Genomic DNA, 261,091 nt, shown 5'->3' on the forward strand with positions numbered 1-261,091 from the left:
CAAGTTCTTTTAAAACTATATGGCATGCTTCTACAGCCTGAAACTCTTGTCCGCATGCAGCGTAGAAACAAACAATGCTCTGTGACCAAAACCTTTTTGGTCAAATAAAGAAGAAGAGTATAGTTCCTTGCAGTCCATTCCGAGACGCATGACTACTCTTGATACTCTTTTTCTTTATTTTTCATTTAGAAATTGCTGATTCAATATCTAGTCTTTGTACATTTCAACACAAATGCTATTTATACTGAGCATATTTTCTGTGTATTTGCTTTCAACGAGTCCACCCAGTTTCTCCAAGAACTGTTTGTTGTTTTGTTTGGTTGTTTGTTGGTTGTTCATTGTTTTGGGTTCAAGAAAGACGCTAAATAAATTCAAGCTATTATTATTATTATTATTATTATTATTATTATTATTATTACAATGTTTCTTTCTGTTTCATCCTGTTCTCCCAACTTGTCCACTCTATTATTTTCTCTTACATTCTGTTCTGTTCAGCGCCATTTCATATTTCGCCCGTTGGTGAGCAGTTCACCAGTATCTAGGTGGGAAGTATAAAACCATTCAATTTTCCAAGTGATGTTTGTTGCAGGATATCTGCTCACCTGTAAAAGGGGGTCTTTGGTCGGGATTTCGGTTCCAGCACCTCACCATGAGTTCAAACAGCTCCTCCAGCCCTGGGGCATTCATTCTTTCAATATCCCTTAGGGACGGCCTTTCTCCGTTGGAAACATCAAACCCTGCAATGCAGGGAATGGGAAGTAGAGAAGAAAGACCTTAGTAATACACAGAACGACTATGGGAGCACTTCAGCAGCATGATGAGGCGCTGAGCATTTATTTTGCTCAAATAACTTTATATTATCAACTTGGGCGTTTTGAGGTGCTGTGGCATTTTCAGCTGAAAAACAAACAAACAAACAAACAGAAAAACAGCGTATTGGTGGACACTGCCCATTAAGGAGGGAGAGATTGATGGAGAGATAACAGAAAATGAGAAAGCAAGAACAAATAAAGAAGATGAGAGAGGTAACTATACTCACCTAAAACGCTGCACAGCACCATAGCATAACTAAAATAAAAAGAGACATTGATCAGCAATTAGTTTACACATGGGACAGACAGCAATAGCAACTCATTCTCAGCATCAGTGTTATAGCTTGCCAAATAACAACACTAACAAAAAATTGCTAAATAGCAACAGGATAAAACCTATAGCCTACCTCAACCTGGATAAAAAAGTATACTACATGTTTTTGTTGTTGGGGTATTTATCACTACATCTACACACATGTGACATTTGTTTAGTTTGCACATAAGTACTTACATCTACTTCCTGTAAAACAAAACATCTAACGAAACAGAAAGATCAACATGACTATTGAACGTTCTGCTGTACTTGCTGGTATGGAGCCTATCCACTACAGCTATGCAGCCGCCAATGGATTATGTTGGATATTCACAGGGCTTTGCAGTGACACACAGCTGACGTTTTGAATTCCAGTCACACGGGGAATGACGAATACCTGTAGACATCATAGGCACATGTGGCCGGGCCTAACTCTGGAGGCGCGAAGAAGGGCGTTCTCACCCCTCTGAGATTATTGACTGTCACACTGTCAGCAAACCTGGCGAGGCCAAAGTCAGTGATCTGGATGGAGAGAGAGAGAGAGAAGCTCAACCACAGTATCAATTGTCTGAACTAGGCCTGAACACCGGTCAGTCACCAGGCTGGCTGTTCACACTGGAATTACGTTCCCTTATTTTAGTCTATGCCGGTTAACCTTCCTGTAAATTACACTTACAGTATGTCCTCATGCAAATTTAGTTTTTTTTTCTTCCTTTTTTTTCTCTAAATTTAGAGTAGCTAATTATTTTGTAACCGTTTTTCTCCCCAATTTAGTCTACTCCTCCCGCCCAACACTCCCTGCTGACAGGTGCCGCCCCAGCCCGCAGGAGTGCCTTGCCTACTTGTTGTCAATTAGTTGTACGAGCTCTTGTTTTATTTGATCTTGTTTATTCGATACACTTATTTGTTTTAGCTCTTGCTCATTTGATTTTCCTATTTGTCTCATTTGTTTAAGGAAGTAGGTAGCTGATATATTGCACTTTTACCTTTTGCTAGGTATACTCTTAGTTGCTTGTTTTAGAAGAGAATGCACTTAAGACTTCTGGTGATTAGTAGTTTCCTTGCCTACCTATGTATAATGCACTTATTGTAAGTCGCTTTGGATAAAAGCATCTGCTAAATGACTGTAATGTCATGTAATACGTGCAATGACCGATATCACCCTCCCCGCCCGACTTCCCTGCCCCGAACACCGGCCAATTGTGTTCGTGTAGACGCCCAACTGGTGGTGGGCAGTGACTTTACCACTGTGCCACCCGAGCTCCTCGTGCGTAGTTTTTCTACACCTGAGGTAGACTAAATGAGTCTGAAAATCTAGTATATCAAAATTGGCTTATGGGTGGACGGTGGGTGGGCGTCACAAACATCCAGATTTGATTGGACAATAGGTGATCATATTCAATACGCATTCCCCCCCCAAAAAAGGGTCTCACCTTAACATTTAGGCATGAGTCTAGCAGTATGTTGCCAGGCTTCAGGTCCTTATGGATGAGAGCAGGTGTGAGACTGTGAAGGTAGTTTATGCCCATAGCCACTTGGTGAGCCAGTCGAAAAACCAGAGGCCAGGGTAGCAGGTGGTTTTGTTTTCTCTGGTGAGGGTTGGGGTCAAACAGAAACAGTTTAATTCACAATCTCAGAGAGACAAATACAAGATTTCATAATCCTTCAAGGACCACTTCACATATTTTCAACCATATTTTCGTATATAATCGATCCTATCTAATGCTCACTACAAGATGGCACCATGTATTCTAGTCTCACTCTGTGTCACAGAGGAGGGATGTTTTGTTGAGCGCTTTATATACAGTAACTGAACTTTACGGTACCTTAAGAGGTAAAGGATAATGTAGAATCTAGAGGGACAAAATAGGACAGAGCTTTTGGATGAATTTAGAATGGATTTTCAGATTTGACTATTAACTTTAAAGCCCGTCACTGTCTGGTACCTAACTATGTAATTGAAAACACCCTAAAACCCAATGTGCCGGTCCATAGGTCCTCTGATTCCTCTCTATGTTGGTGACCAAGGGTGACCGGGCCTTTAAGTCCCATAGACATGGACATGGAATGTCCTGCCAGAAGACCTCAGGTTAACTAGCTCTCTAACCACATTTAAATTGCCATTTATATCCCCCTTAGGAACCAAGAAATGCCTAAAATGATAACATATACGTCTGTTTGTTATTGTTATTTGTTTCATTGACTTCTTACTCTGTTATCTGATATCATTCCTTATTGTTATTGTATGTACTGTATTATTTTAAGTTTAGCTTTCATCTCTAGCAAGCACTTTGTAACTTTGTTATGAAAAGTGCAATACTATTACTACTACTTATTATTATTATTATTATTATTATTATTATTATTATTATTATTACTAGACCATACCCGGTCGACGCATCCGTGGGGGGATATGCGCACATGATCTGGCAACCCGGGAGGCGGTTCGTCCCATAGCTGGGCAGCCCCGTAACCATGGCGACAGTGTTTTACCCAAAATCGCTAATAAGAAGCTGAGATTTGATGAAATTGAAAAACGGGCTTCACAGTTAAGTTCAGATGGTAATGGTCAATGGCTGTGTGCAAAATCAGAGCAATTGCTCCAGCCACTGAGGAGAACCGGGTAGCTTCACGTACTCACCTACTCCCACTACAGACAGCTTCACCACTACAGACAGAGGTTACTAAAATTATAGTAGGATTATTATTATTATATAAACCAATGCATCCGTAAAGAGGGAAGAAAGCTGACCAGCAAGGAGGCGAGGGATCCTCTCTCCATCAGATCCAAGACCAGACCCACACATTTGAAGTTGGAAGAGTGTCTACAGCCCTTGAAGATCCCCAGGGGCCTCATGACATAGGGACACTCTGCACGTAGCATGAGCTTAGCCTCACGAGCTAAATCCTCCTCTGAGCTCGATCTGAAGATGACACATGACATATATATGTAAATCACTAGGGTCGCCAACAGTCCCTTGAAATACAGAATGGTTCCTTATTTGGAAGCTAAAATGATCAGACATGCCCCAAAGAAACCCATTGTAACAAACTCAATTTTAACCAGGTTAGATTAATTGGAAACACCTGTCCTTGGTTCTGGTGACTGATATTGTCATTCTAATGCGTGAGGGGGCCGTGTTTTTTCAATTACTTTTTTCATTACTTTTTTATATTTTCTTTGGAAAATGAAATAAATAAATAAAATAAAAAATGAAACAGACTCCTTTTCACTGACATTCAAAATGGAGTTTGAATGTCCAATATGAAGAGGTTAGTTCTGATAAAAATGAATATCAAATATCTAAATACTGAATAAAGCTACTTCAAACCTGTCTGGGGTGTTCACAAAAGCCTGATACGTTAAAATAACCACAGAAATGTTTGAAAGTGAAATATCCCTCCCTTAACATATTTTTAAAGGAAAGTACTCCAGTGCCTTAACATGAGTACACATTTGACCAGCAACTCTCACTTGCTGTTGTAAACTTGCTGAGTAATATTTTACCAGGAGTATATACTGACTCAAGTGCAGGAGTAGTGCTTTGTCCACCACTGGCTTTTCCACTTACCCGTCACAAGATAATAATTTAATGACCACGTCTCGTCCCCACCGATGATGCCTGGCCTTGAAGACTTGACTATATCCACCTGCACCAATCAGCTCCCAGCTCTGCTCCAAACTGCTCTCATCAATCACTTCTACATTGACTTGGAGGGAGTCGGCCTGTCCCATTGTTCACTGAAGGGAGGGAGAGAAAATTGTAATGGCAGCTCATTCAACACACAAGAATGATTATATATGATATATATATATATGTATTTGTTAAGCCTGTGGTGTGAGAAAGCCTTGCAAATGCTGCAAAGGACATACACATGTTTGAAAGCATTATACACGTGTGTGTGTGTGTGTGTGTGTGTGTGTGTGTGTGTGTGTGTGTGTGTGTGTGTGTGTGTGTGTGTGTGTGTGTGTGTGTGTGTGTGTGTGTGTGTGTGTGTGTGTGTGTGTGTGTGTGCGTGCGTGCGTGCGTGCGCGCGATCTCATAGTTCAATTCAATGTGATCTTGTCTACAGTCCTTACTGTACCTGCTACAAGTCCTGATGAATCCAACGTCCTTGTCTGTAGAAATGTAAATGCAATGTTGAATGTCTTGTAAGTTGCAGTCAGTCACACAGTGTCAGGCAGGCTTGATACTAAACAAAAAAGAGATACAAACAAACTAATGAAGCTCCTCACACACACACACACACACACACACACACACACACACACACACACACACACACACACACTAAACACTAAACCAAAAGTTGGGGGCAGACTAAACAAGCTAAACACTGTTGCAACTGCAGACACATACTGTACTTATCTATTGGTTTCAGTGGAAGTACTCAAATATGTTACTTGGAGGTAGGGTAAGTCATTTCCTTTGGTTGATATAAGTGTTAAATAGCTCTATATTCGGATAGTACTCATTGCTATAGAGTGTTTGTTCAGTAGCATGAGTCTCCATGTCTCTCCAGCTCTTTATTTATAGAAAATGCATTTTCAGGTCAGAATACCAATTTTATCCAATCACGATAGAGAATCCAGACAGGATACAGATTAAACAAGTGCAATTGGAAGTGATGACACAAATAAATGAGCAGACACAATTGGAACTGGAACGCTATAAAAATGAAGCTGATAAATGGGTACTCTCTCCTGATTGTCTGAAATATTTTCACCTATCTGAAAAATTCTGTTTATCAAAGAGCTGGAGAGACAAGGATCCGAATACAGTGCTTTAACCTTTTAATAAGAAATGTTTTGTTTCAACCAAAACATATCACTTACCATACCTATATAGGTAAAAGCAATAACATAACGTAGAAATATTGTGTTATTGTGTTATTGTTATCAATGTAAAAGTATTGGCATCAAAATATACTTAAAAAACAAAAGTAAAAGTACTCATTTTGCAGAACAGTTTTTCACAATTGGTCAAAATATTTCAAAAGTTGCAGATCTACAAGCTCACAATGCGTCACATCACTAGGCATTATGAGTTTGAAGATCTGTAATAATACATCTAAATCTAAAAAGTTACTTTTAATTCAAGTTTTCAAATAAGTGTAGCGGAGTAAAAAGTACAATATTGCCAAAGGCATGATACAAGAGACCCGTCTATTGTAGCAACAATTTCAGAAAAAAAAATCTGAAGCAAAGCCTACAGTGAAGCTCTACATTTACTTACATTAAATAACTACTGAAATAAATACAAGTACAGAAAACAATTTACTTCAATGTGAAAAGGAGAACCAATTTGCCCTACTTACTTGACTTATCCCGAGTAGGTTATCCAACAATGGCTGGGTAGAAGAAACTAACAAAATTCTCAAAAGTACGTTTTGTAGTAATTATTAAAGCTCCTCCGTTTGGTCAAGTCCTCAAGCCTCAATGTATGAACTGAGGTTCATGATGTGCTATTTATATTACTGTATGTGCTGCTCTCTCTTTCTCTCTGATTCAATCATTGATTCAGTCATTTACACTGCCCTGCCAAGCCAAAGTGCAGTAACTACGAAAAACAAAATCACTGAAAAATGTGTTTAAAAGTGATTCAACTGGTCAGCCAAATGAGATAGCGGCATGTAATCTGTTCTTGAGGTAATTGTTTATCCCCCAAAATCACGAAGGCTAATTTGAACTTTGGGATACACAAATAAGTCGGCGTGTCCAAAAACGTAGTTACTGCACTTTGGCTTGGCAGGGCAGTACAGTTCTCTGACAATCAGCTTGATTGGAGGGTTATCTCTCTCTCTATTCAAATCAATTCAAAGGGGCTTTATTGGTATGAGAAAACATGTTTATACTGCCAAAGCAAAAGTGGAACTAAACTATATAATTAAAAAAAAACTTAGGCACAATTAAATGGGTATAATGAAATTGTGTAAACAGAGCTTTTTACCTCCACGTACAAAAAGTTAGCTTCGGAAAAACTTTTGAAACAAATGGCATCAATACGTCAATGTTTTGCATTCACCTCACTTTGTTTAAAACCTTTGGGACAAAATGCGGCAAAGTTTTCATATGTATCGAACGTTAGTTGCTCTGTTTGTATTTACAGTATTTCTATATACCGGGATCACTCGGTGCGGACAGTGCAGACATACACATGTATTCCATTAGACAGCCTTCTCCTGTCACAACAGCTCACACATCTTGCTGCTGTGCTTGCACAATGTTGTACTTCACCCAGCAGATATGGGAGTTTTTTTTTTTGTCATCAATCATATTTTCAAACTTGGGTGATTGTCAGTGGTGGAAAAAGTACTCAAATGTTTTACTTAAGTAAAAGTATCAATACTGCAATGTAGAAGTACTCTGTTACAAGTGAAAGTCCGGAATTCAAAATTGACTTGAGTAAAAGTACAAAAGTATTGGTATCCAATTGTACTTAAAGTACCAAAAGTAAAATTGTTAAAATGTTTGAAAATAGCAGATCTACAGTACAAGCTCTCAACGGGTCGCGATGCGACGCGTTTTGAGCTTGTAGATCGGCTATTTTCAAATAGCCTAGGTATAAAATAGGGCTAAAGTGGTTAATATATATTTTATAATGTAATAATTTAAACCTGCAAAGTAACTAGTGACTAAAGTTTTAAAATAATTGTAGTGGAGTAAAAGTACCATATTTGCCTCTGAGATGTAGTGGAGTAGAAGTAAAAGTATAGACAATTGGAAATACTCCAGTAAAGATACCTCAAAATTGTACTTAAGTACAGTACTTGAGTAAATGTACTTAGTTACTTTACACCACTGACTTCACCCAGCAGATATGGGAGTTTGTTTTTGTCATCAATCATATTTTCAAACTCTCCTTGGGTGTTTGTAATCTGTGGAAAGTATGTGTCTCTGATGTCTTTGAGTTGATAAAGTGGGCAAGTGGATAAGAAGTGTAGCTCTGTGTCTACCTCATTTGTATGTCTACCCATTTTTTATGTGCACTCATCTCTTGGGTCTCGATCGCAAGACTGTGTTCACTGAGTCTGCACATACATAGTCAAATATTGTCTTTGTTTTGGGTCGGTCAGTGCTTAATTCATTCCGGAGCACATACTACTGTCATGTATTGTAGACTGTATGTGATTAAGGCTGCAACTAACGGTTATTTCCATAATCGATTAATCAGGCGATTATTTAAACTATTAATCGATTAACCGGATTATGGCGCTTATTTAGCAATTACCTTATCATTTTGAGTCCTTTGACAAAGCAGCCTGATCAAAGCGTTTTCAGTTGATTAAATCTGGCTGTTGGTAAAATTGAGATAGACAAATAGCAGTATGCAAAAATAACAATATCTCTTAATTAACTTGAGTAATTGAATTCATTATTTGATACCTACAATTTTCCTCAATACACAAATGTGAGTGTGCGTGCGTGCGTGCGTGTGCATGTGCATGTGCATGTGCGTGTGCATGTGCGTGTGCATGTGCGTGTGCGTGTGCGTGTGCGTGCGTGCCTGCGTGTGTGTGTGTGTGCTTACAAGTTACGAAAATATATTTTAAATTATGTTGATATTTTATTTTTTAATTTCCATTTCAGCTTAGCATCAAGCTATATATAGATCTTTATTTCTATTAGGATAAATTTGCGCATCTGTAAAGACGAAACGGAAGTGGGAAGGAGGCTTCAGATCCGCTTTATATTTTAATTATGATCAGAGCTTCCGTGTCCCAGAATGTATGACCGGAAACATTTGAAAATTGTGGGAGGCAACAGTCTGGCCACGCGAGACTAGCGAGTAGCTAATCTGCGGCATCGTTGGACTGATCGCTATGAAACTGTGCACGCACACTCCCTGGAGGGCAGGCCAAGGAAGAACCTCTGACCCACATTTTCAAGATTTTTCAAAAATAGCACTACCAAGTTCTAAAGTTCAAATTCAATATTTACAAGCTCATAGCGCCGGCACAAAGTGATGCGCTATGAGCTTGTCTATCTGCTATTTTTGAATAGCCAAAGTATAGGCCTATCAGACCACCATATTGGGACCTAATGTAACTGCTGCATAAGCTTACTGAATTTTGATAGAGAAGTGACTTTGTGTTAGCACAAATATATGAATCTCAATTTATGAACAGTAACTTTGCTATTGTTTGCTGGTTTTCAATCCCAACCACTAGATGGTGATGTTTGCCTCCTTTTCATCAGTTTGCCAATGAGACTGGCTGACCCATCTGTGCTCGACCTTTTTATTACCAGCATGCTATGAGAATACTTATCATCTATGATTTAGAAAACGATGATAAGTCGTGCAGTACTGATACAGCTAATTTTTCATAACAAACCACTGTTTTGTCAACACATCAGTAAATCACACTGTATTTGGCTGCATCAGACGTATCTTTCATCATGTTATTACTAGATGATTGCATTACCTCTCCTTTTGGTATGATGCAGGAAACTTTTGACCCGCCGCCGCTGCCAAAAATATCCATTAAATATGAAATATAGTTTGACCTAATCATGGATAAATATGACTTCTGTTTTTCTGCAGGTTTTTTGGAGACGGCTGTGAGAATCTATGGTGGTTTTCTTCGGAGTGCTCGGGTGAGTGGGCCATAGGCCAGGGGTCTTCAAGCTGAGAGAGAGATGAAGCAGGGACCCCCCCACTACATATTGTATAGAATTGTGTTGCAGATTAAACTTTTTCATAGATTTCATAGACGGCTTCATAGACTTGTTTGACAGCACTATGATCAGCGCATGTTGGGTTTATGTTAATGTGCATTTTCAGACATTGAAACCACGTCAATAATTAAGCCTAACCTTTCGCTCTGTACTTAGTTTCCCTCTCTTTGTCCAAAATAGCCGATCTACAAGCTTGTAGATTTGCTATTTTCGGCTTAAAGGTATAGTTCACCCAAAAAAATACTTTTTGTCTATCGATTAGTCACCCCATGGAGACTTGAATTTATTTTATTTTTTTGTCGCATTCCCAAGCCAATAATTTGATGACCAGTGGACCGGTAAGCAGCGGTTCCGGTAGGAGAGACAAAGGAGACTCTTTGTGTCTCCTACCGGAACCGCTGCCGGTCATCAAATTATTGGCTTAGGAATGTGACACAAACAAAAACAATTCCATGAATTCAAGTCTCCATGACTAATCGATAGAAAAAAGTCATTTTGTGGGTGAACTATCCCTTTAAGTTCTCCTCAGAATAGGGATGCTAGGGTTCAAGTGGTTAATGCAAAAAAAAAAATCCTATTACACAAAGATTCAGGATGTAGTAACTCTGAGGACCCCCTAGTGGTCCCAGACCCCTTGCCATAGGACATTTTGGACGAGTGCCTCGTAATCTAAAATGGTGAGAAAATGTGCTCGGAACGCTGTACAGCACGGAGACAAAGTCTGGAGATATCAAATATTGTCTGTGTGAGAGATATTAAGAATGTATTTCAGTACTGTAAAAGTCCTCAGTGTTAAAGGAAGCGTAAGTGTAGGTGATTTTCCTTTGTTAAAGTAAGTGTTAAATAACTCTATATTCTGATAGTACTAATTGCTATAGAGTGTTTGCTCAGGAGTCTCCCCATCTCTCCAGCTCTTTAGTAAACAGAGAATGCATTTTCAGTTCAGGATACCAATTTTATCCAATCAGGAGACAGGATACAGATTAAACAAGTGCATGTGGAAGTGATGACACAAATAAATTAGCTGACACAATTGGAACTTGAACACCATAAAATTGAAGCTGATAAATGGGTATCCTATTCTCTCCTGATTAGCTGACGTTTGGCCATCCACCTGAAAATGGTATTTTCTGTTAAGTAAAGAACTGGAGCGACGGGGAGACTCCTGTTACTGAACAAACACTCTATAACAATGAATACTATCAGAATACAGAGCTTTAACCTTTTAACAACTTAGGTGAACAATGCCAGAAAATCTCAGAGCCTTATATTAGAGAGTTCCGCCACTGAGGGGGCAGAAACGGCGTCGGTCACGTGGTTCATGTAACTGGAAATAGTAAGGAGCCATAGACTCCAATGCATTCTGTAAACTTCAGGTTTAGGGCTTTGTCACTATTCGCCAATAGGCTCGATGCACAGCAGCCATATTGGGAATTAATTGGGCCCCTACCTCACTTCCTTCACAGGTGTTACCAATGATACTAATTAAGTCTCTGTTCCATTTAGTGTGGCATAGTGGTTATCTTATTTTCAAGGACCCCCATAACTCTTAGAGTTACACACCCACCATAAGGGGCCATTTGGGAACCAAAATGGAGTCTTTCTAGTGAGCCAACATGCACAGTATCAGCACCCTGACCAGAATGGAGCAGAGCCTTCATTATCATCATTGGTAACACCTGTGAAGGAAGTAAGAAGAGGCCCAATTTCTTTCCAATATGGCTGCTGTGCATAGAGCCTATAGAAGGCTATGTAGAAGACCTGGCCCAAAGAAGTGGACGGAGGTGATGTAACTCTCCTTGAATGGCTTTGGAAAATCTTAGCCTGGATCCAGACCATAGACCCCGCCCACTCTCTGAGTGGACGAGCTCCACGCAGCTTCAATCTGATAATCAGGCTAAGGAAATCTCCCACTAAGCTACACAGGGAGTAGAACCCATAGAGTTAAAAATAATAGAGAGGGCACCCGAAATCCCCTCCCATCCACTTGCATTGAGTTGCTCACCCAGCGCATGAAGCGAATTCACCGGAAGAAGTTCCGGGTTAAAAAGTGTGATGTGCGTAGCCTATTTGGGAACACTGTGATATGTTCTGCGTCACAGAAGTGACGCGTTTTCCGTCACAGAGGTGCGCGGCCCCGTGCGCAAGCTTGTGCGCAAGCTCGTGAGTCAAGCCCATTGGTCGAAACCGTTTTTGCTCGTACATTGTGCAGTGGCCCCGTCCGTTTAAGCTGCAGTACCTACGAATGGCCAGCATGTCCATTTCGCTTCAATGCAACCACTGGGTTCTGGGGGCTTGGTAGAACCCCCGACACTGGCCATGTTAGCAGTGGTGTAAAGTAACTAAATGCATTTACTCAACTACTATTACTTAATTACTGTACAATTTTGAGGAACTTTCACTTTACTGGAGTATTTCCAATTATCAGTACTTTTACTTCTACTCCACTACATCTCAGAGGCAAATATTGTGCTTTTACTCCACTACAATTATTTGAAAACTTTAGTTACTAGTTAGGCTACTTTGCAGATATAAATTATTACATCATATAACCACTTTAGCCCTATTTTATACATAGGCTATTTGAAAATAGCTCTACAAGCTCTTGATTCTCTACAATTGGATACAATACTTTTGTACTTTTACTCAAGTAAATTTTGAATTCCGGACTTTTACTTGTAACAAAGTACTTCTACATTGCAGTATTGATACGTATACTTAAGTAAAACATTTGAGTACTTCCACCACTGCATGTTAGTGCCTTGCTCAATCCATTGAACCCAGTTATTGAACCCCCAACCCTGGCAGGGTTTGTGCCTTGAGCTACACGGCGGGGGGGGGATTGAACCCTCAACTCTGACCACATTAGTGCCTCGCTCGACCCATTGAGCTATACCCGCATGGAAACAGCCAATGAAAATCCCTCCTCGGTCGTCGTGGCAACAGACCAGAGGCAAGCGGTCTCCAGTCTGTTTGTGTTGCCGTGACAATGGAAGATAAACTTTCGAGTCAAATGGCCGGTTTCCTTCCCCGCGGTGCCAGCTGAGCCGCCCCCCATATCAGCCCATGTCATCTCCACGTCTGAAGCCCCCGCCACCAAGAATGATCTATTGTGCTTTTGTGCGCTGGAACACAATGGTGGCGTGTGATGTCTGTATGTGGGAACCCAGCGGAGGGGCACATCTTACAGGCTGGCACAGAGGGGCCTCTGGGGGTAATTTTAGGTGGCTTTCGCCTAGAGATTAGAAAGGTTGTGATTGTGGCCAGAAGGTCACTACGTCCTGCTTTGGTGTGTACCTTCGAGCTGCCCCCCCAGTGCAGCCAGATCTCTCTCCCATTGGTCACTTGGGGCTGTGCCCAGTATGGCCACAGGAATACCGGTCAGGTGGGCACACTGGACATCTGGGCACACGAGTTTCTAGACAGCTGGGCACACCGGATAAGTGGGCATACGGACATCTGGGCACATGAGATGAATGGGCACATGGACATCTGGGCACACGAGATGACTGGGCACATGGACATCTGGGCACACGAGATGACTGGGCACATGGACATCTGGGCACACGAGATGACTGGGCACATGGACATCTGGGCACACGAGATGACTGGGCACATGGACATCTGGGCACACCGTATGACTACCAAGGATTTTTGTGTTCCTTTGATATTTAAGTACCCCCCGCCCCCCCCACTGTGAGAGAGAGACGGTGGGAGACATTGTGTAATGTCTGTTACTGAGATAGTGTATTGCAGTGTGTCCTTGCAGTTCTGACAGCATCCTCATCCATTTGTTATGAGCTGTGTATTGCCTCTCCCGTGTGTGTGTGTGTTGAATCGGTGGAGACTCTTACATTCTAACCCTAAACCCTAACCCTAACCTGGGTGGAGGGTGATTATGCGGGTGAACTCAGTGGAGGAGGGCCATTAGGTGTAAGCAGTGGGGAGGTTGAATCAGTGGAAACTGTCACATCCTAGGCCTATACCTAACTCTCATCCTAACCCTAGGGGGGTGATTATGCGGCTGTCTGAGGGGGGGAACTCAGGAGCGTCCGCTCAGGAACTCAGGAGCAGACAATTCACAGCAGGGGTTCACTAATCTCTGGATTTCATAGAAAGGGGGGGCACATCAAAGCAGAGTGCCCAGCTGTCTTGTGTGCCCACTTGACTGTGTGCCCAGTTGTCTTGTGTGCCCAGTTGACAGTGTGCCCAGTTGAATGTGTGCCCAGCTGTCTTGTGTGCCCAGTTGACTGTGTGCCCAGTTGACCTGTGTGCCCAGACGGCTGTGTGCCCAGTTGTCCGGTGTGCCCAGTTGGTTTTTGTGCCCACCTGACCGGTTACCGGCCAGAGTATTGTGCTGCTGCTCACTGAGTTGACCAGTTCAACCACAGTATTCTACTGTTGGCCACTGGGAGCTGACCAGTACAACCACAGTCTTCTACTGTTGGTCACTGAGAGCTGACCAGTACAACCACAGTCTTTGACTGTTGGCCAGTAAGCAGCTCCGTCCAAGAGTTTGAGTGGTTTAAGTGTGTTGCTCAAGGGAACCACAACTATGTTGTTAATTGATGGAGAGAGCAGTGTTTACTGCTTCCTTTCACACCACAAGTGATGCAAAGGATTAAGCATCTGTGTCATTTAAAATTTTGATGTTGGCTACTCAAAAATAGCAGATGTACACGCTCACAGCGCGTCGCTTTGTGCCGCACTGCGAGCTTGTACATCTGCTATTCTTTTACATTTTTGAAAAATCTTCTCTTCTGGGGGTCCCTGGCACAAAACATTTTCAGATGGGGTCCGTGGCCAAATATTTATATCAATTTGGGCGTCCTTGACACGAAAACGTTTGAGAACTACTGATTTGGAAGGTATTTGTAGAATCGACCTCAGGTCTTAATGGGTTAAATTAACAATGTGGGTTTTACTGTTTATTGACTCAGACTCCCGTATGTTTATGCACTAATATATGTTGGTATTCCGCTGACGCAAAATCATGCATGAGCCTCATACATAAAACATAACCATTTCAATTCTGATACAATGAAGCAGTGAAAATGAATTGAATGAAAAAACAGGCTGTTTGTAGGTTATCTTGTAATAAATGCACCGAATCTCTATTATGTCTTATGGTAACCCCAGCCGTAGCTTGATTTGCCAAATTCCCTGCACCTGCTGAATTCCCCACACCTGCCATGTCATTAGTTAGTCAGTCCACTTTTCAGTTTTCACAGTCAGTTCGCACTCTTCAGACATTCTCCACACATTCTCCAGAGACGCTTACCACCGCACAAGGATTTCCACAACAAAGACCCCCCCACCATATGCCCATATATGAGTAGGCCCTTATATGCCCATCAGGGATCTCCATATATGGGCATAAAAGGGACATGGACAGACAGATATACAGATGTCCATACATGGGCATAAAATAAGGGACAAGGACAGACAGATACAGATGTCCATATGGGCACAAAAGGGACACAGACAGACTGGAGTCTATGGCTCCTTGTCACTATTTCCAGTTACATGAACCACGTGACTGTACATTTTGATACCACTACTTTTGTACTTTTACTCAAGTGAATTTTAAATTCCGGACTTTTACTTGTAACAGAGTACTTCTACATTTCAGTATTGATACTTTTACTTAAGTAAAACATTTGAGTACTTTTTCCACCACTGTTCCCAACTTGCATCGTTCCCAAGTAGGCCGGTGCCCCGACGGGCACAGGTCTAGTTTATGTCTAAAAACAGTGTCTGTGTGTCACGGCCGATGTGTTTAATTTGCAGAGGAAATCAAGCGTCTACGTGAGGACATTGTGCATTGTACAGTCAGTCAGTGACAGGGTGTTTATGGAGCTCGGTACTGTTCCCACGCTCAAACACAGAGAAGTGATTTAAGACTTCTATTTTCTATTTAAAAGTGCTTCTGTTTCGGGTTTTTATAGTTTTTCATTCTGGAGTTTTATTCTATGTGTGTAAACTAATATGGGAGGCAGGAGTCGCAGCCAGCTCGCTTTCTGTTCATTTTAAGAGGCTTAAAATAACATTTTGTTCATTAAAATAAGTTGAAGCTCATTCAGAGAACCTCATAAATTACTCAGTGGATATAAGAATCTTTGCATGTCTGGGCTTTTGATATTATTGTCTCACTTCATTGGATTTGAGCAAAACAAACATGCAATTCAGAGTGAACTTGACCACTATAAATAATACGGGAAAAAGATCACTTGAAGCAGATTCTTTAGTTAGTTTTGCTGTAAACATATTCGGGTAAAAATTGTTAGGTTGTCAGGGATTTCTGATTTGTATTTAGATAGGACTGCAATTAAACACATTTTAGGATTCAAACCCACAATGTTTTGAGATGACTGACATTGTCAAAGACATGAGTGCAAGTAAATCCTTCATTACAAAAAAAAAAAAAGATTAAATGACTCATTAATATGGTCTTAGTTTTGCAGCATGGTCTGTTTAATCCCATAACCTTCATTATTAACGGTAATTAACTCGGAGCCCAGAGAAACGGGGTAAACCAAGCCTTCATAATCTTCTCATTGTGCACACTCTGTCTCATTATCTACAGAACCCCCCCCCCCCCCCCCCCCCCTCCCCCCATACAAAAGTATGCCTTCCATCTTTGATAAGCGCTCTTTTGAAGGAACACAGCGACTTCTCGGCCTGTCTCTGCACCTGAGAGATGACTTTCATTCAATAAGTGTTTGTGTGGTGGTGAGCCATGTGGGGGTGGGAACGTGTGCACACACACACACACACACACACACACACACACACACACACACACACACTACATCCACACCGTACCCTGTGGCTGACCACAAATGAAATCTGAAGGATTGTTTTGAGCGCCCCCCTCCCCCCCAGGTCAGAGCAACGATCCCGCCACCCACTTGCCTCCCTCAGTGCCAAGTCATTTATATCAATGGAAGCCCAAGACTAAAGACTTGAAAGCTAAAGAGAGATACAGTTTCATTGCGATGGGAGGTATGGAGAGAGCTGCGGAGTTCTGGGCCCGGAAAGTGTAATGAAAGACTTGGGGCACCTCTTACTCGCTTTCTGTAATATGTTGGCCGTGATGCATCAAGCCTTGGGCCGCAAGCAACGCTTTACCTCTGCCATCCATCTCCCTTGTCAAAGTAGACGCTCTTAGCTCGGCTGACGGACGATAAGCCACAACAACCTACTTACTTACAATTTGACTTACTTATTTGATAACAACTTGAAACGTAGTGTCTATTTTCGGCTAGATATTTAGTCTAGAGTGGAAACCCTGGGGGACTCTGTTCAACTAAGTATAGTGTTTAAGTGGATTTATTTTACCACATTATTAGAAATATGTCATGATACATAAATACTTTTAGATTAATCGTTTCACCCCTAATCAAGTGCACACAGTCAGTGTCACAGTAGTTGTGTATGCACGCAGCCTTTTGCAATACGAATCTAGGCGGTGCAGAATGCAAGGGAAGGTTATTGATGGACTGTGTCCCCTCTCAATTTCCTTTGACGCTCACCGTATAAATCACAGACACGCTTAAAACGCGCACGGCTGTGGCACGGTCTTTGATCTAAACACAGATGAAAGACCGCGGTGTGGGACGCTCTCGAGTGTTTTCGGAGTAGGTCTATGCTCAAAATAGACGTTTCCGTGTACTGTGGCCCAGACCGGGCTAACTTTAGCGTGTGTGTGTGTGTGTGTGTGTGTGTGTGTGTGTGTGTGTGTGTGTGTGTGTGTGTGTGTGTGTGTGTGTGTGTGTGTGTGTGTGTGTGTTTTCCTGTAGTCTGTGTTGTTCAAATCAAGAGGCCTCTGTTTGTTTACTATAATGAAAAGCATTGCTTCTACTGTATGTTCCTTCCAAAAATCAAAGTGTTCCCTTCAGAAACCAAAATAATATTTTCATTTGACGTTTATTTGCCCAGATGTTAGTTCCGCTGAGATGATGAATGTTTTCCAAATGGGGACTTATGGCCAAGACGGTGTCGGTTGCAGTTGGTAGTTACAGACAGAACTGCGGTGAAATATGTTGTGATGTCCACACAGCCTGGGCAAAGCTGCATATTTAAAAGCAATAATTTAAAAGCAAGTAGCACAACAACGCTTCCCTGGAAACCCTACAACCGACGAATCCCAGAGACGTAGTAAAAACATACTTTTAATACTTGCTTTGATCAAAGCAGGGATGAGTCATTGCTGGTGTTTTTCTTAGTAGCTTTAACCCATTAAGACCATTGATGAAGACCAAAATCCTATGTTTCTATATCAGTGGTGCTCAAACATTTTCAATGTCAAGGACCCCCAAAATTATATGTATTTGGCCGCCGACCCCCATCTGAAAATATTTTGTTACGGGGACCCCCAGAAGCAAAGATTTGAGTACAACATGTTCACTTTAAAAATACATCTTTGAATATATTATATTCAAAGATACACACATTTTCAAGATTTTTCAAAAATAGAGCAGATCTACAAGCTCATAGTGTGGCACGAAATGAGCTTATATGTCTGCTATTTTTGAATAGCCAACCATATAGCTCAAATCTAAAATGACACGGATGCTTTCCCGTTATTAATGGTATAATGGTATTAATATTTCAGCGGTGTCTTGTGTGTGTGTGTGTGTGTGTGTGTGTGTGTGTGTGTGTGTGTGTGTGTGTGTGTGTGTGTGTGTGTGTGTGTGTGTGTGTGTGTGTGTGTGTGTGTGTGTGTGTGTGTGCGTGCGTGCGTGCGTGCGTGCGTGCGTGCGTGCGTGCGTGAGAGTGCGGAGCTAGGGTTTAATCCAACGTCCCTTGTTTATTTTCTCAAACTGACTCCAGTTCCTCTCAAGTTTAGGCACAAAACCAAATGGATGACATATTCCAACTCAACCCGAACCCTCCCAAAAGTAATCCAATTTTAGATTCAGTAAAGTTTATTTATCGCCACAGAGCAGCTCTCCAGACAGGCGTAAAACCAAACATTTACAGACAAAACTCCCCGTACATAAAAGTTAACAGATACCTATCAATAAAAACAGTACAAGGGACAGGATGCTGGAAGTTCAACTCTGAAACTCAATGAATCTCATTGTAAATAAAATAAAGCAATATTTTCACCGCACGGAAGAACAGTTCACTAAACCACACGTTCAGTTTTATTTGTGTTTTAAATCCAGGTTAGACAACATTGAGGTCCATAAAAAATATGCTAAAACAGATTGAAAAATAGAGAAAAACAACAGAAATACGTTCATAATCTTACACTATATCGTATAAACAGACAGTGCACTGTGTAAGCTATACAATCAGCTGACTAATCATCACATTCAAATATCTATAAAAACTCATGTCTACAATAATAAAGGAATATCTTTCTAGGGTGCCTGGTAGTTCAATTGGTTAGTTCACTAGCTGTTAGGGTGACCAGGACCCTTAATTACTTAAATCCGATCCGAATATCAAACAGCCGATATACAAGCTCGCAAATTGTCGGATTGCAACACGTTATGAGCTTGTAGATCTGCTATTTATTCTACTTTTGACCATTTCTTTGACATCATTTTTTAATATATTTTTTTATTTTCACCTTGTGTTTTCATTAGGATGGGGGATTATTTTAGCACTTAGCACACCTTGTGACTGCATCTTTCAGCAGAACAGAGCATGATAAACATCTATGTAAGCACTTACATTATTATACATTTTAGTGAAAACCGGGACACTTTGGCAGTGAATTTTGAAAACTGGGACATTTTAGTGTTTTAGAGATATTTGTACCGGGCCTAACCAGTACGTCTGGTCATAGTACTGACTGTGCACTCTGCACTCACCCTTTGTGAGTCGCGCGGACCCTGGATTTCATCCGACTCCCAGCATCATCTTCGCGTGTCTCCCCTCTCTCTGCCCTCCACTTTCCTGTCTCTCCACACTCTCCCCTCCGAATAGAGCAGAAAAACGCCAAACAAAAGGAAAAATCTCTCTCTGAAAACACAGGAAGTCCAGAGTTTTTTTGGCCGTAGGTTACGGGAGATTGGACCCCCGCTGACGCGGGAACAAAAAAGCCATTGTTTGGCAAACAAGGGATTAGTGAAACGTGTGGTAACCCTGGACAATGGCGTCACAGATGAAACGTGGAGTGGAGGGACGGCCCACAGACGGACTAATGAATCACTTGGATGTCTGCGGACGAGACGCATTTCCTGTGAATCGGCTTATGTTTATGTTTGTGTTTTAGTTTCAGTTCACTTCTGTTCAGGGGTCAGCTCAGATCAGTTTGCCAGTGGTGGAGGAAGTACTCTTGATTATTTTTCCGGAGTAAAAGTAGCCATACCACAATGAAAAACATACTCCACTACATTCATACATTCATACTTTTACTTGAGTAAAAGTACCAGGCATAAAAGTACTCACTTACTTTCAATATATATATATTTTTATGTGTCAAACGTAAAAAAAAATATCAGATCTACAAGCTCACATCACACCATCATAAAACATTCTGACCTTATGGATCTGCTATTTTTCGAATAGCCAAGGTATAAAAGAGGACTTAAGTTGTTTAAGTTTTGTAAATCTGCAAAGTAGCTCGTAACTAAAGCTTTCATATTATAATGATGATTATAATTGTATTGAAGTAAAAAAAAAAGTGCATGATTTGTATCTGAGATGTATTAGTGTACTGTAGTGAAGTAGAAGTATAAATGAATACAAAATTAAGGAAATACTGAAGTAAAGTAAAATTACCTCAAAATTGTACTTAACCCATTACAACCAGGAAAGCATCTGCATTTTTGATTTTTGCATAAGCTATTCAAAAATAGCAGATATAGGGGCGCTCGGGCGGCGCAGTGGTAAAGTCACTGCCCACCACGGAGGTTGTGGGTTCGAATCCACCGTGGTGCAAACCGGCTTTGTCGAGCGTCTACACGAACACAATTGGCCCGTGTTCGGGGGAGGGAAGCCGGGCGGGGGAGGGTGATATCGGTCATACTCCTACGGGCTGGGGAGTGTTTGGCGGGAGGAGTAGGACGAAGGCTCTACGTCCTCCTGGTGGGGGCTCCTCCCTGGCAGGTGGGTCAGTAGGATACAACAGCAGTGACACAGAAATGTGTGTGGGGAGGAATCAATTGGCGTAACGACTAAATTGGGGAGAAAAAGGGGTACAAAATGATTGGCCACTCAAAAAATAATAATAATAATGAAAACAAAAAAAATCAGATATAAGCTTACTTTGTGCCGTCACTGTGTGCCGCGCTGCGAACTCTGCTATTTTTGAACATTTTTGAAAAAAAAAGGAAAGTTTGAGAACTATTGATTTAGAAGGCATTTGTAGAATCGGCCTGGGGTCTTAATCGGTTAAAGGGGTAGTTCACCCAAAAAAAAAACTGTTTTTCTATCGATTAGTCACCCCATGGAGACTTGAATTTGTGGATATTTTTAGTTTTTGTCACATTCCTAAGCCAATAATTTGATGACCAGCATAACGGGAGGCAGCGGTTCCGGTAGGAGATACAAAGGAGACTCTTTGTGACTCCTACCGGAACCGCTGCCGGTCATCAAATTATTGGCTTAGGAATGCGACAAAAAAAAAAACATATCCATGAATTCATGTCTCCATGGGGTCACTAATCGATAGAAAAAAAGTCATTTTGGGGGTGACCTATCCCTTTAAGCACAGTACTTGAGTAAATGTATACTTTCCGCCACTGCAGATCAGTTCTGCCCCGAGGTCAGCCCAGATGTGTTTACTCTGAGCTGCACTCATGATAAAAGCAGTGAATCACTGCCGTTAGGTCAGGGAAGGATTTAGCAGTCGTCTCTGTGGCGTAAACATTGGCACTGCTTGTCCACCACCAGGTCTCCAGACACATGTGCGGCTCATCCCAGACAGAATCCCTCCATGGTCCAGGGGTGATATTGGGCTTACTAGCTTCGGGCAGTACTATTTGTGTCGACGGACACCAGGGTCTAAAATGTCTCGATAGAAGAGTAAGGAGACCACTGCAGATGCACTAGTTATATCTATAACTATAATATAGTCAGTCACTATATCAGTGGTTCTCAAACTTTTTCATGTCAAGGACGCCCAAACAAATATGAATTTGGCCACGGACCCCCATCTGCAAATGTTTTGTGAAAGGGACCCCCCAGAAGAGAAGATCAAAATTATGAAAAATGTTCCAAACACTTAAGATTTTTCATTTTTTTTCAAAATGAAAAAAAGACGTACAAGCTTGCAGCGTGGCACAAAGTGAGGCCCTGGAACCCCCCCAAGGACCCCTGGGGGTCCATGGACCCCACTTTGAGAACCGGCGCTCTATCATACAGATTGGCTGAAATAACGTTACAGTCATTAAGCTTAACCCCAGTCATTTCTGGGGTTAAGGTTAGAATACTTTTATACCCTGTTTCCTGTATGGGTTCTCTCTTACGATTTGATGAAATTGGTATCCCGACCTGAAAATGTATTATCTGGATACCAAAGAGCTGGAAAGATGGAAACCTGTTACTGAACAAACCCTATTTGAACAAAACTAAAACATCCCTTACTGTACCTTTTATTATAATATATGGTTTTGTTGTCTTGCTTATTAGTCATTGTGTGGTTCTAGAAATCAAACCTTTGAACTTTCAGCTACAGTATGGTCTCTCTCTAACAACCACACCATCCTGCCACATCTCCTTCTGGACTGAAGCCTCTTCGGGATTTAGTTTTTACACTTGCATTTGGTGTCAATACACAGTAAAAAAATCCCCATTGTTCATTAATTTGACCATTTTGTAAACTGAGAGCAAACAAGCTGCGGGTCCATTAATTTGGTTCTATTTGTTCACTCTCAGAGTGAGTGGTGGAATAATTACTCAAATTCTTTCTACACAAGGAGACAGTCAGCTCTGCTCTGACTGAAGTGTAAGTTCAGAGTTGAGGCCCGTCGGAGACTTGTGGTTTATTTGCTGACTGAATAAAAAAGAAAAAGCTGTAAAGGTGGGTCATTTACACTTCAGCGTTAAGCTGTTAAACGTCAGTAAATACTGCTGCCCACAATTTATCGTGGCAGAATGATATAAAACATATTTTACAGTGTTTAACAAACCGTGCAACTATTATGCTGCAGAGATAAAACATGACAGGTTTATGAATCTATAAAAATAAAAAATAAAGTGTGGTATGTTGTGTGTGTGTTGTTACGCTGTGGTATGCGTTATAAAAGTTGACCAGCTTTTGCGTTCCTAGCATTCCTCGTTCACGTAAGTTTGTTTATATACAGTACATCACTTACCAGGGCAGAGGTTCCCAAACGGTGTGCCGTTTGGGAACTCACGTCCAGGTGTGCCTTGGGATTATGGGACACAACCATATATTATGCGGCAGTGGTGGTAAAAGTACTCAATTTGTTTACTTAAGTAAAAGTATCAATACTGCAATGTAGAAATACTCTGTTACAAGTAAAAGTCCGGTATTCAAAATGCACTTGAGTAAAAGAACAAAAGTATAAAATGTACTTAAAGTTTCAAAAGTAAAAGTACTCATTATGCAGAATGTCCCATTTCAAGTTTCAAATGTATAAACATATTTTGAAAATAGCAGATCTACAAGCTCACAATGCTTGAGTAAATGTACCTAGTTACTTTACACCACTGATTATTACTGGCTGTCTGGCAGACAATCTCCATATTTTCACTTTTTGTGTTTGTTCGTAAATTGATGCCCTACTTGATCATACTATACAGCGTCACACAAAAGTAGCAGATCTACAAGCTTGAAGCTTCTTGCTTCTGGAGGTCCCTGGCACAACATATTTTGAGATGGGGGGGTGGGGGGGGTGGTCATTACATACCAAATACATATCATTGTGGGGGTCCTTGACCTGAAAAAGTTTGAGAACCACTGTATAGAGGCTGTTTTGCAAAAAATACAGGTGTGCTTTGAGATCTTGACCCTTTGCAGTTCTTTGGCCAGAAAAAAACATTGAAAACCTACAGTGTATATCTAAACTAATTGAATGTGTGCTGCGGTGCATACCAACCTTAACATAATGCACACTCTGTGGAACCTCTCTCTCTCACACAAATCCCTTAGATCAGGGTTGAGCACCCTTTCACCCAAATCTGGCCCTGTGCTGTGTATACATTTCCCATGAAAGGCTTTGAGCCCACGAGCAAATTTGTCGCAGAGGGACGGCCTTTAAGTTCTGATATTCTTCAAACAGCCGTGAAATTACTTTCCTATAACCTCTGTGTTGTTCTGACCAGGTCAGACTTATGGAATCAGGAGCCCTTCAAGACCTAACTAATTGAATGTGGGCTGCATCCAGTGCCCTGGAGCCCGTTGCATAACAACCTGACTTGTTAAAAAATAACACTTTTTTGAAAAACGATAGTTACCAATTTCACAGTCGAGGGAAAATAAATGAAATTAAGAGATGGGAAGATAAAATTGCTTAAACACACAGAAAAATACAATCAGAACTTAGTACAGAATTAAATTAATAAACACAATTTATTAAGGAAAGGCTGTACAGAAAAGTATACATTTAAGAAATTATTTAAAAGATTATAATGACTTTGAATCTTACATTTGATCTCAAAACCTTATTTCTTATAGAACAAGGTAAAACAAAAAACACGTTTGGCCTAGATTCAGATTGTTCCCTCTATTGAATTGTTTTTTTTGCAACAACTCATGATATAGTATTAAATTAAGCCACTTGAGTGAGTTAGGATAACCTAATTTGATTTCCACAAACATCTCAAAAACAAGCTTAGATGTATTGGAATTAAATTAGTTCATACAATTCCACTAGGAGGTCTTTCTACTTAAGGTAGACATTTTGTTTGGGGACGTTGCGCCAGTATCTTGGCACTTAGAATGAAACACTCAAACTCCATGTTTGTGTGATTTTCTTTTGCGCTGAAGGTGTGTTTACTTTTTCATGTCTCTAGCAGGCTTGTTATTTTTGTCCTCAGCAGCGAGAAACCCCCTTTGGCAACGGGTCGTCGCTGTTTAAGGGGTTGAACCACAGTGCCGGTCTCCCCTCGCCGCTGCCGTTGCCAGGAGTGATCTCACTCCCCTTAATGAAATATGTGATGAATTATGCCAGTTTCGCCGTGAGAGCGGTCCGCTCGCAGCGAGGAGATCAAAGGAGCAGACTTCTCGTCTGCCTCCTTCCTCTCCTCTCCTCCTTCACGGAGCTACACAGAGCAGAAGTAATCCCTTTGTGTTCTTATAACCCCTGCTCTGTGGTCTACCGTTTCTATTCCTGATACGGCTCGAGATGTAATTGCGTTTTGTTCTAAGTCGGTGTAGACGACGTATGGGACGTGTGGTGGAATCTATTTTTGTCATTAATCTCGACTCCCTCATCCAGAGCGACTTATCCCACTGTCTTAACATATGGTTTTATTGTCTTGGTCATTAGACACAGACGTTTGTGGTGCCAGGAATCGAACCTGTGACCCTTTCAGTTACGGTGCAATCTTTCTCTATTCAGACGCCACTCTGCCGTATCTGATTCTGGACCGTAATCTCTTTTATCTTTACAGTTATCGCTTGGATTTAGGTTTTACACTTGAATTTGGAGTCGCATAAAATTCTTTTTCCTTTTGTAATTGATTGTGTACAAATAGAACCAAACGGACCCTTACGGGTCCGTTTGGTTCCATTTGAACATTCTCGAGAGTCAGTTGTGGAAAAAGTAGTTTGGGTTGTGTAGCTACCATGATATAACTCCAAATATTTCAGTTGCTTCATTGATTAGGAATTGATATTCCAAAAACTGTCTCCACATTGACTTACATTGCACAGTGAAGCAGCTATCAAAGTCACTCTTTTAGCACGTAAACAAGCACAAACAAACCTGATTCTGCCAATACATAACATCACAAATTGATTTTTGTTTTATAAAAATGGCAACTTCAATTAATTTGACTATTTATGAAATATCAATATGATTCATAATTTGTATCTCTCTCTCTCTCTCTCTCTCTCTCTCTCTCTCTCTCTCTCTCTCTCTCTCTATATATATATATATATATATATATATATAGATATATATATATAGCAACATACGTTTTTCAGAAAACCCATAGGATTTTGAACATCCTATTATAATTCTAGTAAGCTCACGGTGGTGGTGGTTGGTGGTAGAGTGGTCTCTTGATCAAACTGCGCATGCGTGGTTGTGTGCCAGGTTTCGCGAGAGAAACAAGCAGCGAGGTCTATGAAAACGAGGCCAAACCAAACGAACCCTATAACACCAACATTGGCCCTAAAGCGCTTACAATCGGCGGACATGGCAACACCGACGCCGACCCTACACCATAGACCCCGCCCACTCTCTGCTGTGGAAAGTAAACACTCCAGATTTGTTTCCCCACACACGACACGATGCACATTAGCTCCATAAAGAACGGTTCTATGTCGTTCTCTTCCAGGATCGGGCGAACGTCCGCCAAGGCTCCGCTGTTTACCCTTTTGTATACATCGTATCCCAAAACTAATGGTAGATTCTAAACCGCACGGATGTTTAAGGTTTGGTCGGCTGCATAATATTTTAGGTCGCCAGCGAAACTACCCGTTTAAATCGCTTATTTAGTCAGCCTGTGGCCATGTTTCCCATTGTAGCCAAACCGGGAGCAGTAGTGGCAGCGGACGTAGGGTTTTTTTCCGGGTTGAATGGGAAACATGGCCACAGGTTTCGCGAGAAAAACAAGCAACGACGTCTATGAAAACGAGGCCAAACCAAACGAACCCCATACCACCAACATGCAACCTGATAATAATGTCCAAAGCATGTCTGTGTATGTTTACATCCATTACTGTGTTGGCGTTAGTTGGGATTAATGTTTATTAGCCAAACCAAGTTAATATGAGCCGTTAGCGTGATGCTAAGCTAACGGACGTTTGGCGCTAGCATGCGGCTAACGCTAATGTTAACCAACGCTGCTGTCGTCACTCAAACGGCTACGTTAAACATCTTATCAACAACCTGTATGAACGTCAGTATGGTCAATGTCATCAATGCTAACTAATTAGCCCGTTGAACAGTGTTCATTTGGTGACTTCTGGGGGTTTCTGACTGTGACACAATGTCACGATGTCGCGGACGCAGCTCGCGGGAATCGCGGCCTACTGCGCCACCAGAAGCCTCGGATCATGGTAGTGGCCCTGTCCCCCAATCAACGTGCTTTCAGCACGCACGACAACAACACATCTACCGGATGTACCATCTCAAGAGTGTTATGTAAACACGGAATGAATAGCTTAGCACTTCCGGTGGTTCCTTCACAATAAAGGTTGAAACAAATACACACACCATGCAATGAAATAATCATATGCGTTTCTTAAACTCTAAATTGATACATTCCTTTATTAACTGTTTTAACTACTCCTGCAATTACATTTATATGAAATAAATCACAACACCCCCCTATAACATTAAAAAAACGCCCAGTGGTGGACAAAGTCCTCACATTTTCAACTTAAGTAAAAGTATCAATACTGCAATGTATAAGTACTCTGACACAAGTAAAAGGCCTAAAGTACAAAAGCATTGACATCAAAATATACTTAAAAGTTCCAAAAGTACAAGTACTAAAATGTTTGAAAATACCTCATCATGAGGCTCACAACGCGTCGCCATGCGTTGTGAAAATAGCAGATCTACAAGCTCACAATGCCTCGCAATGCGTTGTGAAAATAGGGAGATGGAGAGAGAGAGAGAGAGGGACGGAGAGAATACTCAAATACCTTGAGTAAACATAATTCAGAGTACTCAAAATTAGTAAAAATACTTAAAAGTACTGAAAATGAGTAAAAATACTTCAAAGTTGAAAAACAAAGTACAAATACTTAAAAATTGATAAAAACACTAAAAATACCTAAAAGTTGAGAAAAACCGTAAAAATACTTAAAAATAGGGGGGCGCCACGACGGGGCGCGCGCGGGGGAGAAACCGCGACAGGACGTGCATTGACCCCAACTTTGCAACTACTTTCGCCTGCGCCCTTCACCGGGTATGGTCTAGTTGGTTTAATTAGAACAGTAGCTCTCAAAAAGAGAAGATATTCAAGCTCACAGCGCGTCACTTTGTGCTGCGTTGCAAGCTTGTACATGCTATTTTTGAACATTTTAAAAAGATCTTTTAACACACATTGTATCTTCTGGGGATCTAATCCCTGGCACAAAACATTTTCAGATGGGGGGTTCCGCGTACATATATTTATGTCAATTTGGCGGCCTTCGCACAAAATAGTTTGAGAACAACTGATTTAGAAGGCATTTTTAGAATCGGCCTCGGGTCTTAATGGGTTAAGTACAGTACTTGAGTAAATGTACTCAGTTACTTTCCACCCCTGCTCAGAGTTAAATTGACACTGAGGAGTTTACTGTGTAGAGATTTATAGCACAGTCATATACAGCCTTCCCCAGAATGGGATTTTAACAAGCCGCCGTGTTTTACTGCAAGGAGCTGGAGGTTTGTCTGCCCTGTTTAAAGTGTGCATCCGGCTAAATCCGTCTGCAAAAGCTGTTTTAATTGGCCTGGTTTGCAGGATGTTTGGGTCAGCGAGGGGTCAAAAGCCTGGTAATTAAACCCCTTGTCAAGGGAAAGATTTAAGAGCAGAGGAAAACCGCTGCAACAGGTCAAGACGTTTGGCTTGTTGTGCGTGACATTGTCTGATCGCCTGGCACAATACTATTCCGCCGTTCGTTTGTTTCTGGCATGGCACAGCTCTCTCTGGCTGGTGTCATGCAATATGGAAGAGCATCTTTCATACATTCATTGTTTGTTCATACATAATAACGTGGAAAGTAAAGCTTATTGCAAAAGGTTTGATAAGGTATAAATATATTGTTGGTGTCAGGCAGAAACATCTCCATATTTGTTTTACTTTTTGTGTTTTTTCGTAAATTAATGCCGTACTTGAACACACTACAGTGTCACACAAAAGCATCAAAAGTAGCAGATCTGCAAGCTCGAAACACGACGCGTTTTGAGCTTGTAGATCTGCTACTTTTGCTATTTTTGAATTTGAATCCTGAAAATGTACAGTTTCGGACATATGAGGTTTCCACCCGACAGAGACAATATATTGTTAGTTTACTTTACGCATTCATTAGTCATACGATAAAAATACTTGCGTTGCCAGACATTTGTAGATCTCCACCTATACCGATATGTCTGGTGACATCAATACAAGGTTGTTTTGCGAGAACAGTGGCGAGAACGGCCGCTAACGAACCTTCGCCCACTGCTTTTAAGAACCAATCGTATCACTGTCCCAAAAGGAAGGACCGCCCCAAAAGACTTTGATTTGATCGTTTCCACCCAGTTTTTACCAGAGAAGGCTGCGAGATTATCACCATCCTCTAGTCGTGCGAAGCTTTTACAGACTGGCTTATTAACTCATTCAGTGCCACTGGACGTCTAAGACGTCCGCTAATATAAGCCCTGGGTGCCACTGGACGTCTAAGACGTCCAATGAAACACTGTGGCTGTGGCACTCATAGCCAAACTGCCATAAATAAGCCGGGCACTGAATGAGTTAAGTCTGTACGATAAACAATCATACACGATAAACAATCATACACGATAAAGAATCATACAATGAGATGCAAATTGACGTTCGGTGTACCGTGGCTCCAGCTGAAAATGATCGTAGTGCACTGGACCGATATGTCACCATAAAACCACAGGTTAACAACATCCAGTTGCTTTTATTAAGACACATGGAAAATGAAGTATAATACCGTATTATAGTATCACACACAGAAGAGGGACAACATGACTCATGTATTAATTTAAAAGGAATAATCTCAGCTGCCCAGTATGTGAGTATACAAACTTATTAACAGTTCAGGCTGGGGGAGAGGGAATCCTCGCTTGTTCAGGGGAGACATTGGATGTATGAGCTTCAGACAGTGCTACGTGTCAACTAGTAGGTGCCCTACCCGATACCGGGGTCTATAATGTCTCAATGGAAGAGTAGGGAGACCACCTCTGACAGATGCACTGTACTAGTTACATTGTATTAACATACTCTAACATACATTGGTTGACATGTTTTATCCTTAGAAACAAGTCCCGGATTCCACTTTTAAATGTTTTTGAAATGTTTTGATCCCACTACTTCTTATGTAAAGTCACCTTAATGGCGCCGTATTTCATCCTTCTAACACCAAACACCACCGTATCCTTCACTTAACGCTGCTGCAGTCAGGAAGACTCCACACTCCCAAGCCCTGCCTGAGGACGTTTTCTTTTCCTAAGGTTTTAGTTTACTGTGTTTGTGTAATATAGCAGGCCATAAAGCGAGAGAGAGAGAGAGAGAGAGAGAGTGCTTAATGGCTCTCAGCAGCAGCAGTAGACGCGTCCAGAGTGTATAGGGCCCTGCAGGGCTTTGAGATAAGGCTCCGAAACGTCAGAAGGTGAGGAGAGAATCCGTCAGGTCTAATGAGAAAGTGAAGCGTTGCCCTCGTAGCAAACGGTGACGTTTGTCTCATCCGTCAGCCTCCAGACAGCCAGGAGGAAAGTGCCTGCATGAGCTCATGCACTGTATATCGTCCGTCGCCGACGGGATGGAATCCTCGCATGTCCAAAACTGTTTTCCAATGGATCCAATGTAGTTATTTACGTAGTCTCTCAAGCTCTTGTTAGTACTCAGCGCGCAGATTGCCGAGTGGCTAAAGGAGTAGTTCACCCAAAAACATACTTCTTTTCTATCAATTACACACCCCATCAAGCCTTGAATTCATGGAAATGTTTTTTTGATTTTGTTGCATTCCTTAGCCAATAGTTTGATGAACTTCAAATTATTGGCTTAGGAATGCGACAAAAACAAAAGAATCTCCATGAATTCAAGGTTTCATGGGGTGTGTAATTGATAGAAAACAAGACATTTTTGGGGTGAACTACTCCTTTAAGGCGCGTACTACTATTGCCTCTAATGCAGCCTGAAAACGAGTCGCGGGGCTGACTCCCGAGCCCGACGGCCATTGCTGCGTGTCACCCCCATCTCTCTCTCCCTGTTTCCTGTCACTCTCCTGTCATTTGGACAGCGAGGTGCTATCCAAATAAAGGCAGAAAGGCCCAAAAAAAAAGACTTAACACACTTAACCACAAAAATAGGCAATTTACAAGCTCACAGCTTGAGCTTGTAGATTGACTATTTTCGTTACTTTTGTACAACACTCTTGTACGTAGGGCATTAATTTACAAACAAAAACAATGTGATTTTGGCCCGGACTGCTACTAGGCTACGATGTAGCCTGATAGTGTGTTGCGGGTTCGAGTCCCTATCCCGACGGCTGCGTGTCACTCCCCATTTCCTGTCAGCCTACTGTCCTATCCATAATAAAGGCATAAAAAGCCCCAAAAAACAACAACAAATATAGCTGCAAGCAGCGATAATATGGGGCCAGGAGAGAGAAAGAGAAATGATAATTCCTTTAACAGGTCAGTTCATGAAAGTCCTTGCGGTCTTGTTTCCAATGAGTGCCTGTGAGCAATTAGGGGTTAAGAGTCTTGCTCAGGGACAAATTTCATTTCATCGATACATTTGCTGACCTGGCCTGGAATCGTACCTGGGGCAACCAGAGTCTCTGGCTCCCTAGGCGGGCTCACTAACCACTCAGCTATGGCCACCCCTGAGAGAGAGAGAGAGAGAGAGAGAGATACGGAATAGATTGAAGAGAGAGAGAGATACGGAATAGATTGAAGAGACAGAGAGAGAGAGATACGGAATAGATTGAAGAGACAGAGAGAGAGAGATACGGAATAGATTGAAGAGACAGAGAGAGAGACAAATGGAATAGATTGAAGAGACAGAGAGAGAGACAAATGGAATAGATTGAAGAGACAGAGAGAGAGACAAATGGAATAGATTGAAGAGACAGAGAGAGAGACATGGAAACGGAATAGATTGAAGAGAAAGACATGGAAATGGAATAGATTGAAGAGAGAGAGAGAGCGCCATGGAAACGGAATAGATTGAGTCATGTTTTTTGCATTTCAACTTAAATGAGTCTGCATCAAGTGAGGCTTGAACCGGCAACCTTACGGTCATGAAGCACTCTTAGGTAGCTGCAACACTACCTATAGTGCTATATCTTTGTCCAGGCTGATATTGTCTGTGGAGGATCACAAACTCTTGCCTTCCAAGCCCCTGTTTCACTAACACTAAGATCACTCGTTCACAAACCATTTACCAATGAAGAAATTGTACATCTCCTCAGAACCAAAATTAGTGAAAGTAGCCGATCTACAAGCTCACAAACCATTCAAAGTTGTCAGATTGTACATTGGCTATTTTCACAATGAAGTATGTTATACATTGAAAAAACATACTCTCATTGCTATCTGAAAAGTTGTGAGATTGTAGATCAGCTGTATGTAAAAAACACTCAATTAAGTATTTCATGTTATCTTTAACAATTGCAGATGTATTCATTGATAGTCATGTTGTGTGAAATGCAACTTGGATGAAGTCTGCACCAAGTGAGGCTTGAACTGGTGACCTTCAGGTTGTGGGGCACACATTTAAGCGAGAAGCCACCAACAGACAAGAACCTGTGAAAAAGGAGATCACAGAGATCATACAGTTTCACGCAAATAGCTGAAAAATCCTGGGTTTAAGTGTTTTTCAAACTGCTCAAGATTGCGGACAATCTAAGGGCGGTGCTTACTGGTCAACGTGATAGATGTGTTCCTCATTAGTCAAGGCACATGTGTAAGCAGGTCTAATGGCTGTCGGACAAACGAGGCATGACTTTTGCCTGTTTAAAGTTTCAATTTTCAAAAAATTGCTATAGCGCCCCCGTTTGACCAATTGGAGTAAGATTGGTTTCAGTGATATTTGGAATGGCCCTTTACATTTCTGCAAAGTTTCAAAGAATGGTAAGTCTGCATGTATGTGTTAGGGGCAGATGAATAATTGTCATAAAACTGCAATATTCATTGGCTCATTAAAGCTTCATTTTTTCACTTATGGAAGATATTTTGCAAACGTTTTTTGGTATAGGTCCAAAGTTCATGTGTAAAAAGTTTCGTGCAGATTACTCAAAAATCCCAGGAGGAGATAGGTTTTAACTGTTTTTCATATAATTCCAAATGGTGGGAGATCTAAAGGTCAGAGGTCAAAAGTCAGAGGGTGAAAGTTGTTCAGCATGAGGAGACGCATATGTGTATCCAAGTTTCATGGCTGTAGGTCAAACAGGGCATGAGTTGTACCTGTTCAAAGTTGGCATTTTCAATTGAGTGCTATAGCGCCACCTTTGGACGAAAGATTGTGAGAATTATTTTTTGATCGTTTTTCATGACCATCTACCATATGGCCGAGTTTCATAAAAAGCGACTGCACGGTTCAGCCAGAACTGCCAAAAGTGGCAGAAGAAGAAGAAGAAGAAGAAGAAATGGAATAATGCGAATAACAATATGGGTCCATGCTGGAAGCCTGGCCCCATAAAAAAAAGAACATGAAAAGTTGAAATGTGGAGTTACAAGTTTTCTTTCCGACAGTGACGATTATGAGCACTTTGAATCCACTTCACAGAAGTAATGGGATTCTGTATAAATTATACACAACCCTATATGACGGCCCGTGTTTTTAACATATTGTCTGATAACACTCTGTGTGATTCATCGATCTGTTATGGTTCTTATCTGACAGCAGTAGAGCATTAATCACATTCCCTCCACGTATACTTGCGTGTTTATGGAGCATCAAGAGACAGACTTACGATTTGTTTAACCGGCATGTGCAGTATTTAGATTTGACCCCCTGCTGTTCTACTGGCCTGCTGCCATTTGAAAGTTCATAGCACTCAATATGATTAATGTTATTGCATTTTCTACCATTCTCTCCCCAATTAATTTGTGTCTTTTATTTTATCAAAGGTTTTTTTATTGGCCTTGAATACAAAAATAATGGAGCATACTTTATACTGTATAAGTTAATTATCCATCAACCAAAGTGCACAGGAAGTAAGATAGCAAAAGGTTTTATTAAAGTGATGATATATGACAGAATAGAATACATAAAACTCAAAACGGAATAAGAAACTTCGAAAATAGAACAAATATAAGACTTTCAAACTAGCATCCCTATTTTGGGCATGGATCTTCAAAAAGAGCGAAAATAGTGTGACGCGCTGTGAACTTGTAGATCAGCTATTTTCACTATTTGGATATTCTGTCTTGCATTGACAGCCTTAATTCCCCATTAGTCTCGTTCTTGTTCCAAAACAACTAAGTTGGTTTTGGCAATAAATTATAGAATTTTGAATATTCTTCATTTACAATGGAAGTTTATGGGAGTGTCGTAACTTTCTCAATAGCTGTGGTCGTACGACAAAGTATATAGGCTTAAGTGGTTAATAGCCCCACTTTATAGTGGTCCCTCCCTGTCACTGTCAACCCCCCACTCTAGTCATAGACTACTGTTTCCCAAACACTGGGTCGGGACCTATTCTTGGGTCGCGGACCCACTTTGATGGGTCGCGAGTAAACATCCCTTCATTTTTGGTTTCCTACATTTGTTTTTTCATTATCATTATTTCAAAAGATATTCAAGAATGCAAAATATTTTCTTCATACTGTAAATTAATAACAAATTAACCCTTTTTCAAAAGAATTTCATAAATGAAATAGCTTGTGAGCTTGTAAATCGGGTCTGGGGACCAGAAGGGGGTCCAAATGGACCCTTATAGGTCTGTAACTCTGAGAGTGTACGAATGTGACCAAATGGACCCCTGTGATGGTCCATTTGGTTCCATTTCTGACACTAAGGATTTCACAGTGTAGATTAGTCCCAGTACATTGGAAATCAAATGGCTGTGTGTGTGTGTGTGTGTGTGTGTGTGTGTGTGTGTGTGTGTGTGTGTGTGTGTGTGTGTGTGTGTGTGTGTGTGTGTGTGTGTGTGTGTGTGTGTGTGTGTGTGTGTGTGTGTGTGTGTGTGTGCGTGCGTGCGTGCGTGCGTATACAGTATGCGCTCATACAACCCCCTAGTGCTCGACACTCTTTCAGCCTCTGACACATGTGACCTGGGTAATAAGTGTCATGTGAGCGTTAGTTGCCCCGTGGCGCGCATGAGGCGGTGGCGTGCATGTGACCAGAGGTGTCAGGTCGGGTGTCCGCGCTGGGTGGGTCGCGTAACGGCTAAGTGCACGTGCACTTAGCTGTTATTCTACTAAATCAAGGACCGTATCGGGTTTCCCAGTGGTCGAGGGGCACACGCACACGCACACGCACGCGCATGCGCGCACACACACACACACACACACACACACACACACACACACACACACACACACACACACACACGTGCATTCATAAGAGTGTGCGTGCACGCTCACGAGCACACACATTATATGTTCACACATGAACTTGCTGGTAATGCTGCATGGCCATGTATGAATTTAAACATATTCTACTGTCGCACTGCAGCTATGAGTTACATGTCTCTTGTCGGGTGGAAACCTCCAAAACTGTTACTTTTCAGGATTCAAATTCAAACGCGTCGCTTCGCGCCGCGTTTCAAGCTTGTAGATCTGCTACTTTTGATGCTTTTGTGTGACACTGTAGTGTATGATCAAGTAGGGTGTTAATTTACGGAAAAACAAAAAAATATGGAGATAAGACGTTTCTGCCCGACAGCAACGATATGTAAATGTGTGTATTGCAGACATCCATATACTGTACACGGAAACTAACACGTACACACTGAGGCTTGCAGTGAAGGTACATGGAAACATTTGCATATGTAAGCAAACTCAGGTGACCTCTCTCTCTTTCTCACACACACACACACACACACACACACACACACACACACACACACACACACACACACACACACACGCACACACACAAAACACACACACGCACACGCACGCACACACACACACACACACACACACACGCACACACACGCACAATTGCACATAGCTACATTCACACTCTCTTATTTCACACATATAAACATGTGCACACACACAGGAAAATAATTGCACATTACATTCACACGTGCGTATTCCACATACATAAACATGCACACACACACACACACACACACACACACACACACACACACACACACACACACACACACACACACACACACACACACACACACACACACACACACACACACACACACACACACACACCTCTCTCTGCCCTCCCAGACATGACAGCACGCAGGCCTATATAGCATGGGTACAGGATGTACGTGCGAACCAAGTTGTGTTGATAAATTAGCCCATATATATATATCCCGAGGTCTTTGCATATTTCTATCCTGAACACTCCTTCTTCCTATACATATAGAGTTGTGCGGCGAGGGCGGCTCCGCTCCGGAGACATTTATAGATGAGGGTCTTTGGAGAGCCCATTAGCTAGATGTTATTAATTACGGGCTAAGATAACAGATGAGTGAGGGGAAGCCATTTACCACCCTGCCAGCGAACAAGAGCCTCGCTCAATCATAATCACCTTGCCTTGACTCGACGCGGCTGAAGCGCGTCAGCCCCCTGTGATGGATGTCAGTGATGGAAGAAGTAGTTTTTACTCAAGTAAAAGTAGCGCTACCGCAATACAAAAAATACCCCCGTCGCAAGTAAAAGGCCTGTGTTCAAAATTTTACTTGAGTGAAAATACTAAAGTATTAGCATCAAAATATACTTACATTACCAAAGTAGAAGTATTAACATTTTCCAAAATTTGGCACAATTTCTTTTTTTGCATATTTTTGCATATAAAATGGGGTTAATGTGCTTAATGTATGTTTTGTAACAATAACAACACATCGTGACACGTTGTGAGCTTGTAGATCTCCCATTTTCACTATATTTGAAATAGTGCTTAAAGGGGAATACCATTACCACTCATTTTCAACATCTTTAATACACCTTAGAGCTGTTGTGTGGAAATAATAAAAAAGTCCCCCCCCCCTTCTATGTTGCCTGGAACTGGATAATTGATTGAGGTCATGTGATCAGTGACATTCATGTGATCAGTGACATACGCAAGGTGTAATTTTGGCTGAGGGGGAGTTCAATGTTGAAAATTAGAAAATTCCCCTTTAAGTGGTTAATTCATAATGTACTTTTTTTTTGCCCTTCCTAGAAATGTAGTGGAGTCAAAAATACAATATTTGTCTTTGAAATGTAGTGGAATGAAAGTACCCACAAAATACGGATAACATTTTTATTATTTTTTACATTAAGTACTGTACTCAAGTGAATGGTACGTTGTTACTCTCCACCACTGATCATGATCACCTTGCCTTGATTCGACACTGCCGAAACGCGCCAGCCCGTGATGGATGCTTCTGTTAATGCCAACGATTTACTGTTTGGCTCAAACACCCTCTTGCAAAGTGGGGAAAAAAAGTCTGTTTGCGTCAAAAAGTGCTGAAACGGTTTGATGAATTCATGTCGGGACGGAGCGGGAATGCTGCGGCGAACGACAGGGGAAGATGGATGCTTCTGGTCTGAGCGGGGGTGTACTCCCTCGACTGTGTCCCCACCCTTCCATAAACCCCTAGGAGACGTTTGGAAAAAAAAATCCCACATGAGAGGAAACCGTCATTGGAAAAGAAACACATCCAAGACTGTTCATACATCAACATCAACTCAAATGAAGGATTTCTTTCCTGAATGGTAGATTTTTTTTTTTTAAGGGAAGAAAATGTCGAATGAACAGACGAACGTTGTTCCTAATCCTACACTTAACACTGAAACCCCAGTGCTGTACCTGGCTGCTAGATCAATCCCTTTCCAATCGTCGGGCCAAATCCCAAGCTGTCTCGAGACACTTTACGCGTAGAGCAGGTTAACCACTTAAGCCTTTTCGAAGACCATGCTCTACACTACAGAGACGGAACATTACCCCATGAGCAAGCGCTTGGCAGTGGTGGCAAGGGAGAAAAACCCCCTTTAAACAGGAAGAAGCCCCGAGCAGAACCAGGCTCTGTGTGGGTGGCCATCTACCTTAACCACAGACAGAGAGAGAGAGAGACAGATAGACGGAGAGAGAGACAAAGAGAGAGAGAGAGAAACACATGGCAAAGGACCATTGTCGGAAATAAGTTACCTAAGCTTTTTGGTGTGATGGCGTTTTGACAGATTATGTTCAAGTAAATTACATCTTATAGGAGGTAGAGCTTGCCGGCTCATCTTGGCTGCATGTCGGAGTGTTATGTCCTTGAGCAAGACGCTGAACCGCTAAATGCTCCCAATGAGCAAGTTTTGTTTCCTCTGTGTGTGAATGTGTAGGCTACCGCATTGTAGCATGAAATGTGTACCTTGCTCGGGGTGTGTGTAGGGGGGCAACATCGGGTCTCTGCTCTATAAGTGTTGTGATTTCGCTTTATAATCAAATTGAATTGATTTGAATTGATTGAATTTACTGTGTTGTGCCGTTGCAATGTGCGCGAATGAGTGAATGTGAAGTACGGCACGTTGTAAAGTGCATTTTGAGTGGTCGGAAAGGCTGGAAAAAGTGCCGTACTTAATTGCATTTACCATTTACCATCAACTGAAAGTCTGAGATGTTATTGGAAGCAGGACACAAGGCGGCACACACACACACTGTTGGAATCAAGTCAGCCCATGATTAAATTATGGTTTAAAAATAAATACAAAAAATGAATCAGGTCCTGTTGTCAAGAACCATTGTGAAACAAAGCCATCAAGAGGCGATTATAGCTAATCCATCCAAGAGTTCTGTGCCTGTGTTCATCCGGTACAATAAACAACATTTTACTGCATTATGGTTCTGGCATTCTCTCACGACATACCTGTAAGCTGATCTGCTTAGACCGAGATCCCTGTGCTTCACTGCAGACAATATTCACCTTAACAAGTCATATTTTTTGTATGATGTTTTGGGGGTTATTGCACAGCATGAGACAATGTGCTATTGTGTTGGGATAACAAGTAGACCTACGGTTTCTCGCTAGTTGAAGAATTGTAGAGCTGTAGTTGAAGAATGTACTTGAAGCGTAAGTAAGATTAAGGTTGAGGGTGAAACTTTATGATCCCCGAAGGGACATTTGTCTTGGGCACAGTGGTATACAGCCCGTTGCGTTGCTTCACATAAAAATGTCTTAGAACATAAATGAGATATGAGACATTTGACTATGCATTTAGCATGGACACGCTGGTGACTTTATTGAAAGGAGGCAGATCTTTAAAATGACCAATTTAACCGCATGAAACCTATAGCATTCCTATTAAGGCCTCATTGAAAACAGCCGATCTACAAGCTTACAACGCATCACGTTGTGAGCTTGTAGATCGGCTATTTTTAGTGAAGAGATTTGGTGTAGGGGGGTGGGGGGGAGGAGCAAATGACAAAGTAAAAATGTTCCATTTACGTGAAGAACACATTATTGAAGTAAAGAAATAATTATGAAGACCAGATCATCTGCATTTCTTTTTTTCTTTTTCTTTTGCCAGTGGTGGAAAAAGTACTCACTTATTTTACTTAAGTAAAAGTATTAATACGGCAATGTAGAAATACTCTGTTAGGGCGCGGTCCCACCGCACTTTTATTTTACCTCTGGGGCGGAATCTGCCAATGCTTTGTTAATGTCAATGTGTGGATTCACACAAGAGCGTATTTTTCCGCTTGTCGCGCACATCTTGCGTTTATGCGCTTTATGCTGCTTTTCCTCCTCTGTCCAATCGGATGAGACGAAGGCGGACCGTCCCAAGACTCGGGAAGCGACGTGGTGCTTGCGATAGAGCAACTGGTTGTAGCTGTTGCATGGGAGGGTCCTGAAAGTTAGTGACAGTTGGGTCACTCCGTATATTTAGAATGCGCTGGCTGCAAAAAACTGTGGCCTCGGCCGCCTCGCACAACCTGCGTTTAACAGCGGCCAACCATGTTTTGTTGGAACTGCGCCCTTACAATTAAAAGTAAAAAATATTCAAAGTAAAAGCACAAAAGTATTGGTATAAAAATGTACTTAAAGAGGTGGTGCCATGGTTTTGTACTTTTTCTGTTTTTCATGTGACTATCAGGTTGATAGAACTTCATTTCTTCTTCAAAATAAACAAAGTAACGAGTAACTAAAGCTTTCAAATAATTGTAGTGGAGTAAAAGCACAATATTTGCCTCTGAGACGTAGTGGAGTAGTATTGGAAATTGGAAATACTCAAGTAAAGTACAAATACCTCAACATTGTACTTAAGTACAGTACTTGAGCAAATATACTTAGTTACTTTACACCACTGCTTTTTGGAAATATCAGCCAATGTAGTTTCACCATGCTATCCAACATTTCACAGTGTAATGAAAGCATCTCTACACTACAACACAAAGCGGTTCTTTCTCGAAACTATAACATAATGTCTCAGACCAGTATGGGACCAATTACGCACAGCAGCTCATCCGTTCGCCGGTTCAAGTGCTCCCTCCGTGAACCGTGGCTAATGGCGGCAGAGCAGATAGCACCGTTCAGATATACAGTAACATACACTCTTGTCAGCTGCATCTATGTCATGTTGTTCTGTGCAGTTTACCGAAACCACATGGCGGCCCGAGCTCTCCCGCTGCAACCTGATCGGTTGTCGTCGCCGGGAGAAATGTTATATCCTGTGGTAACAGTGGTGGATTTGGGGTATTCGAGTTGTGTGCATAGCATACTATACATGCATATCTTTAAATGCACGGAATCTGTGTGTGTGTGTGTGTGTGTGTGTGTGTGTGTGTGTGTGTGTGTGTGTGTGTGTGTGTGTGTGTGTGTGTGTGTGTGTGTGTGTGTGTGTGTGTGTGTGTGTGTGTGTGTGTGTGCGTGCGCGTGCGTCAGTCTGCCTGTCTCGTGCATAACTAACCAGAATCCCTTCAGTAAGCACTAAATGTGGTCGCCTCCATATACAGTGCCATTGGCCTCCAGATCAACATAAAAAACAACGCAAATACTTGTGCAGGAGTTTACTCTCCAGCCAAACATGCCAACAGTATCTTCACCCTTGACGGGCATCCATTAGCCACCGTCTCTCACTTCACCTACCTTGGTATAGCACTCTGTCACCATCCTGCACCATATAGACGATGACATCCAAGCTCGCATTGGCCTGGCCTCTGCTGCCTTTGAAAGGCTCAGGTCCAGGTTTTTTCCAGAACAGGAACCTCACCATCGTCAGTGGTGCCACAAGCACACCACTGGCTGCCTTCCCCTGCCCCTCCTGTGACAAAGTCTGCAGATCACGCATTCGGTCTGACGTCTGAGCAGCCACCTTGCTGTGCATGCACATGTGAAAGACATCGCAATAATCAACTCATAAATTCGATTTGGAGCAACGCCTTTGTTGACATCGATGGACTGCCATGTGTGTGTGTGTGTGTGTGTGTGTGTCAGTCTGCCTGTCTCGTGCATAACTCAAGGACTGTCTGACCAACTTCAACATTGCTGTGTGTATTGCCAAGGAGTCAAGGACCCGAGGGTGGGCAGCGTAGTGTGTATCTGTCTGTCTGTGTCCCTTTTGTGCCCATATGTGGAGATTCCTGATATCAGCATATAATATGGTAGCCATAGTATAGACTGGCATCCAAGTATGATAATGGGTACTGCAATGTGTGTGGCATAACTGAAGTGGCATGCGTTCCCACCAGGTATTGTTAACAGGCATCGTTCCTTGTCGGTCTAATACATACAACATGTACACTAGGCCGATATATTCAGGTAGAAATACCTGAATAATATACTAAATAAACTATATTGGATCCTTTACAGTTATACAAAAAGTGTTGATGTTGTGGAAGTTGGGTTTGTGTTATTAGGGTACCCTGTCTGTTTGATCCTTTTTTGCCACAATGTGATTTGTCGTTAGTGAACAGTCATGTCATTATAGAAAACCGTTCCTCATTTTATTGCGGACCCCTTGGAACCCTACCAAGGACCCCTGGGGTCCCCGAACCCCTCTTTGTGAACCAGTGGTTTAAACAGCATAATGACATTGAATCACGAGCGTATCATATGTTCTTTGAATGCCTCGCACTGTCCCTTTGCACGTTGAGATCATATTGTCCAGCATGTGTCAGCATGTACTCGTGAAACCCATCCCGTTGTCATGCTGTTACACCGCACAGATAATATTTATGTGCGCTGACCTCATGGCTAAAGCTCCCTATTATTTTCCCTTTCTTGTAAACTTTGTGTTGGCAACAAAATGTCTGTTTTAACATCATTATCATAATGGCTAAACACAGAGGAGATTTCCGTTATGGCTTTATAAACCACAACGAAAGATTTTATAGACGGGGAAACCTCTGGAAGAATCGGGCCAGAATAATGTATAACATCATACTTCAACGTACATGAACAATATCTGATACAATTGTAAATCAAAAGAAGGTATAGTGAGAGCAATGTGAAAGGACAATATTCAATGTGTAACAGATCTTCATAACTTTACGTTGGCAGCAGAATCTCTGTTTTAGCGTAATTATCATAATGGGTAAAACCGTTTAAGACGGCTACATGAACCACAATGAGATAAACCTCTGGAACAGTACAGCAGAACTCAACTGCATAGTCTGTAACATGAGCAGTATGGCTCCTCGGTGCCAACTCGTTGTCTCTGTGCTATGGTACGTTCGTTCACGTTTTGCACTCAATTTATACACGGCAGTTTATCCAGTGAAGTGGAACCATGGTCAGCAACAGCAGTTACAGGGCACACGAAAACCCAGAGTGTTCATTCATCCCGAATGGGTCCATTTGGTTTTATTTGTATACTCTGAGTTAAATTAAAGCAGCACTATATGTAACTTTTTCGTAATGAATAAAATTTCATTTTGTCCAATCTGTATGTATAGTATGTTAAGCAAGGGATAATTGACGGCCAGCCGGTCATTGTTGAGGAATAAAAGGTGCCATAATCACCCTGAAGGGTTTTATTTCTCAACAATGACCGGCTGGCCGTCAATTATCCCGCTTATTACACGCCTACTTAATAAATTAATCAATACATTGGCTGTCATGTTTTGATACGTCACAAAATCAAGCAGTATACAGAAATAACAAACCTCTGAATTCAGTGATTGACCAATCAGAATCAAGCATTCAACCAAGCCGCGTAATAATACAATATTACTTATAACTTATAATATAATACAATTGGAGCGGATGTATTTTGTCACCCTGCTCTTCTATTGAGACATTTTAGATCGTGTCAAAGGTCACATCTCACCTAGACACCGGATCTGACACGAATTTTGACCTGAAGGTCAAGATTCAATTTATCCCCTGAACAAGCAGGCAGGCTTATAGCTCAATGTCAGAACTTGCACTGGAAACCGAGTTCAAATCCGTGGTTGAAGAGGAAAGTTACAGTACATCTTTATCACCCAATATTTTACTGTGGAAGAGAATGTATGTTTTAACTGGGAATGCCACTCCCAGACTGTGTCTGTGATGGGAATCTAGCTCCCACACTGGTTTCTATACTGGGAATACAGCATCCATACTGGTTTCTGTGCTGGGAATGTAGCCCCTAGGTGTGGGAACTTTGTGAATGTGAATCAGGCCATTGTGGGAAAGCGCTTCGTAAACTGTTCTTGGATAAATATGGGTTTAGAACAAATGCCAGGGATTCTGTGAAAAAATATACCATTTGATCCTTTTATCTACACAATGTAATACCGCGGAGACGTCACGGGAGTCAAGCCACTGATAATGATCTACAAACCCACACTCTGTGTGTGTGTGTGTGTGTGTGTGTGTGTGTGTGTGTGTGTGTGTGTGTGTGTGTGTGTGTGTGTGTGTGTGTGTGTGTGTGTGTGTGTGTGTGTGTGTGTGTGTGTGTGTGTTTGTGTGTGTGTGTCAGGGGATGTATGTATGAATGTGTGCAGCAGTCACAGGCAAACGGCTGTATCCCTGAATGTGTGTGTGTTGGTGGTCTGCCTCTCCGATGTCACGTCAGTGCTGATCTGACCCCAGGACAGCGTGTGGTGGACAAACCTGATAATCCCACTGCCTCTGAATCTGACCTCAGACCAGCACTGCTTCATCCTTAAAGGAGTAGTTCACCCCCAAAAATTGCTTATTTTCAATCAATTAATAATAATAATAATTGCTTATTTTCAATCAATTACAAAAACATCTCCATGAATTCAAGGCTTCATGGGGTGTCTAATTGATAGAAAATAAGTACTGTTTTGGGTGAATTACTCCTTTAACCCATTACAACTGAGAAAACATCTGTCTCATTTTAGATTTTAGCTATAGCAGCATAAGTTTTTCAGAAAAGAAGGTGGTTTTAAAAAATAGCAGATATACAAGCTCACAGCATGTCACTTTGTGCCACGCTGCAAGCTTGTACATCTGCTATGTTTTAACGTTTCTGAAAAAAATATTGAAAGTGTTGAATAATTTAGCATTTTTTAACACCAATATTCTCTTCTGGGGGTCCCTGGCACAAAACATTTTCAGATGCGGGTCCGCGGTCAAATACATACAGTATCATTAGGGGTTCAGCGGCACGAAAACGCTTGAGAACTACAGGTTTAGAAGGCATTTGTAGGCCTCAAGTCTTAATGGGTTAATTTACTTTCTTTCATTAGTTGTGTTTGTTTTGGACCATGATCTTATTCCATATTGGACCACTCGCTGATTCGTCTATGATTGTCCTATTTGTAATGAGGCGTAAAGAATAAAAATGATTTGACTTGGAGTAATGCTATAAAGCCTATTTCCGTGTCCAAAACTGGAAAGTGGTTTTGTATAATTGTTTAACTTTTATGGTCTTTATTGATTTTGCGTGTTTGGAAAACTGGTTTCCGCCTGTTGAACTCTTCGCCGATTCATCCGTTTCAGCGGTACGGGAATGGAGGGGACGTTGATTTGATTTGAGTGAACGCTATTTTGTTATAATGTGGTTTTTCGTCTGGAGAACTGTAACATGTCAGTTTGACGTGTTGCACGCCGCTGGTATCCCCATGTGTGTAACCGGAGAGACCTACGAGAGCGAACATGTGTTACGTTTCATTGTTCTTAGTTGTATTCAGTGGTGGAAAAAAGTACTCAAATGTTTTTACTTAAGTAAAAGTATCAATGCAGAAATACTCTACAAGTGGAAGTTCCGTATTCGAGAGTAAAAGTACAAAAGTATCGTCATCAAAAGTAAAAGTACTCATTGTGCAGAATGAAAATAGCAGATCTGCAAGCTCACAATGCGTTGTGAGCTTGTCGATCGGCTATTTTCAAATAGCCAAAGTTTAGATAGGGCTGAAGTGGTTAATGTATGTTTTGTAATAATAATCCAAATCTACAAAGTAACTAGTAACTAAAGTTTTCAAATAATTGTGGTGGACTAAACGTACAATATTTGTCTCCGAGAGTGGAGTAGAAGTAAAAGTATTGAAAATTGGAAATACTCAAAACTGCATTTAAGTGCAGTACTTGAGTAAATGTACTTAATTACTTTACACCACTAACTAAAACAAAAGGTCTTGATTTTCAATATCCTCTCAACTCCAAAGAGTGTATTATGAAACCAAATGGACCCATAGGGTCGATTTGGTTCCATTTATACACTCTTTGGAGTTGAATAACTCATACGATGTGACTGTGTACCGTACACTGACCGAGAAAGCATCATACTTCAACAGACATTAGATATATACAATACAATTGTAAAACAAAAGAAGATAAAAGAATGCGCTAAAAGCCTGCGCGTCCGGTAGTTCTCCAGCAGTATAAACAAAACGTTGTCATCAGCTCTCATCTCTCGTTCCGTTTGCAGACCATAAACCATAATACTTCACTACAGTTTAAACCGTTAAGACCGGTAGCGCATCTGTGTGTCATTTTTAGATTCCTTGGGCAATTCAAAAATAGCAGATCTGCAAGCTCATAGCGCGGCACCGAGTGCCGCGCTATGAGCTTGTAGATCTGCTATTTTTGAAAAATCGTGAAAATGTGTGCAAATCTATGAACATTTGTAACTCAAATCTTATTGCTTCTGAGGATTCTTCAAATGTCTTCTAAATCCTAACAGTTTAAAAAAATAAATAATATAATATATATGTAACAGTGTTTCTTAAACTTTTTCATGTCAAGGACCCCCAAAATGATATGCATTTGGCCGCGGACCCCCATCTGAAAATATGTTGTTCCAGGGACCCTGTGAAGCAAAGATTTGAGTTAAAAATGTCGATTAGGCTATGTAGATTCAAAGATTTGCACACATTTTCACGATTCTTTTCCAAAAAATTTACAAGCTTACAAGCTCATGAGCTTGTAGATCTGCTATTTTTGAATTGCCCAAAGAAATCTTCAAATGACACGGATGCGCTCCCGCCCTTAATGGGTTAAGCTCTCAGAGAGCTTTCGGCCTCAAAGCTGCAGCATGAGAGCAATATGAACAAAATACAATGTGTGTAACTCTGATGAGAGAGTGTCTAAAGTGTAAATATGTAGTCCGTTCATTCATGTGGGGGGGGCTGCCTGGGTAGTGGCGACACCACAAGCCAGAATATAAAGTCCTCTTCCTCCAACTGTTGTTGTTGTTGTCTACCATTGCAGGAGTGCAGAAGCTCCTCTGCGGTTGTGAGGCCAGTGTGTCCCTCGTTTTCATTTTTATTTATTTATTAAATCCTGCGGCTGGCCAAAACTCCCCGCTGACAGGTGCCGCCGCAGCCCTCCCCGCCCGGCTTCCCTCCCCCCGAACACAGGCCAATAGGCTCTATTCACAGCAGCCATATTATGACGACGTTCACAGGTGTTACCAATGATACTAATGAAGGCTCTGTTCCATTCTGGTCAAACAGAGTCAGGGTGTAAGGGTCCATTTGGTTCCATTTGTACACTCTCAGAGTTAAGGGGGTTAAGCGAGTGCCGCGCTATGAGCTTGTAGATCTGCTATTTTTGAAAAATCGTGAAAATGTGTGCAAATCTTAAAATATATATATTTTTAAAGCGAACATTTTTAACTCAAATCTTTGTTTCTGGGGGGTCCCTGGAACAAAATATTTTGATGGGGGTCCGCGGCCAAATACATATCATTTTGGGGGTCCTTGACATGAAAAAGTTTGAGCACCACTGATATAGAAACATGATTCTCTGACAGGCGTGCTGTCATAGAGGTCGATGATGTTCCGCACATGGCGCTGCAATGACACATTAAGGTTAAGGGCCATGGCATAGCAACCATCCAGTGACTTCTCAGTCTTGGCTATGAGGGTCCACGTCTCCAAGCCGTAGAGTAGGAGTGACTCCATCATTGAGAGGAACGGTGACCTTTAGAGTCTTGTGCTAAGGGCCGACGCCCACAGTCTCTTCATGCTGTGTACACGGTTCTGAACAGCGTGCTGTCTTCCTGTGTGGATGGTAGCATCAGTGGTGTTCTATGCCAGCACCTTGGGTTTCCCTGTGTTGAGATGGGAGTCCTATCGTCAGACACTCATCTGCCAATGACATTAGAACAGGGGGCTGGCTAGCTCTACCATATCTGAGACCAGTTAGTTCTATGTCACCTGCAAAGGATGGTGATGTACGCTTGAGGCGTGGGACCTTAGTGCAGGGGTCTTCAACAGGGGCTCCGGGACCCCTATGGGGTCCTCAGAGCTACTACAGGGGATCCGCCAAATCTTTGTGTCATAGGATCATGTTTTTTACATTAACCACTTGAACCCTAGCATCCCTATTCTGAGTGGAACATTCACCAAAAATAGCAGATCTACAAGCTTGTGAGCTTGTAGCTCGGCTATTTTTGGCAAAGAGGTTTGGTGTAGGGGGAGGTTAAATGTCTGAAAATACACATTAATCCAACATACACAGATGATAGTGCTGTCAAAGTCTATGAAGCTGTCTAAGAAATCTATGACATTTTTTGCATCCAATTTTATACAATATGTAATGGGGGGTCCCTGCTTCATCTCTCTCTCAGCCATCTGCAGATAGTTTCCGGGTGGTCGCAACATGATTCGTTAGTACTCTCCCCTAACCTTGTGTCTTCCATGTAATATTACAGACTCATCTACATGAGGCCAGACAGGTTTAAGGTTGTGAGTGCAGCTGCATTGGCACGTCAAGCCAAATCAACTCTGGTCTTTATTTAAAAAAAAACAGTTTCAGTGCTAATTTCCACTACTGGTAATGTGAGACTGACAAATGGGGTCCATCTGGGTCATTTTTTACAGGATTTTACTGTGTATGAATTCCTACAGTACATATTTACCTTGACAAAAGTTAGCAACTACTGTTGTTTTGTTTTGTATATTGTACATTTTACAAGAGCACAGTTTGAAAACATAATACCTCAGAGCAAAATAGAGTGCAGGAAAGTGCCTCAATGCAGGTACCCGTATAGTGTTGAATTATTTCCAGTTTGCAATCGGCGATCGCCTTATTCAGTGAATAAGTGTGGTTAATTAAGTTAAATTACTGTTTCTATATATAACAATATTAGCCATAGCCATAGCTGAGTGGTTAGTGAGCCCGCCTGGGGAGCCGAGCCCAGGCCAGCAATGTGTCGATGTATGTCCCTGAGCAAGACTCTTAACCCCTAATTGTTCCCTGAGCGCCATAGAATGGCTGCTCACTGTTCCTAGTTCCTATAGGATTGGTAAATGCAGACGACAAATTTCACGCATGTGCATATATACATATACAGTGACAAAAAAAGACCCCAAGGAGTGGGGACTATTCTATTCTATCTAATATTATAATGCACAAAATATGACACGATAGTGCAAAGAGTATGAGAGAATACATTTGAAATAATAGTTAGCAGCGTCTTCATATAGCATGCTAGAGGACCATGTCTATCTACAGTATGTATCTACAATATGTTTTGATCTAACTTCAAGTTATCAGCTAAAACTCAACAGCTCTCAGGTTTATCACATACAACTAGAAGAAGTAGAAAGTGACAGAGTGACAGAGGACAGCGTTTGTAATCCTGAGAACACAGCGGAGTGGAGAAGAGATGGGGATGAAAGCCATGCCGCTGGGGCCTTATACTCTATTAAAGCCATGCCACTGTTTGTTTGTGAAATCTAACAGACAGGCTAAGGAATGCCATACATCCCAACGGCCATTTTCCTTCGTTGTATGGAAAGTTGGTTATCCTCGGGGTGGGGGTTTGGGGCGGGGGGGGGGGGGGGGGGGGGTCTCTCTCTGGCTTTCAGTGACCCAGCTATTCAACAAGCATGGGTGTCATGGAGTCATTTGTCAATCTGTGTAATAGTGTTGCAAAAAAGAAAAAGATATCATGTTTGCACATTTGTCTAAGTTTGACAGAACGTGACAATGGCGCGAGGCCCCCGGGTCAGTTCCATGTCATGACGGCTCTCGCTTGGGGTCTGACGCTGACCCTTTGAGTGACAGGGTTCAGCGGGGTCTTAGAATGGAAAACACACAACACACACAACACACACACACACGTGCACGCGGGCATATACTACGCCGACGGCACACACCAAACACATAACAAGCACACACATGCGTTTGCTTATAGACTCACATTTTCACACACAAAAGCACAGTCACACACAAGCACACATTGCCACATACGTTCTCACATACATAAACACAAACGCACGCGCACACACACACACACACACACACACACACACACACACACACACACACACACACACACACACACACACGTAAAGAAAAAACAGCCATCTCAAGGGGCCAAATTTACACAGAGAGACACAGAGTTAAATGGAGGCTGAAGCAGATAAATATGGAAGCTATATGAATTCCTCATCTCCAGAACAGCTTGATATCATGGATAGTTGGACCCTGTTGACATATATATTTACTGTGTGTGTGTGTGTGTGTGTGTGTGTGTGTGTGTGTGTGTGTGTGTGTGTGTGTGTGTGTGTGTGTGTGTGTGTGTGTGTGTGTGTGTGTGTGTGTGTGTGTGTGTGTGTGTGTGTGTGTGTGTGTACTACAGAACTCTGTTGGTATACACTAGCTACTGCTACTTGAGAAACTGTTAGGCCTAATTTATGCCCCAGTGACGCACCAAGTATGGACGAGAATAGCAGACCTACAAACGTAGGTCAATGTACCTCACCTAATCTCGGCGCGACACACCGTCTCAAGACAAAGCATGAATCGAAGTTTAGGAGAAATGAGGACAACTGGCCCAAGTTCTGTTTGATCTACTTGATAAACAAACTTCTCTTCATAATTGGGATAATTGCATCTGGACGTCTGAACGTCTCCACAAACAGGGACGACTTAAACTCAATTGTTTTTAGTCGTCTGACTGACAAAGAGTAGATGGAGGGCCAAGATTGACCGTATTTATTTATATCTTTTGATAAATAAACTGCGCAGCTCAGAGGTAATGAACTTAACCAATGACCCAGACAGGAAGCTTGTGCTGACATCAACTCAGCTTTCTTGTCCTATTTTATACTTACTGTAGCTGTATGCGGTTGCATACGCCATAGTGGCGCCATAGTGGAATAGAAAGGGGGGAGGGGACATTTGGTCCTCCCACTTGTTCAACGATTACGGTCATTTGAATTATTATTACACCCGCGCTTCATTACGGTAACAAACGTGGACGCTTGCAGCGCACAAAGCGATCGGGAGTCTGTGTTCAATCAATACGTTTATCAAATAGGCTGAGGTCAACCATGTCATGTCCGGCTGAATGTATGACTTTGAGTCATTTGTTTGTTCTATCCTGTAGTTATGATTCAGATTTTTGATGTCATATATATGACACACACTTTGAGTAGCCACAACTTGGGCTCCAATGAAGGCAAGGCACAAATTAAGTCCAAATGAAGCAGCATGGTATATTGTGTCCTGTGGAAACGTAACATTATGGCATTGCAAGCACGTAGTGTGTGAGAGAGAGAGAGAGAGGGAGAGGGAGAGAGAGTTTTTATCTTTGCAGACAATAGTAGCTTAGTTTTGGGTCTTTTAACCTCAACAAAGTGACTTAATGATTTGCAATTTTACCGGCGCCCCTGGTCGAATATAACCAATCAAGCTCTTCTTAAAACTTAAAAAAATAAATAAAATAGCAACATGTGGATGCCAGGTTGGTTAACCTATTGGATCACTGTACCACTTTGAGACATGATGGTGGAGCAGTGATTCCCAACTCGTGGGCAGGGGCCACCCATCTGACCACTTAACATACGGCTGCCGTGTTAAGCGGTGAGATGGGTTGACCCCCATCTGACATCCATGATTTTCAAGTGGGTCTTGATCCAGAAAAGGTTGGGAAACCACTGCGATAGAGACAAATGTAATTTGGACAACAGTAATTTACATTATTTACAAATTTAACATTTAACTTAATGTCATTTAACCTTTAAGCTTTAACTCCGTCCTCACATGTGAACCATTGTCTGCTTCACCTTTGTCAGATTAGGAAAGAATGTGTTGAGGCTGCGTGCACGTGTGTGCGACTGTGCGTGCTTGTGTGCACGGGCTTTGTACCTGTGTTTGTGTGTGAATGCATGCACATGAACACATTCTTGAGTGCTTAGAGGAGTGAGTGTTTGGTTTCCCTTTTTAATGTTTTATTTACCATCCGCATAATTGCTTATTTTATATCTTGTTTTATGTGTGAAAGAAAGAAAAGGGACAGCGTTCATATTTATGATACATTTCCCCGTGACATGTGGATTATTCATCATCATTTCCTCTGATAGACGGGGTCAAAACGCCCGTCTTACGGTGTGGTTCTGTGAATCTCTCTGGCAGGTGTGTGGAATCACGTTGAAGAAACAACATATTATTTCTTGGTAACGGGCCATGAAAGCTTTCACGGGGATCTAGCAAACTCAAACAGACGAGAGAAAGGGGGGAGAAAAAAAGGTAAGAATGACAGAAAAATGTAGTCAAAGATCACCTCCTGCATGACGGAACGTCTTTTATGCTTGTTGTTCAATTGAGTTCTGCAGATTTGCAGTGGTGGAAGATACTGATCTGATGTTTTTGGTTAAACCCATTAAGACCTGAGACCGATACTACAAATGCCTTCTAAATCGGTAGTTCTTGAACTTTTTCGTGCCAAGGACCTCCTAAAGAGAAGATTTGTGTTAAAAAAAAAGAAAATCAAAATGATTCACGATTTTTCGAACACTTACTGTATAAGATGTTTCCAAAATGTTCAAAAATAGCAGATGTACAAGCCCGTGGCACAAAGTGACGTGCTGTGAGCTTGTAGATATGCTATTTTTGAGAACCACTGTTCTAAAGAGTATTCTGACAAACCTATCTTGCTATATACGTATAGCTAAAATCAAAAATGATGCTTTCCCGGCTTTAATTTAAAATTAGCAACACCACAATGCAGAAATCTTCTGTCACAAGTAAAAGTCCTCTATTCAAACTTTTTAGTTAAAGTTGGTAAAGTATGTGTATCAAAGTATACTCATAATACCAAAGTACTCATTATGCAGTACTTTGGTACTATGATTGTTCATTTCAACAATCATATTATTACATAGCAATTGATAATGCAGTCATGTATTCATCACTTTAATATTGCAGCTGGTGAAGTTGGTGCTGATTTAAATGACTTTACGTGATACTGGGTATATTAACTTATGTATAACTAGAGTTTCGGGGGGCTACGCCCCCCTCAACCCCAGCCGCGCACGGGGCCCAGCGTGGCCGTGTGTATATTGGGGGACCCAAATCGCCGGAGTGAAACTGTGGAAAAGTTTTTTTGAGAAAGGAAAAAATTTGAAGAAATAATATTTGTTATGTTTCAGGGGGTCCACAGGGGGTCCGCGGACCCCCTGATGGTCCACTGACCCCCTGTGGAGTGTTGGGACGCGCGGGGACACCCCTGGAACATTGCGGACCATTTCGGTGTTTTTTTTTTTTTCATGAAGGTGGTTGCTTGTTTCTGGCGCAGGCTGTGCAAACCTGGCAACCCAGCGCATGCTGCCGCACGTTTAAGTGGCGTAGCGTCATGAGGGTCAGTGGGGCCGTGGCTCGGTCAGTGAAGACCCTGTAGTGCGGATGATATGTGGCATAGAGGGGCAGATTGTAAATCCACAGAGGAAACATCCGTGGGCTACCATTGGTTCAGCGATGTGTGCGGTCGCCCTGCGGCCCCTCCTCCTCCACCAATGTGCAGTATTGAGAGCCCTGACGTCACAACAATTGGAGCGATGGGCACTGCACTGTGGTTGGTTAGGGTACACCTAGGGCCCAGGTAGAACCCAGTTAAAGCCTGCATGGGCAAACCCAGTTAGGACCCGCCTTGGTCCCACATAAACATGGCGAGTTGGGGCCCACCTAAGGGCCAGGTAGAAGCTACTTATAGCCTGCATGGGCAGCGCAGTTGGGACTGAAGTGGATGCCGCTGACATTGCTGACATGGGGTCCATATGGTTTAGCCCACCTTGAAACCATATGGGAACTATGCTGGCATGCTGGCTGTAATGCAAACGCTGCATCATACCTGCAGTGTGTAGTTTGATGTTGTGTGTGTAGCAGATATACCTGCAGTGTGTAGATCAATGTCCATAGGAAAGTCAATGGCCAGCAGTGTTTTTTTTCCCCAGCAGAGTTTCTAGTGTGTCTGTGTCTCTCTGGAAGAGGTTGCACATGAACTCTGCAGCCGCACTGAGGCGCTCCAGCACAAACACTCTGACATTAAGCTGCTTCACACAACAAACATCAGCACCACGCTGCTGTTTGTCCAATAGACACAATATGTCCTCTCCCACCGACGTCATGTGTTCATTTATCGACAGCCGTACAGACTCCTTTGGACACATTTTACGTCGTTTATCCAGCTCTCACTGACTCTCCACATCGGGCTGTTATTTTGCTGCGATCAAGTCAACGATGTGAGAGATTAGCTATCACAGACGGACGGACAGGGGGTGAAACATAGTCTTGCGCCATGCCTTTCGGCCTGGCGGAGACAATTAAAAACCGAAAGTAAAGGAAATGGCCATTTCTGCAACAGAAGTAGTCAATAAACTATGCTATGAAAACATGGGCCACATTGGCAAAGAATGTAAGAAAGAGGCAATCATGTAGAAAATAGCCGATCTCCAAGCTTACAAAGCCTGTCAACGTGAGGCGTGTCGAGCTTGTAGATCGCCTATTTTCACAATATGTACTTGTGGAACGGAGTCAAACAGAATGGGGGGGTCCCAGATCAAGTACGTGTATTTGGGGGGGGGGGGGGGGGGGGGCGTGAAAGGGTTGATGAACACTGCTGTAATCGGAGCGAAATTATGTGAAATTACTACATGACCATAATGCAGCGTAACATGCGTTGCACGGGGCGGTCCTGCCATTACGTTAGTTACTGTAGTTGCTGTGGAGCTACATAGTTCTCCAGAAGACACACACAAACATACACCATGTACAATGGACGAACTGAGCAGCAATATAGACATTCACCACACGAACGTGCATTGTTGACAAAGTGAGTGCACAGCCGCTGCAGGCATGACAACCAGGTTAGCGTTAGCGACATGGCAGCTATCACAGCGCCCTGTCCGTCGTGCTGCAACTGCCTGTGATGGCTACAGCAGTAACAGCAAGCTGTCTGCGATGCCATTGTCTGGAGACTGCTGTTAGCGTGACACGACCAATGAGAGTGAGCGCTGTAGTTGTTGCTAAGATACGGTGGCGTCTCTGTCCCATAGCTTGTAGATCTCTCACACATGATTGGCGTAGGCTGCGTTGCCAGGTCTGACTTTGTGTCTAAGCAATGGTCGGCTTATTTTTGCGCGCCTTTGGGCTCGTTTGCATTGTGCGCACGGCAGCGCTTGTTTAGCGTACGTCAGCGCGACGTGGCAACGGACGTGGCAACGTGAAAGGTGATTGGCTGGTGAAAAGAAACACCCGACGTTACACCAGAAATGGTGCCTGGAGAAAATGGTGACCAAAAAAAAAGTTTGGAAAAAAAGGAAAAAAAACCCGCAGCGGCTGCCTGCTGTTGTGGTGATGAGGTCGTGCGCACGGTAAACGGTACGAAGCTGCCTCCCCTTCCGTTTTGTCCGACATTTGGTGAGTAGAAGTAATTATGTTGCGAGGTGGGAACGGTGTAGTGAGGCATGCCAGGTGCCCTACGCGAAACGTAAATTCAGGCCGGCCGCCGTGGCGAGAGTGTTGGCGACATGTGGTCTGACGGTGTTGTGTTTAGTCGATAACAGAGCTGTGGGGTGTCACCACCGAGGGCACGGAAGTTGCTCGCCATTTATATAGTTAGATAATATATAATCATTAAACAGTTAACGGATGTTTTGTATTAATAATCTAAATCTGCAAAGTGCTGTGACTAACTTAAGCTGTAGTGGAGTAAAAATTACAATATTTGCCAGTCTAAGACATATTGGAGTAGAAGTATAAAGCATGGAAATATTCAAAGGGAAGTAAGCTGTATTGTGTCCACAGTGGTATTAATGTCAAGCAATTTTCCCGAAAAGTGTCCGGGCTAAAAAGAAGCCCACTTATCCTCAATGGCGGCCACTGAGGAACATAGTGTATCTACCTCTTATTATTTAATATCCTCAGGTTCCTCAGTTGCGCACAACAGCCTCTCAACGGGAGCGTCTTTGTGTTATTTTCTTATCATGCTTTTCCAGCTGTGAGGAATGGCACGCGTGTTTTGTGCGTTGACGGATAAGGCGGCGCCCTTTGCGTGATCGCACCACCGCCATTTATAATGATCAACAACAAAAGCGTGCAGCGAGGCGTGTCCTCCCCAATCACGGGCCCCGCTTTTGTGCGCCAGGCATGTTTAGCCGGGTCGAGGCGTGTTCGCACAGACGAGGCATGTTGGCGCGCACGTGTTCTGCTTGCTAACACTGCGGGACCTGTATAGCCAGACATCCATCATGCCTAATACACAACACAAGCCTTTAAAAAACGCACGGATAAAGAGGGAGAAAAGGACGTTTCCATTAGTCTTTAAGTTTCCAACAGTGGTGGACATTGTACTTGAGTCAACGTATACATACTCCTAGTCAAATATTACTCAATTACAAGTGAAGGTTGCTCAGTCAAATTTGTAATTGAGTTAAAGCACTGGACTAGTAGCCTATGCAAAAGTACATATTACAAAATATATTTTATCATTAATATCAATGCATTGCTGTATTAATGTAAATGTACAGATTTTCAAAAAACAATTTAGAACTTTTTTTAAAAGTACAAAAGTTTTAGAAAAAAGAAAGAAGAAAAAAGCTTAACTACAAGCTCACAACACATTGCATCATGAAAATTACGATTCAATGGAGTCAAAAGTACAATATCTGTCTTTGAAATGTGGAGTGAAAGTCATTTTTTTGTTTTGGTTTTGAATACTAGTCCTTAGTTACTGTCATCCACTGCGGGACCCATCCATCATGCTAAAAACACAAGCCTTTAAAAAGCACCGTTAAAAGAGGCAAGAAAATGACGTTTCCATTAGTCTTAATCTTCCAGGGCCCACAATAGACGGTTTACAAGCGTTGGGGGTAAAAGGACGTGCTTAGTCAGATGGTCCTAAAGTGCCATAGAGAACACATAGTTAGAGAAGATAAAACGCTCGCAGAGCCGACATCTGGCTTCTGCCATCGAGAGCGCTCTTAAAGCCCAGGTAACCGTGGCGACGTTTAGTCTGGGGGGGGGCTTCCAGGCCCCTGGGTGGGGGGCGGGGCCAAGCAGGCAGCAGAGCGTGTCTATAGGTCGACCCCGGCGCCAGTCAAGGTGCTCTGGAATGTGCCGAGCCGGTGCCTCCTTCTCCCTTTCACACCTGCTGTCAGCAAACATGACCCCCGGGGCCAAAGGTCAAACACGGGGCCCTTGTGTTGATTGTTTGGGTGATTTTCAGAGAGAACGGGCGCTCCGAGTCGACGGGGAGCCGGCTGGGAAAATCACAGTCATGTTAGAGAAAAAGGTTCTCAGACTTTTCGATTCCCATTTTTTCCTGTGTCATGCATTGACTGCCTGCTCCTACGCACCTGTCCCTTGAAGTAGGTGTGCAAAAGGACCTCTTTGACTCATTTCAAGGACCCCCATATCTCTGAGAGTGTACAAATGGAACCAAATGGACCCGTAAGGGTCCATTTGGTTCCATTTGTACACTCTCAGAGTGACCGAGCTGTAAGGGTCCATTTGGGTCAATTTTTTCACTCTCAGAGTTACAGAGATGTAAGGGTCCATTTGGTTCCATTGTTTCACTCTCAGAGTTACAGAGCTGTAAGGGTCCATTTAGAACCCCTCAAGGAACTCTGAGGGTCGCTGGACCCCACTTTGAAATAAAACCACTGAAATAGGGGAATTCACGAGTGCAATGAACAGCAATGGACTTGATAACACAGTGGGTTGATAGCAGGTGATAATGGAATGTTACAAAGGCTGATTAGGTTGTAAGATGTGTGTATATAATACTTGTAGGTTAAAGGGATAGTTCACCCCCCAAATTATCGATTAGTCACACCATGGAGACTTGAATTCATGGATATTTTTTTAGTTTTTGTCTCATTCCTAAGCCAATAACTTGATGACCGGCAGTGGTTCCGGCAGGAGACACAAAGAGTCTCCTTTGTGTCTCCTACCAGAACCACTGCCTACCGGTCCACTGGTCTTGGCTTGGCTTAGGAATGTGACAAAACAAAAAAATATCCAAGAATTCAAGTCTCCATGGGGTGACTAATCGATAGAAAAAAAAGAAAAACAATTGGATGAACTATCCCTTTAAGCACTTAAAGTCATAATTTACTTTTATGTGTTCCCCAGTAAGTTTATAGTTGCTTGATTCAACATTTATTTGCATCATATTTATTTTTTCTTTGAAAATGTAAAAGAGGAAAAGAAAAAAGTTATAGTCGCCTCACACATTAGAAGGACAATATCAGTCACCAGAGCCAGGGACATGTGTTTTCAATGAGTCTGACATGGTTAAAATAGAGTTTGAAGTTGAATGGGCTTATGTAGGAGGGGGGTGGGGCGTGTCGGATCAAATAAATATGAAATATCTAATCATTGAATCAACCAACTGTTTATGTTTTTAGAGTAGTCAATAATGTTGTTCCCCCTTTGTGTCCCCAATTTAGTCATTATGCCAATTTGTTCCTCCCCACGCACATTTGAGTGTTGTCACTGCTGTTGTATCCTACTGACTCACCTGCCAGTGAGGAGCCGCCACCGGGAGGACGTAGGGCAGGGTTCCCCAATAGGCGGCCCGCGAGCCATTTGCGGCCCGCAAGGGGCAACTGTATCCGGCCCGCACCAACCCCTGTCACTTGGCTAGTTGCAGGCATGGTGTGTGTGATATGATATGTGAGCTTACCATAATCACAGTCATCCTTAAAGGGATTGTAGGCAAGTTCAGAGATAAATAAAAAGAAGAAAAAACTGTTGTCAAACACCGCACCTCCACCCCCACCCCCCTCATCAGCAGTTCGTTTCCCCGACCACCAGGGGGTGACGCAGGGGGGACTTCAAAACGGGCCATGCCGAAAATAGGTTGCTTTATTCGGATACAATGCGTGTCACTGCCCGCCCCTGTCGGTTCTCTGAATTTGTACTTTTAAATAGGCTCTTTCATGATAAATTATCCACATATATGAAGTTAAACAACTAAATTCTATCCAAACGATATCTTAAAAGTAAATTCCGTGCCTCAAAAAAGAAGTTTGAGAGCGTTTTAAAACCGAAAGTAAGAAGTATAAACTGCCTATACAGAAAACAATGGCGGCTCGTTCCATTTTTGTCGGCTGCACTCGTCCCCATTCGGTTTCACCCGAACAGTTCACACGGACGCGCACGGACGCGCACATGCGTGCGTTTCATTTACGTCCCGGATACCCGGATGTCAAAACATAAATAGTAGGGAAAATACGGATATCAGAAAGAGGACTGTGTTTCAATGCAGGAAAACACCCCAGCATCATTATATAGCAAAATATATATATATAAATATTTTTGAAATTTAGGCTTAATGTTGCCTACAATCCCTTTAATCATATTCCATCATATTCAAGGGCTTTTGGAGAGGGCTTTTAGAGCACTGCAGAGGTGTGTGTGTGTGTGTGTGTGTGTGTGTGTGTGTGTGTGTGTGTGTGTGTGTGTGTGTGTGTGTGTGTGTGTGTGTGTGTGTGTGTGTGTGTGTGCGTGCGTGCGTGCGTGCGTGCGTGCGTGCGTGCGTGCGTGCGTGCGTGCGTGCGTGCGTGCGTGCGTGCGTGCGTGTGTCCAGCTGATGATACTGGAAGACAATTGAGGTTTGACTGAGCTAAAACTTTATCTCAGTAAATGACATGGAACTCCATATTTGGTTATGGCTGACATCATAGTGACAACATGAGTTTTGAATCAGCTCAGCTTAAAACCAGACTGCACAGTGTGAAGGACGCACATGGAGAGAGACATCGAGGAGGACTTCAGCACCAACCAGAGGAACTATTAGCAGAGATCCATACACTTGACATTCAGCTGGTAATTGCCCTGTAATCAATCCTGGATTGTAAGGTCACAGATCATTAATTGCATTCTTGGACCATTACAGCCCATGCATAGCAGCAGCTTTGACGATGAACCCACTGTTCCCGACAACGAGCCAGCAGCAGGGAAACGCAGAAGAAAGACCTTGCAGTAGTCAACAGTTTACCAAGACTTCAACGCAATCGGAAGTAAAGAGACGTCATCTGACTGACACAGGAAAGAAAACTCACATCTGTAAACAGTGTGACAAGAGTTTCAGTCGCTTATGGGACCTGAAGACACACAGGCGTATCCATACTGGAGAAAAGCCTTTCCACTGTAAACTGTGTGACAAGAGTTTCAGTCAATTAGGTCACCTGAATACACACCAGCGTGTCCACACTGGAGAAAAACCCCTCTATTGTAAACAGTGTGACAAGAGTTTCAGTCAGTTAGGTGGCCTACGGATACACCAGCGTGTCCACACTGGAGAAAAACCTTTCCATTGTAAACAGTGTGACAAGAGTTTCAGTCAATTAGTTAGTCTACAGAGACACCAGCGTATTCACACTGGAGAAAACCCTTTCTATTGTAAACAGTGTGACAAGAGTTTCAGTGAGTTAGGTAGCCTACGTGTACACCAGCGTATTCACACTGGAGAAAAGCCTTTCTATTGTAAAAGGTGTGACAAGAGTTTTGGTCAGTTATGTAACCTGAAGAGACACCAGCGTGTCCACACTGGGGAAAAGCCTTTCTATTGTAAACAGTGTGACAAGAGTTTCAGTGAGTCAGGTAGCCTACGGATACACCAGCGTATTCACACTGGAGAAAAACCTTTCTACTGTAAACGGTGTAACAAGAGTTTCAGTCGGTTAGATGTTCTGAAAATACACAAGTGTGTCCACACAGTGGTCTTGGGTGTTGGAAGTGCATCATTGCTCCATCCTTTTTACGGTTAACCATTAACCGTTAGTATTAACCGGTTACCAATTTCTTAACGATTACCGGTTAACGGTTGGCCATCACTAGCTGCTGAAGATGCATACTTTTCAAGCACACTGTACGTTACAGTGTGCTTGAAAATTATACAGTCTGTAACAACCAAATAAATGGTTGGTTCTCAACTTTCAAGAGTGCATTATTTCCTTGTGTGACCCTCAACACAGGTTTTAAAGGTTTCATGACATGCTGGTTTTGCGAAACATTAAGTCTTTATCATGGTCCTTCAAACGTGTATTAAAAGGTTTTAACTGAAAAATCCCCTCCAGTGAGCCATGGCAGGTTTTTTTCTCAGTGTTCTGAAGCCTTTTCAGGTGCAATGAAAAGAAAACCTATTTGCCTGCGGTTGTCGCTGTTGAGGGATTTTGCCTGTCAATCATCGCCCATGGGCCAATCACAGTATTTTTCTGAGGCTAAGTATTCCGGAAACCCCAAACCACAGAAAATCCACTGAACGTTTTTTTTTTTGGGTGTAACTCAGGTCAGAAAACCAAAAAATCCCAGGGCTAAATTATGAGTACCACAACCAATGATGATTACAATAATAATGGTGGTAAGAGCAGCAACAGCACTAGTATCTGCACTGTCACTGGAGTAGCGGTACACCCCCCCCCCCCCCATGCCCCAATCTGTTCGCTGGGGGCGTCTCGAGGCTCAATTCCACTTCAGACAGTGTGCCTCCGTCGTTTCAACTGTTTTATTTGAAGAATCGTCACCCTCTGCAATGGAATGTAAAAATGGCGTCATTTTACAACGTCCCGACCTTGAGTCACACTTTGGATTGATTTATTGAATACTTTATTCGATCTCCCCGTGTCTCCTAGGGCAGGTACCCTCACAAAAACATGCAGTAATCCTGGTCACTATACTGCCTCCCCCTGGTCAGCCAGGGCGCCTGATGGAAGGAAAAGGAACTGGTTGGAATAACGTGTTCCTTCCACGCGCTACGTCTAACCAGGGAACCTCCCCCCTGTCGGGTGATAAGAAACGGCCTGCTTGCTTCTCATGCAGGCCGGTTCGAGATCAGCTCCAACCGCGGCAGCCAAGCGGGGCCATCAGCAGCACCAGCAGAGGAGAACCCTCTAACCATCTCGGAGAGAGAAGTGCGTACAGCTTTCACACGGGTCAACATCCACAAGGCAGCCGGACCTGATGGGATTCCAGGCCGGGTCCTTAAGGCATGTGCAGACCAGCTGGCGGGTGTCTTCGCTGACATCTTTAACCTCTCCCTCTCCCAGGCTGTGGTCTCTGCAGGGTTCAAAATGTCAACCATTGTGCCCATTCCCAAAAAGGCCAGAGTGACATGCCTGAATGACTGGAGACCTGTTGCTCTCACCCCGATCGTCAGCAAGTGCTTCGAGAAACTGGTGAGGGAATACATCAGCTCCACGCTACCTGCCTCACTGGACCCGTGGCAGTATGCATACCGCAAAAACAGATCCACCGACGACGCTATTGCCATGGCTCTCCACACCGTCCTCTCGCACATGGACAACAAGCTGCTGAAGGACAAATATGTACGTATGCTGTTCGTGGACTACAGCTCAGCATTCAACACCATTGTCCCAGCAATACTTGACAAAAAGCTCAGAGACCTAGGGCTACACCCAAGCATGTGCGACTGGATACAGGACTTCTTGTCCAACCGACATCAGGTGGTGAGAATGGGCAGCATCACATCTGACCCCCTGACCCTCAACACCGGAGCACCCCAGGGATGCGTGCTGAGCCCTCTCCTCTACTCCCTGTACACGTATGATTGCATAGCCACACATGTCTCCAACACCATCATAAAGTACGCGGACGACACGACAGTGATAGGCCGAATCGTCAACAACGACGAGTCTGACTACAGAGAGGAGATCAACTCACTGGCACTCTGGTGCCGGGAGAACAATCTCGCTCTTAACGTCGACAAGACCAAAGAACTGATCGTGGACTTCAGGAGGCCGCGTAGCGCCCAGTGTTACATAGTCAATTGCCAATGGGTGAAAAAATATGGGTTACAAAATCGTGGGATACAAATTATTAAAAAAAAAAAAGAATACTTTATTCGACAGAAATGAAAACGGCACGAGGTGCAGTCAGACATTTAGGCTAAAAGGATAACACAAAAAAAGTCCATTGCTATGAGCTTGTATATCTGCTATCTGAAGCTTAGTTTTTATTGAGATGTTGGAGAACCAAAAGGTGCAAGTGCCAAGCAGTCAAAGTGGCATTGAATGAGGGCTTGAGAGCACTTTTGTTGACAAAAGAGGAAATTGGCAGAATTTTCTCAAAATGATTGTCCTTTTATTGACTTTTTTGATCACTTTTATAATGCAATTTTTTTTTCAGTCAGTTTGTTGTCGATAATACAGCCCAAACACTAGAAGGCACCAGATCAGTGTTGCCAAGTCTCCTCATTATAAGCGACTTTGGGCTTGTTTTTACTGACTTTACTAAGTCGCTTGTAAATATTGGTGGTTGCGTTTTTTGGGGGGGCTTGTTTCTATAATGATGATAATAATAATACATCCAATTTATATAGCGCTTACTCAAAGTCGCTTTACAAAAACAGAACAAATAAAAACAATTTTATTAGGGGAACTAGTTAAAAAGCTAAAAACTAAGCAAACAAAAACATTCAAATGAAAAGGCAAAAGGGGGATTAGAATTACGTAGGTGGGGAATGCGAGTCTGAAGAGAAGGGTTTTGAGGGAAGTTTTGAACAGGGCAAGGGTGATGTGAGCTGGGAGTGAGTTCCAAAAGTGTAGTTTCTAAAGTGTAGTTCCTTATTTGGGCTTTACTAAAATATACACTGCATACAACTTTTACTCCACTACATTTACTTGAAAACTTTAGTTACTTTTCAGATATAAACTATGAAATAATGAAACATACATTAACCACTTTAGCCCTATTTTATACCTAGGCTATTTGAAAATAGCTGATCTACAAGCTCACAACGCGTCGCATCGCGACACGTTGTGTTGTAGATCTGCTATTTTCAAATATTTGGTACTTTTACTTTTGGTACTTTAAGTACATTTTGATGCCAATACTTTTGTACTTTTACTCAAGTATTTTTTTTATTCTGGACTTAATTGTAACAGAGTATTTTTATATTGCAGTATTAGTACTTTTACTTAAGTAAAGAATTTGAGTACTTTTTCCACCACTGAGTAGGCTAATGGTATGCTTTGGACGGGAAGGCTTCCCAATGAGCTATAAATTAAAGAAAGATTGCGACTGGGCATGGATCCACTTTAAATTGCTGGGACAATTATAGCTAATTATCAGGATTCGGATGACACAACAACAAATCAATCCTGCAGGCATGATTACAGTTTCATTGCTGATACAGCTTATCTATTGAGTCAGGCTCATATGTCAGGGGTAGACACAGGTTTGTTTTTGGAAGATATTTTATGTCAGGCGTTTGGCGAGTAGCCTCATCATGGTAACATTTCATTGCCTGAAGCACAAATTACACAACGGACCCGGTAGCAAAGATTGCTTAAACACTTAAAGGGGAATGTTGTGTGTGTGTGTTATTTTTTTGTTTTTTTGTTAACACCTGGGCCCCTATTTTTAGATCATGTGGACCACAAACGAAGGGTGGGTGTAAAAAGTTTTGGAATTGGTCCATCTGTTCGCCTCCGGACATTTTGCTTCCAGAAAGCAGTGGCGGAAAAAGTACTACTGTACGTTGTTTTACTTAAGTAAAAGTATCAATACTGAAATGTAGTAGAAATACTCTGTTACAAGTGAAAGTCTGGAATTCAAAATGTACTTGAGTAAAAGGACAAAAGTATGGGTATCAAAACGTTCTTTTTTTTTTTTTTTTTTTTTACTTATAATTTTTATCCCACGATTTTGTAACCCTTTTTTTACACCCGGTGCCAATTTGCTAAGTGATCCTGGGCACTACACCCCCCCCACCAGCCTAGGGAGGCCAGGGCCGAGCTCATGCCTCCTTCAATGCATGAGAGCCAACTGACCTTCTTGTCACCTGACAGGGGAGAGTTTCCCTGGTTGGACATAGCGCGTGGAAGGAACACGTTATTCCAACCAGTTCCCTTCCCCTCCATCAGGCGCCCCGGCTGACCAGGGGGAGGCAGTATAGTGACCAGGATTACTACATGTTTTTGTGAGGGTATTAACTACCCGAGGAGACACGGGGAGAACATGCAAACCCCACCAATCAAAACGTTCTTAAATACCAGAAGTAGAAAGTACTCATTACACAGAATGTCCCATTTCACAACTTTTCAAATGTATAAAATGTGAAAATAGCAGATCTACAAGCTCACAACGCGTCGCATCTTGCCGCATTGTGAGCTTGTAGATCGTCTATTTTCAAATGGCCGAAATATATATAGGTGAAGCTGAAGTGGTTAATGTATGTTTTGTAATAATAATCAAAATCTACAAAGTAACTAGTAACTCTAGTTCCTAGTTAAGTGTTCAAATAATTGTAGTGGACTGAAAAGTACAACATTTACCTCTGAGATGTAGTGGAGTAGAAGTAAAAGCGCTGAAAATGTAAAAATACCTAAAGATTGTACTTAAGTACAGTACTTGAGTAAATGTACTTAGTGACTTTACACCACTGCTCCAGTGGTCTGCAGGGGTTAAAACAAGTTACAGGCTTGCCCCTCCTGGTGCAAAACAGACCGAATGGACCAATTCCAATATTGTTTTACATCCACCCTGCGTAGGGCCCAGGTAAAACAAAAAAAACGGTGGGGGCGGGGGGAATAAGCCCTAAGGTTCGTAACCCCGGTTATCTGATGATATTTTGATACACAGTGGTGTCACGCAGCGAACATTGGCACTTTTACAAGCTCACAATTTATCGCGATGGAACGTCTTGTGAACTTGTAGTTTCGTTATTCTCGCTATGATTTAAAATGTTTAACATTTTCTATAGTTTTTTTTTCTAATAGTTTTTTAGTTTGTTGTTGTTTTTTTCATCTGAGATGGGACATGTAGCATAATTAAACTTGCGGTTTACTGTGGAATGTCTTTAAGAGATGGTTTGAAACCAAAATCTGTCACAATCAAATACTTTCTTGATAATTTAATGTATTTGTCATCCATCAAAACATGAGTCACCTTAATATAGCTGAAAAGAATCTCACCCCGAAAGGAGATAAATCTCTCTACAAAGGGACAATAACCGCCATCACAGCAATACAGGTGACACCTATGCATGACTCAAAATGATTAATAACACAAAATTAAAGCATATCAAAGGAGAAGCAGTATAGGTAACTGAAGCCGTATGTTGAAAACATCTAAATTATGACCACGTTATTGTAGACATCTCTTAAAGAGTGGAGAAAAGTGTCACACACTCTGGCTCCATCCGTATGCAGTGATTTTGAGTGTGTAATTGACAGAAAATAAGTAATCTTTTGTGAATCTCTAATCTATCTTGGGTGAACTACTTTTTTAAGAAGAAATACTGTTACTTAACTGATCATATTACTCAAGTACAAGCACTGCTACTTCACTGAAATATTACTCAACTGTTACTTGACTGAAGCATTACTCAAGTAAGCTCCAACAAGGTTCAGCGGGGGAGAAGGACGGTGTGGGCCCGGCTGTCTGGGCTTTCTACGCATCCACTGCATCAAGCCCCACGGCTTAGAACGTAATAATGACCGCAGAGCACAGATAGCCCCGGTCCCCGCCGATATTAATCAAGTAAGAGTACTGTTACTTGACTGAAATATTACTTGAGTAAAAGTATTGTTACTTTACTGAAATATTACTCAAGTGAAAGTAACTGCGCTAGTGTTGAAACTATGCAAGTAAAAGTACAAAGTTAGCTCTTTTTGAAGACCGAGTATCAGTTACATACATGCTACACATGCTGACTGTAATCATTTCAATATGAAACAAACCAGTGGCCTCTTCAGTTCACTGATGTTCTACAAAGTGGTGACATGTTTTCTTTATGAGAATTTTTTCTCAAAGATTGGCTTATGAGAGAAAAAAGAGGTTCAAAAGAATCTTAAACAGAATGTCTTCCTGATTGTGACATAGCAGCAGAACTGCAGGCTAGCCTGTAATTATCACCTTTCCCAAAAGTAGTCGAGTGCGATACTCGATCCAAAACCGACTTTAAATGAAAATAGAATGATTAGCGTAGAATGTAGGCTACTCAAAGTACAGGAAAAAAGCTACTCAGTTATAATAATGAGAGCAGCTTACTTATAATCAGTCACCACGGTGGGGAGATCTACAAGCTCACAACACGTCGCGATGCCACGTGTTGTGAGCTTGTAGATCTGCTATTTTCAAACAGCCAAAGTTTAAATAGGGCTGAAGTGGTTAATGTGTGTTTTGTAATAATAATCCAAATCTACAAATCTAACCAAAGTTATCAATGATTGCAGTAAAAAGTACAACATTTGTCTCTGAGATGTAGTGGAGTAGACGTAAAAGTATTGAAAATTTGAAATACTCCAGTAAAGTAAAACTACTAAAAATTACCAAAAAAAAGTACAGCACTTGAGTAAATGTACTTAGTTACTTTCCACCACTGCTTATAATAAGTCATACTATCCACCCCTGTGAGCCAGGCAGTGTTGCATTCCACATCATGCACAATTTCACATATCATGTCTACAATATTTCCACTGTACTATAAATCATAGGCCTAAATCCCTTAAAAATCGTAATTCTTCGTCAATATTTCTGTCTTCACTCAAACGTTTTTGCAGGGCCTGTACACAGTAAAACTCCTCTGTGATGGGGTGTACAACTGGAACCCAACTCGCTCCGTTTGTCCACTCTCCGAGTTAACTCGTTAAAACCAGGAACACATCTGTGTAATTTTAAGATTTCTTTGGGCTATAAAAAAATCTAGATCTACAAGCTCATAGCGTGGCACCGAGTGCCGCGTCATGAGCTTGTAGATCAGCTTTTTTTTTATCGTGAACGTTTTTTTTTTTAAAGCGACATTTTTTAACTAAAATCTTGCTTCAGGGGATTCTACAATTGTCTTCTAAATCCTAGCAGTTTTTAAAAAAAACATTTGTTTCTATACCAGTGGTTCTCAAACATTTTCATGTCAAGGGCCCCCAAAATGATATGTATTTGGCCGCGGACCCCCATCTCAAAATAGTTTGTTCCAGGGACCCCCCAGAAGCAAAGATTTGAGTTAAAAATGTTCCCTTTAAAAAAAAAATCACACCCAGTGTGAAGAGAGTGGTGGCTTTAATGAGTGAATTAATGTAACTGGTTGCATCCTTGTGTTGCAATCAGCTGCAGCTGTTGAGGCCGTGCTCAAACATACGGATGGACAGACACACACACAGTCAAATGTAGGAGTGGTTGGCACCACTCAAAAATAATATTCAAAAATAGCAAATAGCAAAAATAGCAGATCTACAAGCTCATAGCGCGGCACCGAGTGCCGCGCTATGAGCTTGTAGATCTGCTATTTTTGAATGTAGCCCAAAGAAATCTAAAAATGACACAGGTGCGTTCCCGGTTCTTAATGGGTTAAATGAACAATGAACGATTTCACTGCGTTTCTTCCAGTGACAAGACAGGAATGTGGGGATGATAGTCTGGGATCGACTCCATGTCTCTATCAGCACTCCATCCACTGAGATCGCAGACGCCTGTGGCGAGGTTCTATATGGTGGCGAGGGTTCGAGGAAGAGTAAGGCCTGACATTTCTTTTTTTCTCAAATTCTCAGTCAATCAAACTCACCTCAAGGCCGCAAACCGGTCGCTTCCCCTGCCAACAGCAATCTGCTGAGGTTAACATTCTGCTGTCGGGTTTTTTACTCCGTGACAATTTAAGAGCCTTTCCCTTTCCGCACTTGAATTGGAAATCGACTTTGCAGGTCATTAATGTGTTGAGTGAGTTTCGCGATCCCCCCCTGACTCCATGAAACTACAGCGTGCAAATCCCCGTGGTGTCGTTTTGTAAAATACCTGGCCTATCAATTGAGAAAACAGGCATTCTTAACGTGCTTCATAACGCACTTTTTCTAGCAGATATGCAGGTTTTCATCTGATAACGGCGATTTGAGGTTTGGGAGAGGGAGAAAGTGGATGAAATTGGGGTCTCTATTTGGGGGGGGGGGGGGGTTATGGACAGCAATCTGGCAGCGACTGACTGGGGAGGGTCTTTGCGGTAGAGACAATTATTTGGCAAGGAAGCTCTTGTCTGAATGCTGTCATCCTTTGAGGCCGTTTCGCCTGCTCGGGCTGTCCTACACAGGGAGTTCCATACTTAGGTTATGCTGCTTTACCATAATTATTATTGAATAGTTGAGCTGGTGAGGTTTCCTTGCAATCTGCTGCCCAGTCACGCATATATGTCATTATAAAAATGGAAAGGATTACTGTGTAAGGAGAGACACACATCATTTTGAGATATATACCATATTCTCCATAGATTCCTTGCATGGGAATAATCCATATGAAAAATACATTAATGAAGTTCATTTTGACTTTAAAATAACGTTAGAAAATATTACTCCTATGCGATCTTCCTCATTGTTTAAGCCTGATGTATATGCTGCACCCATAGTGTAAACTCGCCCCTAAATTGAAATAATCCCCACAATGCTGTGGGAACCAGAGCCTTTTCAACAATGGATGATGTTAGATGAGACCTATTCAACCCTAAGGATCTTATTTATCATACATGGACCACATGCGGCCCCCACCTTCACTTAAAGGAGGAGTTCACCCAAAAAATTACTTATTTTCCATCAATTGCACACCCTATGAAGCCTTGAATCCATGGATTATTTTTTTGTTTTTGTCGCATTCCTAAGATAATAATTTGATTCCCGTCTCCTACCGGCTAATGTATCCGGTAGGAGACACAAAGTAGATTATTTGTGTCTCCTACCGGAAATACACACAGTCATCAAATTATTGTCTTAGGAATGCCACAAAAACAAAAATAAATCCATGAAATCAAGGCTTCATGGGGTGTGTAATTGATAGAAAATAAGCCATTTTTTGGGTGAACTCCTCCTTTAATGCGGCCCACAGGTTAATATCGGAATACTGATATATTATTGATTTCAGCAGTTACAATTCCAAACATGCAAACATGACCTGCTTTAATTACTTCAGTCTGTAATAGTAGCTTAATGACTAGTATTAAAATTCTATTGTCTTTTTTATGTCCAATGTATTTGTATTTAAGTTCATGAAGTTAACATAAGGAGAACTAAATGCATTAAATAAAAATGTTACTTTTCAGGATTCCAATTCGAAAATATCAAAAATAAAAAATAAATAGCAAAAATAGCAGATCTACAAGCGTTTTGAGCTTGTAGATTGTCTATTTTTGCTACTTATGTGTGACATAAAATGACGAAAGAAGTTAAAATACGGAGAGACAGTATTATGCAATGTGGCATATAGTGGTGTGGAAATATAGTGGCCCTCTCCATCATCAAAGTTGCCCACCGCTGTTTTATATGTTGCCGGAAGAGGATGACGCAACACCACGGCTGTGACTCTTGACCTTCTTGTGGCGTTCAAGCGTATTCTTAAAGGGCAAGACCACTTTGGCAGAGATTTGGGTTGTGTAGTTACCTTGCCATGATGTAACAACAAAGGTGGACAAAAGAAATCAAAAATAATTTCCAAACATTTCAGTTTTTATTCTTCTAAAAATGTTCAAAAACAGCAGAAAAAAGATCACATCTAAGACAAAGTCTATAGGGTGTCAGTGGTTAGAGATTACGCAATAAAACATCTGATTACACTCGTCTATTTCAAATGCAAAGACATGCAGACTCTTTTATCTCTTTTTATCTATTTCTCCCGCTGCATTCTTATCTGACAGCTCCTTGTCCTGAGGTGTCAGCAGCACATTAGTGATGCATCGTTCCCTAATGACACTGAATACAATCCCCTGAGCGCGGGGGGGATTAGCTAACCGCTGGCTAGAGCAGTGGTTCTCAACCTGTGGGTCGACCCCAGGGGGGCCCCCACATGATTTTTGGGGGGGGACCCAGATGACAGTGAAGTGAAAGACTTTTAAGAACCCTAAACCTATTGTGTTGATTTTGAACGGTTTGGTTGCTGCTAAGACCGCAAGGACTTTTTTGGACAGACCTTTTAGACAAAGCATTACCTTTTTTCCAAACTTGCCGATCCACAATAAGCTCTCATTTTTTAGGAAACATTGGAGAGAAAAAAATAAAGTTACTCGCGACCGATAAAAAATGGGTCCGCGACCCAGAATGAGGTCCCCGACCCATCGCTTTGGGAAACACTGCCCTAATGACAGTGAGTGAATACAATCCCCTCTGCCGTGGGGGGGGGGGGGGGGGGGGGGGGGATTAGCAAACCGCTGGCTGCTGAACAATAGACAACAATAGGCTGCCGGGCTGTAAAGCCCAGCCTCTCCAACCACTGTTTGGACAAACAGTGATAAGCCCTTTTTTTCTGAATCTCCACACCACCACCACCACACCGGATCTGAAGCGCAATCAGAAACACTCTTGTTTGGAGAGGTCAATATGCACTCATGCAGGGAGGGATTGTGGTGGAATCCATGCTTCTGCTTTTGATATCCACTCCCTCTGGTCATTTACTTTTATGGCCAGTAGGGATATGTTTTATTCCTGCATTATTGTATAACTGTACCACTGTACTTTTTTCAAACTGTTAATTAAGTATTCAATCAATCAATCAATCAATTCCCCCAGGGGTCTAGATACCTTTTTTCCCCCCCTATACACCAAATCTCTTTGCTGAAATGTAGACTTTTCTGAGGTTTGATAATTGATAATTTAACAAAACAATTATGTTAACAACATGAACACTGGCGGCCCGATTTTTCAAAATGTTTTGTTTCGTTTAGAAAATAGTGAAGTGATGCAATGTGAGCTTGTAGATACTTGCTACTTTTCAGGATTCAAATTCAATCGACAAGCTCAAATTCAATCGACAAGCTCAAATTCAATCGACAAACTCAAATTCAATCGACAAACTCAAATTCAATCGACAAACTCAAATTCAATCGACAAGCTCAAATTCAATCGACAAACTCAAATTCAATCGACAAGCTCAAATTCAATCGACAAGCTCAAATTCAATCGACAAACTCAAAACGCGTCGCTTCGTGCCGCGTTTCGAGCTTGTCGATCGGCTACTTTTGATGCTTTTAGGGCGTGAATTTACCAAAAAACACAAAATGTTAGAATACGGAGAAAGGAGGTTTCTGTCCGACAGCAACGACATAGGGCTTGGTTAAGGAAACCAACCCCCACCCCCCCTGAAAAAGGGCAAACAGAAGATTGAAAAGAGAGGAGAGGAGATACAGAAATTAATGTAAACTAGGCATTTGCATGACTTTGCACTCTGCTCTCTTTTCAGCTGTCTGACCCTGACCCTCGGTGTCACTGTAGAAACACTTCTTCCAATGGTTAATCTGCTGCTGGACCCACTCAATGGCTCCTTCAGTAAATACAGAGGGGGGCTTGTCTGTCAGGCTGACCGCTCTCCTCTGGCATCTGTTACTGCTACTAAATGCATGAAGGACAGTTGAATGCCCCATTGCCCACAGCCTGGACCTGGAGAGTGTTGATTCAAGTTACTTATTTACATTTTACTAAGAGGTTTCCTGTCATTGAAGGGGTTGATTGCATAAATAAAGGTCTAGGGAGGGGAAAAGAAAAACGGGCTGACACAGCTGTGTGTTTAGTTGCTGAAGGGAAGTTTTGAATCAGTTCACTTGCACGCTTGAACACTATATTTAACCCAATAAGACCTGAAGCCGATTCTGTTTATGTCTTCTAAATCCCAACAGTTTTCTGAAAAACGTATGTTTCTATATCAGAGGTGCTTCATGTCAAGGACCCCAACATGATATGTATTTGGCCGCGGACCCCCATCTCAAAATATGTTGTTCCAGGGACCCCCAGAAGAAAAGATTTGAGATAAAATTGTTCCTTGAAAAGTATATATATATTCAAAGATTTGCTATTTTTGAATAGCTAAAGTGTAAAATAATGCTTTTTAGCTCAAATCAAAAAATGACACAGATGCGTCCCAGGTTAATGGGTTGAAAAAAGAATTAAACATAATTTTAACCAATCTGTGGTAGATACTGTATGTTAATAGTGCACAAGGTGTGTTGCAAGTATAAGAGGACCTCTCATACAGTGGCAATCAGAATCAATTAATTCAACCGCATTCAGTAATTATAGAGGAATTTCTGGACCCCACATACAACAGCACAAGAGGAAAGTGAGAGAGGGAAGAGGGGCCCACGAGTAGATATACACTGTCTCTTATAGAATGGTCTTCAGTGCCCTACTTCCATGTTCATAGTCACCTACTTTGCCGGGAGACGTGAGAATTATCAATACAAAGACCTGCATGGTGTACAGCAGTGGTTCTCAACCTGTGGTTGATTAGCTTAATGTGCAACATTGTTTTCTCACTCAACAGTAAACAAAACAACATACAGTCTTTCAGTGTAAGTGTATACAGGGTATCTGCACATTTGTCAAGTGACAATTTAAGGACTTTTAAGACCTTTTATTACTATCAAATTGGTATATTACGTAAGAAAGAGGCAAACATAGAAATAGCAGAAATACAAGCTCACAATGCCTCGTAGTGCGAGGCTATTTTCACAACATTTATCTGTGGAACCGAGTCAAACAAAATGTAATGCCTCTCATCTCCTACAATTCCAAGTGCTTGTCAAGATGGGGGGTCCCCAGTTCAAATATGATTATTTTGGGGGGTCACGACCCGAAAAGTTTGCGAACCCTTGGTGTACAGAATGGGTTTGTGCTGAACAAACATTATATGAAGTCCATTCTAATCACGATGGAACAACAAAGTCCCCAGGACTTTGTTGTGTTATCCTTTCAGCCTAAATGGCTTACCGTACCTCTGTGCTGTTTACATTTGACTGATATAGTAATAAATTCTATTCCATTGGTCTATTAAATTGAAACAACTTTATTAATCCGATCATATCTAGTGGAAAATAACATTGCTATGCAAAATGTTGTGAGCTTATTTTTGCTATTCATCATACAATGAGTTTGTTGTTGTGCTTAAAACGTTACCATTGAGCTAATAGAGCCTGCCTGCTTGCTCAGGGGATACATTGAATCACCTTCAGGTCAAAATGTGTGTCAAACCAGAAACAGGTCGATCGGGTCAAAGGTCATGTCTTACTGTACCTAGACACAGGAACTAGAATTGTCCATACTGTAGTGAAATTTTACAGTATCTGATTAGTCATTCTTATACACTCTCATTGGGTTAACGTTTAGCCTGGTAAAAATAAAAATGCAATTACAATGTTGCTCATTTTACTGTGGACCCCCTCAAAGATCCCTGGGGGTCCCCCCGACATTGAGGACTTTGAGAACCACTGGTGTAAACTATATAGAACGGAAACGTCAGCATTCTATACCGTTGTATTTCTATGGGGCCATGAGGTTCCACATCACATTACTATTCAGATGAGAGCAAAGCAAATACCTCGCAAACCCACCACCACACAAGAGCCATGCATATAGGGCGAGTTCAAGAGGGCTTAACGAGGCAATGCATTCGTTGTAAAACGTTGAGCGAGTCCCAGAAATAGTCCATCTCAGCGCAATTAGTTGTCCATGTTGAACAGCGCGGAGGCCGTTCTATGTTCCATTCTTTGTCACGTTTCTCTATTCTGTGGCCCAGAAAGCTGTGGATTTCCCCCATGTCTATTATGAGACATGGGGGGATTTACTGTGCCATTGTACCGTACGTTATTAGATCATTTGAATGTGAATGAGAGAGACCTGCATCTTTTCATACCGTCCGGAGAATCCCCCCCCCCCACTTGTGGTCCCAATATAGGCCCCGTTCGCTAACGTCTGCGCGTCTGAGTGCGTGCGCGCGCGTATGTGTGTGTGTGCGCGTGCGTGTGCGTGCTTGCGTTACGCATTTAGAGGTTGTTAGTGTGGGAGTTATGCCTGTTTAACACTTTGTGGTGTCATGCAGCGAAAATACAGCAGAGCTGAGCTTGTAGATTTGCTATTCTCGGTGTGCGACACACGGTGCACAACTACGCATAACTCAGGCATTAGGGTTAAAATGTACAGTACAAACGTGTGCGTGCGTGCGTGTGTGCGTGTGTGCATGTGCGTGTGTGAAACAAAGAGAGACCCCTCAGTCAATGCCACCACAGTTCCAGTATGACAGTCCTTCCTTTTTGCACTCTTGGTGTCTTTTCATGAGGGGGGGACATGATGCCCCCTGTCTCTCACCCCGTGGCTCTGGGCCTCCCGCTACAGAGAGGAGACCCTCAGCAACCCCGTTTCTCACCCCGTGGCTCTGCGCCTCCTCTGGGCCTCCCGCTACAGAGAGGAGACCCTCTGCAGGCCCCCACGACACACACAGACACACATCATCGGGGTTAACTTTTGCCTCAGTGCCCGGCTTCATGGGGCCTCATGCTGGATTCAGGGGAATTCTTCACACTTTCAAACACCTTTCAAGCATTACGCCCCCATAGAGTTTACACAGTGTCAATTTATCCATTTGAGTTCATATTCAGGATTATACTGTGTAGTCTTGGTACTTGACAGTTCATTAGCCCATTTAGACCTATTACATCTATACGTTGTTTATCGTTTTCATATTTAAACCTTTTGTGTTTTTCGTAAATTAAAGCTAAAGATCATACTACAGCGTCACACAAAAGCATCAAAAGTAGCAGAAGTTCAAAACGCGGGCGCAAAGCTACGCGTTTCGAGCTTGTAGATCTGCTACTTTTGCTATTTTTTAATTTGAATCGTGAAAAGTCACAGTTTTGGACATAAGACACAAGAGGTTTCCACCCGACAGAGGTGATATATAACCACGTTTTCAGAAAACTTAGGTAGGCTTTAGAAGGCGTTTTTAGAATCTGCCTCAGGTCTAAATGGGTTAAATTAAGGTTTTCTCTTTATAACCAACTTTGCAGTGTTTCCTCTGAAATCCATCCAGCTGCTAATGAAATATCCCATCAGTGCAGAGTTTCCTACATTGTAGTGTTATTGCGAGTCTAAAGTTTCTAAACCGTCCTTGTGGATGTGGCATTCCTGATGTGGTTGTGTCAGCAACATTTCACTAACATGCATGCAACTTTGTTCAGCCATATCTAACCAGCAAATGAATATTACGTAACTCATAATCCCCTTTCTTTGGTGAGCCATGTAGTATAGGACACTAGAGACCGGTAATAATGTGCTGAAATAAAATGCAACCTGTATCCACAAGTTTCCTAGGGCATGGTGGGCATCACTTCCTGTCGATTTGATCCCTGATACCTGATCAAATCGACAGATAGCGATGCCCACCATGCCCTAGGAAACTTGTGTTTTGGAAACTCCCTAAACACACCTGTCCTCACTCACTCCTCATTAGTGGCCTGCCTGCTATATATACTGCCTGAGTGCCTGCTACCTCAGGTTTTATTTGGCAGCAGCAGCAACAACTCCACCTGAGAGCGTAAATCCTGTAGTGTCAGCAGGCCTTGGTTATGCGTCATTGAAGTGAGTTCAGTTCACAATTCATGATTCTTATGTTGCGTTTTATTGGGTTGTGATGTTTGCCTTTAAAACCTATAGAGAGGATTGTGTGTAATGCGCAGTGCACAAGTACATTGTAGTATCTGCTCGCTCACCGCACTGGTTGTGGTGCGCCGGTCTGGGCCAAAATGTTAGGGCCGATTTTTTGTCCAAGTCCAACCCTGTTCACAATTCAGGATTCTTATGTTGCATTTGATTGGGTTGTGATAAATGTAATTAATGCTGCAGTTCACCCGTTTGCCTTGAAAACCTATAGAGAGGATTGTGTGTAATGCATAGTGCGCATAATGTACATTGTAGTAATTAAGAAAATGCAGTCATTTAAGAATATGCAATGTTTGTTTGGTGGTTAGTACTCTAGTCTAGTGTATTTAGTGGTAGGCCATTCCTCCTTTAGAGTGCTAATCATCATTGTCCTAATTGTTAATGTGTTGTTGAATTGTGTAATACTTATGGGTTTCTGCCTTTCATAGTAAAAAAACAAACATAACCGTGACCTCCTTGCCCAAAGTATCAAACGCTCATGTGTGCAACGGAAGATAAATGGCTTAAACGGAACTTTGTTGTCATACATTCTTGCAGATGTACCATGGTGATGTTCAATATCCTGTGAACCAAAGTAGAACTCTATATCTTACAAAACCTGTGTTCTTGTGGTGGGTTATACCGCATTAGGCCAACCCTTTCATTTCAAACGATTAATACAAAAGGAAAATCAAAGCTTTTCAGAGGTAACAAGAATTTAAAAAAAAAATCTAAACAACTTCATATTATGAGAAAAAAAGAAACCTTTAAGGAGTAGCCTTGTGAAAATAGCAGATCTACAAGCTCACAACATGTCGCAATGCGTTGTGAGCACTAGTTTGGGTCTCGGAGAGACATCAAATTTTTGGGTCTCGAGCTATTAAGTGTGGGAACTACTGCTGTAGTGTATGCCTGTGACGTCAAACCACTTGTTTTGCGTCACCAGGCATTGCGTTATTTTGCATCATCTGTATGTGTCACGTCGCCGTTTCCCGTACAATGATCGTAACAATGGGAATTAGGTTAAAATGTATAAAGTTTCCCTTTGTTGTGTGTCTATTGACACATTTGCTGTGGGTTTATCGGCACTTGCACTGCCAATAAACATTAACATTGCTGGCCTCAAACTAGAGGCGTTTATCTCTGATCCAGCTTGGATATACAGGACATTGCGGATCAAATCTTCTCATAATATTGACTCTAAAGACAATCCTTTCAATAATAGTGGAAAATGCCCACCAGACAAAACAAAGGTCTTTACCCAGACATTGGCAAGAAATGCAATGAGTTATTATTACAAGTAATACAGGACATACAGGAAATTATCTTATTGGTCTCTGGACTCTATAAACACAGCAGGAAGTCACAATTAGTCACCGTGACAACTCTACACTGTGGGTTTTACTCAAAACTAATTTTGACCACTGCGTTGTGCTCCGATGGGGGCTCATTAAGAGCCTGGGAAGATTTTTAGGAAGCAGATTTTTTTTTTCTTCCAATTGATGCCCTAAGATCAGTGCTTAAGGGGCTTTGCAGCATTCCGTTTGTACTTCGGACATCAATCAGCGTAGCAGTTGGTTGTTATTGTACCAAAGGTTACGTCTCAGTGTAGCCGCAAAGTTGGGGAGAACAATTTATTTTGCTTTTCGTCCGTCTCAACAACAATTATTGTCACAGAGGCGGGTCTGGCCTCGATTCACCCGCCGCCAAGCGAGACTCAACCGCTCCAGATGAACTGCCTGCAAAACGCTACTATGCATACCCAAATTAAGATGTCAGCCGTGTGAAAACAATCCCAAGATGCATCTTTTTCCGCTCGTCCATTGCCGTTGCCGTGTCAGGGGGAGAAGGGAGAGATGTCTGTGTTAGAGAGATAGGTTTGGCGTCATCTCTCCATCTGCCAAGACAAATTCTCTCCAGACAAGCAGCCTGCAAACATTCTCGTGGGTAACGTTCCCTAATCAAAGCGACAACTGTATGAAAATAAGCATAAAAAAGGCATCTTATCCAAGTTTCCCATCATTCTGTTTCTCTTGTTTTTTTTGTTTTTTTACCTTAGTTTCCTGCAAACTGAGTGGAAATAATCCCGTCGAAGACCAAACTTGGGTCAAAACATTGTGTTATGTTTGTATTTTGCATAGTAAATGTGGTGTAGGGGGTTGTTTTGTTAAACTTTTCCTTTTGATGGTGTTTTTGGGGGGTATTCTTCTTGCGTTAGCCTGTACATGTATGTGTTTCCCAAGCTGGGGCCCGGTTCGCCCTGGGGGGGGGGGGGGGCAAAGATCACGGCGCGGGTTGTTGTTTGGAAGTAGAATATTGCACAAAATCGCTTTCATTCACTGTCTGCCTGTATGTTCAGACGAATCTGCCACAGCAACAAAAAAAAAATGGCCCTGGGCAGATTGGTCTGTCATTACATTTCGCTCATCCCAGAGTTGTGGCTGACCAATCAGAGCCCAGTATTCAAAGTGGGACATTTTCGAATATATGGAGATAAGAGGATTATGCTCGACAGCGACGATATACTTATTTAACTGGAGGCCTTATACGATAGACCCCTTCCTGCTCAGTCTACACTAAATGTCTTTATCTGAAAATAGCCAAACTACAAGCTCACGACTGTGCGTATGTGTGTGTGTGTGTGTGTGTGTGTGTGTGTGTGTGTGTGTGTGTGTGTGTGTGTGTGTGTGTGTGTGTGTGTGTGTGTGTGTGTGTGTGTGTGTGTGTGTGTGTGTGTGTGTGTGTGTGTGTGTGTGTGTGCGCACATTTGGGAGGGTCTTTGTCAGGGGTGCATTTCTCCTTTCCGACATGTCGCCTTTCCGACGTTGACGAACCCTATACCTAACCCTAACCCTAACCGCACGCGGAAGCCACTAGTCGGAGTGGTGAGATGTTGGAATGGAGAGTGAACACCCTTTGTCAGATGTCAGAAGGGGGGATCCAAGAAAAAAAAAGTTTGGGAACCACTGCGGTCACACCTGGATGTCTCTGTTTTGCCTGCTACAGACTTGGGTTGACATCTCAGTGTCAACTGAGATGTGCTTGGCCTCAAGGTCCCCTTTGCTCCACTTTGTAGTGTGTTTACATTGACATGAATGCTCTCAGTTACAGCCATATACAACAACATAAACGGTTCACATGACTGTTTGTATCCTGATCATCGTGATCCATGTATCAGTGTAAATAAACAATCATTTCGGCCTGGAGACTGCTGGTGAAACCAAACTTAAAGGAGTAGTTCACTCAAAAAAACGTTATTTTCTATCAATTACACACCCCATGAAGCCTTGAATTCATGACGATGTTTTGTTTTTGTTGCATTCCTGAGCCAATAATTCAATGACCGGGTGGCTGCTCAGTAAGAGACTCAAGTGAGTCTCCGCTGTTCATCAACAGGAAAATATCCAGTGGTGTGTTCTACCGTGTTACGCTATATACATAATGTGACGTGCATTTATTTTTTTAAAGCGTAGCCCTCTACTAACCATTTCATCCATTGACCACTCGCGAGCGTAACTACGACCACACGCAGGGAATGATTATCGTATGCCCTCATAAAAAACCTAGAACGCACCACTGAAAATATCAGCTTTGCATCATATTTGGACTTTTCATAATAGTGGTAATGAGCTCATTAAGGAGATTGTAAACTGTTTTTTGTTTTGTTTTCTTTAGTTCTGTCCGTAAAATGCCTTTAATAGAATAAAGTAACTGAAGATACGATAAAGTACGATTTTGTGTCAGGTGGACTTTTCCGGAATCCAAGGGCAGAGGGGGGGCAAGTGCAGTACGTGGTTGACAGGCTATCCAGTCAGTGAACAACAGCATGCCCTTGAATATCTGCTGCAATAGGCCAGCTGACTCCTCAGGTAACTGAAGCCCCTTACAGCTGCTAAACAGACTGTGTGCTCCATTAAGCATCTTTTTTTCCGTTGGTTGTACTGGGACAGCGAGGTTCCTGTCAGTCGTTACACTGCGCAGATTCACCCTGATGAGGGTCACACCCTGCTCCGCAGGCTTTGATATGGTGTAATGAGAAGCAGTGAGGAGTTTACAAACCACGGCTAATCAGCTAAAACTCACGTACCGTTCGGTCGATGTCATGGGAGTCTGCACTGCTTATAGTCTAACCCATTAAGACCCTGAGGCCGATTCTACGAAATGCCTTCTAAATCAGTCGTTCTCTAACTTTTTCATGCCAAGCACCCCCTCCCATCTGAAAATGTTTGTGCCAAGGACCCCCAGAAGACAAAAAATATCAAACACTTTCAAGATTTCAAAAATAAATAAATATCAGATATACAAGCTTGCAGCGCGGCACGAAGTGACGCGCTGTGAGCTTGCATATCTGCTATTATTTGAGATTCACTGTTCTAAATCCTAGAGTTTTCAGAAAAACGTATGTTGCTAAAATCTAAAATGACACAGATGTTTTCCCGGTCTTAGCGGGCTAAACAATCAGCAGGCCTCAGATCAAACATACGAACGAGTGCTTTTATAAATTGGAACACATGGTGTACATTTCAACGTTTTGGAATCTGTCCAGTGTATATAACCACGGATGTGTCGGACAGTGAATGACCGAAACAAATCTCATGCACTTAATACTGACTGTTCTGCTCACACCCTCCATCAGTATGGTACATAAAAACACCATAAATCAGACACTTTTATGTATTTGTTTGCTGTCGGGCAGAAACCTCTTATCTCCATATTTTAACTTATTGTTTTTTTTCGTAAATTAACGCCCTACTTGATCATGCTACAGCGTCACACAAAAGTAGCAAATCCACAAGCTCAAAACGCAGCGGGAAGTGCCGCGTTTCGGGCTTGTAGATCTGCTACTTTTGCTATTTTTGTAACTGTTTTGGATATAGGAGGTTTCCACTCGACTTGCTCATAAGGTACCCGTAATTAACGCTTAATTTATAATTACTTAATACATTATTTAAGTGTTAATTAAGTGTTAATCAAGCATTAATTCAGCATTATTTCATCATGAGTTCATCATGAATTCCTTGTAATTCATGTATTAAGTAACTTTGCTTAACTAATAATTACTGAACGATGAATTACAAGGAATGAATGCTTGATTAATGGTTAATTAATACTTAATTAATGCTTAATTAACACTTAATTAATGTATTAAGTAATCATAAATAAAGCGTTAATTATGGGTACCTTATGAGCAAATGTGTATAATGCTTTATACACACTTGCACACACACACACACACACACACACACACACACACACACACACACACACACACACACACACACACACACACACACACACATACACACACACATCTGGGAACAAACCAACACGCTCTGTCCTATATTGTTCACAGACAGTAGGGTGCAGACACACACACAAAATCATCAAAACACTAGTAGATCGCTGATCTGTTTAGGGTGCATGTGGTCGGTGCATGCATGTGCGTGCACACCTCTCTCTCTGTTTCTCCCTCTCTCTCTGTCTCCACACACACACACACACACACACACACACACACACACACACACACACACACACACACACACACACACACACACACACACACACACACACACACACACACACACACACACACACACACACACACACAGCCCAGATGGAATGAGGATGCAGTGAAAGGCTGTTTGTTCTGTAGAGCTGCCTCTGCCTGCACTGAAGGCCTTTGGCATTCAGTGGCACACCGCTCCCACGATCCCCTCCTTTCACAGGACGCTCAACACACGGGACAGGACGCCATGCACTCACACCCCTCCACACAGTGACAGGATGCCATCCGTGCACTCAATCAGACCCCTTCGCACTGGCTTCTGAAACCCCTCATTGACGTGAGCATGAGCGGGACAGGAAGGCAGAGGCTGCCCAGTCTGTGGCAGACAGTGTAGGTTGAAGTGGGTTTGGTAAAAAACAAATCAGATTACGGCCCTTTCCTTTGCAATTTAGAAGACATTATGCTCTATAACAGTGTTTCTCAACCTTTTCAGGCCGTGACCCCCCCCCCAAAATAATCATATTTTAACTGGCGACCCCCCCACCCTGACAATTGTAGGAGTTGAGGCATTACATTTAGTTTGACTCGGTTCCACAGATAAATATAAAAATAGCAGATCTACAGTACAAGCGCAAAGCGCTGTGGGCTTGTAGATCGGCTATTTTTTATTTTTTTTGCCTCTTTCTTATATTATTTGGCCAATGTTTCACCATTATTAATTTATAGTATAGTTTGTTGATTACTTTTGATGCAGTAATGGACTTTTTTTTTTGGGGGGGGGGTATTAAAAAGGTCTTGAAGTCCTTGAATTGTAACTTCATTGTCATCTGGGAACAACCCCCCCAAATCATGTGGGGACCCCCCTGGGGGTCCCGACCCACAGGTTGAGAACCACTGCTCTATAATCACCTTGATCTTTCTGTCAGCCAGGACCCAGGCTGACAAAGCTATTACAACTACAATCCGGGACTTATTTTAGTGAATAAACAGTTATTTCAACCAATCTGTCTGTCTGCCAATATAAGAGTTGGTCTCTCTACTACCCAATAGCTCTCCCATGCAGGAGACCCGGGTTCGGATCTTGCGTGTTACAGTGTCAATTACCTCTCTGTCAGAATATAATGTATGATGATTGCAGCTTTAGGGAATTCAAACTGATATTTGCTGTGGTTGGGTCTGGGGAGCCATTAGTCATAATTGTATTTGGCAACAACTCTACAACCTTTCACACTTTTTGATATGATGTGAGACTGGGAGCTGAGAGAAGGGTCAGGATTCGCCAAGCTACCGTTCCAGCTCTTGGTGTCCGTTAGATTGGACTGAACTGGGATCGGTTCCAAACACTGGATTACGAGCTACTCCCATCTAATTTCCAAGTATTACTGTGTGAGGCATTCAAATGCGTGGGAGATACGGTAAGTAAGCATTGCTGAGAGGCCCATAGGGCAGGTTTCCTTAGCGTGAGACAGTTTGATGTGCATTACAAGTACATCCCCTGGACATGACTCTAGTATGTCGTAGGGACTTACCCCCAATCCAACCCTTGATGCTGAGTGCCATGCAGGAAGGCACTGGGTCCCATAACTCAGAGTCTTTGGTACGACCCCGGCCGGGGATCGAACCCCGACCTCCCAGTCTCAGGGTGGCCATGCATGGATATCTAATAGAATCCCACATCAGTGTGGCTTGGGATTGGCACCAATAAAGCGCTTTCAATTATTGGCAAAATATTCTCTAAGTCTATTTATACCCTATGTCATTTTGTATCAATTAGAACTGTGACTATTTAAAAAATACCTAGTAGTCTTTCAAGTCTTAATTGATATGTTTTGAAGTGCTATTACCAGATTGACCTGACCTCTCTGAGGTCCCACTGGCTTTCATGCAGACTTCAACCTTCTTGTCTGCACATCCCTGCTGTGTCCTCGGCCACAGAACTTCTTAGGAATGTGGAACGCCTTTGGCAAAGGGCGCACTGCAGAGAGAAATGAACAAACTTTGTGGCCTGGCTATGTAGACAAGAAGCACGCTACACTGACTACAGGCCAGGGTCACCATGGTACATGCATACCACGTCATATGGTGCACCGTAATGGAAACATCTTGCATGGTCATTACACTCTTGGGGGGCGTCTTTTTGTGTGTGATGAATCCCCCCAAAATGATATGTTTTCGGACTGTTGTTTGTGCCATGAGTACACGAATATTACGTAGAGATAAAGTGATGCAATTTGTTTTCGTAACGCGATGGGATTTTCACTGCGATCAGCCTGTATATGAATGATCAACTTATAGTTTTGATGTGAAATACTTGCTGTATCGTTTATCCGTCCACCCTGCCTCTCTTTCTTGGGTGTGAGCAATGATGATCATAATTGTGAACATGCCTCTTGAACTGGTTAAGAAACTTGCTTCCAGAGCTGGCCTGTTTGAATCCCACATAAGAGACTATCCTCCTCTAGTCTGTGTCTCCCTCTCAGCTCTCTTTCTTTTAGTTTATTCAATTGTAAATCTATACAATTGTAAATTTGAAAATCTTAATGATGATAATTTAAAAAAGAAACCGGGGGGGGGGGGGGGGGGGGAGTTACTCGCGACCCACAAAAATCAGTCCGCGACCCACAAATTTGTCCCGACCCACTGTTTGGGAAACGGTGCCTTAAAGGATATCGAATCTCTAATCTCTGCTCTATCTTCTGAGATACACACACACACATGCACGCACGCACGCACACACACACACACACACACACACACACACACACACACACACACACACACACACACACACACACACACACACACACACACACACACACACACACACACACACACACACACACACACACACACACGGGGGATGTATATGAGTCATACATGACCATTTAGATTGCACTGGGTCGGGTACCACAACGGTGGATTAGGATCGTCTGTGCCTACTTTAGATAAGGCGATGCTCTAATTACCGCTTTCTTGTGTCAATCAGGTCTGTGACTGGCATAGAAAAGTGTCATGTGGAGTTTGGCTGAGCAGACAAGGTCTCTTTTGTTGATCCGGATAAATGGAGTATTCAGATGATGCCAGAGGAAATGTTCAAACGACCCAACCTGGGTTGAAGAAGTACAGGTGAGGCCAAGTCATTTACATCTTTACATATTGATGTACATCAGTGGTTCTCAACCTGTTGGTCGGGACCCCCAGGGGGGTCCCCAGTCTCTCTACACATTTTTTTTTTTTGGGGGGACAGTGAAGTGACAATTGAAGGACTTTTAATACTTTAATACCTAAAAAAAAAAGAAGAAGAAAAAAGACCATTAAAGCATCAAAAGTAATCAACGCACTATACTATAAAAACTGGTCAAACATTGGCCAAATTGTCAAATAATTTGTGAGCTTGTAGATCTGCTATTTTCACAATATTTATCTGTGGAACCGAGTCAAACTAAATGTAATGCCTCAACTCAATTCCAAGTGCTTATCAGGGTGCGGGGGTCCCTAGTTCAAATATGATTGTTTTGGGGGGTACCCAGTTCAAATATGATTATTTTGGGGGGGTCACGGCCTGAAAAGGTTGAGAACCACTGTTGTACATATGTATGTCCTCTTAATGTACAAAACACTGCAACTCAAGAGTCGCTTACTCGCTTTAGATTAAATCTCAACTGAAAAACGGCTAGTATTTTACATGGAAACATACATCGGAATACAAATAGCTCTGTGTAAAAAAATAAAATAATATTAGGCAGATGAAAAGCACACCGTCTAGTCGATCTGTTGATGTTTGTAGATAAATTCAGACGTGTTGAAGCAAGAACATTTTTAAATACAGGTTTGTAAAGATTCAGCGTAGGGCCAAATAACACCCTGCAGTTCAAAAAGCACCTCCATCACACATACCGTGACAGACCTCAAATATATCGCCAGTGGTCGAAAGCAATTAAGTACATTTACTCAAGTACTGTACTTAAGTAAAAAAAAAAATAAGGTACTTTTACTTTACTGAAGTATTTAGAATTTGCTATACTATTATTCTATACTACTATTCTATTTTCTTCTACTGCACTGCAACTCAGAGACAAATGTTGTACTTTTCACTCCGCTACAGTTATTTGATAACTTTAGTTACTTTGTAGATTTTGATTACTATTACAAAACACACATAACCACTTCAGCCCTATTTTCAAGAGATTTTTTCATACATTTTACACATTATGACTTTCTGCATAAGGGTACAGTCACACCGAACTTTGATTCTGCCTATGCGGCGGATTTTGCCGATGCTTTTCAATGGGAACGTAGCGGTTTGTTAGCCTGGTAAACCCTCCCTCCGGAAATCTCATTTCCATTTGATTCCAGGAGTGAGTCTGGCCTGATTGCACATTGTGGGGGTTTCTAGTGGAATTACCAACTAACCGAGCCTATCAGCGTCGTCGCTCATCGTTCTGTGATTGACAGCGACAGTTGGCCAATCAGGTGGCGAGTACGAGTGAGCCCGAATGGGACCGAGTGCAGCCGACAAAAATGGAACGATCCGCCATTGTTTCTGTGGCCAGTTACACTTTTTACTTTCGGTTTTAAAACGCTCTCAAACTTATTTTTTGAGGCACGGAATTTACTTTTAAGATATCGTTTGGATAGAATTTAGTTGTTTAACTTCATATATGTGGTCAATTAATCATGACAGAGCCTATTTAAAAATAAAAATTTAGAGAACCGGGAGGGGCGGGCACTGCCACGCATGTATCCGAATAAGGCAACCTATTTTGGGCATGGCCGTCTCAAAAGTCCCGTTGCGTCACATTAGTCTGGAGGTCTGCTGATTGGCTGGAGGGGAACAACGATCATTGGCTGAAGGGGTTGTCAGTCAACGGTATTACTCCCACCCAACTCCAGCCCACAGCCAATATTGCAGAATGGGCGATCAGGCCAGACTCACTCCTGAAATCAAATGGAAATGAGATTTCCGGAGGGAGGGTTTACCAGGCTAGCGGTTTGTTGCCATTCGTTTAGATTTCTGCAAAAAAAAAAACGCTCCGTTCCCATTAAAAAGCATTGGCGGAATCCACCCGCATAAGCAGAATTAAAGTTTGGTGTGACCGTACCCTAATGAGTACTTTTGGTACTTTAAGCATATTTTGATGCCAATACTTTTTGTACTTTTAGGGTGCAGTCACAATTTTACCTATGAGGGCGGATTCTGCTAATGCTTTTCACTGGGAACGGAGCAGTTTGTTGCCATTCGCGGATTTCCCTCCATTCCCATTGAAAAGCATTGGCAGAATCCACCCTCATTGGTAGAATTAGACTTCGGTGTGACCGCGCCCTTACTCGGTTAATTTTGATTACCGGACTTTTACTTAACAGTGTTTCAGTATGGATGCTTTTACTTTTAAGTAAAACATTTGAGTACTTTTTTCATCAGTGAATATCACAAATCGTAAGGATGATGTCAGCACCGTCGCTATGTGTTCACAGAACAGCCATTCCATTCTGCGTTGCCTCAACTGGCCTAGATCGACATCACCTCCACACAGTAAAATAGTTTGTGCTCATATAACTCAGAGAGTGTGCAAATGTAACCAAACAGACCCGTAAGGTCCTCTTGAGTTAAATTAACACAGAGGATTTTTAGTGTGCGCTCTACACTGCAGCTCTAAACCCTGGGGGTGAAGACAAGTCTGAACAGGACAGGTGGAATTCTACTCTCTTCCCCCGGCGATGAAGCTTCTTCTCTGGGTCTCTGGACGCGGTCCAACTCCCCTAAATGTTGGGTAGAGCACCGGGGATATTTTTGTTTATGTTAAACACATGGTAGTACACTTGCAACAGTACATAAAACTAAAACATGGACCGTTTCAGTTGATACATGTTATGTACTATTGGGCGTAACTTGAAACTCATGATTTTGCGCTTTATTAAATGTAAGGCACGTGAAAGGTGAAACCTTATTTGACCCGGTAAGGAGAGCCAGAACACGTCCTAATTTACAACTCAAATAAAAACTGAAAGTTAAAAAAAGAAATCTGCTTATTTTTTTTGCACCGTATATGCTTACAGTATCTTATCTAAACCAGGGCCTGCATCCAGCAAAGAGATACCCGCAAAGCTCTTTCAAATGTAGAGATTCAAATTTGTATGTGCGCATGGTTATGTCATGAAAGTGTATAAAGAATAATAATAATCTGGACTGTCTCTTTTGCTGAGAAAGAACATGTCTTTGCTTTTAGCCACATGAATGACTTTGTTTGTTTCCTCTCATATTTGCTTGCTTAACCGCATGCAGAGTTATAAGTAATTTAACCCATTTAGACCTGGAACGTATCTGTGTCACTTAAGATTTCTTTGGCTATTCAAAAATAGCAGATATACAAGCTCATAGCGCGGCACCGAGTGCCGCGCTATGAGCTTGTAGATCTGCTATTTTTGAAAAATCTTGAAAAAAACTGTTAGGAAATAGAAACATTTTAAAGAATCGCCTCAGGTCTTCAAGGGTTAAGATGGCATGCATGCGTCGTGGATGTCCTGTGAATGACTAACTCCAAAAGCACCCTCACGTTTAATACGTTTACGGAGAAGGGATGTTGTGTGCGCCCTCATGGCCTGCTGCCGGGTTCCAGTCTAATGACTCAGGTTCGCGTTCAGCAATAACAGCATGCATGAGCACAGTCGGAATGAAAACAACGCACTGATTTCTCTGATTTCAACTCTCTGCGACACCAAGCTCACCTTTCTGTTCCTATACTACCGTCAAGTTGAGAGCTGGCATGTATGTTACTAGTGGAAGAAGTAGCCCACTCCCATTTTGACCTAAAAGAACACACTGTAGAAATACTGTTCAAATTCCTGCATTCAAAGTTTTACTTATGTAAAAGTACAATATTTTGGTTAAAGTACACATTATGCAAAATGGCCCATTGCACATCCATATTATTGGGTTGTTTGTAATTAGTAATGCATTACTGTCATCACTTCATGCTGTAGCAGGTAAAACATACATAGTAAAAAAAAGTACACAGGAGCCGAGATACAGCCTTTTTAAGTAATAAGTTAACCAAGAAGTGAATGGAGCAGCAAATCTTCGGATCACGATATCTTGGGTTCTGAACGTTTTCCCCCCACGTTCTTTTTCTTCTTCTTCTTTTTTTCTCAAAAAAGTCGTCATAAGTCGTTTTTGTCGTTCTTGGCAGTGAGAGAGTTAACTAATAATAAAAATAATAATAATATTTATATCAGATAATGCTGTGTATTAATCTAAAGCTGTCAGATAATTGCGGTGGAGTAAAAGAATAAGGATTCAACAAAATGGAAATACTCAAGTAAAGTACCTCAAAATTTTACTTAAAGGGTTAGTTCAGATTTTTTGAGTATTTTCTGTAGGAAATACTTACCATTAATATAGTGGTTGCAAAGGCATTAATTGATTGCCCGAGTCCCGTGGTCAGAGTTATGGTCCGTTTCTGATAAATATGAAGTAGTTCCGGTAGATTAGTAGATTTGGTGGGGGCCGCTCATTAAAAATAAATAAATTAAAAAAACTAACGTCATTTGTATTGTTGACCCATTTCTACCATATAGAGCAGGTTTCGTTCAATTTCGACCCCTCTGTCACATGGTACTAATGTTTGTGTCCAGAATCACTGCGCCGCGGCAGCCTATATGACAAAATATATGACACAAAAAATAGTACCATGTGACAGAGGGGTCGAAATTGAACGAAACCTGCTCTATATGGTAGAAATAGGTCAACAATACAAATGACGCTAGTTTTTTAAATGTATTTATTTTTAATAAGCGGCCCCCACCAAATCTACTAATCTACCGGAACTACATTCATATTTATCAGAAACGGACCATAACTCTGACCACGGGACTCGGGCAATCAATTAATACCTTTGCAACCACTACATTAATGGTAAGTATTTCCTACAGAAAATACTCAAAAAATCTGAACTAACCCTTTAAACACAGTACTTTGAGGTCATCATACTTAAGTTACGTTCCACCCACTGGAGCCAGCCAGGCAGCAACCTATAGTTTCTCTCTTGAGTTCAACTCTCTGCGACTCCATGCTCCCCTCTCTCTCTGTTCCTAATCTACCGCCGAGGCAGCCAGGCAGGGGTCTCCCAGGCAGCCAGGCAGGGGTCGAGTGCCGCCGTGTAATTTGTGCTCAGCCTGTGTGGCGTCGAAGAGGCAGCGGTGAAGGTTCAGAGGTCTGTCATTTGACACATGGAGCTGGCTCCGCGCGCACCTGGGCCGTCTCTTCATCTCCACAGGCAGCAGACGGGAGGCCACGGCCTGCTGCTGCCTGCCACGCAGTTCGCAATGGTGTAAAGTAACTATAGTACATGTACTCAAGTACAGAGGTAGTCTTTACTTCAGTCTTTACAATTTTCAATACTTTTACTTTACCACCCCACTATATCTCAGAGGATAATGTACTTTTACTCCACTAAAATTATATGAAAACTTTACTTACTAGTTACTTTGTAGATTTTGATTATTTTTACAAAACACAATAACTACTTCAGCCTTAAAGGGTAAGACCACTTTGGTAGAGGTTTGGGTTGTGTAGTTACCTTGCCATGATGTAACTCCCAAGGTTGACAAGAAATCAAAAACAATTGCTCCATTGATTAGAAATTGACAACTCAAAATATGCGCCTCATTGACTTACATTGTACGGTAAAACAGCTCTCAAAGTCACTCTTTTAGCATGTTAATGAACCCAAACAAAGTTGATTCAGACAATATAGAGCATCACCAAACCCAGTACTGTTTTTTTTTTTAAATAAAAATGTCAACTTCCTGTTGATTTTACTATTTGAAGATCTGGATCCGGATCCGCGGATCCAGTCCGGGTTTTCTACTTATTAAAATGGCAAAATCAACAGGAAGTTGACATTTTTATTTAAAAAAAAACAGTACTGGGTTTGGTGATGTTCTATATTGTCTGAATCAACTTTGTTTGCGTTCGTTTTTGTGCTAAAAGAGTGACTTTGAGAGCTGTTTTACCGTACAATGTAAGTCAATGAGGAGCATATTTTGAATTATCAATTTCTAATCAATGGAGCAATTATTTTTGATTTCTTGCCCACCTTTGGAGTTACATCATGGCAAGGTAACTACACAACCCAAACCTCTACCAAAGTGGTCTTGCCCTTTAACTATATTTCCGCCACTTGAAAATAGCAGATCTACAAGCTCACATGCGTCGCGATGCGACTCATTGTGAGCTTGTAGATCTGCTATTTTCAAAAAAAAAAGTATACATTTGGAACTTGTGAAATGGGACATTCTGCACAATGAGTACTTTTACTTTTGGTACTTTTAAGTGTATTTTAATGCCGATACTTTTAAAATAGTACTTTTTCCACCACTGGCAGTTGGTAGTGATTATCTGTGGCCCCTGTCCTGATTTGGCTGCACTCACAGACAGACAGACAGACAGCAGGCTGTTCTTCAACACATGTTGTTCTTCTGACAAGACGTAATTGTTCGTCATGGTCACACTGTTCTGCACGCAAGCGCAGACACACACACGCACACGCACACGCACACGCACGCACACACACGCACACACACACACACACACACACACACACACACACACACACACACACACACACACACACACACACACACACACACGGGGCATGCTTGCACATAATGTGTCTGTCAGCATCGTGTTTTCTTTTAACCATGCACGGTCAACCTGCCATCCCAAAACATCAAAACATAACAAAAGAAGAACGTTTTAAATTTGATTTTTCTTTTTTTTAAACGTCCACTTAAAACAAACATTAAAATAGTGAAAATGGCAGATCTACAAGCTCACAACGTGTTCCATCGCAGTGCGCTTGTAGATCTGTTATTTTCGCTGTGCCACACCATCGGACAACATAGTCTACTCTATACACAACAGGACAACTGGTGTAAAACAGGGCTTAAGTGGTTAAATAACTGGCTGTTTACTCTTATTTTCATACTGGAGTAAAGCTGACATTTTCTGACAGTAGCAAGTACGTACACACAGTTGCACCAACACATGTGGCCCGTGCTGACAGCAGTGATTCACTGGTTTGAGTTTCCTCAGATGTGTTTATTGAGAAACGACAGTGTGGGATGGAAATATAGGAGATAGATGGTTGCAGCTTGAGAAGGGTAATGGAGCAAAGGTTTATTTACCACCGTGGAATGTAAGAGTGACGAATGGTAGTTCAAACCACTTTAAACTTGCCGTCTCTATATTGTCATTATAGGCGAAACAGTTGTCAAAAAATATCTAAATAGCAAATAAATCTACTATTTTCGCTGTTTGTCATAGACATATATGGCTTAAAGGAGTAGTTCACTTCATTTTCTATCAATTACACACCCCATGAAGCCTTGAATTCATGGAGATTTTTTTGGAGGGTTGGATTAGCGAAGTGATGAATAAGAAACCATTCGTAATGAATTGCATTAAACATGTTTGTGGTCTACATTATTTTGAAACACGGATCAGCCCCGTTAGCAGCGGGGCTCTGATGATGCTAGTGTTGGTCGGCCTATCCGTCCAACCGTGCGGCTTCATGTTCCCCAGAGGATGACCCCTAGTGATTTTGGTGAGCCTATGGCCTTTTTTCTAGTGCTACCATCAGGACAAAATTGTCACTTTTGCAGAAAAGGAAAAAAAGGAGTGCGGCATCATCCCAAGTGTGAAATTACTTTTCTGCATTCACCCAGCAGATGCTCTCGGCTGTTATGGGTTAACTTTCTTGTCAGGGACACATAGACCGGGTGAACCGGGGGGGGGGGGCGAACCTGTGACCTTCCGATTACCAGACAGCCTCTCTCTCGCCATTCAGCTACAGGCACCCCAAGATATCTCAAAATCTATTGGGTAGATTGCGGTTTGCCTCAATGTGCTCAGCTAAGATGAACCCTACTGATTTTGTTGACCCCCATGGCCTTTTCTCTCTCAACATGTCAAATTTGAACTCAAGATATCTCATACATACACCAAAACCCTACTGGTTTTGGTGACCCTATGGCCTTTCCTCTAGAGCAGGGGTCGGGAACCTTATTGACATGAAGTGCTATTTCTTGATAGTCAGTGTGCCATATCAACATTAAAGGTAGGGTAAGTGATATTTTTAGGTATTTTTGATTTTTTTGTTTAAAAGGTTGAAGTACCATATTCTGATAGTAATCATTGCTACAGAGTGTTTGTTCGGGCACAGCTCCAGCTCTTTAGTAAACAGAATATAGTCCATTTTCTGGTAGTTGACAACATTTAAGCCAATCAGGAGAGAGCACTAAAAATGCATTTTCTGTGTAATAAAGAGCTGGAGAGACATGGGAGACTCCTTTTACTGAACAGACACTATATAGCAATGAGTACTATCAGAATATAGAGCTATTTAACACTTATTTTAACCAAAGTAAATCACTTACCCTACCCTTTAAGTATTTTTCTTCTTCTGTAGAAATATTGTTTTTCTTATCAGGATGTAATGATCATTAGCAATAGCCCACCTATCTCCCAGACTCCCTCCCCAGTCAGAGTTAGGAGTTTGAATGAATGTAGAATTATGTGCAGGATGTACTTTGTATATAGATGTGAGGACTTAATTTGACTGGCTAAACCTTTTTTAAATATTAACTTTTAAAAGAAAAAAACTCTCTTTCACACTTATGCCACCTGTTCCAATGTTGGCAAGGTTGCCGGTAGATACTCAAAGGGCACACCGATTGAAGAGGCATAGAAACAAAATGCAGTTTTTTAGGCATATTTATTTTTTACGCATGGGAGCATGAATTATAATACAATAAGTCAGAACTTTGCACAGCTGAACACTTACGCACGTAAGTCTGTAGATAAATGCAAAGAAAAGATACAGGAAACAATTTGATGACCTGATCAGAAGATTATATAAAAAAAACTATGTACATGAAAATAAAAAAAAGCCTTCATCAATGCAAAATCTGTATAAAAACACAATACAATCAATCAATACCATCAATACATCACATGCCACATCAAACTTCAAATATCACAGCACTTGCATGTAAATACTGATATAAACATATTCACAGAATATACTATTTTAAAGACATTTTGAAGGCACAAAATATACTCCTTCAACCTATTTACAAAAGCATTACACAGGGACATACTCTGTGAGTGTACAAATAGAACCAAATGGACCCATGGGTCCATTTGGTTCCATTTGCACACGCAGTTATCTAAAAACTCTGGATTTCACACTACAGTGTAGTCGTGTCACAGCCTGCTGAAAGTCTTGCACACAATTGAATAACAATCTCGGGTTTTAAAAACTGCAATCCGGAACTTATTTTAATGGATTAAAGGTTATTAACCCATTTAGACCAGGAAAGAATCTGTGTATTTTTTTTTTCATGTCACGGACCCCTATCTCAAAATATTTTGTAATAGGGAACCCCAGAAGCAAAGATTTGAGTCAAAAATGTAATTCCCTTTAAAACTATATATATAATCAAATATTTTCACAAATGTTGATTTTTTTTTTTTTAAATAGCAGATGTACAAGCTCATAGCCCAGCACCGAGTGCCGCGCTATGAGCTTGTATATCTGCTATTTTTTTAATAGCCAAAGAAATCTAAAATGACAGAGATGTGTTCCCGGATTGAATGGGTTAACTCAATCTGTATGGTAGAGTATTACAAGCATGTGCATTGTTTGGAGGTGGTCTCCCTACGCTTCCATTGAGAAATTTACACCCTGGTGTCAGGTGGGGATACTGTCTCATGGCAAGTAGCCCTGCCTGAAGCTACGTCTCCCCCTGGCTAAGTGAGCATTCCGTCTTGAAAGAACGGTAGAAGTGTGGAATTTGCGGTTCAGATCCTGGGTGAGACATGAAACTTACGGATTGCATCTTTAAGAAATGCAAGGTGGTGGCTGATAAGTGAGGAGCGACAAGGACAAGAAGTGGCTTTATGGGGGAAACAGGCTTCACCTGAACCCCATCAACCCTGGCATGCATCTTCCTGTTTGTCTGTATAGAGACTGTGACGATACTGCTGTGTAGAAAGCAATCACAGTTCTGGCAAGATGATTTTGGTATGCTGTTTACTGTTGGCAAAAGAATGATAATAACAAAGCTGCTGGTAGACCCATTGCATTCAGAAATTTGCCAAAACTCTTGTGCTGGCCAGTACCACTTAACCAAAATAGTTGAATAACATTCAACAGGCTCCGTGACCTGAAGAATATCCAATTTAATTGCCAGGATCAGGGACATGTCAAATGGGTGGTGAGTATATTAAGTAGCAGATATCAACCGAGCTACACGTGTTCTCGCCTCTTCCAAGAAACTGCTACACGAGCCCTTCAAAGTGTTTGATCACTATCTCTCCTCTTCCCCCTGGATCCCAAAATGCATGACATTCCTCACTCGCCTGCTAACGGTGGTTCAGCCAAAGTTACCCCGAGCCCCACAGACACATAAATTACGCAATATATTTGTCTTCCTCCTGACTTCTGAGTCGTATAGTAATATGCCTGCGGGTTTGGCGCACAATCTCGGTCTGGATCTTGTGGTTTGACAGAGAGGGTTTTTTTCACCTGCAGCTGTGTACATGGATGGAGGTTAAATGGCAGTCTCTCGGTAGGAATAAGTGTGGAGTGCAGTGGAGCCTCGATGACTGACTGACTGCTCCCAGAACTGTCAGATAAACACAGGCTAGGGTTGAGGCTCTTAACTAACCTGCAGGGCATGGGGGGGGGGGGGGGGGGGGGTCCTTTTGTGTGAATGTGTATTAGTGTGAATTGCTGGGGGCTATGCCAGGGGTGGTTTTTCAGGCCAAGGAACCCCTTAGCTGAGAGACGGATGAACCAGGGACCCCCCACCCACTACATTATATAAAAGTAAAATTGTGTTGCAATGCAGATTCAACTTTTTCATAGATAGCTTCATAGACTAAGTTTGACAGCACTATCATCAGTGTGTGTGTTGAATTCATGTTCATTTTCAGACATTTAACCACTTAAACCGTCAATACTTAGTAAACTTGACCTTTCACTCTGTCCTTGGTCTGCTCTTTTTTCCCTCCACGCCAAACCTCTTTGCCGAAAATAGCCGATCTACAAGCTCACAACGCCTCGCAGCGCTGTGAGCTTGTAGATCTGCTATCTTTGGCTGAAGTTCTCCTCAAAAAAGGATGCTAGGGTTCAAGTGGTTAATGTAAAAGAAATATCCTATCACACAAAGATTTGACTCTGAGGACCCCTCGTGGTCCCGGACCCCCTGTCGAAGACCCCCTGGGCTCTGCATTGCTCGCGAGTGTAACGATTGCAGCTGTGTGTGCAGGGGAGAGACAGAAAGAGAGTGAGAGAGAGGCTGTTTGTGTATATGTACAGTATATGCGTGCATAAGTGTGCGTGCAAGTATGTGTGTGCGTGCGGAGCGTTTATGTGCTTTCGTGAATAACAATAATGTTTGTGTACGCATATCCGTGTGTGTATTTGCGTTCGGGTGTGTGAATGTGTCAGCGTTTGTGTTTACAGTGTCACAGTGCCCGTCTGTTTGGGTGACTCCATGTCTCCAGTTCAGTTGAAGTGCTTTCTTAACACCGCCCCCCCTCCCCCCTCCCCCCTCAGTCCCCAAGGTCCAATCCATATTTCTACTCGGGGAGGAGTGAAAACGTTGTTCTCCGCGGTACAGTAAATTACAGCTTATACTGTAGGCTTATACATTTGGTCACGATTTCACACAGTGCCTTTTATGACTTTGTCCCGTCTATTTCTAACACATCGGGCACATGGTTACAGTCCCAGCCCAGGAAAGCTTTGGTTAAGAGTGTCTGAAGAAGTTATAGTCCAAACTTGTTTTTTTCTCCTCCTCCCTCTCCCGCCCCTTTTTCACACCGGGACGTTGCTCTCCACGGCGGAGTACTCCGTCTCGGAGGCGTGCGAGCCGGCGTCGATGAGCTTCGCCAGGCCCGTCTTGGTGGAGTACTTGAAGATGAAGGCCTTCATGAGGTCGTAGCGGTAGTTCCGGTTGACGAAGTTGTAGATGACGGGGTTGATGCAGCAGTGCAGCAGCGAGAAGCACTGCGTGAGGTGCAGCGCCACGTACAGGAAGTTCTCCAGCCCGCAGTTGAACGGCAGCACGCCGAGCAGCGACAGCGTGTCCACCAGGAGGACGCCGTGGTACGGCAGCCAGCACACCAGGAACACCACGATGTAGATGAGGATGATCTTGCGGCTGAGGCGGCGCTCCTGGTCGCTCCCGCCGCCGGAGCCCGACGACGAGATGGCGCCTGCCAGGAGGAGGTAGAACACGGCGATGACGGGGAAGGGGATGGCGAAGCCCAGGATCATGAAGCTCATCTGGACGCCCACCATCCACTCCCGGGGGCTGTCGGAGGGGTAGACGGGCCGGCAGAGCGTGCTCTCGGAGTGGTAGGACTTGACCGCCTGAAATGTACAATTTAGGCGTTTAGCGGACACTCTTAATCCAGAGCAAGAAAAAAACACGAGGTAAAACATCAAATGCATAGCAATAGTGAACTAGGATCATAGGTCAACCAAGAACCTATCAACCTTCACTTAATGCGGCCCCCAGGTTAATATCGGATTACTGATATATTATTGATTTCAGCTGTTACAATTCTAAACATGCAAACATGACCCGCTTTAATGACTTCAGTCTATATTAGAAGCTTAATGACTATCATTAACATTTTTCTTTGTTTATGTCCAATGTATTTGTATTTAAGTTCATAAAGTTAACATACAGTAAGTATAACTAAGTGCATTTTGAGTGCCCTTGGTCTAAACAGCACAATATCCAAAAACAATCGTCTGTACACTACACACACCTTCAGGAAGTACGTGTCGGGCAGCGAGGCGGCGAGCGCCAGCAGCCACACCGCCACGCAGACGACCCGGCGGACCACCTTCCTCCGGCGGCTGCCGTTGCTGGCGCCGGCGTCGCCGAAGTGCGCCACCGACAGGTAGCGGTCCACGCTCATGCACGTGAGGAAGAAGATGCTGCCGAACAGGTTGACGCTGAACACCAGGTGGGTGAGCTTGCAGACGAGCTCGCCGAACGGCCAGTGGCCCTTCTGCAGCAGCGAGCTCACCCAGACGGGCAGCGTGCCGACCACGCACAGGTCGGCCACGGCCAGGTTGAGGATGTAGAGGTGGGTCTCGTGGCCGCCGGCGCCGCCGCGGCTCCGAGACCCGGAGCGCCGCAGGTTGACCCAGACCACCAGGGCGTTGGCGGCGAGGCCCACCAGGAAGATGAACACGTAGAGGAGGGAGAGCGTGTAGAGGAAGGCGCCGTGGCTGAAGCCCGCCGGACACATGTACGTCTCCACGTGGTGCGAGAAGTTGCCGCTGCCGTCCAGGTGGTCGCCGGCGGTGAAGTTGAGCTCCTCCCACATCTCCATCAGCTCCGTCAGGTCGTTGACGTTGAGGCTCATGGCGGACTCCGCGGGCATGGTTGGTTGGTGTGGGGGTCAAAGGTCGAATTCAAAGGGGGGGCGGCTTTCGGTCTGCGAAAAAAGGAAAAGAGGAAACAAAGGTTAGTGTTTCGTTCGTGAAAAGAAAACAGGAACTCGTTATTTTCTTTCCATAATGAAAGCATTCTCTGTAAAACAACGGTTGTTTATTTAAAAACGCCACGGGGGGTTCTTTTCACTCAGACAATGCACTTTCGTTGTGACAGATTAGAAGGAAATTGTGGACTGTGTGTGTGTGTGTGTGGGGGGGGGGGGGTGTAGAGCAGGGGGTTCTGGGGGATTCACATTCACATAGCAGGACACATGTGGCTTCAAGGGTCATGACCTCTACACGCATCTCCAGACCCTCTGCGGTCATTTAAAAAACAAAAACATCTTGGTTATTGTTTATTGAAATATCAGAGGGCTTTGGCTGTTAAACATCCATTGTTTATTTGAGGTGACCACAGGTCGTCCGTGAGCCATCGCTTCATTCATTATTACATTTCATTTTCTTGATATTTAGCTGTTCTTATAGAGGGACTTAAGTGGCTTTAGTAACGCCTAATTCATTCTTTCTCGTACGGTCACGTCGCTAGCTGTAAATCACTCTCATGCGAGCGAAAACATCTTGCATGGTCATACAATGAGGTATAACTTACACGCTTCAAACCACAGAAGAAGCATCGATGTCTAGATCAACATTACAAGCAAACTGCTAGTGAAGAGTGCAGGGGTCAGACCATAATGTCAAGACTACATTCCTTTGATCCTATAACGTGACTACATTTATACCGTTCACATTTAGTCTGACACGATGATTCACTATGACTCTAATGACGATGACTTCTAAAAGTAGAAACGCAGTAGACAACCACCAAACCGAAACCAACAAACAAAGGGAAACTACAAAACAAATCTCTTCCATTTCATTTATACAAAAAACAAGAACCCAGACTTGTTTTAGAACTAAGTAAGGATTATTATCATTTGCAAGGTTCGCATGGTAATAAACATGACCATTTTATACTATATATACTTCTTTGTACAACAAACAGCGGAAAAAAGTCGATCTACAAGCTCAAAGTCTATTCGATATGTGGATCACTGGCTTCCTTCAAAACAGGCCTGAGAATCCATCTTTCAGGAGGCCAAAAGTGGAGGTAAACTCACTTTTCCCATAGAAAGGTGATTGCATTAACCGCCTACAGTTTTGTACTTTGTACATGTTTTGTGTTCGTTGATGATATTGTATTTTAGTGTTATCTTTATGCTACGTTGATGAATTTAATACATAGGAGGACCACAATGGAAACAAGTCCCCTGTTTACATTTCTGTCTAATAAAGTGTTCAATCAGTCAGCATTTTCCAAAAGGAAATGCATGTATTCAGTCTGACCAGGGGCACAGATAAAACATATCCCCACTGGGGATAGATTGACCAGATTGACCGGACAGGGGGATATCAAAAATAGAGGCATGGATTTCCCCACATTCCCCCCAGCAAATCTAACCATAGTTATTTGGGTGAACGGTCCATGGGCAGTGTTGCCAGATCTGCTTATTATAAGCGACATTGGGCTTGTTTTTCTTTGAAGTTGCTTGACTGTAAATATTGGTAGTTGCGGGGTTGCAGGTTTTTTGGGGCTTGTTTCTAAAGTGTAGTTGCTTATTTGGGCTATTGCTTCCCTAATGTTCTCACACATTTTCATGCCAAGGACCCCCAAATGTGTATTTGTCCACGGACACCCCCCCTTCTGAAATTATAACTTGTGCCTGGTACCCCCTTACCAGATATGTGATGTTAAAATGTTTAAAAAATATGCCAAATTTTGCCCTTTTTTAACTCAAGATCGTTTTGAAAATAGAAGATCTATAAGCTCACAACGCGTCGCATCGCGACGCGTTGTGAGCTTGTCGGCTATTTTCAAATAGCCTACGTATAACATAGGTTTTAAGTGCTCCTGTAGCCTATAGTTGCTTCTTTTGGGCTTGTTTTCGTAGACCTGGTTGCTTATTTGTCTGGCAACACCCGGCCCATGGGTATCACTTTTAAACAACGTCTACCATGGTGTGCCGCTGTGTCAGGAGGGGTATGGCCGCCTGCTGTTCCGAGGAATGTTCTCTCTGTTGTTCATCACACAGAGAACATTTCCCATGGCTCCCCGGGCTCCTCTCAAGACCATCAATAACGAACAGAATTAGGGCCGGCGCTGCCAGAAAGAGAGTTATCTTCTCCCCCTTCCCCAAAACAGGACACTTGACGCATATGGGTCCAATTTGAGCGCCGCGTCGGGGCTAACATGAACCGATAATAATACGCTGTTTGTACTGCCAGTCAGTCCACGGCTGAGTGGACATCATCCGCCTCCCTGTACCCATATTTATACGTGGTCTTGGATCAAATCCAGTGGTGGACAAAGTACCCCAGTAACTTGAGTAAAAGTGTAGATACTCCTGGTCAAATGCTACTCGACTACACGTGAAAGTTGCTGTGTCACATTTGTACTTGAGTTAACTTAAATATTCAAAAGTATATGCTCTTAAAAACACTTTTACAAATTACAAAGTAGGCTATATTTTCTTTTTTAATATCAATGCATTGCTGTATTGACATTTTGAGATTTTCCAGTTATAGTATTTGAAATAGGACTTAAGTGGTTAATTCAGATCTGTTGTGTAGGACTGTGTTGATATCTCTTGTTGCACACTTGATCAAAATTAACTTTTTTTTTCCCTTGGTAGAAATGTCGTGGAGTCAAAAGTACATTGGAATGTAGTTGAGTGAAAGTCATAAGTATCCCAAAATACAATTACTCAAGTAAAGCACAGATACTTACAAAATGCACTTAAGTTCAGTACTCAAGTAAATGTACCTTGTTACCGTCCACCACTGAACCAATCCCCAGGTCTCTCTCTCCCCCTCCTCTCCTCCCTCCCTGATGATGGTGTTGACCTCATAATGTACATGTTTCTAGACTGCACTGTGCTCAGAGTCCACATATAAATTACCTTCATACACTTAAACGTATTAACCACTGAAGTCTGTTCTTTTCATTGCTGTTCTGTTATATCCATTGGTATGTGTTATACGTTGTTTTTGTCTTCTATACTGAGGTACTTTATGAAATACTGCCTTCTTGGCCAGGACTCACTTGATGTAAATCACAAAATAATGTATCTGGTTAAATAAAGGATAAAATAGCAATATATTATTAACAAGCACAATGTTAGTATAGCATACAGTACATACAGGAATATGACCTGAATCAATCTCCCCCCCACCCCACCCCCCGTTCAGCTTTAATGATTACATAAATAAGAAAAACTACAAATGGGGGTGGACAGCCCACTCTCATTTAAGAAATAAAATGTAAATGTACCAGTATAAAGATGTATTAATCTTTTATAATAGGACAAACTATCTCCAGTTATGTGTTGGTACAGTGTTGTGGTTAAGTTATTACAGGCTTCCTGTGTGGGTCTAATTTGAGCGAGCTGTCAAGCGAAAAGCTTGTTTTATTAGATTCATTATAATAATAATAATAACACACTTCGTGGCCAGTCCAGTCGGCATGGTTGCAAATGGTCCAATTCCATGTTAATGCACTGTTGTGTCAAACTTGTAATTAAGATTTATGATTTTATTAATGGTTATAATTGAATGCTTGGCAGTTTAATGGACAGATCCTACATACAGTATGTGTAGGATGTCTGTGTTTAATCCACTACAGCAAAAAACACTTCTATTGACTCGTGCTGTATTTCAAAAACAAGAAGGCATTTCGGCATGATCCATTGCTAGGTTTATTAAATGTATCATCATCTGCATTTGCAAATATAACCTCTCCTGACAGGGGGGCACACATACAACAGCACCCAAGTGGAAAAAGCTAATTTGTTCAGGGATTACGAAACCGCTCAGAACTGTCACCCGGAGTCGAGCCGCAGAAAGATATGACCATCGAGGGACGGAACAGCTCGGGAAATTACTCATATATCCAGGGTACAGTTCATAACACGCTTGGCGTAGTCAACGCGATTAACTGAAGCACGTCTGAAGTGGTTGTTTGATGACCAAACACTGTGACTGGCTTCTATCCCTGTGGCTTAAGGCTACGTCCACACATACGTTTTCATTTCAAAACACATAACTTTCGCTACGTTTACAGCTAACGTATACACTGAAGTCCTGAAGTGTTCATTTAACTATATGAGAGCTCCAGAGTGGCTCAGTTAAAGTTGCGTGGGTTTTATGTCCTCTCCCGGCGGAGAGAGCTAATTGCAACAGTAACACCTGGGTGTGGAGGACCATATATCTACCACTCGTGCAAGAGGGAATCCTCCCCTGACCGAGGGTGATATTGGGCTCATGAGCTTTAGGCAATACTACTTAAGTTGTCAAACAAGTAGGGTGTCCTACCCGACACCAGGGTCTAAATATCTCAATGGAAGAGTAGTGAGACAGCCTCCAACCACTGTACATGTACTAGTTATATTGTATTAACCATACAGACTGGCTAAACTAACGTGTTATTCATTCAAATCCGTTCCCAATTGAAGCTTTAATTAAACACAAACAGTGAATATTTCCCCACACATCTGCACATACCCCCACTGCTTATCATATTGACATAATTATTAGGATATATGTCTGCAGTCAATACTCTCATCATTAATACAAGTGTCCACATGCGGAGAGCCCTCGTAAACTTTAACTGTGACACACACTATAATAGCCTGGTGGCTGATTGAAGTAGCCATCACGTTTTATGAGCAGCGCGGTGACCTTAGCGCGTTACGCCGGGACCACACAAGCACGTCCTTGTGTACAGAACGAAGACATTGTGATGTTTTCAAGACTGACCGGGGGCGTCCCCTTAAGGCCGCCGGGTCACCAACAGTGTGTTCTGTGTCTGCTGTGTCTGTGTGTGAGTGTGTGTGTGTGTATGTTTCTACATATGCATCTGTGCAATTGGGGTTTGACGTGTGTGTGTGTGTGTGTGCGACTATGCGTGTGCGCGTGCGTGCGTGCTTACGTGTGTGTGTGTGTGTGTGTGTGTGCGTGCGTGTGTGTGTGTGCATGTGCAGCTGTGCATTCGGGGCTTAAGGGCGGATATGTATGAGTGCATGTTGCGGGGCTAATGCTGTCACCCTTTTATGAGAGGTGAAAAGTCTGTCTAAGGGCCAGAATTAGCATCACTTTATTGTTAGTTCACTCACCAGTAAAATCATATGGGAGGTTCGACTGTACACACTCAAATCTGCAGCGCTAATTTAAACATTTGAAACTCAGCGAGTGTACAAATGTATCCAAATGGTTCATTTGGTTACATTTGTAAACTCTCTGAGTTGGAGATCGGTCAGTATTATGCCGGTGTCACCACCATAAAAAGAACTTGACTGTGAGCTCACTCAGAAATGTTAGGAGCTCTATGTCTGTCTGCAGTACATACTTAAATGTAATCCACTACATTACTTAGGTAGCCTACTCATGTGCCAGCATAGAATCAAATCCTGATGGAGTCCTATCTCCTGTGTCTCTCCAAAGCTGTCTGTCCAAATAAAGTAACAATACTCAGACGAGTGGACTGTGTCCAGTAAAATCCCCGGTGTGTTAATTTAACTCTGAGAGTGTACAAATGTATTCAAATGGACCCTTAGGTTTCAATTGTAGAACAGTAGAGTACTGTAAAAACATGAAAAGGTATACAAGGAAACTCTGTAGACGCAGATAAAAGAGGTAACGAAAGCTATGAAAAGGCCTTGATGTACTGTAAGAGGTTGTTTTCAGCAGTGATTTAAATTAAAGATGACACTGACTTTGCCAGCCTTAGGTCCTCAGGCAGGGCGTTCCAAAGCCGAGATCAACCAGGCCGCAAATGCTTGTGTGTTGAGGCGAGTTTTAGTCACAATACTTCGCCGTATGACAGTTTCATGCAACAGTAGCAAAAAATAGCAGATCTACAAGCTCACAACACATCATGATGCAACGTGTTGCGAGCTTGTACATCTGCTATTTTCTTGCTATTTGGCCATGTGACCATATATCACACCAACATTTCGCTGCTTGAACCAATACGAGGGGGAGACGAATGAACCCCTCTCGATTCTTGATTCTAAATTTAGTTGATGATCCAGCAGACTCAGAATTTTGCACCATGTTGAAGACAGGAGATATGAATAAAAGATCACTGGGGACATGACAGTGACACCTCCCTCACACTTCCACCGTCGAGTTCCTGTCGAGTTGTACAAATGGAACCACCATTTGTACACTCTCAGAGTTCAGAGTTACAGGCCTGTACGGGTCATCTCAGTACATCTCTACAGTTCACCTCCGTAAATAACAGCATTAACCTCACAACATGCACTCATATACACCCTTAAGACCCAAAGTAAACCCTTTAGAAAATGACTTTTTCAGTTGAGATGCGGATGTGAAATTGTGGATGTGAAAGTGCGTGACCTTTTCAACCTTTTAGACTAAACAAAGTTGCTGTGTCGTGTAATGTATTATATTCTTGTCATTATGTGTGAAAGATGTAATTAAAGTATAATGGGAAATACAGAAAAAAAGGGGGGAAAAACTCAGTGGCCCTGCGATTAGCGGTTCAATTCCCTGGCCGGGTCGTACCAAAGACTATAAAAATGGGGACCCCATGCCTCCCTGTTTGGCACTCAGCATTAAGGGTTGTATTGGGGGTATAAGTCCCACATGAATGAGGGGTGACATGCAGAAAGCAGATCTGGAATCAGATTTGAAGTCTGTATTGGATCTGTGACTATACACAGTAAAATCCTTGGTGTTCATTTAACTTTGAAGGAGTATACAAATGGAACAAATTGGCTCCATTTGTATACTCTTTGAGGTTAAATGAACACTAAATGGTTTACTGTGTATGTGGTATGTGTGCACTCTCTGGCCAAAACAGAGAGTGGCTCCAACTGAAGCACTTATAAATGATGTTTATACGTTTATAAGCAAGTTTATGATATAGCCTGGCCGCTTCAAACGCAAAGAAAACTGTACATCCAACTCCACACGCCCTTTAACCCATTAAGACCGGGAACGCATTTGTGTCATTTTAGATTTCTTTGGCTATTCAAAAATAGCAGATCTACAAGCTCATAGCGTGGCACCGAGCTTGTATATATGCTATTTTTGAAAAAACGTTGAATATATATATTTCTAAATGGAACATTTTAGACTCAAATCTTTGCTTCTGGGGGTCCCTGGAACAAAATATTTTGAGATGGGGGTCTGCGGCCAAATACATTTTACATTTTGAGGGTCCTTGATATGAAAAAAGTTTGAGAACCACTGATATAACAACATAAAAAGACATTTTGTAGAATCAGGTCTTAATGGGTTAAATCGATACACCCTGAATCGAGACTTTAAAGCGTCCCTTAATGCAAGGGGGGGTTTGCGGTATCAAAGAGAAGTGGTCTCGCCCTGTTTATGTGCGCTTAAAATTAGCCAGATGTTTGCACTCCTAACAAAGTTAGCGAGATAGCCTTAAAAGCATCGCGGGGTAACCCGAGCAGATGGACAGCTGTAGCAAACTAGCCCTAAATCACCAACAGATCACAACAAAAAGAATCCCCAGGACCACCGCAATCCAGGGGGAGGAGAACGCATCCCCAAACAAAAGGGAACGGGGAGAGCTCTCTCTCTTTCTCTCCCTTTTTATAGCTCTGAACACACCTTCCTGTTTAGAATGAGGGCGAAGGAGACTGAGGAGAGGAAAGAGGACAGGACAAGAGAGAAGAATAAGATAGAGGAATAAGATAGAGGAGAGGGGAGGGGAGGGGAGGGGAGAGGAGAGGAGAGGAGAGGAGAGGAGAGGAGAGGAGAGGAGAGGAGAGGAGAGGAGAGGAGAGGAGAGGAGAGGAGAGGAGAGGAGAGGAGAGGAGAGGAGAGGAGAGGAGAGGAGAGAGGGGAGGAGAGAAGATGGGAGGGGAGAACGTCTTCTACTGTACACCGACATTAAGGATCTGACATAAGGATCTCAAGTTTTTTGAGGGTGTATACAGTTGCATATTTTGTTCATTATCGATGGTGCTTCTTTTTGTGTGTGTGAGATGTCTTGACCCTGCTGTATCTACAATACTTTTACCCTGTAACTGCATCTTAACTGCTGTGTTGCCTCTGGTGACTCAATATCCCTCGGGATGGTAAATAAAGGTCTCATCTTATCTTACAAGACACACAATTGCAAAGAAATCAATCTAAATCAGTGATTTTAACATTCTAAATGCTTTCTTTTCCCATAAATCGGCGTGCATCGCAAGCACCCGGGGCTCTTGTAAATACCTTGTGTTTACTTTAGGGTCCTTTCACCTGATCCTTGGCCCTGAGGGGGCGCAGTATAGGGACGTTTGACCCAAGGTGAGACATAAATCTCAGTGTAAGAAGAAGCTTCATTGTTGAGCAAACACGGACACATAGATTGCAGGTTGTAGTTACCACAACTGAGGGGCTTGTGTACGTTTTAGTTATGTAGCTGTTGTTGCACTCATCCAGATCAATGTACAAATCGGTGCCTTTCACTGTCTTTCTCGAGCACACGCCAACACACATGGCTGTTGATCGATGGATAGTATAAATGTTCTACTTTTACTCCAGAATAATTATTTGAAAACTTTAGTTACTAGTTACTTATTATTTATTACAAAACATACATTAACCACTTCAGCCCTATATACATTTCGACCATTTGAAAGTAGACGATCTACAAGCTCGCGATGCGACGCATTGTGAGCGTGTAGATCTGCTATTTCTACTTTTGGTACTTTAAGTACGTTTTTATACGATATGTTTGTACTTTTACTGAAGTACATTTAAAATTCCATGCATTTACTTACTAAAAAAGGTAGTACTTTTTCCACCACTAAGTGTGTTACACGTCACTTGCAGTTTGACACTGTTTTCCTCGAGCACACGCCAACACACATGGCTGTTGATCGATGGATAGTGGAGATACCTCCTTGGCCACTGTGGGGACTGTGATGTCTCTGTAAGTGTCGGAACCACTCCTATTACCTTACAGTTAACAATTACCGCTTATCTTCACTTTGCTTTGCACGAGCAAGGTTCTTGAACAACAATTCACACAAGGAAAGGGCTCCAAGAATGCCCTTACTGTTACTTTGACTGTTATTCTGTTATTGTTATGTGTAACTTTTTCTAAGCGCAAAGGTGTAAATATACTGTAGCAACATGCTTATGGATTTGACTGCCATGCCAGCAATTAAATATGTTCTCTTCGCTGTTTCTCCATACAGTCAAACACCCTGTCATTTTCCTGTTCACACATTATAATTTCTCCAATCTCTCTCTCTCTGCTCCCCCCCCTCTCTCTCTCTCTCTCTCTCTCTCTCTCTCTCTCTACCCCCCCCCTCTCTCTCTTCTCTCTGCCCCCCCCTCTCTCATCCCCTCCTACCCATTCATTAAGCCCAGGCTCCAGTCAACCATCTCTACCCTCCCCCTCCTCTCCTCTCCTCCTCTCTCATCTCACACTCTCGAATCACTCACTACCACCACTCGGCAGCATTGTTGTCCTTCTGAGAGCCAATAACCCCCCCCCCCCCTTCTCTATCTCTCTCTTCCTATGTGTGCACAGTGACACAGTGACACTTGAAATACGATGGGGATTTTTCCACAGCTGACACTGATTTAGAGTGATTTCATATCACTGTCAGTGTTTTTTTAATATATCCTGCAATCTTCGTCTCTTTAATGAGTTTAAACCAGTGGTTCTCAAAGTGAGGTCCAGGGACCCTTAGGGGTTCATTGAGGGGGCTCTAAATGGACCCTAGCCTCTACAGGTCTGTCTCTGAGAGTGTACGAATGGAACCAAATGGACCCTTAGACCCTATACATGTATGTAAGAGTGTACGAATGGAACAACATGGAACCTTAGACCCTACAGGTCTGTAATTCTGCGAGTGTACGAATGGAACCAAATGGACCCTTACGGGTCCATTTGGTTCCATTTCGTACACTCTCAGAGTTATGGGAGTCCTTGAGACATTACACTGTCAACTTTAAATGAGTGAAAGGAAATGGCAGCAGAGGTCAGCCTATACCTCTGCTAGAAACTCTTTTCTTTGCAACAGTTTCTCAAATAGCATACAAACAAAGAAATGTTAAATAAATGAAAAAAAGTAATGGCAAAATCACGCATTAGAAGGACATTCTAATTCTGAAAAAATCACAGGGGGTGTGATTTTTCCATTACATTTTACATTTATTTAAAAAAAAAAGATGTTTATTTTATTTGAAAGTGAAAACCCCCTTTTAATGTATAGCCTACTATTTATTTATAAGACAACCCCTGCAACAAACTATAAGACTCTTTTGTGGTTTAATCTGAGGTCCACATCTCTCTATATGTATATAAGTCACACATAGACATACAGTGTTATCTAAAGTCCCATTGAATGCATGTCCAGCGTGGAGATAAAGCTCACTGTGAAACACACTGTGACAGCTTTTACAATGAGAGGGGCTGACAGGCTGGGGCTCCTGTGCGTCTCTCTCCACACGCAAACCACAATCTCAGCGTGTTACACCAGGACACACACACTAGTGAAAATAGCAGATCTGCAAGCTCACAACGCGTTGTGAGCTTGCAGATCGGCTATTTTCACCACTTCTAAAGCATTTGTTTTCTAATTTATAAGATGATGGATTTGTTTTTTATTTATTCATGAAATTATTTTGAAAAAAAAACATTGAATTTGTTTTTAATTCATGAAAAAGTTTTTTTTTTATGTTTTGAAATAATAATTAGAAACAAAATTCAAAAAATAATCGTGACCCATAAAGTGTCCACGAGACACCATTGGGTCCCGACCCAGTGTTTGTTAAACACTGTGTTACACATAACTTGCAGTTTGAGTAATAACATGCTAATACACCATTAATAAACTTGCAATAAGCCTCTATTTTGTTGACAAATACTCGCGTTCTCTTGCATTCGCTTGCAGTGGCTATACAGCTTTTTAAGGTCGCACCAGAATAAAAACCAATATAACCAATGCAGGCTAAAAAGAAATCCATCAATAGTGTTATAACTATCTGTAACTCTAACCTTAAGGTCCTAACCGGGAATCGAACCCGTGTCTCCCGCGCGAGACACCACATCTCTACCCCTCGTGTCAACACTGAATACTAGATGGTTAAAATAACGTTGTAGTCAATTCAATAAGCTCCGGATCGCAGCTTTAACACGGCAGGGATTTTACATGCATTATAGTGTGAAAATGCTGGTGCACAGACAGTGTTGACAGATTCTGTGAGAAAAACAAGCGACCAGGTCTAGGAAAACCAGCCCAAAAGAAGGGCCACATGAGCACTTTAACATATACATCAGCTATTTGAAAATAGCAGATCTACAAGCTCACAACGCGTGGCGATGCGACGCGTTGTGAGCTTGTAGATCGGCTATTTTCAAGTAAAATATTGTGGGGAAATTATAATAAGCAGATCTGGCAACCCTGTGCACAGAAAGAAACTTACTTGCAATAAAAAAGGTGACTTTGACGTAATCCTGCGCTGTGCGCGAGGCTTCGGCTGAAAGGTATCCCTGGATTTAATGTTATAATGTCCTCTTGTCGTGGAAATCCTATCCCAAAAGTTGTGAGTGAGAGAGGGAGGGAGAGAGAGGTGTATAGAGAGGTAGGAGAGAGAGGGAGAGAGAGAGGTAAGCTCTTGACTCTCGGTCAGTTGGTTCTGCCTCCTATGTCTCGTTGCACTTGCTGTTATACAGAGAGGAGGAGAGAGAGAAACGCCTACCGGCAGTGGTGCTGGAAAGTAACTAAGTACATTTACTCAAGTACTTAAGTACAATTTTGATTTTTTTGTTGTTGTTTTGCTGGAGTACTTGCAAGTTGCAATACTTTTGCTTCTCCATACATCTCAAAGGGAAAACTTAACTTTGACAACTTAAGTTACTGTAGATTTTGATTATTATTACAAAACCACTTCAGACCCCTCTCTCTCTCTCTCTCTCTCTCTCTCTCTCTCTCTCTCTCTCTCTCTCTCTCTCTCTATATATATATATATATATATATATATATATATATATATATATATATATATATATATATATATATATATATATATATATATATATATATGTGTGTGTTTTTATACATTTGAAAACTTGTGAAATGAGAGTGCATAATGAGTAGCCTATTTAACTTTTGGTACTTTAAGTAGCCATGCATACTATGCCAATTTTGTACTTTTACTCAAGAAGGCTAGATTTTGAATACCTACTTATAACAGACTATTTCTACAATAGGGTATTAATACTTTTACTTAAGTAAAAAAAAATGTGAGTACTCTTCCACCAACGCCTACCGGAGCGGCTCGGAGCAGCAGTGATTCATTGCGGTTTCACTATGAACAATGACAGTGAAGAATGTGTGAAACGTCTGATTTCCATCCCCTTTAGACACTTTAATACCAGCCCAACAATAGTTTCAATGAGGGTTTGACGTCCAGATCCAAGGATGGATGTGCGTAAAATTGACTTGGGAACAGAGGCAATGTGCGCTGAAGGCGTTTTGTTGTCAGTGTCTCCGCCAGGCCGAAGGCGTGGCAGAGAATAATGTTTTGCACCCTGTTCGTCTGTGAGTGTGTCCGTGTCTGTGTCTCTGTGAACAGCTAATCTGCGGCACCGTAGGGCCGATCGCAGCGAAACTGTGCACGCACACTCCCTGGATGCCAGAGCAGAAAACAGCATTTTTCAAAACACATTTTTTATATAATTCCTATAGATTTTGTCCAAACAAATCGGTACACTTTATAGTCATTAACAAAGATTTCAGATTTTTCATATTCCATTCTGATTGGCTAACATTGGCTGTCAAAGTTTGCAGGAGTGCTCCGTTTTGAACAAGATGCCTCAAATCATGAACACACCGTGCGATTTCCATGACATTTTGCACACTAGGCCGAGGAAGAAATGCCACTTGAAATGTTTCAAATCAGCCCCATGGTGGCACTATAACAGGTTGATTATACTAGCACCACCAGGAGGACGATTTTTGCAAAACAATTTTTTAGATATTACTCCTACAGATTTTGTCCGAAGTAAACATCACGCAAATCGGTACACATTATCTCTATAGTCATGTGATCAAGATGGATCTGTCTGATTCTTCATATTCCATAAGTTAAATTCCATGAGTTAAATTAATACTGATAATTGATTGGGGGTCAGGTCAAAAATAAGAAAATGGCTTGATTTCATTGTACACTTGTCAGTTACTTATAGACCCGTAAGTCCTTTTGGACCCCTGGTGGTCCCCGGACCAGACATTGAGAAACGCAGTGTCTTATAGTGTTCTTTATGTGCACACATTTGATACTTGAATGTGTAAAACAGACCTGGGAAAATGCTCTTCGGGGATTCAATATATTTCATTCAACCATCTAGGCTACATTCACACAATGCACAATGTGATCTCATTATGTTTTTACAACATCAAATTATTCGCGGATTTCGCGCGCGCGCGCGCGCGCACACACACACACACACACACACACACACACACACACACACACACACACACACACACACACACACACACACACACACACACACACACACACACACTTTCGAAACCACGCCGGCCAAGTCCAGCACACCACCACACACAGCTGCATAGAATATGCTCTCACGCGGTAACAGTCACAGTAGGACTACTCACACATGCATTAACAAGTCAATGTGCACAGCTGCACCACGGGCACGCGCGTGTGGGGGAGAGAGAGAGAGAGAGAGAGAGAGAGAGAGAGAGAGAGATACTAAACCGTGTGAATGTAAAAATAGACCATTATATCCATTGTTATTTATTGCTTATAGGAGTCTGCTGTGCTGTGTGCGTCATTATGGTGGTTCTCTAACTTTTCCATGTCAAGGACCCCCGAATCACCACTTAAATCCCATTATGGGTAACCGGAGTCCCTCAGGGCTCAACACTAGTGTATTTTCTGTTGCTTTCCCCACAATACCAATCCTGGGGTTTATATAAGTGGTTAATGGGGTGTGTGTGTGGTAAAAATGTTTAAAGAAATATTCCACATTTTTCAAGATTCTTTTTTTTAGATAGCAGATCAGATGTACAAGATCAGAAAGTGTTGCACTGCAACACGTTGTTTGTTTGATTGATTGAATATTTTATTGGGCAGAAATGTAAAACAGCACGAGTACAGTCAAACACTTTGTCTAAAATGATAGCACCAAAAAAGTCCTTGCAGTCTTGTTTCCATTGGGGTTCTAGGTAGTCAATTCATCAACATCAAAACAACAACAACAACAACAAAAATAGCAGGACCAAACATTCAGTATCATCACAAATACAAAACACTATTCACTATTGTGAGCTTATAGAGCAGCTATTTTCAAATAGGCATAGGGTGAACATGGTTAAATATAGTGATGTTGATGCTATATTAATTCACTTTTGCTTTGGACCCTCTGGAACCCCCTTAAGGGCCCCATGGGGTCCCCTTGACCCGACTTTGAGAACCATTAATGTTTCATCATATTTTTCCAGATAGGCATTAGTTACTGTGCATGTGCACACACCTGTGTTGCTCTGTGGTGATTGATTTCTGTTGATGTTTTAACATTCTTTTGCCCACACTGCCGAGGAGAATGGATGGAGGAATTTAAAGCTACAATCATAGTGGTGAAAAAAGGACCCACATTTTTTACTTAAGTAAAAGTAATTAGGCTGCAATGAAACACCTGTCCAGTAGGCTACACTTGACAATGTTCATTTCCCCCTGGCAATGTTTTACAATTATAACATGATGAAAACGCCTATATTTTCGGTAAAGACCAAGCAGTCAGGTGTCAAACTTTCTACACTGAGTTTGTAAGTGTTTTTCAATCGATTGTATTGGAAATTTTATCCAGAGAACCCGATAATATAGACCCCTTAACAGACGACGTCACACTCATAAGAACCAGTATGCGCGCGCAGGCCGGCACCAAATGAAACCCATTCTGTCATGTCTCGCTAGGACACACCTCACTAGCCAACACACAAGAGGAGGTTGAATGTACTGAAACCAGTGCACCCCGAAACATATGTTGGGAATTGATTGCATGAAACAATCACCTGTGCGTCCAGTCTCAATGCTGGTAAACAAATAATTGGTCTATAGGCCTATACTTGTTTTTAGGTTTGTTTACAGATCCCAAAATGTATGGACCACCTAGTTGCAGTGTGAAAACTTTAAGATTAAGGGATATCAAATTTACAAAGCTTTTGACATTTGAATCAATTGTAATAATTTTGTACATGAATAATGGAATGTGCGTGTGACCTTTGACCTACTGAAATATAAGACCTAAACTTTCACCTTCTTTTCATGACAATGGAAAACTCTCTTAATATTATATCTGTGTTCAATAATGGCTCCATTTGGGATCCAAAGACAGCCTCAGCTTACAAGTAGGCTAGCCTATATACACAATGATAAAGATCTATCCTCAATAAAATAAAATTACCCTTTAGAAATCTTTGTGTTTATACAATGGAACATTATTAGGCGGCTGTGTGTAGCTTCACTTCACCACTCAGTTATTAAACAATAGCTCGCCCATGGAGCATGAAGGATCACATAGCAGTCATCATAATAGACCCTTATCAGTGGGGCGAAAAGCAGGATACTAGATTGCTTTTACTTAAGTAAAAGTATCAATACCATCATGTAGAATTACTCTGTTACAAGTAAACGTCTGGTATTCAAAGTATTGGCATCAAAATAATACTTAAAGTACCAAAAGTAAAAGTACTCATCATGCAGAACGTCTCATTTTACAAAGTATCATTATGTATAAAATGTATTAAAATCTTTTGAAAATAGCCGATCTACAAGCTCGCGTTGTGAGCTTGTAGATCTGCTATTTTCAAATAGCCAGTGTTTAAATAGGGCTGAAGTGGTTCATGTTTGTTTTTTTAATAATAATTAAAATCTACAAAGTAACTCAAAGTTTTCAAATAATTGTAGTGGAGTAAAAGTACAATATTTGCCTCTGAGATGTAATGAAGAGATGAGTAGAAGTAAAAGTATAGAACATTGTAAATACTTGACTGAAGTAAAAGCACCTCAAAATTGTACTTAAGTTCAGTACTTGAGTTAATACTTTGTTACTCTCCACCACTGACCCTTATGAAGCTAATATATAGCATAGCAGTCATCATGGACCTTTTTCAGTGTTGGAAAAGGTACTAGAATTGTTTTATTCAAGTAAAAGTATCAATACCATGATGTACACATACTCTGTTACAAGTACAAGTCTGGTATTAAATGACTTGAGTAAAAGTATAAAAGTATTGGCACCAAAATATACTTAAAGTACCAAAAGTAAAAGTACTCATTGTGCAGATAACGTCCCATTTCATAAGGTATCATTATGTATAGCCTAAAATGTATTAAAATCTTTTGAAAATAGCAGATCTAAGACGCGTTGTTGTGGAGCAAAAAATACAACATTTGCCTCTGAGATATGTGGAGTACACGTAAAGTAAATACCCTAACTCCAGTAAAGTAAAAGCACCTCAAAATTGTACTTTTAAGTACAGTACTTGAGTAAATGTACTTATTTACTCTCCACAGCTGACCCCTATGAAGTAGCTATATCATATGGCACACCAGTCATCATAATGGACTTTTGTACAGGGCCACCATCCGCAGCAGCACCAGGCATATATAGCTGCTCAGTGGAATGGATATTACATTTTTAATTCATTCATTAATTGATTTAATTAAATGCAATATTTAACTATTATTATAGCCTAGCAGTAATTTATGTTTCTAGATGCGTTTTATTATTTCATTTATGGCAATAACCGACTCATGAGTTCTTCAAACTGAACTGCACACTCTGTTCTGCACTAGCAGCTCCCTGGACCCTGTGAGGGCTTGTAGAGTTTATTTTAAAACTCTAGCTATGCTTTTTTTCTGCGACACCGTCGTACGACGGAGTATAATTGTCAGGCTATTACGCACAGTGCGCAGGCGTGGCGTTTGGTCTGTAGCCATGGATCACACGGCGGTGGTCTGGTCCGTCATGACCATCATGGATGAACTTCAACCTGGTATTGGCACTTTCTCCATTTACAGCCCATACATCTACATAGACGTTCAGAATTCAAATATAAAGTGCTTACCCTATGGCCATGGATGTTGCAATTATGTTCGGTTCCTCAGAAGTACCCGTATATTCCGTATTTGTCAATGAAAATACTTTTAATCCGATTGGTGGTTATTTTCTCCTAGTTATAATGTATCAGAGTGCAATACACCTCCCAACCGATGGGGTCGCGCCGATGAAAGTCTATGGAGCCAATACGGTGAAAATGGCCACCGATCGGATTAAAATGCTTTTTATTAAACAACACGGAATATACGGGTAATGCTGAGGCACCGTATATAATGGTAACATCCGTAGCCATAAGTTAAGCACTTTATATTTGAAATATGAACGTTAATGAAGATGTACGGGCCGTAAATAAAGAAAGCGCAAACACCAGGTTGAAGTTCATCCATGACGGTCATGATATGACAGTCATGTTTCAGGGCTGAGTCGGTTGGTTGCTAGACGCTCCAGCGCACTGAGAGCAATCAAGCAAACACACACACAGCTTGTTGTGGGTGGATTGTTTTTTGTCGAGCTTCGGATGGGTGAAGTAATTAATTTGATAACTAATTTGTAATGCCACTAGAGAGGCATGAAACCCCCCGATGTCCATGTTTAATGCTTTAAGTAAAAGTGTTATCAGAGAGATATTTATAAGACGATCTACTGCAAGTTTTGGTCTTTAGCGTTTTAGTTATCACAGCATGCTGCGGAGTTAACACTGTCTTGTGAGACACTGTCTCACTTACATACAGTAGTAATCATCTGTATTATTAGGCGACTGTCTCAAGGGAGACAACTTGTCTTGAACATTGCTCTGTCTGCAGTCTGGAGGACACAGCCGTAAGCCGTTGGAATTCTCTGCAGACGAGATGTCGCACAGGTAATCATTGCTGCTTGTATTATGCACGTATGCAGTATCTTTTAATTGTGTCACTATCAGTGTTTCTCTTGTTGTTTAAGGCAGAGGTTCTCAAACTTTGAAATGCCAAGGAGGACCCCAACTCTGAGAGGTGCATAAATGGAACCAAATGGATCCGTATAGGGTCCATTTGGTTCCATTTGTGCAACTCTCAGAGTTACAGACCCGTATGGGTGTATTTGGAATCCCCTCGAGGAACCCTGAGGGTCCCTGGACCCCACACTTTGAGAACCATGTGGTTTAAAGTAACAGCCTGTTACTGATGTTGATTGTCTTTGGAATACTGCGTAGATTCACACAGAATCTGTGTATAGCTTTTCAGGATGAAATATGGGTATAATTAAACTTTCTTCTTTTTTTTTTCCAAAGGAAGGTTTTGATGTTTACCATCTTAATGTTTATTGGTAAATATAAGCCCACAGTCAAACAAGACAACCTAATAGTTGTCTAATCCTCTGCTAATCCTCAAATATTCCACAATCCACTGACTGAGAGAACAAGAGAGAGGAGGAGATTGTGTCCACATGTGCTGCTGTGTTGTTGTTACTATAGCAACAGACAGGGGAATGCCTTTTGGGCTCATTGAATGCCATTTAGCACCAAGAGAAAAACACAGATTTGTTATAAAATAAGATACCCGCAATTTGAATATAACATGATACTGTACAGCGTGGTTCCCAAAGAGGGGTCCGGGAACCCCCCGGGGCCCTTGTGGGGGTGGTACTAGGGTGACCTCAGCTAAATTAGTAAACACATTTTAACCACTTTATCCATATTGTATATGTTGGCTATTCAAAAATATATTTTTGAAATATCTTGAAAGTGTTTGAAAAATGTGAAATTTTAAACATAAATCTTCTCTTCTGGAGGGTCCCTGGCACAAAACATTTTCAGATGGGGGTCTGCGGCCAAATATATATATATATATATATATATATATATATATATATATATATATATATATATATATGAATGTGGGGGTCTCTGCACGAAAAAGTTTGAGAACTACTGCTGTACAGTACTTAATATATACTTTGAAAACATTTCACAGCTTAATTGACCAGTTAACCACATGATTAGATAAATGCATCAAATTAGTTAACCACATGAATCCTATAGGAGTCCCAATTCTGGGCGAAAATCTGTGAATATTCGGTGAAAATAGCAGATCTACAAGGTCACAACGTATCGCAAACACAACGTGTCGTGAGCTTGTAGATCAGCTATTTTCGGCAAAGAGATTTGGTGCGGAGGGAAAAAAGGAGGAGGCCAAGTATAGACCCTCCTGGCGACGCCGGTCCTCAAAGTATACAGGGTTTAAGTGGTTAATAAGAGGGTCCACTCTAAACATATTTAATATGCACATAATTATGAACTTCAGGTCATGGTGTTTTCCCCACAAGAGAAAGGTGACAGTTGGGCATGTGCTGGCACTGATTGGCTAGCTGACCAACTGATTCACAATACCTGCTGGCCAAGGTGACACCTTTTTCATGAAAAAAGTTTTCCAGAAATAGTCGCTGTATTAATAAACAGCATAGAGTAACAGCCAAATGCTGACTGTGATTGATAAGCCTCCAACTACAGGTAGCCAGATCATGCTGAAGTCCTGTCCTAGTTTATACATTCTATTTGCCTTGGGAAATAATACAAGTAACTAGAGATGTACCGATTTTTTCCTTCCAGATACCGATTCCGAAACCCATAACTTGTGTATCGGTCGATACCGGTATAATGATCCGATGCCAGTGTGTTAATTAAAAAGAAATCTAGGACAGTGCCTCAAAGTGGGTCCAGGGACCATCTGGGTTCCTTGGGGGGGGGGGTCCAAATGGACCCTTACAGGTCTGTAACTCTGAGAGTGTACACATGGAACCAAATGGACCCATAGGTTCCATTTGTATGCATTCAGAGTCATGGGGGTCCTTGAAATTAAAAGGTTTGAGAACCACTGATGTAGGAATAAATACGAATTTCCATTAATAACTGTTAATGTGCAGCTACAAGTTAGTACAATTATAATGTAAATAGTACAGTAAGAGTATGTAAAACAGTCGTGCAACATCAACTGAAGCAATCAAAATATGACTGTAAATGAAAATGATGTGGTATCGGCATAGACTGGCATACTCGCCGATACCGATACCAGGATTTCAGGCAGTATCGGCAGCTTTTACGATACTAGTATCGGTATAGGAACAACTCTAACAAGTAGCTGATAAAATGTTGGTATTCATCACCCGGTGTGGCCAGGGGACAATATTTGGTTTCCTGCCCTATTGGTGATGTCAAAATAAGAATATCACCATTCACCATGTACTGTACAATAAATGAATTTGATTTGATGGCATTGTTGCAAAAAGGTGACGTCTCTAAAAGTAACATAATGAGTGATCATATTTAATGTCTTTGCAGAAGTGTCACTTGGACAAATGGTTGTACATTTATTGTAAATGGTGATGACTCATATTTCAACAACACTAACAGCGCAGTGTCGTTTGTCTGCTGGCCGCAGTGGTTGACGGATGCCAAAAGTTAGCCATTTGCACTACTTTAAAAGCCTAATAGGATTTCTTTAAGAAGAATGTGACATTAGAATGATGGCTGGCTACTTGCCAAAATGACTGGCTAGTTAGAGAGGCTTACCGGACACATTAAAAGTTTACCAGCGTTTGGCAGTTGACGTGTTAATTTCCCACCCTGTTTATGAATGTGTGACTATTTCTGGAGTCACTGCTTATTTCTCACAAAGCGATTCCTCAGACTGTTAACATTTAAACCCTATACTTCGTTTACCGGAGTCCCCCAGGGGTCTATACTAGGCGCCCCCCTCCACTACAGATCTTTGCCGAAAATAGCCTATCTACAAGCTCACGCATTGCGGCACGTCGAGCTTGTATATCGGCTATGAATGGTAACCGGAATGGTTGGCACCAATACCTATTAGCCCCCAGCCAAATTCCAGTGACCTCGGAACGGTGGGCACCAGGTATTTCTGGCCACCAAGCGTTCCGAGAAAATATGTATTCATATAGATGGAATGTTGTTTACTTTGTGTGGCTTATTTGCTTAAGTGAAGGTGGTTCATTGAGCCTATGCTATGTATGCTCACATTATTTGGAGTCATGTTGTACTTGTAGCCACTCTATTTTGAGGATGCATAATAACATAAGCTTTTTATACCAAGTTCCGACTGTTCCGAGGTCGGCAAATAGGCATTGGTCCGACCGTTCTTATATTCCCCTGAATAGGGACACTATGGTATGCGTTTAATCACTTAGTCAGCAGGATCTGTGAATGTATGAATTTGAATGAATGGATGCATATTGACAACTTAAAAGTCAATATTGAAGGTACGCGAGTTGTCAATAGTGTAACTGGATGTTATTACTCATAGGACTGACCATGTGTTCATTCCCAATTTGAAGAGAATTTTTATTGTTCAAATATCTCTAAAATGTAAAGCTGTGTCTGTAGATCGTCTTTGTTAGAGTACATTTTCACGAGTAAAGGGAGATTGTTCTGTTCGAAAGCAAATTCACTCTTCATTTCCTGTCAGGTAAAAAGCCCTGTGTGATTTGTTGACCTAGCATTTCTTTGGGGCTCCAGTAGAGTGTCTCCCCCCCGATGGGATTCTTTGACACGGAGGCTTTGTTGCCGGGCACCAGTTGGGTTTCTGCTTAAATCCCACACACCATGTCTCCCTCCTCTCCTTTTGATTGTAAATGTCGTCGGCCAAAACTGCCCCCTCAGCCTCCTCCCTACTCCTCCCCCTTCCCCACCCACTATCGCCCACCACCACCCCATTCAAACCGCCCCTCCCCCCCATCCCCCGTGAACAAGTTACCCTGGTAGGCAATAAACAAAATGTGAGGTCAATGTAAATAGTTAATTGAAAAGCATGTTTGTACGGGATCAGCCTCAAATACAGTCATTGTCAAACAGTCAAACCTATTTCCATAATGAGGTGTGCATATGCGTTACGTGTGAAAGAAGTGAGAAAGTACAAATAAATTAAATAGAGAGATGATTGTGGGGGATGATAAATCAAAATGTAGGAAATATACAGAGGATAGAAACAGAAACAAGCTAATCTTACTTGAAGTGTTTGTTTCCTTATTGTAATTGTAAAGTGACTTCTGACTGATACTAAATCATTAAAGGACGACTTGAGCCGTTTTCAACAGTTCTTCATAGAATTGGCCTTTACTAATGCTCATTATAATATGTTGCCATTTTTGTCTACCTCGTCTGACTCTCAGAGGAGGCCTGTAAAACAGTTCAGAAACCCGCCTACCAGTGACATCATCGATGGCGAATCCAAGCTAATAGAAGCTGAAGATGTGCAGCTCCATCCACTCCTTGTTTAACTTAGAACTGAAAAAGGCTGTATCTCGCTTCCTAAGCACTTTTTGTTTTCTGTGAAAAAAATAATTCTGGCAATCCTGGCACTCAATGTTAATAAGAAAATAAAATTGGGGATATGGGCTTCGGGGCGGCACCTGTCAGTAGGGAGTGTTGGGCGGTAGGAGTAGGACAGAGGCTCTATGTCCTCCCAGTGGGGGCTCCTCACTGGCAGGTGAGTCAGTAGGATACAACAGCAGTGACAACACACAAATGTGAGTGGAAGAATGAATTGGCATAACGACTAAATTGGGGAGAAAAAATATACAAGTAATAAAGCATAGTAATACATGTACCCCTTATCCATAAGGGGGTACAGTTAATCATTTAATTATTCCTGTTTATTTTCATTAGCATCAATATAGAATAGATATAAGTCTACTCTATATAAGTATAAGTAGATAAGTCACCCTCATTCATTTCTTTCCAGTTCATCGAAGACAGGTTAACAGATAGCATACAAACGTTGACTCACTGGCTTTACCTGGTGAAACCAGAGATGTTGACACAGGTGATGGTGGGTGGTCCTTGCCCTTAGCAGGTGTGTAAGTCAGAGGGCGGTAAGTCTGTTTGAAGGTTTGGACCCACACACCACCTGCCAGAGGCTGTTGACGGACCAGTGCAAGGTGCACACAGAAGGGTTACAACGGCTGCTTCACCTTACTAGTTTAGTATGAAGTATTTCAGTAAAAATGGGCATCTAGGTGGTAGGGCTCGGCAACTAACCGAAAATATATCGAAACCGATATTTAGAACCAATAACCGACTTAATCTTGCTTATGTAGGTTAATTGTTTAATCGAGAAGCAGTTTCTTTTAATGATCTATATATCAGCGAATAAATACAAAAACATTTAATAGATTTTTCATAATTTACTGAATCAATTAGCCTGATTAACCCCTTAACACTGTATTATACTTTGTTGTTGTACAATGGTGGCGTACAGAAATGCCGAAAAATAGCAGAGCTTGTAGATCAGCTGTTTTCACTATTTATTTTGTTTCAATAATCGTAATCGAGGCAAAGGTTTGAAATAATCGTAATAATAAATAGCTGATCTAAAATCTTGTAGATCTGCTATTTTCACAATATTTATCTGTGGAATCGAGTCAAACTAAATGTAATGCCTCAACTCCTACATTCCAAGTGCTTGTCAGGGAGGGGGTCCCCGGTTCAAATAGGATTATTTTGGGGGTTCATGGCCTGAAAAGGTTTAGAACCACTGGTGTAGAGATGGGGAGAATCTTGCAGGTGAACTCCTTGCAGGCATGTGACGGTCTACCCTCCACAGCCAGTGTTGCCATGTCTGCTTATTATAAGCGACTTTGGGCTTGTTTGTCTGTGAAGTCGTTTGTAAAATATTGGTATAGTTGCGGGTTGTGGTATTTTGGGCTTGTTTCTGAAGTGTAGTTGCTTATTTGGGCTTCCTTCCTGATGTCGTTTAAACCAGTGGTTCTCAAACGTTTTCATGTCGAGCAAGGACCCCCAAATTAACATGAATTTGTCCACGGACTTGTGCCAGGGACCCCCATACCAGATTTGTGTTGTTAAAATGTTTCAAAAATATTCAAAATGGGTCACTTTTAAAAAAAAAATCTTAAAAAATAGGAGATCTACAAGCTGCGACACGTTGTGAGCTTGTAGACCGTCTATTTTCAAGTAGCTGATGTATATAGGTTTAATGTGCTCATGTGGCCTAATAGTAGCTTCTTTTGGCCTTGTTTTCATAGAACTGGTTGCTTATTTCTTTCTCAATTTCCGGCAACACTTTCCACAGCCCAGAAGTGTTGTCAGTGACAATAAGGACCTCGTGTGCAGGGGGAATTGGCAGTGACTGAAAAAAATTATAAACAGTTGTTACCAAATAAAGTATTTCATTAAAACTATTGGTAACAGAGGTTTGGAAACTTATGGAAAACAGAAAGTGGTCTGGAAAGCCACAAGAAGCAAATTGTTTTTGACAGGTTTTTGACATGAACAAGATCGGTATCTTGTTCATGTTTTCTTTTTTCTTTCCCCAGCTGTTATACTCACTGCATTGCTGTTTTAGGAAAGATAATTGATAATCTCAGTGAGACTGGCTATTTAAATAAATTAAAAACCAGTAAAATAATGTAATTTGTATCTGTAAAACATACTGTATGTCTGCTCTATTTCTATTCTATTCTAAGATATTTATTTCAATGTCATATTTACTTGTGTCATCATCATAGACTCTGCAATGACACATTCATGCTCTATGACATAGAGTATGAATGAACCCACCCAATTCTGATTCCAATGTAACAGTGTAATATAGCTAGAGTTATAGTTGCTATAGTTACAGCATAATGTGTAATGTAAAATAACTGGTAATCTACTGTCTGTGCGTATCGTGTTGTGACATGGACTGAGTTCATAAAAGCCACCCACACACTTTCACACTCTATCATCTTAAATCTAACACATTTAGACCACACCTGGTCTCCGTGTGTGCGTGTGTGTGTCTGTGTGTCTCTGTCTGTCTGCTGGTTTTCTATCCCACTGTTTCACAACATAGGATCCGGAGGCCACCCTTTTGTACACTGTGAGTTAAACTAAAGGAGTAGTTCACCCAAAAATACTTATTTTCTATCAATTACACACCCCATGAAGCCTTGAATTCAGGGATATTTTTTAGTTTTTGTCGCATTCCTAAGCCAATAATTTGATGACTGGCGGAGTCTCTGGTAGGAGACTTGCAGAGTCTCCGTTGAGTCTGTCGGTCATCAAATTATTGACTTAGAAATGCGACAAAAACAAAATAATCTCCATGAATTCAAAGCTTCATGGGGTGTGTAATTGATAGAAAATGAGTCCTTTTTTGGGATTGATGTATTGATTGGATACTTTATTAACAGTTTGCAAAAAAAAGCACAGAGGTACAGTTCCATACAAAAGGATGCTAAAAGGATAAACCCAATAAATCACTATGGCTCGTTTCCATTGGGGTCCTGTAACTGCTGGGTGAACTACTCCTTTAACACTGAGGGGTTTTACATTGTAGATTGGGGTCCCAGAGCAGAAAAAAACAAACCAAAATAGGGGTCCGTGGCCTAAAGCATATCAAACTGGGGGTCCTTGAAATGAAAACGGTTGAGTCACTGAACTAGACTAAAAACTACTGGAACCCCAATCTACACTGTGAAATCCTCAGTGTTCATTTAAGTCTGAGAGTGTACATATGGAACCCGCAAGGGTCCAATTTGGTTCCATTTGCACACTCGAGCTGCGTTACAGACTCCGGAAGGGTCCATTACAGTACCACTGGTGGTCCTCAAACCTGATGTTGAGAAACAGTGTTCTATCCTGGTAGTTGATTGCAGGGGTGTAAAGTAACTAAGTACATTTATTCAAGTGTTGTACTAAATACAATTTTGAGGTATTTTTATTTTACTGGAGTATACTTTTACTCCACTACAATTATTTGAAAACTCTAGTTACTAGTTACTTTGCAGACATAAATTATTATATAATAAAACATACATTAACCACTTAAGCCCTATTATATACAGAGGCTATTTGAAAATAGCCGATCTACAAGCTCACACTGTCGCTATGCGACCCGTTGTGAGCTTGTAGATCTGCTATTTTCAAACATTTTAGTACTTTTACTTTTGATACTTTACGTATATTTTGATGCCAATACTTGTTTACTTTTACTCAAGTAACAAATTTGAACACAGGCCTTTTACTTGTAACAGAGTATTTTTATATTGTGGTATTGCTACTTTTACTTCTCATGTACTATAGGGTATACTATCTAATATACCCTCCTTTGCCTTAGCTCCTATGCCAGGATGTGGGCCGCCTGCCAGCGGGCGCTGGAGGATCTTCTGGTGGACGAGTTGCCCCCCGCGACCCCGCCGCGGCCGCAGAGAGACCGCGTTCAGATCTTCCAGAGCCTCGCCACCTTCTACGTCAAGTACCTCCAGATCTTCCGCAGCCTGGAGGCCGTCTACGACCAGGTGGTCCACCCTCAGAAGAGACGCGTGGTCAGGTGTGTGCTGGACGGGGTGATGGGTCGGCTGCTGGAGCTGAAGAACGAGATGGTGGAGCTGGAGCTGTCCGAGTTCCACTTCTTTGACGACATCCTACAAGACCTCAAGCTGACACCGGTGAGTTGTTGCTTCTCCTTGTGATCAGTTAGATTGCTTGGGAGAAGCGATTAATCAGATGATTTTCTTAGACAACCAAGACTTTGTTTTTTTTATCATTTATATCCATACACATCTCTTGTAAACTTTAGATATAACCCTTTAATTCTGTCAGTTTATAACTTTCAATAGCCAGTTGTCATTGTGAAATCAACATGACGATGTTAATTTCTCAACCTGACCAACCTGAAAAGGCTGCTCTCTGCATGATTGTATGCAGCAAAAACTAGTTTAAATATTTGTTGATTAAATTAATTAATCATAGACGACAAATTCCTATCACTAATAGTTGACTAAGCACTTCTCTAGTCGAGTACAACCATAGTTGATTGATTTAATGAATCATTCATAATTTTAAATAACTATAATACCACTTCATTTTCATGATGTATCACTGAACAGCTAAGCTAAACATAGGGTGCACTTGTAGATAACCACCTTCGACAACATAAATGCGACGTTCCTGGTTCGATTCCAGCTGGAGACCTGTGTTGCATATCTTTCTCCCGCACTGTCATTTCCTGTCTCTCTACGCTGTCCTGAATGTCCCGTGTGAGTAGAATCAAATAACTGAAAAAAAGAAAGAAATCTAGACATTGCTTTAATTAAGGCAATTAAAGGCCATGCGAATCTTCAAGTTGAAATTGGCACAATAGCAGTGTTTCTTGGCTCTGAGTGGTCCTACTTGCTGCTTTCAATAAGCTTTTTTTAATTTCCTGTGATGTTCATGTTCATGTTATTTGAGTGTCTCCTCCTCAGGAATGAATTGGCCTTGCGTACGCAGACATTGCAAGCATCCATCATGGCTGCTATTGCCAGAGAGAGGGCTGCGAAAGGGACTTTTTTTTGCCCCAGCTTGTATCATAGGCAGAACTCTAAACCAGCAATGTCCCTAACTCTCTAACCTAAATATTTATCGGGACAGTACACAGCCTGGGAGTAAGCACTGACTGAGAGGTTCCATTCAGGACAAGAAGTTCATTAACCAAGATAACAGTGGTCGCACCCATAAACACTTGAGGCTCTAGCAGCAAGGCTAGCCCGGGATGAACTTATTGTGCAGTTTTCTGATCTGATCGAGCATCTGCAGATACTGTAGGGCCAAGGTCTGTGCCCCCAAACATTATTCCCCTTGGACACTAGGGGTGTCATAGGGCCTACCGCTTCAAACATGTAGTCCTATGAATCCGACAAGTCTCGTTGTGACTGGTGAGACTAGGCTAATCGCTTTGGCAGTTAATCTGGGGGAACAATAACGTGGCGACACCCAACCGGACACGGATATATTAGTAGGCAGGCTATAGACCGGATCACACTGGTTAATTTGGAATGAAAACCTGGCTTTTCTATGCAGTGGAAAGCCTGGTGACGTGAGGTCATGCAAAGTTACATGATGTTTTGAATCACAAAGCCTAAAAGGCCAAACAGAAATACAAATTTGATTGATATTTGTTCCAATGTTCAAAGCCAAAAACACAATTACATCGTTAATCACAATTATTTGTCAACTTTGACTTTTGTAATCGTGACAGCTCCATGTGAGACATGAATAACCTCTCATGCACTTATCTGATGACGTTGTTGTTGTTGCAGGGTGACCTTGAAATACCCATCCCGCGGTGGTATTTGAGAGAACGGATGCAAGTACTGCGAGACCGAGAGAAGATGCTTGCTCACATTCTGGCCAAAGGAGGTCTCGTTGAACAACAGCCGGTGAGAACTGACAGAGATTAGACCTTCTCCACAGCCCGTCTATGAAGCATAATGACATTACGGTCACAGATTTCAGACGTTCTACACAGTCTGTCTATGAAGTATAATCGCATTACGATCACAAGCTGAGATCACAGATTTTATTAGTTATATCATTCTCCAAACACAAGGACAGAGTTTGGTGAAAGTGCCTTCAGCTGTATGCTGCAACATCATCCTGGAATAATCTGCGAAGGGACACGGAAGTTGACCATTTCATACCAACTAACTGAGGATTTTAAGTGATTTTAAGCCTGAAGACTGAAGCACTTTTGACCTCAGAATGTACATGTTTCTAGGTTGAACTGTGCTCAGAGTTCACATATGAATGGCCCTCATACACTTAAAACCCAGACTGAAGCACCGTTAACCTCAGAATGTACTTGTTTCTAAACAGTCAGAGTCAGAGTTCACATATACATTACCTTCATACACTTAAATGTATTAACCACTGAAGTCTGTTCTTGTCATTGCTGTTCTGTTACATCCATTGATATGTTATATATGTTATTTGTGTCCTCTATAGTGGGGGTAATTTATGAAATACGGCCTTCTTGGCCAGGACTCACTTGATGTAAATCATTATGTCTCTGGTTAAATAAAGGATAAAAAAGGTAATATATTATTTAAAGCAGCACTATGTAACTTTCCTCTTTTACCCCTGATTTGAACCTGGTTTCCTGTGCAAGTGCTGAAGTTCTTACCGTTGAGCTAATAGAGCCTGCCTGCTTGCTCAGGGGATACATACATTGAATCTTGACCATCAGGTCAAAATTTGTGTCAGATCTTGTGTCTAGGTGAGACATCTTTGACACAATCTAAATGTCTCAATAGAAGAGCAGGGAAACAAAATACAACCACCCCAATTAAGTTATATTGTGTTATACTCTACCACAGGGGTCTTCAATGTTTTCAGTCCAAGGACCCCCTAGCTCAAAGAGAGATGAAGCAGGGACCCCCATTACATACATAGTGTATAAAATTATATTTTCATAGATTTCATAGACAACACCAAACCACTTTGCCGAAAATAGCCGATCTACAAGCGCACAACGCCTTGCAGCGCGAGGCGTTGTGCGCTTGTAGATCTGCTATTTTTGGCTAAGGTTCTCCTCAGAATAGGGATGCTGGGTTGAAGTGGCTAATGTAAAAATCACACTAAGATTTGGCGGACCCCCCGTAGACGGACCCCCTGTTGAAGACCCCTGCTCTACCATACAGATTGGAAAAATGTATTCATAAAACAAAAGTTACTTAGTGTTCCTTTAAATAGGAAAACATAGTACAAAATACGTACAGGAATGTGACCTGTATCAGTCTCTCTCTCTCTCTCTCTGTCTCTGTCTCTCTCTCTCTCTATGAAGCAATACCGTGTGTAACGTGTATAAAATGTGTCTTGTTTTGTGTGGCCCAGATCTCGTCCGTACGGACCATGTGCCTCGAGGAGGCTGTGCGAATCCTGCAGGTTTGTGAGCGGGCGCGCCAGGGTCGCCTGAGGGCCAAATTCATGAAGGAGATCCAGCGGGCAGCGAAAGAGGCACTGGTGGGCGCGTGCCGTCGCGCCACGACCACAATGACCCCTGACCAGGCTGCGACACGCATCCAGAAGGTAAGGGAGGGACAAATGCGGGTTTTATCCTGGCATATGACAGGAAAGCATCTGTGTGATTTTATACTTTGGCTTTTCAAAAATAGCAGACCTACAAGCTCATAGCGCGTCACTTCGTGCCGCGCTATGAGCTTGTAGATCTGCTATTTTTGAAAAATGGTGAAAATTTGTGCAAATCTTTGAATATAAACTGCTCAAAAAAAGTTCGGAAACTTAACTTCGGTCAATTATTTCTCCCCTTTAATAATACCAATTGGTATTGTGTTTTATATCATTTTTATCGTTGATTAGTCACCTTTACAACGAGGTACAGCTTGTAAGGATCGTGCATTCTTGGAATGAGCAACACAGCTAAACGTGTGGGTAGCGCCTCCAAAAAAATTGCCAAAATCACCCAATATGCTTCTGTTGGTAATCGCTCTTGTTTTGAGCAACCTGCCAGCACACACCTGCTGAGAGGTGTGTGACTGCCTCACAGGTGAGTGACTGGCACCTGAACATGGGTTCTGCAACTTTGTTGAGTTTATGTATGCTCCAAGCAGCAACACTGCCCCCATGGACTGCCACGTTTGTCCCTTCAGGATAAGACCCGTGCAATAGGGCAAGTGAAGCTGGTGTTCCGTTACGCAGATTACGCATTATTTGATGTCAGCCCTGGTACCATTTGCAGGCAGGTGTGTGCCAGTCACAGGTGTGTGACTGGCACCTGAGCATGGACCCTGCAACTTTGACATCTGTCTTTGGTACCGTTGTGCAAATCTTGCCTGTAAATCTATGGTTCCTCAGTGAAGCAAGGGGTCTTGGGATGTTGTCTTCCTTATTGACTTCACCTGTCTCACAGAACTTGGTCCTAAGTTTGGAAATGGTACCAGGGCTAACACCAAATAATGCTGTTACTCTGCATAACGGAACACCAGCTTCACTTGCCCTATTGCACGGGCCTTATCCTGAAGGGACAAACGTGGCATCTTTCCATGGGGGCAGTGTTGCTGCTTGGAGTACAAACTCAACAAAGTTGCAGAACCCATGTTCAGGTGCCAGTCACTCACCTGTGAGGCAGTCACACACCTGTGACTACTGGCACACACCTCTCAGCAGGTGTGTGCTGACAGGTTGCTCAAAACAAGAGTAATTACCAACAGAAGCATATTGGGTGATTTTGGCATTTTTTTTGGAGGCGCTACCCACACGTTTAGCTGTGTTGCTCATTACACAAATGTACGATCCTTACAAGCTGTACCTCGTTGTAAAGGTGACTAATCAACGATAAAAATGATATAAAACACAATACCAATTGGTATTATTAAAGGGGAGATATAATTGACCGAAGTTAAGTTTCCGAACTTTTTTTGAGCAGTTTATATACATCTTTTAAAGCGAACATTTTGAACTCAAATCTCTTTGGGGGGGGTCCCCCAGAAAATATCCTGGGGGTCCCCCATCTCAAAATATTTTGAGATGGGGGGTCCGCAGCCAAATACATACAATTTTGGGGGTCCATGACATGAAAAGTTTCTCAGAAAACTGTTAGGATTTAGAAGACATTTGTAGAATCGGCCTCAGGTCTTATTGGGTTAATTCACACACACACACACACACACACAACTTAACTTATTCAGGTACCACATCAAAAATATTAATATTAGATTAATTATTAATAATTTAATTGTTTTGTTGTAAAGCGACTTTGAGTACCAATAAAAGCGCTACATAAAATTGGATGTATTATTATTATTAATCATCGAAGTTCAGAATATCCAACATACAACCTTCTTACACCACATGATTATTCTAATAATTAAATTTTAATCTTATGATGAGCTATCTTCAGATAATTTAATCAACATATCTCATAACAAAGAGGCATTGATGCGATGGTGACCCTGTAATGTGAGGCCCACTGCTGTTATCATCCACTCATCACCTGTCAACCGCCATATCAAGACCAACAGAGATTGTTATTAGTGCCATAGATCCAAATACAAACCACCTACCTACACTCATTAATTTGGGTCAGGGGTGGCATAGAGGTTACTGCTGGTGAAGCGGGGCCGTGCACAATAAATGCATTCATGCTCGGTGCATTTACTCTGGGTAAATGAAGGTTTTTTTTGTTGAAAAATCTTGACGGTAGGAGAATTTAGAGGGATTACATTGTGTGCTTTTATAAAGGTTGTAATGGTGCCCAGTCTGCCCACCACTGCTCCTAATAAGATATAGAGGACAAATTTCACATATTATGTGCAAATGTACATTGACAAAACATACCGCAAAGGAGTGAATATAACAAGACAGGGTCTAATAATGGCGTGGCTTCCCTTTTCAGTGTCATGACATCATGATGGCATAAATACAGTATGACGCCAGTCTTGCCGAAATGTGTCTGACGTTGCCGACAGACATACATACATGCAGACATACTGTACATACATGTATACATGCATACATATAGGTGTAGACCCAGTCGTGTGCTGCAGTGTTTTATTTGGTTTAATAGTCTCTTCTGAAGTGCCCAGGTATTTTTCTTCTTATTCAAGTTGTCCCTGTTGAGCACCGAGCCCTTCTACCTTTTAACTGGCTGGACTTCTCTTTGTGACTATACATACATACATACATACACGTACATGTTTGGGCAAGTATTCGGCAGGTGCGTAGCCACGGGTGGGCATAGGTAGGCCTGGGCCCACCCATTTGTTTTTTCTGCCCACCCCAAAACAAATTGAAAAAAAAAAAATGAAAAAAATATAATTTATTTTTGTATTTTTTACATCATATTCAGTCATTTTGATAACAGTGTATTTATAGGTATCCGAAACCCACGAAAAAAGTGTCAAAAAACGCTAATAACCGCGCGTGCACAGTCCGGCCACACGTGCGCGTGCATGTGTACCCACCCACAACTCCCGAGGCCCAGCCTCGGCTAGCGTTCTGGCTACGCCACTGGTATTCGGGGACATACATGCATGCATGCACTAACTATGCAGATTTAGCAGAGTGGCTCTGAGCCTCTGCCTGATGAGCAAAAGCCTACCCGGCCAAGCGGGAATTCCCTTTTAGGCTAGTGGACAAGATGTTGGCTTATCCACGGGTTTGAATCCTGGTTGTTACACAGACAACCCCATATATTGTATAAACAAAAACACTTTTGAGGACTGTTCGAACAAAGTTGTCAACCCCTATTATGAGGTCTGATTGACAGTTTTGACTCACCATTATAGACTCAATTTTCATGTGTTTGAGATGACAACTACCTCTATTTACCTTTTATGAACCTGCTACATATAACAGGGTTGTCAGCTTTTTGGGCCCTGGATTTCCACAGGGAAACTCTTGTGCTTGTGGACCTGCAATAAGTATATTTAAAGGTCCTTGAAATCTGGTTCCAAGGAATAAGTGTTGACCAATACTGCCCGTTTTTAATTAAAGTTGTTTCAGTATCCCATTTTTTTTCCAGACTCTGGATTTGACCAGCTGTAACTCATCTGATCGCTTAGCTGCCAAAGAGATTTAAGAGCTGGTAATCCCGGTGTGTTTTAGCTTGTAGTGTGACTGGGACCAAATTCACAACAGCACGTCAGTAGCACTGTGTTGTGATAGAGAAGGTTTGACGTCATGTCTGGACTTTTAGCACTTTGCTGAGAATGTGAATGGACCCCATTCACAGCAGTTCATTATGTTCTGTTTTGGCCGAAAGGGAAGCTTTCACTTTGGTATGTAATAGTAAGTACATATAAAGTGGTTTGTTTTTCGGAAACGTTTGGTTTGAATCTAGGGCTTATCTTTTTGGGGTGTTTTCTTTTGTAAAAGTGTGTGCTTAAAGGAGTAGTTTACCCAAGACATTACGTATTTTCTATCAATTACACACCCCATGAAGCCTTGAATTCATGGACATTTTTTTGTTGTTGTTGTATTCCTAAGCCAATAATTTGAATTTCAAATTATTGGCTTAGGAATGCTACAAAAACAAAAAAATCTTCATGAATTCAAGGCTTCAGTCCTCCAGCTATGTGAACAAAACAATTTAATAAAAACTTGATCACAAAAAAAAAATGAATTCAAGCCTTCATGGAGTGTGTAATTGATAGAAAATAAGATTTGTTTTGGGTGAACTACACCTTTAAGCGTTGCATGATATCATATCTATGTAACTACTGTTGCAGTGCACCTCACAAGAATAACATACTCCTCACAATAAGAAAGTCACTTTAGGAGCAAGCGGTTCCCGAGCGTTGCCCCATAGGTCAGGACTCAGGAGCCTTTCTCCCGTTTCTGTAGCGTGAGGCAGCTTGATGTACCCCCTGGACATAACGTTAGCATGTCGCAGGAACTTACACCCCAATTGATGCAGAGTGCCGAGCAGGGAGGCATTGGTACCATTTTTATAGTCTTTGGTACTGTAGACCTCGGCCAGGGATTGAACTCGTACCTCCCATAGGCTCTATGCACAGCAGCCATTTTGGAGAAAAAATGGGCCTCTAATTACTTCCTTCACAGGTGTTACCAATGATACTAATGAAGGCTCTGCTCCATTCTGGTCAAACAGAGTCAGGGTGCTGATATTGTGCATGTTGGGTCACTAGAAATACTAGTGGGTCTCAAAGTGTGGTCCAGGGACCCTCATGGTTCCTTGAGAGGGTGTAACTCTGAGAGTGTACACATGGAACCAAATGGACCCTCCCGGGTCCATTGGTTCCATTTGTACACTCTCAGAGTTATGGGGGTCCTTGAAATTAAAGAGTTTGAGCACCACTGTGCTACACTAAATGGAACGGAGCCTTCATTAGTATCATTGGTAACACCTGTGAAGGAAGCAAGTAAGGGGCCCAATTTCTGTCCTATATGGCTGCTGTGCATAGAGCCCATTCTCAGGGCGGGGGCACTCTAACCACAAGGCCACTGTGCGGTCACAATATCACGATTAACATTAATGTTGCCCCGCAGTTTGTGTCTGAGTAGGATGCCTTGACATATCCCATTCACTTAACAGTGTTGGTCTTATCTGTAGTTGGCTGGCCCATTGTCTTGGTTCTTTGTGGAGTATGTTAATATGCGTGGCGTTGGCCACCATGCCAACTTGGTCATCCAGATTGCAGATCTACAAGCTCACAACATGAGCTAGGCATCTCTCTGGTGGCCTTTTGAGTCCAACACACACCGATGAGAGTAGCCTAAAGAGAGGTTGTTGTTGCAAAATGATCCATACAGGCATTGTCTTATAGTTCTTAACGTTCAAAGAAGAAAAACATATTTACAAACTTTCTAATTTGCTGGACGGTGCAGTGGAAAGAAACAGGGAAAAAACGCTGACAGGACATCACAGTTACAGCATGTGCACAGACTAGTTTGAACCCCCAGGGTGCCAGTCTATTTTTATTTAAAATGCTGTATTTGGGTCTGCTAAATTAACTGATTATTGGTTCCAGTATTTGCCTTTGTGTCAAAATAGAAAAGAAAAAAAACTTGTTTCACCACAATGCAGTTGACCAAATTCCGGTCAAATGCAGTGTGGTGAAAAACATTTTTTTAAGACCTGAGGCCGATTTTACAAATGCTACAAATCCTAAGTTTTCTGAAAAACGTTTGTTGCTATATCAGTGGTGCTCTAACGTTTTCATGTCAAGGACCCCTCAAAATTATATGTATTTGGCCACGGACCCACATGTCAAAAGATTCTTCCAGGGACCCCCAGAAGCAAAGATTTGAGTGAAACATTTTCACTTTAAAAAATGCATGTATTCAAAGATTTGTCACAAAAAAATGGCAGATCTACAAGCTCATAGCGCGCCACGAAGTGACGCGCTATGAGCTTGTATATCTGCTATTTTTGAGTAGCCAACCAATGTGCTACATATACATAGGTAAAATCTAAAATGGCACAGATTCTTTCCTGTTTTTAATCGCTTAATGATGATTTGTAAGCGTGTAACCTCATATATGTGTGTACTGTAGGTGTGGCTGGGCTACAGTCAGAGGAAGAGAACTAAGAGGGAGCGTCTGGAAGAACTGATATTTCTTGGAATGGTAAGTCCCTCAAGTCACTTGATTACAATGTGACTTGAACATGTTGCAGCATGTCCCAATTGCCACATTTTTGTGTCACTAACAATTTTAGATAAACTGCAATCTCTGTCCTGCATAAAATCAGTTCAGTCAAAGGAATGGTACAGTATGAAGGTGTGCTGTGTGTATAGAGTTGACTTTGGCATCTAGGCTCTTGAACATGTCGCTCCCTGCAAGGCTGTGACCTTAACGCTTGGCAAATGAGAGAGCAGGGGAGTGACGATTGACTTCTCCCCCAGGGGAAATCTAGAGTCGGGGCCATAGACAGTAAAAAAAAGTATGGACAGCGTTACGCCCATAGACTATATACAGACCGTAAATAAAGCCTATTTTTTCAGCTATTTCAAATCCGCCGTCTTTCTATATCCTATGGAAACGGAAATTATTGCTATTGGTTGGGACCAGAGCGGGGGTGGGGTATTAATGCTATTGGTTGTGTAGTTTGTCAATCAAATCATCACAGGGTAGCCACGCCCCTCCTACAGCATACCCTACTTTATCATCAATTTTAAAATAAATGGGACCATAATTTACCAAAACGCATATTTTGGTGATTGAACGAAGACTTTAAACTAGCGACTGGAAGCATATAGTATTTATGACGATGTGTATTAAGGTAATAAAATCAAGTGTAAAGTTCAGCAAAAACCCATCCACTTGAATAGAGCCTAATTGCTTCTGACACCATCAGGGGTGAAACGGCAAGACTACAGGCCATTCATATGAACAGTCACTTCCTATACGGCCTCAATTTACAACTTGGAAGCTGGCCCCTTGGTCGAGGCTTACAGGTGGATGCTGGGGTGGAGGTCGGGGTGATGAAATGCAGGATTGGTGAGCTGAGCAGCAGTAATAACTAGCAGCAGTGGTTGCAATGTGAGCAGTTTAGGTAGAGTGAGAGAGCACATTTCACAGCTTAGAGATTGGCTTATTACAGTTTTATCACGTGTTGCTCGGGTGGCGTAGAGGTGAAGTTCTTGCCCACCACCGTGGACACACTCAGGGTTCGAGTCCTCCATGGTGCCCTCCGGCTTGGCCGGGCATTCCAACGGATTGTCCGTGTTCGCCGGAAGGAAGCCGGGCGGGGGGGGGGGGGGGGGGGGGGTGATCTCTGTCACTGCACTATAGCAAACTCCTACAGGTTGGGCAGAGTGTCTGTTCAGTGGGGAGCTGAACTAACTTAGTTAGGAATAGCATGTTCCTCCGCATGCGTCGCTTCCTCCCACTGAAACACGTCATTGTCAGGTAAAAAGAAGCAGACTGGCGACATTGTGTGCAACGGTGGAGACAGGTGCTCCTCTTCACTCTCCCTAATGCATTGGTTCTCAAAGTGGGTCCTTGAGGGGGTTCCAGGGGGCAGGGGGTCCCCAGAAAAAAGTAGTTAATGTAGCATCACAATCATTTTAACCACTTTATCGATTTATACATTGGTTATTAAAAAATAGCAGATCTACAAGCTCACAGCGAGTCACTTCGTGCCGCGCTGCGAGCTTGTAGATCTGCTATTTTTGAATGTATTTTTGAAAAATCTGATGGGGGTCCGCGGCCAAATACATATCAATTTGGGGGTCCTTGACACGAAAAAGTTTGAGAACCACTGCCCTAATGAATCAACCAGTGGGGGTCAACGGACCACGGTACAAGGGGAATTGGCCCGAATGACTAAATTCACAGAAAAAGGCGGGAAAAAGATCAAACAAAACATTAGCCTGCAGGCTTCACGCTTGAGTGTATAGCAAAAAAAAAAGCTTTTCTTCTTAATTAACCATCCCAGTGTTTTGTCCTGTGGTCCTCACCAAGGCTCCTGCTGAGGACCAGCACGGACCCAGCTCGGCTGAACTGAAGGCACAGCAGGCGGACGCCAGCAGGAGGCTGGTCCAGGACGGGAACGAGGCGGAGTACCAGAGGGCCTTGGTGAACATCAAGGAGTCTGTCCGGGTGGTGGACGGGCCCGACATGTCGGAGACCCTCCAGGAGCAGATACGACAGTGGTTCATTGAATGCAGGTGAATGGAAAGTCTGCGTACTGCAACGTAGCACACCTCCTAGAACAGGGGTCTTCAACAGGGGGCTCCCGGGACCCCTAGGGGTCCTCAGAGTTACTGCAGGGGGGGTCGCCAAATCTTTGTGTGATAGGAACCTTTTTTTTTACATTAACAACTTTTTAACAACTGAGGGGAACATTTGCCAAAAATAGCAGATCTACAAGCTCACAACTGAGCTTGTACAGTAGATCGGCTATTTTTGGTTTGGTGTAAAGGGGGAAAAAGAGCAGACCAAGTACAGAGCCAACGGTCAAAGTGTTGAGTGCTGTCAAACAAGTCTATGAAACTATCTACGAAAGCTATGAAAATGTTTAATCTGCAACACAATTTTATACAATATGTAGTAGGGGGTCCCTGCTTCATCTCTCTATCTCAGCTAGGGGGTCCTTGGCCTGAAAACCGTTGAAGAACCCTGTCCTAGAATTCACAAATTGTCTTTATTGAGCCCGATTCATATACTTAGAAGATCGAAAGTGCCGCCTGCCAATTTGTGCTCTCTCAGAGTTAAATGAACACTGAAGATTTCAGTGCATATATCAGCTAGTAGTGAAAGTAACGGTTGAAGATTGAGGATGTACAAATTCACTGCGTCCACACAGTAGACAAATGAACCGCTGTGACCCTCCCTCCCATTTCTCTTAACGGACAGAACCCACCCGTTGTCCAGCCATAAATCACTCGGAGCATGAATTAGGCTTACCTGTGCGTCTCGGTGTACATACCTTGTTCAGAATGGTGCACAGGCCCATGCATACACACCCCTCCTGAGATCAGGTAACAAGACAGAGTGCCAAAGTGCATGTATATACTGTAAGTGCATGTATATATAAGTGCAGCCAAATTACATGATCGACAAAGAGAGAGACAAGAGACTAATACATACGTAGATGTCTGGATCAACACCAATTAAGATGTATTTTGACTAGACCATTACTGACCATGGACATTTGTATAAAGAGTGCACTCTCAGTGGTATGTTTTCTGCATTTGTTCTTTTTTCTCTTCCATAAAGTCGACGCGCTGAACAGTCCTCTCACCATGTAATTCCATCTACCTATCATCGTCTTCTCTTTTGGGAGGCTGTGCAGTGAGTAGTTAGCAGTCTGACAACCAGAAATTATACATTTCCCATGGCCTAATTTGCTGGTCATTTTATCATTTCTCGCTACGCTTGATAGCTGTAATTTCACCTTCTACTTTAATTGCGTTTCAAATTTCACCCGTGTGTCCACGGCCACAGTTCTATTAACTGAATTTCCAAGCAGCTCAACAAGGCATTGGTCTGCCCTTATGAACGTCTAAACGAGATACAAGTCTGTATGGCTTGTAAAACAGGGAGGATTGTTTGTGTAGCTAAACTAAAACAAAACAAAAAAAAATGTTACCATGTGGGACCTTTAACATGACATTGCAGATCGTTTTTTAGATTTCAGAATATTTTTTTATTGGCAAGTACATTTGCACATACCAGGTTTAGTTTTTTTCTTTAACCCATGACCTGAAGCCGATTCTACAAATGTCTTCCCAACAGTATTCTAAAAAAGGTATGTTTCTATAATCAGTGGTGCTCAAACTTTTTCATGTCAATAACCCCCAAAATGTATTTGGCTGCCGAACCCCATCTCAAAATATGTTGTTCCAGGGACCCCCAGAAGCAAAGATTTGAGTTAAAGATGTTAGCTTTAAAACAATATATATTCAAAGATTTGCACAGCAGATCTACAAGCTCGTAGCACGGCACTCGGTGCCGCGCTATGAGCTTGTAGATCTGCTATTTTTGAATAGCCAAAGTGTAAAATAACGTTTTTTTAGCTCAAATCAAAACATTTACTGGGTTAAGAAATGCTCACATAACATAATAATATAAATATAATATAATTTGACTCTTAATAATTAGCTCACTCTTATAATGGCTTTTATTCTTTTATATTGATACTAGTTGCTTTGAAACTAGGCTTGGCTTGCATTCTTCTGTATATGGGATAGGTATGTTCTGTGTGTGTGTGTGTGTGTGTGTGTGTGTGTGTGTGTGTGTGTGTGTGTGTGTGTGTGTGTGTGTGTGTGTGTGTGTGTGTGTGTGTGTGTGTGTGTGTGTGTGTGTGTGGATAATGGAAAAGAAAGCTTTTCATCACTGCTGCATGTTAACTTTACAAGCAGCGTCTGAGACATGGTTATTGTAAAATAATACGATGTAACACTTAAAAAACGCATGCCTATGTACATATGTGTGCGCCGCAGCTATGCCGTATAATTGGCTGTACACACTCCACAGGGTAGACTATGTTATCTAGTAAGCATGTTGCCTCGGGGGGGCAAGCTAACAGATTACTGAAGAAGTAATAAATTAGTTTTGTCATTTTCTGGCCTTCGCTCAATTTCCCCATGTGTGTGTTAATCTAGATAAGAGGTGTATACTCGTACTCAAAGCAGGAAAACCTCAGCGAGATTAAAAAACATGACATTTTTGCTGTCTGTGGGCTTTATCAGTGTAATGAAAATGAATGGGAAAAAAAGCCCCCGTCTCCTGGCACCCCGCCGCATCAGGCTTCTGCATTGTATTATGATGTATACCATGCCTTCATAGGATACAGATTTCTATTAATTTAACGGGGGAATGAGCTAACTCATAAAAAAGGAGAAGCTGTGTAAACAAAGAAATGAGGTAGATTTCCTCCACTGCAGGCCTAGTATTATTAACTGTTCAGAGAAGAGCAGCGAGATGGAGCAGGAGAGGAGGCCATAACGGTTGTGAGCTCATTTCCCCTGGGTTTCCGTGGCCCTCCCACAGAGAGGAGTGATGGTCAGTGTATAGAGAGCATGGTAGCAGCGGTGGCTGATTATCGGCGTCTCTTGATTTATGGCCGGACAACGTGGGTTCTATCCATTAAGAGAAACGGGAGGGAGGGTCACAGCGGTTCAAAGCCGCAGGGCTTTATTTGTCTGCTTGGACGGCAGTGATTTCGTAGATGCTCCACAACCACTGCTTTCACTACTACAGTAGCTATTATGCACTAAAGTCCTCATTGTTCATTTAATTCGGAGGGTGTACAAACCAAGTGGACCCTTGTGGATCCTTTTGGTTCCATTTGTATACTCCCAGGGCCCTATTTTAACAGCGGAACTTTGTGTCGTGGTCTTAAAGGGACTACACCATGAATTAAAAAATATATGATAATATTTAATATCATATTGTTTATGTCCCTCAAACGTTTTTCAAAAGGTTTGAGCCTAAATCAAGCCTCAGATATACTCATTCCAACTAACTTCTCTCTGGCTTATAAAGCACTTTCACCTGCAATACCACATTGTCCTGTTTGGCACGGGGCGCTATTGAGCCAGATCGTATGCATGTTCTCTCCTGGTCTTCTGTGTGGAAAAAGTAAAAAAAAAAAATAAGAAAAAAATTAAAAAAGGTTTTTTGTTTTTTTGGTTGGAACTGAAAAACGGGAGGAATTGTTCAAATCAGTTTGGATAGAAGAGAGGTAGGGGAGACCAAAAACACAAAAACACACAAAACAGAAGAAAAAGTTAGTCCCTTTAATCTTTGCCGTGGGGTGCGACCAGTGCAATGGTCCTATCTAGAAGATGCTCAAATGTGGCCGCTATGCGTCTGCTCCCGGCACTAAGGGCCCTGAAGTGTGTTTTGGGTGTTACATTAGGGCCATCACCTTTTAAGAACTATGAGAGCCAGGTTTAGCCCGGCGTGAGGCGCATTCCGATCTAAGTGGCGGAGAGCAGAAGACGCACAGAATGCTTTTCCAGTGACAAAACCAATGTCCTCAATGAAGTGAAGGCACCCAAGCTTAAAATCTATGGGAGCAGCATTAATAATGTGATATAATGATCTCGGGAGACACGGATGAAACAAAATTTGGACTAACTGCTCATACACAGCTAAAATGTAACATTTTGTAAAGTGACCAGTGTTAACTACTTGAGCCCTGTTTCTAAAATCAGATCATTCAGAGTTGACCTCGGGATCCACATGGGAAAAGCGTGTCTTCAATGTGGACTTGGACGTCAGTCATCTATGACAGTGGTTCTCAACCTTTTTCAGGCCACGATTCCCCAAAATAATCATATTTAAACTTGGGACCCCCCAACCTTGACAAGCACTTGGAATGGTAGGAGTTGAGGCATTGCATTTAGTTTAATATTTTAATTGTGAAAATATCAGATCTACAAGTTCACTCGTTGTGAGCTTGTGACTCTGAGAAGGAAGGGACAGATGGATCACCGTGCCAAAGAACCTGGCTCCCGTCCGCTCCCATTCTATCTCCTTGCAACCTCCATATTTCCTTAACTTTTTACAGTGGGGAAAACAAGTCATTTTCGATCCGCGATCACTCCGCCATGGTGACTCGCGTGAGAGATGTTATTGTTCCAGGCGTTAGCCAGGACCAGCCACCATCGTGCACGCATATATTGTTTACAATCGGGTGCTCGTCGCGGAGTCTACAGCTGTAAACAGCGTAGCGTTACAAACGGTGAGATCTCTGGCACTCAACGTCACTTTTTTAAGAAAACTCTGGCACCGCATGTGTTAAAAAGGTCTTAAAGGTCCTTAAATTGTCACTTCACTGTCACCTGGGGACCCCCTCAAAATCCTGTTGGCACCCACCTGGGGGTCCTGACCCACAGGTTGAGAACCACTGGTCTGACACATACGTATGACTTCAAATATGGGCAAGGTTTCATGCCGATCATAGCCCAACTGACTTCAATTATGAAGATAAAGTTAAATGTGCATCTGTGGCCTATTGGCAGTGTGCTCAAGAAATTTGGCGCTGATTTGTCCAGCTTTGAGAGATTAGCTCTAGACAGACAGACAGAGACACACACACAGAGACACACAGAGAGACAGACAGACAGACAGAGACACAGACAGAGACACACACACAGAGACACACAGAGACACAGAGACACACAGACAGACAGACAGAGACACACACACACAGACATACACAGACAGACAGACAGACAGACAGACAGACAGACAGACAGACAGACAGACAGACAGACAGACAGACACAAAGACACCCAGACAGACAGACAGACAGACAGACAGACAGAGACACACAGACAAACAGAGACACACAGAGACACGCAGACAAACAGAGACACACAGAGACACACAGACAGACACAGAGACCCGGCCTCTTATAGACGATTAGATTCCTGCAGAGCCACACCATAAGCTTGTAGATGGGCTATTTTCGCTCTTTATTTTTCTTTTATCTTTTTGAAAAAGTCGGGAAATTCATTGACCAAAACACGAATGCCAAAAATAAAGAGCGGAAATAGCTGATATATGACTATGAATTGAATACCAAGGACCTCATTGGAAACAAGGCCGCAAGGACTTTTTTGAACGGACCTTTTAGACAAAGTATTTTAAATGTAACTGTGCTGTTTTACATTTTTGCCTAATAAAATATTCAATCAATCAAATTCAATCAATCAAAACCAGGTTGAAAGTGGTTAATATCCCATCGTTAAGTTAAGACTAGTCTGTGATCCTGTCTGTTGGCCTGGGAGGGGGGGCAGAACATGGTCTCCCCGGTGGCTGGATCACAATGGCCCATGGCCTACACGTTCACCTCCCCTGCTCCCCTGTCCCTGCCCTCCCCTTTGACCTCGGCTTAGCCCCTGACAATGATGTAAGCACCGTGACGGACAAGAGGTCACGGTCCCAGAGGGGTTCAGTCACGCTCATAGACCCCCCCCCTCCCCTCCCCAGGAGAACGCCAGCGTTCCAGGAGGATGGGGGGGGGGCTCACAGGCCAGAGGACATCCCCCCGCATCCCCATGAGAATACAAGTCTTCCAGGAGGGTGGAGTGTGATAGACTGTGATGCTTAATTACATTTATTATAATGGTGTACTCCTCCTTCTGGAATGCAAGTCTTAAAGGTCTCAAAAATGACTTATTTTCTATCAATTACACACCCCATGAAGCCTTGAATTCATGGAGATTTTTGGTGTTCTTGTCGCATTCCTGAGCCAATGACTTATGACTGGCGGAGTCTTCAGTAGGAGACTTAAAGGAGACTCTTTGAGACTACGCCGGTGTAATTGATAGAAAATAAGTATTTTTTTGGGTGAACTACTCCTTTAAGCATGTATCAATGGTGCTAAGTAACTAAGCATATTTACTCAAGTACTGTACGTGGAATTTTGAGGTAGGCTACTTCTAGTTTACTTGAGAATTTGCATGTTCTGCCTCTCACTTGTTGTGAATTTTACTCCACTACAACTATTTGATAACTTTAGTTTTATTAACTATATAAAATATAATCTACAACTAAATTAGGATGCCCAACAAATCCACGGTGAGACCTTTAAAGGAAGGCCATTCAAGCAAGCCGCAAGGGGAGCATGCAGTACCACCACGGCCCGTGAAACCATCAATGTTTGAAACGGGCGAGTCTGGTGCAACGCTCAGGTCCTGGACCTGGTGAGACGAAGGAGGAGCCCGGCCAGGAGGCCATCCACAGATCCCAGAGCCTCTCCTCTCCCCCGGTCCCCGCAGAGTAGTTCCGGAGAAGCAGATTGAGTGGCCCTGTCTTTCCCTAAGAGCCGAGGACTGACCGTGGGTAGCTACTGGGACGTAAGTCGGGGGCTTGATCAACCCCGGCTGGGTCACCTGGGCGAGGGTGTATGTTGCAAGACCCGAAACACCCGTTGACCCCAGGCTAAAACACTGATGATACGTCCCAGGTGCAGGTGTGTGGGGGCACCAGCTGCAAAATTGAGTACACAATGGGTGCGTTTACATGCACAATATTTATTCATTCAGAATGAACTCATTCCGAATAGAAATGTATACCCAACTGTTTACATGGCACCTGAATAAAAGTATTCCTGTTCCTCAATCGTTTACATGAGCAAAGCATTCATTCGGAATAGAACTCTGGTCATGCGCAGAGTGCTTTGGGCCAGGTTGGGGACGGGGGGAGGGGGCGGGGGTGTTTGACAGGTAAACATATGTATTATTTACCTCTGGCAGCCTTGGTAATGAATAATAACAATTTTGGCTACACGTACATGGATCTTTTTCTAAACGCACATTTGTGTGTGCGTTTGGGCCTTTCAGCCACACGCAAACGGTGTTTTTGGCCGCTCAAACGGATATTTTTGTAAACGGATAAATAAGTGAAGGTTTTCCAAAACATGCGTTTCAGTGGATCTGTGTGGACATGTAATCCGGAGATTTTGAGAAACGATGACGTCATCGCGCATTCGCACATGGTCATTATAATAATAAATAATACAATAATACATAAACACCGGACCGCTCATGGTCATTATAATAATAAATGAAGAGAGAGAGAGAGCAACACTTACAGTCTATGAAACAAGGCACGCTCATTTATGGCTAAATAATGTCATACTTAATAATAAGACAGTGGTGGGAAAAGTAGCTCATTCACTGTGTGACGAAAACCCTCTTTCTCTGCGCCAAGTAGAACACACGGCGCGCACACAGATTGAATGTGGGGTCTGTCGTCCTAAAACACAATCGCCCCGGTGCCGAGAGTCCCTGCTTTATAGTGGTGTTCGATGTTTTTACATTGCCAACTCTCACATGTACATAAACGTTCAGATTTCAAATATAGAGTGCTTACCCCTGAGCCACGGACGTTACAAGGCGATCCGGACCGCGATAAGTACCCGTATCTCCCGTATTGTTCAATAAAAAGCATTTTAATCCGATCGTCGGCCATTTTCTCCAAATTTTCTCCGATGCTTTCAACCATGCGACACCAATCGTTGGAAGGTGTATTGCACTCTGATACATTACCAAAATAAAAGAACAGAAAAAGAGAATGGCCGGCGATGGGATTAAAATGCTTTGTTATTGAACAATACGGGAGATACGGGTACTTATCACGGTCCGGATTGCCTTGTAACATCCATGGCTCAGGGGTAAGCACTTTATATTTGAAATCTGAACGTTTATGTACATGTGAGAGTTGGCAATGTAAAAAAAAAACGAACACCACTATAAACCAGAGACTCGACAGCGTCATGTGAACCATGGCTACTGTTTGCGCTGCAGCTGAGCCCTAATAATGTTGTTTTCGTTTATGTTCACGTATGCTGTTCACGTATGCTATTAAAATAATGCAGCTATTGCAGTATTGGGCCTTAACATGTGATTACAAATGTATTTGTATTTGGCCCCTCATATATATAATTATAAAATAAATGTAAATATAAAATCTGATATAAAATTGAAACATGCAGCTGATCGATGCGTTTCTGCGTCTACGTGTGGACAGGGATTTTTGTTTATCTTTGTCATGTGGCCAGGGATTCTTTTTAAAAACGGAGGACTAAAATATCCGTTTAGTAAAAGATCCATGTACGTGTAGCCAAGGCCTAAGTCACGGGCGGCTGCCAGAGAGAAATAATAACAAGCCACAGCTCACAATCAATCAAAGCTTCCAGCTATATAGGTAAATGAGGAAGAAGAGAAGAGAGACAATAAAACAAGTTAAGAGAGAGAAGGTAGAGAGAAGGTTTGATAATGGAAGCACACCGCATCCTGGCTACGGCCATTGGTCTGCTATTGATGAGTTTAATGCAGCAAAATCAGCTCCTGTTATATTTGCTGCTGACCCGGAGGAGGAGCCGGTCAGCGGAGAACTACGCTCGTCTGCGACTTGGGCTTGGAGCGCCAGACTCCACATGGCTTGCGCCTCTCCCCCCCCACCCAGAAGCACCGCGCTAGCCAATGACACATGCGCAAAAGAACAAATGTATACCAGTCTGATACCAGTGCGTTTACATGGGCAATGTAGCCCGATTCTATCGGTATATACCAGCCCTTCAAACCCGAATGAAATTTCATTCGGATCAGACCGGTATGGCCATACCGATGCGTTTACATGAGCATTTCTATTCTGAATGAGCATTCATTCCGAATTGAAGTGGAATAAACCTGTCCATGTAAACGCAGCCATTGATGCATCATTCATTCCAATACAATAAAGTCATATTTATTATTCTAAAATAGGCCATTCTGCATAATGAGTCAGTTTACTTTTGATGCTTTAAGTGTATTTGTGGTCCTGATACTTGTACTTTTACTTCTAAATAAAAATACATAATCCTTTTCAAAGCAGGACTTGTAAAAGATTATTTCTACACTGTGGTATTTCTTGTACTTAACTCATTCACTGCCTGAATTATTGCTGGCCGCGTTTGCCCACTGCCAGAGATTTTTCATTGAAAAAAAAAAGTATTCAGGAGCCGAGATACAGAATATTTAAGTTTTAAGTTAACAAGGAAGTGGATGCGAGTCTAGATCTTCGAAAAATCTTGGTCTTTGGGTCAAATTTTTGGGTCTGTCTTTTTTTTTTTATTACGTTTTTTACGTTCTTGGCAGAATTGGTAATTGGAAATAATTGCGTTTTTTAGGTTTTTGGCAGGGAATGAGTTAAGTATAATAGGAGTAAATGTGTCATGCACCGACAATTTTGTGAATTGAGAATCACGCTCGTATGACAAAGAATAAGTGAGGCTTTATTCTCACACCACCACTGGTATTTCTATAGGCTTTGGTTTGAACGGTGTGTTCAGATGACAATAAGACATGTCATGTCTTTCCAGGGATGCAACCGGGAAGTTCCCGGACTTTCCCAACGCCGAGGACGGAGGATCAGCTTCCATATTTGCTCAGAAGACACCCGAGCAGGTATGTACTGTAACAGACGTCTACTGTCGTCGCTGTCAGGCAGAAACCACGTATCTCCATATGTCAACTTTGTATGTTTTGTTTTGTTTTGTAAATTAATGCCCTACTGCAGGGGTCTGCAACATTTTTCAGGCCAAGGACCCCCTAGCTGAGAGAGAGATAAAGCAGGGACCCCCCACTACATATTGTATAAAATTGTATTGCAGATTTTAAACCTTTTTCATAGATTTCATAGATGGCTTCATAGATATTCAACCACTTAAACCCTCAATATGTTTGTAAACTTGACCTTTGACTCTGTACTTGGCCTGCTCTTTTTTCCCTCTACACCAAACCTCTTTGCCAAAAATAGCAGATCTACAAGCTCACAACGCATTGCACTGCGATGCGTTGTGAGCTTGCAGATCTGCTATTTCCGGCTAATGGTCCCCTCAGAATAGAAATACTAGTGGCAAGTGGTACCGTAAATAATAAAAAATATAGTTTCTATTACAAAGAGTTGGTGGCCCCCCTCTAGTAACTCTGAGGACCCCCTAGGTGTCCGGGAAAGCATCTGTGTAATTTTAGATTTTAGCGTTGGCTGTTCAAAAATAGCAAATCTACAAGCTCATAGTGCGTCACTTCGTACCGCGCTGCGAGCTTGTACATACGATATGCTATTTTAAAAAATATTGAAAATCTTTCAATCATTTTGAATTCTTTAACACAAATCTTCTCTTCTGGGCCCAAAACATTTTCAGATGGGGGTCCGTGGCCAAATCCATATCATTTTGGGGGTCCTTGGCACGAAAAAGTTTGAAAACCACTATTTTAGAAGGCATTTGTATAATCGGCCTCAGGTTTGAATGGGCCAATACAATATAACTAGTACATGTGCAGTGGGTGGAGGTGGTCTCCCTCTTCTTCCATTGAGACATTTTGACCACCTTGGTGTCAAGTAGGAAATCTAGTAGTACTGCCTGAAGCTCATACATCCAATGTCTCCCGTGGCAAACAAACGGGGGATTCCCTCCTGTGTGAGCGGCAGACGGTTTATTGTGATTATTCCGTGATGTCGATGCATGGTTCTCGTCCCGTCAACAGGTAGCGGCTGAGCTCATCGCCAAGGAAGAGGAGAGGGAGAAGAAGAAGAAGAAGAAAAGCAAAGCAAAGAAAGACAAGAAAGTTGGAAAGGGAGATCAGAAGAAGAAGAAGGAGAAGAAGGGGAAAAGCAAAGGAAAGAAGGGGAAAGAGGACGTGGAGGTAAACCTTTGTTCTGAAGTATAATACAACATGAAACGCTGCTTTTTAAAGTAATGTTGAGGAGGCGGGTCAACCGGATTACACTGTATCAACTTGGACTACAAAGACCAGAGGTCTGGGCAAATTGGGAGTAGCACTTTTTTTTTTACTCATTAAAACCGGGAAAGCATTCGTGTCATTTTGGATTTTTGCGTTGGCTATTCAAAAATAGCAAATATACAAGATATTGTATATCTGCTATTTTTTTACACTTTTGAAAACTCTTTAAAGTGATTTTAGACTACTGAAGGCATTAGTAGAATCGGCCTTAATTGAAACACATAGCTGATGTTTACAAACTGGATGCATACCAGAAGCTAAACGTGGGGGAGATCTTTTTTTAACGGTACTTCCCAAGTCATCTGGACTCGGGAGTGCCTGGGGCTCCTCAACTTCCAAAAAATGAACAGCATGGAGGCCATTCCCAAATCAAGTGCCTGGAGCTCTCAGACGTAATAAAGTGCACAAGGCTTCACTGATCAGTCCCATAGCACAGTGGTTCTCAATCTTTTTGGGGCTACAGCACACCAAAGGTCAGGCCAAGTGCACACACGCGCACGCACACACGCACATGCACACGCACCCACACACACACACACACACACACACACACACACACACACACACACACACACACACACACACACACACACACACACAGACAGTAGGGAGTTACTTGGAGTTTATGTTTTCATAAAAGCCTAAGCCATAATTTGTTTAGTATAAATCGGGTATAACTAAAACCCCAACCCCTAAACCTAACTTATGAATTATTATAGAGAATAATATTTTTTCTAGCTGTTAGCTGAACTCAAAATATTGAATATTATAGCAATAATATTTTCTTGTGAGGGGACCAGGAAAATGTTCCTCACAATGTCTATTTCACACACACACACACACACACACACACACACACACACACACACACACACACACACACACACACACACACACACACACACACACACACACACGCACACACACAGAGTGGCAGCATTTTCCACACTGTCAACTAATCCGTTTTTGAGCGCTCCGCCTGAGAATTTGAATTATTTGCAAGGTGATATTGGGGATCACTGCTGACCGTTGCCACTGTGATCCCAGCTGTAATTAAGCCGACGGTCAAAATAATTGACCAATCTATTGGTGGTCTTAAAATCCACGGCACACTTGACCTTGACCTTCAAGGCGCACCTGTTTAGAAGCTCTGCCGTAGGAGAAGGTTTTGGAGGAATCAAGTTGGTCCTGTGTTTAAAGTTACTGGCTAATTTACTGTGGTACTTGCCTCCAGACTCAAGTTTCCCTCATAGTCTTACCTGTCAATTGTACAAAACCGATAGCATTCAGGTTGTTATCATGTTTATAATTTACATCATGCTTGTAGATAATCTGAAACTGGTATGATGTCAAATGAACTAGTGCTACCTACTACCCTATGCCTACAGTATAATGACATGTCATGGTTAAAATGATTTTAACCCTTTAACACATCGAGTGCCATAAACGGTCCGGACCGTTTTTCATAATCCAAACGAGGAGTGCCGAAAACGGTCCGGACCGTTTTTGACCCAATTCTATTTGTATACGTGGGGCCCACGTGGGGCGCTAAAACGAAACTTTGGGATCATCCAAGGAGTTTCTGAGAAGGAGAGGCCGGATGTGGCTCCATGTCAAAAATCCTTCCGGTCGGCGTTTCCAATGTTATCTCCTTGACTAAAAGCTTAATATCTCCATTTCTTTTTAACGTGGTGGAAGCGAGCCATTTTCGATCGCCGATCACGCTGCAATGGAGGATCGTGTTGGAAATATTATTGTTCCGGGCGTTAGTCGGGACCCTCCGCCGTCTCGCACGCACGCTCTGTTTACATGCACTTCTGCGTCGGGGTTTCTACTGCACGAAACGTATAACGTAAGTGGATGGAAGAAATGCAGGCACTGAACATTTGTCCAAATGTTTGAATATATAGTATATATATATATATATATATATATATCTTTTTTTTTAAGTGAACATTTTTAACTCAAATCTTTGCTTCTGGGGGTCCCTGGAACAAAATATTTTGGGGGTCGGCGGCCAAATACATATGATTTTGGGGGTTCTTCACATGAAAAAGTTGGAGAACCACTGTAGAAACATGTTTTTCAGAAAACTTAGGATTTAGAATGTAGAATGGGCCTCAGGTGTTAATGGTTTTAATAATTGCTCTCATAAGAATGGCTGTGGCCACTGGCCAGGTTTTTGCTGTTTCTTATTCCTCCCTGGGTACAACTGGTAACGATCATATTGATATAAATCAAACCTCCTTTGGCTCAAACTCAAAATCAACTCAATAAAATTGAAATGTGGTTTGGTGTGTTATAGACTGGCATATCACATTTCATTAACGTAGTACATAAATGCATCTCCCAACCTGTTGGCAGTTCAACTCACACATGCCATATACCAGTTAATTTCCTGAAACGCTACGCCGCAGACTCAAATGTCACTAAATTATCTTATAAATCAATTAAGCAGACAGGTTTGGTGTTGACGGGAGCATTCTAAAATGACAGGATTCTTTATTGCTATTGAACCACAGCCAATGAAAAGAACTGTCACCAAGAAATGCTTTTAATTCCAGTCAAACATTCTTTAAACGTTTTAGAGCCAAGTGTCGTGCATGTGTGTGTTGAGGAAGTTTTAACCCATTAAGACCTGAGGCCGATTCTACAAATGTCTTCTAAAACCGTTTTCTAAAAAATATAGTTTCTATATCAGTAGTGCTCAAACTTTTTTCATGTCAGGGACCACAAAAATTATATGTATTTGGCCCCATCTCAAAATATTTTGTTCCAGGGACCCCCAGAAGCAAAGATTTGACTTAATGTAAATGTACGCTTTAAGAAATATATATTCAAAGATTTGCACAAATTTTAACGATAAAAAAAAAAAAAGCAGATCTACAAGCTCATAGCGCGTCACTTCGTGCCGCGCTATGAGCTTGTAGATCTGCTATTTTTGAATAGCCAAAGTATAAAATGACACGGATGCTTTCCTGCTCCTAATGGGTTAAAGAGAGGTGGGATTGTGATCCAGAATCCAGTCCCTGGATTGATTTCTCTGATCGGTTGACAAAACTTTAATTGCAATTTTAAGCATTTAGCACAGCAGACACTCTTATTCTCATCCAGTGCGAATTATAAAGTGCAAGATCGGAGTAAATGACATGAAACCTAGTCAACGAACGACCGTGTAAATGGTCTCGTAAATAGAGTCACGATGACCTGAGTTTGAATCCGACTCCCGTACTGTCTTGCATGTCTCCCCTCTCTCTGTCTGACTTATTGCTTAAAAATGCTCTATCTCGGCTCCTGTGTACTTTTTTTTACACTATATATTTTTGGCAAAACATGCTATTTTCAACTTGCAACAACTATGGAACGGATTACCGCTACGAGACCCCTGTGTGTGTAATAAGGGGATCACCGTGCGGATAGCATTCACAGAAAATATTCATGATTTTTCAAAGGTTGAATTGACTCGTTTTCGCTGGCAGCAGCGTAACACTATTACTTTGGCAGTTAACACATTGACTGCCATCGGCTAATCTCAGAACGTCCATCGTAGTGCCAAGCAATTTCTTACCTTTTTTGTTTTTTTGATTCCGTCATAGGCCCCGCTAAATCCGTTTAAAATCCGCGTTCATTTGGTTCGACACAAACACGGGACCCGACCGAACAAAACGCTGAAAACCGTGCGGCGATCCGACACTGCATTCTGGAGAACGAGAGGAAAACGCTAAAATGGTGGATGCGGTGAGAAAAACAACAAGCCAGAGATAATGGCGTCCAAAGTTGACCGCTAGACAGGAAACGGAGGCGGGAGAAAAACCGGAAACAGTATTATTTCGTTTCCGGTCCGCCCACTTCGAGACCGGAAGTGCAAAAAAAATCCGGAATCTGCACCTGCACGATTTAACATGGGAAAACTACGGGACTACGGGCTACGGGAACGGCAGTTAACGGTTGGATTTAACGGCCCGTAGGACTACGGGCCTGGCAGTGGATGTGTTAAAGAGTTTTTAAAAAAAAGGCAAACATGAACAAGAAACTACAGAATCTGTCCAATTACAGCTTGTGTGTCTGTCTGTCTGTCTGTCTGTCTGTCTGTGCCATGTGCATGCGTGCAAGAGCGTAGCTCCCAAATATGGATTTGACACGGCGTGCTCCCCCCTGTCGTGTGCCACAAAATGAGTCTGTTAATGGGTTATCTGGCGCCTTCAGCTCTTATAAGCGTTCTGGGAATGTCAGAACTTTTATTACTCAGCTCTCTGAAGAGGATCTGTCTTCAGGAAATAGTTCTGATTCCATCGGAGCATTCTGTAAATGGCCATGGATCCCAGTGGTGTAAACTAACTGAGTACATTTACTTAAGTGCTGTACTTAGGTTTTATTTTGTGGTAATTTCCAATTTCCAGTTTTATACTTTTACTTTTATTCCACTACATCTCAGAGGCAAGTATACTACAATTATTAAAAAACTTTAGCTACTACCACTTCAGCCCTATATACTGTACATTTCGGCCATTTGAAAATAGCCGATCTACAAGCTCACAATGTGTCGCGATGCGTCACATTGTGAGCTTGTAGATCTGCTATTTTTAAATTATTTTTTTTACATTGTAGACATTTGCAACATGTGAAAAACCTGCATAATGAGTACTTTTACTTTTGGTACTTTAAGTATATGTTGATGCCAATACTTTTCTACTTTTACTCAACTAAATGTTGAATTCCGGACTTTTACGATACTTGTAACAGAGTATTTCTACATTGCAGTATTGATACTTTTACTTAAGTAAAACAATTGAGTACTTTTCCCACCACTGGTAAATGGCCATGGACCCAGCTCGGTTCCCCCGCTCAATGCTCCCCAGTGGAATGACATTCCTCGTCGTCCCTTCGTTCCGCCTAAACCGCGCAAACCCGCCATTTCTCAACTTTATGGTATGGCTCAAATTCTTTATGTCCACCACTTTATCAGGCCCTAACGCCACTCCCTAGCTGCAGCAGCGCTGAAACAAACGGGCGTTTCTCCAAAGAACGGCTGACAAGTAGGGAGAGATTATCAGGTCAGGCTCACGGCAGCTGTAAACCTTGGCACATCGATAAAAGCATTACCCCAGATGAGAAATCATATGGTTTACAGTCGCAATGCTTAAAGATTCCCCCTTTTTGTGTGAGAGAGAGTAGGGGTTGCTAACAGTTATGTATTTTATATGGTTAACACTTTAGAATAACTATCCCTTATGAATAGTCAATGAATAGATCATTCACAAACTATTAGTCAGTGAGTTATCGATGACTTGTTGAATGTTTGTTGTTAATAGTTGGTTATCAACTGCAGTGGTGTAAAGTAACTAAGTACATGTTCTCAAGTACTGTACTACAATTTTGAGGATTCTTTTTACTTTACTGGAGTATTTCCAATTGTCAATACTTTTACTTCTACTCCACTACATCTCAGAGGCAAATATTGTACTTTTACTCCACTACAATTATTTGAACACTTTAGTTACTAGTTACTTTGCAGATATAAATGATTACATTATAAAACATACATTAAACAATTTAGCCCTATTTTATACCTAGGCTATTTTCAAACATTGCAGTGCTTTTACTTTTGATACTTTAAGTCAATTTTGAGACCTTTGATACAATGATACTTTTGTACTTTTACTCAAGTCAATTTTGAATTCCAGACCTTAAATTGTAACAGAGTACTTCTATATTGCAGTATTGATACTTTTACTTAAGTAAAACATTTGAGTACTGTTCCCACCACTGCCTGCACCTATAGTACTACAGCCACCCAGCACCCTCCCTGCACCTACAGTGCAAATTATATATATATTTTTCAATTCAAAGGAGCTTTATTGGCATGAGAAAACATACGTTCACATTGCCAAAGCACAATAAAACCCACGTAAGAAAAAATGGGGAAAGTATATACAGTTCGAGGGGATACAGCATTGTGTTAAAAACAGAGATACATTATGTCACATTGCGACGTTATATAAATGTCATATATCGGTACAGATAGTGCAGGTCACTCAATGGTTAGTAGTCCTTAGGGTGGTTGTATTCCATTGGCTATCCTTCTTTTATCGGAACAGTTCACAAATCTTGCTGCTGTGTCTGTGTTCGCCCATTGTTGTATTTCTCCCAGTAGGTATGGGAGTTTTTTTTTGTCGTTGGTCATGTTTTCAAACTCACTTTGGGTGTGTGTAATCTGTGGGAAGTATGTGTCGTTGATGTCTTGGTATAGTGGGCAGGTGGTTAGAAAGTGTAGCTCAGTTTCCACCACATTTTGTGTGCAGTGGGTGCACAGTAGCAGCACTGCTGTGGTAGCACCACAGCAGTGGGTCTTCCCTTGGGAGCGGGGTCTGTCTGTGGCTGTCCTTTCTCTATTGCAAGTACCTAGTCAAGGCTTTCCTTAGTTTTGGGTCATTCACTGTGCTCAGGTATTCTGCCAATGTATATTCTCTATGCCCCCTCTGCACCTACAGTACAGTACTACAACCTCCCAGCACCCTCCCTGTATTCCCAGCACCCTCCCTGTACCTACAGTACACCGTAGTTCTCCAACTTGGACCCCAAATTGCCAAGGACCCCAAATTGATATGTATTTGGCCGCCGACCCCCACCTGAAAATATGTTGTGCCAGAGACCCCCAGAAGCAAACATTTGTGTTAAAAATGTTCGCCTTTAAAATAACAGATCTACAAGTTCATGGTGCGGCACTCAGTGCCGCCCTATGAGCTTGTATATCTGCTATTTTCAAATGGCCAAAGTCTAAATTATGGATAAAGGGGTTAAAATGATTGATTATTAGTTAATTTTGCTGGGGACCCCTGGTACCCCCCAAAGGACCCCTGGCGGTCCCCCGACCCCACTTTGAGAACCAATGACCTACACAGTCCTCCAGTCCTACTTCTAAACATTTCCTAACTATATATGGCCCACAGGACACATTTTAACTCAAAAACATCAGATTATTGAATGGCCACATGCAACTAGTTCGTGAATGAACAATGAACTATTCACAATGGACAATCATTCCAAAGCATTACCTTTATCTGTTTTCATTACTAATTGTTTTGAGCAAACTGTTCATCGTTAAACCTGAGGATGGCGGAGGCAGCTGGCTGTGACATGTGCGATGTCCATTAAGGCTCGTGTTTTTGTCAGCTCAGTTTGAACAGCTTGAAATGTTGATCGTACCTGTTTGCGTTCACCAGTCCACCAGGGAGAGAGCGCGGTCCCACCTCGCAAAGAGAGAGTTCCGTCACCGTTCATTGAAATGTATTATGAACCACTTAGCCATTCCATCAGACTCTGAAATGGAACGTTGGCCTCTCGTGGGGACGTTTAGACTGACATAGGAAGGTTGATGCGATGCAGGCAAACGGAGAGATGTAAAACAGACCGTGTCAATTCTGCTGAGGAACCGACAGTGGTGGAAGAAGTACTTCTATATATATGTTGCTATATCAGTGATGATCAAACTTTTTCATGTCAACGACCCCCAAAATTATATGTATTTGGCCGCCGACCCCCATCTCAATATATTTTGTTCCAGGGACCCACAGAAGATTTCAGTTAAAACTGTACGCTTAAAAATATATATATATATTCAAAGAGTTGCACTCATGTTCATGATTTTTCTAAAATACAAGGTCATGAGCTTGTATATCTGCTATTTTTGCAGACATTACAGATGTTTTCCCAGTTTTAATGGGTTAAAGGACAACTTCACCCATTTTCAACATAATAATAATATTTATTGTCCCCAAGGGGAAAATTGTCTTCACAAGGTCTGTTCGTTAATAACAACAAAAAACAACATAACAACATATCACAAAGACAAAAAAATGAGGTCCCCACTGTACAAATCTTCATATACAGTAGTTGGTCCTCACTAATGCTCATTATAATAATAATAGACTATTTTTTTCTACTCAGTCTGTCTCAGGGAAGGGCTGCGGACAGTTCAGAAACCCGCCTACCAGTGACTTCATCGATGGGTAATCCAAGCTAATAGAAACTATTCCTGGAAAGTTAGCATGCTATAATGGAAGCCATTGTTCTCGCGTTAATACCCGTAGGGTGCCCGGACCTCTAGCAATAATACATAATTCATCTGTATGTATTGTATTAATACAACACATACAACACATACAGTACAGAAGTACAATATTTGGCTCTGAGCTGCAGTAGAGTACAAGTATAAAACAAAACATTTAAATAGTAAAAATTCAAAGTAACTCAAAATTGTACTTAAGTACAGTGGTTCTTTCCACCTCATTCACATGGATGTACTGGCACACGGACAAAGGGCGCACGCACACTTATGCACACTCGCGCGGCTACTTTTCAGATGGAGTAATTCACTATAAATGCATGGGTGCAGGTGCGAGTGCAGCCCTTGCTGGTCTGAAGTGTATTATAAATAAAGGAAATGTGTTACAGATAAGGCATGGCCTAAAGGTTCAGTCCATAAGTATAATCTGAAACGCTTTCTTTGTGACATTGCCCGTGTTTACATTGTGATTTACTGGAAGGCGGAGAATTTTTTCATCCTGGAATTTATTGTTTGAACCCGGCAGAACGGGATGGTTACTGTACGTGATAAAATCATGCATATATAAAGTCCGTAAAAGGTTTTCTTACACTCGTAATGTAAGCAAACCTTTTATTGAATTATGGCGGTTAAGATAATTTAATTTAGCTCTTTCTTTACATCTCTACAAGCCCACACAGACAAATGTACAATGGATGTTTGCTCACGTTGTCCCTTTTAAACCACTTGAACCCTAGCATCCCTTATCTGGGGAGAACAGTCGCCAAAAATAGTAGATCTACAAGCTATGAGCTTGTACATCTGCTATTTTGGATTTTTTTTTTAATCTTGAAAGTGTTGAATAATTTAGAAATGTTCAACACAAATCTTCTCTTCTTGGGCGTCCCTGGCACAACACATTTTCAGATGGGGGACCGCAGCCAAATATATATCATTTTGGGGGTCCATGGCACAACAAAGTTTGAGAACTACTGATTTAGAAGGCATTCATAGAATCGGCCTCAGTTCTTTGTGTCATCACTTCCAATTTCACTTGTTATCCTAACTGAGTATTTTATCCTGATTGGATAAAATTGGTATCCTGACCTGAAAATGCATTGTAGAAGGCATTTGTAGAATCGACCTCAGGTCTCAAAGGGTTAGTTCACCCCCAAAATGACTTTTAGATTCGATTAGTCACCCTAGGGAGACTTGAATTCATGGATATTGTTTTGTTTTTGTCGCATTCCTAAGCCAATAATTTGAAGACCGGCAGCCGTTCAGGTAGGAGACACAACGAGTCTCCTTTGTGTGTCCTACCGGAACTGCTGCCTACCGGTCCGTCCGCTGGTCAACAAATTATTGGCTTAGAAATGCGACAAAAACAAAAAACATATCCATGAATTCAAGTCTCCATGGGGTGACTAATCGATAGGAAAAAAGTACTTTTTTGGGGTGAACTATCCCCCCCCCCCACCCACTCTCACTGAGTGCTCACGTCTTCATAATGAGCGATAGGATTTGACATGAGCAGTGAGCAGTTCGTCAGCGGCAGGGCTTTGAACTCCTTCCATTCCCTGTGTCACCGTCTCCGCTATAGGTTAGACAGAACTTGACCTCTGACCGTCACAAATAAATGAAACGAGAAGGTAGTTATTATCGTCTGTGTCGGGCAGAAACCTTGTATGTCCAGCAGCGTTACTCTTCAGGAAAAAAGGGACCTGTGTTCCAATTTATCCAATGTAGTTATTATTTAGTTCTTGTTAATACTTTTCATTGGTTAAATGTTTATAAAACATGAACCACTTTAACTTTCAAAATGCATCCAAAAATAACGAGTTGAACGAGGAATGTGATTTAAGGCATTGGAAAGTCAAAACCAAGACAAATACCTTATTCTGAGTGTGACCCTCTTTATTTTCTTATTGCAATTTAAATTACTGTAGGTCATTGATTAAAACAAAAACAAAAAAAAGTTACAAGGAGATACAAGGTTTCCAACGAACCGCAACGTTATACAACTTCTCCAGTGCGGTCACCGTTTCAATTAAATTGGCCTCAATTTGACCTCATTACTGTCACAGTTAAATGTGTGTAAATGATCAGTGGTTTCAGCCACAGCGCTAATAACAAACAGATCACATGGTTATGTATTTATTGTACTTTTGTTCCTCTTAAAGCTTGCGAGTTCAATGGTTCTGTAATATAATTGTATAATTGTGTTTTATGTGCCGTAGGAGGAGGAGGAGGAGAAGAAGGGATGGAAGATGACTCCTAGCAGGTTCCTCCCCACCGTCATGGAGGGATCCAAGATCTACAAAGGTAACAACACAGTCCATAACACCAGCTCTGATAATAACAGCTCTACAAAGGTATGTTATAATCTGAGCTTTGTGGGCGTCTCCAAAATAACTAACGGTATGGGTGCAGATAAATTAAATACATCAATACATAACTGTGTGTGTGTGTGTGTGTGTGTGTGTGTGTGTGTGTGTGTGTGAGAGTGATATACAGTAGAGCCCACTACTTGCTACAATTGTATCTAGTAGATTGCAAAACCCGAAACTCCCTGCAATATTGCAACAACAAAGTGTCAGTAGTCTGAAATATGCCAGCCCAGACAGAGCCAGGATGAATGAATGTGTACACCAGGGGTCTTCAACTATTTTCAGTCCAAGGACCCCTCAGCTGAGAGAGAAATGAACCAGGGACCCCCACTACATATTGTATAAAATTGCGTTGCAGCTTAAACTTTTTGTTTACGCATTATCTTTCCCTTGAATATGGTGAAAACAGTTTGCATTCTCTCTTTCTCTCTCTCTCTCTCTCTGAGAGAATGCAAACTAGTCCTATATTGCGCTGATCAATGATCACAGACTTATGACCATTTGAAGTGTTAACCATTGCAGTAGCACTGCGGTAGCTCCCCATATGGGTGCAATTTAGTTTTTTTTGGTTGACTATTCTCATGCCAGACGCCTGAACAGTGTTTGCCTTTCTCTCTCTGTATTTACAGCTACCAAGCAGCTAAGAATTTAGCAGAATTTAGCAGCACATATGTTTAAGATTTCTCAAAAATAGTCAGATCTGCAAGCTCATAGCGCGGCACGAATATGAACTAGTATATCTGCTATTTTTGAATAGCCAAAGAAATCTAAAATGACACAGATGCTTTCCCGGTTTTAATGGTTAAACTCCAGGGTAAACAGTAAACAGCCCTCTTTGTCCTTTGTTCAGGGTTGACTGCAGGTGCGGTGGTCTCAAAAACATAAAGGATAACTGGTGGGAAAAGACTCGCACTCTACAAAAACTTTAAGGAAGACTTTTTTTCATGTGAAAAGTGCAAAAAAGTAGCAAATGTTTCCGCCATAGGATCGTCGTCAGTGCTATATTGTACGATATAAGCACCTTTCACTTTGAGCACTTAGAGCCCTTTATGAGCATGATGATGATAATAAAATAAAAATACATTTACCTAAGGAATCTTTTTTCCACCAGTTTTCCCCTTTGAAGTGTTAACCACTGTAGTAGCACTGCTAGCACCCCATGTGTGCAATTTAGTTTTTTGTGTGTGACCATTCTCCTGCCAGACCCCTAGAACAGTGTTTGTGTCACGTTTGGTGCCGGTGATTGGCGCAACGGGGCACCCATGTGGGACCCTTTTTTTATTCATTTGACCTTTATTTATTCAGGATAAGTCCCATCGAAATACAAGATCTGTGTTACGAGGGAGCCCTGTTAGGTTAGCAGCGGTACAAAAAGTTGCAATTTGCTGCTGCCCCTGGCACAAGTACAATGTGGCAGCAGTGAAACGGGAGGCCTTCAGGGGCCCTGGCAGCAGTAAACTGGGTTGTACAACAACATAGCCCCTGGGGGCCCCTGACAGAGTAAGCTGTGTTGTACAACGTGGTCCCTGGTGTTACTATTCGGTGTGCACGCTGTGGTCCCTGAGGGGCGAACGGCGTTTTCCTAGGGAGTTGAGGGCAAGGGGTGGGTGGGGAGAGAGTCAGAGCACAGAAGTCAAGGCACAGACGGCTGTGTTGTTGACAGACAACGGATGCACGCTTATGAGAAACAACAAAAATAAAACCTGGCGAAACAGTTGCGTGCATTAGCGCAAGATGAGGATAAAGGAAACACTCAGTCTAAATGTCCAGTTTGCTAATTCACTACTACTTTTGTATTTGAAACTTGAAATTTCTCTAAATATTATAAACTTTCACGACCGCCTAAGTACAAATATCATTTCTGAAAAGGCTACTGTAGGCTACTGTGAAGTCGGACTGAATGACTGAAATGTTTTTTTTTGTTTTACTCTCATGGTGTGGGGATTATCTGGCACATGTATATATCTGTTATGAAAGAGAAATTGTATCATGAGAGAAACGGCTATAGTCCTTGGGAAACCATAAACCATAAACCTACGTAGGCCTACATCTAAATGAGTTGCCATATTTTCCTTACAAATTACAAATCCTTATGTATTTCTGGGATGCATAGTAGCTGAAACACCGCCACCTTGCCTTCAACTCCCTAGGAAAACGCAGTTTGCCCCTGAGGGCCCCTGATGTGACTATTGTCATGGCAGACCCCTGATCAGTGTTTGTGCCAAGTTTGGTGCGGATCATAGCAACGGTGCAGTCGGGATGTTATGTTTGTTACGTTCACCTACCGCCCACTGTCGACGCATTTAGGCGGTTTTAATATACTGTTTGATCGCTTGTAAACTAAGACTGGCTTGTTTGTAGTACAGGCTAAGGTTTTTGAAACATGTTTGAAAGGACACAGGAATGTTTGGTACCTCCGACAGTCCGCTGTTGTTTCAACCTCTGCACCCCAGTAATTGTATGTTGCCTCTATAGGCACTGTAATTATCTGTAGATAAGAGCATTAGTTGTAAATGTAATTCTGGCAACTACTGTATATATCTGTATTTGTATAGAAGGGGCTTTTAACTACTTGAACCCTAAATTCTTAGTTTTTTGTTGTCCCTCAGGGGTCTATACTAGCCAGTAGCCACCCTCCTTTTTTCCCTCTACACTTCTCTGAGACGAAAATATCCGATCTACAAGCTCACAATGCTATTTTTGCCAAATGTTCACCCTGGAATAGGGACGCTATGTTGTTCAAATTGCCTTTGGCATTCAACTTAGCTCAGACCACCACAGGGTCAGGTCCGTAGGGGTGGATGGTAGTGGTTTAGTTATAGACCAGATGGCGTTTCCATTTGAGACCCTAATGAGATGTCTGTTTAACTGTTTCATAGAGCTAGGGGTGCTTTTTTGATTGATTGATTTATTGATTGATTGATTGATTGATTGATTGATTGATTGATTGATTGATTTGAATACTCAGAAATGGAAACAGTGCGTGGTACAGTCAGACATTAAAGCTAAAAGGATAACACAAAAAAGTACTGGGAAATGTGTTAGAATTATTTCGTGTTGATTGAAAAAGAAACTTGCTTCACGTTTGTTTGATTCTTTGAAATAGTAATCGATAGAATAATCGCTGATGAAATCATTGACAGTTGCAGCCTCACACACAGTACAGTAGTAGAGCAAGTAACGCTGGTTTCCACCTGGCTGGTCAGCCTGTACTTTTGCTCTGACCGTGCTTCATGTCATTCTGCATATCGTTGGTGTCGGGCAGAAATATGAACGGCAGGTTGAAAGTGGTTATTTCAGTGAACACTGTCGCCAGTTAGAAGTTATTCCAATGAGAGAGTGCATAGGAATGAATATTCAGATCACTGTTTCTCCCCACTTACAGTATAGACCAGGGGTCTTCAACAGGGGGTCCGGGACCCCGAGGGGGTCCTCAGAGTTACTACAGGGGGTCCGCCAAATCTTGGTGTGATATGATTTTGTTTTTTACCTTAACCACTTGAACCCTAGGCATCCCTTTTCTGAGGAGAACTTTAGCCAAAAATAGCAGATCTACTGCGAAGCGTTGTGAGCTTGTAGATCGGCTATTTTTGGCAAAGAGCTATCGGTGAAGGGGGAAAAAAGAGCAGACCAAGTAAACAAAAAAAGTCTGAAAAAATAATCATCTGAAACACAATTTCATACAATATAGAGGGGGTCCCTGCTTCATCTCTCTCTCAGCTAGGGGGTCCTTGGGATGAAAATGTTGAAGACCCTGGTATAGACAGTTGTAGAATTATGTCCCTGGCACAAAACATATTATATATATACAAATGGGGGTCCGTGGACCTAATATGTATCAATTTGGGGGGTCATTGACAGGTAAACGTTTGAGAAACCACTGCTGTAACTCACTTTGACTTTCATCCCGGCGGGCCTATGTGAACAGTCCCCCGTGGATCTAGATGAACAGTCCTGCTGCATAACAAAGCATTCAGGCATCCCACAAATCAAGCCAAACAAACAGACGCTCCGATGGTCCAAACCTCTACCTTCCTGTCTCACAGCGGTCGTCTGGTCCTTAACCCGTTAAAACCGGGAAAGCGTCTGTGTCACTTTCGATTTTAACCACTTTAGCCACTGATTGAAGACTTAATTAACAGTTTGCAAAGACAAGCACAGGGAAGTACAGTTCAATATAAGGTATGTTAAAGGGTTAGTTCACCCCCAAAAAATACTTTTTTTCTAACTATTAGTCACCCCATGGAGACTTGAATGGATTTATTTATTTTTTGTCGCATTTCTAAGCCAATAATTTGATGACCAGCGGACCGGTAGGCAGCGGTTCCGGTAGGAGACACAAAGAAGACTCTTTGTGTCTCCTACCGGAACCGCTGCTGGACATCAAGTTATTGGCTTAGGAATGTGACAAAACAAAACAAATATCCATGAATTCAAGTCTCCATGGGGTGACTAATAGATAGGAAAAAACACATTTTGGGGGTGAACTATCCCTTTAAGAGGATTTTAAACCCAAGAAAACACTATGGCTTGTTACCTTGGCTATTAAAAAATAGCAGATATACAACCTCCAATCTTTGAATATAATATATATAATATATGTTTTAAAGCGAAGATTTTTTACTCAAATCTTTGCTTCTTGGGGTCCCTGGAACAACATATTTTGAGATAGGGGTCGTGGCCAAATACTGGGGTCCTTGACATGAAAAAGTTTGAGAACCACTGATATAGAAACATACGTTTTTCAGAAAACTCGATTTAGAAGACATTTTTTAGAATCGTCCTCAGGTCTTAATGGCTTAACAGAGGAAGGGAGGTATATCGTGGCCCGGGTGTCCTCTGCGTGCTTGTGACCCGTGTTCGAGTCGTGCGGCAAGAGGTCGCGCCCTCTTATGACTCCATCCGCTGGCCTCTCGCCCCCTCGTTGCGGTGCGTGCGGTCCAGGAGGCTCCTTTGGAAGCCCAAACTGTTTGGGTTCTGCTAAGTCAACAGCCATGCTAGGTTGATGGTGCTGTTTTTGTCCCCGTCACTCAGTTTTAGTTGTTTTTGCTTTAGTTTTACAGCCAGCACTCAACCCCTCGCTTCCAGGTGTAATCATTCATTTTGGAAAAGCGGGATTCCTGCTGTCCCCCCACGCACGCAGTCGCATCGGTTCATTCACAAAAACCAGGGGTCTTCAATGTTCTTTTCAGGCCAAAGACCCCTTAGATGAGAGGGAGATGAAGCAGGGATTAAACGTTTTCATATATTTTACAGATAACTTCATAGACTTGTTTGACAGCACTGTCATCAGTGTATGTTGGATTCATGTTAAAGGGATAGTTCACCCCCAAAATTACATTGTTTTCCTATCGATTAGTCACCCCATGGAGACTTGAATTCATGGATATTTTTTTTGTTTTTGTTGCATTCCTAAGCCAATAATTTGATAGGAGACACAAAGAATCTCAGAAGAGATCAACGCTGGAGCAACACGGACATTTTAAGCCTTTTATTATTTAGGTGCAAGTATACATTGACTGACGTTTCGGTCTTTCAACCTTCCTCAGACTGTCCGACTCTTAAAATGTTCGTGTTGCTCCAGCGTTGATCTCTTCTGCATCTGTTGTCCTTATCCCTGTGACGCACCGGACTGGCTGTTTAAGGCTGAGACGCAATGGTAGAATCCCTTTGTACACAAAGAGTCTCCTTTGTGTCTCATACCTGAACCTCTGCCTACGGGTCCGTTGGTCATCAAATTATTGGCTTAGGCAAAAAAATCCATGAATTCAAGTCTCCATGGGGTCACTAATCGATAGGAAAAAAAGGTGAACTATCCCTTTAATGTATATTTTAAGACATTTAACCACTTAAACCGTCAATACCTGGTAAACTTGACCTTTCACTCTGTACTTAGTCTGCTTTTTTCCCCCTCTACACCAAACCTCTTTGCCGAAAATAGCTGCGAAGCGTTGTGAGCTTGATCTGCTCTTTGTGCCTAAAGTTCTCCACAGAATAGGGATGCAAGGGTTCAAGTAGTTAATGTGAAAAAATATATCCTATCACACGAAGATTTGGTGGACCCCCTGTAGTAACTCTGAAGACCCCCTAGGGGTCCCGGACCCCCTGTTGAAGTCCACTGCTGTAGGGAAAACACATTATATGAATGCATCGTTATTCAGCCTCTTCTATAAAGTATAGATGATTGTTTTCTTGTGACCCATTGGATTTGTAAGTAAGTATAATATTGTTCTAGGAATGATATTGTAAGAGAAGGTATCGTTTTGTTTCAGCCGATGTGAAATTCATTATTTTTAACAAGCCTTCAGTTACAATTTAGGCATTTAGCAGACACTCCTATTCAGAGTGACTTGCACAGTGAAAGATCAGAGGAAATTACAACACTAGTCAACAAATTACTTAACTAAGTGGAAATCAAAGCAAAGTCAGTGGTGGCAAAAAGTACTCACATGTTTTACTTAAGTAAAAGTATCAATACTGCAATGTAGAAATACTCTGTTACATTGAAAATTTACTTTAGTAAAAGGACCAAAGTATTGGTATCAAAATGTACTTAAAGTACAAAAAGTACTCATTATGCAGAATGTCCCAATTTTTCAAATTAATAAAAGATAACTAGCCTCTATTGTATTGTGCAAGAAGTACAGACGCTAAGAAATAAGGAGTGCTAGGGAGTGAGCCTGAAGAGGTGTGTTCGTTTTCAGACTTGGACGGAAGATGGGGAGTGAGTCTGCAGTCCTGACTGACAGAGGAAGGTCAGAGGTCATTCCACAGCTTGGGAGTGAGGAGGGAGAAGAGTCTAGGTCTAGGATGCTTGGTGGGTCGGTCAGGGTGTTCTGCCATCGCCCAGCATTTCTTCTGCTTAACACACGGCCCCTGGACTGTGATTTGGAGCAGTGATTCACAACCTGTGAGGGTTTTGCAAGTGGGCCCCCTAATCATGATTTGAACGATAATATAACATTAACATTTCTTTAACCCATTTTTTATTCTACTTAATGTCCTCAGTTTTCTGAAAAACGCATGTTTCTATATCAGTGGTGCTCAAACTTTTTCATGTCAAGAACCCCCAAAATGTATTTGGACACGGACCCCCATTTCAAAATATTTTTGTTCCAGGGACCCCCAGAAGCAAAGATTTGAGTTGCAAATGTTCTCTTTAAAAAATATATATTCAAAGATTTGCAAAAATGTTCAAGCTTTTCAAAAATAGCAGATCTACAAGCTCACGAGTGCCGTGCTATGAGCTTGTATATCTGCTATTTATTTTATAGCCAAAGTATAAAATAATGTTTTTTCCCGGTCTTAATGGGTTAAAACCTTGAAAAAAATCGTTTTCTTTTACCAATAAATAGGAACTTAAAGTATTCTATGTTAGTTCCATTGATCCAAGCTGGAACACAATCGATTGATTGAACATTAAAATAAACATGCTCTGAAAATGCACTTGGCCGAACGCTTTTGAGATTTTCATGTGTGCCCTGATCCAGAAAAGGTTGACAAACCACTGCCAAAGTTGTCAGATGATCCCTGCCGCATGGATGTAATGGTATAATCGAGTAAGGGACTTGTGCAGCTCAGTGGGTAGGGTAATGTAAGGTGTTCCATTTCCTGTACAAGTCTATACTGTACGTAGAGCCTACCAATAGCACTGCCAGCATTACCGGTTAATTTCCCGTATTCCAAATGTATACACTTTTTTAAATAAGAAAAACAAGGAACAAGACACTGTCGCTGAAGAGGGTTAGGAGGAAGATGATGAAGATGAGGAGGGGGAGCCTGCAGACACTAGAGAAGAAGCTGATAAAATCTTATACAATTATTAATAATTGTATTAAAGTGCACACCAATGGCTTATTTTAGCTGTAACTTGGTTAATCTGAATGTTATCAAACAGATCCGCTATCACCTCAGATCAATGGTCCATCTTGTCACTCTCTGGTGACTTGTTGAGGGTTATTTTAATTACAGTATGCCAGCTTGCTGATGGATGGTTAACAAAACAAAACAAGTTAGTAAGTTACTACTGTTATGGAAAATGTAATGTTTAAAAAAAGAAAAAAAAATATATTAAATGCTAAATTATGAGATATTATAAATAAATGTTTTTAACAAAAAAACATTTCAGACCATATTTTATTCTTATTTTATGTAATGAGTGGAAATGGTTCAATGCCAAACCCATTCATCCTCATATGGGATGATTTCAGTCAACCCAGACTAGTTTGGCTCTGAGCAGAGGAGTCAACTTCTCCGTTATGTTCTTCATCATTCCTCTTCCTTCCCCACTACCAAAAACCATGCATTGTTTAGATTTGTAATTTTTGTCTATAACAGACATTGCTGACTTTGCCATCATGCTTATTGATATACCTCCTTTTTAGTCACAAGAGATTTTGAACATGGGGAAAACACTAGACACAGCTTTACAATGGTTTCTATTGGGGCCACAGAGCATGAGGCTCAGACTGGTTTTAAACAAGTCCAATTTAACCCCAATTATTTAAACCACTTACTTGGAAGTGAGAACAAATGTGAAAGTTAAAAGTTGTTACCTGAAATCTCCATTGTTAATGGCCCATTGCTTTGCAGATCTACTCCCTGGGTCAACTTACAGAAATGACCTACCGGAACTTACCGTATTTATGCTTGCACAGTTTTGTTTATAAGTAAGTAGTCATGGGAGCCAACTGTTCCCAAACCGTATGGCCTATAGGTCAGGAGTTTTTAACATAGGCTATGTCCTGTTAGCGTGAGGCAGTGACACGTTGTGGGCTTGTAGATTGGCTATTTTAGAAATGGTTTGAGGGCGCTCTGGTGGTGCAGTGGTAAAGTCCCTGCCCACCTCCACGGAGGTTGTGGGTTTCAATCCACCTTGGTGCATCCGACTTTGTCGGGTGTCTAAGCGAATACAATTGGCCCGTGTTCAGGGGAGGGGGAAGTCGGGCGGGGGAGGATGATGTTGGTCATTGGGGGGCGGCACCTGTCATCAGGGAGTGTTGGGGGGGAGGAGTAGGACGAAGGCCCTACGTCCTCCCGGTGGGGGCTCCTCACTGGCGTGAGTCAGTACGATACAACAGCAGTGACAACACACAAATGTGTGTGGAGAGGAATTAATTGGCATAACGACACAAATTGGGGGGGGAAAGGGGGTAAAACATAATTGGGTTAGGGTTAGGGCATTCAACTTAGCTCAGACCACCACAGGGTCAGGTCCGTAGGGGTGGATGGTAGTGGTTTAGTTATAGACCAGATGGCGTTTCCATTTGAGACCCTAATGAGATGTCTGTTTAACTGTTTCATAGAGCTAGGGGTGCTTTTTTGATTGATTGATTGATTGATTGATTGATTTGAATACTCAGAAATGGAAACAGTGCGTGGTACAGTCAGACATTAAAGCTAAAAGGATAACACAAAAAAGTCCTGGGAAATGTGTTAGAATTATTTCGTGTTGATTGAAAAAGAAACTTGCTTCACGTTTGTTTGATTCTTTGAAAAAGTAATCGATAGAATAATCGCTGATGAAATCATTGACAGTTGCAGCCTCACACACAGTACAGTAGTAGAGCAAGTAACACTGGTTTCCACCTGGCTGCATGGTCAGCCTGTACTTTTGCTCTGACCGTGCTTCATGTCATTCTGCATATCGTTGGTGTCGGGCAGAAATATGAACGGCAGGTTGAAAGTGGTTATTTCAGTGAACACTGTCGCCAGTTTGAAGTTAGTCTAGCCAGCTAGAAGTTATTCCAATGAGAGAGTGCATAGGAATGAATATTCAGATCACTGTTTCTCCCCACTTACAGTATACTGTAGACCAGGGGTCTTCAACAGGGGGTCCGGGACCCCTAGGGGGTCCTCAGAGTTACAGGGGGTCCGCCAAATATTTGTGTGATATGATTTTGTTTTTTACCTTAACCACTTGAACCCGAGGCATCCCTTTTCTGAGGAGAACTTTAGCCAAAAATAGCCGATCTACAAGCTCACAACGCCTCGCGCTGCGAGGCGTTGTGAGCTCGTAGATCGGCTATTTTTGGCAAAGAGCTATCGGTGAAGAGGGAAAAAAGAGCAGACCAAGTAAACAAAAAAAGTCTGAAAAAATAATCATCTGAAACACAATTTCATACATTATAGAGGGGGTCCCTGCTTCATCTCTCTCTCAGCTAGGGGGTCCTTGGGATGAAAATGTTGAAGACCCTGGTATAGACAGTTGTAGAATTATGTCCCTGGCACAAAACATTTACAAATGGGGGTCCGTGGACCTAATATGTATCAATTTGGGGGGTCATTGACAGGTAAACGTTTGAGAAACCACTGCTGTAACTCACTTTGACTTTCATCCCGGCGGGCCTATGTGAACAGTCCCCCGTGGATCTAGATGAACAGTCCTGCTGCGTAACAAAGCATTCAGGCATCCCACAAATCAAGCCAAACAAACAGACGCTCCGATGGTCCAAACCTCTACCTTCCTGTCTCACAGCGGTCGTCTGGTCCTTAACCCGTTAAAACCGGGAAAGCGTCTGTGTCACTTTCGATTTTAACCACTTTAGCCACTGAAGACTTAATTAACAGTTTGCAAAGACAAGCACAGGGAAGTACAGTTCAATATAAGGTCTGTTAAAGGGTTAGTTCACCCCCAAAAAATACTTTTTTTTCTAACTATTAGTCACCCCATGGAGACTTGAATTCATGGATTTATTTATTTTTTGTCGCATTTCTAAGCCAATAATTTGATGACCAGCGGACCGGTAGGCAGCGGTTCCGGAACCGCTGCTGGACATCAAGTTATTGGCTTAGGAATGTGACAAAACAAAACAAATATCCATGAATTCAAGTCTCCATGGGGTGACTAATAGATAGGAAAAAACACATTTTGGGGGTGAACTATCCCTTTAAGGGGATTTTAAACCCAAGAAAACACTATGGCTTGTTACCTTGGCTATAAAAAAATAGCAGATATACAACCTCCAATCTTTGAATATAATATATATAATATATGTTTTAAAGCGAACATTTTTTACTCAAATCTTTGCTTCTTGGGGTCCCTGGAACAACATATTTTGAGATAGGGGTCGTGGCCAAATACTGGGGTCCTTGACATGAAAAAGTTTGAGAACCACTGATATAGAAACATACGTTTTTCAGAAAACTCGATTTAGAAGACATTTTTTAGAATCGTCCTCAGGTCTTAATGGCTTAACAGAGGAAGGGAGGTATATCGTGGCCCGGGTGTCCTCTGCGTGCTTGTGACCCGTGTTCGAGTCGTGCGGCAAGAGGTCGCGCCCTCTTATGACTCCATCCGCTGGCCTCTCGCCCCCTCGTTGTGGTGCGTGCGGTCCAGGAGGCTCCTTTGGAAGCCCAAACTGTTTGGGTTCTGCTAAGTCAACAGCCATGCTAAGTTGATGGTGCTGTTTTTGTCCCCGTCACTCAGTTTTAGTTGTTTTTGCTTTAGTTTTACAGCCAGCACTCAACCCCTCGCTTCCAGGTGTAATCATTCATTTTGGAAAAGCGGGATTCCTGCTGTCCCCCCACGCGCGCAGTCGCATCGGTTCATTCACAAAAACCAGGGGTCTTCAATGTTCTTTTCAGGCCAAAGACCCCTTAGATGAGAGGGAGATGAAGCAGGGATTAAACGTTTTCATATATTTTACAGATAACTTCATAGACTTGTTTGACAGCACTGTCATCAGTGTATGTTGGATTCATGTTAAAGGGATAGTTCACCCCCAAAATTACATTGTTTTCCTATCGATTAGTCACCCCATGGAGACTTGAATTCATGGATATTTTTTTTTTTTTTGTTGCATTCCTAAGCCAATAATTTGATAGGAGACACAAAGAATCTCAGAAGAGATCAACGCTGGAGCAACACGGACATTTTAAGCCTTTTATTATTTAGGTGCAAGTATACATTGACTGACGTTTCGGTCTTTCAACCATCCTCAGACTGTCCGACTCTGAAAATGTTCGTGTTGCTCCACCGTTGATCTCTGTTGTCCTTATCCCTGTGACGCACCGGACTGGCCGTTTAAGGCTGAGACGCAATGGTAGAATCCCTTTGTACACAAAGAGTCTCCTTTGTGTCTCATACCTGAACCCGCTGCCTACGGGTCCATTATTGGCTTAGGCAAAAAAATCCATGAATTCAAGTCTCCATGGGGTCACTAATCGATAGGAAAAAAAGGTGAACTATCCCTTTAATGTATATTTTAAGACATTTAACCACTTAAACCGTCAATACCTGGTAAACTTGACCTTTCACTCTGTACTTAGTCTGCTTTTTTCCCCCTCTACACCCAACCTCTTTGCCGAAAATAGCTGCGAGGCGTTGTGAGCTTGATCTGCTCTTTGTGCCTAAAGTTCTCCACAGAATAGGGATGCAAGGGTTCAAGTAGTTAATGTGAAAAAATATATCCTATCACACGAAGATTTGGTGGACCCCCTGTAGTAACTCTGAAGACCCCCTAGGGGTCCCGGACCCCCTGTTGAAGTCCACTGCTGTAGGGAAAACACATTATATGAATGCATCGTTATTCAGCCTCTTCTATAAAGTATAGATGATTGTTTTCTTGTGACCCATTGGATTTGTAAGTAAGTATAATATTTAGGGTTGTCCGATATTGGCTTTTTTACCGATAACCTTCTTCTTCTTCGTGTCCGGCCATCTTCTATATCTCGTCTTTCCAGTGGTTGGCGCAGGCTAGTGCAGCGGAATTTGGTTCGGCCAGGTCAGCTCCAGTACATTGTGGAGCGTAGCTACAGCTCATGATGTGGTCCATGGTTTGTGGTTCACCGCACACGCATGCATCAGAAGATGTTAATGTCCATTTCTTCATGGATGCCTTGCAGCGTCCTTCGCCGACCCGCAGACGGTTCAGGGTTTTCCAGACAGTCCAAGGTTGGTCATGGCCAGTAGCGAGACATTCATCTGGGGTGATGCCTCTCTCGGTCCACTGGGTTGTCTGGCTGCCCAGGTTGTCCCATTGGTTGTGCCACTCAGTAATCCTGGCAGCAGGTGGTGTGGTCTCCAGTTCTGCTGTGGCATCCAGGAAGCTGCTCCTGGACTTGAGTCGTTTCTGGGGGGCGGTGTGTTCATGGAGTAAATGCCGGTTGTCATTGGCCTGCTTTGTGCGCTCGGCTTTAGCGATGACGGCTCTGCGGATGCCAGGGGGGGCGATGCCAGAGAGGGCGTAGAGGCAGGGTATGGGGGTTGTTTTGATGCACCCAGTAACTATCCTGCAGGTCTCGTTGAGGATAGGGTCTATTTTGCAAGCGTGGCTTGATTTGTACCATGCTGGGCAGGCGTATTCGGCGGTGGAAAAGCACAGGGCTAGTGCCGTTGTACGCAGCGTACTTGGGTGAGCTCCCCACTTTGAGTTGGTGAGTTGACGCAGAAGATTGTTCCTTGTGGACACTTTAGCTCTCGTCTTCTGGATGTGCTCCTTGTAGCTGAGGGTACGGTCAAGGGTTACTCCCAGGTAGACTGGGTGCTGATGGTTTTCGAGCCTTATTCCGTCCCAGGTTACGTTGAGCTCCTGTTTCGCCTCCCTGTTTTTAAGGTGGAAACTGCAGATTTGGGTCTTCCCTGGGTTTGGACGCAGGTGGTTTTCAAGATAGTATACGGACATATCTGAGAGTCCTCGTTCCAAGGTTGACTCAACTTCTGGGAAGGTATGCTGCTGCGTTGTCATGGCTAGGTCGTCTGCATAGATAAACCTGCTGCATCCTTCTGGTAGGGGCTGGTCGTTGGTGTAGACATTGAAGAGGAGAGGTGCCAAGACGCTGCCCTGCGGCAGCCCGTTGTTCTGGTGGAACCATCTGCTTTTTTTATTGTTGAGTGTGACATAGAACATCCGGTTGCTCAGAAGAAAGCGTATTACGTTGCACAGTTTGGCATCCGCTGTCATGTCGAAGAGTTTTTTGATCAGCAGCCTGTGTTGGACGGTGTCGTAAGCTGCCGACAGGTCAACAAAGGCAACACCTGTTATCAGCTTCTTCTGGTAGCCGTCCTCGATGTATTGGGTGAGGTTTAGCAGTTGGCTTGTGCATGATTTTCCAGGTCTAAACCCTGCTTGGTCCTTGATTAGCTCAGCGTCTATCTGGGGGGATAGTCGGCTAAGGAGTAGTCTCTCGAACAGCTTATAGGTGATACAGAGTAGGGAGATGGGCCGGTAGCTTTTGGGGAGGTTGGGGTCTTTCCCAGGTTTTAGGAGAGCAATGATGCTGGCTTTCCTCCAGATCGTTGGTATGCGCTGGGTTTGGAGGCAGGTGTTGAACATGTCCTTAAGCCATTGTTTGGCGACTGGGCCTAGGTGAGTGATCATCTCGGTCAGTATGTCATCAGGACCTGCAGCTTTGCCCAGCTTCATGGTGCTTAATCCTGCTTCAAACTCCTCAGATGTGAAGGGCTTGGTCAGTATAGACATGTTCTGCTGACTGCCCGGGATGATGGTGAGAAGGTGTTGACCTTTGGCCCTGCGCCTTTCTGCTCGTCTCCCGTTGGCCACCAGTTGGCTCCCAACCTGGTTTGGTGTTACTTCGGATACAGCAGGTGGAGTGATCTTATCACCGTTTAGTTTCCGGATAGTAGACCAGGCTTTTTTGCTGTTCTGAGTCATGTTGATGTTTTCTACAAGGTCCTGCCAGGCTTTCCGCCTCTCCTTCCCTAGGGATTCCATGAGTGCATCACTTAGTTCACTGGTGTTGTCTGAGAAAGGGTCCTTTAGGAACTCCGTTTCATAGCACTCCAGCAGCTGTGATGACTCTTCTGTGAGGCCTGCGATGTACTCTTTTCGACATCCGCGTGGAATGTGTGCACAAGCAGTCTTCTTTACGGCCTGAACAAATATGGTGTATTTGTCAGGTGTGGGTTCGATGTCCGTAAGAGCTTTTTCCATTCCTTCGCTGTAGTCATCCCATTTAGCCTTCGTGAGGTTGAAACGACGTCGAAAGGGGACTTCCAACTTCATTATGGCAGGTTTGATCGTGACTGAGATTGGTCGATGTTGTGACTTGGGGAGCGGTTTCAGCACCGTTTTCTCAGTCAGATGAGCTAGTCTCTGGCTGACGAAACACAGGTCAGGGTTGTAGCCTCTTCTCCAGCGACAGCTGTTGAAAGACTTGGGGAGTTTAGAGTTGTGAATAAGCTCCAGTTGCAGGCCTGTATTTTCCATCCAGCTTTCGACTAGTTCGCCATCGCTGTTGGTTGAGTCATATCCCCACATTGTGTGATGGGAATTAAAATCCCCGATCACCACGGCATGTTTCTTCCTGCATTTGTGTGGTAATTCAGGCCATTCGAAGGGGCTGGCAGGTGGTTTATACAGCGAAGTAATAGAGATCTCTGGCAAGCATATCGTAACAGTCTCTATGTTGGTGTCTGAGCTGTTAACGTGAATGTCCCTGACGTCCAGCAGGGGCTTCACAAACATGGCTGATCCGTACTTGGGGTGACGGATCTCAGCTACCAGTTTCATCCCTGGTAGTATTGGCCGGTTGCTCGTCTGACCCAGGTGGGTCTCCTGCATGCAGACGATGTCGCTTCCATTACAACTAGCTGCTAGCACATCAGCCTTCGTTCTGGTGTAGCCCTCAACATTTATTGAGGTTACTACTAGTAGCGCCGGCATCGTGGCTAGGAAAAACTTGACTGTCGTTGACGGTCAGTGGTTGCAGAATTGGCTACTTCAAGTCAGTCGCTGTCATACAGTTTCTGTCTTTAGCATTGCCCAGGGTGCGCCACGGGGAGGCTTCTGCATGCACCCCACCGATAACCGATATATCGGTGGGGTGCATGCAGATACCGATAACCGATATACCGATATTGTCCAACTCTTAATTACCGATACCGATATCAACCGATACCGATATATGCGTGGATTATTGTGATTAGGGTAAGCTCAAATTTCATATCACACACACCATATACAGTAAGAACTCCTGTAACTTATTTATAAAGCAAAAAAAAACAAAACAAAAAAAAACATTTTTTTTTTTCAAAAACCGATACCGATATTTTCCCGATATCAATTTTTATGCTAATATCGGCCGATAATATCGGGAGGCCGATAATATCGGACATCCCTATATTGTTCTAGGAATGATATTGTAAGAGAAGGTATCGTTTTGTTTCAGCCGATGTGAAATTCATTATTTTGAACAAGCCTTCAGTTACAATTTAGGCATTTAGCAGACACTCCTATTCAGAGTGACTTACACAGTGAAAGATCAGAGGAAATTACATCACTAGTCAACAAATTACTTAAGTAAGTGGAAATAAAAGCAAAGTCAGTGGTGGCAAAAAGTACTCACATGTTTTACTTAAGTAAAAGTATCAATACTGCAATGTAGAAATACTCTGTTACATTGAAAATTTACTTTAGTAAAAGGACCAAAGTATTGGTATCAAAATGTACTTAAAGTACAAAAAGTAAAAGTACTCATTATGCAGAATGTCCCAATTTTTCAAATGTATAAAATGAATAAAAGATAACTAGCCTCTATTGTATTGTGCAAGAAGTACAGACGCTAAGAAATAAGGAGTGCTAGGGAGTGAGCCTGAAGAGGTGTGTTAGTTTTCAGACTTGGACGGAAGATGGGGAGTGAGTCTGTAGTCCTGACTGACAGAGGAAGGTCAGAGGTCATTCCACAGCTTGGGAGTGAGGAGGGAGGAGGGAGAAGAGTCTAGGATGCTTGGTGGGTCGGTCAGGGTGTTCTGCCATTGCCCAGCATTTCTTCTGCTTAACACACGGCCCCTGTACTGTGATTTGGAGCAGTGATTCACAACCTGTGAGGGTATTGCAAGTGGGCCCCCTAATCATGATTTGAACGATAATATAACATTAACATTTCCTTAACCCATTTTCTATTCTACTTAATGTCCTCTAAATCCTAACAGTTTTCTGAAAAACGCATGTTTCTATATCAGTGGTGCTCAAACTTTTTCATGTCAAGAACCCCCAAAATGTATTTGGACACGGACCCCCATCTCAAAATAATTTTGTTCCAGGGACCCCCAGAAGCAAAGATTTGAGTTGCAAATGTTCTCTTTAAAAAATATATATTCAAAGATTTGCAAAAATGTTCAAGCTTTTCAAAAATAGCAGATCTACAAGCTCACGAGTGCCGTGCTATGAGCTTGTATATCTGCTATTTATTTTATAGCCAAAGTATAAAATAATGTTTTTTCCCGGTCTTAATGGGTTAAAACATTGAAAAAAATCGTTTTCTTTTACCAATAAATAGGAACTTAAAGTATTCTATGTTAGTTCCATTGATCCAAGCTGGAACACAATCGATTGATTGAACATTAAAATAAACATGCTCTGATCCTCTGAAAATGCACTTGGCCGAACGCTTTTGAGATTTTCATGTGTGCCCTGATCCAGAAAAGGTTGACAAACCACTGATTTAAAGAAATCTAATGAGAACCGAAGTTGTCAGATGATCCCTGCCGCATGGATGTAATGGTATAATCGAGTAAGGGACTTGTGCAGCTCAGTGGGTAGGGTAATGTTAGGTGTTCCATTTCCTGTACAAGTCTATACTGTACGTAGAGCCTACCAATAGCACTGCCAGCATTACCGGTTAATTTCCCGTATTCCAAAGTGTATACACTTTTTTAAATAAGAAAAACAAGGAACAAGACACTGTCGCTGACGCTGAAGAGGGTTAGGAGGAAGATGATGAAGATGAGGAGGGGGAGCCTGCAGACACTAGAGAAGAAGCTGATAAAAATCTTATACAATTATTAATAATTGTATTAAAGTGCACACCAATGGCTTATTTTAGCTGTAACTTGGTTAATCTGAATGTTATCAAACAGATCCGCTATCACCTCAGATCAATGGTCCATCTTGTCACTCTCTGGTGACTTGTTGAGGGTTATTTTAATTACAGTATGCCAGCTTGCTGATGGATGGTTAACAAAACAAAACAAGTTAGTAAGTTACTACTGTTATGGAAAATTAAATGTTTAAAAAAAGAAAAAATATATATTAAATGCTAAATTCTGAGATATTATAAATACATGTTTTTAACAAAAAAACATTTCAGACCATATTTTATTCTTATTTTATGTAATGAGTGGAAATGGTTCAATGCCAAACCCATTCATCCTCATATGGGATGATTTCAGTCAACCCAGACTAGTTTGGCTCTGAGTAGAGGAGTCAACTTCTCCGTTCTGTTCTTCATCATTCCTCTTCCTTCCCCACTACCAAAAACCATGCATTGTTTAGATTTGTAATTTTTGTCTATAACAGACATTGCTGACTTTGCCATCATGCTTATTGATATACCTCCTTTTTAGTCACAAGAGATTTTGAACATGGGGAAAACACTAGACACAGCTTTACAATGGTTTCTATTGGGGCCACAGAGCATGAGGCTCAGACTGGTTTTAAACAAGTCCAATTTAACCCCAATTATCTAAACCACTTACTTGGAAGTGAGAACAAATGTGAAAGTTAAAAGTTGTTACCTGAAATCTCCATTGTTAATGGCCCATTGCTTTGCAGATCTACTCCTTGGGTCAACTTACAGAAATGACCTACCGGAACTTACCGTATTTATGCCTGCACAGTTTTGTTTATAAGACCTATAGGCTCCTGGCCTATAGGTCAGGAGCCTATATGTCCTGTTTTAACATAGGCTATGTCCTGTTAGCGTGAGGCAGTGACACGTTGTGGGCTTGTAGATTGCCTATTTTAGAAATGGTTTGAGGGCGCTCTGGTGGTAAAGTCCCTGCCCACCACCACGGAGGTTGTGGGTTCCAATCCACCTTGGTGCATCCGACTTTGTCGGGCGTCTACGCGAATACAATTGGCCCGTGTTCAGGGGAGGGGGAAGTCGGGCGGGGGAGGATGATGTTGGTCATTGGGGGGCGGCACCTGTCATCAGGGAGTGTTGGGGGGGAGGAGTAGGACGAAGGCCCTACGTCCTCCCGGTGGGGGCTCCTCACTGGCGTGAGTCAGTACGATACAACAGCAGTGACAACACACAAATGTGTGTGGAGAGGAATTAATTGGCATAACGACACAAATTGGGGGGGGAAAGGGGGTAAAACATAATTGGCTGCTCTAAATGACAAAATTTAAAAACGGTTCGAAAATCCTGAAAATAAAATTATTCTATGGAGGCCCCTGGCACAGAATCTTTTCAAAAGGGGGTCCGCAGCGTAATGTGCGTGAATTTGGGGGTCCTTGACATGGAAATGTTTGAGAACCACTGTTATAAAGTGCTTTGAATGTAGGCGTTATAGAAATGCTGCAGTCCGTTTTATTCCTGGACTGAGTCACCTCATGGGGCAGAGGGGGGTTTTCTACGTTTTACGATCAAAATGTGTTCTTGTAGGATTTCCCTCTCTCAGCGCACAGAAACACACACACAAATCACAACGGCAAACACCCCGAATCTATCACCACCACTCACAATGTTTACAAGGTCCCTCAGGGTGAGGATAAACACCAAATCAACAGGTTATTTACTGGACTCATCATGGCTAAGAGAGACCATCTTGTTTTGAGGAATAGTCTTGTCATTTGTGGTTTGCGCTCGTCGCATAATAATAGAGTATAGTTCCCTTGAGGCTCAATAGCTGTCTGTCTTCCTGTGAGTCTACTGGAACCAGTGGGATGAAACGGCATTATAGTTCCTGTATATGTGCGTATAATGTGCGACAGGTCAAATACGTTTCTTCCCAGCTGTTCGGACGCTTCCTAACGGGCACAATGGGAACACATGGGAGACCCCGAATCACTTCAACTTCCTCCCGGAGAGTGGCGTGGAAAGGAAAGATAAGGATTTCCTGGTTCCCTCTGTGCCTAGTACTGTAATAATAATGAAAGGATGCTACTGTAGGCGCTGAGTGGCAGCGGCCTCAGGAGGTAGAGCATTTAGGTCTGGGGAAATGGAAGGTTCCGGGTTTCAGTCCCCTCCTGGCATCGAGTTGAAGTGTCCTTGAGCAAGACTCAGATGTATGGCTGTGCCTGATGTCTCTGTGTGAATTGTATAGAGCTTTTAAAAAAACACACACACAAAAAAAATCATTAACCACTTTCGGCCAATCAAAATACTGTAATTTGACACTTCAAATCAGTTAACTTATACACAGTAGTCCAGGCACCTCGCTAATGTATTGAACCATTTAAACATTTTGAAGATGGGCCACAAAATGGACCGCTTACACAAATACATGTTATTTAGATGTTTTAATCATGTAGGCAATACATTGGTTTTGAAATAATTACATTTCTGCCAATTCTGTTCCACCAACATTTAAATTGTGTAATTAACCCATCGAAACCGGGAAAGTATACAGTGTCATTTTAGATTTTAGCGTTCTACAAGCTCACAGCGCGTCACTTTGTGCCGCGAGCTTGTACATCTGCTATTTTTGAACATTTTTGGAAAATCTTGAAAGTGTGAGAACTACTGATTTAGAAGGCATTTGTAGAATCGGCCCACCCTTAATGGGTTAAGGGAGTTTATAGGTAAAACCCATTAGCGAGACAAACCAATATTGGCAGTTAATCCTTCATTATCTCTTAGTTATAGTACTGTTTTCGGTGAGAATGTAAGGAAAGGTTTTACAGAGAAGGATGGTCGAGTTAAAAAAAAAACATGCCAGGAAGAACTGGTCTTTACAGGAAATAAGAAATGTTTATTTTCTCATGGATGCTGGCATTCTTGAAACTATACAATGTGGCTTTTAACCGTTCTGCAAGGCTCGAGGGTCACAAAACGTCAGCCGTCACATCAATAACAATGTAAACTTTCAGCTGAAGTCGGACAAAGAAATATGGCCTCCCACTGGCGCCGGGCTCACTATATTTACTTCACCGAAAGAGTCCACCGAAGTATATTTTTATACAGTGTCATATTTTGGTTCCATAGACCGTGTCTGTGTTCCCAAATGCCTATGGTCAGGGTTTGATGAAGCCATGCCTCTGCTTTTGATACCCCCCTCTGGTCATTAATTATTTTTTATCACCTGTGGGGATATGTTTTATCCCCCTATTTCTGGTCAGACCGAATTAAATACATCTATTTCCTTTTGGGAAATGTAGTCTTATATGTTTGAAATTTATGTTTGATAATATCACAATTTAACAATTGAATTAACAATATACGTGTTAAAGGGATAGTTCAACCAAAAAACGACTTTTTTCCTATCGATTAGTGACCCCATGGAGACTTTTTTAAATTCTTTATGGAGAAACTTTTTTTCATAGGAAAATGGTGCTGTATTTAAGCATATTTTTATGCCAATACTTGCACCTTTACTGAGGTAAAATGTTGACTACAGGCCTTTTACTTGTAACAGAGTATGTTTATATTGTGGTATTGCTACTTTTACTTAAGTAATACAACAATACTTGTCCCACCACTGCTCCCACAAAGCTTGAAGACGGGCTTGGATCAGGGAGCAGCTCATTAGCCTGGATGAGTCCTTGGCATGGTCCGCAGCAGGTCTAGACTTCTCATATGAAGAAGAGTGATTGATTTGTAGTTTCTTAACAAGGCCCTGACCTCTCCTTGGCAAGCGTCTGGTATTAATGTGCTTTCGTGGACGCCGTGGGAGTGGAATAACACGACGCAGTTGGACATTTTCCTCTCTTCTCTTCATCTCTCTCCTTCTTTTCTCCTACTTTAAATCACTGGGTTGAATCACAACCACCTCTGTGCCAAGGAGATGAGGAACCTATTTGGTTAAGGGGTCGGTTTACTGCGGTACCTGCAGGATCAAATTCTCCACCCCTGCAACATCTGTTGTGTCTTGTCTAGTCTACGTTACTCTTACGTTACAGGTTATCCAGAGTGACTCAGCATGAGTAAGTTCAGTCTACATAAAGGAATCATCCACACTCTCTTGAGACGTTTCAAACTGTTTGAAACGCTGAGGAAGGCCTACTGCTGCCGCTGATCTTAATTAAAAACGTATCAAGAAAGTGTGGATAATTCCTTTATTGTACACTTGTCAAGAATCTGCACCCAATTTATCCTCAAGAGACCATACTTCAAGCCTGCCCTTTGAGTTGAGCGTGCCTTTCCTCTGAAAGTGAGTTGCCAGTTCAGTTCAGTGCCTGGCACTGAACTGAACTACAGGGCGCAACTGCCACAGTGTTTGAGCAAAACACCAACGCACTATTTGTAGAAGCATTGTGCAAAGACCCGTTGAAAGAGAGTTACGGCATTCTTTGATCTTGCCGTGACGCGATCGCATGGTTCCTGATCGCCTCGTGCTTCATCAACACCCATTATGAGGATTCAATGTGTTTGGAACGAAATATATATAAGTATACAGTAGTGTTTGAAACTCTTGGTCACCCGATAGCGAGCATTCTTCTTAACACATTGACTGCCTAGATCGAGTTAACTCGATATTAGCTTTTCATCACTTGCCTGCCAAGATCGAGTTAAGTCGATTTTAGCAACAAAAAAAAATCAAAACTTTTTTTTTTTTTTTTTTTTACCCAAAGACCAAGGAGATATGAATTTTCAAAGATCTTTACTCTCATCCACTTCCTGCATTTATTCTTAGGCCTTTCACGGCAATCGAACACTGCATTCATGATTTGATGCATTTTGTTCCAAAAATGTGTTTTGCTAAATTAGACCTGCTGGTGGCGCTATAACAGGCCAATGTTAAAAGGGTGGCATTTCTTTCTCGGCCTAGTGGGAATGTGCGTGTGACGGAAATCGCAAGCTGCGTGCATAGTTTGAGGCATTTTGTTCAAAACGGACCAATCCTGCAAACTGTGGAAGCCAACCTTAGCCAATCAGGATGGAATATGGGAAATCTGACAGATCCGTGTTGATCACATGACTATAGAGATACTGTGTACCGATTTGCATGACGTTTGGATAAAATCTGTAGGAGTAATATCAAAAAATAGGTTTTGCACAAATCGGCCTCCTGGTGGCGCTATAACAGGCCCATGTAAAAACATTGGGGCAGAGGTTCTGAATTGGCATCCAGGGAGTGTCTGTGCACAGTGTCGCAGCGACCGGGCCAACGGTGCCTGAGATTAGCTGGTCGCACACGGACAGGACACACGGACGGACGGACAGGGGGTAAAACATACTCTCGCCATGCCTTTCGGCCTGGCGGAGACAAAAATGGAACCAATGCCTCCCTGCTTGGCACTCAGCATCAAGGGTTGGATTGGGGTTAAGTCCCTGTGACTTGTACATCATGCCACATCACGCTACAGATGTGTAGCCACATGGCTCGACAAGGTTGACTTACATTGGAAGTCTATGGGAGTAACTTTATATGCATAAGTATTCTACAAAAAAAGAAATGCACTGTAAAATCCTGAGACATAATTGCTGTACAAATGTAACCATTTGCAGGTCAATTACATTTGCACATTCTGAGAGTTAATTTTACACGCTCAGAATTTTACTCTGTCCATCCTTTCTGCATGTGCACTCTGACTGCTGTGATAAAATGCATGTGTATTTGTCTCGGAAAAACGACATAACTAAAACGACGTAACTAAAATGACAATTGCGTGGCGTGGAATATGGAGGCCGAAGTGCTGTGTTGTACACAGCAAACACCACGTATAACCTTCTCCCTGTCAAAGACCAGACTGAGAGTAAACATCTGCGAGTTCGGTCGACCGGTGGTCTCGCACGTCATAACGTCACTGTTTTACCAGATGTTCCTAATTGGAAGATGATTGCTCGTTAAGGTTTGTTTAGACGTAATGAAGCGTTAAGGTGAGGCTCGCTCTAATTATGCAGAGGCTCGGTGACAGCTAGGGTGAGAGAGTGGGTCAGCTAAGGAAACAAGCACTGGGTGAAGTTCAGGTTATTCACATAACAAAAGCTATTATTGTTAGAACTATATTTTGGTAATGACATCATTGTAAAGGCAATTGAAATATATCAAGGTAGAAAGATAGGCAAAGATGGAAACTTGTAGGACTTGGCATCCCTAGATACAGGTTTGCTTGGCAACTGAACAGCACGTAACCAGTGTTTATTTGCCCTGGGTGAGGGGGTGGTAAAGCTTCACCTGATTGGTCAGCTGCCATATCAGCCCTTGGGATAATACAGCAGTTGACCAATCAGTGCAAGTTTCAGGGTTGATTTGTTCAGACTTTGGCCATGATCCAGCTGGAGTGTTATTTGACTTGGACCGCTCATTATAATGAGTTGTCTTTGAACTTTTGTAAATGTTTTGCTCAAGCACGTTTTTTTTGTAAAGTGTGCAATTGGTATTGTATGTGATGTGGATGACAATTCATTTTATATTATTTTCATTTGAGATTACATGCCTCTGGCCAAGAACGCGGCATCATTGAAAGCATAACAGTTTAGTTGGAGCCAAACAACATGAGACAATGCAAGCAGTGCAGAGTGCATACCACATAAATAAGGCTTATAGTCCTTCCCGCAGCTGGCCAGGGTTCGATTCCGACCCTAGGCTCTTAGCAGCATGTCCTCCCCTCTCTCTCCTGCCTATTCTGTCTCTCTGTCACTGTGAGAAATAAAGACGCTGATCAAAATATCCGGGTTGATCTTCAAGTGCTTCCCCTATTGCGTGGAGGTATTGTTGCGAGGCACTTGGGCTGTTTACAGTATCATGCGTGTAGTGCATTTGAGGCTTTGTTCGTTTCTCGCTCTGCGTTGTTATTGGTCTACATCCCCCCCACACCCACTTACTGGCTGCACACACGCATGCTTCCTTCATACAGTACACATACACATACACATACACATACACATACACATACACATACTGTACACATACACATACTGTACACATACACATACTGTACACATACACATGTGTTGCGCGCACACACACACACCCCACACACACTCTCCATCCCAGCTGGGCCCAGGCATTTCAGAAAAAAAAGACCCTGGGACCGACCATGATTGGAGCCCGAGCTCTTCCTGCATTGTGTGTGCCAGCGTCACGGAGCAGCGGCTGGATGCGACCCATGGACTTAATTTTCAATTTCCTGGTCAGGGGACCGTGCAGTAGGAAGCGCTTGTTACCCAGAACCAACTCACTCTTCCTGCCTGCAGCTTTGCACTCAGAACAAAACGCAGTGCCTTTTTTTCCCAGACTGTTGCAGGCTGGAGAAGAAAAAAATACGAGTAGGGTGGGGGGGAGACGAGTTCAAACAGCGTGTCCCTGCATACAAATACCTCACTGCTGCTGCTGGGACTCAAACCATGTGTATACTTTGGGTTTTGCTTCCAAATAGGCTGTACTGTAAATAGTTTATCTGTTTTATTGATAGCTGTGAAAGTATGTTGTTATGACCCTGGCATAGGGGTACCACCAGCCAGAGCACACAACAAAAAAACAGGGGAGACGCAGTTTAAAAAGTAAATTAGTATTTATTTAATCAAAACCAAATGAACAGCCTAGGAATAGACGGATGAAGTCTGTAAAGTAAAGTCAGTAGTGTAATGTGTGTATGCATGAGTGGATGTGTAGTGTAGGTGAGTGTTAAAGTGATTTACTTTGATTAAAATAAGTGTTAAATATCTCTATATTCTGATAGTACTCATTGCTATAGAGTGTTTGTTCAGTAAAAGGAGTCTCCCATGTCTCTCCAGCTCTTTATTAAACATAAAATGCATTTTCAGTGCTCTCTCCTGATTGGCTTAAATGTTGTCACCTACCTGAAAATGTATTTATATTCTGTTATGTACCAAACAAACGCTCTGTAGCAATGACTACTATCAGAATATAGTACTTTAACATTTTTAGCAAAAAAAAAATACAAAAAATACCACTTACCCTACCTTTAACACAAATGTTAGAAGGAGGGGATGTAGGTGAGGTGCAAAAATCAAGGATCTCACAAAAGACTGGGGAGACAGGCTTTTAAAGGGGCTTGAGCACCCGGGCCCAGGTGCTCAAGCCCTATATATTCACCGTGTGAATATTGACCATATTCACACGGTGGCTATTTTGGAATTTTACATTGAAAGTGCCACTCCGTTGCCGTGGCAACCGGGGTGGCACTTCATTAACTTAATAGCAATATGGTCGCCGTGTGAATATGGTCTATTAGCCTGATTGCCCACACATTGCTCCCCAAGTCCTTGGAACCAATGCGAAAACACAAAAGTAGAAGGGCAAAGCACACCACGAGAGGTCCCTAATACTGTTCATGAAGATGTATACCGTATAGATAGATATTGCCATGCTTGCTAAATCCGTTGTATTTACACTACATCATGTATTTACACTACATCATGTATTCATATATGCACTGTCAGCGTCCAAATATACAAAAAAAGAAAGAAAAAAACATCTAAACATGATTCCGGTCATTCAAAACATGGTTCTGGTGATTATAAACATGATTCAATGATTGTAGACATAATTCCAATGATTCAAAACATGATTCTAATCGTTTGAAAGTTTGCGCTGATTCCGTTTATGCCAAGAAAGTAGCTACTGTAGGTGCTTATCTCCTTGACCCTCATGTGCTGCACTTTAGACAACTAAACAATGGGGCTTTAACTGCTTTTCCAAGACCAAATGGTCCATTAAACTCACATAACACACAGTGTGAATGTGAACTTTGACAAAGATAAAGTACACCGCTGTTGTAGTTGTCGGCGCACACAAAGTCCTTGTCCATGTAAAAAGAATGCCAATAAAAGTGATGCTGTGTTGATGTTGCGTGATTTGTTTCTGCATGAGCTGAGATATATATTAGTGTCCGGGCTTCCATGCAGCTGTCGGGCAGAAATCTTGTATCTCCATATTTCATCTTTTATGCTTTTCATAAAATGAATGCCCTAGGGTTATACTTTGTTGTATGACAAAAATAGCAAAAATAACAGATCTACAAGCTCACAACGTGTTGCATTTTTGTAGATCTGTTATTTTTGCTATTTATTTTTATTTTTAAATGAAATATTTTGCCTACAATGACCAAAATAGGGACACCAGGTTGTGTCTGTCTGTGAGTTTTATAAATATTTAACCAATGAAAAGTGTTTGAGACAAGACAAGCGCTTGTGACTAAACAACTTTCCGAGTTCACTTTGATTTCAACTCGTTAGTTTTTGTGTTTTATTGCTTTAAATTCTTGTTTTTTTGCTCATCTGAGTTTTTCCTAAAAAAGTTATTCTCTTTGGTTTTTTCCTCTCCCCTGGCCCCCACACACATGTAAAGCGTCTTTGAGTACTTAGAAAAGCGTAAAATTCCAGATATTATTATTGCTATTATAACTACATTTGATCCACTGGAACACAGATTGGAACACAGATTTTTCCCCCCATTTCCTGAAAACTAACAGTTTTAGACATACAAGGTTTGTTCCCCGACGGCGACGGTACGTATATCGGCGCCAGGGCTAGCATGCAGCTGAATAGCGTGGCCTTGGTGAATGAAGCTCTCCATTGAGCAACACTCGAGTTGAAGTGTCTGTCTTTTCACAGGCCAGGTGGTATATGGCAGTGCTGTGGCCTTCACATGTCATGGGGCTTTTTGTGGAGGGGGGGGGATACGTTACTGGTGTGTGCTGTGTGGTCCTCTGTGTCTCTTCCTTTTGGACACAGGCTTGAGGCTTGTCCCGTCGCCCGGCTGGGTGAAAAGAACCGACTATCTCATCCCTAGTAGTAGATTCATGAGAAGGCGCGTTCCAAAGGAGCTCTTTGTGAGGCGATAACGATTCTCTTTGGAATGTTTTATTCCTCGACAACTACGGTCGGATAATGCCCCAACGTGTTCTGTTAGGTTGTAGAATTCTACTTAAGTTCTACTTAGAAGTTTTGTTTTCTTGACGACAGTTGTTGGGGAAGTTCTTTCCCAAGAACTCTTGTCAAGAAAACAAAACGTTCCTCCAAAAGTATTTTTAGTTTGTTGGTTGGATTCTGTCTGGAATGTTGAAGATTGTGCTTGCGGTTACGACAATGCACATGCCACTCTCTGTCTGTCTGTCATTTGGTTGGTCTATCTGTCTGTCTGTCTGTCTGTCGGGTTCAACCGAGAGCAGGTTGCACTTTATCAGTAATTATGTGCTTGTTGCCTTGACAACCATCCTTGGAAAGAAACTCAGGATGGTTGTTGTTTGGGGTATTGATTTGTCACTGTACTGTATTTGTAGGTGAAATTCATCCTCTGCATTGGTTAAGGTTTGAATCAGCCGGGACATTTTTTTTCTTCCCTTAACCACTTTCAACCCTTATTTTAGGCAAGTTGTTATTGGTGAACATTTTAGAAAATATTGAAAATAGCTCACAACACATTGCATCGTGACACATTGAGCTTGTAGATGTGTTACTTTTTCTCGTACAACGAAGTATGTATATATATATGTATAAGTAGTTAATTCTGATGATACCATCGGTAGGCAAATTTAGAGATCAGTCTTCTTAAGTGTTCCCAGTTCCTAAACTTTTCATTAGAACGTTTTTTTTACCCCCTTTTTTCATCTGACTGACGCTTATTTTGAAACAGCTCAGCAGAGACTTCATGTAGAGACGAGGCTCTAAACTGATCCCTCTCACAATCTGAAATATTCACAAAGCTAGGGCGATAACCTATACATCTGATCTCTTCGTCTGTTTTATATGGGAGATTTAATAGAATAGTGTTGAAATTGTTGTCCCACAGGAGAAAGACAGCTGTGGAGATGTGACTTTGCTCATAAGCCCAATACCTCCCGTGGACTAGCGGTGTTGCCTTGGCGAGTGGTAGAAATTCTCGCGCGTGGTTTTAATCCCGGGTGGGACATATTCACAGATTCCAGCTTTATCCCATTCAAACCGGGAAAGCATCTGTGTCACTTTAGATTTTTAACCATTATTTTATACTGTACTTTGGCTACTCAAAAATAGCAGATATACAAGCTCATAGCGCGTTACTTTGTGCCTTGCTATGAGCTTGTGGATCTGCTATTTTTGAATTGTGAGCATTTTTGCAAATCTTTGAAAATATATATTTTTTTTATTTAGTTATATAACTCAAATCTTTGCTTCTGGGGGGTCCCTGGAACAAAATATTTTGAGACGGGGCCAAATGCGCGCCAAATCCGTGGCCAAATGCATACAATTATGAGGGTCCTTCAAATGAAAATGTTTGAGAACCACTGACATAGATACATACGTTTTTCAGAAAACTGTTATAGGATTTAGAAGAAATTTGTAGAATCGGGTCATCAGGTCTTTAAGTTGAAGTACACATCTGTGTCTCCTCATTAGATCTGTTCACTGCTGGGTTTCTCTGCTAGTTGGATCAAAGGACCCGAAGTTGGGTCACAAGATGTTCCTTTCTGTTCAATTAGAAGCCAATAAAGTGCACCTGAGAAGTTAACCTGGCTATGGATCACCGGTCATCAGATGTATTCAGAAGATCTGAATATATGCCTTATATACTTTGTAGTACGATAAATGATCAAATGACCATGACCAAAAAATGGAAAGTACTTAAACAAACAACCCCCGCTTTAGGTAAACACGGAGAGAAAAGGTAATTCTATGTATCAGTTTGGCCTGGGGGCATTTAGAAAAAGGAGGATTTTAGGGTGAGGGGGTGGGGGGCGGGGTGGCAGTGGTGACTTGTGGAGGAGAGGTTGACCCCGTGACCTTAGGAGCCGATCTCATTTCAAAGACACGGTTGTTGTTTTGAGGTGCCACCGGTTGGAGCTGTTAAACCCCCTGACCTCTGACGCCTGGCTGAACTTGGAGGCACTTCATCCCCCAGTCAGTCAGTCAGTCGGGATGAATTAGATCATTCTCCTAACGGGCAGGATGAGTTAGGAGGCTGTGGGATGGAAGCTCGGGTTGAATGGAAAGCAATTAAAGGATGATAAACCTAAACCTTATTGTACTTGGACTCCATGACAGGCGGTATTTGTTTGAGAGAGATCTGTGACCTGCTCAGGAAATGGCAGATGTAAAAAGAGACAGAGAGAGAGAGATGGAGACACGAAGGGTGAGGAATGCAGCATGCGATGGGTTGGGTGAGGGGAGAGAGAGGGAGAGAGATCTGCTAAAGAAATGTAGGACAAGTCGTATAATGTCAGGTAAATCTGTGCACATTGATGTGACTTTAACCATTTAAAGTAAACCCTATATAAAATGTGTGCACATTGACGTGAGTTTAGCCACTTATGCCCCATTTAAAAAAAAGATTGTATAGCCGATCTGCAAGCTCAAAAGTTGTGAGCTTGTAGCTTATAAATCTGCAAAAAAAACGTTTTACATTTATTTATAGGCCTGGTTGAAAGTGGTTAAATACATTGATATGAACCAAATTCATGCAGTTTATGCCACGTTACGAACTGGAGGCTTCAAACTATACAGCCACTGAACTGACCTGTACTGAACTCTGTGGGGAGAGTACAGTCTATCAGAGAGAGAGAGAGAGAGAGGGTGGGAGGGGCACGGGTCACTTGGGGACTTTTGTCACAGAGGTCCTCAGGTTCGCCAGGGAGCTTTTGTTGTCACCACAGTTTTGTTTTTTGTTTTTTTTTGTTCTGAGAGATCCGATCCCAGCCAGCAGCACCTGTCTGATCTGATCTTAATCTGCATGTGCAGATCACCTCCCTTGCTCTCAGCCCGGCTCGGAGGCAGGAAGTGGAGGCTTCCTACCAGGATGTGGGTTCCTGGGAGCCTCTTGGAGAGGACAATGTACTCTATACACCACAGGATGCTGTACACCTGCAATACTCTCTCTCTCTCTCTCTCTCTCTCTCTCTCTCTCTCTCTCTCTCTCTCTCTCTGTCTCTTCCGTTCTTGCTCTCTCTTCCTCTCTCTCTCTCCCTCTTTCTGTCTCTTGCTCGCTCTTCCTCTACCTCTCTCTCTCACACACCCTCTCTCACAGTGGTGTAAAGTAACTACATGTACTCAAGTGCTGTACTTAAGTACAATTTTGCGGTATTTTTTACTTTCTTCACTATTTAAAATGTTCAATACTTTTACTTCTACTCCACTACATCTCAGAGGAAAATATTGTACTTTTACTCCACTGCATTTATATGAAAACTTTGGTCACTAGTTACTTTGTAAATTTGTATTATTATTACAAAACATGCATAACCCCTTCAGCCGTATATACTGTATACATTTTGGCCATTTGAAAATATCAGATCGACAAGCTCACAATGCGTATTGTGAGCTTGTAGATCGGCTATAAATTTAAAAAATATATATTTTTCAACTTGTGAAATGGGACATTCTGCCCAATGAGTACTTTTACTTTTGGTGCTTAATGTATATTTTGATGCCGAAGCGTTTGTGCTTTCACTCGAGTACATTTTGAATACAGGACTTCTACTTCTAACAGATCTATATCTACATTGCAGTATTGATACTTTTTTTTTCATATTGACCCTATGAACAATTTAATATAGGTATGGTTTTGCCCACTCTTTCGGTAATCATTGCTCAATTTTGGGGCTCTGGCTCATGGACTAGTTGACAGGTCAATCTTTGGGGGGGGATTACCTTTTTCTCACCATGGCCTGGTGCTTGCTTGCTCTTTGGGGCTTCCTGGAACAATGTCAGGTGGAGTAGAGTAGACGACATCTGCGTTCTGGCTCCTGGTGTATGTGTCTCGATCGGCGCTCTCCCTCATCTAAAAGGAACAGCTCTGTGCCTCCAAGATCATTACGCCTGATTTATACTTTGTCGCGCTACCAAAAATAGCAGATGTACTTCAGTACAAACTATGGATACCGTCTCTTGTCGGGTGAAAACGTGTCCAAAACTGTTGCTTCTCAGGATTCAAATTCAAAAGTATCAAAAGTAGCAGATCTACAAGCTCGAAACGCGTCGCTTCGAGATCTGCCGCTTTTGATGCTTTTGTGTGTCGCTGTAGTATGATCAAGTAGTGCGTTAATTTACGAAAAAACACAGAAAGTTAGAATATGGAGATAAGAGGTTTCTGCCCCGACAGCAATGATATACAAGTATAAATCAGGCTTTATATTATAGGGCAGGCTCTGGGCACAGCTGGCTGGGAGCTGGACCAGGTGGGGGGGATTAGTGAGCACCTTTTTTGGGGGGACGCCATCCAAAATGCTGCAGGGTTGACTGCCATAGAACCAGTGAAACCTTTTCATTTCAAGGTCTCCCGGTTTACTATGCATTATTAGGCCACGGACCCCCATAACGGCTCCATTAGCAGTGAATGAAAAGCTAACCAACTCATAGACACCATGGGGAGGCATTTTGTTTATACAAGCCACCGTTAAGCAAGAGAGGTGTGGGTATCTACAATAGGCTCTATGCACAGCAGCCATATTGTGAAGACATTCACAGGTGTTACCAATGATACTAATGAAGGCTCTGTTCCATTCTGGTCAAACAGAGTCAGGGTGCTGATATTGTGCACGTTGGCTCACCGGAAACACTCTGCATTACCAGTGGGTCTAAATTTGGGGTGCAGGGACCCTCATGGTTCCTTGAGGGGGTTCCAAATGGCCTCTTACGGGGTGTGTAACTCTGAGAGTGTACAAGTGGAACCAAATGGACCCTTACGGGTCCATTTGGTTCCATTTGTACACTCTCAGAGTTATGGTGGTCGTGGAAATTAAAAGGTCTGAGAACCACTGTGCTACACTAAATGGAACAGAGCCTTCATTAGTATCATTGGTAACACCTGTGAAGGAAGTGATACTATGGCTGCTGTGCATAGAGCCTATTGGAGGGTGCTGCATGCGAGCAAATCAGTGAAGAGTTTACTCTGATGCACCCGGCGGTTTCCCACCGCTGTCCTTTCTGTGATGAGAGACACTCTGTCTCTTTCACTGTTTTGCTGTGTGTGTGAGAATTCAACCACTGTTCCTATTTTTCTTCAAAAGGTCAAAGTGTTTTATTAGTGAAATACACTGTATAACACAGGGTCACACAGAACAATTCTTGTAGCAAGCAACAATACAGAAGGCAATTACAAGACCAGTTTATTAAAACATTCAAACATACATAAGAATACAATACTAGCAGCAGTTCAGAAAATGTGGTGGTTATTGACAGTATGCAATCTACAACCAGATTAGAACCTAGAAAGCGTTAACCCATGAAAATCGGAAAAGCAACTGTCATTTTTTATTTTAGCATTGGCTATTAAAAAATAGCAGATATACAAGCTCACAGTGCAAGCTTGTACATCTGCTATTTTTGATTTTTTTTTTTTTACAGAAATCATCTCTTCTGAGGGTCCCTGGCACAAAACGTTTTCAGATGGGGGTCCGTGGCCAAATATAATCAATTAGATCAATGGGGGGGACGTTTTTCAAGTAAGGTTTTTATTCTGGGGTTTCCTTAGAGTCCTACACATAGGGAGTCTCTGCCCTTGACTTTTGCATTGGAGGCAAAAAATCTGTCTCCCTCTCCCTGTATCTCTCGGCTTCTCAATTGTGGTCTTCCCTATTGTCTATGTATCACTTCCTTGCCTTATTTTCTCTTTTTCTCTCTCCATTCTTTCTCCCCCTTTTACCTTCCTTTTTCTGTCTAATCCTCTCCGCCCCCTCTTCCAGTTCCTCTCCCGTTTTCTCTCTCTCTCTCTCTCTCTCTCTCTCTCTCTCTCTCTCTCTCTCTCTCTCTCTCTCTCTCTCTCTCTCTCTCTGGGAACGGTAGTGTTCCTCATATCAACTAACAGGTTGTTTTCTGTCCTGATGCCAGTGACTCAGTTCCTCAGCTTAGTCACGGAGGTGGGTGTGTGTGTTCCTGTGCGTTTGCAGATGTGTGGCAGGGACGTGACGACAGCCAGAACTTCCTGCAGAGGTTCGATGCCCAGCTGGTCCGTGAAGAGAAGAGGGAGGAGGTTGAAGACGAGGTCAGAGTTCAGGTGAGACGCACGTACACACACACACACACACACACACACACACACACACACACACACACACACACACACACACACACACACACACACACACACACACACACACACACACACACACACACACACACACGTGGCATCTGACTCCATTCCTCCCAGTATTGAAGTATGCAACAGGTCAAGCATCAAGGTCACATGTTTAATCACTCCAGTAACCAAGTGGATCCATCCCTGTCCATGTCTGACCCTCTGCCTGCTCACCACTGACCCCTCTGGTCAAACTCATCTATCTATACGAGTGGTTCTTCTCAAACTTTTTTTTTCATTTCAAGGACCCCCCCATAACTCTTTGAGAGTGTAGAAATGGAACCAATGGGACACTCTCAGAGTTACAGAATTGCAAGGGACCCCCTCAAGTAACCCTGAGAGACCCCACTTTGAGAGCCCCTGGATATTGGTGTCTGTCTCTCAATATGCTCAAATATGGAGATGACTGATGTCACAGATAGTACTGACATCTGCTGTCGTTTCTAAACAAACATTCCGAATCACTCTGTGATTCGGAATCACTATGATTAGGTTCAGTGGTGGAAGAAGTACTCAGATATTTTACTTAAGTAAAAGTAGTAATAACACCATATACAAATACTTACAAGTTACAAGTAAAAGGCCTGTGTTCAAAATGTTACATGAGTAAAAGTACAAAAGTATTGGCATCAAAATATACTTAAAGTCCCGAAAGTAAAAGTACTAGAATGTTTGAAAATAGCAGATCTACAAGCTCACAACGTGTCGCATCACGACACGTTGTGAGCTTGTAGATCTGCTTTTTTCAAATAGCCTATGTATAAAATAGGGCTAAAGTGGTTAATGTATGTTTTACAAGATAATAATTTATATCTGCAAAGTAACTAGTAACTAAAGTTTTAAAATAATTGTAGTGCAGTAAAAGTACAATATTTGCCTCTGAGATGTAGTGGAGTGGAAGTAAAAGCACTGAAAATTGGAAATACTCCAGTAAAGTGAAAAGTAACTCAATACTCAGTACTTGAGTAAATGTACTTAGTTACTTTACACCACTGATTAGGTTACATTCAAACCAGCCACTTCAGATGTACAGTAATCTGGAACAATTGATCATTAAACCTGAAACTGTGCAGCGTTTACGAGCAAAGGTTCTCCATGCCGAAAGCGGAGACCAACTCAGCAGTTTTTTTTCAATGAAAACGGCAGAGTCAGATCAGTGGGATTATTGAGCGGAGACCACCAACATGGATGTGTGTGTAAGATAAGTAGACCCCTACTACTGCTACGTAAAGTCCCGGAGCTCCATGAACATATCTGCCCTCGTTCTCACCTTTCCTCTGGGGATCAGCAAGCTACCTTCAGCATGCACGTCCAGACAAGCACCGAAGATTCATCTGGAACACATCTCCATCTCTCTCTCTCTCTCTCTGTCTCTCTCTCTCTCTCATGCCACTACTGAATTCATTGTACGTACTTTACTTCGTTCCTTAATGTCTCTAATGTGTTTTCTCTGTATATTTGATCAATTATGAACAATGTACAATGTATATTAACGCCTTTTTGCGAGACACATTTCTCTCTGGGGACAAAGCAAAGCTTGAAATTGAACTCATTAAGGAAGGTGCCCTCCTGGTATTCTGAGGTCACTGGTTGCGTGCGTGCGGCGTGTGTAACAACATCTGTGAATGATTCACGCTATAATCTCCTCTCCGAGCCAAGGAGGGGCAAAGGATGAGCACTGACTGAGTTTTACCACATGAACCGTAGCGTCCCTATTCTGGGACGAACATTCGATGAAAATGAGGCCGATCTGCAAGTTCACAATGCATCACAACCAAGGGGCTAGCATCCGGGCTGTAAATTGAGGCTATATAAGAAGTGACAGTTCATATGAATGGATGTAGTCTCGCTGTTTCACCCCTGCTGGTATCAGAAGCAATAGGCTGTATTAAAGCGGATGGGTTTTTGACGAACTTTACACTTTATTACCTTAACACATCAAGTGCCAGAGTTTTTTTTCTAAAGCAGGGTACATCCAGTGCCAGCGTTCTTACAGTTTACGCTGATCTGTTTAGAGCTGTAGAAGCCTCCACGAGGACCTGGATGTAAACAAAGGGTGTCTGTGCTATGGTCGAGGGTCCCCCTCTAACGACTGGAACAATAATATTTATAACGCGATCCACCATTGCGGAGAGATACAATGGCTTGTTTTCACCACGGTAAAAAGATATGGAGATATGGACCTTTTTCTCAAGATCCTATCATGACGGGAGGTACGTTTTTTGGACTGGATTCACATCCGTCCATTCCATTTTACAGGGTCCGCGGATCATTCCTAAGTTGCGTTAGAGCGCCCCATGTGTAAAAAAAAAAAAGGAAATCACATAGATCTACTTTTATGGCGCTCAACGGGTGTATTTGCAAAGATGTAGATCTATGTGTTATAGGCACTCAATGTGTTAATCATCATTGTCATAAATACTATGCCACTAGTTTAAAGTCTTCTTTAATCACCATGATATGCGTTTTTGGTGAATTATTGTCCCATTTATTTTGAAATTGATGATAAAGTAGGGTATGCTGTAGGAGGGGCGTGGCTACCTTGTGATGATTTTGATTGACAAGCTACACAACCAATAGCATTAATTCCCCACCCCCGCTTTGGTCCCAACCAATATAGCATTAATTTCCGAGTACATTTTTCAGTCTGTAGAATCTATGGGCGTAACGCTGTCCATATTCTTTTTTTACAGTCTAACAACGCAGTTTCTCCAAAGATATTTGGTGTAGCGGGAGGGAAAAAAAAGAAGGCGGCCTAGTATAAACCCCTGGGGGAATTCCGGTCAACAACAGTAAGCATATAGGGTTTAATTGGTTATGTCATTTCTCTGTCTCCGGTAGAGGTTTGACTCTCTGCCCGGACCTGAGCCCCGGGCCAGGCCAGGCAGAGAATCAAACCGATCGTCACCAGTCAGTCAATCTAAGGTTACAATTTGAAATGTTTTCGCTGTCTACCCCGACAGTCGCCTCACGAATCCTCCGCGAGAGGAAGTTAGGTTACTCTGTGAGATCCGGCATGTAATTCTGAACAGATTTTTTTTGTTTGAATGACAAAAGAACATCAGAAGCTTGTTTTTCAGGGCGTGGGAAAGCCAACAGAACAACACTTATCCAGCAGCAACGTTCTGAAAAGATGTGGGTTGCAGCTGATGGCTGTCATTATGAAATGTTGGGTTTTTAAGCCAGGCTCAATGCGACTATGCGAGCCCTAAATACAGCAATGATGACACAGGCCCGTACCATGCAGGCTCAGACAGAACATGCTCGGGTTAGGGCTGAGGTCGTTTTGAGCTCTATAGTCCCTGGCTTCTGTCTCACTCAAGCTTTCTTTGTAATCTATTTTTATGTCTCTGTTATTGTCTGTCTGTCTGTCTGTCTGTCTGTCTGTCTGTCTGTCTGTCTGTCTCCCAAGGTGGATGAACTGATGAGACAGGAGTTGAAGAACCTCAAACTGGCCGTGGATCGAGACAAGGGGAAGAAAAAGAAAAAGCCAAAGAAAGGCATCAAGAAGGTGAATAAATTGTGTGTGTGTGTGGACTGGATTTAGATCATTAGATTTACGAATTGAACAGCTAAGTATATATCAGCAGTGGTGGAAAAAGTACTCACATTTTTTACTTATCAATACCGCAATGTAGAAATACTCTGTTACAAGTAAAAGGCCTGTGTTAAAAATGTACAAGTACAAAAGTATTGGCATCAAAATATACTTAAAGTACCAAAAGTAAAAGTACTAAAATGTTTGAAAATGGCAGATCTACAAGGTCACAATGCGTCGCATTGTAGATCGGCTATTTTTAAATAGCCTGTGTTTAAAATAGGGCTAAAGTGGTTAATATATGTTTTATAATATAATAATTTATATCTGCAAAGTAACTAGTGACTAAAGTTTTCAAATAATTGTAGTGGAGTAAAAGTACAATACTTTCCTCAGAGATGTAGTGGAGTAGAAGTAAAAGTATTGAAAATTGGCAATACTCCACTAAAGTAAAAAATACCTCAAAATGTTACTTAGGTACAGTACTTGAGTAAATGTACTTAGTTACTTTACACCACACCACTGTATATCAGGTTTAACAGAGTGTCTTCACCGTGACATGGCCTGCTCAACTCTCCAGACATTTTGAATTCAAGCTCCCTGATCCTAGATCAGAAACGACTAGCTCCTCTCTAAAAGGCTCATTCATGCTTTGTTCCATGACCTCTTTGTTTGACAACTTTTTTTATGTTGAAAATGCTTTGTTTTCGTCTGGCAGCGCTTGTCAAAAATATCATGTGACAAATTATTAATCGGCCTTAAAGTTATGTTTTTTTCTGTGTGGTCAGTTCCACAAGTCTCAGACATCAGCTGTCATTCTAAGTGCCTTTCATGCTATCAAACTCTATATAGGGTTTTATTTTCTCTATTTCTTTTTATTTCTTCACAAGTATGTGCAGTTTCCAAGGAACTTGGCTTGACATTCTGTGGTTTCGGCCAAAATAACTGGAATTGTTGACAGGGAGATGGAGGGTCCAAGGGTGACGTGCCAAAATAGCTTGTAAAAGAAATTGAATAAAGTTGCAGGCCGAGAAAGGCTGTGCGTGTTGTGAACTCCAAACCTAATTCTATATACCGTGTTAAATATTTATATTTACTGGACACTTGACTTTTTGTTATCAAAAGAGTGGGCTCTCGACAAGCATGCACTTCTCAGTTGAGCTGACAGTTATTCTAAAAATAACTGTCTTTGCATACAGCAGTCTAAACAAAAATGGAACCTCTTTTGGAACTATATTGTCACTACAATTCAACTCAAATTAGCACCTTTGTCAAATGGTACTATAAAAGTGGTTCTCAAAGTTGGGTCCGGGGACTCCCAGGGGTCCTTGAAGGGTTCCAGGGGTCCCAGCAAAATGAGGAACATATTTAATTACACTACTATTTCACCGGCTATAAGCCTCATGAGAGAATGTAATATGATTCAGATGATAGGTTTCAGTCTCTCCACTGTTATCTCCCCACTGAGAACCAACCATTTGAGGTGCCTAAACTAAGCTGAAGAACCATTGGAGAAACTCTGAAGAATCATACAGGCGCTTTACAGGTTTTTTGTTCGACACGGCCAAGCCGTGTCGTACTGTGTGTGTGTGTGCGTGCGTGCGTGCGTGCGTGTGTGCACGTGTGCGCGCACGTGTACGGGTGCACGTGTGTGTTTGGTAAGTCACTAGACAAGGAATTTAACTAAATAAGAATACCGTAAATCTTCATACATACCATCTGATCTATTCATCGTAGACCGATAAGATGAGACTGATTGCAATTGAAAGCTGGTCTCAAGCCATTTAACTTTCCTCCATTACGTTTCTTGGATGTTGACGTTCAACTATGCATACCTGTACCTTGACCTGGTTTAACACAAGCTCCTTTTCAGAGCAAGTAACTAAATGCAACACGTTTAAATTCATGGATCTCCAACATAATAATAGTAATAATAATGTGAATCTCAAAGTGCTACAAGGTTAAAAGCATGGCATAAAAACAGCATAGGCAACCAAGCAATTACATGGGACCCAACTAGGCTAGACTAAAGGGTCAAATTTAAAACATCAAGATTACAGGACACTAATATTGAGTAGAGGAAGGGTCAAAGCGACATACAGTACACCACATTATGACAGATTAACGTTTGGTCGTAAATGACTCAGTCCTTGGCTTGTTATCCTGACTCTCAGCCAAAATGGCGGAACTTGTTGACAGATAAATAGTAAATACGTTTGTTTCTAAGTGTGTGATGTTGATATGATGTCCGTTTTTTGCTAGACACAGTGTCTGGACAAAATACAAAATAAATACATCATTCTAAATAATATATGTTTAAAGATATTTACATGGTTTCCATTTATTATAAAGATTAGCCTTAGGACTTCAGGGAGGATACGGTTAAGGTTAGCTCTGTGATGAACTCTTTGGATCAAATATGCTGGGCAGAACGCAATAATATTTTGATGCCGGGTAGAATATAAAAACACGTGACATGAATAACAAATCATCGCTGACTCACTCAGTGTATCAAAGTTCACTCTAACAGCCCAAGATTATGACACACTTTCCTGGATTGAAACGCAACTCTAAATATTTTCCTCTGCAGAGCACGGGTTTCTCCCTGTGGACATGCAGTCCTCCTTATTTCAGACGTACTGAAATTAGCCCATTAAGACCTGAGGCCGATTCTACAAAATGTCTAAAAATCGTATGTTTCTATGTCAGTGGTTCTCAAACTTTTTCATGTCGAGGACCCCCAAAATTATATGTATTTGGCCGCGGACCCCCATCTCAAAATATTTTGTTCCAGGGACCCCGAGAAGCAACGATTTGAGTTTTAAATAGGTTAGACAACCCAGCCCAGATTCAGGGCGTATTTGCATGTTGAAATTACGCAACGCAAAACATATTTGTTAGTTTAGAGAAGCGTGTCCATGTCTCCCCAGGCACTGAGTCAGCTGCTGTGTTGAGATGATTTCTGATCACAATGTTCCCCCTCTCATCAGAGGTTCCTTAACTTTGGCTTCAAGTTGAGGGGTTTTCCCTCGTCCACAGGCCATGATGTAGTGGTGAAGATGAGTGAAAGTATGTTAGGTTAAGGATAGCCTCGGGAACCGATGCATTTTTTAGGTTAAGGACAACATATTGATTGTTGAGTAACAAACTCGTTAGCAGAAAGAATGACTGATGAACTCAACATTCAGGAATATAAAACATTCACTTGGTTAACTTTGTCTGAACCGGATACTGTGGGTGAGTGGGTGTATGTATGGATGGATGGAGGGTGCAGGAACCACGAGACAAGTCATTTTAGGATCCGTCTGCAGAGTAGATAGATGGAGGCGCTCGGGTGGCGCAGTGGTAAAGTCCCTGCCCACCACCGCGGAGGTTGTGGGTTCGAATCCACTGTGGTGCATGCGGCTTTGTCGAGCGTCTGCGCGAACACAATTGGCCCGTGTTTGGGGGAGGGAAGCCGTGAGGGGAGGGTGATATCACTGCATGTATTCCTACGGGCTGGGGCGGCACATGTCAGCAGGGAGTGTTGGGCGGGAAGTGTAGAACGAAGGCTCTACGTCTTCCCGGTGGGGGTTCCTCACTGGCAGATGAGTCAGTAGGATACAACCTACTGACTCATCTGGGGAGGAATCAATTGGCGAAAACGACTACATTGGGGGGTAAAAAGGGGGTAAAAAGCACAAAAACAAAAAAAAGGATGGATAGAGTATAGGCTACTACAGACAGACAAACAGATAGACAGACAGAAATGTTCCTTCTCCTTTGTGTGTGTGACTATAGATCAAAATAGATTATTAAATTATTAAGGAACAAAATTAATTAAATGATTGTATTGTATCGCTGCAGGACATTACAGAGCATGGTTTGCACCGCCAGGTCTCCAGCATTATCTGACTCTTTACAGCATTGAGTCAGTATTTGTATTAAGTTCACTTTACCGGGCAGTGAAGGTTAAAGAGGCATCGTTCATGAAAAATGGTTTGTCTCACAGGAGTATGACTTTAACTAAAAAAGGAACACCTATTTCTGCCCGTATCTAAGAAAAGACCTTGAGCAATGAAAGAACTCCTGTTCTTCTCCGTTCTTCTCACTTTCCCCGGCAGTCAAGGTTACAGAGACATCTTTCATTGAAAACTGTGTCACAGGAATATGACTTAAAACAAGAAAAAAGACTACCTATTTCTGTCCGTATCTAAGAAAAGACCTTGAGCAATGAAAGAACTCCTGTTCTTCTCTGTTTTGGGAAGAGTGAAGAGGGAATTGTAGCATTCCTCCCTCTTTATTCTGTCTCCAGATAAAATGTTCTTTTGCATGTTTTAATGAACTAAAATGTCCTCTAAATGTCACATTCAAGGTTGTGGTCTGCACAATAAGCACTTCTATCTGCGCAGGCACAATAAGTTATGTCAGTATGCAGTTATGTCACACAGCTTTTATTGCAATATAGTTATAGTTGACTTTTAGATTGATAATATTTGGATTGATTGCAGATTCATGTTTTTACCTATAACTGCACGGATCTGTGAAAACTTTGTATGCGCACTCCCTAGAGGCCAAGGAAAAACCTTTGCCCTGCATTTTTCACATCTGCCTTTTATAGCGCCACCAGGACTTATGTAAAACATTTTTTTTTAATATTTCTCCTTCATAGTTTATCCAAATTTCACACAAATCGGTACATTTCACACAAATCACATCCTTGACATCCATTGACATCTAAAGTTTGCAGGAGTGGCCCGCTTCGAACGAAATAATGCAAATCATGAACGCAGCGTCCGATTGTGGTGAAACTTTGCACATTCGCACTACGTTGAGGAACAATTGCCACCATTTTTACATTGCCCTATAATAGCGCCACCATGAGGCTGATTTTTTGCTAAACATTGTTTTTATATTACTCCTACGAATGTTGTCCAAACATCACGCAAATTGGTACACATTATCTCTATAGTCAAGTGATCGAGACGGATCCATCCGATTTTTTATATTCCATCCTGATTGGCGAATTCCAAACTTTGCTGGCCCACAATAACCTACCTGACCTGGCGGAGACCTGTGCTCCGAGGAGCACTTTTTCTAGTCTCGATATACAATATAACACGGCCCCTCCTGCCTCCTCTTCTAACTGGTTATAAGATCCAACCAGACTATCTCCTGGACCTCCCAGTTTAAGAGCTGGAGTTTCCCCCCTTTTTTATGTAAACATGAACCCAAGAACACCTATCTATGTTATGTCTAAGAATGTCACTGCATTTCGCAGAAACCTCTTATCTCCATATTCTAACTTTTTGTGCTTTTTTGTAAATTAACGTCCTACTTGATCATGTTACAGCGTCACACAAAAGCATCAAAAGTAGCAGATCTACAAGCTGGAGCTTTGAGCTTGTAGATCTGCTACTTTTGCTGGTTTTGTCATTTTGCATCCTGAGAAGTAACAGTTTTGGACATTTGAGGTTTCCACCCGACAGATGATTTCCTTGTTGAAATCAAATAGAATGCATTCTCCTTTAACGTAACACAATCCCACCAGAACCGGTCCAGGACCACCCTGCTATATCTCCCTATCCGCATGCGTTTCAAGAAAATAAAAAACATTTTCCTTGTAAATATTTAACCGAAAACAGGATTGAGTCAACATGCTTAATCCATTCAATCCGGGAACGCACTATGAGCTTCTAGATATGCTATTTTTGAAAAATCCTGAAAATGTGTGCAAATCTTTGAACGTATTGTTTAACATTTTTAACTCAAATCTTTGCTTCTGGGGGGTCCCTGGAACAAAACATTTTGAGATGGGGGTCCGCGGCCAAATACATATCATTTTGGGGGTCCTTGACATGAAAAAGTTCAAGAACCACTGATACAGTAACATAACGTTTTTTCAAAAAAGACATTTGTAGACTATGTATTAAAAAATGTGCACCATTTTTCAAAAATAGCAGATCTACAAGCTCATAGCGGGACACTCGACGCGCTATGAGCTTGTAGATCTGCTATTTTTGAATAGACAAAGAAATCAAAAAATTTACACAGGTGCGTTCCCGGTCTTAATGGGTTAAACAACGTGTTGTTATTCTGTGATATATGTGTGCTGTGTGTGTGTGTGAATTGGTCTACATTTCTCTCTCTCTCTCTCTCTCTTTCTCTCTCTCTCTCTCTCTCTCTCTCTCTCTCTCTCTCTCTCTCTCTCTCTCTCTCTCTCTCTCTCTCTCTCTCTCTCTCTCTCATGTATTCCATTTATATATCTGTCATCGTGTCTCTCGGTGGCAGTGAGTGTGTGTGCTGATGTTTGGTTGTTTATTTAGAACGTCTGGCGCGTTGTGTTTGGGCCATGAGACGGGATGTTCGCGTAGAGACGGCGTTGTGCAAACGCCAAATTCTGACATGAGCACTAGACGGGTTTATATACTGTAGGAGGCCGATGAGAGGTTAGACAGCAGAAAAGACGTATGAATATGGAATATGTTTCTGTGTGTGTGTGTGTGTGTGTGTGTGTGTGTGTGTGTGTGTGTGTGTGTGTGTGTGTGTGTGTGTGTGTACGTACTGTACCGATGTACGTATGTGTCTAGATATGCGTACAGTATGAACTGTATGTATTTGTGTGTGCATGTGTGCGTGTGGGTGTACATATTGTGTGTTTAAATGATGTATCTTTGCATGTGTCTGTATGTGTTTATGTACATTATCACATGTGTGTGTGTGTGTGTGTGTGTGTGTGGGGGGGTGTGTGTGTGTATGTGTGCGTGTGCGTGTTCTCTCATGTTTTTTATTGCTTTCAGCTTGTCTAATGCATGAAAATCATTGTTGGTTGCTTTCCAACTCTCTTGGATGTGAGAAGAATTCTCTACTAAGTCTGTTGGGATATCAGAGTCACAGAGTGTAAAAACTGACCCCTGAGGGCCAGTCGAGTACAAACCCAAAGTGTGATTTTAACTCTGAGGGTACAGAAATGGACCCCTAAGGGCCCGTAGACTACACAGTAAAACACAGAGAGTGTTAGTTTAATGCTGAGCGTGTAAGAGTGGACCCTTGACCACTGGAACCTTGGCGCTTCTCTTCTGGGGTAAACATTCAGCGAAAATGTGCCAATCTACATGCTCACAATGGTGTCCAATATGCTCCAACTTTTAAACTCTTACATTTTTCCATTTGGTCCACATTGGTTCAATTTGAAACAAACTTGTCAAAGTCGTTTATATGATTGAAACCTTCTTTTTTTTATTAGAAGAAGAAGAGCAAAAAGACCAGTAAGAGAAAGAAGAAGAAAGAGAAGGACCTGACAGCAGACAGGTGCGTGAGTCTGCTTCAGACACATGTTGCTTTCAGTCTGTTATTTCACATTGTCTCTCATTTATAACCTCCCTTGCATTGTCTGTCTGTCTCTCGCTCTCTCGCTCTCTCTCTCTCTCTGTCTCTCTCCCTCTCCCTCTCTCTCAGGCCTCTGGAGTCTCTGTATGAAGAGCTGGTACTAGAGGGGATCCTGATTCGACCAATGAACATCAAGCTGTCGGACTATATTGGTACTGTATCAGCACACACACACACACACACACACACACACACACACACACACACACACACACACACACACACACACACACACACATAGCGGTCACAAAATTCATCATTCCGTTCGACACAATACAGTGGTATCGCGGTTTGTTACTTTTTCGATACAGCAAAAAAGTTGAAATGTTGAAGAAATGTCTCATAAACAGAATATAATGATCTTTTTAAAGAAAGATAATAGAGCTGCCAGACCCATGTTCTGGGGAGTCTTCTTAGCAGCATATAAAACAAAAACAGTTCTTGTATTGAAAAATAATAACAGGGTAACAGGGCTTAATTACATGAATCATGTCTGTAAAGCCTGCATTTTGCTGTACAGAATAGTGTGTCATATCTGAGGTAAGAAATGGCCATTTGGACCCCCGGTGGTCCCCGAACCCAACATTAAGAAACTGTGGTCTAGGCTGCTTTTTTAAGCACAGAGTCACTGAGAGAGCTCTCTTTCAACAGGTCTGGCTGAGCTCAGAGAGGTTGATAATAAAAAATAGTTTTAAAAAATTGTGTGTGTGTGTGTGTGCGTGCGTGCACCATGACAGTGTTTCCACACCAGCTGAGACAGAGCGCTCCAGATTTCATATTTATGAGTCGAAACCTCCTTCACAGCGCACACACACACACACACACACACACACACACACACACACACACACACACGCACGCACGCTAACTCCAGCCAGACTCACTCCATCATGTAGAACAGACACACATGTTTGTGAGGATCCTCTTCAGCCCCAGAAGGTCCAACCATTTATTCTTGTTGTTCAGATGTTTCTGCCTATGCGCTTCACTGTGTCTCTCTATCTGTGTCAGCTCCGTCTGTGCATGTGTGGCCATTTTGTCTCGCACGTCTGCCTCTCGTTATCTACACCTGCCTGAAGGCAGTGCCACAGTGAGGGATCATGTCTTTGCCTGTGTTGTTTGTATTGCGATGTGACTTCCAATCAATATCACGATTATTTCAAACATTTGTCTCGGTTACGATTGGATAACGAAAATAAGTGAAAATAGCAGATCTTCAAGCTTGTAGATAGTCTATTTTCTCAAGCTACCTTTGTACAATGGAGTATAATACAGGTCTTAAATGGATAATTAGACTAATTTAGTCAATTTATTTATTATTTATTGTTGATATAAAATAAATGACTTGCTTCTCTCTATTTTTGGTTAATTTCCCAGCCCTACTGTCCACGGCTAATATCGCAAACTGCTACAATGTTATATTTATTGTGTGCTCAATTGCTGAATACCTTTCAAATTGGTCGACAACTATGTTGTTTTTGTGAATTTGTAACCTCAGACCCACCATCCCTCCGGGCAATGGGATACAGTACGTGTCCATGACAGTACAGAGTCGGACTAGCCAATCGGGCACGCGCTGTCCAGCCGGTGTATGGGATCTACACTACGCCATTCCTCTCCTCCTTTCGGCTGAAGCCGTGCAACTGTTGCCAAGTAGTTGATAATCCGTGCGTGTAAAAACATTTATTTTCCAGAGAATCTATTAGTCACACCAGTGGTTCTCAACATTTTCAGGCCATGACCCCCCCAAAATAATCATATTTGAACTGGGGACCCCCCACACTGGCAAGCACTTGGAATGTAGGAGTTGAGGCATTACATTTGTTAGACTCGGTTCCACAGATAAATATTTTGAAAGATCTACAAGCTTGAGAACCACTGAGTTACACCAACATTGCTGTGGTAAAGTAGTGTTTGTGTCATTGGTCAAGTTCATAAGGACCTCTATATTTGTTGCTGATCCATTTGCACGCGTACCACACACACACTGAGAGAGACCCCAGCACCTATGATGCACTCTCACACGTGCACAAGCGCCACCAGGGCCGTTTCTAGCTTTTTTGGGGGGGGCCAATGCAAAACATTGTTTGGGACCACCCTACCCCAAGGAAACTTTGTTTTTCTGTTTTTTTTTACCGGATGTGCATTACAACATCTCCAACATCCGCACAAACGAGACCACCAAATGATACATTTTCCAGAAAATGTTTTTTTTTTATGTCACAAACAAAGCTGTGTTGTTAAGAAATCAAATTCAAGACAAACATGCAAATTATAAATTTTGAACAAATAAAAATATCCCTTTTGCCCAGAAAAAAAACAATGAAGGAAATGCACCAGGCCATTACAAATAATGACCATAAATAATGACGGTAGCATTCAGATGATGATGTACAACAATGATGTGTCAATGTCATGTGCCGTCGGGTGAAAGTCTAACAAAGTGGACTCACTTTTTAGCTTGCGTCAGTGGAACTAGGGGAGAGTCAGAATGTGCTGTTCTTGTCCGGGGGGGGGGGGGGGTCATTGAGGGGGTCCCAGGGGGTCCCCAGCTAAAGGAACAGTTTAAACGCTTTCACTCTTCTTTTTTTTTTGTTGCCTATTCGAAAATACCCAATCTACAAGCTCTCAACGTGACACATTGTGAGCTTGTAGATAGGCTATTTTCGATGCATTTACAAAGCTGTGATTCCCGCTGTTAATGTCATATAAACATAAAAGCTACGGGAAAGTGTGTCTGTACACATTTATAAATGGAAGCATATATAGCCTTAAAGGTAGTGATATTGATATGGTTAAAACAAAACGTGTTTTTTTTTTGTTTGTTAAAAGGTTAAATCACCATATTCTGATGGTAATAATTGCTATAAAGTGTAGGTCCAGTAAGGGAGTCTCCCGCTCTCTCCACCTCTTGCAGTTTTTCAGCCAATCGAGAGAGAGTACCCATTTATCATTGTGTTCCAGTTCCAGTTTTGTCTGCTCATTTCTTTGTCACCACTTCCAATTACACTTGTTTATTCTGTATCCTGTGCGAGTTCTCTCTCCTGATTGGGTAATAGGCTATTGGTATCCTGACATGAAAACGTATACATTTGCTGTTTACTTAAGAGCTGGAGAGACGGGGAGACTCCTGTTACTGAACAAACACTATATAAATATCTATTGAATACTTATTTTAACAAAACAAAAAAATGACCCTTACCCTACCTTTAATAAAATTAAAATTAAATAAAAACATAGAAAATGCATTCACAGGATATCCTTTTTAACCACTTACACCCTCTATTCTTAGTAAACTAAAACTGAGCTGACCAGGGTTCCCCATGGCTACTTTTGTCCCTTTTTGTTGCCGAAAATAGCCAATCTACAAGCTCACAATGCGTCGCTGTGTGGCACGCTGTGAGCTTGTAGATGGGATATTTTCTGCAAATGTTCCCCCCAGAATATGGATGCTAGGGTCAAGTGGTTAAAAACTAATAAAACAGACTTAATGGAGAACATTTTTATTTTTTCAGTGGTCAATATTCGGCCCCACCTTCACCTTCCCGTGACCCCACTTGGGATCCCAGCACAAAGTTTGAGAACCTTTGATTTTAGACACTCTATTAGTGTGGGAAGATGGAAAAAAGAGCTTCTGATGTCATCAACCTTCTGGGAGAAGGATGGGGGAACGGGTAGAGGGGGTTTAAGGAGGGAGTAGCCATTAATAGACTGGCTGGCTGCCTTTGTGTACAGCATGTCTCTGCAGGTGGCTAGCCCGTCTATAAGGGGGTCAGTCTGTGTGTTTGACTGAATCAAGAATCAAACAGTTTATTTGTCAATCACAGGTGCAAGCAGCGGAATGCTAGTGGGGTTACACAAGATGGTGCTAACATCAATACAATACACACGCTGGGTTGTAATTAAATAAAAAGGAAAAATTTGATAAGATCAATTGAAATAAAAGGATTTAAAAGAAAAGAAACGATTGTTTAAAAGTACTGGCAGGACACATTTTAACCTTTTGTAAAGAACGTTAGCAGCAATGGGGAATGTATGAAAAGGGGGGGAGAAATTTAGTATCAGATTGGAAGAAGGTAAACATTTATACATCAGTGCACTCAGTGCAATTCAGCATACTGTATACAGATTTAAAAGGTATATATTTACAAAGTATGCTTATCTCTGTACATTAGTCCAATAACATTGAGCAAACAAGCATTATTATTTACAGATGAATGCAGTCTGTTTTTTTATTTTGTCTTTATTATTTTTCTACTTTTGTTTTTGTTTTATGTCCGTGTTCTTGGTTCAGGGCTCCAACATCTGCTGGGATTTATCCTGAGACTTGAGTTCCCTCCCTCAGACGCGTGCCAGTCCACATTGTCACCAACAGTTCATTACTGGGCTGCGTGTCTGTCCTTCTCAATCCTTTTTTCGTCTCTCATATACTGTATGCATGCTGCACGGATGGTAGGAAGCTCCCCTGTGGTGCACTCAGCCGACCACCACCTGTCTTAGAACTCACAGGTCCTGGGAGCAGCTATTCCTCATACAGTGACTGTCATGACCACGGCCTCTACAGTGGGCCCATGTGACTGTTTGCCTCTCCCTCCCTCGCTCTGCTCTGAGTCTGATTGCCCTGAATGCCGTCACCTGTGAGGACCAGCTGAGTCTGGTTTGGTGACGAGCTGCTGAGACTATAAAGACTATGTTTCTGTGTGTGTTCAGTGCTGGGTCATAAGTTGTGTGTCAGGTTCCTTGTCATCATGTTTAGTGTAATGTTTTGAGTTCAGTATTTGTTGTAAATCTGTATTGTTCCTACTAGTAAAATTATGTTTGTGATCCTCATCTCCTGCTTTGTCTGAGGTCCTGCCTTTGGGTCCTACAACACAGACTAGTACCTTCTCCGAGACACTGAATTGTTCTCAAATGCCTGAGGTGGTACAGGCCTTGTCTCGCCTTCTTTGCCACAGTCTCTGCGTGCAATCTCCAGATCAGGCCTTGGTGGTGTGCACACGAGGTGCTTGAAGCTGCTCACCCCTCTCCACTGATGCTCCGTTGATCAGGAGGGGCGTGTAAGACCGTCTACAGACGTCCTTTGTCCACGTTTAGAAAGAGGCATGCCTTCCTGGCACCACTGCGACAGCCCTACCACCCCCTCTAGATAAGCCCCCTCAGTGTCCCTCAGTGTCATTTGACCACCATTGTGTCATCAGCAAACTTGATGCTGGGTGTTGGAGCTGTTCCTGGCCTTACAGTATAGTAGAGCACTCGGTATGCAACCCTGGGGGGCTCCAGTGTGTTAAAGGTGATGGAGGTTGAGATTTGGCTGACCACCCTGATCACCTGGGGTCTGGCAGATAAGAAGTCCAAGAGCCCAGTCATGCATCACAGAGTTCAGTCCCAGTCCATCCATTTTGTTAGCCAGCCTGGAGGGGACTGTGGCGTTAAAGGCACATATTTCCCTTCACTGTTGTTATAAAGATGGGAACTTGTGACCTAATTTCTAGAGCTTTTTTGAAATCCTGCAGAAACCTTTCTGCTTCTGTGTCCCATCGTCTCACTTCTCACTTTGTTATCGCTTCCCATCTTGCTTTCCGCTTATAGTGTGTTTGTTCCGGTGCTAATCTCACAAACGGCTGCACCGATCACTGGAAAATAGTGTGTGCACGCCGCCAGTATGCCAACTTGCGTATTATAATTCTTCCTTTTCTTTTTTTGACAGCATGCGGCCTCATTGCTGCCAGCTCCCACCTGATGTTATGTGGGAGCTCCGACCGCTCCAGTTTGTACTTGATAACCGTTAGCTTGCATAGCGTCTTGAGACTCGGACTCAGGTCTAGGATGTACGTGGATCCTTTGTATCCTCCAAAGAGAATGATGCAGTCTCCCACCATGCAACAGCACATACCAGTCATCCATGAACACAGGGCCTTCCCCTTGGGCTCAACCTTAGTCCAGGTGAAGGTCAGCGGATTGAATTTCCACAGATCATTGAAGACCCAGTCCTTGTCGCAGCCACCAAATATGTAAAGCTCTCCGTTGTAGGCGAAAGCTGAGTGATATTTGCGACTAACCGCCGGTGTTCTTAGCCAGCAGTCCGTCTCCGTGTCAAACACTCTGATGCTGTTGTACAACTGGTCCCCTAGGCCCCCAAACACAAACATCTTTGTCCCGATGATGGTGGCGGAGTGACAGGACGAAACGGGCGCCAGAGTGCCTCTGGTGTCGATCAAAGACCAGACCATCGTGGTGGTGTCCAACTTATAGATGTCGTTAGTGCACCCGGTCCAATTGAACCCTCCATAGATGAACATGACCTTCCCCAACACGCAGGCCGTGTGCTTGTACCTCGCCCGCGGAACGGTCTGATAGATCTTCGGCTTGAACCACCTGTGGGTGTCGACGTCGAAGGCGTAGAGCGCGCTGCAGTAAGGCACCCCTCCCCAGATGTAGATCACGCCGTCTATCAGCACGGCCGTGTGGCCGTGGCGCATGGAGGGGACGTGGAGGGGGCGCTCCCCTCGCTCGGTCGTCACCGGGGGCAACGTCGTCCAGTGCAAAGAGACCGTGTTGAAGACGTGCACCTCGATCTGATCCCTGTGGTTCTCGTAGGTCTCCCCATCGCAGTAGCCTCCGAACGAGTACACGTTGTGCCCCAGTGCAACAGCAGCATGGTCCTTGTCTCTGTTGGGTCCGCCTTTCAGGTGGACCGTCCAGCGAAACATCTAAGCCACTATAGAACACTATAGATTAAAAGAAACGCATCGAGACTCCAGCTGTAAAATAAATGGCATACTGTTGTGAACACTTAGACTTTAATGTTGGTATGGCGGCCCAAATGTCACGCAAAACCTGTCTAATCAGCAAAGCAGATGGGTTGGGTTGGCCTATCGGGGAGGCCAAATGATTGCCATGGTAACCCCAGCCCAAGCAAGCTGTCCTGTTTAAGAATAGATAATGTACACATAGTAATATATAATAATATAATAATAGTCGATGTGTAGCGTTTATGGAACTGTTGTATATTTTACAGACAATTGTCTGTCCTGATGAAGGTCTAATGACCGAAACGTAGAATAAAGAGCTACATTTTTTTTTGCAAGATTCAGACGGTGTGCGGGTCCTATTCTTTGGTTTAATCAGAGATCTCCTCCTAAATTGTGAATTTTTTACTTACACACCTGTCGCCCTTGAGGTGTGCATCGGCCTCCTTCATAAAAATTAAGATTATTCCCCATGTATCATCAGTGATTTAAGGACCCATCTTTTCTGCTCAAGCATTCCTTAAAGTTTGCATCAAAGTAACTAGGATTGCCACCTTCTATGTGGAGAAATAAACGCTGTCACTTTGTGCCGTGCTATGAGCTTGTAGATCTACTATTTTGTTTTAATCTTGAAATATTCAGCAAATCTTTGAATATATATATATTTTTTTTAAAACAAACATTTTTAACTTAAATTAATTCTGGGGGGTCCCTGGTACAAAATATTTTTAGATGGGGGTCCGCGGCCAAATGCATATCATTTTGGGGGTCCTTGACATGAAAACGTTTGAGCACCGTAGAAACATACGTTTTTCAGAAAACTGTTAGGATTTAGAAGACCTGAGGCCGATTCTACAAATTTTGTAGAATCGGCCTCAGGTCTTAATGTAACATGATATGTAGCTCACCAGATAACCAACTGAAACTGTGTTGTGTTTACAGAACTATAACTAAAACTAAATATCCCTATAGTTTTAGTCTTTGTCAGTATCCAATATTTGTCTTTAAAAATAGTGAAAATATAAGTTTTACAAGCTCACAAGGCGTGGTGTTGTGAGCGAATAGATCAGCTATTTTCACTATTTTTCTTAGCTTTTTGAATTAAACTAAAATGATACCTGAAACCAATAAAGAACTAAACTAAAACTATGCCTTTTCACAAAATAAATGCTAAACTACTGTAGAAAACCCGCTTTAAAGACCAATTGAAACTAACGTCAAAACGAAGTCAAAACGAAATAAAAATGAAAACAAACGAAAAATTCATAACCCTAATAACCTTGCCTACTTTGCTCACTGCCTTCTCTGTCTGTCCCTCTCCCCCTCCACCCACTCATCCATCTTCATCCATCTTAGCTGTGACGTCTCTCTGCCATGCTGTCTGCATTACAGCAGCTCTGAGTTATTCCCTCTCTGGGTCTCTCTTTGTATTCTGAACTTGAAAGGAAAAGTGAGACGTCCGTACCCTTGTCCTTCACGTCTTTTTTATTGAGACAGTAGGAAGCCTCGGACGCAGGAGAGAAGACTCTGCTAGTATCTGTTCCCAAGCCGGCGGGTGGCGTGTGCGTGCGTGCATGTGTGTGTGTGTGTGTGTGTGTGTGTGTTTGTGTGTGTATTACTATACTTGTGAGGACCTTAATGTCCCCACTTATACTCCAAGTATATAGTAGAATTTGAGAAATAGATATTGTGAGCGCAATTTTCTGTCTTTTTTTGTTTATGGTTACAAAATATATTTTAAAGAAGATAAAAGTTTACAATTAGGAAAAGATTCAGATTGGCGTTCGAATTAGGATTAGACATTTAGAAGTTAGGTTTAGGGATTAGAGATGGAGTTATGCCTGATTTACACTTAGTTGCGCGCTGATGACGTGCACCGAAAAATAGCGGATATACAAGCTCTCAGTGAGGCTTGTAGATATGTAGGCTTGTAGATGTGGGCTTGTAGATCTGCAATTTTTCGGCTTTAGGCTTATGATAAAAGCCGTCAATCCCCCCCAAAAAGCCATGCATCATAAAATCACTGTTTTAAAATGTTGATGTCCTCAAAAGTATAGTAAAACACCTGTGTGTGCGTGCGTGTGTGTGTGTGTGTGTGTTACATCTGGTTCCAGGGACAAGGGAGTTTTAAATCTCTCTGGTGTGCGTTTGTCCGTTCTTTCTCTCTCTCCAAGACTCACTGCTGTTCATCGGTTCAACGGCTTCTGATCATTTTCATGCGATCGTCCATCGTTTCCACGTCTCAGCACATGTGTGTGTTCCTGTGATCTTTGTGTGTGCTCTTCACTGTGAACAGGTTTCTCTGTCCACACACACACACACACACACACACACACACACACACACACACACACACACACACACACACACACACACACACACAATGTTTCATTCGTGTAGCTCGGGGCGTCACTGGACACTGTCAAGATTGTTTTCATTTATTTTCATCCTTTTCAAATGATTCTATCTGTTTCTGTTTTTCTCCACCTCTCTTATGCGTTTTGTCTGTTTCTCATCTTACGTCTATGGTGAACTCGTTTATATTTTCATCTTCCTCTTTCTGTCTCTCTCTTTGGGTCTTTCATCGTCCAGTGTCCCTGGACGCTCTCTGTCACAACATATATTTTGTCCTGTGTGTGTGTTTGTGTGTTTCTTCTCTTTCTCAGCTATTCTCGGCGGCTCTGTAAGCCTTGACCAGTCCTGCCCTGCATTTATTCCGTGATTTGAGATCCATCTTCTTCATGTTTCTCCACATTTCGTTTTTCCATGCTCTCGTCCCATCGTTTGACATGTGAACATATGAGTCCAGCAGACCTGCTTGTCTTTGATTTCTCCACCTGTTCATGTTTTATTCATGCCTTCCTCTAAGGCCGTGCTTCTCAAATATTTGGGGGCTCACCGGCTCAGGGCACTCCTATACATACTTTTTTTTTCATCCACAGCACCCAGAAATTACATTGTTACTTCCCACTCTTGCACCTTATATTTTTACATATTTACTACTTTGGCATTTAGCATAACAGTGTGACAGGCTCTGCTATACCTATTTGTATCGTTATAATGACTGTTTCTAATGATTACAAACAATAGAACAGAACTAATTAGAATAATCAAATACAACAGAACACACTAGAATTGAATGGAACAGATTCCGAAACACAGGAATTCCTAAACTAAAGTAGAATATATTCAACTAGAGCAGACCAAACCAGAATAGGATACAAGAAAACAGAACAATCTTGAGAATTAGAATAGGGAAGAAAAAAAAAAAAAAGAAAAAGAAAAAACCTACAATTGAATGAATTGAATTGAACAGAACTTTATTGCCTGACCATGACTCAGAAAATTGCCCTTGTATTAAGAAAAAGCACATGTAACATTGTTGACTACATACAATATACACATTATTTCATCTCCACATGTACATTTGTCCGCGTTCCTCCTCTCTCTTCATCTGATGTTGTGACCATACGCGCACACTTCACCGTCCCTGGACAATCTGTCTCTCAGGGCACCCTTTCATTTATTTGACATTCTGATTTTCATTATTTTCAAGCGAAGCGGTCCATGTAGTTTTTTCCCTGGTGTGGATTCGTTCTTCTTCCCGCTGGTGTTTGTGTACGTACAGTGAGCGCTTCTCGGGACATGTTCTTCATTTACTACCTCTCACATCTTGTTCATGTCGTTTATACGCTCTCTCTCTCTCTCTCTCTCTCTCTCTCTCTCTCTCTCTCTATTATCTGTCTCTGTGTTCATCCTCTCAGACGGATATCTGCTCTTCCCTGTGGATGACCTCAGGATATGATGTTTTTATGATATCGTTGCTGTCGGGTGGAAACCTTGCATGTCCAAAACGGTTCCTTTTTTTAATATATTTTTTAAAAACATATTAAAATAGTGAAAATAGACGATCTACAAGCTCACATCTTGTGAGCTTTAGATTGGCTATTTTTGCTACTTTTGTGCGACACTCTTGTATGATGAAGTACTATAACATTGGTTCTCAAAGTGGGGTCCGGGGACCCCCAGGGGTCCTTGAGGGAGTTCCAGGGGGTCCCCAGCTAAATTTGTTATTATATTTTACCTATATTTTATGTGTTGGCTATTCAAAACTAGCAGATCTACAAGCTTGCTGCGCGTCACTTGTGCTGTGAGCTTGTACATCTGCTGTTTTTGAACATTTTCAAAAAATCTTGAAAGTGTTTGAAGAATTTTGAAGAATTTTGCAATTATTAACACAAATTTTCTATTCAGGGGGTCCCTGGCACAAAACATTCACAGATGGGGGTCCTTGGCACCAAAGCGTTTGAGTAACCACTGCTGTAGGACGTTAGTTTTATGAAAAAACATAAACAGTCGGAGATACGAGGCTTCTGCCTGACATCAACGATATTCATGTGTAATCTGTGCCTCCCTTCTTCTCCTCTCTCCTCTTCTCTGATCTCTCATCTGCTTTGTCTGTCTATAATTCCCATTGTTTTCGGAAGGCCTTTCATCCCAGCTACCAGCTGTACTGTGTTTGGCATGAGAAAGGGGAATTTGTTTAGCCCGATAGGTCAGGTCCACTTCAGTGTAACAGAGTCAGCATGCCGTTGGTCTACAGCGGCGCTTCTCAAGCCTTTTAATTTCAAGGACCCCCAGTGTGGTACGCATTAGGCCACGGAACCCCCCCTACGGGGCCATTTGGTTCCATTTGTACGCTCCCTGAGTTGCAGATCTGTAAAGGTCCATTTGGTTCCATTTGTACACTCCCTGAGTTGAACAATCAAGGAAGCCAATGCCTGTTGATCTCCCTAATATGAGAAGTTAATCACCAGGATACGTTTTCCAGAAACCCCAGGATCTGGAGACCCCTCACTGTGTGTCAGGGATCTCCATATGAGCCTCACCGGTATTAGACCCCATCTTGTTCTATCAGTACAGCTGACCAGTACAATCACAATCTTCTACTGTTGTTCCCTGGGAGCTGTTGGTCACTGGGTGGGTGCTATTAATATGGTGCTAGGGAGCAGTTAGGGGTTATGTGTTAATCTCAGAAATCATTTTGGGATAGTTTTTCACCACCCATAAAAACAGGTCGGTTTTGACTGAGAGATTGCCTAATTTGTTATATTAATCAAAGGTAGGGTAAGTGATATTTTTTGGTTAAAACATAAAGTATTTTGTTAAAAGGTTAAAACACTATTCTGATAGTAATTATTGCTATAGAGTGTTTTTTCAGTAACAGATGTCTCCCTGTCTCTCCAGCTCTTTAATAAACAGAAAATACATTTTCCGGTAGGTGTCAAAATCTCAGCCAATCAGGAGAAAGTACCCATTTTTAAGCTTAATTTGTATAGTGTTCCAGTTTTGTCTGCTAATTTCTTAGTGTCATCACTTCCAATTTCACTTGTTTAATCTATATCCTGATTGAGTTCTCTGCCCTGGTTGGATAAAATTGGAAATTAAACTGAAACTGAATCGAAAATGCATTTTCTGTTTAATAAAGAGCTGGAGAGACAAGGAGACTCCTTTTACTGAACAAACACTCTATAGCAATGAGTACTATCAGAATATAGAGCTAATTAACACTTATTTTAACCAATGCAAATCACTTACCCTACCTTTAACTAATAGTTTGCCAAAAATAGGATATACATCATGATTTATTGGGAGAAACCAAGCAAGTATATGTTAAATCAGATATTAAGCACCCCTACAGCCCAAATGGAATGTTCCTCTATTGCATAACTTTTTTTGCATGATTCGACTGAGAGATTGGCAGTCGAATCAGTCTGATTTGACTGCTGGTCGAATCTCAGTCGAATCATCGACTATAGGCAACATTAGTCGACTATAGGCAACATTTGGCCAATCAGATTCGACTATAGAAATCGGGGACAGGCCTAGTGGCAACCCAATGTTTGTGAAACACTGCTATAGAACAGTCATTCCCTTTGCAGATATTTTCCAAACAGTGATTAAAGAATGAATCAGCACCCTCCCCGTGAAAAACGAAACTCCCATAACTATGAATGTACCGTCCCGCCCCTCATTATCACTGTCCTGGTGAGGCCTTTCTGTCCCTGGTGGCTATGGAAAGATTGAATAATGATTTAATAAATGAGCAATGCGGAGGCACGTCTATCATTGCTGTGACATCATCGGAGTGATGACATACTGTACATACTGTAATGGTAAGACACGGCAGAGATAGCATGACTACCAAGAAAAAGGATTTTCATGAACTATAGCCTCAGGAACGAATATGAGGTAACTCTGTGTGTGTGTGTGTGTGTGTGTGTGTGTGTGTGTGTGTGTGTGTGTGTGTGTGTGTGTGTGTGTGTGTGTGTGTGTGTGTGTGTGTGTGTGTGTGTGTGTGTGTGTGTGTGTGTGTGTGTGTGTGTGTTCAAGTCTTAACATGAATCATACTGTATTTATACACAGATTAAGTTGTACATAATCGTTGCTGTCGGGTTGAAACCTTGTATCTCCATATTTAAACTTTTCATGTTGTCTCATAATTTAAAGACCTACCTAATCGTAGAACTGGGTTTGGCGATGTTCTATGTTCTATATTGTCTGAATCCGCTTTGTTTGTGTTAGTTTACATGCTTAAAGAGTGACTTTGAGAGTTGTTTTACTGTACAATGTAAATCAATGAGGAGTATATTTAGAATTATCAATTTCTAATCAATGGAGTAATTATTTTTGATTTCTTGTCCACCTTTGGAGTTACATCATGGCAAGGTAAACTACACAACCCAAACCTCTACCAAAGAGTTCTTGCCCTTTAAGTCTGTGGGTTTTTATGAATACTGAACTAAAGACAATTATTAACAAGAGCTTTGTCACTAAATAACTACATTGGAACCATTGGAACACAGGCTCTTTTTTTCCATTTCCTGAAAAGTAACCGTTTTGAAGTTTCCACCGTACAGTTATTTGTGAACACCCTGTCCTGTCCTGTCCTGTCCTCTTCCCTCCCTCCCTCTCAAGGTTCAAGGTGTTCTTTATTCTTTTGATTTGTGTACCGGTTTATACGGATACAATTATTCAGACCTTTAATCAGGGCTGCAGCATCTTTCTTTTATTTTCTTAGCGATTATTCTATTGATTACTTCTGTGAGCTTGTACAGTATATTGGCTATTTTCACTGTTTGTTTGTTTTTTAACTTTTCACCTATGATGACATGCTGAAAATACAGATAGATTATTAATCAATTATTTCAATAAGTTATCAATTATCGTTAATTTTCTTATAATCGATTAGTTTGATGAACTGTTGCACGCATACATTTAACTCATTAAGACCTGAGGCCGATTCTACAAATGCCTTCTAAATCAGTAGTTCTCAAACTGTTTCGTGCCAAAGACCCCCAAAATGATATGTATTTGGCCACGGACCAGAAGAGAAGATTTGTGTTAAAAAAAAAAACACTTTCAAGATTTTTCTCAAATGTTCCAAAAGAGCAGATGTACAAGCTGTGAGCTTGTAGAGTATATCTGCACTTTTTTGAGAACCACTGTTCTAAATGAAAAACGTATGTTGCTGTATATATAGCTAAAATCTAAAATGTCATGTATGCTTTCCTGGTTTTAATGGTCAATGCTCTCCTTCTTTCTTCTATCCATCCTCTCGTGTGTGTGTGTGTGTGTGTGTGTGTGTGTGTGTGTGTGTGTGTGTGTGTGTGTGTGTGTGTGTGTGTGTGTGTGTGTGTGTGTGTGTGTGTGTGTGTGTGTGTGTGTGTGTGTGTGTGTGTGTGTGTGTGTGTGTGTGTGTGTGTGTGTGCGTCTGTCTGTCTGTCTCTGTCTCTCTCCAGGTGAGTACAACTACCTGGGCACCACCCTGCGCCAGGCGGGCATTGAACCCATGCCCTCTTTGTCAGACGTCAGGCAGCTCGTCGCCCTGTACGCCATCCTGCCCCTGGGTGAGTGACACACACCTACTACACACACACACACACACCACACCTGTTCAGCCTCGTGTCAGTTTACTGACACATACACACACACGCATAAATGCAGGGCAGGACTGGTCAAGAGCCGAGGAAGAGGAGACACACACACACACACACACACACACACACACACACACACACACACACACACACACACACACACACACACACACACACACACTAGTCTGTCTAGCCTGTCTCCCACTCCAGGCAGTGTGTACCCAGCTATAGGGTCTTTGATGCTACTTGACTGGAGGTGTTGAATGATGCCTTCTGTACCGGCAGGGCGGTCTGTTTGTTCAGGAAGACATCTATCCGTCTGTCTGTCCACGTCTAACCCACCTCCCACCCACCGACCGATGACGGATAGTTTGACGTCTTCCTCAGCAGGAGTCTGTCTGAGACAGACTGAACTTGGTTGGGAGAGACTGGTGTTTGACTGGTGGAGAACCTTCTGTGGAGAAAATCCAGTCCTATATTGCGCTAATCTGAGTTATGGCCATTTGAAATGTTAGACAGTGCTGTATAGGGCTGTGAATCTTCTGCTATCTCACGATTCGATTCGATTGCGATTCTTGGGGTCACGATTCAAAACAAACGATTCTCGATTCAAAAACGATTATAATTTTTTATTCAAAACGATTATCCATTTAAAAAACGTTTTTTTACGAATCAAAATCAATGTTCTTTCCAGATTCAGCCCAGAACTTGCCACTTCTCAAAATGTCATCATACAAAAATACTTTTCTATTTTTTAAATCGATTTTTTTGAAAATGGAATCGATTCTGAATCGTCCAACATGAGAATCGATTTTCGAATTCGAATCGATTTTTTTCCTGCAGCCCTCGTGCTGTAACACTGCTGTAGTGCCCCATATGTGTGCAATTTATTTTTTTCAGGAGCCTGATTCAAACAACTTATAGGCCATCGGTCGTCGTAATTTCGTTCCACTCAGCGTCCAGTTGAGCAGGAGAAGGGGGCGTGGCGGGGCTTGTGACATTTTCCACTTGTTTCTTTTGAGGGGATCACTGCCGACCCTTATGCAGAATTCACACCAGCAGCTGAGAGACTGAATGTTCACAGCGCTGACATTCACGAAACGCAATAAAATGGTCGTGTCCCTCGTAAATAAGAGAGCTGTGCTCCAAGCGAGAGCGCCGGTCATCCGAGCGGGATCAAAGCGAGCAGCTGCAGCCGGCGGCAGAGCTCAGAGACGGGGAGGAGAAGTACAGACACGCAACGCTAGTCTATGGCAGCTTGCTTGTAAACAACTTATACATTTTAGTTAAGAAATAGCAAATGTAGCCGTTCAAACTTGATTCATTTCACACATACAACTACTGGCTTAAAACTTGGCATCAAACCAGGCACCATCCAGTCATTCTCTATCACGGCCCGATTTTTTAACTGAATCATATTGTGCTATTATGAGGAAGATTCATGCATTCTGCTTGTTGGAAAATCCAATGTTGACACGCGCTGAAAGGCTTGGCTTTATGTTGTCCTTCAGTAACGGTGACACAGAACACCTCTTCAGTTCACAGTGAGAGGCAGGTCACCGCAGAGCCACCATGTCACTGCTAGGGTCACGCACAGTTTAAAAGGCCACACACACCCCCCCCCTCTCTCTCTCTCTCTCTCTCTCTCTCTCTCTCTCTCTCTCTCTCTCTCTCTCTCTCTCTCTCTCTCTCTCTCACACACACACAGCATACACGCTGTGGATGAAATATTAATGCCACGTGCCACTCTAGGGTTTCTGTGTTTTGTCTGTGGCGTCGCTGTTCCATGTGTGACCTCTTGACCCCGTCACAAAGGAGGGGTCAGGAGGAGGCCACCGGACCGGGTCCAAAACGCTTTCATTGTATGGGTCAAAGGTCAGTTCATCTTTGTACTAATGCACTATGAGATGAAATGGCCTCAAACAGAAATCTGGATAACAGTGGTTCTCGAACCGTTTCATGTCAATGACCCCCAAATGTATATGTATTTGGCTGCGGACCCCCATCTGAAAATATTTTGTGCCAGGGACCCCCATACAACATGTGTTGTTAAAATGTTTCAGAAGTATTCCAGAAAATATCAGATCTAGCTCACAAGATCGTCTATTTTCAAATATGTACTGTATATAGGGTTAAAGAGGTTAAACAAATTCTTATGTAGAAGACCCGCTGGAACCCCCTCCAGGACCCCTGGGGGTCCCCGAACCCCACTGTGAGAACCACTGCTGTATCAAAATATATAAACAGAAATATGAGAAACAAGAGCATCCTAGAGGTGTGCACAGCTATAGGAAAACTACACAGATTTGTAACTTCAATCGCACTGTTATGATGTGAGGAGATCAATAGTAGTGTGGCAAGAAATATGCTATGTCTTCTGTGTATTTCTCAGTGAAATGTTGACATTGCGAACATGATGACATCAAATGCGCTGTTTCACGGCATCGTGCATAAGCAGCTAAAATTGCTGCAAAAAATTCTCACATTGTTGTGAGCTTGTAGACGATCGCTATTTGACTTACAATCATCCAAGGTGCCTCTAAAATGGAAGGGACAGATGTGGATGGGTGCCAAAAAACCTAGCTCCAGTCCACTCCCATTATATCTCCTTGATAAAAACCTCCGGATCTCCTTAACTTTACGGTGGTGAAAACGAGCCATTTTCGGTGCGCGATCACTCCGCAATGGCAGCTCGCGTGAGAGATGTTATTGTTCCTGGCGTTAGACGGGACCATCGTTCACGCATCCATTGTTTACATCCGCGTCCTCGTCGTGGCTTCTACAGCGCTAAACATATCAGCGTAAACGGTAAAGAATGCCAGCACTAGATGTACCCTGTTTTAATTAAACTCTGGCACTTAGCACCAGATTATTTTTTGCTGTGATTTGCACGGTTAACCGCAAGTGCTGTGGACTCGCTGGAAGCCGTCTTCTGAGACATATTTTAACTATGGGAACCCCTCCAACCCACCACGGATGCATGTACGCACGCACACGCACACGCACACGCACACGCACACACACACACACACACAGTGTAAGGATTCCACCCTAGTGGGTGAAACATTCTGTCCATGTTCGTGTAGGCCACAAAAGATCTGCTCAGATTCATTACAACCAAACCGAACAAGGTTTGTGATGGGTCATAAAGGAAAGCATTCTATAATTATGGGCTGATGTACGTAGAATCTGCTTTACTTGAACAGAGCGTTGCGTTGCGTGCGGCCCGGGGTGGGCTCAGGGCCCGTTTCATGTGAAACAGTTGAAACATTAACTAAATCTGCCTCATGCTCTCAAAACTGTAGCCGATAAAGAGACAACTGGGAAACCTCAAGCCAATGGAAAAACATTTCCAGAAAGAGAGATGAACACTTAAGTCCTATCTTATGCTTCTGTGAGCTTGTAGATGGGCTTACACACACACACACACACACACACACACACACACACACACACACACACACACACACACACACACACACACACACACACACACCCATTGAGGCCTGAGGTTCCGATTCTGCAAAATGCCTTCTAAACGGTTTTCTGAAAAACGTATATGTTTCTATATCAGTGGTTTTCAAACTTTTTCATGTCAAGGACCCCCAAAATGATATGAATTTGGCCGCGGACCCCCATCTCAAAATATTTTGTTCCAGGGACCCCCAGAAGCAAAGATTTGAGTTCAAAACGTTTGATTTAAAACAATATGTATTCAAAGATTTGAACACTCAGATTTTCAAACACAGATATAGACACAGATTTGATTTGTTTTTTTCAAAAATACCAGATCTACAAGCTCATAGCGCGGATGAGCTTGTATGTCTGCTATTTTTGAATAGCCAAAGTGTAAAATAATGCTTTTTAGCTCAAATCAAAAAGTGACACAGATGCGTTCCAGGTCTTAATGGGTTAAGTACAAAAAATACCATTACTGGCATATATACAATTGCACGTGGACATGCTCCGTTCCATGTGCTTCACCACCTGCTTGTGTGTATTAATACTATCAGCACGTTTCTCAGAATTATAATTGACAATAGCACATTGTTGTTGTTCTCCACGGATGGCTTCTCGCTGAGAGCTGGCACATGTTCAAAGACACAGGGGAAGTTTATGTGTTGTGAACGCTCCCTTGAGGGCTGTGTTCCGAATAATAGTCAATAGAGGATATTGCTGTACGGGACATCCCACAATAAACCAGAAATATGTGCAGGATATGTCCAAGGAAGAAAGGAGAAAAACCAAGTCTCTTTGGTTACTCTCCTTGGTAAACGGGAGTGTAAAACCAAGGAAGAAAAACCAAGTCCAAAGTCTAGTTCTGGACTTGGTTTCCACAGAACAGTGACGATATGAGGTGTCTCTTGTTGAGAATGGCTTTTATTTAGGAAAATCTCTGATCACAAGGACTACAAGACTTTACCATTAACAACACTGACCCCTACTGCACGCTTTTATGAAGGCACTGCGGAGAGTTTGATGGGGAAGAATATTGTCTGTGAAAGATTGCATAATGGCAGACATGACATCTGCAGGGCGCCTTTGAAAGTCTGCAAAAGGCTTCAACTCAAGTAAATTGGTTTAAGGATTAAAAGGATTTTTTTTTCATTTGTGTTCATCGTCACGTGATGAGGATGTTTGTGTTTATCTTGGATCAGTTTGAATACACACAGAGGTGACTTTTTGCAATCACCAGCTGTTATTTTACCGCAGCTTCTGCCAGCCATTGTTTGCGTGTGTGTGTGTGTGTGTGTGTGTGTGTGTGTGTGTGTGTGTGTGTGTGTGTGTGTGTGTGTGTGTGTGTGTGTGTGTGTGTGTGTGTGTGTGTGTGTGTGTGTGTGTGTGTGTGTGTGTGTGTGTGTGTACTTGACAATGTATTGCTATACTTGTGAGGGCCAAATGTCCCCACAAGTATAGTAGAAGTTGAGAAATAGACATTGTAAGGACATTTTTCCCGGTCCTCACAAGAGAAATGGCTCTTTTTATGGTTGACAATTGTCACAAGGGAAAAAACGGCATTCATGAAATTGGCGTTCTACAATGTTGATGTCCTCACAAGTATAGTAATACAAACGCGTGTGTGCGCGTGCGTGTGTGTGTGTGTGTGTGTGTGTGTGTGTGTGTGCGCGCGTGAATTCACTCTGTTTGTGTTTGTGGGTGGGGGCTGATCAGCTGCTCTTCTCTCCAGGGACCAGTGGGGATTCTCAGGGACCACGCTGCACCTGCCTCCCCCCCCCCCCCCCCCCCTGGGTTGCCAGGTTCTCTGTGCCTGGTGGGTGGTGGTGGTGGATGTGGTGGTCCGGCCCGGCTCTCACGCTCGGCGGCCTGGCAGACACCCAGCAGCACATCCTTTAATCCATTCAAACCCGGGGAAAGCATCTGTGTCATTTTAGATTTGAGCTTGTATACATAAGCACATTGGTTGGCTATTCAAAAATAGCAGATCTACAAGCTCACAGCGTGTCACTTCGTGCCGTGCTGTGAGCTTGTAGATCTGCTATTTTAGGGGGCCCTTGACATGAAAAGGTTTGAGCACCGCTGATATAGAAACGTATGTTTTTTTCAGAAAACGGTTAGGATTTGGAAGACGTTTCGTAGAATCGGTCTCGGGTCTTAATGGGTTAGGATCAGAGAACACACAATAGGCCTGTAGAGTTGTGGATCTGGCTATTGTGTGACTGAACTCTACTGTGGACTATGGGTGTCAGGGCCAGGTATTGTCACTGTCGGGCAGAAACCTTGTTTGTCCGTATTTCATTTTTGCTATGTTTTTTTGTTTCATTGTCTAATGCAACTGGTCATCCTCTAACCCCTATAATTTTACTTTGGCGTACGACATTGTTGTGCAAAACTACCAAAAATAGATGATCTACAAGCTTGAGGCCTTGTAGTTTCATTTCAAGACTCTTCAGCTCCTCTTTCCTCAGATGAGTAGGAATGAAACACTTTGATGAGTCCTTCGATGCCATTTCCAACTGGGAAAACATTTTCTACGTAACGGTTGTGCCAAGACGAAGACATGGCTTCAACCTTCCTCTGCGTCTATGATTTTTATAAATACTTAGTTTTAACAAGAGCTTGTGACTGAATAATAACTGGATTAAATTGGATTCATTGGAAGGAACACGTTATCTTTTCCATTTTAAAAAATGTTAGAGTTTTGGACATATAAGGTTTACACCTGACAGTGATGATATGATTCCATGCAACTCCCAGAGGACAAGCCAGGGCAGGAATATTCTCACCTTTACGCTGTTCCGTGGAGTTTAATATCCAGAGTTTAATATCATAATGTACTCACCAGTGCCAGCGATTTATTGTTGTTTTTTTGTTTTTTTCACGTCGCCACAGACCTCGCTAAATACCTTATCGCGCGTTAAACTGTTTGTAGACACACAGGGTAGCTGTGTGAGTGGCCCAGAGAAGACCGTTTCAATCGGCGGCATTCCACTTTGCAGTTGTCGAGGTTTATGTTAAACAGCGATCAGCGAGGAGAAAAACAACAACCGAGATAATGGCGGATTAGGGGAAGATTCAGAGCGAGATGCGAGGTCTAAGATGAGACTTTTAGTGACTTTTTATGACCACGGATATGCTCTAAAAGTGTGGAAAAAAACTAATTTGAGTCATTTGGTCTTTCACATTTGTGGTCTGCTGTCAGATGAGAACAAGAAGTGTCAAGTGTCAAGAATGGACAGATTGAATAGAAGAGTGCTACAGGCGATAGGTCGCACTGCTGTAGGAGGTGAAATTGTGTTATAGATTTCATAGATAACTTCATAGACTTGTTTGACAGCTATGTGTATGTTTGATTCATGTTAATGTGTATTTTCAGACATTTAACCACTTAAAACCGCAACACTTAGTAAACATTCACTCTGTACTTTTTTTCCCTCCCCACCAAACATCTTGGCCAAAAATAGCCAATCTACAAGCTCACAACGCCTCGCAGCACGAGGCGTTGTGAGCTTGTAGATCTGCTATTTTTGGCTAAAGTTGTCAGAATAGCACACATAACAGTACAGCAGAGAGAATCTCTGTATGGGGTATACGTTGGCATATGGATGTCTGTCTTTTCAACTACTTTTTTTTTACGTTGCCATTATAATCAGAACCACTCCTGACCAGCCAAACTACCACCTCACAATGTGTCTCGATGTGTGAGGCATTTGAAATGAGTTTGGATTCACAGACCTCAGAGTTAGAGCAGGTTGAGCAGGGCCCAAATTAGGTTTGGCATATGGATGTCTGTCTGCAGCTTTAAAGTCACAGCTGCTGCAGCAAGTGAACGTTTGTTCAAAGATTGTTGGACAACCACTTCAGAGGCTCTATACATCTACGTATAATAACAGTATGATAAGGTTGGCAAGGAATATCACTTCAAACACTAGCCATGCTTTGCAAGGAGAATATAGGTTGCTGCCTTCAGGAAGGAGATACGGTGTTCCAACATACTGTACAATAAGGTCAAACTGAAGAGGTCCTTTGTCCATCAGACGACATTGAGGCTTAATCAGGAGTTATAGGCCAGGGGTAGGCTGAGTGGTGGACATTGCTCTTGTCTTTGCATGTCTTTATGTATGTATTTTGTATTTTGTTGTTTTCTTGTGTCATGTCAAATGTGTGTACTGTTATATGTTGCATACTGTACATGGCTGTTTTGGGTCGCAAGACACATTTCAGTGCAAACTGACAATAAAGTAGTATCGTATCGTATCGTACCGTATCGTATCGTAGGTTCTGAGAGCCTTATCTGAAAGCAAGCCGCGGCGTATGGAAACAAATCCACAACCTGTGAAATATGTTAGCCAGCACGGCACGGTTCACTTGGTTCTTCTTGTCGAAAAGAGCCAGTGAGCAGGGATAGGTAGCAGTTATTTAAGTCAAGAACCCCCAAATTGATATGTATTTGGCCACGAACCCCCATCTGAAAATGTTTTGTGCCAGGGACCCCCAGAAGAGAAGATTTATGTAAAAATTATTAAAAAATATCCAAACATATTCTATATTTTTAAAAACTTCTCAAAAAGAGCAGATTTACAAGCTCGCGGCATGAAGTGACGTGCTGTGAGCTTGTAGATCTGCTATTTTTGAATAGCCAACATATAGATGGATAAAGTGGTTCAAATGATTGTAATACTACGTTAACTACTTTTGCTGGGTCCCCCCTGGGACCCTCCCAAGACCCCACTTTGAGAACCAATGGGTTTTAGGGTTTGATAATGCACGTCATAGGCCCATACCAGTGTGTCGTACTGGGTGCGGGCAGCAACTGGAAACCAATGAAGGGAACGGAAAAGGGTGGAGACGTGTGAAACTTTGGGGAGGTTGAAGACCAGGGCGTGCTGAAGCATTTATAAGGATCATTTTGGAGGCGCTTCAGAGAGCATGTCCGCTTTGATCTGACTTGTTTATTCTCTGGGTATTTTGGAACTAAAGGCTTGACAAATGACTTTGTAATACAGGGTGGGGCCATAACTCTAAAATCTACAACATGAAATCTGATGACGTTGAATCGCTTCCTGTCTCTCCCTGTGATGTATTGTACTGTGAGTTTAGGAATCTGGAACCAAATGGTTGATGAGCTGTCAAAGTAATACTCCAAAGATTTATCCAAGGGTCTCTGAGCGGCAACCAGTGTTGCCATGTCTGCTTATTATATATGCGACTTTGTGCTTGTTTTTCTGTAAAGTTGCTTGTCAATTATTGGTGGTTGTGGGTTTTTTGGGCTTGTTTCCTAATGTTGTTGAACCAGTGGTTCTCAAACATTTTCATGTCATGGAGCCCCAAATGAATATGCATTTGTCCACGGCCCTCCCCATCTAAAAATATTTTTCAAAATATATATATATATATTTTAAATTTTTGCTCATGTGACCTATAGTCGCTTCTTTTGGGCTTGTTTTCATAGATCTGGTTGCTTATTTCTCTCGCAAAATCTGAAAAAGTTCCTGCCCACCACCATGGAGAGACTGGGGTTCAATTCCTCCAGGCGCTGCAACAAACACATCACAACTATCCCCGTTTGGCATAGACCACAGGTTCAACCACGTGTCCACTACACTCATTCTAGCATCCGCCACCAGTAGACGGACATAAATCCCATCACAACTCTCTTCTTTTCCCAGGGTCCGATCATACATGGCCGTTTTCATTTCCCAGTTAAAAATTACAATTGCTTATAATGACTACATTTTAATCGAGGGAATCAATTACATAAAGTATGAACGAGCTGCTACATAAGCCCATGGGATTTGGGGTTTCTTAGTTATGGATGTGATTGGATTGTATTTGTATTTATATGTGCTGTACATTATTAAAGGGATAGTTCACCCCCAAAATGACTTTTTTTTACCCCATGGAGACTTGAGTTCATGGATATTCTTCTGTTTTTGTCGCATTCCTAAGCCAATAATTTGATGACCGTCAGCGGTTCCGGTAGGAGACACAAAGAGTTTCCTTTGTGTCTCCTACCGGAACCGCTGCCTACCGGTCCGCTGGGCATCAATTGGCTTAGGAATGCGACAAAAACTAAAAAGTCTACCTGGGGTGACTAATTGATGGAAAAAAAGTAATTTTTGGGGTGAACTATCCCTTTAACATTCACTCTTGGAAAAGTAGCCCCTGAGCTAAAAGAGGTCCCCAAGAAAACTATACAAATAAAGACTAAACTAACAAATAAAAGTGTTCTTCGTCCCTCAGGCTCCCACTGCGTCCATGAGAAGGCTCCTCTGGTGAAGTCCCTGCTCCTAGCAGGGCCTTCTGGCGTGGGGAAGAAGATGTTGGTTCATGCCATCTGCACCGAGACCGGAGCCAACCTCTTCAACCTCTCGCCCGGCAACCTGGCGGGCAAATTCCCCGGTCGCAGTGGCCTCCAGTACCTGCTGCACATGGTCTTCAAGGTGGGGGCTAAAGCTGTTATTTGCGGCACCATAAAGCAGGGGTCTTCAACGTTATTTTTTAAGTCTAAGGACCCCCTGGCTGAGAGAGAGATGAAGCAGGGACCCCGACTACATGTTGTATAAAATTGTGTTGCAGATTTTTCATAGATTTCATAGATGTCTACTTTCTTAAACAGATGAGAAAAATAGGAAAATCAAATGAGCAAGAGCTAAAACAAATAAGTGTATCAAGTAAACAAGATCCAATAAAACAAGAGCTCGTACAAATAATTGACAACAAGTAGGCAAGGCTAAGAGGAAGGGTCAGGGTAGTGTTTCCTGAAGAGGTGGGTTTTCAGCCTGCGGCGAAAGATGGGCAGTGACTCTGCTGTCCTGACATCAGTGGGGAGTTCATTCCACCACTGTGGGACCAGAACAGAGAAAAGCTGTAACCGTGTAGATCGGCCAGAAGGATCTCTTAGCGACGGGGCAACCAGTCGCTACCAGTAGTAAACTTTCACTCTGTACTTTTTTCCCTCCTCACAAAACATCTTGGCCAAAAAAAACTTTTGGGCTAAAGTTTTCCCCAGAATAGGAATGCTAGGGTTCAAGTGGTTAATGCAAAAAAAGAAAGTCCTATCACACAAAGATTTGGCGGCCCCCCCTGTAGTAACTCTGAGGTGCCCCTATAGGGGTCCCGGACAACCCTGTTGAAGACCCCTGCCATCAAGCTTAGTAGGAAAAAAACACACCGACATGGGGATATCAGAACCCTTCCACGTCAATCTTTCCATACATGCACCACTTTAGAACAAAACCTCACAAATTCTAAAAAGTGCTTTACAATGTTATCGCGGAGTACATAACGAGAGTATTAAAAAGCACAGGCGTGCTTGCGTCTGTAAGCGTCGGACACAAAGCAGTGTTAGCCGGGATGTTTATTACAAGATGGCTATCTGGTCAACACACAGTTGTTGCTGTCGGCTCCACTGTGGCATTCTGCGACCACCATGATTCACTGTGTGTGTGTGTGTGTGTGTGTGTGTGTGTGTGTGTGTGTGTGTGTGTGTGTGTGTGTGTGTGTGTGTGTGTGTGTGTGTGTGTGTGTGTGTGTGTGTGTGTGTGTGTGTGTGTGTGTGTGTGTGTGTGTGTGTGTGTGTGTGTGTGTGTGTGTGTGTGTGTGTGTGTGCGCGTGTGCGCGCGCACGTGTGTGTGTGTGTGTGTGTGTGCGTGTGCAAGTGCATGAGAGAGATAGTATCTTGAAGCACACATAACACATAGAGCAGAGAGAATCTTTGTATGGGGGACGGTTAAAGGTATAATACTATACTTATGAGGGCCAGTTGTCCCCACAAGTAGGCTATAGTAGAGCACGCGAAATCAACCTTGTGAGGGCCATTTTCCTGGACCCCACAAGAATGTTGTTTTCATGGTCAACCCTCTGGCGTCTGGCATTTTGTTTTAAAGTACAAAATGACTCCTTTTTCTGCACCGGTGCCATATGATTACTCTTGATATGGTTCTCAACCTGTGGGTCGGGATTTTGGGGGCGTCCCTAGATGACAGTGAAGTGACAATTTAAGGACTTTTACGACTTCAGTTCTTCAATGATCTGTGGAAGCTCAATCCAGACACCTTTTCCTGGAATAAGGTTGAGTCCAAGGGCACTCACATCTTATGTGAGTCCTAGGCTGAAGACGTTATGCAAGTTAGCAGTTATTCAGTGCGATCTGTTGCAGTTGGGACTTCCGAATGACATCAGGTGGGAACTGGCAGGCATGACAGAAGAGTGTCATGGCTGCCAGTTCAATTTAAAAAGTATATCAAAGTACTAAAATCCGGTATTAATGTTAAATATTTCAAAACAAATAATAATGCTGTAGACAGCTCCACCAGGATCCGGATGTAAACAAAGGGTGAGTATGGCACTCAGCGCATGAATTTGCAAAACCGTAGATCTCCGGTTTTGGCACTCAATGTGTTAAAACAGGGTACATCTAGTGCCAGTGTTCTTACCATTACGTTACAGTGTTTAGAGCTGTAGACTCGACGACGAGCACCCGGATGTAAACAAAGGTTGCGTGTACGATGGTGGATGGTCCAGGCTAACGCCTGGAACAATAACATCTCTTATCTCACACGAGCCGCCATTGCGGAGTGATCGCGCACCGAAAATGGCTTGTTTTCACCACGTAAAAAAAAGGGGAGATCCGGAGGTTTTTATCAAGGAGATATAATGGGAGTGGACGGAAAGAGTTTTTTTTGGCACGGTGATCCATCTGTCCCTTCCATTTAAGAGGCACCGTGGGTGATTCCAAAGTTGCGCTAGCCCGCCCCTTGTGGGGAAAAAAAAGCCCCGCGGAGATTCCCGGTTAAGGCACTCGACAGATGTCTTTGCAAAACCGTGAATCTCCGGTTTGGCACCGAACAAGTTAACTTATAGTCAACTGTTTTAGAATGACTTAAATAGGGCTATGGGCATGAACTAATCACTGGGCTGCACCAGTTCTGCTGGAGATGATTGGCTGGCCAAGGAAAGGGGCAGGCACATGTTGATGCAATAATGCATCATTTATGAATTTTGCAAAGCCACTCATTTCAGACTATATTTTATGCAATGCTTTCATACGGAGAATTGACTCGATACATCTTATAGCAATGTCATCAACTTCCGGATCAAACTTGTTCGCTATGAGGTGATGCTGTTGAAATATCCACTGGAGATCACCAGCGCCATACACACACAGATATCTTCTAACAATCGAAGTGCATGCAGGGTATGGCGGCACCTTCTCAGCAGCATGGTCCCTCCAAAGCACCAGGCGAGCGATGGCTCGCATGTCAGACAGGTGATACTTACTGTGCCCAGGCTCTGACCCAGGTACAGAGCTCATCCTGTTCAGACTGGCCCAAAGATGTTCGTCTGGACTAAACGTGTCACGACTCCACTCCATAAACCTCTGAATCTCTTCGTTCTCCAGCACGTGCTTTACAAAGTCCCTAGTGACCACAAAGTAAGCACTGCCTGAGAACATGGGGATTGGTGGGGGGGTTTTCCTGATTTGCGTCCTGGTAATAGCATTGATATGAGTATGCTCAGTGTTGGTGACTTTGTGATGGAACTGCCAGCGGCCCTTCTTGTTGTCTGGCACATCCTCAGACTCCAAATTGTTCTTTCCATTCAGCATCTTCAGCGCCTGAACCATTTCTGCATTGGTCTTGATGGGGAGGTCTGAGCCGCAAGTGTTGAGAAGGTACCTCCACTGAACGGCGGACGTCAAAAGGTCCTCCATGCAGTTTAAATCCGCTTGCACTCTTGACCAAGATGCGTAAGCCATTCTTTCTAGCTTACTGGCTATAAAGACGTTAGGGAAACAGGACACGATTGCCCTCACAGCTTTATGGAATCCCTCTGGGGACTTTGCGTCCATGTGCACACAGTAGACGTTCTGAGGGTTGTAAACGGAACGCAGAAGTCTCTCAAACATCTCGACATCTGCATGAATCACCATGGAGTAGGCAATGGGAAAGCCACTCTCCTCAGCACTAAGCGGAACTGTGATGAACCCTCGGTTTTCTATGTAAGCTTTACAGTCCTTTGTCATGCTAAGGTAGGACTCCTCTGAGAGTCTCTTCTTAGGATCCAGAAGCTGAGCAATCTCTTCTTTTTTGCCCACGAAGTCTCCTCGGATGATGGCAGAGCAGACCGGGAGGTCATCAACATATGATTCATTTGGTACTCTGTGGTCAGTCATTGAGTGCAACTCGTTGGTCTTGCAGCAGGTAAGACCAACGAGTAAAGTACTTAAAAGGAAGGTCCAGTGTTTTTTGCTAAACTGCCCTGGAAAGAATACTTTTCTCTGCATGGTCTCCTGGTTTGGTTTCGGTCTACAGCTACTCTATGAGCCAGTCCAGGCTAGAGCTGTGTGCTGAAAATAGCCAAAAAGATGTTTGCCCGCTAATAGACTGGAAGGCTTAATGAGATGGTTAATAAGTCAACTATCGAGTTCCAGATATCTTCAATGACGTTGAGGAAATCGCAAGTAAACCGGCACTACGTCGCCTTATATCAAATTGCTGTGAGATGTCTACATGTCATCACTATGTCACGTCCACATTTGTCCTTTTACGGAGCTTCCATAGTACCTACGCCCATACATGGCGTATATGGTGTCCGATCCAGCTGAAGCAGTGAAACGCTAAGTTAGTGAATAAAACCTAGTTAATAAAACCTTTTTGATTCTTGAAGGGAAAGATGATGAGAACTCCACTTTCTAACCACTTAAAAAACATTGAAAAATGTTTTTCTTGTCACCAAAATAGCTCGGTATACTGTAAGTTGAAAGTGGTTAAAAAGGCTTCCCTTCATTCAGATGGGAAAAGGAAAGCACTGAAATGCAACATCTGGACTATGAATTGTCCTTCAGGTCATAACATTTGTACCGTCATGCATGTTTGTCCTTTGTGATGACAACATGCCAGACTACTGTTGTTCCCTGTCCAAAAGATTTGTCTCCATACAGCCTGTCACTGTGGTTGCACGTGTGTGTGTGTGTGTGTGTGTGTGTGTGTGTGTGTGTGTGTGTGTGTGTGTGTGTGTGTGTGTGTGTGTGTGTGTGTGTGTGTGTGTGTGTGTGTGTGTGTGTGTGTGTGTGTGTGCGTGCGTGCGTGCGTGCGTGCGCGCAGTGGTGGAAAGTAACCAAGTACACGTAAGTACAATTCTGAGGTAGTTTTACTTTACTTGAGTATTTCCATTTTTCAGTGCTTTATACTTCTGCATCACTACAACTCACTACTTTTTGTGCTTTTTATTCCACAACAATTTTACGATTTAGAATATTAATACAAAACATACATGAACCAATAAAGCGACGTAAGGTGTTGTAGATTGATAGTGCAAAAAGGTTCAACATTTTCAAAGAATTTGAGTACTTTTACTTATACTGTAATGATATCTTCACGCAAATACTTTTGTACTTTTTACCCAAGTCAAGTACTTACCACTGACCATACGCGCGTGTACATGAGTGGGCAGATCCGTCTGGCTCGGACACCTCCAACTCCCAGCAGCTGTCTTTACATGCAAACGGCACCAGACTGCTTGTTGTTGTGTTGGGGACCTGTCAGCACCCTCTCTAAGTGCATTTTGGGATTAGGATCACGTCTTGACAGGTCAGGAAGTCCTGCATGCCGGCACAGGGGGGCTTTCAGGCCGCCACTGTCAACTCTTCCACAGCTTTTGTCGTTTTGAGGGTTTAAATGCACACACTGCGACTTTTTATAAGTGACCTTTTTACAATAGAAAGTACCCATCCGCTGTGCAATTAATAATAACCGTTGGCACTTCATAAACATGAAGCTGTGCTCGTGCACGGTCACAATGTGTTGTTGTTCTCTTGACTATGTTTTAACAAAGCAGGCAAGTGACATTAATTAATGAGTTTTACTGCCATTATTTTTTTAAATGGTGAATTGTTGAGTTGTGTGTGAGGGGGAAACTGTGGATGTATCATTTTAGAATTAAATATTTCTAAAATGTAAAGAATGCAGTTATAAGTGTTCATCGACATGGATTGACTTTGTATCTGGAGTTTGGGATTTGGTGGCACTGGCGTATATGAATTCTGTCAGATTAATGAGCAGGGATATTTCTAGTGAGGAGACAGTGTTTTTTCAATTGCTTTTTTCATTTATATTTTATAATATTTTTTTGCGAAAATGAAAAAAAAACTAAATACAACAAAAAAATTAAATAAAATGAATGAAAAAAGTAATCGAAAAAACACGCCCCCCTCATGTACAGTATTAGGAGGGCAGTATGTGTCACCAGAACCAAGGACGAGTGTTTTCGATAAATCTAACGTTTAAAATGGAGTTTGAAGTTACAATGGGTTTGGATAGGAAAGGGGCGTGTCTGATAAAATGAATATCAAATGTCTAAATACTGAATCAAGCAACTTAAAAACTGTCTGGGGGGCTCACAAAAACCTGAGTAGACGATAAAATGACGATTTATTTTTTAAAGTGAAATATCCCTTTAAGAATGATAGTTTATTATTATTAAAGTGTCTGTCTGTCTGTCTGTCTGTCTGTCTGTCTGTCTGTCTGTCTGTCTGTCTGTCTGTCTGTCAAGGCCTTTACTCTTTCTTTGCACAATATCGATTAAAGATGTACACTTGATTCTTCTTCACTTGAAGTAATCCAGTCCCTCTGTAGCGAAATAGAAATGTCTTTATAGACTTTACATGTGTGGGCGTATATTTTGCTCGATTCTGCTCAAACCATACAATAGTTTTCACCTACTGTATGTCATTGTTTGAATAGTTTGAATAGTTGTTTATCTACGGTTAATGCATTGTTCTGTATTGAAGCACTGCACGTGGAGTTGATGGGTGGGTGTTTTTGTTCATTTGATGCTTTTGTCTTTATTTGGTGTACTGTAAGTGATACTTTAACTTGCTGAGGCTGTATAAAGAACTGGGTTCTTTTGAAGCTTTCTGTTCCCTCAAGTCAAGTCATTGAGTTGTTAAGTCTCTTTATTGACATGTAAATGTCCTTCTTATCCTGCAGAATTCAGGGTTAGGTGAGTGGGTGCTTGTTGTATGAATACACAGATATCCCACAATAGAGGCGTAAACAATTAATTAATGCTGGATTTGCGTTTTTACTCCGAACCAAACAAAGCCTCCCCCGTGAGCATTGTCTTGTCCGGCGTTCCGGAATCAGAGGCGTGCAGGGGCGTCATTTGAGGTACCAGGGGATCGCAAGCCAATCGCCACCCCCATAGCGTTCGCGTTTAACCTCCAATGCAGTTCTTTTTATGCATATTTTCTCCACCTCTTTACACTATTTGCAGATTTATCTGATTTTATGTAGGCGGTGAGTGCATCTCCAATCCACTGCCATCCATCTACACTTGACATATGACACCCATGTGATAGTATAGACACATGTTTTCTTGTATGCATCCTTAGATGTTAATACAATATAACATACAATTGGGGTGGTTGTATTTGGTCTAGCTGCTCTTCTATTGAGACATTTACTGTAGATCCTGTGTCTAGGTTGGACGCGACCTTTGGCACGATCCTGTTTCCGGGTTGACCTGAAGGTCTCTCCCCAGAGCAAGCAGGCAGGCTCTATTACCTCAGTGGTAAAGTATGTCTGCCCTTGGACAGGAGATCCGGGTTCAGATCCGGGGTAGAACAGGAAAGAAAGTTTAACTTTTTTCCAACTCGCATTTTCTTTCTGAAATTTTGCCTCTGGAGGTGTGACATGTAACTCTGCCCAGTGGTGTAAAGTAACTAAGCACATTTACTCAAGTACTGTACTTGAGTACACTTTTCAAGTATTTTTGACTTTACTGGAGTGTTTCTGATTTTCAATACTTTTACTTCTGCTCCACTGCATCTCAGAGGCAAATATTATACTTTTACTCCACTACAATTATTTGACAACTTTAGTTACTTCATAGATTTTGATTATTATTGCGAAACATACATCAACCACTTAAGCTCTGTATACATTTCAGCCATTTTGAAATAGCAGATCTTCAAGTTTGCAATGTGTCGCATCGCGATGCATTGTGAGCTTGTAGATTAGCTATTTTCAAAAGATTTGTATACATTTGAAAACTTGTGAAATGGGACATTCTGCATAATGAGTACTTTCTACTTTTGGTACTTTAAGTACTTTTGATACCAATATTTTTGTATTTTTACTCAAGTAAATTTAGATTTCTGGACTTTAACTTGTAACAGATTATGTCTTCATTACAGTATTGCTACTTTTACTAAAATGTGAATACTTTTTCCACCACTGACAGTGCCGGGGTCTAGGCTTACAACCTGCTGTTTGACAGCTGTTGTTGGTATGGTACATTCTATGCATTTGCAACTATAGCCTACGCATTTATTTCACTAAATACCCACACAAAATGGACTGTGACCGCAGTCCCAGAAGCTTCGGTGCTGAACGTTGAGCAACAGAAAGGATGTTTTTTCCAAAATAAGTAGAGCATGCTAAAGTTGTATAACCCAGACTCGGTTGTTGTCAAAAACATCATTCTAAAGTTACAAAGCTCACCTCATAACATGCAGGCGTTGATGGTAAACAACTCTGGCCTGCAGCTGCTGCTGTGACACATTGTTATTTTTCAAACATTTTCAAACATGTTTAAAAAATATAAAAATTACAAACAGAAAAAAAGAACAGATTTTGTTTTAAATTTAAAACAGCTAAAATAGAAGATCTAGAAGCTCATAACGTGCTGCGATGTGATACTTTGTGAGCTTGTAGATCTTTGCAATTTGTTGTACAATACAGTATGGCTTTAAGTGGTTAATCACTATGTGTGATTACTTGTCCTGGAGTGACATTTGGGTGGTACTGTAGCCAGAAGATCACAGGTTTGAGCCCCGTACTTGTATAAAGTCCTGAACTTCATGTGTACTTGTCCATATCACAGATGGTTCACCTTGTACAGCTAGTAGATCGGCTATTTTTAGCGAAGGGATTTGGTGTAGAGGGAAAAAGGAGAGGGCCAGAATAGACCCCATGGGGGACTCCAGTCAACAAAGTATATGGGCTTTAAGTGATTAATATAAAAATTTAGTCTTTATAGCAAGTCTATGGTGTGTGTTATTAGTACATTAGTAAGTTTACTGTACGGCAATTACTGGTACATTTGTCTCACTCTGTGTGTGTGTGTGTGTGTGTGTGTGCGTGTGCGTGTGCGTGTGCGTGTGCGTGTGCGTGTGCGTGTGCGCGCGCGTGTGTGTGTGTTTGTGTGTGTGTGTGTGTGTGTGTGTGTGTGTGTGTGTGGCAGGTGGCTCGCCAGCTGCAGCCCTCAGTCATTTGGATCGGAGACGCAGAGAAAACCTTCTACAAGAAAGTACCAAAGACAGAGAAAGAGGTGAGAATAACTGACTCCAGGTCAGTATGTGTCATATAAACATTCCATCTATGCTGGGTCACAGTACAGAATAACTGACTCCAGGTCAGTATGTGTCACATAAACATTCCATCTATGCTGGGTCACAGTACAGAATAACTGACTCCAGATCAGTATGTGTCATATAAACATTCCATCTATGCTGGGTCACAGTACAGAATAACTGACTCCAGATCAGTATGAGTCATAAAAAAGTTAACTATTCCGTACAGAAAGACAGAAGTCGTTGTTGTAGTGGTTGCTATGGAAACCACTTTTTACATAGAAAATTACTTAGCTCTGCAATTCATTCAGACGTTACTTCACTCAAGTTTTACTTTAGAACTCATCTCCTTTGACAGAGGTAATTACATATTATATAAAATGATAAGATTCTGATATAGGCTAACTTTAGATTTGAAGTCAGAACCGTGGGCAGACATGAAATCGAGGCTCTTTGATTTTTATTCAGTGGCAGAAAGAGTTTTCTAGAGGTTCTTAATAGACTGCTTTGTCAAAAACAATCATAATTTACATACTGTATACTAACTGTAGCTCTGGTCCATAGCGTTAGGAGTTTTCCAGAACTCCTAACGCTATGGACCAGAGCTATACTAACTGTACATACAGCCACCATCTATTCATATCTAGTGTATCTATCCATATTACATACCCATTGTATATTGAGGAATTATCAATGAAGTATCATATCGTTCTATCAACAGAATTGCAGTTTAGCTTTATACTTTGTATCAATTACAATGAAAAGTTGAACTGGTGAAACTGGTGAAAACACTTGCCAAGGTGAAAATGCTGGCTCACAGTTTAACTCTGAGCTCATACTGCCCTCTTGTGGCAAGTTAACGCACTAAAACCGGGAAAGCACCTGTGTCATTTTAGATTTTGGCACATTGGTTCACCATTATTTTATACTTTGGCCATTCAAAAATAGCAGATATACAAGCTCATAGCGCGTCACTTTGTGCCACGCTATGAGCATGTAGATCTGCCTTTTTTTTCTGGGGTGAAAACCTTTTTGAAAATCTTTGAATGTAGTTTTTAAAGCGAACATTTTTAACTCAAATCTTTGCTTCTGGGGGTCCTTGGAACGACATATTTTGAGATGGGGGGGGGGGCGCGGCCAAACACTTTTAATTTTGGGTGGTCCTTGACTTGAAAAGGTTTGAGAACCACTGACAGAAATATACGTTTTTTTCAGAAAACTGTTACGGCCTCAGGTCTTAATGTGATAACACACTCTTTCCAGATGGAGCCTAAGAGGTTGAAGAAGGACCTGGCTAAGGTCCTGAAGAGCCTGAAGCCAGAGGACAGAGTTCTGGTGGTGGGGACGAGCCGCAGGCCCTTTGACGCCGACCTCAAGCCCTTCTGTAAGGTCTACAGGAAGATCCTCCTCATCCCCAGACCAGACTACGCCTCCAGGCTGGGTAGGAGCAGTGGTTGTCAAACTTTTTGTCAAGGACTCCCCAAATACGTATTTGGCCGTGGTGTGGACTCCCATTTGTCCTGTTAAAATGTTTCAAAAATATATTTTTTCAAATTACATTATTTTTAAAAAATATTTATAGTAGGGTTAAGGTGGACCTGGAACTGTGTCAATTTTAGATTTGAGCTACAAAGCAGATCTACAAGCTCATAGCGCGGCACCGAGTGCCGCGTTACGAGCTTGTAGATCTGCTATTTTTGAAAAATCGTGAAAATGTGTGCAAATCTTTGAATATATGTATATTTTTAAGCAAACATTTTTAAGTCAAATCTTTGCTTCTGGGGGTCCCTGGAACAAAATGGTGATGGGGGTCCGCGGCCAAATACATATTATTTTGGGGGTCCTTGACATGAAAAAGATTGAGCACCAATGAAATAGAAACATACGTTTTTCAGAATACTGTTGAGATTTAGGAGACGTGTAGAATCAGCTTCAGGTGTCAATGGCTTAAACTGATTTTGATATTATATTAATACATTTTACTGAGGACCCCCCTGGAACCTCCTCAAGGACCCCTGGGGGTCCCCACACCCTAGATTGAGAACCACCACCTGGGTGAAATGTGCATTAAAAAAAATCCTATAATCCTACATTTGAAACTAAAATCCTTGCCGTTTAACTGGAAACTTTGCAGATTTTCGGCTAAGTTTATACACAAAAGGTCTTTGTGTTGATCGGAGGCATCAAGCATGTTGTTTCATTCCGTACGTTCGATGATGTGAAATGCCTTGTTTGATGGCATCTTTTGGCTACGTCAACATTTCGCAGACAAATACACAGAAGACATGGGGTATTTATTGTCACACAGTAAATAGTACAACACAGTTACCTCAAAGAAGAACAATTTGGACATTTGGTGGAGTTCTCTAAACCTCAAATGTAATGTAAGGTAAATGAACAAATGTAAACGCTCAGTTACAAATGTATAATTTAACACTACATATTTTTGCTCTGTGCTTCTTCTGCTCTTTTTCTGCTCTTCGGTGAATGTTCACCCCCAAAATAGGGATGCTAGAGTTCAAGTGGTTAATGTATAAGTTCCTATCATACAAAGGAGTCCGGACCCCCTGTTGAAGACCCCTGCTGTAGAGTATATTTTTAACAAATGAATTAATATTTGCTTCAGCGTGGAAAGAGCAAGGATCTTTCCACAGAGATCAATACGATATCTGTGGAAAGATCAATATACGATCAATACAATATCAGCAATTTGATAATCAACTAAACACACTCCTCTTGTCCTTCCTTCTTCCCTCGGCTGCCCTGCCTCCTCCAGTCCTGTGGAGGGAGCTGTTGCACAGCGGTGGCGTCCAGCCCGGGCCGGACCTGGACCTGAGCTCCCTGGCCAAGGTGACGGACGGCTACACCCAGGGTCACATCCTGCGGGCGGTGCGCTGGGTGCTGAGCCCCCGCCGGCTGAGCCAGCTCCCCTCCAAGGCCCTCGCCGCCTCCGAGTTCATCCCCCCCCTGGCCACACAGGACCCTGTGTTCAAAGAGGAGGAAGAGGCCTTTAAGGTCAGAGAAGACGTGAAGCGCATGTTTTTATATGGCAGCCATTCCCCAGCCATGTGGGGCTGGGGCCCCCTGGTGGTCAGTGGTGGTAAAAGTACTAACATTCTTTACTTAAGTAGAAGTATAAGTGGAGTAAAAGTACAATATTTTCCTCTGAGATGTAGTGGAGTAGAATTAAATTACTGACAATTGGAAATACTCCAGTAAAGTCAAAAATACCTCAAAAGTGTACTTAAGTACAGCTCTTGAGTAAATGTACTTAGTTGCTTTACACCGCTGGTGGTGGGTCGCGAGGGTATTGCAAGTTGGCCCCGGAATAATTGGGAAACACTAAGATTTGAATGAGAATATACCATGAATATGTTTTCTTGTAAGTAAGTTTCATTGTGATACCGATAAATAGCAACTTAAAGGACAACTTTGTTTTTTTACCGGTGGCTAAATATGTCTTTTTTACACAATAACCTGGCGTTTTCTTTATTATTATTTACAGTAGCTCTTCTAGCCCCCAATAACTCACATTTGGCCATCAAAGACCACAGGACCTTTTTTATTGTGTAAAAAAGGCATATTTAGCCACTGGACAGAATGCCCCCGCCCACTGTAAAAAATATTCCGGAAATTGCTAAAACTATAGAAAGCAGTAAATGAAAAAAAAGATAACACTCATCTTTCATTTACTTTAATTACAAGCTAAAATATAAACCTTGGTTGTAAAAAAACAAAGTTGTCCTTTAAGTGATATCTTTTGGTTAAAACAAAAACATTTTTGCTAAAAGGTTAAAGTTTATATTCTGATAACATTGCTATAGAGTGTTTGTTAGGTAACAGGAGTCGCCCTGTTGCTTTTTAATAAACAGAAAATACATTTTCAGGTAGGTGACACAATTCCTGCCAATCAGGAGAGAGTACCCATTTATCAGCTTCATTTTCATAGTGTTCCAATTTTGTCTGCTCATTTCTTTGTGTCATCACTTACAATCTGTATCCTGATTAAAAACATGGCAGACACAGCTGCATCAAACACATGAATAATGAGTGTGTTAGATGTTCACAGATATGTCCAGAGCCAATCTGCAAAATCTAACACACCCATTATTCATTTGATTAGCTGCAGTTGTTTTGCTTACATCACTGTGTACTGTAAGGTCAGTGTGATGCAGCTTGCCATGTTTTTACCCTGCTGTAGTTTATAACCTGAAGTGGAAAATGCCCCTTGGGTGGGGGGCGGAAATGTTTAGGAGGAAAAGGTGGTTCGCAGTAATGCCAACTAAACCTCTAGTTGCACTGAATGGGCAAAATATGACGGCACCTGTAAGGCCCTTTAACCATTTAAACCCTATATACTTACTTGACTGGAGTCCCCCAGGGGTCTATACTAGGCCCACATCTTTTTTGTCACGTTACGACACGTTGTTTGCTTGTAGACCAGTTATTCTTTTAAACTTACCCCGTGGCTAGGGTGCGTACCACACAGGCTCCAATGCCTGACAGCGAGTCCTCGGTTCGATTCGCGGCCGGCCAGACCGTTTGCTGCGTCACTACTCTCTCTTTACGTTTCCTGTCTCTCTACTGTCACTGTCAATAAAAGGCTCAACCCCGCCCCCACCTGTCCAGAGCAAAACAACTTTGTTTATTTGTATTGTTTGTTTGCTTATACGTTAATTAGGGATTCAGTTGTCATGGCAGTATACCGCCGTTCTGAAACACTGGACAGATACAAAAAGAGAGAGAGATACCGCTATAGGACTAAAAGAAACCTAAACCACAAGAATAACTTATGATTAGTGTAAATCACTGAAAAGTTTGCTCATTAATGTTCACACAGCCAACCTCCTCTGGGTAAAATAAATGACATATGCACGTCATAAAAATTAAATTATTATACAACTCAATTTCAAAGTCTTGGAAGAAAGATGTTTGAAAGTCAGACGGTCATGAGAATGTTGTTAGAGATGAAACCATGAAGAGTTTTGATAGAGATTTCCCAACCGACCTCCACCACGATAACCAAACTGGTGAGTGTGTACAGAGACTGATTTAAATGTTATTTTACAGTATTGATTGATGTACAGATATCTAATGAACAACCTCACACACAGTAACCAATATACACTAAAACAGTTCAGAATAGAGTAGAAATATATTGTTATATTCATAGCGAGGAACCATAGTTCAGCTTTCCTTTTGTGTGTGTGTGTGTGTGTGTGTGTGTGTGTGTGTGTGTGTGTGTGTGTGTGTGTGTGTGTGTGTGCGTGTGCTCGCGCAGCATTGACTTCAAAAAGTGTACAGCTGCAGGAACTGACATCAGCCAGCAGAGGGCGGCCTTTCTCTACTATTATGTTTGTTCAGTTGTGGGAACTCCAGACTCAAATCTGTGTGTGGTACTATACTTGTGAGGGCCCAAAAGTAAAGCAGAATTTGACATAGACATTGTGAGGACCATTTTCCTCGTCCTCACAAGAGAAATGCTTGTTTTATGGTTAAAACAGATTTGGGGGTAAGGAAAATGGGTTTAGTTTCAGGATTGGACATTTAGAGGTTAGGTTTAGGAGTTGTAGTATGAATGTTCCCCATTTTTAGGGTTAGTTGTGCAGTGCCACACACACCAAAACATTTCTGATCTACAAGCTCACAACGTGTCACAGCTTGTAGATCTGCTATTGTGACGTCCTCACTAGTATAGTAATACAAACGTGTGTGTGTGTGTGTGTGTGTGTGTGTGTGTGTGTGTGTGTGTGTGTGTGTGTGTGTGTGTGTGTGTGTGTGTGTGTGTGTGTGTGTGTGTCTGTGTACAGATGTGGTACAGCAGAACCCCACTGGGCAGGAGGAAGGCACGGGCAGCAAAAACCATAGAAGAAGCTGAGCTGAAGAAAGGTAAAGACAGGAAGAGCAAAGGGAAGACGAAGACAGAAGTCAAGACAAAGAAGAAGAAGAAAATTAAGTCAAAGAAGAAGTGAAAAGGTGATGGAGGACCTGAATAAGAGCAGAACTCCATAAATGTATGTTTACTGCTGAAAAGGACGAAGGAGAAGTGGTAATAACCATGGATTATGCCTTTAGCCAGGGTGTGATTTTGCGGTGGTGGAAGAAGTACTGACATTTTTTACTTAGTATCAATACCACAATGTAGAAATACTCTGTTTTAAGTAAAACTCTGGTTTTCAAAAAAGTATTGGCATAAAAATGTACTTAAAGTACCAAAAGTGAAATAACTCATTATGCAGAAGGTCCCATTTCACAAAGTTTTCAAAATAACAGATCTACAAGCTATTTTAAAATTGCCAAAGTGTATGTATAGGTCTGAAGTGGTTTTGTAATAATAATAACCAAAATCTACAATAACTAGTAACTAAAGTGTTCAAATAATTATAGTGGTGTAAAAAGTGCAATATTTGTCTCTGAGATGTAGTGGAGTAAAAGTAAAATTGGAAGTATTCCAATAAAGTAAAAAATACCTCAAAATTGTACTGAAGAACAGTACTTGCACTGTGATTTTGTCAGTGTTGGGTGGAAACATATCTCATAATATCTTCTCCAAAACTGTTACTTTTCAGGACATGTAAAACAGAAGCTGTGTACTTGTTAATACTTTTCAATTGTTCAATATTTATAAAACCCACAGACGTGAACACTTTCACTTGAAAACTGTTAAAAAATAGCAAAAATAACAGATATGCAAGCTCACAAAGCGTCAAGATGCGACACATTGTGAGCTTGTAGATCAGCTACTTTTGCGTGACTCTGTAGTACGATGAAGTATGGCATTCATTTTGCTTTATCCACCTGTTTCCTAGGCTTTTCACTGTGTTCCACTTCCTGTCTTTTGATCCAATGAAATCCAATTAAACCGGTCAGATGACTAATGATATCCACTGAAATCCGACAGGAAGTGGAAAACACACAGCCAAGAAACAGGTGAATAAGTCAATGTCAAATAAAAACTAAATACTGATATACAGTATTGGATGGGTTTGACATTTGTGTCTGATAATATCACATGTGTAACAATTTAATTGAAAATGTCTCAATTCATTCATTTTATTTCAAAAACAGCATGTTTTTTAGAAGAAGTCCGATGCACACCTCAAAGGTTGGTCACAGGTGCGTAGGACGACCACGGTCGTTAGACCTTCATCAGGACAGACATGTCCTGATGAAGGTCTAATGACCAAAACGTCGACTTAATAAAGAGCATCCTTTTTGCAAGTTCCAGACAGTGTGCGGGACCTTTTTCTTTGATTTGTTATCACAGATCTCCTTCTGAACATTTCAAAAATAGCAGCTCCACAAGCACACACCGTATCGCCATTTGACATGTTGTGAGCTTGTAGAACAGCTATTTCCGCTCTGTGTATGTATTTGACAGAGAAAATGCCCCCCTCTCTGTTTTTTTTACAAATAGAACCCTGAAATATGTATTGTTAGAATTTGCTTGTAGGGTGCACTGGTACTTGAGCGGAGAGTGTGTCGACGACCAAAATAACCGGTTCGATTCCGCTTGTCGCATGATTCCCTCCAACCACACGTCGTTGCACTCGACTTACTGTGTTCTCTCTCTACTGTCCTGTTTAATTAAAACAAAAACTGCGTAAAATATATTTTAACCCATTAAGACCCTCAAATTGATATATATATATATATTTGGCTGCGGACCCCCCACCTGAATTGTATTTGTGCCAAGGACCCCTAGAAAAGAAGATTTGTGTTGAAAAATTAAACACTTTCAAGAGTTTTCAAAAATGTACAAAAATAGCAGATGTACAAGCTTGTATATTTGCTATTTCTGAGAACTACTTGTCTAACCACAGTTCTAAATCCTAAGAGTTTTCTGAAAAACATGTTGCTATACCTACCTATATAGCTAAAATCTAAAATGACATAGATTCTTTCCTGGTTTTAAAGGGTTAAAGCAAAAACTGCTTAAAATATGTTTCCAAATGAATAATGTGAGCGATTTAACAATAGATTTGTTGTCATGCCATATCTGTGATAATGACATATTACATTTTACATCAGCTTAGTGCTGAGTATGTTGTAATTTGTAATGAGCACTGATGATGTGTATTTGTCTCCTCTCGCGGCGTTGGGATTCACGCCCACTGTCCTGAGACAAATCATCAACTATCTGCGTAAGCGCACACACACACACACACACACACACACACACACACACACACACTCTTGGCATAATGGATTTTAATGATGAACATTTGCAGACAAATAAATTACTTAATGCAACGGTGATATGCTCAGACATGCAGATGCGCACACACACACACACACACACACACACACACACACACACACACACACACAGCTCACTCTCCGCCTCCTTGGCACAGCCGTGGCAGCGTGGCAAGGCTTTCTATGCCACGGAGCTGTTAATTAGCCTGTGTAATTTTCATTGTTGCCAATTACAGCCAGAGGGCTTTCGAACGGCACCTTTTCCCCAGGTCTGTGTCTCTCTCTCTGTGTGTGTGTGTGTGTGTGTGTGTGTTTACACTAACGAGCTGGCCTGTCCTGCCAAGCGGCTGACCCACTTCGCAGACGTGTCCCCTAGGACCCTCCCTCCTTCCTATTCCGTCGTCTCCTTCACTGCACTCTTTTTTCCCCCTCCTTCTTGGCTGCTCTCCCCTTCTCTCCCCAGCTCTCGTCTCTAGTTCTACACCAAGGGTTCCCAAACTTTTCAGGCTGTGACCCCCCATCAAAACATAATCATATTTTAAACTGGGGACCCCCACACCCTGACAAGCACTTGGAATTGTAGGTATTACATTTAGTTTGACTCGGTTCCACAGATAAATATTGTGAAAATAGCTGAACTACAAGGTCACACAACACCTCGGCCTCAGGGACGTCACAGGCTCTCAGAAGGTAGGGGGGATGGACTTTCGGTGGACTATACCCCTTACTTCACACTTTGGCTATTCAAAAATAGCAGATATACAAGCTCATAGCACGGCATCCAGTGCCGCGCTATGAGCTTGTAGATCTGCTATTTTTGAAAAATCGTGAAAAACATTTGTAACTGTCAAATGTAAACAAATTCTGTATTTTCGAAAGTTTTTGTTAGTATTTTGTTAGTTGTTTTTCGTGTGTTTTGGTTTCTTACGTAATATTTGACAATTTGTCTTAAAAAAGGTCTTAAAAGTAATTAAATTGTCACTTTAGAAACACCCTGTATACAGTACACTTATACTGTATGTTGGTTTGTTTACTGTTGAGTGAGAGGTTAAGCTAATCATAATTTGGAAACTGCTGTTCTACTCTACTCTTTCTCCACTTCTCCGGTTCCTGTCCCCCAAACCATCCAGTGGACGTCCTAAGAGTTAGCCTGTGATTCGTCCACTGTAGTGGGGAGCGTTCCTTCGACCCATTCATATCCGTCTCTCTACCTGTCTCTCACATTTTCAGACATGTGGCTCACACAGCACAGGGTTAAATAAAACGCCACCTGCAGGAGTCATAAAGGGTTAACCACATGAACCCTAGCCGTCCCTATTCTGGGGTGAACGTTCTGCGAAAATAGCTGATCTACAAGCTATTTTCGACGAAGATATAGTGTATAGTGGTTCCCAATGTTTCCTATGTTTTATTCTACGAATAAAACAAAAAAACTTTTAAGAAGTAGTGAAAATAGCAGATCTATCTAAGCTCACAACGCGTCCCATCGTGGCGCGTTGTTAGCTTGTAGATCGGCTTTTTTTTTACTAGTTAAGGTCGCGGGAGACTTTTGGGTCTCGAGCTAAATAGTTTGGGAAGCACTGATGTAGAGAGAAAAAGAGAAGTGGGCCCACATAGAGTCCTGGGGGGAACTAAGTATATCAATTAGGTTTCCAGTTTAAAGCCGCTATCCGTTAAGTATTGTGTCCTCACAATACTTAACAAGCTCGGGTCTCCTGCTTCGGAGACCAAACATCTACCTAACCGCTGAGCCAAGATGGAATCTCCGCTTGGCCTGGGGAGTTATTGCGCTTATGAGCTTCAGATAGGGCTACTTGTCGTTGAAAGTTCCAAACGGTAACCGAAAGGCTTCTATAGACCCCTCACACCCAGCTGTTCTTGTATTTGTTTGAGGTTAGGTTTCGGAATAAGATTAGGTTCAGGCATAGTATTACTGAGGTTACGGTTAGGAATAAGATTAGGTTCAGTCATAGTATTACTGAGGTTACGGTTAGGAATAAGATTAGGTTCAGGCAGGTATAGTTTTACTGAGGTTAAGGATAGGAATAAGGTTAGGTTCTGGCATAGTTTTACTGAGGTTAAGGTTAGGAATAAGATTAGGTTCTGGCATAGTTTTACTGAGGTTACGTTTAGGAATAAGATTAGGTTCTGGCATAGTTTTACTGAGGTTACGTTTAGGAATAAGATTAGGTTCTGGCATAGTTTTACTGAGGTTACGTTTAGGAATAAGATTAGGTTCTGGCATAGTTTTACTGAGGTTACGTTTAGGAATAAGATTAGGTTCTGGCATAGTTTTACTGAGGTTACGTTTAGGAATAAGATTAGGTTATGGCATAGTTTTACTGAGGTTAAGGTTAGGAATAAGATTAGGTTATGGCATAGTTTTACTGAGGTTACGTTTAGGAATAAGATTAGGTTCTGGCATAGTTTTACTGAGGTTACGTTTAGGAATAAGATTAGGTTCTGGCATAGTTTTACTGAGGTTACGTTTAGGAATAAGGTTAGGTTCTGGCATAGTTTTACTGAGGTTAGGTTTAGGAATAAGGTTAGGTTCTGGCATAGTTTTACTGAGGTTAAGGTTAGGAATAAGATTAGGTTCTGGCATAGTTTTACTGAGGTTACGTTTAGGAATAAGATTAGGTTCTGGCATAGTTTTTACTGAGGTTACGTTTAGGAATAAGATTGGGTTCTGGCATAGTTTTACTGAGGTTACGTTTAGGAATAAGATTAGGTTCTGGCATAGTTTTACTGAGGTTAGGTTTAGGAATAAGGTTAGGTTCTGGCATAGTTTTACTGAGGTTAGGTTTAGGAATAAGGTTAGGTTCTGGCATAGTTTTACTGAGGTTACGTTTAGGAATAAGATTAGGTTCTGGCATAGTTTTACTGAGGTTACGTTTAGGAATAAGGTTAGGTTCTGGCATAGTTTTACTGAGGTTAGGTTTAGGAATAAGGTTAGGTTCTGGCATAGTTTTACTGAGGTTAGGTTTAGGAATAAGGTTAGGTTCTGGCATAGTTTTACTGAGGTTACGTTTAGGAATAAGATTAGGTTCTGGCATAGTTTTACTGAGGTTAGGTTTAGGAATAAGGTTAGGTTCTGGCATAGTTTTACTGAGGTTAGGTTTAGGAATAAGGTTAGGTTCTGGCATAGTTTTACTGAGGTTACGCTTAGGAATAAGATTAGGTTCTGGCATAGTTTTACTGAGGTTAGGTTTAGGAATACCAGGTGGCGACCGTTCCGAGGACACCGGATTTGACCCGGGGCGAGCGTTCTTGTATTCCCTCCAACCACTGCACATGTAGTTATTATTGTATTCTTGTATTAACTTACTCTACCATACAGACCGGTTATATAATGGTTTTATTTTTTTATAAAAAAGAATCTGGATTGCAGCATTAACCCCCCTTACGTGTCCATTTTGGTTACAACTATACACTCTCCCGAGCTACAAATGGATACTGAGGACTACTGTATCTTTACAAACAAAGCAATGAAACAAACACAGCTATAAGACGTTGTGATTCATACACAGCCTCTTTGACCTCTTTAATCTATCTTTCTCTCTCCCCTTTTTCCTCTCTTTCTTTCTCTCTCTCTCGTCTCTCCATCATGTCTTTGCCAGGTGGGTTCACGCAGCGTGACAAACGCAGTCACCTTTTCTGCTCCCTGTAGCTTCAGCTAGCGTCTAATTGCATTAATCTTAAGTATGTGGGTTATATATGCCGGATTTGTACTCCAGACGCGCGGGCGAAAACAGCCGATCTACGAGCTCACAACGCGGCGTGCAAACGCCGCGTTGTGAGCTTGTAGATCGGCTGTTTTCGCCGTACGCCGGTACGTATTCATGAATTGAGCTTTACTCTGCCAAGAACAGACCCCCCCCCCCCCCTCTGGGACGAGAAGAGATTAGTTGTGAGCTGTGGTCACAGTGGTGGAAGAAGTACACAGATTGTTTTGTTTTTAAAAGTAGTAATACCACAATGTAGAAATGCTCTGTTACATGTACAGGGTCCAGCGTTCAAAATTCCTACTTGTAATCACTACAATAATATAAAGTAGGCCTAACCATAATATTATTCGATTGAAATAATTCTTTCACTTCATGTGTTCATCACTTTAATGTTGCAGTTCATGTCTGTTTGCAAGGTAACTAGTAAATAAAGCTGACACATAATTGAGTAAAAACATGCAATGTTTGGAGCTGAAATGTAGAGGAGAAGCATTAAAGCGCCGCTATGCAATCTTTTTTTAATGAATAAAATGTAATTTTGTCCAATCTGTATGGTAGAGTATGTCAATACAATATAACTTATACAATTGGGGTGGTTGTATTTGGTCTCCCTGCTCTACTATTGCGACATTCAGATCGTGTCAAAGGTCATGTCTCACCTGGACACAGGATCTGACACAAATTTTGACCTGATGGTCAAGATTAAATGTATCCCCTGAGCAAGCAGGCCGGCTCTATTAGCTCAATGCTAAAAGCATCAGCAGAACTTGCATAGGAAGCCAGGTTGAAATCCGCTGTAGAAGAGGACAGTTACATAGTGCAGCTTTCAGTATTAACAGAGTGGAAATAGGAAGTCAAGTAAAAGTACCTCAAACGTATACCCAAGTACGGTACTTGAGTAAATGTATTTAGTTACTTTCTACCAACTTGGGACACTTTAACGTAAAGCGCTAGTTCTCAACGTGGGGTCCGTGGACCCCCCAGGGGTCCTTGAGCTAGTTATGGGTCTGTAACTCAGAGAACCCTGAGTGTACAAATGAAACCAAATTGGACCCTTAAGGGTCCATTTGGTTTCGTTTGTACACTCTCAGAGTTAAGTAAACTCTGAAGATTTGGGGTCCAAGAGAGACAAAAACGCACCAAAAGTCCGTGGCTACCCATTAAAACCGGGAAAGCATCTCTGTCATTTTAACCACTTTAACCATTATGTTACACTTCGGGCTATTCAAAAATAGCAGATATACAAGCTCATAGCGCATCACTTTCGTGCCGCACTATGTGGCATGAAGCTATGAGCTTGTAGACTTGATATTTTTGAAAAATCGTGAATTTATGCAAATCTTTGAATATATTCTTTAATGGGAAGAATTCTTTACTAAAATCTTTGCTTCTGGGGGTCCCTGGAACAAAATGTTTTCCGATGGGGGTAGGTGGCCAAATACATATCATTTTGGGGATCCTTGACATGAAAAGGTTTGAGAACCACTGACATAAAACCGGTACATAGAGAAATAAAATACAAGAAATAAAAGGTACAAAAAAGTATATAATATAAAATATAATTCAAGTCAGACCTCGGGTCTTAATGGGTATAAGAACTGGGGGGTCCTTGGAAAATTAAAAAAAAAAGGTTGAGAATCACTTGCTATAAAGCTAAGTGAAGGTGAATGGCGGGGCAGTTATCCAGAATAATTCCGGTGTGTTAACTGGAATGCACTGACAATTAGCGGGCTAGCAGTGCGTTCATCATTCGCTTCACGCTCCGTCTGACTTCTAGGTTTCAGCTGAGCTGCTCTCTCCTCCTGGAAGACATGTTTGTTTCTCTGTGTTATAATAATTACTCATCTGTGTCCTCTCTCTGTTTGTTTGTTTCTATCTGTTTGTTGAATGGCCTTGAACTGTGGTTCTTAGTCGTTTATTTATTTCAAGGGACCCTCGTAACTCATGAGCGTGTACAAATGAAACCAAATGGACCCTTAGCTCGATGTGATCTTGTAGATCTGTTATTTTTGAAAATGTTACAAATCTTTTTTTTTTTTTTTTTTTTTTCCTAAAATTACATGCCGGGATGCCGGGGTTAAAGTGCTTAAAGGGGAATACCACTCATTTTCAACATTGAACTATGTCTTTAATACACCTTAGAGCTGTTGTGTGGAAATAAGAAAAAAGTCCCCCCCCCTCTTCTATGTTGCCTAAAACTGGATAATTGATTGAGGTCATGTGATCAGTGACATACGCAAGGTGTACTTTTGGCTGAGGGGGCGGAGCCAAAAGTACACCCTGCGTATGTCACTGATCACATGACCTCAATCAATTATCCAGTTCTAGGCAACAGAAGGGGGGGGGGGACTCAGGAGCCCCCCCGGTTTGCGGTTTTACTTTTCTTTTTTTATTGTGAAAATAGCCGATCTAGAAGCTCACAACGTGTCGCACCCCATTGCGTCGTGGGCTTGTAGGTGGCCATTTTGTCAAACGATGATGTACAGTATATAGCCTGAGTGGCTTCCAACCTTTTTTGGATCAGGGGCCACTTGGAAATCTCAAAAGCTTTCACGGCCCACCCAGCTGATCACTTAACACGGCAGACTGGCTGCCGTGTTAAGTGGTCAGATGGATGGGCCGTGTGCATTTTCAGAAATGTATTTTAATCAGGCTTGTGTTCTGGCTTTTAACGATGGAACCAACTAAGTAAAGCCTACTTCAAAGGGATTGTAGGCAACATTAAGCCTACATTTGAAACATATTTATATATATATATATTGCATTTTTTCCCCTCTATCAGCCACTATATAATGATGCTGGGGTGTTTTCCTGCATTGAAACACAGTCCTCTCTCTGAAATCCGTATTTTCCCTAATGTTTATGTTTGTCCGGGTCGTAAATTAACGCATGCATGTGCGCGTCCATGCGCGTCCATGTCCGTGGGAACTTTTTACTTTCGGTTTTAAAACGCTTTCAAACTTCTTTTTTGAGGCACAGAATTTACTTTTAAAAAATCGTTTGGATAGAATTTAGTTGTTTAACTTCATATATGTGGTCAATTTATCATGAAAGAGCCTATTTAAAAATAAAAATTCAGAGAACCGGCAGGGGCGGGCAGTTCTGCGAATTCTATCCGAATAAAGCGACCTATATTCGGCATGGCCTGTTTTGAAGCCCCCTTAACTCTATGGAAGTCACCCCCTGGTGGTCGCGGAAAGGAACTGCTGGAGTTTTTTTCTTTGTTTATCTCTGAACTGTCTACAATCCCTTTAAGCTGCTATTAATCTCTATCAAAATGCAAACACATTTTCTAAGGTTTTAAAGGAAAAACGCCACGGCTCTTTTTTTAAATTGTTCCTTTAAAATCTTAGCGTCTGCCAATTATGTGGGCTCCCACTTGCATATAGGCAGGCTGTGACTGGCTGGCCTATAGGGAACCCTGGGTGTATAATGCTTATACGCTTCTGTGCGTTTGTGGCGATGGTAATGCATTGATTACATATTCACTGTCTCAGTCACTGACTGCAATTATGTTTGACGATCAGCCCCGGGGTCGTGACCCGGCAGAGGGAACATCCTCTTGTCATACAAAGCCTATTAGACGTTTTGTTTTACAATTACGATTTAGTTTCCTTGCTTTGCCCGTGGCGCTTGTCCTTATTTACTGTCTTGACGTTTGTTGCATATCTGTGTTGTTTTCTGAGACCTTTTAGCCAGAGGAAGAAAGAAAGAATAATGATTCCGACTTGTACTGTATATTATGCAAGATGAGGTATTATATTTCAGTGAATCGACGTGAAAATATTATATTTCTTTTTAATAATCGACTAAGTTTATCAGTCTGATTAACCACTTGAGCAAAAATTGCGTAAATAGGCGCGATGCGCAGCTATGCGGCGCGTTGAGAGCTTGTAGATTGAGTGTAACTCTTATTTTTTTACATTTTTTCTTCTCTTTGAGGTTGGTCGTACAACAGTGTCACGATTTTCTTTTTTTAACATAGCGATGTGTTATGAGCTTTTAGACCTGCTTGTTTTTGCTATTTTAGAGAGCAAAAAAATTTGCATTTTGGAAGAATTGCTTAGAATTTTTCCTTTTGTCGCTCATTAATGACGAACTAGGGACACCAAGATCAAAGTGGTTAAAAAAATCAATATTTTCTCTCTTAGGAGCATTCTTCCATCTGAGATCAGAGACATGGCCAGTAACAGGCCTCGCTTACTGTGTGTGTGTGTGTGTGTGCGTGCGTGCGTGTGTGCGTGTGCGTGTGTGTGTGTGCTTGCATTATCATACATTATTACCCCAGTGCCTATAGTGTAGTTCTCAGTGCCCCCAGGAGTAGCACATCTGTGACGGTCTCATTTACAAGGCGAGGGGCCCCTACCGGTCCACAGGGGCCCGTAGTGACACCATAACACCCTGAGACGCCCTCACCCATGGGGGGGATTCACCCCTGTGGCCTCCCTATAGCTGTCATATATGTAAACACAGCAAGGCCATGTGAAAGCATCCATTTTAAAATGACACTGTTAAATATTCACGTCTTGGCCTGAGAACACGGGCGCAAATCAGTGGTGGAAAGTAACTAAGTAGATTTACTTAAGTACTGTTTTTTTTTTTTTTTTTAGGTATTTGTACTTTACTTGACTATTTTCAATAGGTAAATATTGTACTTTCACTACACTACAATTATTTTAAAACTTTAGTTACTAGTTACTTTTCAGATATAAATTATGATATCATGAAACATACATTAGCCACTTTAGCCCAATTTTATACATAGGCATATTTTATACATAGGCTAACATTTTAGTACTTTTACTTTTGGTACTTTAAGTGCATTTTGATGCCAATACTTTTGTACTTTTACTTTGAATTCTAGACTCTTACTTGTAACATAGTATTTCTATATTGCAGTATTGGTATTTTTACTTAAGTAAAAAATGTGAGTACTTTTTTCACCACTGGTGCAAATTCATGTCTTTGTAGTGTTTTATTTCAGAGCTGCAGCGCGGTTTTTCAATCGATTACTTTTTCAATCGAATAATCTTGAAGCACTTTTAGATTAGCTACAATCGCTATTCTTTAATAATAGATTAAATCGATTAATTTGTTGCACCCCTATTTTATAAAATGGCTTTGAATGGCAACACTGTTCTATAAATATTAATTATTTGTAATTTTATGCTTGGAGCCTGTGCTTATCTGCCAGGATGGATGCGTGTGTGCACGTGCATGTGTGTGTGCACGTGCATGTGCGTGCGCACATGATATTTATTACCATAATTTCACCACAAATCTAAGGTTCTAAGTAACAGTAATAATAACAACAATGGTAACAAATATAATGAGAACAACGACAACAATTATAATAGCAGCTACAATATATTAATGAGAGGAGGGGCAAAAACTAAACATAATAAATCACAGATTACCGCTTTAATGTATTTAGTGTAGTCTGTAAGGTATATGTATGTGTAGGTGTATGTACTCACCATACACACACACACACACGCTTATACACACGTGCACGCACACACACACACACACACACACACACACACTCAAATTCATATGCATGTGCAAAATAGCACTCTTTCGTGCACACGTACAGTACACATGTACACATCATGTACACACATGTACTCACTCACACAAACAGGACAGAAACACCTCCATTCTAGAACAATTACTGCGCTGGGGGAGAAAAAAAAAGAACAATTAGCCAGCTGGCTTATTATAAAACACAGCAATTAATGTTATGCTAATAAGTCAGATTTCCAGCAATTCCAGATCATTTGCTAATCATTTGCTAATTACCATGATGACTTTTCGGCGCATCAAATTATGAGCAATTGATTAATCAGACAGATCTGGGCATTTAACAAACTCCTGTGCTCAACAGCAGGCGGGCGCCGCGCGCCGCTTGGCCTTCTGGTGGCTGTGATGCCATAAGGAGTGTGATGTCATCACGGCTGTGATGTCATAACGAATCTGACATCATAGTGAGTGAATTTAAAAATAAGATTACTTGGGCAAAAGTACCAGTTCCATACTGTAGAAATGCTTTGTTACAAGTAAGAGGCCTGTATTTGTAATATAAGTAAAATATCCACAGAAAATCTTTCTTAATTGGTTCATTTATGTTTTGTAATAATAATATTACAAAACTGTCATATAAAACTGATAATATAAATCAATCAATCAAGCTTTATTTATATAGCACAAATCAGACAACAAGTGCAGTTCAATGTGCAAGTAGTAATTTGTAACTACAGCTAACAGTTAAATAATTGTAGTTTAGTTAAAAGTACATTTCCCTCTGAGATGGTAGTGGAGTAGAGGTATTGAAAAATTGGATATATTCAAGTAAGTAAAAGTACCTCAAGCACAATACTTGAGTAAATGTACTGAATTACTTTCCACCAATACTGATAACGAGATGGCTTGGCTGTGGACCTCTGTGGCTGCATGCTCTATCATCTATGACAGTGATTCTCAAACGTTTCCATGTCAAGGAAAAGTGCATTACTGTAGTTCTCCTTTCCAGCTGAGCAGAAGATTTTGAACCGCTTTTTTCCGCCTACACCAAATCTCTTCACCAAAAACAGCCAAAAAGAGCTTGTAGATCTACTAATTTTGTGGGCTTTTCGGAGCCTTTATTTGACGGGTACAGAGGAAGGGAAGGGAACTTAGCTATATAACATGCACATCGACTAGTGGGTGCTAGGCTAAAGAGGCTTCAGTTCAAAAAGGTAGAGCCCGCACACCAAAGCAGGTAAAAGGTACTTCTTTATTACAAAATAACTGGATCTTCTTCAGGTCATATGATCTGACCATAGAGAAGCCAACCCCTGTCAGACTGTTTAACACAGGCCAGACTACGTTCTACGTATTCTGTGTATTAAGACTGCAGGGTCGCTCTGCTGCTGCTGCACCGGAACTACCACTTATGTTTACACTGACGTGTCTGCAGTGATGGACAGTAACAATGAACATATCGTTGCTGTCGTGCAGAAACCTCCTTTCTCCATATTCCACATTCTATACTTTTGGGGTTTTTTTTGTAAATGAATGCCCTACTTGATCATATACTACACCATCCCACAAAAGCTTCAAAAGTAGCAGATCCGCAGGCTCAAAACGTGGCTCAAAACGTGGCTCGAAATGTGGCGCGAAGCGATGCGTTTCGAGCTTGTAGATCTGCTACTTTTGCTATTTTTTTATTTGAATCCCAAACAGTTTTGGACATATGAGTTTTCCACCCGACAGAGAACGATATACTTGAGTACTGTACTTAAGGACATTTGTCTTGAGTACCTGTACTGTACTTGATTATTTATGTTTACTAACAGAGTACAGAGGGTGAAAGTGAACAAAACCCTCTCCTCAGCATTAACCACTAATGTTGGTGCTCCCCAGGGTTGTGTAAGCTCAGCTGTATTGTTCACCCTTTATACTGACAGCTGTAGTACTGAGAAATGTCTGTCTGAATGTCGCACTGACAAGCCAGACCAATACATTCTAAAGTACTCTGATGATACAGTTTTGATTTCTCTTTTGGATAGTTCCAGTGATCCTGGACTGCACCAACACAGAGTAAATAAGGTGGTGGAATGGAGTGATAACAACGCTCTTATCATTAACACAAAAAAGACAGAAGAGATTGTTTTTGGTGCCCCACTAGAGATACACAGATCCCCTATTACTATTCATAGTGAACAGATCAACCAGGTATGTTCGTATACATACCTAGGAGTAGTAATAGACCACCTTTTGTCATGGAAAGACCAGATTGAATCAGTGGGTAAGAAGACAAAACAAAGAGTCTATTTCCTTCGCCGTCTGAGATCTTTTGGTGCTAGTAGACAGATTCTTCTTTTGTTTTTCACTTCTGTTATTATGAGTGTCCTGCAGTACTGTAGTACCACCTGGTATGGATGTCTGTCTGTAGCTTTAAAGTCACAACTGCTGCAACAAGTGAACATTTGTTCAAAGATTGTTGGACAACCACTTCAGAGGCTCTATACATCTACGTATGATAACAGTATGATAAGGTTGGCAAGGAATATCACTTCAAACACTAGCCATGCTTTGTATGGAGAATATAGGTTGCTGCCTTCAGGAAGGAGATACAGTGTTCCTACATACAATAAGGTCAAACTGAAGAGGTCCTTTGTCCATCAGACGACATTGAGGCTTAATCAGGAGTTATAAGCCAGGGGTAGGCTGAGTGGTGGACATTGCTCTTGTCTTTGCATGTCTTTATGTATGTATTTGTATTGTGTTGTTTTCTTGTGTCATGTCAAATGTGTGTACTGTTATATGTTGCATACATGGCTGTTTCTGGGTCGCAAGACAAATTTCAGTGCAAACTGACAATAAAGTATTATCGTATCGTATCGTATGTTTGGATACTTATGACTTTCACTCCACTACTTTTCAAAGACAAATATTGCAAATATATACATTATATATACAATATTGTACATTATGAATGAACCACTTAGGCCCTGTTTTCAAGCTCATTGTGAGCTTGTAGGTCGGCTATTTTCACTATTCACTATTATTGATGCTTTTGTACTTCAGTACAAATTTGACTGAGCAACTTTTACTTGTAATTGAGTTATATTTAACCAGGACAGTCACAGTACGGTAAACCACAATACAACAGCATACATACTAGGGCATTCACGAATAGTGATTTTTAGTATTCGAATTATTCGACCTATAAGTATTCGAATATTCGATTAATCGATTTGATTATAAAAAATAAAATATATATATATATTTTTTTTTTTTCAATGACATTGATGACTGGACTCAAGGAATGCGAGTTGACGTCACACCAGAGCTCACAGCTGCGTGTCTGCTGCAGAAAAGCCACTAGCCACAAAAAAAAAAATCTAAAAAAATAATCGAATAGTGGTTTGATAGTCGAATAGTCGGTTTGATAGTCGAATATTCGAATATTCGATTATTCTGTTAATGCCCTAATACATACAGCGTCCAGGCCAGTACACATCCCCAGCTCATATTTCCCCTCAAACCTTTAATTATAAAAAAAAAAATAATAATAAAAAAGCAAGGAGGCTATTCCTGGTGGAGAATTACAGTAAGATTCAGGGAGTGACCAAGGGGTGGAGTTAAGGGCTGTTAGACTTGTTAAAACACCTCTTAAGGTCCAACTAAATACCTGTTTCAGCTATAACTTGTCCCTCAAACCCTGCTCTCTCTCCCTCTCTGTGTGTGTGTGTGTGTGTGTGTGTGTGTGTGTGTGTGTGTGTGTGTGTGTGTGTGTGTGTGTGTGTGTGTGTGTGTGTGTGTGTGTGTGTGTGTGTGTGTGTGTGTGTGTGTGTGTGTGTGTGTGTGTGTGTGTGTGTGTGTGTGTGTGTGTGTGTGTGTGTGTGTGTGCGTGCGCGCGTGAGAGAGACAGAGGGAGGTAGATACTGTACATTTCTTAGTGTTAATTGTTTTATTTCATAGAGAGGGACAGTGAGAGAGATGTATATCTTTTATATCTTTTCTTAGTCATGATTGCTTTATTTAATACTTGCTTTGGCAATGTAGACGTATGTTTTCCATGCCAGTAAACGCCTTATGAATAGATTTTTTTCTCTTTTTTTTGGGGGGGGGGGGGGTGCAGAGAGGGGGCAGAGAGAGAGAGAGATAGCTGTGGTTTAGGTTGTGTGTGTTAGAAACAGGTGAAGGAGTCATTAAACAGCAGCTGTTGTCCTGCTGGATTACAGCGCGTCAGGCTCGGGCTAATTGGTGTCCCGGCCAGCGAAGGTCAGGGCTCCGGCACGGCAGTTTGTGGGTAATCACAGGGCCCGGGCCCGGCCCCTGGTGGGGCAGGGGGGAGGGGGGTGGGGGGGGGTGGGGGGGGGTTAAAGAGGGGACGACGTGTTTTTATGGATCTCTGAAAACAGAAGCCGGGATCATTATTCACATAGTTGTCATCCCTCTTCTCTCCCTTCTTCTTTTACTCTCTCTCTCTCTCTCTCTCTCTCTCTCTCTCTCTCTCTCTCTCTCTTTCTCTCTCTCTCTCTCCCTCCCTCCCTCCATCTCTCTCTCTCTGTCACTCTGAATGATGTAATTTATTGGCGGGATCTGTCATATGCCGTCCCTGTCGGGTGGAATATACCTCATATGTCCAAAATCTGTTACTTTTCAGGATTCAAATTTTAAAAATGGCAAAAGTAGCAGATCTACAAGCTCAAAACGCACCACGTTTCGAGCTTGTGCATCTGCTACTTTTGATGCTTTTGTGTGACGCTGTAGTACGATCAAGCAGGGCGTTAATTTACGAAAAAACACAAAAAGACCATTTACCATACAGGTTATATTGCTTTATTCATCAAAGCAAGTTCCAGATTGCAGCTGTATTGTCAAATTCACTTTCGTCGTCAAGCAAACGCTCAATAATAATATATTAATCCCAACTCTCTCCTGTCTAAAGCAGGAGTTCCCAACATTTTCAGCTCGAGGCCCAAAAGATACATTTGATGTCTCCCCGGGACCCAAACATACATAAATACATTATGAATTAACCCCTTAACCCCCTTGACCTGGGACGCATCTGTGTCACTTTTTGATTTGAGCTAAAAAGCATTATTTTACACTTTGGCTATTCAAAAATAGCAGATATACAAGCTCATAGCGCGGCACCGAGTGCCGCGCTACGAGCTTGTAGATCAGCTATTTTTGAAAAATCGAGAAAATGTGTGCAAATTAATATATTTATATTCTTTTAAAGCGAACATTTTAAACTCAAATCCTTGCTTCGTGGGGGTCCCTGCAACAAAATATTTTGAGATGGGAGTCCATGGCAAAATACATATCATTTTGGGGGTCCTTGACATTAAAAAGTTTGAGAACCACTGATATAGAAACATATGTTTTTCAGTAAACTGTTGGGATTTAGAAGACATTTGTAGAATCGGCCTCAGGTCTTAACGGGTTAAAGCTCTATTATGTCATGATTTGTGACTAAACGTTTATGTTGTCCAATATGTATGGTAGAGCATGTTAATACCATATAACGTATACAATTGGGGTGGTTGTATTTGGTCTCTTCTATTGAGACATTTAGATCCTGTGTCTAGGTTGGACACGACCTTTGACACGATCGTGTTTCTGGTTTGACACCACCTTTGACCTGAAGGTCAAAATTCAGTTTCTCCCCAGAGAGAGCAGGCAGGCTCTATTAGCGCAGTGGTAAAAATGTCTGCATTTGCGTCGGACACCCGGGTTCAAATCCAGTGTAGAACAGGAAAGTTAGTCCTATTTAAAATGTAGTGAACATAGCCACAATCTCAGCTACAGTGTCCCAATGTGTCACATCGCAAAGCATTGTGAGTTTGAAGATCTGCTAATTTCACAAGTTTTGAAAGATCTCGCTTGTAGATGTATTTATGGCTGAAGTGGTTAGTGTGTTTTGTATTAATAATAAACATCTACATAGTAACTAGTAACTGAAGTTTTCATATAATTGTTGTGGAGTAAAAGTACAATATTTTCCTCTGAGATGTCGTGGAGTAGAAGTGTTCAAGCATTGAAAATTGTAAATGAAGAAAGTAAAAAATACCTTAAAAAATACCTTAAAATTTGATTAAGTACAGTGCTTGAGTACATGTACTTAGTTACGTTACAGTACACCGCTGGAGCCTATGTTTGGGCACCTCTGATGTAAAGTCATGCAAATATATACGGCAAGTGGAAGCTGATGTGTCAATGTGACATTCCTCCGAGGGGTCCGGGGGTCCGCCTACCGTACCGCCATCACCATCACGGCCCTCATCAGCCCTAACCTTGACCCCCCCCCCACCGTCCCCGTCCCCCGTCCCCGTCCCCCCGTCTCTGAACGCCGGACCAATCGCCTCGCCGACCTTGCCAAAACACAGCTATTACCAGTCCCCGCCCCCTGTCAGCCATCAAACCCAGGCGACACCCATTAGCACCGCGCAACACACACACACACACACACACACACACACACACACACACATAACGACACAGTTACACACATACACACATGGGTCCAATCATGACTTGCATGGACCAGCATTGAACAACTGCGTGTCTTATTTCTTTGCCTAAGCCTTGATTTATACTCTGTTGCGCGCAAAGTGTCGTGTTCCGAAAATAGCCGATCTACAAGCTCACAATGCATCGCAGCACGACACCCGCCCGCGCCTCAGTACGACGACTCGGGCGTAACATGTTACCCATCAAACGTGGGATGGGTGCACCTGTGGCCTTGAACCTGGGACTGTACTAACCGTGGAGTGCTTGTAATGTTGCTGAACTTATGACCTCTTATATCGTCGCTGTCGCGCAGAAACCTTTCATCTCCATGTTCAAACTTTTTGTGTTTTTTTTGTAAATTAACGCCCTACTTCATCACACTACTAAAGCGTCACACAAAAGTAGAAGATCTACAAGCTCGGAACGCAGCGCAAAGCGACACGTTTTCCCTCAAAAGCTCTTCGCCGAAAATACACGATCTACAAGCTCACAGCGCGTCGACACGTTGTGAGCTTGCAGATCTGCTATTTTAGCCGAATGTTTCCCCAAAAATAGGGTTGTCAAGTTCAAGTGGTTAATGGAAAGATAAAAATAAAAACTCAATATCACACAAAGATTTGGCGACCCCCCCCCCCCCCCCCCCATGTAGTAACTCTGAGGACCCCCTGTTGAAGATATTTTCGCTGCACACACACTGGCGTATAGCCTGGTAAACCCTCCCTCCGGAAATCTCATTTCCATTCTATTTAGCCTGGTAAACCCTCCCTCCGGAAATCTCATTTCCATTCTATTTCTGTAAGGAGTCTGGTCTGAAACGCCTTTCTGCAATAATCGCTGTGGGCTGGAGTTGGGCGGGAGTAATACCGTTGACTGACAACCCCTTCAACCAATGATCGTTTTTCCCCTTCAGCCAATGAGCAGTTCATATTGACGAGCTCCAGACTATGTGACGCAACGGGACTTTTGGGACGGCCATGCCGAAAATAGGTTGCCTTATTGGGATACATGCGTGTCACTCCCCGCCCCTGCCGGTTCTCTAAATTTATATTTTTAAATAGGCTCTGTCATGATTAATTGACCACATATATGAAGTTAAACAACTAAATTCTATCCAAACGATATCTTATAAGTAAATTCCGTGCCTCAAAAAAGAAGTTTGAAAGCGTTATAAAACTGAAAGTAAGAAGTGAAGGCACTCGCACAAACAACAATGGCTGCCGTTCGTCTTTTGTCGGCGGCTCTCAGGCTGCACTCGGGTTCATTCGGGCTCACTCGAACTCGCCACCTGATTGGCCAACTGTCACTGTCAATCACAGAACAATGAGCGACGACGCTGATAGGCTCGTCGGCTCGGCGAGCAGAGCGATTATTGGAGAAAGGCGTTTCAGACCAGACTCCTTACAGAAATAGAATGGAAATGAGATTTCCGGAGGGAGGGTTTACCAGGCTAACTGGCGTAGGATATTTCTCAGAATCTTCACCTATCATGTCATGCCCAGAATATGGATGCCTGGGTTAAT

The 261,091-nt window shown here is 42.0% G+C and overlaps 4 protein-coding genes across 4 annotated transcripts; 1 reads left to right on the forward strand and 3 right to left on the reverse strand.

Moving 5' to 3' along the window:
* Positions 1-93,042: 93,042 nt before the first annotated feature.
* ackr3b (atypical chemokine receptor 3b) lies at positions 93,043-109,467 on the reverse strand. Its single transcript, XM_084051697.1, has 3 exons — positions 109,271-109,467; positions 97,117-97,794; positions 93,043-96,712 (listed from the first exon to the last, which is right to left on the reverse strand). The coding sequence occupies exons 2-3, from the start codon at positions 97,738-97,740 to the stop codon at positions 96,155-96,157; spliced, it is 1,182 nt and encodes a 393-aa protein (XP_083907823.1). The 5' UTR covers positions 97,741-97,794; positions 109,271-109,467; the 3' UTR covers positions 93,043-96,154.
* Positions 109,468-115,107: 5,640 nt separating this feature from the next.
* drc11 (dynein regulatory complex subunit 11) lies at positions 115,108-242,020 on the forward strand (the record flags this gene model as incomplete). Its single annotated transcript, XM_084050916.1, has 20 exons — positions 115,108-115,131; positions 115,745-115,800; positions 124,049-124,379; positions 126,012-126,131; positions 127,585-127,779; positions 133,729-133,800; positions 135,640-135,845; positions 145,502-145,586; positions 146,670-146,828; positions 157,209-157,293; positions 191,036-191,142; positions 194,636-194,734; positions 201,987-202,051; positions 202,199-202,281; positions 216,681-216,788; positions 226,521-226,720; positions 235,527-235,613; positions 236,899-237,076; positions 238,412-238,650; positions 241,446-242,020. 20 exons carry the CDS (start codon positions 115,108-115,110, stop codon positions 241,605-241,607), a joined length of 2,661 nt encoding a protein of 886 aa, XP_083907042.1. The 3' UTR covers positions 241,608-242,020.
* Positions 207,302-208,839, reverse strand: LOC311041006 (kelch domain-containing protein 3-like; the record flags this gene model as incomplete). Its single annotated transcript, XM_084051443.1, has 2 exons — positions 207,302-207,464; positions 207,866-208,839. 2 exons carry the CDS (start codon positions 208,837-208,839, stop codon positions 207,302-207,304), a joined length of 1,137 nt encoding a protein of 378 aa, XP_083907569.1.
* LOC311041007 (beta-1,3-galactosyl-O-glycosyl-glycoprotein beta-1,6-N-acetylglucosaminyltransferase 3-like) lies at positions 229,303-230,454 on the reverse strand (the record flags this gene model as incomplete). The annotated part of the gene is made up of 1 exon (XM_084051444.1): positions 229,303-230,454. One exon carries the CDS (start codon positions 230,452-230,454, stop codon positions 229,303-229,305), a length of 1,152 nt encoding a protein of 383 aa, XP_083907570.1.
* Positions 242,021-261,091: the final 19,071 nt, after the last annotated feature.

Source organism: Gymnoscopelus microlampas, assembly GCF_963454915.1.
Source record: "Gymnoscopelus microlampas genome assembly, chromosome: 24".
NCBI lineage: Eukaryota > Metazoa > Chordata > Actinopteri > Myctophiformes > Myctophidae > Gymnoscopelus > Gymnoscopelus microlampas.

Bases quoted from the DNA above. Each gene is read 5' to 3' on its own strand.
- ackr3b (XM_084051697.1), bottom strand. From the start codon at position 97,740: ATGCCCGCGGAGTCCGCCATGAGCCTCAACGTCAACGACCTGACGGAG. The intron at 96,713-97,116 runs GTGTGTGTAGTG...TGTACATTTCAG, and splicing joins CCGACACGTACTTCCTGAAG to GCGGTCAAGTCCTACCACTC.